The following is a 288,358-nucleotide window of genomic DNA, read 5'->3' on the forward strand; positions in this document are numbered from 1 at the left end:
ATTTGCCTAGAAAAATGTGGAGAGTTCTTGGTTTACTGTGGGCATTTTGTGGCCTCAGTTGAACTATTAGTTCCAGTTACAATAGCAATATTAAATTAAAGGAACTTACTATGTCAGCACTGGTGTAAGTTCCCTTGATTCAATGGGCCTCCTTTAATTGAAGCTAATAACTGGATTTAGGCCTATATTTTCAAAGATGGAGGATCAAAGTTCTCTGGCTCCTCTTCATTCCTTTTCAAGCCATTGTACATACAGATACCTTGATTTCAAGATCAAACCAGTTATTCCCTCCTCCTCCCCCTACTGCAATTTGCCAATCTGTTTTTCTTCCAGATTGCCTGAGGAAAAGATCTTAGAGTCCTGAGGCTGGCACACTTTTTGTGCCCCTTTGATTGACCTAATAAAGATATTACACTACTATATCTTTTGATTGATAGAAAACTCCTTGCCAGGGCATAGGTTCTGGCAGAAAGCCCAGGTTTGCTAGCATTAAATGCCAGGTTTGCCTTTTACAGGCAACACAATATGACACACTCTGACCTACATGCATCTTTATATCTAAAGGAAAATCGAAGTTAAAACAGTGGTGCAGTAATTCAGTTTGTTAAGGTCTCTAGTAGAGATGGGGACGAATTTTAAAAATGGTTATTCGTTTTGATCTGTTATTCATGAAGTTTAACAAATCAACAAATATGAATATACAAATATTCTTTGATGAGTCGATGAATCAATCTGTCAATTTGTTTGCACTTTAAATGGCTTTAACACTGGTCCCTGATGACCTAGAGATACCAAATTTGCACAGAACCTTCCTCAGATGCAATTCTACAACTCCTGAATGTTTGGTGAATATTGGATCAGGGACTGCTGGGTTATATCGTCACAAAGAGGACACCCCCCCCAGGAAAGCTCCTCCCAGGTACTTAAGAGTCTCCAGAATCACAAAGAAGCTTCCTGTGTATTTCCCCAACATGCCTGTCAACATTGTTGAAGATTGGGTATTGGAGCTCTGAGTTATTCACCCACAAATTGGGTCCCCCCCAGGAGAGTTTACTACATGGCACAGAAGCCCATGGCATTGAGGGAGTTATATTTAGCTCCAGCAGAATGAGAGGTCCCTTTGGCAGAGGCATGCATGAGGCATCAAGTTTGTCTTCAGCTCAGCACAACATTACATTTGCCAGTGAAGTAGAGTTTGCCCTCAGGAGGACTGGAGGCAAGAAGGTATTTGACAGCACAGCAGGCTTTTTGGCTCTGTCGGGCACTGAGGAAGTTGGCAGCAGGAAAACAGGCTCTTTTGGCCCCATCGGGCACTGAGGTAGTTGGCAGCAGCAAAATGGCATGTCTTACCCCATCGGAGCACTGAGGCAAAAGGCAGCAGAGCAGACTCTGGTCTTCTTCAGCAACATCAGATTTGCCTGCAAAGGAAAGGTTTTTGCCCCCAGGAGGCAACTGAGGTTGCTTGCAACTTCCAACAGCACCAGCAGCACCATCAGATGAACAGGGTTGGTGCTACTAACAGTGGTTAATCCACGGGGCCACGGGGCTGTCAGAAACAGATCAGCTCTGCAATCTGAAGCCGGATGATGGGGCGACCAAGATGCTCATTTAGAACTGGAGAGCTGGGGATTGCTTACAACATGGCTGCTGAAACCACCTGGATGTGATAAAGATAGCCCTCAGAGGTTTTTTTTTGGGGGGGGGGCTTAGACAGGCCGCCCCCCCTTGGCTCGGGTTGAAAACCAGACGAGCTCTGCCATCTGAAGCCGGGTGATGGGGTGATGCCTGGACAGGCTTGGGGAGGGGCCAGAGGGAAAGGCAGAGGCAGAGGCGAAAGGAAAGAAGCAAAAGGAAAGAAGACTCTTGTTTTCTTCAGTGCAAAGTTTAACCCCAGGAGGCAACTGAGGTTGCACAACTGCAGCAACAAGAGCATATGAATAGGGTCCAAGGTGCTACTAATGTAACAGTGGTTAATCCATGGGGCCGCTGGTGAGCTGAACTCCCGTAGTTTGTTCCAAATTCTGCCTACTTACTGAGACTGTAGAATAGCTAGAAAGCTGGAATGAACAGTCTGCCAGTTTTGGGTGGGCCTGAGACAGGCTCTCTTTGGCACAGGGGACACCTGGACAGGCTCGGGGGTGGGGGAGGCTTGAGTCAGGCCTGGTTGGTGCTTGGATGCCCAGACAGGCTTGAATGCAGACCCTTGCCTTCTTTGGGAACATTACATTTGCCTTCATAGTTAAGTTGGCCCCCAGGAGGCAACTGAGGTTGCACAACAACAGCAACAACAGATGAATTAGCATAGCATAGCATAGGCATCCTTCAGTCTCGAGAGACTATGGTAACATGCTCTGAATTGAGGAGTGTCCTCTCCAGAGCATGAAGCCCGGGTAAGGTAATATGGAGGATAGGCAGCAGATCCCCCCTCTCCACATTGCTGAAATGGTCCAATGGAAAGGCAAGAGCCAATACAACTGGTTCCAGCAATGTCGCAGGAGTTGGCAGAACGACACATGCTGCCTTCGGGACTCCAGCTCCGGATTTTGAATAGGGTGAATACTAATAATGAATAGGGTGCTACTAATGTAATGGTGCTACTAATGTAACGGTGGTTAATCCACAGGGCCACTGGGCTTCTCGAGCGGAAGATCAAACCCATGCAATGGGGTGAGCTGAGCTCCTGTAGTTTGTTCCAAGTTCTGCCTACTTGAGGCAGTAGGAAGCTGGAATGAACAGCCGGAAATTAGGAATGAAGCCTGAGTGGACTTTGGAGCACTAATGTAGCCCTTTGAATAAGCAGGCACGCAGGCCATAAAGATCTCGACAGAAGTGAAACCTAAAATGCATAAGCATTCTGAGTAATTTTGCTGCTGCTTCACCCAAAATTAGGGAATTATTTTTCTTTAAGTGCATAAATTAGAGTAACAAAATGTGCCAGTAAGGCTGGCAAGATGCTCAGGTTTAACCTTTAATTTAATAAATATGAATTATGACAATGGCAAGCTGAGTCTTGATGTCAAGAGCTTGGTTTCCATAATGTACAGTATCTGTCTTTTGCAAGATTCCCAGCAGAAGTATCTTGGGTTACAGACAGAAAGTGTAGGGCCAGATTTTGTGGCTGCATAAAAAAGATGTTAGACGTTTTGTTGCTGAAGTCACTGCAGTAAAATTCTAGTGGAAATGTTGAAACTGTTAGTCTATGTCTTTGGTCTGGGATGTAAATGGGCACCCACATTCTGTTGTTTTATAGCCACAACTGAACTTTACACAATGATCTCACTTATTCTCTCCCTCTCATTTTGTCTTTCTTGGGTTGTTTTTAGGATTTGCTAAATAATTTTAAGTAGAACTGATGGTTGTTGTGAAAGGCACATAGTGGCAGGGGTTAAACTGCTCAAAGCCAGATTTCCAAACCTTAATTGGATGCTAGCATCTCAACATCTCAAAGAATGGTGGCGTCCACTGTGGGCGCCAAACAATAGCAATGTGTGGGTTGATGCCATCTGCAGCCTATAGCTGGAGAACAAAAAGGTGTTTGAGGAAGAAGGACTTTCTCAGAGATATGATAGAATGGAAAGGATCTGAAAGTCATCCATCACGCTGCTGACATAAATCACAGCGTACAACAGCCCACGGCCTTGGTGTCAGACATCACCCGCAGCGTGTCAGTCTCACTGGCATCAGCACTTTTGTACCTTCTGCCACTGTTTTTTGTGTGCGCCATTAATTTCATTGGATGAAGTTACCCAAGAATACCACTGTGATAGCTTCTCACTAATGCGGGCTTTATGATTGCGCACCCTAACGTACACACATGGTGCATTCATCTTTTGACATTGGCAGACAATAGATTTTTGAGCCAGGCGCCGAATTTGCCAGATGTTGCTCTATCCCGTAATTAGGTTACCGCTATTTCACTAGCCTAATGGCCTTGGGGTGATACCAACTGACCAAGGAAACAAAACATCCCAAAGACCCTTTCGATGGTCAACTGGTTCAACGATTGACCTTCTTTTAAGTCTAAACTGTTTAATTCTCAAATGTATGTTCTGCTTCCTCATTCTAAATCAAATTTTCTGAACAGACATTTTAATGATAAATAATCTTCAGGGAAACTAATCAGAAAATCACACAATTATCTGAAAGAATCAAGTAAATATCATGCATATGGTTTACTTTGCTTTAGAAACATGCAAGTCTCCCCTTTGTCACCCATAAAATTGTTTCTGTATTAAGAAACTTGATTTATTATTATTTTTTTAAAGGTCAACACCAGCTTTATGTGCAGATGATAAACCTGGCAGTTCTACAACAACATCTTAATTAAAAGAGAAATAAATAGAATCCAAATTAATCTACAGCACAATCTTATACATGTCTAGACTGAAGCAAATTCCAGTAAAGACTTACTAACAAGATTATAATGCTAGAATTTTCTACAGAAAATTTCTTTAAATTAAATTACTGAAATAAGGAATATACTCTTACTTTAAAAAAATAGTCCTAGTAATCTTTCACCAATCTCAGAGCTTTCCAGATGTGTGGGATGATTGCTTCCATTATCCTAATGAAGGAAACAATAGTGTAGCTACATCTGTAGCTTTCTGGAAAGAATGAAGTTGAAAAAGACTATTTTAGATTGTTCTTAAATTGAGTATGTAGTGCTATTTCTTATGCTCATGGTGGAGAATTGGGCCATCATAAGCCCATCCTACACCAAGGCAACAGTAACTGTTCACAGAGAAAGAGGTTTGAGAACAGCTGTGGCATTCATGTAATGGAAGATTATTCTGAGCCAGAACAATGCTTCAACATAGCAGTTATCTATAGACACTTTGAATGACAGGCCTTCCAATCTTAACAATAAAATAACTATATGTAAATTGCCACTTCTACATTATTCCTTAGCTTGTCAAAGTATCAAAAATTGACTACGCAAGAGCTGATGCTAATATGTAGAATGCTTAAGGCTGCAGCCCTATGCAAACTTACCCAAAAGGAAGCCCCATAAGATTGTTCTCCTAAGTTTCACACCATTGAACACTGACTTCCCAACCTAATGGGTCTAACGGGTTCATATACTTTCCAACACTATTTCTCATGGTTAGCATTTGCTCCTGAACTGATCTTTACTAATATAACACCAGACCAAACATTCCTATAAAGGTATCTTGCAAGGGTGAGATACAATTAAAGCTGCTAATTTGCCCAGATGAAGAAAGCCCAAACACATCTGGTGTCAGAGAGTTGTAAAGTCCAATTTACTGCTCAACGCAGCAAGTAGAGCATCCATGACAGATGGCCATCCAGCCTCTCCAGGGAAGGAGAACGGATCCCCTCACAAGGCAATCTGCTCTATAGACAAGCAAGTGTTAGGAGTTTTCTCATAAGGTGCACCTGAAATCTGCTTCTGTGCAATTACCAAACATATAGCTATATTCCTGTCCACTGAATTATCAGAGCAAACAAATCTGCTCCATCTTATGTATGACAGCTATGCAGATATTTTCAGGCCTATAACACAATTGTCCCTATAGCTGTGTCTCCGAACAGGGTCCAAATATGTCAATATGTGTCTTTGTATAAATATCATTAAGATGAAAACGAACAGGCAGATGACTGAAAAGAATGATTTTTTTTAAATGGACTTTGAGTATGGAAAAAAAATTTATTCCAAACATATAAAATTCATCTTCTAAAAGGACAAACTTAAACTTAAAGACAGGAAAAACATATAGGTTAATATAAAAGGATTTTAATCCATCAGCTAGAAGTTAATGTAATGTTAGCAGAGGAAATTATGTGCCACTGGGGTTAAACTGATCTTTTCCCATGTTTATAAGCAGTAACATATTTGTTCTTGTGGCCCATAGTTACACTACCACTTGTGAATCCAGTTTTCAACTGAATTTGCAACTGGAATTGCATTGGCTTTCTTCCTTATGCATATTGTACATCTTGGTGTCCACAACTGCAAAATCAATTATGCTAGCAGAATAATGCCACAAGGTAAGAGCCCCATCTGCTGTGCAGGGCAAATGGTGTGTTGGTTACAAAGCTGTTCCACTGACATATGCTGAGCTTATCATGACCCAGCTGTGAGCAAGTGAGAGCTTAAGTTAGAGGTGATTTCACCATCTATAACCATACTCAAAGCACAGTGAACGGGACCCCCCTAAGAACGTCAGATCCTGACAAGAACCAATTCAATAGATTCCTCACACTGGGTCTGAGCACCCTTCTACATCTTTGTAGTATCCATCTAGCACCACTCATTCTCCTGTATGTTTTTTATAAGGTTCCAGGGAACATACAGGGCCAGCGCTAGACCAAAAGATGCCCCAGGCAAGGAATGTCCATCATGAAACCTCTCCATCACTGTGTGTTCTCTTTTTGAAGAGGAAAGAAAAAGCACTTGTAGTCCATTACATGATTTATCCCTGCCATATAATGCAATGAATTTGTATGCAAGGAAAAATTAATATGCATTTATCCATGCCATATATTTCTTCTGTTTCCTTCAGCTGCTTAGCTGATAGTTGAACAAAAAGCTTGTGATAGCCGTTCACACATCTAGGGGCCAAAATAATCAATTGTTGTATTACTTTCCCCTAAATCCAACCCTAGGACACTGTTAAACAGGACTCAAAGGTATCAGTTTTAGAAGTATTGCCTTCTTTAAAATAAATAAAAATAAATGAAAAAAAATCACTCCTTAGATTATCAATCCATGCTGTGGCAATATACAGTATATTGCACCCACCTGAGCTTTCCTTTCTGTTTTACTCACAACTGAGCCTTGGTCTGGATTCTGGACACAGGATAGATTTAAACATTTCTCTTTCAGATGGTTTCTCCTCACTCTTTCCCTCCATGCAGGGACGTGAGAGAGACAGAGAGAGAGAGAGAGAGAGAGAATCCCAAATTTCTAAAGTTCTTAATTGTAGATATCACATAAATTAGTGATACTATTTTTTTTCCTTTTTCCATATACAATTTTCTTCTGCCACTGAATGGAACTTTGCAGAAATATTACACCAAAGATCAAATATGATTCTGACACACTTCCACTCTCCAAAAATGTCCCTAAACATCCGAGGCTATGTCACATTTACATACCGATTGATAAAAGCAGCTATGCAGACTCCTAGATAAGCTGGGTGTCTTGCCCACAGGTTCTTAGAGTGCAACTCATTAAACTGAAATCCTCATGCAGTATGTAAATGTAGAAGCATTCACTTCTTTAAAACTCTTTCTGTTTCCTCCACTGATTGAAGTCTGCTTGTGTGTGTTTTCCAAATATCCATCTTCTGAGTTGTGCGTATTTACGTACCTAGAATTTGAAAAAGAAAAACATAAAGAAGAACCTTATTCATGCTGCTTCCTCAAAAACAGAAAGATACAGGGGCTTTCATTAATGTGACGCAGATCAAGAACTGGATGAATTTGTAAACCATTTAATGTGGATTTCTTTTCCACCTCCTCTTTCAGTGTTTTTTTTTTTTTAGAAAGAAATGCTTTCTACCTTTTCACATCATGTCTTCATCAATCTTCAAATGCCTGTGTGCACCTGTGAGAGACGGCTATAGATTTCCTCCACAATCTCATCTACAACCTCGCTCTCCCTCTTTTGCATAATGCAAACCTTTCTCACTCATATTGAAAGCTTTCTGTGATCTTTCACAGAAACCTTTTTGATTATACTAAAATCCTTATGCAGTATGTAAATGTGGAAATGTATTCTTTTTTTAAAAAAAAATATGTTCTGAATGATGACATATTTACCTTCCCTCCCTATGGTTGCAAAAGGTTACAGTCTTAATAATGGGATAGTCTCTGTCGGATAGAATGGCTTAATCAGAATAATAAGAAAAGGCCTTAATTATGATTTATGCTGCCTTCATAGTGACAGGAATCTTCAGGGTTCTGTTGGGAGCCTTAGATGGGGTGTGGTTTGATTTGTGCTATCATTGCATAAATCAACTCCAAGTGAAAGTCTGTCTCCAAACACATAGGATAAACACAAATTAAAGCACCCCAGCTAACACATCTGTCATTCTGTTTTTTAAGTGAGTTTGCCAAGAAGGGAATTCACTGAAAAGTTTTTTTCTTCACAGATACTATCATGAGTAGGAGATAGTGTGGGAATGTTTTGGCAGCTTTACTGTTTTCTGCTTGAATACTCTGAAAAGCAAACACTGGAATAAAATATTGAAAAGCACAGATGCTGACTACTGTTCAAGCTGAACAAGACATCAGATATGTCACACACTGAGCTATGAAATGATTTTTTTTATTTTTATTTTTTTTTAAATGATCTTGGTCCAGGAAGATATAAATCAAGCCTAAAGGTCATTGCACAAATCCTCTAGTACAGCAGAAGGATCTGGTCTACCTCTGTACTCTACATTTTTTCCCAGAGGTGGTGGAAATTAGGTCTGACCCTACGATTAGTCAGAATGAGGAGGAAACACATTGTCCAAAAAAAGAGGTGGGGGCAGGAGATTTGGTGGCTATTTAATTTGGATTTTATTACTATATATAGGAATTGCTCTTTGAGAGAGTTCTGCTTCTTGTACTGTACCAAAATAACTTGCCTGTTAGGAGATCTAAGGTGGCAGACAACAGATAAATGAAAAAAAAATACGATGGCCATAGGAGAGCAGAAGAATATCTTTGGTTGCACCACCCTAGGAAACAGAACATTTTGGGTCATCCCTAGTGGAAATTATCACCAGTGGATAATAGGAGGCTGGTGGAAGGACAAAAGAAGAGCATTCCATTCTGATCAAATACATGAAATGCATACATTAACTGCAAAGGTTGTGGGAATTTCCATAACTGACTTTGGCCTCACGCTGCAATAGAAATCTATGTGGAAACCTGTTTGCATATGCAGGCTGATAATTCTGGATCAAGGCCACTAACTGTAAACTAGCCAAGAATGGCATCAGCCGGTACACAATTCTCCGAGCAGCAGTTGTTCTATGCAAGGGCAAGTCTTCTACCTAGAAATTCACCCTACTGCAAAGGGATTATAAGCCTGGAAAAGTACTTCGTTTGAACAAAAATAGTTCCAGAATCTGGGACTTCTGGGAGGTGTAGTCCAAAAGAAAGGTACTATTTCCAAGTTCTGGTTATCTGCCATGCACCGAGCCATATGTTCAAAATGCAATAATATGCTTTGGAAAGAGGTGGGCGAGATGGCTTTTCAGAGCTCATCTTAAAGGGACAGCTGTTTTAAGAAAACAAGAAAAAGTTGTAGTACCTTTACAATGATTGGATATATTGTGAGTGTAGTTTATAGTTTAGAGTGACACTGGCTGAAATCCTGTTGTGCAGCTTTGTGTGTACAATGGGAATGACATCATCAGTGGTGGCAAATCTCCACTAATTAAAGGCTTCCTTTGGTGAGTTTGGGGAGCACCTGATGTCATTGTTTTGTTCATAGGACACATCCTGGAATAACCCAAGAAAACCTTCAGTCAGTGAAGGTTGCTTCTGTTACTGATGCCATTCCCACTACACACATGAAACTGCACAGCAGGATTTCAGCTATCATTAGCTAAATTTGCTAGTCTTTTTAATGTGTGACAAGGCCCTCTGTCACTTTTTTTCAGGGGTGGTAGGTAAGCTCTTTGAGGGCAGGATCCCACAGTTTTGATACATTGCTCTGTAAAATATCACATTTGTCAATGGTGAAAATTATATCACTGTCACCGCTGCAAATAAAAATGCATCAGGTGACAGTCGATGTGTTTCAAGGGGTGTGGATCAAAAGCTGGCAAAGTTAATGCAAATTCAAACTTGTTCCAAGGCCTATTGCTATGAAAGGGATTTGCTTCCAGGTAACAGGTGGGATTCACACATCATGGTTAAGCAGGCCTAAACATTTTATGCTGTGGATTGCTTTGCCTTTTTCTTTTGAACAACAGACCTGCATATTGAAGCACAAATTATTGTGGAATAGATTTTTAAAAAGAGCAGGTTATTGTACCACATGGGGATGGGGTTGCTGCTTCACAGACAAAAATGTATTTAATTTTTTGTTTTTGTTTTCTTTTACTATTTATTTAAATTCTTTATATGTTGCCTTTCTCCCCATAGGGGATCAACGGTAGCTCACAACAGGTAAAATAGGAAATTTTAAAAGACTATATAAATATCACATTTTAAAAACAATTAAATATAATTTAAGATTAAAACAATATCATAACTCTGATGCTAGTCTAAATTTTAAATTTAGAAGAATTTATGACAAGTGATTGTGCCAAACAGAGTTTACTCTTGAGAAGACAGTGATCCAGTTGCTCAGCATTATTGCAGAGCAGACATGTGCATTTACTGTGTTTCAGTGTGGTTTGGAGGACTGGGCCCACAGGTGTTGGTCCATGGGCACCCCAGATTCTGCACCCTGCCTGCTCCTGCAGGCACCCACTCAGAAGAAGAGGTGGGGCAAAGAAGCACTGCTTGTGATGGGGCGGAGGAGGCAGGATACAGAATCTGGGGTGACCATGTAACAGTTGTAGGCCCAATCCACTGAACTGTGCCAACACATGTTAAGTACCCACCTCTACTGCTGAAACTTTCCTCTGTCTTTTTTTTTTTTTTCATTTATCACTAGATTAGGATTCACTGCATTATTAAGATCCAATATTTCATTCCAAGGAACCGAAAAGAAGGCCTCCATTGCTTGAAAGCATACAAACATATAGAACGCGCCCATTGGCTACAATAAACTATTTGTAACATCTCTTGGATCATATGCCATGGATCAGACTATAAATTCCATTGATTCTTCCTGACAAAAGATGAATGTTTCATTTTAACAAGAGCAAAGAGTTGAATTGCTCATTGTTCTTAATTTCATTTGACCTTAAATCCAAAGGCCTTTTCATAGAAAGTTTGCACCAAAAAAAAAAATTCAGAATGATGACATGAAGACATTTTCTGTGTTTTTATTTTGTTTTAGGATTATAGCTTGTATCTAGACTTAGGCTCTTTTACAGCAGGTCCAGTAGAACTGATAGAAGTAAAGATTCCCATAACTCACTTGGGTCCCATTAATTTCAGTGGCTTACTTTAACCACGAATAAGAGTATATGTCTACACTACACACTGCCATGTCATTCCATTTCAATGGCTGTGGCTCCATCCATTCACAATAGTGAAGTATAAAGAGACTGGGGAAACCCTACAGATAGGAAAGAAGGAAGGAAGACTTTTACTTACCTCTCCCCACTGGATTTGTTCAGTGCTCAGAGAAGACTGGCTATTTGTTCCCAGGAAAACTGTGAGGTGGGGCTCAGGGACAGGAATGGAACAAAGGGGCTAGCAACAGGAATAGAGAGTACTTCACATTCCAACACTTGCTGCAGGTCCCACTTCTTTCACTAATTAATTTTTATGGATGCTACTGATTTTATGTAAGCTGATCTGGGACCTTTGTCAGCCAAAGACCAGAATAAAAATGCAAAAAAAGCAACAAACACATTTCCTTCTTTGACACAGTGCTCTACTTTTAGCCATGTTCATTTTGCAGATTTTAAAAACTATGATAAATGAAGCCTATCGTGGGGGGAGGGAGGAGCTTCCTGTCTTCAGAGATATTTTTGAGTGACATACTTTTCTTTCTAAGATGTAGCAAGTGATTCTATGAATATCGTATACCCATCACTGGTTGTTAGCATTTATGCGTTCGTTCTGAAATTAAAATAGTTGCATACCATCCTTCTTCTCAAAACTGGAGTTGCTTCCAACATAGGCATTACATTCAGATGATGTTTTCATTTGATTGCAGAGTTCAAAAAGCCTTGTTCTGCTTAGCTGTCTTCTCCCCTAAGGTGTTTCCTACATTGTAGGTGTAGTTCTTTGTGTTGCAACTGGAAAAAAAAACTGATTACAGGCCCCATGACAGTACAAACTTAGGCAAGGTCAGATAGTCTTAATTAACTTCCAACACCTTCAGCTCATCTAGTATTAACTCAGTTAACCCTCAGCCATCTTGGCTAGTCTGGATTGCAGCCTTAGCTGTAAACACATACATCACTGGAGGTAGGCTTTAGTGAACAAACGGGGACTTATTTCTGAGTGACCCTGTTCACATTTGCTCTGTATGCCCTTCAGGCGTTGCACCAACCTGATCATAATGTATTAAAGTAGTTGTGATGTCTTTTGCACCAAACTGTACCTCCTGCCTAGCTTTCAAGGGATGGTCCAAAGCAGGCTTCTTTTCGTAGCACGTTAGCCACACCAAAAACTTCTACTAAAGTTGGGTGGCAAACTGGGAAATAATACTCTCCAGCGAAGTACACAAAGTAAGTGAGATGGTGGTGGGGGAAATGACCTGCAGTGGATCCCAGAGGGTCGGTTCTTCTCCTAGACACGCTGAAGTTACACAACAGTCATCTATAGGTATTTAATGTAACAGTTGAGTGGTGTGAAACACGTCTTGATCTGGAAAACATCTGGATAAGCAATTGCTTGGGTACCCTATTTTGATTACCTTCAGTTCCAGCATGGGAAAAAATGTCATTGTTTAAAAATACACAACTTGAGCTCTGCTTTCAGGAAGACAATCTTATATTTAAATATTCAAACTGAATTTGTAACTCTCTTTTAAGCTATTGTTTTCCATGACATTTCTAGTGATCAGTTTTGCTCCTGATGCCACAAAGTTTCCTTGCTACCTTCAAGCATACATTCTGTGGATAGTGCTGTTACACCAGTGCAATTCCTGACACAAACACTCCCAAGAGTAAGACATTTCATTACAGTCAAGAAAAAGGAATAAGAAAGAAAGAAAAGCCGACAGAATAGAACAGAAAAGAAAAGATGTTTTCCAGTTGCTGGTAAGTGTTTAGCTTTCAGTAATTTATTGATCAGTTAAAATCCTCTTAGAATCTGCAACTGAAAGCCTAGCGGATTTGGGCCCCTTGGATTATATTGTAAACTCCAGTCACTCTGTGCCATTTTGATTGATCAAAGAGCATTGTTGTGCCTTGTTTCTTGGTGAGAGGCTTAGTATGAAGGCAAAGCATTCAAGGGTGATGTTTTACACCCTATTCCAAAAAGCTGTTTAGGGCCAGAGATATGTGTGGGAGTTTAGAAAGAGGAGTTGTATTTTTTTATTTTTTGTGGGAAAGCAGAGTCTGAAAAAACCCAAAAGCATCTCTCCCCTCCTCCCATTCAAGTCTGTGGAGCTGAATACTAAAGGAAAAAAAATCTTACGTTTCCTTCTTCTCCCCTCATCTAAATGTAGCACAAGGCCTCTGGAGGCCCAAGAACACACAATGGCTCTTACTGAAGACTATTGTTAGATTGACAGCAAAAAAGCTTGGGGAAAGATGGACAAACATGTATAGGTAGACATGTTGAAAAAACAAAGGATTTAAAAGATAAATAAAAATGGATCAGGAGAAATGGAATGCTCTTGAAGTGCAGAATATCCAACCTTACACCTAAGCTTTTCCTGTAAAATAAGAACCAAAATTAACCTGGATGTCAAAAAGGAACTTTCAGTATTTGGATTTGGCTCAGCCCTACTAATCTCAATAGGATTGCCTTAAAGGATCATGAATTGTGACCTTGCTTAAAACTAATTTATCTGTAATTCTGCACATATATACCTAAAACAAAGCTGTCCCGTTGAATTCAGTGGGCTTAATTCTGAGCACACACGTAGAGTTGAACTTAAAGACATAACTTAGCACTGTGGAGGGCCGCTGTCAGGGAATAGGATCCAGCCATAATGAAGCAGCACTGCATTTTACCGATCTCAATGATCAATAAGACCATGGATCTGAATCGTCCTCATTGAAACCAATAACAAGGTTTACTTTTTCTTGAACTGCACCATTAATCATTTAGCAATGGACACAATTTTATTTTTGTTCAAGAACCCACCAAAATGTACAAGCCACCAAAATTTTCTGTTTTTCCAGGCAATGTGATTTCTAACAACAACAATAAAAAAACTTAGAACTGCAGAGTTGGAAAAGACCCAAGTCCAGACCCTGTCAAGGAGGCCTGGTAGGGAATCAAACTCCCAACCTCTGGTTCTATAGCCAGATACCTAAGTCACTGAGCTAGCCTTGTTGCTTATTTGTTGAGAAAATTATTTCAGAAAGCTTCAAAACAGGCTACTTTTATGAATTTTTATTTTTAGGCATAGAAGCCAATTTTCCACATTACAGTATATGGTTTAGGCTGACTGTTGTATTTAGAGAAAGGTCAGACCAAATTTTAGCATGGTGGTGCAGATAATTATGATAGACATTCAAAGTGTGGCAGAAAAGGTTTCAAGTGATTTGAATGGGGGTGTTAAATTATGAAATCTATTTGGCCATTTGAGTAAATCAAACTTGCTAATGTTTCAAATGTGATTCATTCTTGTAAGAACTGAATCATTTCCAATAAATAGCGCCATGAGAGAACCAAATTGGTTGAAAACAGAGCATAGTCTCCTTTTCAAAAGTAATAACAAAAAAGGGGGGAGAGTGAATATATAAATGGGTCCAGCAGGAGAACAAAGCACACCTCCACTGCCATGGAGAGCACCTGAAGAAGTGGGCTACAGTCTACAAAAACATGTTGATGTTTAAGGTGCCACAGGACTTTTTGTTGATTTTTAGTGCAGCTACTATAGAATAAATCTGCTACTCCCAGCCTCCTCAAAACTTCTGCAATATTTGCAGTTTCAGGACAAACCTGCAATAAACTGTTGGGAGTGTTTCTTGCAGGTTCCCGGTCAACCTCCCAAGCTCTTGTCCATAAACAATCCTCCTCACTCTCTTATCTGAACAGGTGGATGAGAAATCATCCTCAACTGTCAAGCAGCATTTTGTTGGCCGTGCAGACACGTCAGTTGTCACTGGACAATTTTTCCAGCCCCTCGTCAGTTTGCTATTTGATAACTCTAAGTGCAACCCCAACTTTCCACACTTGGATAGCATAAAAAGCTAATATTCTTATACAACAGATGCCTATAATTCTTATACAATTATGCCAAGCATAATTAGTGCAATTTTGGCTACAGAAGGATCCACACAGACGTGGTAAGCCTATGAGTTATCTCTGAGAGCTCCTATGTCAGAGCCATTAAGATAAAGCCCTACTAGGCTCAGGCCAGCTGGGTGGATACCAAGGATTATTTTCAGTGCAATTTCCCTTCTGTTCCAAGCACAGAAAGGAACCTTATTCATGCCAGCTGTATGGCAGGCATATATGTCCCCACCTGAGGAGAAATAGGAAGCTTCAGGTGGGAACATATATGCCTGCCATACAGCTCAGATGTTTGGAGTCCTAACATAGAATTCAGATGTTGGAGCTCTAACATGGCAGAGGGGTGGACAAGGAGCAGAGAAAGAGTCAATTGTAGTATAACTTATTTTGCACTAAAAGTGTTTGCTTTTACTCCAAACTGGGGATGGATAGAATTCAGGGTTGCTGGGTCTACTTTGGATCCTCTGTTTAATGGAATTCCAAGACCTATCAAGGAAACATGTGCACTAGTGCTGTTGTTTAGGGGAATTAAGCATGCTTACCTGTACATTCTATGTACGTTGGCAAACTACAATTCCTAGGATTCTAAACCATGGAGCTATGGCAAAGTAGTCTCAAAGTGCTATAATTCTACAATGTATTCTTACAGTGAAAGAATAAGTTGCTGGGTACATACTGTACCAAGAAAATTGTTTTCATTAGACAAACTGAAATGAGCAAATAGACTTCTCATAAAGAATTCTGCTCCTATGTGCCCTATGATTTCTGTATTTCAGTAAGGTAATGGTAAAGTTTCCCCTTGACATTTAGTCTAGTCATGTCTGACTCTAGGGTGTGGTGTTCATCCCCGTTTCCAAGCCATAGAGCCAGCATTTGTCCGAAGACAGTTTCCATGGTCATGTGGCCAGTGCAACTAGACACAGAATGCTGTTAACTTCCCACTGAGGTGGTACGTATTTATCTACTTGCACTTTTACATGCTTTCGAACTGTTGGATTGGCAGGAGCTGGGACAAGCAAAGGGAGCTCACTCCATCACGTGGATTCGATCTTACGACTAATGGTCTTCTGACCTTGCAGCACAGAGGCTTTTGTGGTTTAACCCACAGCGCCATCACGTCCCTACTGATGTATTTCAGTAGTGGAATTTAAATAGATCAAAAAAAATCTTCTTAGGAAGCAAGATCTACTGCAAATGACCTAGAGATCTACAAGCAAATCTTGATCTACTTTGTACTTGCTGTGGGATTTTATTCATAGTTCCCTAACAGAAATAACATATACAGATTACTATTCTTTTTCTCCACATTCTTTCCCTTATGAAAGTTTAAGAGTTGATATTGTCTAGTAAAGGGACGTGGTGGCGCTGCGGGCTAAACTGCAGAAGCCTTTGTGTGCTGCAGGGTCAGTCAGAAGACCAGTAGTCGTAAGATTGAATCCACGCAACGGAGTGAGCACCCGTCGCTTTGTCCCAGCTCCTCGCCAACCTAGCAGTTTGAAAGCATGTAAATGCGAGTAGATAAATAGGTACCATCTCGGCGGGAAGGTAAACAGTGTTCCGTGTATAGCCGCGCTGGCCATGTGAAAACGGAAACTGTCTTTGGACAAACTCTGGCTCTACGGCTTGGAAACGGGGATGAGCAGCGCCCCCTAGAGTAGAACACGACTGACTAAAATGCCAAGGGGAACCTTTACCTTTTACCTATTGTCTAGTAAACATGGTGTGATCTATTCCTTATCTCTCCAGGTATTTATAATCTTTCACGAAAAATTTCCAACATGATTTGCTGGACTATATCTTCAGCTATTAGAATAAAAGTCTGTCAGTACATATGTCCCTCTGTATATTCAAGCCCACAAAACCGATACTAGAACTATGGCACACCAAAGAGGCCCTGAGAAGGTGCCTCTGAGAGCTATTTCATTTCAAAAACAGAATAGTTTATTGTAATTAACTAAAATTCGTATGCAGCTTGGAGGTACCACTGGTTGAGTCACAGGTAGGAGACACTGGCCTTCATAGGAGCACAAAGAATGTTCAGAAGTAGGGGTTTCTTCAAGAAAAAGAAGCCTTGATCTTTATTTTAAATGTTTGCAGCTGATATATGTCAGGACCAGAATCAGCCTACTTAAACTTTCACTTCTGATTTGCTGGAGCAACAAAGTTTCCTCTTTTGCATAAAGTACCTGCTTGGTGAATCATTCTTGTTCCTGACTCTTTATATACATGTATATCTAAATTAATGCATCTGTTTATCAGAAGAGACAGAATGAGAGTTCCAGTAGTCTGCTATGTAGGAAAATGTGGAAAGGAAAAGACTGAATGAGCAGTGAAGGTGGAAGAGAAAAAAAAACAGTGAAAAACAGAAAATTTCCTCTTTGTTTTGGTTTGCCTTATCATTCAGTTGGCACATTCTACCAATGCTCACTGAAGTCTGTTTAATTGGCTGAATTCTCATTACAAAAAAGATTAAGAGGTGTATCTGCATCATGTGACGATATCAGTTTTGAACTCTTTTTCATGTCTCCCTCCTAAGGAATGCCATAGTCTGTAGTTTGGGGGGATATTTAGAAGGTGTCAGGGTGCCTTGAGAAGAAAAGAGTATTCAATCAGTTTAATTCTCTAGTCTTGGCAACCACCCAGAGTAACTATAGTTCAGGAAAATGGAGATCTCTGAAAGAGAAAGCTAAGTACCAAACCACACATTCCAGGATTCTTTAGAACAGTGGTCTCCAACCTTGGGCCTCAGATGTTCTTGGACTTCAGCTTCCAGAAATCCTGGCCAGCAGAGGTGGTGGTGAAGGCTTCTGGGAGTTGTAGTCCAAGAACATCTGGAGGCCCAAGGTTGGGGACCACTGCTTTAGAAGGTAGTTGTGATGTTTGAAGTGGGATGAACCAAATGTAGCTGAAGTGGGATGAACCAAATGTAGTGCAGATACGCTCATGTCTCTAGCCTTCATAGAAAGAAGTAAAGCCTGCTGTCACTCCTCTGGTAAATTGTTTTTCAAAAATCAGATCTGCTTCATTCAGTTTTCAGCCAAGAGCTAAAGTCACAGTTGCGAACAACATTACAGTTTTAGACAAAAACCAGAATCCGTTTCCTTTGTCAGAAGAAATATATTCTGGAACGACATTAAATTCTCTCAATTACTATTATTACCATCATTGCCATACCTAGCGGTTTAAAAATATCTCCAAAGGTGAGAAAGTTAATTTGTATTTCTACAATCCCAGAATGTACAGCCAATAAGGCCAGTGGTCACCTGCCCAGGGTTTGCTCTCACTGTATTCGCGAAGGCTTTCACGGCCGGGATGTAATGGTTGTTGTGGATTTTTTGGGCTCTTTGGCCGTGTTCTGAAGTTTGTTCTTCCTAACGTTTCACCAGTCTCCGTGGCCGGCATCTTCAGAGGACAGCACTCACTCTTGCTGTCTTCGGCATTACCTCTGTAATTCTTATTGCAACCCTAAACTCGAGTGAAGTTCCCATGATTGTTCCCATTTTTTCAGGCATGGCATGGCATGAAGCAGAGCACATAGTGGTGAAGAAGGGACCACGAGGCTGCACGAAGTCTTGTAGAGTGCACGTTGCGTGTGCCTCCATAACAAGTAAAGGATCCCATAAAACCTAACCTGAGTGGGAAAAATGGTGTCAGTGGCTGCACATGGAAGCGGATCAACTGCTTCATGACCCATTGAATAATGTGTCTAAAATAACATGTAAATGTAGCTGCCTGGATTTGGAGAATGAGAACATGACAGCAGAGGTTGAGAAGGGGTGGGTAGGGATTTCCATCAGAGTTAGGAGAGGAGAAAGACCAGAGAGAAAGGATATGGTGGAGAGGAGGGAAGACGAGGCATATGGAGGTGAAGAGAACAACAGTTCTAACTCAGGCAAAATGAGTACAGGCTAAATAAGTACAGACATGATGAGTGCAAGGAAAGAATGGGTGGAGTAGGGGGAGAGAGGGAAAAGAGAAGGTGCTAATATGAGGGTGACACTCGTATGTTTTTAACCTAGACACAGCTGGGTATATTGTGTAATAAAATTATAAAACAGAAACACCAGAGCTCTTTTAACCAGGGATTATGATATTTTAATATAAATAAGCCACATCACATGCGCACACACACACACACACACACACACACACACACACACACACACACGCACACACACACACACACACACACACACACACACACTGAAATTAGTCCAACAGATCTTATAGATACTTAACTGAAGGAAATGCCGAATTTAGCAGTTGCTTTTTATTTGCATGAGCCATTATCTAAACTGCCACTTATCTTCTCCAACAAAAATATTCAGGTGCCCCAACTATCATTATGGCGTTATCTTTAATTGAGTGCTGGTGGGTGTTCCATGGGGTGGGGAGGAACAAGTTCAGATCAAGCAAAGGCAAAGCACAGTTCAGATTCCAGTTTTAATGCACCACGGAAGCAGAGTCCAACAAATTATGCCATATAATTAAGATGTTTTTCCTCTTTTTAAAAAAGCTTTTGGAACATGCCACAACCACACATTATCAATAATGAGATGTTATAGAAATCAAATCAACAACCTATCTCTGCTTCTTACTGAAAAACTAAATAATACTTACAGCTGCCGCTTGTGTGGATGGTTTTGTGTTTTGATAGGCTCCTGTAACACCCTGCTCCTGACACCATGACTTGGTTAAGCCCAACTGTTAAACCACTGTTTTGTGTTGGTGTAGAGAATCAATGGGCATGGTGTGGATCACTAGTTGTTCTACATTTTTTCAGAGCAGGTAGAATTCTTTTTGGATTGGGTTGTGGACTGAATATGAGGGCACTGGGACAAACTCTGTCCGACCCAAGCCAGGAGAAAAGGAAAGCTTTGGCAGCTGAGTAGGCAGCACGAGGCACTTCGGAGCTGCAGTGATCGCTGTGTTTCCCCTAGGAGTCACATATCAAGGTGAATGCGCATTTTCTCCTCTTACATTTATATGTCTGCATGCATGACAAAACAAGACAATGTTGTTCTCCTGCACTACCTCCTAAACAAATGTTTTGTGTGCCACACACATACAGACACCTTCATGGTGGGCTAGATAGCCCTGGCACCTACTGAGAATGGGGAGAAGATGGATGCCAAGCCATTAAAGCCATTTTGCACAAGAAAATTACACTTTATCACCCAGCCCTGCTCACCCTGAGATTTGTCCCCAAGCCTGTAGAGCTCAGGAAGCAAAACTAAGCCACAACCCTGAGACCTGGAAATTCTATATGGATGTTATCAACAACAATATCCTACAATGCAGTCATCATAATCCTTATCGTTTGTATTCTACATTGCCTTCTCAAGTGCTCTCATCACAATGAGTTAGGTATCTGGTTATAGAGCCAGAGGCTGTGAGACCATTTCCCCATTCTGTGAACCAGAAGAGCCAGCCTGTGTAGCCTTGGGCAAACTGTACAGTCCCAAGGTGCTTCCAGAAAAAACAAAAACAAATGGTAAACCACTTTTGAGCATTCACTGACTAGAAAGCCCTGGAAAAGATTGCCATATGTTAGAATTGGCAGGACACCATTATCATTATTAATCACCTTACTTGCAATATATCACCATCAAAACTCTGTCTGGATTGTCTGATTATGGAATGGGTATAAGGGAATCTTGGTAAAATGCAGTTAATCGGGTAATAGAGCAGTGTAAAGCCAAGATCAGTGTTGTCATTTCCACTACAGTCAGAACACACATTAAAACAAATGCTACAATGTTTACACTGTTTTTCTTCCAGGTATGACAATCTTGCAAGGCAATATATCTGAGAAATAATATGTCCTTATCTTCCAAGGCAATATATCTGAGAAATAATATGTCCTTATCTTCTAATGACCAATTATAGAACAAAAGTGACCTAATGTGCAGTTTGAGGCAAGCTCATTTTACAGTAAACAAGCAGCCTATTACCATTTTGGAGCGCTCTTCCCCTACTGATGTGTTAGGCATTTAGCCTTGTTCCCCATGCACCATTAACTACAGCATACATGACATGTGGGGAATTTGTCACTGATGCCAAGGCTTGCAGAACAAGAAAACTCATGATGCTGGTTCTTTCTTCTTTGTTAGAAGCATCACAGTACAATTAATGAAGTTGTCAAATAATCTTTGCCCAACAGTGGGCAACATCAAGAGTATTTGGGGCAGCTAATATGAAGTCTTCTATGGTACATGTTCAGGGGCACAGAGTATATTGACACAGGTGTGAAGTTACCTGTTCTTCTATGCATCCACAAAGGGCTGTGTGAGGGCAAACTCCAGCTTGTAGCCTATTAAGTGACTTCCAGCAATGGTGCTGCTCTACTCTCTTGCTTTGTTCCAGAGAACATCTTTCCATTCACAAGCCTTCCCCTTCACTCCCTTCTTCTCTTCTGGGTGCAACATTGCTGCACAAATGCAATACACATATAAATATCTTCCTGCTGAGCCAAATCAATTCATCTTTTAGCTTTAAAAAAATCAATAAAAACCTTGGCCAAAATCCAAATAGTTACAGCCACCAGTGGAACACAGTTGGCATCAATCTGAGCAGCAAATTGCCACAGGTTAAGAAGTTGGCATAGGCATTTGTTGTTGTGTGCCCTGAGTTGGCACACAACAGCAAACGTCTACACTCACTTTTTAAACTATCGGCAAGTTGCCACAGAGGTTTGTGCCAACTGTGTTACACATGCATCATAACTCGATAGGATTTTGGCCAGCCTTTAATATAAATTGGAAGACATCCTCAGCCTACCAGTCAGGGACCGAGCCTGCAGTCCTACTCATAAATACCATGAAACTCTATATAGCTTACCTCTGAGTAGACATATACAGCATTGCAATAGGGGAGTATACTTCTACTTCAGAAAACAGGAAGCAGAGATGTATTCACTGGATATGCTCATAGGTGCATAGACCATACCTTTTCCTCTACTCCGTTGCACGCAAAGAACGTCAGCTGATAGATTTCCCCCTGCCCCAGTTTTTTTTCCTTAGAAGAGCCAGATATTTCATTAAGCACATTTCATCTTGGGCTGATAAAACTGTGAATTTTTGAGTCTTCTCTGACTCTCTTTTTTCCTAAAGCATGAGATGTACATGCGGGAAAGCATGATCAATCCTTGAAGGTTAAGCTACATAATTCAATTTTGTTTTCATTCCACAGCCAGTCAAAGAAGCTGCTGTATGTGCCCTTATACGAAACTTTCTACAGCCACTCAGCTTTATGGATTATTTTTCTGCTGTAAGAGGAAGGAAGGAAGGAAGGAAGGAAGGAAGGAAGGAAGGAAGGAAGGAAGGAAGGAAGGAAGGAAGGAAGGGAGGGGCATGGAAACTCACATTTCATTGTGTAACTAAGATGTGTACACTTAAAAAATAGAGAGTTTCCAAATGCATGCTTAGTAATTGGGGTAGTTTCCTTTAAAAAGGGAAAGCCAGGTTGTACTAGACTAGAGCATCCTTCATGCTATGGGTGAATCTCTAGTCAGCTGAGAAAATAACAATTTCATTTGCATACAGTATTTGCCATAAAAATGAGGACCAGAGATATCCATTGATTGAGCCTAGTGTCCTTCAGAAGCAATCTCACTTCTTTGTTTTACATTTGTTTTTCATCTGAGCAATTTTGAGTTGGAAGAAAAAGCTAGTAAGGAGCTTTAGAGCTGTTTGGAAAATACCTACTATTTGGTGCAATCATGTGCATTCTGAAAGGAGGTAGAAAGGCCCTTTGGAGCTGAGGAATAAAATTAAGCTTCTCAAGGATGCTTTCAAAGAACATCTAGAGAATAACTTACATGCCAAGAGCAACAAGGCGGGGGGGGGAGCTCTTCATCACTCCATCAGTATCCCCCACATCTTTTAATATGTTTAAAAGATCTTATGATCTTTTAAAATTAAATCCACTATTTATGTCTATTAAAATAATTAACACAGTGTTTTTGTTCTGGTTTTGTGATATTTGAAAATCATACAATCTGTGTACTTTGAAGGCAATAATGAAGAGAAAGGAAAAAAGTGAAATTACGTTTTGTTAGATTGTTACTAGGTCAGTAGTGTCAAAGTGACAATGCAAAAATCCTTATTCGCTAGCATGCAAATCATCCGAATCATCAAAATTAATTGGATCTTGCTTCAGTTACAAAATGTTCCCCATGTTAGCAATCTAACACTCCAGCCCACATCTCAGTGTAGGGAAAAGTAATTGTTATGCAAGTGATCAACAACTAAGTATGCTGAGGATTATTCACGATCAAACCCAGTATTACCTTTAAACATAAAATCATAACTAAATGATGCAATCCATTAATTAAACCCGTCCTTGAGATGATGATTTTCCCCCACACATTTCTTGCTGATAGACTTTTTTTTTAAAAAAAAACCCAATTCTGTAAATAAGTGTTTATGCAACTGCATGCACCTCCTTCAATCAATAGTGTTTCGTGTAAAAAATAAAGCTCAATGCTCATAGAACTTCCTTGGGCGACTCCAACTGAGGTCACTCCAGTGTGTCCAGCCTGTTTTCCCCTTTTTCCTATCCTCCCTCCCTCTCCCTCTCTTTCTTGACCAGCTGTATCAGTCCTCTCCTTTACCACTTTATGCCTTCCCTTTTTATAACCAATCTCCTCCCTTCTGGATCCATCAGATCCTGATTTTCCTCCTTGCTCCTCACCCTCTCCGGACATTCCCCACCCTCTGGACCTTCTGGGCAATCCCCTTCTGTTGTTTTCCTTTTTTTCACTGCCACTGATGATTCTGGCAGGGTTGGCAGTTTCAAAGGGGGCAGTGTGACCAACTTCCAGGGGCATGATGGCCCAGGGGAAATTACCTGGGGGACGATTGAGTTGGAGGACACGGGGGGGGGAGGGGAGGAAGCTAAGCAACAAAGGTCTGTTTTTCCTCCTATTAACTTTTAAACTCTCCACTTGCCAAGTGTTCATTTCATCCAAACTTGGAAAAAGCTAATCTCTTGACTACAGTGCTCATGCCCCCCCCCCCCGGCCAGCATGGCACATGTTCGCTGAATAATTCTTTTACTCCAAAAAGTAACCAGTTGAAGTTCTGTCACTGTTGGATTCACTGCGTTGTCTGCAGTCTCTCTTCCAGAAGAAAAAGAAAAGTGTCTCTGTGTGTGTTGACCTTAGGGTTTAGTGGACTAGGTCTGCACCAACAACCATATGCATCCAGAAGCACACCGCACTGTCATGCATTGAACATAAAAGCATCCAAGGGCTTTGCTACAGAGCCAACATGATTGGAAAAACCCTAGTAAGATCGGTTCACAATTACAGGAGCTATACAGAGAGAGCAGGGCTAGTTGTGTGCCTATGTTCCCACCCCACTTCTGTCTCAAACAGCAAACAAGCAAATGTGCACATAGGGCTAATATAATGTACTGATCACAGATGCACAAAACAGCATTGTCACAGTGGACACTGGTCTGTCATCGAATTTCCAGAACATAGCAAGACAAATTTATGAAGGACCTTACTGCAAGTCAAACCATGTAGCTCTTATTGGCCAAAATCCTGTTGCTTCATGTAGTAGGTCACATTAGAATTGGCCCATTGGATCAATCAGAATTTATCAACTCCTCCATAAGTTCCACTGATTTCATGGGCCTATTCTATTGCACCAGGTGTCTGGATTTTGGCTGATGGCTGTAATCAGGCAGGCAACTTGCAACTTGGACATGGTTACATGGATGTCCTGTTATCTCCTACCATTAGCTAGGCTTCATAGGGCATGGCAAACCCACAGGAGCTCAGGGGCTACAAAGGACGTTTTCATGCATCTGCTTCCCTGGGAGCAAGCGAGCGAGCGAGCGAGCGAGCGAGCAAGGAAGGAAGGAAGGAAGGAAGGAAGGAAGGAAGGAAGGAAGGAAGGAAGGAAGGAAGGAAGGAAGGAAGGAAGGAAGGAAGGAAGGAAGGAAGGAAGGAAGGAAGGAAGGAAATGATTGTGCTTCCACAAAAGTTGCTTAGTGGTATTAAATAAAGCACACTGTGAGGACATTCCATTTTAATTCCTTATAAGCTCGCCTCTCCCCATTTTGTGTTCTGGGAAGGGATAAAGACAAAAGCCACTTGGGCTAACCACATCCACAACAGCTTGGGAGTGTACAGGATTGCGGCCATGAAGTAATTAGCAAAGTAGGCCACTGTACGCCAGCAAGAGCTTGTGATGGGAAACCGGTTGGTTCCTAACCTCTCAGGGCACGCCTTGTTTTAATCTCTAAGGGCACGGAAGACCCCAAAAAGCAAACAAAGAAACCCATATACGGGGATGCGCTTGTCAAAAGGTTTCATGCACGCAGCCTTTCGAATCCAGGTGACCGGCAAAAGAGCGGCGACGACGGCGGGCGGGTGATGGGTAAGAAGAGGCTTGGGCGCAAGCCTCTTGGAAGAGCGGCGCCTTGTCACCTTGACGTCTTTGTCAGCGTCCCCTGCGCTCAGCGGCACGCCACGAGGTGGCGCTGTTGGTTTACCTTGGCAGGGCGCGCTCGCTCCGTGCCTGCGGCGTGAATGAGAGGCGCGGAGATGATGCTCCTTCTCGTCCCTTTCGCCTGTCCTGCTTTCAGGCGCGGAGCAGGAGGGAGGCGCGGAAGAGAAAGCTTCGAAGCGAAGCAAGCCGAAGGCGAGGCGATTCGCAAGCGGCCGGGTGGCTTGTCCGCCTCCTTTCCGGCTTAGCGGACTTTTTTTGCCGGCGATCGGCTCCCGGGGAGCCCGGAGAGGAGACCGCCCGGGACGGAGGGGCCCGTTTGTGCTCCGATTATAGGTTTTCAAAGTGCGAAAGAGCCCGAATGGGTCGGGCTGACGGCAGGATTGGTCCCTTGACCTCCGGCGTACCAGACGGCGGGGATCTCTTGGAGGAATCCTCTCTACCCGGATTTTTGGATTTAGCCAGCAACGCGAGAAGATCACCATCCTGTGTAGTTTAAAACAAATGTGTGCGTGTGTGCGCGCGTACGCGTGTGCTTGTATTTGCCATTTATATGCCTAGAACTGTTCCCGGAGACAAAGAGGCGCGAGGCGGCTTCGCAAGGGGACCGCTTGGGTTCTCATTTCCCATCATCCCCAGTCACTTGCCTTCCAAACTCCCCATTTCTTGGGTGTCTCGCCTAGCTGCTCCCCCATACTTTGATCGATGTGTCGATTTTTAGGACTTTTAGTAACTGCCGGCTTGGCCAGCAGACAGACCTTACGGGGGGGGAACCGCCCGTTTTTCTCCACCTGATGCCCGCGTCTCCACGAACGGGAACCCCGAACGGTTCAGAGACACGGGACGACGAGCGGCGGTTTCCAAACGCCAAGGGCGTCGATGCCGCTTTTTTCCCAAACCCCCGGTGGGCGATGAGGCGGGCTGTAAGGCCCCCCTCTACCCCCCCCACCCGCCGCCGCCCCGTATAAGACGGAACATATTTTCTTTTTTAATGGAAAAGCTTTTCCCTAGAAAACGGGCAGCGACTTCAATCCGGAGTGACTCCGTTCTCGTCAGGCGACGCTCGCGACATGATTCCCGTCGTCTTCGTCCTACGCCAGATATATGACTCAAATAAAGAGAGAAATCCCCAAATAAAGAGCGCTGCTTTTCTTTCTTCCTTCTTTTCTCGGGGTGGGGGGTGGGGTGTCTCGCTAATTTCCTCGCCTCAAAGTCACCCTCGCTAATTGCTTCCTTCCCGGGGCATCCGATTCGAGGGCTCGTTCGCGCTGGTTTCAAAGCCCCGGAAATTCGGCGTCTTGAGGCGGCATCTCGGCCCCTGAGGTGGTGGGTGGGTGGGGGAGGGGAGGGGTGGTGGTAGGGCGATGATTAATTAAAAAGGAGCGGCGCACAAGTGGCCACCTCGCAGGCGAACGCTCGTCCCATGGAAGACGACGAGGTCACCTTTTCGGGGAAGAAGGAAGAGAAAACGAGCGATCCCGTCCGTCGCCTTTTCACTGCCTCCCAGTTTTTATAAAAAAAATAATTATTCTATATTTGACCCGTTCTGGGAAGACTGAGGGGCCGAGGTGATGGATTTGAGGAGGAGGAGGCGGTCTCGAGCAAGCCGCGAGGGGCGGTGCTTGGGGGGGGAGAACATGGGGGGGCGGGAGGGGGAGGGGCTTGCCGGCAAAGGCCCCTTGCGAGTGGCGGAGGGCCGTTGATGGACGGCGGGACGTCACGGCCGCTCCCCGCCCCCTTGGCAATGTCTACAGCCTGCTGCACTCTCAATGTAAGCATTTATTCCACTGGGATAGAGGAGGCTAGAGCTGCGCTGGCACCAAAAAACCATGGCTGGGATTGTCTCTTTCGCCGTCTTTTCGCTTCTCTTTGGGATCTGCGAGGGGGTCACCGGCTCCCGGATCTATCCCGCCAATGAAGGTGAGCGGAGGGAGGGGGGGCGACGAGGGGGAGGGGGGGATCGATCCCGGGCCGATTCGAAGCTCGCCCTTCCTTCTTCTCTTGCCCACTTGGTGCCGGATGGGGTTTTCTTCGGGGTGGGGTGGGGTGGGGGGCCGTGCTGCCCTTGCCTTCCCCCTCCTTCTGTCTCTTCGGCGGTGGGCTCGCAAAGCAAGCGGACGGGGCGCACGGCTTGGCGGGAGGCGCTCCCGCGGGGCCCAGAAGCTCCCAGCGGGCGGGCAACTTGGGCGGGCAGGACCGAAAAACAAAGTTCCCCCCAGCCGCCTCCGAGGCAGGACGGTGGGCGATGCTAGGTAAAGTTAGGCGGGCGGCCGAGAGGGAGCCGTGGGGCGGGGGGGGGACCCTTTCCGAGCAGCTCCCCGTCTCTCCTCGCCCTCCTCGCCCGTGTCCTGCCCGCGGCTCCCCTTCATTCCCCGGGTTGGCGAGTAACGTGCGGAGCCGGAGGGTCCGGGGCAGCGGGCACGGCTGGCCGGGCTTGCTTCGCTTCGCCTCTCCTTGCCGGAGCGGAGTTTGCCGCAGACGTGGCCCTTCGCAAAACCGCGTGGGAGCTTGACCTGGATTTCCACGGCCAGCCCAGACGCCTCGCAGCCGCCGGACTGGATCGCTTCGGAAGGAAAAAGTCCCGCTTCGCCGGTGGGACCAGAGGGAGCCTTCTCTCTCTTTCTCTCCTTGGATATCGGTCCATGTTCTCGTCCGGATCGAACCCACCTTATTTCTTTTTTGGGGGAAAAACAACAACCGGAGTCCTAAAGTTGGAGGCGGTCCTTCTTAATTTCTCACGTACATCCACATTCCCCCCCCCCCCACTTCATCACCTGCTTGGCGAAGATGGACGGGGCTCTTTTGAAAACGCGCACAAAAAATAAAATAAAATAAAAAAGGGGGAAATAAAAAAAAAAAAAAACCAGAGCGCGACCTTCGTCTTTCCGAGACGGTGTGACAGAACGAAAGGAAGACGGACGGCCTTGATATTTGGAAGCCAGATGTTGCATAATCGGGTGGCGCGCGGGCGCGCGCATATACACACACTCTCACACACGCGAGCACTCACACGCGTGGCTCAAGGGACGGCCTTGCTTGACGAACACGCGTGGAGGTGGCCCTTCAACGCTCCCGAAGTAGCTTGACTTGACATGAAAGCGTGTGTGTGTGTGTGTGTGTGTGTGTGTGTATGTGTGTAAGTGTAAGCCCGCGCGCACGGTGGCGCCCCCGCTCCCCCTCGTCTCCCTACAACCCTCTAAAGGTCTGGAGGGCGGGGGGGGCGCATGTCGAAGAAAGACTGTTTTCTTGAAACGGGGAGGGAGCCTGCTGTTCCTGATTTAGCCCAGAGAAGAGGTTAGGGCCACCTGGTCGTGGTATCAGAAGATCACCTGGCTGTGGAACCCAAAATGGAGCCAGCGAGCGGCCTGAACTTGACCACGCAGAGCAGCAAAGGAGTTCCATCGCAGGTTGATTCGCCCCTGGTTGAGAGCGACCTGGCTTACTCCTGCAGCCCATTTTGTTTCCCTCGTTCACCGCACTGCCCTCCCCACCTTTGCTTTCCATGAAGCTCTTTATCAGCAGCAGTTGAGCCTCCCCCCCCCCCCGCGCCCCTTTAATGGTCTCTGTATAGGACTTGGGTACTGCCCTCTCTGGCGCAGAAGTGGAGCTGGTTGAGTGGAGAAGGGGGGCCACGAGGGAGGCTGGTCCTCGTTGAAAAACAAAAAGTAAAATTTAAAACCTGTCATATTTGGTAGTTCTTGATCTTCTGAAATGCAGAGGGAAAACATTTTTTAAAAAGAGAAGTGAAGATTATCTTCATGGACTGGAATCTCCCTGTTCTGAAGCCACCAAAGTGCATAGGAAATCTCTTCCACTCCACTTATTTGTTAGACTTGAAGCCCCCTTATTTTTGATTCATTTTGAACCTGTGGTTTCATAGGCTTGCAAACCCACCCTCGGGAAGAAAAATTGAGCTGCTGAGATTTCACTGAATCCGTCTGAGCATCTTTTAAGTCAAATCTGCACCAGGGGAGCCATTTTTCACTCTTAGAACACCACCCGCTCTTACTCCTTGTCGTTTTTCAGGAGCACAGCGAATGTGACACTGGGCCGCTAGAGAAGCTGTTTGCCTTGTGGTCTCTCACCCGGTTGTTTCCCTTCCAGTTGGCTCCCCTCTGAAACTGTTTCCAAACACTCAGTCCCTCACAGTTAACTCTCTTAGGTGAGAGAGAAATTAAAATTGACCTAGTGGGGTTTTGGTTTTTCTTTCTTTCCTTTTGTGTATGTGTGTGTGTGTGAGTGAGTGAGTGAGTGAGTCAGTGAGTCAGTGTGTCAGTGTGAGTGTGTGTGAATGTCATTGAAGAACCAGAAGGTTCCGGGCCTGATACTTCGGGTGGCATTGATACACCTGTTAGAAGGAAACTGTGCCAAGCTTTATACTGCACTTGCTTCTGAAATTTACCAGCATATTTCTAAAAGACGTCTGTTTCCTGAAGCGAAGTCCCAAAAGGTGGAAATAATTCCATTTGTTTTGTAATAAATGTCCTTAACTTGTCATTCAACTACCAAAGAATCTCAGTGTTAAAACCTGGCCTTGATGGTTTTATGGTCACCTGTCCCTTGGGCCTTTTCTTCACTTTGTTCCTCAAATGTCACAAACCTAAAACATACTGTTTCGTGAGCTAGCCCGCTAGAACTCAAAAAAGGCTCTGTACTGCCTGCCTCTGTGTACACTTGGTCTGGAAATACATCCTTTTGAGCACAGTAGGATTTACTTCTGATTTAACAGGATTGTGCAGCCAGTACAGCACGGTTTGGGACTGAATGAAAGAATTGCTGATTAGTAGTACTACAGTACTTTTGTCTCTACATTTCTTTCTTCAGTTTGGATACAAGTGTCAGAGCAACTGGAACTGCCTTTGAAGCATCTATTCTGTAGTTAAGAATGAGCGAAGAAGTTATGAGTTCAAATATGGATTTAGCCACCAAGAATCACTAGGTGTCCCCTGGGCTCTAGTGCTCACATCTTAGCAATATAACTCCGTCATTATTTGCAATGTGAGGATACTGAAACTAGTTTGCTTGATAGGTGAGCTGCAAAGGTTAATCAGATGTGTGACCAGGCGTGCTGCTGGCCTCTATTCATATCAGAGTCTGCTGTATTTAAATAAGTCATGTGCAGCTAACTTAGGTGACTTAAGTGAGTAATTTGCACTTAAGCATACAACAGAAATCCTTTTCATTTTGGTTCAGATCAGTCATTTTTTTCAGACTGAAGTCTTTCTGAATGTGCATAGGATTGTGCATTTATCTGGATCAACTTGACAAAGTGAATGAGGTTTTTCTTTGGTTTTGTAATTATACATTGGCATAGCTGTGGAAGAAAAACATTTCATTTAAATGTTGAGTTGGATCTTCTCATAGTTGCATAAATGAGTTAAGTGGAACTTAATATTTATGTGTTGATGTTTCCTCCTGCCCCTCTTATTTTCACAGTTACCTTGCTGGATTCCAGATCGGTCCAGGGTGAGCTTGGGTGGATAGCAAGCCCATTGGAAGGAGGGGTAAGTTCTCAATCTTCCTCTGATTGCGAGAGTAAAAGGCAATGATTAGCCATTTCTGGAGAATCCTAATGGCTTGGTGGTTATGGATTAGGGAGAAAAGGTCAGATTTTTTTCATGGTCTGTGATGTGAATTACATTTGTTTGCCGAAACCTTAAGCTTCGCATAGCTAGCTTCTCCATGAAAGAATTACAAAGGAAGGGCACCTTCTGAATATTGCTCAAAGAAGACATGTTTACATGCTAATCCTAAATGTGTTCCTTCAGGAGAAATCCTATATAATTTGATGATATTTACTTTATAGTAAGAGAGGTTTTCTTGAGTTCAGTCCTGTGCTTGTTTATATAAAAATAAGATCTACCAATGTGGATTGCTGCCAAGGTAGATGTGCCTCAGATTGCACCTCTAGCTGTGTGTTTTAAAATTGAGATACAAGAGAAAATGTATAGTGGTCATTTAATGATAATTGAAACTTAATGTATTTTCAAATGTCTTTATTACTATTTATTTCCATACATGGATACTACATTGAAATGCCAAGTGTCTGGTTTAAGCATAGATGATACAGTTATTTACCATTTCACACTGGAAGTGACCATACTTACAACTGGTAAAAATCCACTTTACTATTGGAGTACTGTCACAGCTAATATAAATGCTATCCGGTTCTCAGACAGAGGGGCGGGTTTCTTCATACCTAAAACTGTCCCAGAGAAGTGAAGCAACAGTCTTTAATAGATTTATCTTCTCAGTGAATGAAAAACAGATGCTGTCCAAGTCGATATTCTAGTTCACAAGTTTCCTTTTTAAAAACATCTATCAAAATGTCTGCTTTTGGGAGGTGGCAGCAAATTCTACAAGCGGAAGCAGAGCAAGAGCTCCATCTAATCCACTGGTGAATGGGGAATGTTTAACGCAGTTGCAGATTTGGATAGTGGGAGAGAAAGAGATCGTAACTTAGCCAGCTCTGTGCAGACCTTCACTTCTAATTTAGCAAAGGATTGATAGATAAATAGCATGCAGCCAGTCCACAGTGGTGGTGCTGAGCAACTGCTGAGTAGACCATAATTTGTATCATATGTTTTTGGGTAACCAAAAGTACTCAGCATGTCACAGGATCAGGAATTTTATTAATTAAGGAAAACATAGACCTGTTTTCACTGCCACACACGTAGGATATTAAGAATAATTTCTTTGGAGGTGGTGGTGGTGGTGGTGGTGGTGGTGAGAATATTATCCCTGCACATGGTGTTTGCAGTTGCATTCAAATACTTGCAAATCCCTTTAAAATTAAATGGAGGCTCTTCTTACCGTGTTTAAAGGCAAACAATGGATGCCTAACTAAGTCGAAGTAATTACAAACTGAAGTCTTAAAACATTACCAGATATTTAATAAGCATAAGCGGGTTTTTACAGTGTGTTCATCAGATATTCTATAGGTTAACATTCCTCGTTCCTGTAATTAAAGACAAAGAGAGAGGAAAAAGGATAACATGTGAGGCTGTTTATTTAGTAATACATTATGCATAAGCTATGAATTAGCCCTATCTTGGGAAAATGAAGTATTGTCCTGTTTCTATTGTTACTCAGCCTGAACTTGACTGCAGTCAAGTTGTGCTCTGCCTGCACTCACACAGTGCTGGCCATAGAACCATCCCCCTACCCTTCAATAACAAGAAAGAGGGAATGATTGGCAGGCCTCTGGCGGTGCAGACAGCACATAGTCACTGCTGATTGCAGGCAATTGCCCTCATCTTTTGACAGTGGAAAAAAGTACAGCTTTATCTTAGAGAGTCTGGCATCCTGGTTAATCCTATACCCTGCAAAGGTCAATGAAATTAGTCTTTTTTTTGGTGTACCCAGAAAACATCCCTTCTGAAAATTCAAATATATTTGTTGTGAGTACAGTCAGCTGTCCAATATATCAGAGGACACAATTAGTTTAATATAAATAGGTGGGAAATGGATTTTTATTTGTCCTTATTTCTGTATTAACATGTAGAAGAGGTGGATTGATTTGTTCTTTGAATCTGAAATATTTGGAGAAATGAAGAAAGCCTATAGAGTGCTAGTTTCACCAAGGCTGTGAAGTTAGCAGTGAAATGTTCAAAAGAGCATTGTCTGCCTTCAAATCTACTAGGAAATATATTTTTTAAAAATAGTTTCCTAGACTGCAGATTTCTTTTAAAGGATCAGATGGAAATGATTTCTCTCTTGCTTTCACTTGTGAAGAAAAAGTGTCTGACAAAGAATACTTCTCTTCTTTTTTTCTCTCTTTTCAAGAACACCCAGAGAGGTGGCCTTCAAAGATCAACTCTGCTTCCTTTTATATTGTCTGTAGGCGTAGTACATGTTGCAAAAATCCCCCGTTTTTATAGATCCAGAACAGGCCATTCTTGAAGTGTGAAGTATTTTCTGTGTTAATATGAGACATTGGAGATAAAAATAGGCCACTTTAGCAGTGAATAGACCTATTACTAAATCTATAATAGCCCTAGAGGAATGAGTGTATTACATTATAAATTTAATTAATGATTTAACTTTTAAAATTCACAGTTGAAAGAAAATGATAAGCATGCATGGTTTTGCTGTGGGTTATTAATTCAGGAGAGGGGTTGCTCCAAGAAACTGAAAGAAAATAATATTAGTAAAATGTGTGCTTTGTCTTTAACCACACAATTATCATTATTGATGGTAACACTGAAGAAGAACATGATAATGGTGATAACACATGTGCAGTTTTTGGTGTATTCAACTGTTTGGATCCAATACTATATTAAAGATCTAATTACAAACAAATAAATGAGCAACATTTGTGGAAGAAGAATAAAACGGGAGAAAGAGAGAGCTAAACCCTGTGAGTAGTGCATATCCACTGAATGTAGCCATGTTCTTTTCATAGATTTGAATAGGCTTCAGGGCCAGCCCTATAACCTGAGTCGTCTTTTGTGTAAGCATGCTCAAGGAAATCCCGTTGACAATTCTTATTTCCCTCTCCTCTTCTCTCCCTGCTCCCTCCCAGACTACAGGACAATACAGGGGAAAGTGATAGATCATAAAGGGCAGGACGGTAACACAATACTCATTTTGTGGCAGCTGTAAATTAAAGAACTGTGTTGCTCACATCGTGGTAGCATTTTACTCTAAGAGATGGCTTTCCAGTTTTCCCTGTTGTTGGTGACATGGTTTGACACAATGAGTATTGATTTCTTCCTTCCCAATTCCCTTTTGAATTTTCAAGTATCTCTTGGCAATAACTCAAATATTATTCTCTCAGCTCTGCTGACTCTGAGTGTTAACTGCTACAGATCTATACAGAGATTCAGCTATCCTAAATCGGTATAAGCTAAAGTGCACCTTCTTATTTATGAACTTCCTTGGTTTTGAAGATAATTCATTCAAGTTATGTAATGCCTCTTTTCATCAGTATATATACAATGTGATCTAAGTGTGTCTACTAAAAAATAAAACAAAGTTGAAACAAACATAGAAGTATTGTGGCATTTTTAGGACTAACTGATTTATTTCATTCTGAGCGGTCATGGATTAAAATCCATGTCTTCTGCTCATAAAGTGTGTCCCGTAAAGTTCAATGAGGCTTACTCCCAGGAAAGTACGCATGACATAGTTCTTTGTTAGGAAGCCCCTGAAGGTTACATTATAACCTTATTCCAGTTTTTATCCCATGTGTTTTACTTGAACAGGCTGGAATCCCAGAGCTAGAGCTATTATTGTGCATAAATGAAGGAAGAAAAAGGTTTTCCCGCCCTGCCTTTGAACATTAATTCGGCAGAACCAGGCTTCTTTTTCCAAACGGACAGACAGAAAAGGCCACAGCAGTAGCTTTCTCCTCTGTATCATGTGATTAACATAATCTCATTTAACATCCCCCCCAAAAAAGCTCTTACTGACCACTTCCACTCTTCTTTTCTTTTATGATGTGTTTATCACACTCCTGTTGGAACACTACATAGTAATATAGAGTCAAATTCGCTCTTAATTGAGACTTCATTTTGGGACTTAGTTTGAGTGTAGAATTGTGTTTTCCCTTCTCTGTGTGTGATTTGAGCGGCACACATTTTTAAGGTGCAGCCTGTTACTTTATTACTGCTGCTACAGTTCTTTTAGACTATGAAATATCTTATCCGTTGGCATCTGAAGACAGAATTTCTCGGGGGTAAGCCAGAGAAATTTAAATATACAGTACTTGGATTCCACTGAGATTATTTAAGCATGGTGCCAGTATCTAATATATTTATAATCCTTGGCTTTGAAGAACCAAGTGTTAAACGTTGCTGTGGATTAAAAATGGTTCCCCATTATACTGTGTGCACTTTCTCCATTATCCTGTGTCACTTTTTCACAAATGAGGCCTTTGCCTAGCTGATGTCATGGCCATAATAAATATTTGTTGACAGCAAAATATCCACCATGCTGCCACTTGAGATGAAAATAGGCACAGTTGTTCATGGAAAGTAGAGAGTTGCATTGAAATGTTACAGTGTAATAACTAAGCATACCTGGATCCTGGCTCATATGATTACCTGCCACTTAAACCTGAGACCAACTTTTTGTTGTATTCTGGTAGTTCTTTTATGGTGGGAAAGCCATAGCAGCCCTATGGGAATGAACAGCTCAGTAGAGTTCACCTGGATCTTATTGGTTGGTGATAGTTAGCAGTAACCCTGATTTGCTTCCTCTGTACTACTTTGGCAGCCTTAGGCAAGGGTGCCATGTTCTAAGCCATGTACCCCCCCACACACATCTACATCTGTGATCTAGATATGTAGGCCCTTTTTTTGGGGGGGGGATACTAAAATTAGAAGAACATAGGGAGCTGCTTTATTTTTAAGTCAGATCATTGGTTTAATTAGTTCAGCTTTGCATCAGTTGATGTTCGTTTATACTTCCAGTAGCCAACAAGGCGTATGAACATGGAGGGTAGGAGCAACAGGTTGGCCCAAGGCTGTTGACTGTTGGTCTGCAAGTACAAAGTAATGGTTTGCCTGTTGTTGAGACAAGGGCTTCTCTCTGTCCTAGTTGGAAATGGCAGCATTTGAGCACGGCATCTATTGCTTTCAGAGCATGTGCTCACCCACTGAGCCTCAACCCTGTCAGCACTGAACAGTATGTGCAAAGTACTTTGGACAGTAAGGATGATGGATACAAACTATTGTTATAGCAACCAGGAGTATTGCCAGGCACACTGAACTGGTATTGTGAAGATCTAGATACAATTTATTTTTGAAAGTTTTATAAATATTGGTATAAATGATGCATGAAAAGTTTCTTAGATTGCAATCTTATACTTATTTGCCTGAGAGTAGGGCCCACTGAATGTAATTAGATTTACTTCTCAGTAGATGTGTGTCTTACTTAAACATTGATATGCAGGGGGGCTTGCTTGTTTGGGTCACTTTTATAAAATTCTCACTAGTGAGTCCAATAAGTTCACATCGTGTCATGCAGAATGTGATAGTAATATGGTGGACCATTAGCAGATTTACTTTTTCTTTGAGTCATTTGGAAAGAAAAGATGCACCAACAACTCATTCCTCTGAGATTTTAAACTAGGGAGCTTTTAATAGCTTATTTGCTCTTAGTATATTGGTTTAGTTCATGTGTTGCTTCCAACTTGTGTGGCTTGCATTAATGAGGTGCATGGGCGTAGGTACACATTAGTGAAGCTAATGTGTCTAGATAGGCGGCATATAAATGCAATAAATAAATAAATAACTGGAGGACAAGGAATTAAGTTATTTGGTGAGGTTTGATTGTACCTTTTTTCATGATTCCATTTCACATTTCTTCCTTTGGTTCTCTCACAGTGGGAGGAAGTGAGCATTATGGATGAGAAAAATACTCCAATCCGCACGTATCAAGTCTGCAATGTGATGGAGCCGAATCAGAACAATTGGTTACGAACTGATTGGATTCCTCGCGAAGGTGCTCAGAGGGTTTATATTGAAATCAAGTTCACACTGAGAGACTGCAACAGCCTGCCAGGTGTCATGGGGACTTGCAAAGAGACTTTTAACCTTTACTACTACGAGTCAAGCAATGACAAGGAACGTTTCATTCGGGAAAGCCAGTTTGCCAAGATTGACACTATTGCTGCTGATGAGAGCTTCACACAAGTGGACATTGGTGACAGGATCATGAAGCTCAACACTGAGATCCGTGATGTGGGGCCATTAAGCAAGAAAGGATTCTATCTGGCTTTCCAGGATGTAGGGGCTTGCATTGCCTTGGTTTCAGTCCGTGTTTTCTATAAGAAGTGTCCGCTGACAGTACGCAACTTGGCTCAGTTTCCAGACACAATCACTGGGGCTGATACGTCTTCTCTGGTGGAAGTTCGCGGTTCGTGTGTCAACAATTCAGAAGAGAAGGATGTGCCAAAAATGTACTGTGGGGCAGATGGTGAATGGCTCGTACCCATTGGCAACTGCTTGTGCAATGCTGGGTATGAGGAGCGTAATGGAGAATGCCAAGGTAGGGGCCTGCTGTATTGTACAGTTCATTAGGGGCTGGTGTATATAATTGAATCAGAGATGAGAGTAAATGGAACAAAGCCAGTAATTAGTGGTCCCTGTGGAATGCAGTGGGATGAAGGGGTCTAATGAGGAAGTCCAGCACTTCCAGGTGGCAAGGCTAAAGAGTGTGTAATACCATCAGAACAAATGGCATCACCATAATCGGCAGAAGGCAGAACACATTTGCCATTGGAGTCTAGATGAAAGCTGGCTTATATCTCACTAGTCATATTTAAATGAATATGTAAGTTATGTGTCTGAACCATCGGTGTTTAAAGCAGATGGGCTTCTTTTTACTGCCTGAAAAGTAATAGTTTTTAAAAGTGTGTGTATGTGCTGTGGCAAGGACGTTTTATCTGGTATAACAAAGCTGTGTTTTGGTCCCTTTTGGAGACAAAGGCAGGATAGAATTATAAGAAAATAAAACAATGAGTAAATAAGTAAATGCATGCAACAGCAACAGTTTGCTCTGTCCTTCCTGAGAGAAAGCAGGACTTTCTTCTGTTCTCTTTTAAGCACTGAAGATTTAACTCTTTAGTGTCTCATTTGAGAATTCGGGCACTAAATAATCCTTGAATACGTGACATGGGCGCTTTTGTGAAATATTTTTATTTCTCAGAAAGTCTCTATTGTTTCCTTTACAAAAGAGCCTGCTAGGAGACTCTAAGAAATGCAAGAAGTCATCTGTTTGCCCCCTCCTCTCGCTATCCTCTGTGGAATTAGGGATTAGGGTTCCTCTAAAAGACAGCTTATTTTAAAGAAAAGAAAATGGAAAGGAGGGGAGAGATTTAAATCTCCCTTGTGAGCCCCTGCTATTTATAGTTATACATTATAATGATTTTATAAATAGTCTATTACTAATTATAGACATGATTATGCCTTTAGTCACATATTGAAGATCAGTCTCTAATAGAGGGCTTTTTTTTCTAGATAAATGAATGGCTTTTTGTATATGTTGCTAAAAACAATGAAATTGAATTGGGTTGAGCAATGCTTGATTCCTTTTGATTCATTTTAATTTTCTTTGCCAAGGTTAATTGTATAAGAACTGATATGTATAAAACTAATGAGAGACAACAACAAAAAAAGAAACCTTTTTGCCCCCTCCCCACAAAACAGGTATGAAATGGCAGCTGACTCCCATAAAGAATATTCAGCTGGAATTATTTTATATAATCATTTGTGGACAATGTGAAGTTCATTATTATGCATTGAATTAAAGAGTTGGCAGGAAGGCAGCTCTGAGCATCAACATTTTCCTTTGCTATCAAATTTTCACTTGATACATGCATGTCAGTGGGGGAAGGGTGAGATGAAAATGTCTCATTGGCAACACAATTATGGAGAGTTGGAGTGAGAACTGGGGGGGAAAGACTAATATAATGACAGGGCATCATGTCTGTAGTAAATTATTCTGTCTCTTGGAGTGGGTAGGAGCTTGGAAACCTTTGCTTCCTGAGAGCAAATAAATCCTTTCCAACAGGCAGATGACATGCTGAATGGATTATTTCAGGAGACTGTCAATGTCTAAGAGATATATTTTAATGCTATTTTGTTCCTATTTGCAATCAACCATTCCTGAGACAAATTTATTTTTGTATGGTTTAGATTCTAGGGAATGAGTTGGTTGAAAACTGGAGTGCTGTCCATTGCTAAGAGATTACATTTTGCAGAAAGGGAAGTTGGGACGGTATTGGCTAACCATGATTGATGTGGAATTAAAACACTCCTTAATCATTGACCCACACATTATTACCTAATTGAATAACAGACAGAGTGTTGAGAGGACAAAGCCACTTGTTACCTTTTTTGAGGAATACGGCATGGGCAGTAAAAACAAAACATTGTCAGGTAGCTGAGATGCAGAGAAACTACCTGGAAAATCTCTCTTAGGCTTTGTTGGACAGATGATATCTGATGATTCACACCTCAGTTTAGTGGCAAATCTTGATGAGATCATGTATGAAGGAAACAGAGAATGCTTTTGTGTTTTGTATCTTCTGTATCAAAATCGTTCCCAGGTTGTTGGTTTTTTAAAGAAGTTGTTTGAAGAAAAAATAAGTCAGTACAAAAAAAGAGAGACCTTTTTAAAAAGAACAATGCATAGGTCTTGTGGCATTTCAAAAACCAAAAAAATATTTGTGGCAAGCTCTTGTAGACTGCAGCCTACTTCATCATATGCAGCAGTAGGAGCAACAACAGCAACTTGTGCCAAATAAAATTTGATAGCTTTTAAAGTGCCATAAAATGTTTGTTTTTGCTGCTAACATGGCTACTCCCGATGGAAACTATTCAAATGATTGGAGACTGTCAAAATTATTTCATTAGTTGGAAGGAAGTTGTACCTTCTTTCTAGTTCCATGCACAGTTGTATGTACAAGGTGTACGTCATGTGTATATCTGCTATGTGATATATATAATCTTTCCTAAAGCCAGGCTTTATTAGGAGTTGTTGCTTAATGATTCTTCTGAATCCAAATTACATTCTTTGTTATTTTGCCAGTGAAGCAGATGATCTGAGATTTGGATACTTTTGCTGAGGTGTTGCTTAGTGATTGGTGATTATTATGGCTTAGTAAAATTTGTTGTGCTCCTAACCTAAGGGGAACAAAATTAAATTACGGAGGTTGCTTTTAAGAAGAAAGGATGTAATGACATCCTTGCAGTGGGAAAGTGTTGTCTCTGGGTCCTAGTGTATTTTCCTACCACACTGAAATTATGGATGACTTCAGCATTCTATTAATATATGTTCCTCTTAAAAGTAACTTTACAAGATCTCTTATGGTGGTAGGAGTGTGTGTGGTTTTAGAACTGGAAGAATGCTGTTAGAGAAAAAAGCCCTCTCAAATTCAGAAAATTTTAGTGAAGCACATCAACAGCCTATGGATGAAAGTTTGTGAACACGGTCTACCACAGTTGTTTTATAGCCTGCTGAATGTGGCAGAACAAATGCACAGAGGGTCAGAGGTCATTTACTTCCTCATCCATCTTCCCCTTGTGATCTTGAGGTCAGAGTTAAGATTGATTAAGATCTTAAAAGCTCAACAAAAGTTTGTTGGGCAAAAACGGGCAGGGTGGATGACGGACAGAGGGTATCCCTGTTGTTCTGAGATCTAACAGTGCTCATGTGCTGCACTCTATAGTTCCTTGGGGATACAGTGACATTTCCTCTTGGCTTTCTGTCCTCCCTCTGTGTGTACTGGTGGAGTTTAAGAAGAAGATAGAAAAAAAGATAATGTTGAGTCTACCAGCTGGTGCCTCCCTTGTTCTCCAAATCAGCTGCAAGTTCATTCAACTTCTTGATCTTGAGTGCATTTTCTAAGACCAAGTTGCTGGGTTTTTTAAAAGGTTCCCTCCCTTATTTCACTTTACTGCCTCCTGGTGAAACAACTTGAGTCTTTAGTAAGATTGTGTGATTGAGGTTAAAAGAAGCTTGAACTTGCTGAGTGGTTGAACTGAAGGGAAATGATTCTGTTGAGATTTGCAGTACCCACAAAGGAACAGGAGAGCAGAAAATAGCTTTAAAAGACAGAAGCTGCAAAAATCAAGAATTCCAAAACTTCCCAGTATGGCTGTCTCTTAAATACAACTTTCCTTAAAATAAGTGCTTAAAGTTTTGAGACCATTCCTTCTGTCGGCTGAAAATTATGTAAAAGGAATGCACATTTGTTTTTCAAACCTGTTTGTCAGACGTTTTGTATTTTAGGTAAAAGTAATGCATGAGAAAGATTATTAATGAAAAATAAAATTGCCTTATATTTTGAGACATATTTTAAGATTAAGACAATCACAGCATTAAGACAAAATGTGGCCATTGGCAGATACTTTTTTGCCAAAATATATCTCTGATTGAAATCATGTTAGATTAGGGTGGTTTTGATTTCTACTAACTAATACAAACAAAGTAGATGTAATTTATGAAAAAATAAATACTAAATCAAACAAGTAATAGAATTTTTACTATTGTGATGCTATTCGTCCTGCATGCCTCCCAGATTATGGAATACAGTCCTTTCCAGTTTGTGATCATTTCCACTCTGACTGATTTTAAAAAAGGTGCGAGTACACATTCTGTAAGGCTGGAACATGATATTTAATTTTCCCTGCTGTGTTGTTTTTAACGGCACACTCACATTTTGTTGATTATAGTAGTTTTTTATGGGCAGGTTACTTGCTTTTATGATTTTGTTATTTAGTTTTTTCTTGTTTTTATTCCTTTATGACTACTGCAAGCCACTTTCAATGTTGCTTGTCAGTGGAACTGTGGAGTACAAATGTTAACAACAACAACAATAATAAAGTGCAACTAGAAAGTGAAGTTTATGTATGTCACTGCATCATAAAATCCAGATATGTTATTACAATTTATATGAAAGCCCCAAGTATTGGTATCCTTAGAGATTTCTACAATTAAATGAATTTTGCCCAAGATCATTGGCAGAAAATAACATAATTAAAAAAAAATCTATCAGCTGTGACTTTTCAGATTTCCCTTCTACCTTTCATACCTTTCATATCCTTTTGTTTCAGTTATCGGATTGATTAAAAGCTAGAGAGAGAGGGGAAAAAAACTTTTTAAACTGCAAGAGGAGAGCAGAACTTACATATTATTCCCAAACAATAAGTCCGCCTCTTCTTTTCTCCTGTTGGCTACATTGTTAAAAATTGAGGGCACTTCTTTTTCATATTCATTTTCTGTTCTAAATTGCAATTTTGTCCATAATTGTACTGCCGTAGTTCTTACTGTAATGACAAAACTCTTTCCCATCAGTATTTTATTAACAATACAAAAATATATAAACTAGCCGCCTGGAGTGGTCACAATTGACTAGATAGGCGGGGTATAAATGAAATAAATAAAAATAAAATATAAATAAATAAACTGATTGCATGTACCAATTCAGAAGTCTTGCACAGAAATCATAAAAATGCATGTAAAACCAGTACACAAAACCAATGTGCAATATTTTTATATGCTTTGAAATTTTTAAAAATAAAATTTAAAAAGTACATGGTCAGCTAAACTACACTGAGAAGCCATAAGAATTGTTGGCTCATGTCTAATATTGTGGAAAATATTTTTCCACATAGTAGATGTCATTGCAGGAAATGCCATGATCTGAACAACTCTAGGATATAATTTGGGAGTGTGTGACACCAGTAAGAGATAGTTGCCAGATGGCCTCAAGTACCCAGTGGGTTTAAGGTAAGAGATTCCTTATGGAACTTTGAAGGCTAGAATTTGAAAATATCCAGGAAAGCTCATATGTTCCATGCCTTTCACTTGTGGACAAATGCTGGTTTCTGCTGGAAGCCCCTGTTCCTCATATATAACAGTGTAATCCATTACTTATATATTCAGATGTAAGCTCTATTGAGTTCAGTGATGTTTGAGTAGCAGACTATAGAAATGCATATAAAATTCCACATTTACTGGAAAATAGATAGATCGTGGGATTGGTTATAGAGATTTTGCCTTCACTTCCATATAGCTGGATTCAGATTCTCTGAATTATTATTTCTTCTTAAGGAACTTTTTCAAAGATGCCAGTATGTGGAACTTTCACAGTTGGCAGCATCTATAATGAACATTCTAACTTGTAAGATTTGGCATAGAAAGACGGCCTTGCAGTCAGAGTTATTTCTGTGTGTCTGATGGCATGGTTCACTGAGCCAGGATCTTTGTTGTAGCCATGAGGATATGTGATAAAGGCAGACGTCAGCCATCCCTTATATCTTTTCAAACCTATTCCCTCTCCTTCTTTCATCCCCTCCTTGCTGCACAACTTTCAGCTTGCGGGATCAAAATCTCCTCTCCATTTCATCCGATTATGCCTCCTTCTGATTATGTCTCCTTCTTTTGATGTAGTTTGTGGGAGCAGGTGAGGTCCCACAGTTTCATGAGCTGGAAATAATTAACACTTCCATGACTAAATGGTCACTTTATGAATATTCAGGATTTTGCTTCATCCTCCCTGGGAAGTAAACATGTTGGTTTCCTTCGCATTTTTCCTCCCATTGGAGGCCGTAGACATTTTCCCCTGTGAATAGAGGATTGTCAGCTGTCTGGCCAGTTTGCCTTTTTGCATGCAGAAGATTCCTCATTTGCATATTTTGTATACATCTTCATGCAAAGTAGCCCACCCATTTCCCACTTTGACAAAGAAGATAAGCACTTCCTTTGGAAGTCCTGAGGAGAAGCTCCTTCTGTTTGTTATGCAGATCTTTAAAGTCCTGGATTTCATGCAAATTAATCCCATTTCGATTTCAGGCTTTTGTTTAAGAGATAGGGAGTGTGGTATTTGCACAAGATTTTTTCTTTCTGGTCCAGTCCTTCCTTTCTGTGATTTGACTGTCATCACACATTAAACAAAAACCACAGGCTTGGGACCCTCTTTCCTTTGGAAAAGTCCTCCCTACTCCTGCAGTGCTCTTAGGAAAAAAAATCTTCGTCCTTAGTGTGTGTATGTGTGTGTGAGAGAGTGAGTGAGTGAAAGTGAAGGAGAGAGAAATTTCTCCCATTTTAAAGTTTTACCAATAAAGTAACACAAGGTGCAGCACCGCTTAGCTACATTGTGAGGGCTTTCTCATCTTTCCTGATGACTTATCAGAAAGTAACATGAAACTGTGTTCTACTGAGTCTTTTGAGATTAGAGGGTGGAGAATTAAATCATACAATACCTCCTGATGGTGGTGGTGGTGGTGGTATTCCTAATAATCAACTGCCATAAAATTATCTACTAAAAAGTATGATATTTTTCCAAGAATACAGCCTTTTGAGTATCATTGCATACATAATCAACAGCTCCACTGGTATGTTATCACCCTCACAAGATTTTTGCCTGGTATAAAATCTTGATATAGACACTCAAAACATTAAGCTTGTTTGATGCAGTCGATTGAAAGGTTTATTGTTTTAAATGACAGTGGATGATGCAGTATAGTTGAGGGATGAGGGGGAAAGTACTGTTTTCATTTGTGTCTTTTAAATCAGCAGTATGAAATCAGGACCTAATTCCATGCTAGATCTATTTTCCCTAAAGTAACAGGAAAGGGCAGAAATGTTTGCCCCTTGTGAATATGCACACAAAGCTTTCTGATGTGCAATTAGCGTTTAACTCAAAGTTAATTTCACAGAGCAGTAAACTGCAGAGTGTCAGGCCATGTGGCGTAATTAAGCAGAGGTTTAAAACAACAAAGAAACGTGCAGAAGCTCTGGTTTGTTTCTGAGCAGTTTTGGAGGAAATGACACCATTTGCTTCCTGGTATAATTGGAAGGGCTATTAGGATTAAATAAAACCAAAAGGCACCTCTCCCTTGGCCTGTGTTTTTGGTTTATCTTTAAAGAGATGACTTTATTTTGGCTTTAGTTGACTCGAACTAGTGGGTTAACTAATGTTTCACCCCAGTTCCCTGATGGAGGACTCCTTTGTGTGTGTGTGTGTGTGTGTGTGTGTGTGTGTGTGTGTGTGTGTGTGTTGTTGCCCTGTTCCCCAGCCAAATAGAAACTTATAGCTTCAGAAGAAGGCCTTGTGGGAAGGTACTGTATATGCATAATGCCGGCTTTCTTTGTTTGAGGTGCTGAGGTATGATATACATACAATCAAGGGCTACCTGAGCTATAGTTTGAAAACCATGCATCCAAACCATCTGTCATGAGCTTTTGTGACTTTGCATTTCTCTGCATTGTCAACAAGACCCTGGTGCATGCCTAAGGAAGTGGACTTTGATCCATGAAAGCTAAAATAAAAATTGTTTGATTCTTTTAGTGGTCTAATAAAGGTATTGCCTACTTCTGCATTGTATTGTGTAAGGACCACATGGTACTCTTTGATTTTGAGTAGTTTTTCAGTTTGAATAAGTCATGTTTTTAGGAAAAAAAAGTTATTAGATTACATTAGCCTGGTAAACATTTTAGAGGAAATATTTTGTGAACCTCATCTCTAGTGAAAAATGTCACTGGATGCTGTCATGCAGCACCTTCTTTCCTGTTTTCCTGCTTATATGTAAGATCTCTACCTTTGCTACTTCCAATGGGAAAGTGCCAATAGCCTCTTAACGTTGAAATAACAAATGTCATCTGAGAATAAAATGTAAAAGAGGTAGGAAAGGTAACACTGCTGAGCTTTGGCTGTTTCATCCTATGAAGCGTTTAAGGTTGAGGGCTTCTCGTGCTTTCATTCAACTATTCCATCTTTTTTAAATTCTTAACCCTTTTTGTGTAGTAAAGAAGAAAATAAATAAAGTGAATAGTAGGAAAATATTGTAGAGTTGTAAGTGGAAGATGTTGTCATCAATTCATTCGAAAAATTATGTGACTGAGACTGAATTAGGCAAAAGAAGACTTTGTTTTGAAACACCAATAAAGCTTGCCATACTCCAACATGCCTAACATAGAAGAAATCACATCATTTTCTTTAACAACATTTTTTAATAAGAACAGTCTGTTTATCAACAAGCAGAAGACTTTAAAATGTCTGTGCTAAGCTAGTAATGCATAATTTAAAACTTTTGTTCCTCTTATTGTTTTTATTATTATGGGGGACTCACAGTTTCCCTTTATGGATATGTTAATAGGGAGATCACGTATTGAGCTGTCCAAAGTTATGCAAGGTGCTATATCTGGGGTAGGTTTAGGAAAGGAAATAAAAAGGATTATGTTTTATAGTGCAATATCATTTAGAGTGAAACCATGACATTTAAGTTTACGAAGTTCTTCTTTCCTTCCTGGAAGAAACACAACAGTACTAGGAGAATTTTTCGCATCTGTGTATCTTCTGTCCTTGTGAAAAGGACAGAAGATAGGCTAATATCTTCTAAAAGGTTAATATCTGTTTTGCTTGGGGAAAAGCTGTGGCTACTGCAGGATTACAGGGACTTGTGTCTTCTTAGAAACTATATCCAGTGATCTGAAATATTGCCTTGTGGATCATATGGCTAAGTACTTCCAGCTAAACAGAAATTATATTCTTCCCTGCTTACACACACCTCAGTCTTTCTCTTCTTCTGTTACCTTCCTTTGACAATTTTAAATTGTAAGCAGGTCTGCTTGAAGAAAACATGTTCTCTGAGTCAGAAAACAGGATGGTGCCTCTTCTTCTTCCATTTACAGAAACTGACCAGGGGAGCATAGAATCTTACTGCAGTGGTGATGACAGTGCCTACTTGTATGTCTAAAGGAAGTGTGTTAGATTAGTGGGTACAGGACAGACTCTGTGGCATGCATTCCTATATTTCCATGATTCTGTTACCATCTTCTAGCATTTGCTGCCTGAGGCAGATTTCTCATTCTGCCTCATGGTGGAATCCGATTTCTTGGAACCTCCTTAAGGCGGAGATCTGTCTTCTGTGTGTGGTTCTCTAAAGTGGCATGCATTGATGCTTGTGGGCAATAATTAAGTTCCTGAATTGAGTGGAGACTGTAAACAAGGGATGGAGATGAATTGTCCTCCCTGCTCCTGCCATATGTTTTGAAGATCTCTGGCTACAGTTAAAATAGGCACTTCCTGTCTGCTCCCAAAGTCATGCAACCTCTTATGGAAGAATATGACACATTTTAATGTATTATAATTTTGTTGTTACAACAGTTTATCCAGAATTTGACATTCCAGCTGAACAGCCTACTTCTCTCACCTACAAGTTTCCCACACTCAGGATTTTGTGGGTTTTAGTCAAACTATTCTGATTTGTTCATCACAGGAACTACCGCTCAGCTAATGGAGATCAGGTACAGGTGCTGACAAAAACAATGTAGGTCCTTACAATTTCTGTGGAAATAGCTTTAGGGTGCAGAGAGTGAAATCTGATTCCATAAATGAGTTAATCAAACATTTGGTTTAGTTGCTGGGGGAAGAAGGCAAATAATTTGCCACTATGTGGCAGCCCATAAGGTTGTTTGTTTGTTTGTTTGTTTGTTTGTTTGTTTGTTTGAGTAGGTAGCATTAATCAAGGCTGCATCTCAGGTAAGGGCATAAGGAATGCTTGGTGAATTCTCTGATGTTATTGATTTTGGCTGCCTCAACTGGATGTTTCAAGCTCTGTTGGATTCCTCACTTCCAAGCTATATTTGTGTGTGGTTTTTTTAAATGGCAATTTTTGTTATTTGACACCACTCTTGTTCAACATCTCAGTCTCTATAACTTGAGTAAAGCTGGGTTTCAATCTCTTTGTGAAGCAAAGCATACAGCAAGCAAAGATCCACTAGTTGATAGTAGATGCACACCAGTTTGCTGGTATCTCCAATTTTAAAGCTCCATGCAGTGGTTCTCCACTTTGAGTAAGCCCTGGCCAGGACAGTTGGTGGTGACGGTGTCTGGGAATTGCAGTCCAAGAACACCAGGGTCACCCAAGGTTGGAAACTGTAGTAAAGCAGTAGTTGTGACCATTTGACATAGTTTTTGTTGTTAAAGCATTATTTATGCAATTTTGCTTCATTTGCACATGTACTGTGCATGTGTGTGTGGATATACACCCACACCCCCATGATTGGTCTCTTCTCGAGAATGCAGTACCTTACTTTCTTGTGACGTAAAGCAAATAGTTTTATGGATCCTTGTCCTTACACACGGATGACGAGAATTTACATCCCTAGTCTTAGGGTTTCCTGTCTGCAGGTGACTGATGACCTCTTAAGTATTGGAGACCACAATGGTTGTTTCAATTAGTGAGTAATGACAGAGAAAAATGAAAAAGATGATTTTCTGGCCTCAGGGTTAGTGGTGATGAGGAGAACAACGATTGTTAATTTGATTTATATGTTGCCTTTCTGTCCAAACTGGGAACCACGGTGGCTCTCACGACAAAAGGTGCAGTTAAAAACACAAGCAAGAGTAATATTAAAACACAGTTGAATGGATTATAAAGTCACACTTGAATTGAAATCAAATTGAAATCATTCCAATAATGAAAATGCATTACCTAGCTCTTATAAACCCCTCGCTCAGCAGCTATTCAATTGCCAAAAGCCTGTCAAGGATCAAACAGTCTGACAACCTGGGGAGATAAAAGATTGAAGGAAAGCTAAATGATTCCTTCGATGGTGATTCCTACATTGGTGTTTCTAAATGTGTTAAAAATGATAATGTGTGAGTGACCTCAGATACTAAAATAATCAAAATCTGACCCTCTGTGTACCTTGCAGGCCCAGATTATGCATGGTTGTAATTTTTGCAGATGAAGTAGGCATAAGTGGGCGTCCTCCTCAGAATGCAGGGGAGAAGAAGGGATGAATTTATGTCTCTTTTCTAATAATATTTTTAATGTATGCGTATATGATGTGCTGTCAAGTCACATGTAAATAGAATAGTGACCTTACTAGGACTTTCAAGGGAAGTGAGATATTTAAGGAGTGGCTTTATCAGTCCCAGAGCCCTAGTGTGCTTCCATGGCTGAGCGAGGATTTGAACTTTATTTTTCTGCAGAAGTGTGGCTCTTAAGCCTCCATGGCCTATCCCCAAGTTTTTTCCTCCCCCAGGGTTACCACATCACCCTCTAGTTCTCTTGAAGCCCCTGAGTCCTCTTGTTTTTCCTCTTTTATGTCCAACAGCGCTTCCTCTTCCATCCTCTGCAGGTGCCTCCCATCAGCTGGCTCCTTAGCGGATGTCTGTCTTTCTCCCTCACCTGTCAGGGGTCTTTCCTAAGTTTCCCTGGGGTTACAGGTTTATGGCAGACAGCCTGCATAAGACACTAGTTGTGACCTACTCACAGTAAGACACATACAGTTACTGCCCACATTTTATTTAGTTTAATGTGCAGTATTGTCACAGTGCATTTATGATACATGGTAATATGAGAAATTTAAGGGGTTCACCTTCCCCATCATAGTACTGCAATATGAAGCAGAGAATGAAAGAATTGGGAAAAAGGTCCACTCACACATCCACCGGCGGCCCGTGTGTTCCAGTTGCTCCAGAGTGCCACTTGACTAGCCACTCGGTAGCCTTGCAGGGAGACTTGTCCTCCCTCCCTCTGCCAGGAGTGGCTAGACGACTGGGAAGAGAATATTGCTTAGGAGTGATTGGAAGGATGAGCGGGGCCTGTGAGTGGATGGTATGGCCCCAGGTGCCAGCCCCTCATTAACTCCAGCTTTGTGGGGATATTCGTATTTATATACAGATATGAATACTCCCATCTCTAAATGGGACTCTGAGGTGACACAAGTCTGCATGCTGTTTCTAGTGCAACAGACTGACATGGCTGCTTTTCCCCTTCCCCCATTAATGCTGACAGATCCCTGAGTGTAGAGCCATCCTCATTGTTTACATGTCTATTTAGATCAGAAGTGAATCCCACTGAGTTCAGTGGGGTTTCCTCCCAGGTAAGTGAGTGTACACCCTGTGAGAGTTTTGGTCACCACTGTCATCGAAGACCATTGGTGTGGATTAGGATTTTCGACATATTTTTCTCAAAGACAGTCGTCAGGAGCAGTGAGTGAATTTGCTGTCAGCCTTTGTAGTACAGTTTTTGAACTGGACATGAAGGATACAGACTAAACCTTCCACATGACACATTATGTTTATTTTAGTTGCTCATCTCTATGGTATTTCCAGTTTTATATTGGTTCTTATGCTGCAAGGCAGTTTTCATGTGAACAGGATGTAGTGTTAGTATGTAATTAAGTGGAAATGCATGAATTGGATGAAGGAAGCTTGTGGAAAAATGGAAGGAGAGATGCATTCTTTTATTCAGATTTGGATTGATAGTGAGCCTTATTTAAACCACTTACAAAACTCAGCCCATTTTTTAAAACCTATTTTGTTGTCTTTCTTAGTAGGCTATATAGTCCTTAAAAGTACCATTTGAAGAAGATGACAACTTCTCACATTGGCCTGGCAGTACTTTTACACAGCAGTAGTACAAAGCTACAACACGGTGTCTTAATTATCCAGATAATCCTGTTTGCTTGTATTTTTAAACTATGAAGTGCTAGGTAATTATTCAATTCTTAATAGAAGTCAAATGGCAATGTAAACAATAATTAGGATGTTAGACAGACTAATGCGCTTCAAAGCAAATTGGATTTTTTTTCATACTGTTCAGCATGAAGTCCCATAAAGCTAACAATTTAGTGGCAAGGAAACAAGTTCCATTTTGTTCATATTTTATGGTGTTATCTCTTCATGCCTTGTTTGAGGGAATAACAGTTTGCCCCAATGAAGCTGCTTGCTCCAGAGCCAAATGTCAGTTTAACAATCGGCACCCTGCCGGTTGCCATTTGGCTACGCTCTCCCATGGCTCCGGATTGGTTCTTTGTCTGCTTCAGTTCTAGTGGGTCAGGGGTTAAACAGAATAGTACTGATTTCCTCCCACAATACTGATAGCAGGTAAATATGGACAGGACTTGTGCTTGATTAACATGCAGCTCTATGTTGGAGAGATTTGTCCTCTGGTCCCTTTTAAGGAGAGATGTGCTTACTTTAAGATTAACATTTTCCAACTTGATTGTTCTTTTCTTCTGAGTTATACAGCTATGAAAGCAGCACCCTTTTCCTTTGATGCATGCCTTTATGCCTGAAGCGGAAAGCGTTAGAAATATTAGGCGATACGTTTGAAGAAGTTAAGGTTTATTTTAGATAAATGAAGATATGGCTTAAAGTTTAGGCACCAGTTCTACTTTTTTTTTAAAAAAACCTTATGAATGACAGTCTAGATCCCAATGTCTCCTAAGTCTGGAATTTTCTAACTTATACAAGTTATGATTCTCAGTAAGTAGCAGTTATCTTACATTTTTTTTATAACAAATACTTCCCAAGACAGTTAATTAAATCTCATCTTTTGTCTCCATTACGTCCATTGTGTTCAGCCACAACTCAAGTGCAGTTCACACTGGTAACAAACGCAGGAGAAGCTGCTGCCCCCCTCCCAAGATATTTTAATCATGGGTTTGTCACACAATAATGCTGTTGGGTGCAGGGTTTTGTTTAGTATGTGCTTCTTGTTCTCACCAGCATTTGAGTGACTTGAACAATTGGTTTTCTATGCCTGCTATCAACGCTTCTAAGAAGGGTGCCAGTGTTCTTCTGCAGTGAGGCTCCTAATGAATTACAGCTGTTTTAATTACACCTAATTCCATTGTTATTGGGAGAAAAACAGGTGTCTAGGGAAAAAAACATAATTAGTGAAACTGTCCACAGGGTTAAATATTCCTCTGGTGGGTTTTTAAAAGGAAAACTATCATGATTTTAAACTGTAGAACAATATATTCTTGGGGGGGATGTTATTAAAAAGTACTGTTCTTGAGGAGTTTTGCTGGGGCAAACTATATAATCTCCTGCCCATTAATTTATTTCTCCCTTGTCAGCCTGTGAGGATTTAAAAAGTTTGCTTTTAGTTTTGGTCTCCTCCCCTTCCGCTATAGTGCTAGTGCAACTGACAATATTTTCAGTGTGCAGAGAGTAACAAATTCAAATATGTCTTACACGGAAATTGGAATTTGCCCCCATCTCACATCTGTTTAAGTCTGAGTGCTGAATGAATGCATTCTAGAAGTACACACCAGCATGTGCTTGAGTGAACTTGGTTGTCCTTAGTTTATTTGTTTTTCTCTTTTGAGAGTTTTCCATAGCTGAAAAAGAGGTATCCACTTGGAAAACAATTTCTTTTGAAGTGCCCAGCCTGTCACTGATTGAAATTACCACAAGCCAAATTAGCATGTTAAAAGAACTCCAATCAATACCTTCCCCCCCCCCCCCCGCAAGCCTCACTTCCTATCTCCTCAAGACAAGAGAATTTTGAATAGCACTCTGAGTGTCACTCACACAGATGAGACTCTTATGTATATAATATGGGTGACAAGGATGTACCTTGGTCAAAGTAAAGCAGGTTGATCCACTTCCCAAGCTCAGGTAGAGTCATTTGAAAATAAATTCAAGGAGAATTGACAGCTTTGGGAAATGTGGTGAGTTCATGTAATTATGGAGAGGATTAGAAGGTAGGCATAAGGAGAACTGGGAGATCAATACAAGGGCATAAGTTGACTGAACTCATCCTTAGATGTTGAAGTGCTCTATTTTGTAGCATTTAGCATGAGTATTTAGAAGATTTTTTAAGCTCATCCAATAAGCATGTAAACACTCTCCCCCCCCCCAAAAAAAATTATTTTATATAATGCTTGGAGGCCAGATATTTTTTGGATAAATTAACAACCACTCTGTGAACTCCTAAAAGCAGTCTTGTGTTTGTCAAGAACAGCAGGAGTTTGCCAATTATTTTTAACCATGTATGCTTTTGTCTCAAAGAGATTAAAAATAAAAATGAAATACTGCAGCCGAGTGCCCTAGGTTCTGCTAACTTGTCCAGGTTTTGACCAGATTCGATATATCAGATAAGGTATTTGCATCTGTCCTACGTGTTTACTGAACTTATCGAATAGTTTATGTTTTAAAGATATATGTTCCCTTTAGAAAAAGATCTAAATGGTTCTCAAAGACATAGACAGACAAATTTTCACCCAACTAAGTGTACTGTGTGCTCCATGTCCTTCATTCTCTGTGATTAATATGGCAAAAAATTATGCCACCGAACGACAGAGAGAGGTTTGATCTATTTGGAGCTTTTTAAAGAGTTCTGACCTTGGCTGCTTCTTTGGCTGTAGGCAGTACACTAACTTTCTGCTTTTACACTCCCATCTGTCAAGCCTGACTGATGTTAACCCCACAGAAGTGTTTTAAGAATTAGGGAGTGTTTGCAAAAGATGCCTTGAGGATGAATTGAGATATATATTTCTCAGCTGGCAGAGACCTTTCCCCCCACCCCCAACTATGCTGGTGTTTTAATTAGAAAATTATTCTGACTAATAATTGTATCTTCATGTACTTTACCTGATGTTATAACTGGAAGCATTGTCCTTGGAAATACATTCCTGTTTGCTTTATTTTGGCGGGACTGTTATTAAGTACATTCTCATGGAAGTGAAGATATGTTGTAATATATGAGTTCAGATGAGGACGTGGAAGAAATATCTCACAATTCCTAGACATGATATCTATATATTTATATCCCTGAGCAGTTTATTATTACATTGACCAGTTATTTCACTACCCATTGTCTAGCCTAACCTCCTGGCTAACCTCCTGTGTGTAAATTGCAGCTGACAACCAGCCAGTTGAGCTGCTGAACGCACCTGAACCCAACATGTCAGATAAGTGGCTAAGTGTGATGGTAGAGTGCAATATGGGAGGCTTTTCTAGACTTACTACGTGTGCGAAGTGGTTTTGGTATTCTGTTGGTACTCCAGTATGCTCCAGTGTCTACACATTTAGCTTCCCATGATCCATAGCAATTCATGATCACAATGAGAAGGAATATCCATTCCTTAACAGACTTCCCCACAGATATTTCTACTACTGAACATATCATATTATGACATTTTCATATTATATTTCATTTTAAAAAATGATGCCAGGGCAATTTACAGTAGATCGAGCCATGTTACATTACTAAGACAGATAATGTAAATAGCCTAAATATCTTAGATGTCTGGGAGGAGAATAACTGTTTTGCCTGGTGCATAAAAGACATCATGGTAGGCTAAAATGTCTGCTAAAATGGGTAGAAAATTTCCCATAGTAGCATCCCCTGGAGTGGGCTTAGGAATGGTGATTATTGTCATCTCTCATTGTCATCTCGTAAGTGAAAATTTCAAAACATTGCTGTGAAGTAGCATTTTTAAAATCCCTTCCTTTGTTATAAGTGTATGTATAAGTATTGTCGAAAACAATATTCCTTACTGAGTCTGTCGAACTCATCGTCCCTTGAATCGCAGACACCTTGGTTGGACTCATTTCTTGCTGGTACTAGTTATAAAAAAAATTCCTAGCAATTTGAAACTCCAAGTTTAGACATGAGACAGTCTAAATCATTAAATATAAGTATTTATAGATAAAGAGATACTAAATGTATACTAAATATAGATAAAGAGATACTAAAGAGATACTATTTTACAAAAACAGGATATTGTGCTACTTATTTTTGATTTTAAAGTAATGTTTCCCTGGATTGCAAAAGACTCTGCAGTCCCTCAGGGATTTCTTACCTCAGCCAATTTATTCCAGTTGAATTTTAAGTTACTTGTGACTTCCAGTAAATATTAATGATAATTAATACTTATAATTATCATTATCCATGTTTCACCTATCCTTTCCTTAGACATCTATATCCGCTCCACGCCTTTCTAACCTGAATTCTCTCAGTTATCAAACAGATCTGTATTTTTTTTTCTCACCAACACTGGGCAGGTGGTCTTGTCAATCAGAGCTGAAGCTACCTGATTGATCCTATATTTCAGTATTTTGGTTGTAGCCGTATTCGGTTATTACTTAGATCTCAACAGTGCATTTAGAGAGGAGTGTCTAGTCTTTCCTCTTTGCCTAGTCCCTTCTGCAGAGAAACTCCTGCCTGTGTGTAAGCAAGAACTCAAATTTTCCAGGTTTCTTCACACTCACATATAGAGTCTACACATGAGCAGGAATCTTCTCATGTTGCTGTCCACATGTAGATAATGACAGTGGAGAGGGTACTCCTCTCTAACTCTGTTGGCCAGGTAAGTATTGACTCTCTACTGTTTAAGAATAAATCATAAAATTTTCAGTGTAACAATATGCAATATAGACATTTATGTGCATAACATTTATCAAAATTGCTCGTTTATGAAATTATTTCATCTGTAAGTCACTGTGATGTTTTCATTTTTTCAAACAAGGTTTCATTCTTTCTCACATGACAAACCTAAGGGTTATCCACAAACACATGTGCTATTTTTGTGCTCTTATGGATGACATGTGAAGTTAAGGTTCCCTTTTACGGAGCCATTTCAGACTCTAATTTGGGAAATCTCCAATTTAAATTGTCTACTGTGTGAATGCTTGCATATGGCCATTCTGATATAATTAAACTTTGCCTTTGTCATGGCCATAAAAACAGGCAAATTATGTGATTTGTGGTGTAGTTCCAAAGGCTAAATCCTTGCACACTCAGGACATTTTAGCACTTTTTTTCTTACAAGTTTTTACACCCTCTTGGTGCTCTTCTTGAATAAGGTAAATTTAGGCACTGGAAGAATCGCATGTAGTTGTGACGGATCCATTGTTAAGTGATGGTGGACAACATATGGGCTCCATACCAGCCCCCTTGCCTGTTTTTGCAGCCCATGGTGCAACTGCTGAAGCTGTCCTGCTGAAAACACACAGCTGCTACCACCAAATGGCAAAGGGGACGAAAAATAGAGAAAAAGCACAGTTGCCAGCACCAAACTGCACTGCCAAAACAACAACACCAGACAGCAAGAGAGAGAGAAACCATATTTTTGGCCTTCTATTGTTTCTGAAAGATGAGGTGACATTGGCAGAGCTTTATGGCATAGCAGGGAGTCTAGGTGCTGTTTTGCAACCTTGGTGGGTTGCTCCCCTTTTCATCACATTTCTGGAGTAACAGCAGTGGTGGCAAAGTTGAAAGGTATTGCTGAAATAACCAATGAGGCAAGTGAAGCAGCTGGCTAGTAAAGTCCTGAACTAAGGAAACGGGACCTGTACAGCTCTCTAAAGCAGAAGCTCAGGCAGGGCAACCCAGTCACAGAAATGGTCCAGAGGGTCAAATGCTCAAACAGTCCAGAGCAAGAGATTCAGACATAAAAGCTGATTGATGAGTTATTTCCTTCCAGCAGTTTGCAGAGCCCGCTTAAGGCTGCTTTCTAGCTGTGCTTCTGGAGCCCACAGTCAGCACACAGCTGCAGTGCAGTAAGACAAAAACCTAGCCATGGTGTTTGGTTCTTGAGTCTCCCTGGAAGAGAAATACCACTGGTGAAGAGACCAGTTCTCATGAGATCTCCCTGCAGCTATTCATGCCACTTTGAGACTTCAAAAGGGGCTTGTTCCTTCAGCCTTCTTAGTTCATGTGGGCTGGGTGGTTGTCCCACATCCTCCTCAGACTGAGTTCTTGAGCCGCATCATCCATAGGCTCAGGCTTTGGAGTCTCTGAAGACACAAGATTCGTAGGTTCAGACTCCTGGTTTTCTGAGGGTCTAGTATTTTCAGGCGTCAGACAGGTCCTCCATATCCAGTTCCTCAGGTTCACCTTCATTTGAGGGCTCCTCTGTTGTGATCATGACACTTTGGTGGACTCTTATCCTTGCTCTATACCCTTGATTGACAAAGGTGGTTCAGGATTAAATGGAGAGGTGTTGGTGATGGGAAGATTCAAAAGGAGGTGATCTCAGTTTCTGGCATGGTAACAAAAGCTATAGCTGGAAGAACCAGCCAAAAAAAGAAAAAGAAAAACTGTATTTACAAGTAAATACTCACCCAGAACTGGAAAATTCCCTTAACATTTTATGTGACATTCTCAATGTCCATACACTTGGGGACTATCTGCAGTTTACTGCTAATCGATTTTGGACTGGGAAGGTAGAAATTTACCAGATGATAAATGACTGTTGCAGAGAAAACATTTAGAAAATTAAGTTTTATGGCTCATGTTCAGTGGAAAATAGTGCTTCTTTTTTCTGCCCTCCTGCCCCCTCCAATAAGTTGACTCTTCTCAGAGAGTTGATTTTTATCTTTTAGATTTTTTTTTAAAAGGAAATAGGTTTGATGTACACAAAATGATTTTTTTCAGGAGTTAAAAAAGATTAAGCATCTTGAGGAACATCTCTTGTGTTTCCGACTCCACTATATTATATTCTTTCAGTGATATTTGGTGACTACCATTAGATGAGAAATCTCTTCCTTTTCTAGAGGTCATCTGTCAGTTTTTCCATTTTTGCAATTTGGCAGGCTTTCCTGAGGAAATGGAACGTTTGGCTTTGCGGTGGTGTTAGGGCCTTTGGGACCCAGAGCTAAGAACATTTAGAACTGTGTCCTCATGCTCCTTCCTCCATCCTGTTGAACCAAGTAATGAATAATATTCTCATCATCAGTTAAATGCTTCTCTGAATGTAGCATTTTGAATATGACACTAAGTGCATTATCTTGGCAGTCAGTTTCAAAGGATGAATACTGGTGACTAGTTACTAAATGGTAACTTAGCATGATACACATGTAAAACACATGGCAAAGTTGGGTGGCTGTATTTAGATATGAGGAAAGATTTTTTTTGATAAATTAATGGCTATGCAGGCTGGGACATGCTGCAAATTGTAGACCAAAAAAGTAACCTTTTCTGGCCGTAGATGTATTGGCTGAAATCCGGTTACTTAATGTCTGGAAATTTGTAACTTTCAGTCCATTACTAACAGACAATAAAAGGTTTCCACAGCATTCATGTTGCCTGCCCCCCAGCAAGAGTTCGAGCAGAGGTTTTTTTTTATTTGCCAGCTAAAAATTATCTGAAAGCAACAGGATTCCAGCCATTAACTTGTCAAGTAGCAAATACAATTGTTAGCACCCTTATGCCTCTTTGGATATATTTTCATGATCAGACGATATATGTTATGAAGGTTTACTTGAAACATTAGATGAACAGGTGACTATTTAACAGTGTTGTTAAATGCCAACAATAAGTTAACATTTGAGGAATGATTATCATAGAAAGAAATTTATCATATATTCTTGTGCTGCAGATCTGATTTACACATGTAGCACATGAAATTCTATTGGGAAATGAAGTGGTCAGATGGATGCAGGGAGGTCTTTTCAATGTTTATTTGGTTTTTAGAAGGTGCCTGTTAAGAAACACCCACTGAAGCTTCTATCCTTATATTAGATTTGTTTTACTTGCAGGGATGATTTTAACATGAGGGAACATTCAGAAATGGTGTGTTCTTCCCACACACCCACAGTTTAATTTAATGCAATACAGTCCACTTTGCCATCTCTGATACCACCAACTTATTGTATTGTTCTTGTTGATAAGGACCTAAAAACAATTCAGTTCTTAAAAAAAGAAAGAACACCACCCTCCAGTTTTTGCATCTGGGATGTCATGGTTCTGTATCCACAATTCAAAACAGCAGGAAATGGCCAGAAGTTCAATTTAGGTCCAGGACTCAAAACAACTGAGCTTAAAAGGAAACAGTGCATATGACAAGGTGGTGATACCACAAGAAACTGTATTTTTCACATCTCTAATATGAGATACATATGCACTTTTAAAGTCCCAATACTGTGACTCTGCAACAACACAGAGGCTGATCTGAGTACATCTGACCTTTCATGGAAGAAACTAAGCAGATGGCCACATTTAATCATCATGAGAAATCATTAGTTCCCATAAAGAAGTTCCAGTGTGTATATGTAAGAAAGATCAGACAATGATATATACGAATACAGACACAAATATATATATTTGTGTGTCAAATATATATATTTGTGTGTGTGTGTATCACTCTCACTCTGTCTCTGAAATAAAGACACATCACCATCAATCATCCTCATCATCCTCATTAAAAAACCTAAATGCAGCCACGTTTTCTTGATATAGAGTACTCAGAATGGGTTAACTATTTTCTTCTGAGGGTACATTGAATGCTACACAGGCTGGTTCTTCTCCTGGGAGATGTGGGGGAAAGGGATTATTTGTGTGTGTGTGAAATGGGTTGGTTGATATTAAAAGAAGAGGTGGGGAGACATGAGAATTTCTCAGAAATCAAAAGGGAATGTGTGTGGCATTAAAATATTTGGCCACCACTGGGTGGATGAAATGTTTGTTTAGTTGCTTCCACTTGCAATGTAAGGCTAATCAGGAAGCAGTTTAAATACAGCTCTACCCACTTCCCCGAGGAATGAGGTTCTATTAGGGCAGATAGAGTATTAGTGTAATGCAAGCAAGATCTGGGCTTTAGAACAGGGGTTGTCCTTGAAAAATGGATAATGCCAGGAGCAGATTGTGAGAAATGGCTTTACAAGTGGTGGTGAATTCTGGTACAGTAATTAAAGGCATGCTCCTCCTGTCTTGCAGCTGCCAACTGCTTCCCAACAATGAAATGGATTGCATGGGAGCCTTGGGACGTGGAGCAGGGGGAACTGGAAATGTTAATTTAGGAAAAACCACTGTGGCTGGTATCATGAGCCTCATGCAACAGGATTTCAGCCTTTATATTTGAATGTGGCTCTTTTAATTAAGCAAACTCCTCCGTATCAAGGAGCCTGGATCATAATTAAAAAGCAAATACAAAGAGCAATATTTCTTTGGAGAGGGGGGAAGTGTGTATAGATTTCCCTCTTCTAACATGAGCTAGTAGATGGCTATGAAATATTAAACCTGTTTACAAGTTTAGAGCCATACACGGAGCATGCGTCATTTTTGAATTATTGTATCATTACCTGAGCAGTGGGAACCAAGAAATAAAGCACCTTGCTGCTGTGATATATGGAGTTTTTATGTCTTTGAAATGAAGAGGAGAAATATATGCACATGTGCGCATGCACACACACACACCCTTATACAGAGCCTGTAATTTGCTTTTTGCAACAACATCTCACTGAACTCTTTCAGTGAGTGAGTAAATAATTGTATCAAATAATCCTATCCTAGGCAAATCTGCTAAATTTAGGCCAATTTATTATTCCTACCAAATTTAACAACACATTATAGCCATCTGTTAGTAAAATAATTGACCATTGCCCCATCCAACTGGAATTGTAGCTCTGGGTTTTTAAGTTCCTATGGAAGTGATGTTTACTATACAGTGGTGCCTCGCATAACGAGCGCACCGTTTAACGATGAATCCGCATGGCCGCCGGAACACCCAAAATGGCCACCGGAACACCAAAAATGGTCACAGCCGGATGGGGAAATATCGCAGAACGGTGAGTTTTGGGCCCATTTGGAACTTTTGGGCTTTTCCATTCCGTTTAGCGATGTTTCCCCATAACGAAGGTTAATCCGGAACGGATTAACCTCGCTATGTGGGGCACCACTGTATTTTATCTGGAAGTCAATTTCCTTGAATCTGTTCAGAGTTTAGGAGTTTCTTTTCCAAGAAGTACCAGTGGAACTAGTTTAGGTTAGGGTAGAGATTTAAATACACAGAAAGAGCTGTGCAGGATCAGCCCAAAGGTCTAGTCCAATGTGAAGCCCTTTAGGAGGACATGATCATGTTAGGACTGTCTGCTTCATGGTCTCAAGCCACAGACAAAATACTGAAGACAATATATAGCTGTCCTGACTAGAAGCCACTGATTGACTTAGTCTCCGTAAATTTATTTCACCTTTCCTGAAAGCTATCTGAGTTTTCAAACAGTGCTGCAACTCACGGCAATGATTTCCACAATGGACTATTTGAAAAAGGACTGCGCTGAATTTCCCAAGAGTTGAACCTAAAAAGAAGAGCTTCTTCCTATCTCTGGTTTCCAAACCATGCTTACCTTTATGTATCTGTATTGTGCCTCTGCTTACTCACCACTTTTCTAATATTTTAAAATTTGATTGTATGTATTGTTGTTTAAATAGACATGGGGAGCAGAAATGATAAGGCGGTTCATAGTTGCCTGGATGCATTCAGGCCTTTGGGATTGTTTATCGTACATCTGAGGCTCGAAAGACTAAAGGCCAACCTGTGTAAAAGAGCCCCTTTTAATAAAGGGCTTTGTTCTGAAAGCTACACGTGCAGCTCTTTGCCATCCTACCATCAGGAATTTCTAGCTTTGTAAAGCTTAGAGGATAACAGAGACTTGCCTGGTTACTTGGAGATAATTCTTGTGCACCACAGGTGACCAGGTACGCAGCTAATTATAAACCTGAATAAAACATTAGTTTCATTTTTTTTCCTGTGATATGAAAGGCATAAATAGCTTTAGGAGGGCTGTAGAAACAGTTGACATAGGTGTGACTAGACACAGAATGCCGTTACCTTCCCACTGAGGTGGTACCTATTTATCTACTCGTATTTTTAAATGCTTTCAAACTGCTAGGTTGGCAGGAGCTGGGACAAGTGACAGGAGCTCATTCCGTCGTGTGGATTCAATCTTACGACTGCTGGTCTTCTGACCTTGCAGCACAGAGGCTTCTGCGGTTTAAACCAAAGTGCCACCACCATAATGTTCTCTAGCTAGTCTCATTTCTGCAAGTTGGATCCCAAGTGGCCGAGAGGATTAAGTATTATTGTAATCACGTTGAATTCCAACAGAGGTGAGAAAGAAACTAAGAGGTTTAAAGAAGGAAGAAAAATATGTTTGCGTGTATAAAGTAACAATAGCTGAGCAGAATTCCTGTGGAGGAGAGACGCTGAAAGAATTTTCAAATGGCTTGAACTGTGAAGGGAAAGGTACTTTTACCAGCGGTAGTAGCATTATCTCCAATCATGTGATCATGAAGTCCTTAGAGTCTTCAGTTAAAAACGTGTTTGTAGCTTTGATTTTTACAGAGGAGATGTTGGGACAATCCTTTTGATGTGATGTGGAGAGAAATGAAAATCATGTGCTGCAGGATGGGAGAATCCTTAGCTTCTAGATGTTTAGGACTACAACTCTCATAATAGTTTACCTTTAGTCTTCTTTTCACCGTCTATAGACATTGATACTATTGTGTATCATTTCTTTCCAGCATCTTATTTGGAAGGAGGGCAAGAGTACACAAATAGCTGTCCATATGCTCCATGGAAGAATCCTTGGCAGATCTCTGCTGGATTTGTCTCGATCTTCTAGGGTTAAAACATTTAAATGGTTTGACAACAGCAACCTCCCAAGTTCAGCTGATGTATTTAAGAAAGCTTTAGTGGGGATATGAGTGGACCAGGTATATTCTACTAGTTATGTCTCTGTCCTGAGTTTCTCCTGACTCTAGATGTTAGACCCTATGGAGCTAGTGAAAAACAAAACACAAAGAACTGTCAGAAGTCCAAAGTCTGTCCACTGTGTTGCCCATGCTTGTGAACACCAGGATAACACTCTTAACAGTTGCTCATTGAACTGGATATGATTTAACAGAGTTGCATTTAGTGCAAGGTGGGAGCAGGCAAGTGTATTTACCATGAAGATGCTTGCCTCTGTGGTCTTATCTTTATTGTGGGATTACACAGATCCTTTGAGGATAGGTCTATCAGGTGATATTAGATCTGAAGGCTAAAGGGTACTTCCATGTTTAGATGCATTACCTTTCTGATTGTAAAATTCTGGGCACAAAATAGCAGTTACCTTCGTGCCCTTCTTTTAAGCTGTCTAGAGGTATTATACTGGGCACTCTTGGAAACAGGATTCTGGATTAGGTCAACATTTTATCTGATCTGCGAGGCTCTTATTATGTTGCACTCCTATTACCACTTATTCTGGGCAAGCAAGTCAGGAAAAGCCTGTGTGGCTGAGATAATCTACCTGGCCTGAATGCACTATTGTGATTTTATTTTTATTTTGTTTTTCATCCTTTGCAGTGTGCCTCTCTTGCTTTTGTTTACAAATGTAACATATTCATTTGCGAACTGTTTTTTTTTTTTAAGCAATGAAAAGCAATTTAAATTAATCTCCAGAAGCTCCATGGTAGGGGGACAATAGATAAGCAATAGATAAGCAAGTCTTAGCAAGACTGTTGCTTTTAGCAGTACTGTTTAAGTCTAAAATGTTTTGGAGAATCATTTGACGTACTTATAATTGCAAGGCAATGGCATTTTGCACAAGAATTCATTTTCAGAAATAGTGGCATGCTTCTGTACTTATGCACACATACAGAGAGAAAAAGCACATCCTCATGCTAAGAAAGAGAAGCCATGAACATTTCTATGCTAGTTAGTCCATCAGAATGAAAAATTTCCTATAATAGTAGGCTGCTTATGTTAAGTAAAGCTGCAATCAATCATAGGAACTGACTACATATAAAGGAATACATCAAACGTGCCAAGATATGTTTTGATAAATTTGTAGGCCTATCTATTTATTTATTTATTTATTTATTTATTTATTTATTTATTTATTTATTTATTTATTTATTTATTTATTTATTTATTTATTTAAGTTGCTGCCCATGTAAACACACACATTCTGTAGGAAGCTGGCATTTGTCACTAGCTTATTATGGTAGTGTAAATGTCATAAATTTAAACACTTTAATTGGTACTGAATCCACTCTGGGTTTATTTACCAGATCAAAGTGTGAGTTCAACATACAGCACTCATTCCCCTTGCCAGCATAAATGCTTGAGCTGAGTGAGGTGCCAAGGAAATATTAATCATTTGAGTTATGAGAATTCTATCCCGTTAGCCTCTTATGTGGAGTGTAAACTAGAAAGCCTCTGTTATTTTGAAACAAATCCTACTAATGGTATTATTATTAGTTGTGTAATGTCCTTATAATTGATAGAAGATTTATTAGAGTTTGCACTGGGGATCTATTATATAATATTTACACATCACACTGGCATCATAGAGGTTATCTTGAAAAAATGTGTCTTAGTTAGAAATTGCTTGTAATGTTCTCGTTTTTTATATAAGAAAAAAATCACCTTGCAGTTAACATTAATCATGTAAAACAAAATAGTCCACTATAAAAAGTTTTAATTAAATTAAATTTAAAACTTTTTATCCCCTCCTTCAGGTTCTAAAGCTTCCTAGAGATCTCTTTTGCTCTGGGGAAGTATTTGGAAGCCTCAGGATGGGGGTGAGAAACATTTAATACTGAAAAGAAAATTTGAAATACAGAGGGGAGCAGGATCTGTTCTCAATGATCCAAGAATGCAAGACACACAACAAAGAGCTCAAGTTACAGGAAGCCAGATTTTGGTTGAATATCTAGAAAAAACATCCTAACTGTTAGAGCAGTACAACAATGGAACCAATTACCTTGGGAAGTGGTGAGTGTTCTGACGCTAGGGATATTCAAGAGAAAAATTAGACAATCTGTCAGATATAACCTGATTTGCATTCCTGCAATGAGCAGGAGTTTGACTCAGAGGCTTTACAGGCCCCTTCATGATTCTTTGATTCCATTAAAACCACTGTGGACATTCCTGCCATTGGAACATGACAGCTGCTGGCCATCTGTGAATGATTTTCTGATATTAAAGACTCCTCTTCCCTGTCCCAAAGCTCCTCAAGACTTCCCAAGGAAGCCTTGGAATATGAAGAAGAGAGAGAGGTGTTTTTTTTTAAACTTAGATTACAGATATATGTATCTGGATGATGTCATTATCTGCCTTGCCTGGCATAAATTTACACCAATGGGATTTCTGGTATAGACACACAGAGGACTTCTCGCTGAGGCCAGTATTCTAGACACACTTGCAGAAAGGTATTTATTAGGACAGTTGTGCTTCAAGGGCAGGTGCCATGTCTAGTTGTGCAGATGTGCCTCTTCCTCTCAACAAGAACACAATTGTTTTGTTTTGTTTTCTTGTTTTCATGTTCAGCTTCAGAATGATAGGCAGAAGGTGTCCATGCCATTGCAAGTTTTTTCCACTTCATGGTACGGACAAGCAGCAATGAGCAGCATCCACAACAGGACCACATGGTGGCAGCAATCCCCCTCAAAAAACAACTGGATATCCTAAACATGTGGCCCTCGAGCTGCATGTAATGCCTTAGCCTAATTGTGACATTCCTGTGTTCAATTAAGCCTATTTCCTGGATGGGAGGGATGAAGAGAGGCAGAGAGGGTAAGAAAATGAGATGGTGAAGGGAGGAAAGGAGAAAAAAAAAGGGTTGGTTTGGCTCCTTTTGGCTGTAGATACATTGATCATAAGCTCTGTCCACTGCTATCATGTGGGACCTGGCAGATTACTCCCAAGGAAGTCTGGCCCATTGACATATAAAAAGGTTGCCCATGTTGCAGAATTTTTGAATTTCTGGTTATATTCCTATGCAAACAAAGTACAGGAATTCACAGAGCACAGATTCACAGAGCAAGTCCCCCAGAATAGACCACCCCTTTTTTCATTAATTGACATTTACAGACTCAGTAAATCACTCTGAGACATCAATAGCAGAAAGAAAGAAAGTTTTCATTTACTTCCAGTGAACAGATAACAGCAAGCTAAAAAACATGACTGCTTGCAGCAACAGGCCTCAACAGACTCATTGCTTCTAACAGGCTAAAACAAGTAGAGCGGGAGGCTGAGCAGAGAGCTGAGTATCTCTTTGAACTAATCCAATTAGGAGAGAATAATTGGTTATCGCTGGTTACCTGACAGTCACTCCAGCCCAGAAAGGCTCTTTCTAGCTAGCCCTACTAGAGACAGCATGGGAGTTTGCTAAAACTCCCAACAGTTCACTTGTGTGTTAATCATTGTGTATGGGTAGACTTTATCTTTAAGCACTCATGATTAATTTCTGTATCCTCTGAGTAGCTTCTTGTCTTTATTCTTAGAATTCAGTTTGTTTGTTTTAATCCATCTGCCTTATTTCATGGCCACCAATCCAGTGCTTCCAGGAAACCCAGAGGAAGAAGATCATATTCCTCTACCAGTTGCAACTTAACAACTGGTGTGTTGCAGAATATTGTGCCTGAACATGGAATATTGCTTTAGCATTGGATCGTGCTATTGTGAATGAATTTGTTTGACTGTCACTTTCAAAGCAGATAAGTTAATGAGCTTCAGATCATGTAGTGTTGAATTCAACGCAGCCAGTGTTGGGAGCCTTTGTCCCTCCCAATGTTTCAGATCAAAACTCCCACACAGTCTTACCACTGGTCATGCTGGCTGGGCCTTCTAGGAGTTAAAAACATCTGCCAGACCTGTGGTTTCCCACATCTGAATTAAGTTGTTGTCCTAAATCAGTCAGCCTCATATGCCTGACGAGATGTCATCAGCTGATATTCCATGCCTGTGATATGCTCCTTCACCACATATGTGCTCTCTTCTCTTTATCTTCCTCAAAATCCCTTCTCAAAAGCTCACTTGTTCCGAAAAGCTGTCCTGTGTTCTGTTCTATGTCAGCTCCTGCTCTTAATCTCAGCAAATAATATGTAACTAGACTCCTTCACCATTGCATCGTGTCTGTCTGTCTGCTGAATGTCTCTTCTTTGATTTTAAGCTGTTAAGCGTTTAGACATTTGTGGGTTTTTAAAATTTATGAAATCAGCTGCTCAGGTAATGCTGACAACAGCCAAGGCAAATATCTTTTCTCCACTATTGAGATTCCAGTGACTCACTGCAGAAATTAAGCCATTAGTACCTGCATATTCTGTACCAATCTCTGTTGGTCACACAGGGTAGTATGGGCAGTACACACACACCGCTGTATGCATGAAAAGGCCACATCACGTTTCCTAAATTAAAGCTAGTGAATAGTAGCCAAAGGCGCCTTTGCTGGACTTGGTCTCCTCCTTCAGCTTCCAACATTCTGATCACAAGCTTTGACTCTGTCCACCTGTAGCACAGAGAGAACAGAAAGATTACACACACACACACACACACACTCACACACACACACAGAGAGAGAGAGAGAGAGAGAGAGAGAGAGAGAGCTAAGAAGCCAAATATACAGTTGATGGATGAAAGCACTAACCTGCATTCATGAGACTAGTCTGGATAATTTTTGGGAATCACTCTTGCTCTAAAATCCTACCTTTGACTCATTTAGAAGGAGGGGAAGAGAGGCTGTCCCTCTCTCTGCTGACTTAATTATCTGGTAGCATGGAGTACTAATTGGATTAATAAAAATGCAAATTGTTTTCTGCCACAAAATACTTTGCATCCAAACCTTAGCATGTTCCAAGTTGTTTGATTTGTTATTTTGGGATTTAGGAAAAGAGCATACTTCTTTAAAAATATTAAAATGATCTGCATCGCAAATTAATATTCAGTATCAGCACTGAGCAAAGTCTAATGCTGGGTGAAAGCTTCATGACAAGGAAAGAATAGCTGCTTTATTCCCCAAAGGGAAGACAGACAGGGCTCATGATTGATATTGACAAAGTATCTAGTTAATTTCTCTAACGTGTGCCTACCTAGAAGGTTAAAAGCGGATCGCAAACTGCTCATGGCATTTGGGGCACAGAATAGATTGTTAAATCTCAATCCATCAGCTTGTTTCATATTTCAAGAGGGCCATTCAAACCACACTGTGACAACTGAAAGGTATTTGAAATTCACCTCTCAAACACACTCTGGATTGTTTTCTTCACTCTGTGAAAACCTCCTTCCTTGAAAGAACACACATTGCTTGAGTTTGTGAAGGATCAATCAGTGATTTTGCATTTCAAAAGATCTACGAGGTATGTTCCAGTTAATGCACTCTGCAATTTCTCAAGTTCACTAATACCTTCTATTTGTAGTCCAAAGACTTTGTTCTTGACTCAGTGATGAAAATATAGTTTAATGAAACATAACTTTATAAAATTAAAAATTATTAATAACGCGAGGGCTATATATTTTCATTTATTTCTCTCTACAACAGCTTTTATAATAGAACTTAAAAACATGGTGACAAATGCAGACTTTAAATATGCTGTGTTCTTGTGGGTTCATCATTATGAATAGTGGTTAAGCAAGTGACAGTGAATATTAAGAAAATATCTGTAGCACAGACAGATACAGCATCCCAGACAGCATGCATCATTAAATATTATTAATTCAACTCTGGTATTTCTGTGGAATGTAGTAGGCAAATCTGCTTTGTATCCCTAGGAGTTCTGCAACATTTAAATGAAGTCATACAATTCATTTTCTTTCCTCTCCTCTCCTCTTTTGCTTACATTTTCACTCAGAAGGTAAAGAAAATAGTTTTTTGGGGGAAAGTGAAAAATTGGGATATACCATATTTTAAAGCTCCTGTGAATACCCAAAATACGAACACACATACTTGCAGCATCTTTTAAATCAGGGGTGGGTAACCTGTGGCTTTCAGATTGTTGAACCACAATTCCCAGCATCCCTCAGGGTAGGGACGAGGGTAGCTACAATCCAACAGTAGCTGGAGAGCTGCAAGTTCCCTATGTCTGCTGTAAGAGCTCATGGCCTAAATCCATTCGTTCATCCCAACCTGAATCAATGCAGTTTATATAGATTCTGATTTAGTAGGTTCCTATTGTTTTGATGTTTGTTCTGCCTAAAGGTACAGTATGTTGGTCTAAACCTTGGCCATACCTCCTGGCAGCGCGTGTTTAGCATCAGTTGGAAAGGAGGCTATGTAAGGATGGATGTCCCATAGCAACAGGAATACTGATTAATTCCAGTCCCTGTAGAGGGAGCTCTTCATGCATGTATATGTCCATCTTCAGACTTATCACAGTCATGTATTGACTAGGGATATGGTCATTATATGACTCAGCCTCCAAGAGACCCACTAGTCCATAAATTCTTGGTAGCCGCTGAAAGGCTTCAGTAATTGGGTCCTTTTAAGGAGAAAGGCAGGCTAAAAATAGTTTAAATAAATAAATACCCATCAGTAGCAAATGATTTTGTTGCATTTAGCATAGAGATTCTTCCCATCATAGGTTGAGGAAAGTTGGATTGACTTGGGTAGTCATGTTTTAGTTAACATTAGAGATCAACAAATCTATTGATTTTTAACACCCGAGTTCTGTGTGTACCTGCAGAGGTTCAGAGCCCCTTTAAAGATATGAATGGGAACAAAGCCCTGAAGTGCTATATATATTTGGAAGTAAAATTTATTGAATTAAATTTAAACTTTTTTTTGTTTGCTTGCTTTACCTTCTAGTTTGTTTTTGACCTTTTTATAGGAAGAGTAAAATGTTCATATCATTAAGAGGAAAAATGTAATTTAAGTCTTCAGGATACCATTTGAGTCATTTTGTGATGTACTAGATCCTTATTAATCTCTACAATACACACTCTTGGGACATAATATTTTTGTCTTAGTAAACTGACATTACCCCTTTTTTCCCTCTGATGTTTGAATGAAAATCTGGGTACATTTTAAGTGCATCAGAATTAATTTAGGAGACAAAGGGTTTTACTGCCTTCAGAGGATAAATTCCAAGTCCCACTGTAACGATCCTTCCCTTTTGAAATAAGATTACAGTAAATTTAATTACATCAGATTTTAAATGAAACTGGTTTAGTTTTATTATATTGTGTCTTTTCATTTCTAAACCTTTGTAAGTCCTTTCTCACCATTCTATGTCCTGTCAAACTCAAACATTTTAGTGTATACTTAGAAAGTAAGTTCCTCAGAGTTCATTAGGGCATAGAGGTTCTTAAGCCACAGTGTCCCACTTTGTCCAGATCAGCTCAAACCCTCTGAAGACGTTATGAGTCCAGATTTTATATGCTTTTGAAATCTGAAAGCTGATATTGAAAACTCAAGTGAGGCATAATACAACTGATTCTAGTAAGATCAGAATTGTACAGCCAAGAAGAATGAAATTATCAACAATTGTATAAAATAATCTTGATACAGTTTTGCTTTAGGAGCAACATCTGCTTTTCTTTTATTTTCTTTTTGGTAAAAAATTACATGTGTACAACCTGAGTCCAGCTCAAGCCCTGCAGATTTTGCCATGTTAATTGAGAGGTACCCAATGTGGTGTAGTGGACAGAATGATGAAGTAAAATTTGGGAGACCTGGTTCTGCCACAGAAACTCACTGGGGGAGGGGAGGGGAAGTACTAAAACCACCCCTTAAATATCTCACTTGACTTGAAATCCCCTTTAGGGTTGCTATAATTGTGTTCTGGCTTGATGGCACCTAGCAACAAAAAAATTATTTAAATGCACACATGCATCTACATGTCCAGGATCCTCTTCCAGAGATTAAAATGGCCAGTGCTTTCAAAGAAAGAGAGGAGGGAAGTTTACATTGACCCTAGTTCTACCACCAACACTACCACCACCTAGGCAAAGACTTAATCCAAATTAACTGTCCAGTAATCTGAGTGGCATTTCACAGTTAATAGCAGCTGCAATGTAGTTTGGCTCAGTGATGCATGCACACATTTCAGGGGCTCGGTGTGAAGATCCTGTTCTGAAGCTGTGTAAACATCCTTTCCCATACAGTACATAGGCAATGAGTATGGAATCTATCCATGCATGGTCTGGACAGAACTGAAGTTTATCCCTTTTTTATACTTCGACTATATCTTTCAGTTTTTAAAGTAGTTGCTGTGTGATACTCAGAATTTAATATTACACTAATTTGATGAGATAGTGAAGCAGAGCAGTTATAATTTGTTCTGTCTTTGTCTCTTTAAAGGGCATATATTTTTAAAATAATTCATAAGTTTAAAAAAATTCATTGTCGCCGCCTAGAGTGGTCCTGACCCGATCAGATAGGCGGGATATAAATTAAATAAATAAATAAATAAAATAAATAAATAAGAGCAAAAAGGAGAGTTTTTGCTTTTTAGTAGGCATAAGAAAATTTGGCTAGTGTGTGGAAGTTATAATTAGCTATGTCTAAAATTGGCATTGAAAACTGGAATCTTGTAATGAAATATATTCAGAATACTGCATTTTATCTCCAGATCCATGATCAGGCAATATTTTTAGCAGGACCCATCACGTTACATAAAATTGTGGGACAAAAGTTTCAAGATTTCATCATTAGATGAAATATTCCAACAAGGAGAGATGGATGGCAGAAGGATTTGATATGGTACCAGCGTTGACTTTAACAGATTACACTTTATACCTACACTGTTGGGACAAAGAATCATGTAACTCTTGATTTCGCTTGTTTATTTGTTGGTTGGTTGTTATGTTTTAAATATCATACCATTTTGGATTGATCTTAGGAAGTATATTGCCTGACTGTACGGATTTTGACATTGTTCTTATGGACCAATGCAGGCTTTGTGATTTCAATGCCGTATAATATGTGTATGTTTTTCCTTTTAAAAAAACAACACACCACCACCTTTCTGTGCACGCTGAATCAATTGTGCACATGTACCATGTGTTGTAAGGTTTTTTCATAGGCAGCCCATTCATCAGCCTTGCTCTGCTTGAGGAGTTGCATTCAGGCTTCCTTATCAGACTTACTGACAGCCTTTCTCCTCAATCTCATGTTCACCTTCGCTTTTTAAAAGATGCAGCAGCAAATCAGATTGCATTAATGGAAAATGCCCTGGCCTAGGAAGACAGGGTGGGGTAGAGGGAGCACAGCTTTTCACAGCTGACAGAATGGACTGATGCAGTGAAAGCAAGTTGGTTTTGCTGCTTTTCTTCCACTGTGAAAAGTGGCACATTTTAAAACCTTGCCGGGAGTGCGGTAATGGGATGTCAATATCTCTCTTTTGTTTGCTTCCAGTAGCTGTTCATTGCTGGATGTTAATATTAACTATTTCAGCAGTCCAGTGGGATGATATGGAGAGCTTCTGTCAGCTCATTGCCGAGTTCTTTATATCTATCAAAAAATATTTCCCATTTTCTTTTAATTTTTTCCTAAGAAAAAAGAAACCAAACTAGTGGTTTTAGAACTTAAAGAGAGAGTCTTGTACTTAGAACAGAGAGCCAAAGTATGCGACATCAGAATTAGGGGGAGCTTTATCGTACAGAAGCTTCTTCTGTCAATCATTTATTTGTTTGAGTGGATTTCATCATCCTATCCTGGCATATTTCTTTAATGAGATCTGATTCACACCAATCCCCACAAGCTTTATTATTTATTACTTGCTCAGACTGCACTGTTTAGCTATGATGTGTATCTGTTTCTTTTAGCATTACCATCCAACTAAAAAATAAAAATAAAAAATTCCCAAGGCAGCGCCTCCTGTCCCAGCCTCCTGTCCCAGCCCACGCAGGTGAGATTTCACAAGCACTTCATCATCTCTCATAGCTTAAGCATCCGGACACACCTTTATAATTGTCACTTATATCCAACTGCCGGTGCCTCTGGCGATGGCTGAGCTCACATCTGAACAGACATGCTGTGAAACCTTTTTTTTTTTCAGTTTCATTTTTTTAAAAAAAAATGAACAATTTTTGGAAGTAGCCATAACTCCACTTGATCTCTCCACCTTGCCCTGTCTCCCTCCCCCTCCCTCTTTCTTTCTTTTCTTTTTACTGGGTTCCTCCCCACCCCTCCACACACATCATGAGATGACTTAATGAGCCCTCTAAAAATTACATCCCCTTCACAGGTATGCAGTACTAGAAAACACTGACCTTGGATTCTAGGCTGCTTGAATTGCAAATATCCTGTATCATTGGCTTAGGGAACATGTAGTTCAAAGGCAGCAGCTAAATTAACCCTTTTTTTGCCTTGATCGACATTTGCTTACAGAGTAAAACAATTCTTCTTGCTCTTTAATACACAAGGCACTATGGAAATCAAGCCTTAGTGCCTGGAGAGGTTTCTGTATATCGGTGTGACTGATCTGCTGTCGGTGTATGTACGTCGGTGCTCGGGCTTTTGTAGTGCATTCTGCACAGGGAATGAAAGAATTCTCCATCTCTGCTACCTTATCAGAATTCCAGCAGTGACTCTGTCATGTGTGTTGCGGGGGTGGGGGTAGGGGGAAGAATCTCAATTTGCCAACCCAGAACTGAAATGCACTAAATCACAGCCGCGTCACAAATCTGTTTTTAGAGGGCTATTTTATGTGCTGTAAAGAAGTGCAACCAAGCTGCTCTTATTCGTGAATGCCCTTCTTTGTTCTCCTTCTCTCTATGGGTCTCTAAAGCAATTGGGAGCTAAAAGGGGGATATTTCACTCAGAGCAAGAATCTGGTTATCAGAGTGAGAACTCTCAAGCATTACACGCTGCTGAAGCTCTAAGACAGGTAATCATGTACTATGGAAGGCAAAGCCATCCAGTAAAATGATGCCATTAAATATTTGCACAGCGACACCCTCCCCTCCTTTTATACTGACAAACATTCTTGTGCTGTCACTGCTGTTTGTGACTGGCACAAGCTGAGAGATGCTGTGCCTGGCTAGAAAGCCAGGCAGAGGCACAAACACTGAAAATGCACTCAACCTCTTCCTGATTATTTTTCCTAGTGAGTGGCCGATTCTGCAAATTCACATTTTTTTTACTGGCCCTGTTCAGAAATACCAAACCAACAGTGACTGCTGTTTGGATACCAAATCTGGAGGAGAAATATGTGTAAAAAATAAACTTGACACATCAGATATGCTATAACTAATTCACTGCAGCCATTACTTCAGCTTACTACTATGACTATTTCTGCTTGGTGTGTTTGTGTGTGCTCTGTGTTACTGTTTAACAGGAGATGGTGAGTTTTAACACATGGAGAAAGGTAAGGCATTTGATGCCTTTTTATTAACTGTTTCCTCGGGACAAAAAAACTGAACACATACACTGTGCACAAGTATTTTAGACATGTTTACTTGAAAGACAAATGAATATTTCAGATGTTTTCTTTTCCTTTTAACATAACAGCCATCAAACCTTCAGTTGCAACAAATATTCATAAGCATCAAGACAGCTCCCAAATTTAAGCACCTGCACACTGATCTTTAATCTGTTTAATTTGAGAAAAATTTTCTCAAAGGCTGTGAACTGACTTTTAGGGGAATCACGCTCAGTAGAAAGATCAGAAAAATAATGAAACAAAATCTAATATCTACACTTACAAACAATGAAAGCTAACATGGTGTTTACATTGTTCATTTCGTCCTGGAGTTGAACCATTGTCGTAGATACAATTACATGATTTTTGCCATGACGTTTTGGGATATTCATTCTCTGCACTGTTCTAAAATAACTGGTGCATGCATAAAGAAGGGGATTTTAGTCCACAAAACTCTCATTAATTGTTTGATATTTAATAGTCTGATAAAGGTGCTACATTCTTTTCCATTTGTACTGTGTAGTGACCACATGGCTTCCTTAGGGCTTTTTATATCTACAAGAAATTCAAATCTGCTGGTTTATAAACTGCATACTTACAAAAATGGAAGAGGAAGTTAAAGGAAAATGCTGAAATGTCAGTTGGATTCTTCATTGCAGCGTATTATTCAGTCCAACAGAGTAGTAAGCATTAACAAATTAAATACCCGAGACTGGTCAGCCTTACATTTGTTGCTGGTGCAAAAACTCAATTGATGAAAATTCAGCTTTCTTGTGTTGGTTGCAGTTGATGAAAAGATGAACAGACTGATTTTTAGTCTTTATGCTTGTATCACAAAAGAAACAAAGCAAAGCCTTCTGTCCATACTATTTTGAGATAGTACTTGTGAAACTCCCAGCATGTCTTTTTTCTTTTTTACCACACTTAAAAAGTGGTGGCGGTGTCCTTGCTTCTAATTTTGAGAGCAAGGTACATTGTTGCCTTTCCAGATGACCTTGGATGGACACAAAATATTCAGGGGACTGTAAAAATAGGGTTGATATTTGCCAGAGGTTGAAATAACTCAGAAGCTTATGGAGAGAAAGAAACCACAATTAGATAGCAACTGTGTGCCAGTTTATATGGAATGGGAAAACTGCAGGCACATAGATCATTCTCGTGGTCTGAGTCCTGAAATGAACTTTGAAGGACACAGAAATAGGTGTTTCTCAAGTCATACATCTCAAAGTATAATAATAATAATAATAATAATAATAATAATAATAATAATAATAATAATAATAATAATAATAATAATAATAATAATGATGATGATGATGATGATGATGATGATGATGATGATGATGATGATGATGATGATGATGTATTTATTCTGATACAAAGGGGAAAAGCCAATGAACACAATCTACTAATGATGCCTGCCAGTAAACAGCAGCTGGAATAATTCTTGGGAAATTCCTGCAGGTTAAGAAGCTAGCATAAGTATTTGCTGTTGTGTAGCAAGTCACTCAGTGTGCAACAGGAAATGCCTACACTAGCTTCTTAACTTGTGGCAATTTTCCACTAAGATTTATGCCAAAGACATTACATCAATGGGTGCCCATTGTTTTGTTCTTTGGATCTGAATAAATACGTATATATTATGATATGTGTGAATACACATGTGTGTAACTAACAAACAGAAGTAGTTTAGCTAACCCAAGACTTCATAGCTCACTGGAGTCTAAGATGTAGTTCTTATAAATTCTAATCCACCCTAAACCATGCTGGTTTACAATGTCCAGTTAGCCTCATGTTTCTGAAGTGATCTCGAAGTGGATACTATTTATCTTGGTTGAATGTATTCTTGTTACTTAGCAATTGTCAGAGCTCAGAAAAGCTTATTTCCTTTTTTTTTTTTTTTGGTCTGTCACTCTCAAAATCTGCTGTATGCATGGTGTTAAATTATGAATGTTTTTGTTCATTTCAGAAGCATTCATGTTTCAACACCTTACATATGGAAACGATTGTCATCAAACTTTGATGCCTAGTGTTGGGTGGAAAACCTCTCTAAACACATTTCTTCTTCAGAGAACCCCTTTGCCCATAGCTTTGTGAATGTTAAGGTTTTTCTAGGTCCTCTTCTGGCAAGCTGAGGGATGTCCACACCTGTTACAAATGTAATTCTGGCTTTATTCATATATGGTATTCACATTAAAACAAAACTGTAAAAGATTTGCAACAATGTTGCACTGGGACTCAGGTTCTAATTGGGCCATGAAATTCATTAGTGATTTTGGGCTATTTAGTGACTTCCAGCTTACCTCACAGAATTGTTGTGCCAATAAGTTGGAGAGGAGGAGGGGCAAGTATATCACCCTAGGGGTCATTGAATAGACAGTATTGGAAAGACAGTACTGTATTGGAAAGATGAAGCTAATAAATTATGTTAATATCATTGTAGTCAACTCTGTAGACAGTGGCACTTTTTAAAAAACTAAGTGCTTATGGTGACATGGTTTTTCATTTCCAGGGTTTTACACACACTAACTGCTGTGCACATTAATTGCAGTAATATGAGAGCCAGCACAGTGCTGTAGTTAGAGCGTTGGACTATATAACTCCGGAAGCCTTGATTGAAATCCCACTAGGCTCGACCTACTTCATGGGGCTGCTGGGAGAATAAAGTTGGGAAAGGAATTCCATGCATCCCATCTTGACTTCGGTGAAAGAAAGCTGGGGTATATGTGCTACTAGCAAGTCAATAAATTGTATATAAATAATATATTTCATATACACCCATTTTAATTTGTGCAAAGCTCTAATACAAATAAAGAAAGACATTGTGTAAGTAACTCTGTCTTCTGCAGCAGTTCTCCTGTCTTCTCCTTGAGATAACAAAAAATACACAGATTATCTGAACTGGCTCCTGGGTTCTGTTGATGGAGAATTTTCCTGTAACTACAAATAAGTTGATGGCAGTGTCATGTCCCCTGGCTGTTACTGATGATACAAGTGCAATTACTTATGGCATACATAATAACGAATTGGTTTGGTAGAGTTATCACACAGCAGTGTCTCCTAGTGATAAAAATTTGCTTGTGCAAATCTTTTGCATGAAGAGTGGTCAAGAATTTATGGAGAAGTATTAAACAGATGCAGAGAACTAGACTTTCCCTGTGGTTTTTGGCAGGAGGGGAGGGACAGATCTACCAGGAAGCAAATATTCCTCCATGTGAATTTGACATTGGTGGGAAAATAGCAATGAATCCTTCAAGCTGTGCTCTTGCACACAAAAGGCTAATTTATTTATTTTGCTGGTATAATGTTACTCTGTCACTGATACACCAGAGCTTCACTGTACTAAACCATTTTAAGCACCTTTGGGATGTCACCAAGAGCATTCTGTTAATCATGGCAGTAAAATTAAACCATAATACCTTTTATTGAAAGTAGATAAAAGTAATGACACAGGGACTGTCACCTGATAGCTTTAATCTTATCATTACGATACGGGGCCAGAATCAGAGGTGATAAGGGTGGCAAGTCGTGTCAGAGCATTAGAACATTTTAAACAGAAATTATATTTGGAAAGCTCTTCTATAAAAGCAGTAACCTAAATGGCTCTGCCACTACTTTTTGTATGAGTTATGTTTTGTAAATAAATAAATGCTGTTCCTGTTGATTGATACCTTGGCATAGGAGCAAATGGATTAGGGTTGTTGGTTAGCAATTTTGGTGGTTGTAGTAAAAAAAAAAGGTGTTTTTTTTCAAAGTTCTGGTAAGATATTGAGATTCTTACAGCATGCCACTGTTTCAGTATCATTGAACCCTGTAGATGAGGTGAACCAGATTCAGACATGCGTCCATGAAGTTTGCTTTTCAAAACTAGGCCACCATTATGTAGCTAGAACACAAAAGACTTCTTCTGTGGTTACAGTGAAGTTTTTATTGCTTGCCTAAGAAAGATTTACCTTATATTGTGATTCTTTCATGTTGTTCTTGTTGTCGTTGTGTGCTGTGAAGTCCCTTCCAATTTAAGATGGGAAACATCTTGAAATGTTCAAGAAGTGGCTTAGCACCTCCCCATGTGATCCCCCAATGAGTTTCCATGTGTAAGTAGAGATTTGAACCCAGATCTCCTGAGTCTAGTCCAACACTTTCCTTTACAGTACACTAGCTCTCACCCTTCATAGTTGAAATATATGTATATGTATATATAATAATATAATACAAATATAAATCTCTAGGCTTTTAACATCTTTTTAAAAAAACTTATTTGAAACAGTTGTTGCTTCTACCTTACGTGCTATCAAAATTTTGGTACTGTTGGAGCATTGCTGGCTATTTTGCTTGTTTTATTCTGTCTCAGTAAAACCTCAGCTAAAGTTTTTTGAAAGTTCTTTTATTGCTTTATGTTCTATGCTAGAGTGATATTTTCACATCTTTCTTTCTATTCGTGTTACACATGATCCAGAGAACCTTGTTATTAAGTAATGTACAAATATGGTTAATAAGGAATTGGCAATGTGAAGAGGCTGCTGCTAGAAATGTGTTATTTTCATTAATTTCTTTTTACAGGTTTTTTTTTTGTCCCTACCCTTCTTTTTTTTCTTTTACTGCCTTCTTTTTTTCGGTGGGGGAGGGGGAATTATTTGCAGCAGTTCTCTCCATTCAAAAATGAACAGATCATGATGTTGGCAGTGCTACAAGAGACATTCTTTCCCCACATAAATTCTTGCCTTCTTTTTGTTTGCTTATGACCAAGTCCCGTTAATTCACAACTCAGCATATTCATGCTCTAATTAAATAATTTGCTTGGCTTCACCGACTTGTGATCTATTCCTAGACCAAATTTACTGGCCTCCTTCATAGTCCTGCAGGTACTAGAATAAATTTAAGGACTGCCATCTTAAGTACACTTACCTCAGGGGAAGACCCTTTGAATGCCAAGGATTTAAACTTCTGAATAAATGGGCTTTCAATCAGACAACCTTGAAAAGGCCAAGCAGTCATCTAGTAGGCCTTTGCTTTTTAACTTATGGTAAAAGGGAATGAAGACTCCCTGGAAAAGACCCTGATGTTGGGAAATTGTTAGGGCAAGAGGAGAAGGGGACGATAGAGGATGAGATGGTTGGACAGTGTCACCGAAGCGACCAACATGAAATTGACCCAACTCCGGGAGGCAGTAGAAGACAGGAGGGCCTGGCGTGCTCTGATCCATGGGGTCACAAAGAGTCCGACAGGACTAAATGATTAAACAACAACAAAAGGGAATGATGGGGCAAGAAGACAGCCAGGGAGAAATACAAAGGCTTCTAAACCTTGAGAACAGCTGAGTAAGAAATATTTCAGTTCTTCCTTTTAACCTGTTCTTCCCCACCCAATTTCCTGTTCACTTTGATATGCAGCATGGTTGTGTAATGCCTAAATGCTCAGCTATTACTAGCTCTTCCCTATAGTTCCTTCTTATGTGTAGCTTTATGTATTCTTTAGCATGAAAGGCTAGTGGATTGAGTCTACATGAGCTTCATGCTCCCAGTCTCACAAGAGCAGAGACTATGGAGTATATTTAATGTACATATAGTTAATACAACTTACTGCACAAAATGTATGTCATAAGTCTAGCGATACCTGCCTCCACAATACTTGCCTTTAGGTGAGGATCTCAAAGTACATTCCATTAAATTCACAACATCTAATTTTGGCTTAATGCTGGTACCTGTTGATGGTGGTTTGCTGGGAGTGAAACAAACACAGGAAGACAGAGTGAAAATACAAGTGTGGCTGAAAACCTGTTTACCTCTTTCCAGAACAGCGACAAAGCACTGAGAAATAGATTATATCCATTGTTGGGAGTGTTGGTTCCCATCCTGGGAATCCACCTCCTTTTTCCCCTTCTTCTTATAGATTGGTTTATTTAAATTAAACCCCTAGTATCCTTGAATGGCAACATAAACACAAAGAAATAAGAAAAAGGCAAATTATTTGGGGGATGGGGTTTCTGAAGGCCCCACCATACATTGAAAAAAATGTCCCTATAGGGCACAAGGAGACCTCTTGAGCCAACTGTAAAACCTTTGAAAAATATGTAAGTGCGGTGGTGCAGAGGGCCACAGGGATTCAGGGCACTTAACATGACCCACATCTGATTTAAATCTTCTGTATAGGCAAGTTTGTGAAGGCAAACAACATATACCTTATTGATTGTTATCATGTTCTCATTTAATTACATGTGAACCCCACTGCTTTGCTTTTAATTTTCTGTTATCCCCGCTGAAAATACGTTTTGACAGTCCAGTCAAGCTAACCTCAAAGGTTCTAGATTGGCTAATTTTGCAGCAGTTTTTCCACCATCATGGAAGTTGTTTCAAGGTGTTCTGGGAGGCCTCATTGACATCTGCTTTGCTCATGTTTCAGCTGGAAGACCTTATTGCCTCACTTGAGATGAGGCATCTTCCTGTTACCTTTCCCCTCTTCAGATTGCAAGGGATATGATACATACTGAAGATGTAACTATCTCATTGCTATGAGCTGGATTTGTTTGTTACTTTGTCAACCTAATGTGCAGCGGCAGTGAAGAAGGCCAATTCCATTTAGGTATCGTTAAAAAGGGGATTGAAAATAAAACAGCCAACATTATAATGCCATTGTACAAAACACTGATAAAGCCGCACCAGGAATATTGTGTACGGTTCTGGTCACCGCACCTAAAAAAAGACATAGTGGAACTGGAAAGGGGGCAGAAGAGAGTGACTAAAATGATGACTGGGCTGGGGCACCTTCCTTCTGATGAAAGGCTACAGCATTTGGGGCTCTTTGGTCTACAGAAAAGGCACCTGATGGAGACGTATAAAATTAGGCAGCGGATGGATAATGTGGATATAGGGAAGCTCTTTTCCCTCTCATGCAATACCAGAATCAGGGGACAAACGCTCCAATTGAGTGTTGACAAAGTGGGAACAGACAAAATAAAATATTTCTTTACCCAACATGTTGTTAGGCTTTGGAACTCCTTGGCACAGGATGTGGTGATGGCATCTGGCCTATATGCCTTTAAAAGGGGATTGGAGAGATTTCTGGAGGAAAAGTCAATCGCAGGTTACAAGACATGATGGGGATATATAATCTCCAGGCTTAGAAGGAAGGTACCTTCAATTGCCAGATGCAGGGGAGGGGTTCTAGCCCAGAACTGTTGACAGGAATCGACAGGGATTGCAGCAGTTCTAAGGATCGTAGCTTGCAAAGTCAGCTATAGTAAAGATCTTAACCAGAATCTAGAATAGTTCATGGAAGAAGGGAAATGCTTTCATCACCAGAATCGGAAAGGGGGAAGCTGCCCCACTGCAGCTCTCAGCACAGCCTCAAAAACTTGTTTTTGGATGGCTGTAGTTGGAAGGGACAGTGTCATTGAAGCTACCAACATGAATTTGACCAAACTCCGGGAGGCAGTGGAAGACAGGAGGGCCTGGCGTGCTCTGGTCCATGGGGTCACAAAGAGTCGGACATGACTGAACGACTAAACAACAACAACAACATGAATCCATCAGCTCAAAGGCACTAGCACTCCTCTGATGTTGGGAAAGTGTGAAGGCAAGAGGAGAAGGGTACGACAGAGGACAAGATGGTTGGACAGTGTCATTGAAGCTGCCAACATGAATTTGACCAAACTCCGGAAGACAGGAGGGCCTGACGTGCTCTGGTATATGGGATTATAAAGAGTTGGACATGACCTAAAGACTAAACAACAACAAGTGGGAAGGGAAGAAAGTAGGAACATGCTGATGTATTGGCTTTAGGCCATATAATTTATTATACAGTGGCGCCTCGCATAGCAATGATAATCCGTGCAGCAAAAATCGCTGCAAAGCGATTTCATCGCTATGCGAAATAAAAAAGCCCATAGGAATGCATTAAAACCTGTTTAATGTGTTCCTATGGGCTAAAAACTTACCTTTAAGCGAAAATCCTCCATACAGTGGCCATTTTGGGTGCCCGGTAAGCGAGGAATCTGTCTCTAAACACAGTGGGTGGCCATGTTTTTTACCCGGTGGCCATTTTGGAACCACCGATCAGCTGTTTTAAAATCATCATTTTGCGATGATTGGTAAGCGAGGCAGGGTACCGATCATCACAAAGTGAAAAAATCCATTCAGACAATCGCAAAGCGATCGCAATAGCGATCGCAAAATCCTCATTGCTATGCGATTTCGTCATTAAATGGGGCGCCCGTTAAGCGAGCCACCACTGTACTTTATTTTAGGCTGCATCCAAAGGTTTCCTTTCTCCTATGGAAGGAGGTTTAAGATACTCTGTAGAGTTCAGGGTTTACTAATCTCAAAATGGATAGTGTAGAACTGGAAATGTTGCAGAAAAACTACCCAAGTGATCAAGGGAGTTGGAACAACTCAAATAAGGAAATATTACAACTAGGGATCTGCAAAACATCAGTATTGTGGTTTATGGGCTACTGCTCCTAAAATTCCCCAAGCAGTCACTGGTTGTATCGCTTGGGAATTCTGGGAATAGTAGTCTAATAACACAAATCTGCATTCCTCTAATTGCAGCATTTGCACACTTTGGATGATATACTGTATAGTCATCAAAGGGGGCAAGTGTTGCAAGGAGAAGTATGCAGATTTGTGTCTTTAGACCTGTAGTCATCCAAAGTTGCATGGTGGAAGGCTGAAGAGAGATAAAAAGAAATGTATCTCCATATGTTTTATTGTTAACCTTGAAGTTTATCATCAGCCCAGCAACTGTGCCCTGGAATGGTTTCGCTATGTCATTTTCTAAGCAAATGTATGATCCTTTACCTTCACCAACATGAATTTGACCAAACTCTGGGAGGCAGTGGAAGATAGGAGGGCCTGGTGTGCTCTGGTCCATGGGGTCATGACGAGTCATACACAATTTAACAATGAAACAACAACAACAACAAATGATCCTTTAAGACCTTTAAAGGTTTCATCATGATGTACCGAACAAGAATGGGCATACATTAGTGCCTGCAGTGTTTACCTTCTTGTTGGATCACACCTCAGCTCAGAAATCGAAAATGTGGTGAAGGACTGGAATGCACATACCTCTTTGCCTTTTGCATGTATTTGAATTGTTTAAAAGACAGACATTACGTTCAGTCTCATTGTGTTTTTGAGTACAGTATCTGTTAAGTAGAAGAGACAGTAGAAGAAGGCTAAGAAAAAAACATATTGATATGATTTGATCTCATCACTTCAAATGGGGGGATGGTCTTTTTCAAAGGGTTATTGTCATAAAAGATGCAACAACTCAGCAGAAACAAATATAGATATAGATATAGATATATTGAGCATAGGAAGGGAAAGGAATAAAACATGCCTACTCTTTTCTTAGCCATTGGTGTTAAGGTATCCTGCTCCACAAAATATCTGTAATTTTAAGGAGGTATTAATGTTGGTGCATCCAAAATATCAAAGGGTCAAGATGACAGTTGAAACTCATCAAATGAATGGCCCTCTGAAATGTCATGGGTAATTAAGTATGGAGTTGCTAATGGATAGAATTTGTATGCTAGTATTCTGATTGATGTAACAGCTTAGACAGGGATTGATAGATTTTTATGAAAATCATTATATAAAGCTTTCAAAGGTGTATCTGTGAATTGTCTCAAATTAATGTTCACGGGAACTATGACACTGCTCATTTGGAGCTCACTCAGACTAATCCAAGGCACATTAGTTAGGACCACCTAAACTTAACAGTAACATGTTTAAGACTGGGATAAATTTTCTTTGGTCATTTCTCTAATTTTGACTTGCTGCTATTCAAACTAATAAGTAGAATCAGTTGAACCAGTTAGTAGTTTTTTTATGGGCTTCAGTAAGGCCTTGAATACCAGAAATAAAGCATGCATAGTTAAATACCAGATATAAATAAATAAATACCAGAAATAAATTCTTGAATACAAGAAATAAAGCATGCATAGTTAATTCTTTCAAGAACTTTTATAATTTATGTTGGGCTGGAGCTGAGCTGCCCTTGATCGATAAGTTAAACAGAAAAATGCTTCCCACCCAGAACCCCAGTGCTAGTGTGGTATTTCTCTCTATTGCTTCCACCTTTCTCTCTTGTTATCACGTGGTCAGATTCCATGTACAGCAAGGGCCTTCCAGAGGTTTTGAATGTTACCTCCTGGAAACAGGAGCCTACGTGTCAAATAGTAGGAGACTGAAGGAGTTTTACCCACTGACATCAAGAGGGTCAAAGACTCCCCAAATGTAACATATGCCTTTCTCTTGTGTGTAGCTGTACAGCAGCTATTCTTAGCTAGAAATAACATAGTGCAGCACCTCTGTTGGAGTGAGGCATCCTTTTTGTTCCCCTATTTCTCTTTTTGCCTTTTCTCTCTCTCTTTCTCTTTCTCCAAGGTCTCCAAAGCCTACTGGCACAAAGAGACAATGAGAATAATGCTACAGTCGTCCTAAGAGTTCTGCATTTCCCTGAGAGAAAGGCAGCAGCAGATTTGAAGAAACAAAGCAAACACAAGGGCAGAAGAAGACGAAGAAAACATTGACCAGAATCCCGTTTGTTATACCCACCGGAGTTACTCAGTCAGAACAACATTTAGTGTCAGCTTGAAAATGACCGTGGTTTTTCTCAAAAGAGTTGTGTGCCTCTACATGAGGCCAGTAGGCCTTTGCCCACTTCTTAACTGGCTACTGAAAATTATACCAGTTGAGTTATGCCAGCATATTTATGTAACAGGATTCTAGCCGTTGTCCGAGGAGGCAGAGATAGGACATAGGCAAGGAGGATGGGGGAAACAAGGATCCCTTTAAAAGCAGTTGATAAAGTGGCATAAGAGTTCTGCAAGATAACAGTAAAATTACTTATTGTGTTACAAGTTAAGTAACTGGCACATTGACAAGGAATACAAGTCACAATTTGTTAACTGGTGGTAATTTACCATTGTGATTTATGCATTGCACTAGTGCCAGTGTCAGTGACCAATAGATTTTTAACCACTAAGTCCCAGATCAGGGGAAGAATGTTCATTTATTGAGGGCTGAAAAGAGGTCCAATTCCCTACCACCACCGCTTTTCTTTTCTTTTTGCTGGCGCTAATATCTGGTGATCCACTCTTCCTTTCCAATACTTTCTCCCCTTTCAAGCTCTCAAATGGCAGGTATCACATTCCAGCAGTTCTGTGGGCAGTGGGAGCATGAGGAAATGTTTGTCTTTCTTTTCTTTCACCCGCACAGTTTCTCCTGCCCTTGCCACTTTGCACTATCACAGTGGTTCATCAAGTTTTGGGAGTTTAATTGCCCTTTTACTGAGCTGTTAACATTTAAAAGAGGAGAGATAATCTCAGCAGACTGGATTTGTGTTTTACAGATGCAGATCTGAGCTCTTCTCAGTCCTTTCCTCATCACCAATTGGAGAAGGAAGCTAGTAAACAGGCCTCCTGACAATGGGATTAGGGTTTGTTTATGTGAGGATTCAGACAATTAGTAAGATTTAAGAGAAAGAGATTGTAAAGGCTTGCCCAGTGCGCTGGTTTGTAATCCCCACAGCATCTGATGCTAAAACATTTTTTTATCCTGTAGATAAAACCAACGGGCTACTGCTGGACCTTCTTTGTATTGAGGCCTATACTTCTTACCATGAATGTATGCAGGCTGAAACTGGTAGTAGTTCACAGATTGCATGCTCATTGCTTGACTTTTGTATACAGTGGTGCCTTGTAAGATGATGTTAATTCGTTCTGCGAAAAACGCTGTCTTGAGAAAACATTGTCTTGCGAAACGCGTTTCCCCATTGGAATGCACTGAAATCCATTTAATGTGTTCCAAGGGGAAAATCGTCATCTTGCGAAAATCGTCCATAGAAAACATCGTCTTGTGGAACGTGGTTCCCCATTGGAATGCATTGAAATCTATTTAATGCATTCCAATGGGGAAAAATCGTTGTCTTGCGAAAATCATCCATAGAAAACATTGTCTTGCGAAGCGCAACAGTGATCGCAAAAAACAATCATCTTGCAGATTAATCGTCCCATGAGGCAATCGTCTTGCGAGGCACCACTGTATTTGGTGGCAGTCTGGATTTGTGAACTGGCTCCCCTGATGTTTGAGAAGAGAACTACATGTTCCACATAAATCAGTGGTTCCGAACATTGGGTAACTCAGAAGCCTTCACCACCAGCTGTGCTGGCCAGGATTTTTGGGAGTTGCAGTCCAGGAACACCTGGGTTACCAAGGTTGGGAATCAGTGACATAAATGAATTGAAAATAGGGTGTGTGTGTTTTCAGAGTTTTGAATTTCTGGTCAAATTCCTTCTACACAGTAGAAGTACAGGGACTCAAAGAACAGCTACAAATTACACAGAGTCCCCCCTTTCTCATTAATTGTCACTTAGTCTCAATTACTCACTCTTGCGACATTTGTAGGAAAAAGAATTTTTAAAAGTCTTCACTTACAGTTGTTTGAAATTGCAGATTTGTGTATGCTGCTTCCTTTACTGAACCCATACTTAGCAGCCAACCAAACAGGTCAACAGTAAACAAACAACTTCCTCCAACAGATGAAAGAGTAGGAAAAGAAACACTCAACAGGGAGGCAGGATTTTCTTTGAATTCAAAGACTGTAAGGAATGATTGGTTAGCGCTGGATAAATAGACAATCACCCCAGCCCAGCTAAGTCTTCTCAGTCACACAAACTACAGACAGCATGTGAGGTTGCAAATAAAAGTCCAAACAGTTTTTGCTTTTAGGAAAGCAGATTTGGGGTGCAGTTGCTTGGGAATAAAGATCTAGTAAAGATGATGGACTACTTAACCTTTTTCCTGCTCCAAACTGCCCTCCTCACAGTTTTTGCTGTATCAAATAAAATGGTTGAAACCCAGTGGATGTGGCAAAGTAGTGAAGGAAACAAATTTAGAGTGGATGAATATAGGTGGGGGAAAGAGCTATTCATTCATTCATTCATTCATTCATTCATTCATTCATTCATTCATTCATTCATTCATTCATTCATTCATGCAAGTAAAATATTAGCATTCTGCATCTCCAGGTTAAACTGTCTTCAAGGATGCTTGCATTGTGTGGCTTAAAACCGTGAACAAGATATAACTCTAAGGATTGTTTTGCAATTACCCAGGCTCATTTGCAGAATTTTATAGCGTTCATACAGTGTCATTCCCCCCCCCCCCCCACACACACAAGCTGCATTTTCCCTTATGGAATGGTTGGACAGTGCCCTTTGAATTGGAAGTGATGTCATCCTTCTGGATGTACCTCAAACAATATAAAGAATATAACCTCTAAAGCTAGCAAAAAGCAGGAATGCACTAAGCAGAGACATGAGAACAATACAGTGTTATTGACTACATGGACCTATCTTGGTACTGGGTAAACGTATCCTGTGTGTTATCCTGGGGAGAGCATTCCAGAGTTGACTGGGTCACAGGGGAATGTCCTCTCTCTGCTAGCTACACATCTAACCTCTGACACCATTAGCAGATGGTCCTTTGGAAATGTTTCCGGGTTACTTAGCCTTAAACATAACCTCCATTGCCACTTCTTCAATGTGATGTAAAATATATGGAGGCTATGTCTTTACTAGTCCATTCACCTCGTTTTTCAGTGTTGCATTTATCAAAGTTAAATGTACCTGTGTGAAGCAGCCTTAAGCTCTTCTATGTTGGGAGGAAAGCATCTCTGATCTAAGTAGGAAAAGTGCCTGTTTAACAATGCCATTATGGATTGCCCTTGGTTGCTTGAATAAAGAGAGAAACGACTCGTTGAGTTTTTTAAAAAAGAGTCTAGCTCCTTGAAATTTACTAGCTGACTCATTTCCTGAATCTTAACAGCTTTCTCAAAAAGCAATTAAATTTCCCAAGTCAGATGAAGCCTATAATAAGCATAGCAGCAGCCTGAGCAGTTTGAAATGGGAAAGCTAGTTCAGATATTATTGTTCGCTCAGCACCACTTGCTGCTGACACCAGTATTAAATGTTATTCAATTGAAAAAAATATATATCAAGTGCAAGTTGGATCAATTTTGTGGAGTCAATGGACCTGAAGTGGGTGCCAAGTATACATAGTGTAACCCACCACCATTGTAAAATTGTGAAGCAACTCTCCCACACACCATCAGTTGCTTTTCTTTGCTGTGTGGGCATTTGGAGTGTGGGTGTGAGTAAGAAATGCCTTCTAGGTCATGACATTAATAGGAAAGCCTTTTTAGGTATTTACAAACTATATTTGCCTAGGACAGCTAGAACTTGTATCTGCATGGCTGGTCCTGGCTGGTCCAGTGTAATGGAACCAGACGTAGCATTTTGATAGATTTGTTATATTTTGCTCCTAGGAAACAACAGTGGGCTTCGGTTTTTTTTTTCCTTTTTAAGGTTGTACAAAGTAGTTGTCTCTTCTTTAACACTGTCACTGTAGTTCTACAGGGTTTGCAGTCCTGTTCCTTGCAGTTTGCCCCTTACAAGGTCTGCTCTTTCTCTTTTCTGAAGACTTTCCTTCTCAGATGGTATGGATGGTGATAATTAAGCTTTATTTAGTTCACTGATTATTAGATTCTGATGTTTAAAATTTAAAGCCATATGCAATGGTTGTGTTTCTGATACTTTTGCAATAGATCTACAGCCTCAGTGGCATATGGTAAGGAATCAAATAATTATGAATGACTTTACCAATTGTTCTTGTATGAAAATTAAATCTTAAAACTTTTTAAAATATTATTATTAGGAGACAAATTTATATATTTCTCCAGAGCATAATGTTCAACTGTAGTCATGTTTTTACTATTTCTCCTTCTGTAGTTATTGCAAGTTGGTGCTATTTTCTTCCAGTAATACAATGTCATATGCATAACTTAAATTATTGATACTTCCATCAATTTTCACTCCTGTTTTCTCTGGATGAAATCCAGCTTTCTGACAATTATCTATCTATCTATCTATCTATCTATCTATCTATCTATCTATCTATCTATCTATCTATCTATCTATCTATCTATCTATCTATCTATCTATCTATCTATCTATCTATCTATCTATCTATCTATCCGTCCATCCGTCCATCCGTCCATCCGTCCATCCATCCATCCATCCATCCATCCATCCATCCATCCATCCATCCCCCACCTATCTGGTCAATACGACCACTCTAGACGGCTTCCAGACAATACATACATTCTGCATGTAAGTTGAAGAGAGAGGGAGATAAAATACACCCTTGTCTGATATTTTTATGTTATTTAAATTAGATTTTAGCACTTTGGGTGTTTTAGTAACCATCTTTAGCTTTAAGCTAACTTTTGATATTAGCAGTTCATGGCCTGTACTGTAATACAATCAGTTCCTGGTCTTTTCTTTTCCTTTCTTTTTGTGGAGAGATTTAATCCCTTTTGATTTTCTGCTTCCAGTTATATTTGTCTATATGTACTCTCATCTGTTTGGTTTCTTGAAGCATGTATTTGTAAGAAATAAATAGTTTGCTTCACAATCCTATGAGTTACTTTCCTATTAATTGTTAATAGTGTATTAATAGTTAATTAACAGGAAACTGACTGCTGTTAATTAAATATCTACAGGATATTTATAACATTATGCCACATTTTGCTACAATTCAGAATTGGATAGTAAGTCTTTGAGACATCCCAGGAATCCATGATAACTTTCCATATAATAACTGTATAAAGTAGTGGTTCCCAACATTGTATAACCCATGTTTTCCTGGACTGCATTTCTGAGAAGCATTTACCACTAGCTGTATTGCATAGGGTTTGTGGGAGTTGTGATGACGCTGGCTGGGTGAGGATGTCCCTCCGTTCTGCCAACAATTACTGCTTTTGTGCATTTTGATGGTCTTAAAATATTGGCTTGGGAGTACTGCCTCCTCACAAAATTGAGGACTCTAGTAGATGCTTTTGATTGAATTTCCTCCTAGGAATACCTAAGACAGTTGTGGGTTTTTCGGGCTCTTTGGCCATGTTCTGAAGGTTGTTCTTCCTGATGTTTCACCAGTGTCTGTGGCTGTCAACTTCAGAGGACTGGAGTAGGAACTCTGTCCATGCTGTTCCTACTCCAGTCCTCTGAAGATGCCGGCCACAGAGACTGGTGAAACATCAGGAAGAACAACCTTCAGAACATGGCCTAAGAGCCCGAAAAACCCACAACAACCATCAGATCCCGGCTGTGAAAGCCTTCGAGAATACTTAAGGTAATTGGCCAATCCTGACATTCATCAAATATAGTCTTCCCTTGTGCTTATCCCTTTCATCCAAACTCCATTTGTATTTTATGTCCTGACAGCAGACAGAAATCCAGTCAGAACATATTTCACTAAATCCTTAATTATCATTTGTGAGAAATAAGTAATTTTTTCAGATGTGGGAGAATAAATCCTATTGCTGGTATCCTAGCAAACTAGACACACAGAGAACAATAAATCAGGTAGAACTTCGAATGGGATTAAAATGAGGTTTGATGAGTTTGAGCTGTTTGTTGTTGGACCCAAGCCTAGTGACTTCTCTCATTGTGCTAGTTCATACCCACAAATCATTTCAGAAGACTGGAGAATACTATACTAGCCCTTGTAATTGGTGGACAGAGTAAAAGATTTAATTTGTCTACTCTGATACAGTTATGCTTTTCTTCAGAATCTTGTGCTGTTGCCTGGTCAATAGCAAATTTGCTTGTTGTATTTCAGGTTTAGCAGGGCTCCTGCCATGGAGAAAGCACATGATAGGGATGAATGGAGGGACATACACAAGGGTTACAATCTGCACTGATAGTGTGTTTTTGTTTGTGTGTATATGCGCCATCAAGTTAGTTCTGACTTATGGTGATCCTTTTTAGACAGAGACTACTCAGAAGTGGTTTACCATTCCCTTCTGCAGGCATCTTGGGACTGTGCAGCTTGCCCACAACCACACAAGCTGGCTCTTTTGGGATGAACAGTGAAGAACTGAATTCACAGCCTCTGACTCTGCAGCCAGATATCTAATTAACTGAGTTATCAAGTCAACTGGTGGGGTTTTTTTGCCAGTGTGTGTTTTGAAGAGAGAATAAATTCATGGAAGTGCTACTTCTCTGTCAACAAGATAATACCAGAAGAAACACCCTAAAAAACAAAACAGTGACCTAAAGAAGTTACATCATGTCATCCACATAGTGCAAGTCTACAAACACTGCCCTTCTAGAGTTGATTAGCATGTACAGTGGAGTCTTGACTTAAGAACGGCTTGAGTTAAGAACATTTTGACTTAAGAACCACTCTCATAGGAAAATATTGACTTGACTTACATACTTAGATTTGAGTTAAGAACTGAAAAAAAACCACGTGGGAGGCAGGGAAAGTGCAAAAAGTGAACTTTCAGTTCACTGTTGGCCAGTGAAAAGGGTGCCTGTCTGCTTCCTCACTCCTCCCAGTGTTTAGAGAGTGGATTGGGAGACAGTCTTCGGACTGCCTGGTACTGTACTGCCTGGACTGTATTTTCCCTGCCTTCCCTGAACCTTTCTTGACCTAAGAAAAAAAGAAACAAAATATCCCCCTCTAGTGGTCAAAGGCGGAATAGCAGCTTCCCATTAGTTTCTATGGACGGAAAAGAGCAGATACGGATCAAATGGTTTTCAGTGCATTCCTATGGGAAATGCAGATTTGACTTGAGAACTTTTTGACTTGAGAACCGCCTTCCAATACAGATTAAGTTCTCAAGTCAAGACCCCACTGTATGGGCTCTTAGGTAGAGCTGGGAAAATGTATTGTTTTTAAATTACAACTTCCCAAATCCCCCATCCAGGTTGGTCTGTGAAGGATTTCTTCCAGCCATAGAGAACATACTTTGCATGCAGAGACTCCATTAACAAGTCCTGAGATTTGTGATCGTGAAATCCACTGTTCCTTGAGACATAAGCATCCCCACCCCCAATTCGGGCAAAGATTTCAACAGTTATCTTACAGGCGTTATCCTCCAGAATCCCCCAGCCAGCCAGCATAGTTAGTGGCCAAACCTTACTGGCTGGGAAATTTAGAATGCTGTAATCTTGGGGGGGGGGGAACCTTGAGAAATTATGCCCTTGAGCCCTCCTTCAGTCTGCGAGATATCAAGGAAAAAATGTGAACACCTAGGGACTCTGCCACTGAAAACAGTGACAACACTTGCTAGTTCACCCTTTTAAAAACAGAGGAGGGAATTTTCATCTCTTACCCCAGCCTTTTTTTTGTGTGTGTGTGACTTGTTTCTAAATGCAGCTGCTTTTTAAAAGAGAGGAGGAGGAATTGCCAGCTTACAACAAGTGGTATTATTGACTTTGGCTTCTTATAGGCAATTTGTTGTTCACTATGAGTGAAAAATATTTTGTATTTTCAGCTATTTTCATATCACATGCCCAATTACACAAAAAGGGAAAAGACAACAGCAAAAAAGTGTTCCTTATTAATTGGTAATTTGCTGGACTCAATGGACCTTCAGCCTGATCCTGCATGGCTCTTCTTATGTTCTCATGTACCTGAATTTCATAGAGTGACTTGAGCAGTGAACTACCATTTACATAAAAATAATTGCTACTTGTGTCAGAGAAGCGGGCAATATGAAGCTTTCTTGTGAATCTCTGCAAATTAGAAATTAATAAGGGATAACCTTTTGTTTCTGCTTTTCTCCTTCTGTCTAACTGGGCATGAGATATGAAACTAGTTCCTGGCATTACAGATTTTTTTTAGTCAGAGTTGGGCTGTAATGGATACAGGTATCTTACTTAATTTGTACGGTACATGCATTCACCCTCAATAGGAGACGTAAGGCCTTAAACTGCCAAGATCAAAGGCAGCTGTTTTTATTTGGCAATTCGGTACATCACATTGAATTCTACAGCCTGAATGTAAGAAGGGCTAGAGGAAGGTTCTTTTTCTTCTTGTTTTGTTCTTCTGGCTTTGAAGGAGCCATATTACCCTTGAGGAATTGCAGTGAGTAATTAGATTGGACTAGGAAAATGTTGTAATTTTTACAAGAGACTCATTAATTCCTTCTATTTAAAATATTCCAATTTAATCCTCCTCAAAACAATTATGCATATCTGGAAAAAGGCATTGCGTTCCAGGTGTTGTGGAAGGCCATTGCTGAGAAGCCCGTGATATTTGCCTCAGAGAGACGAGGGAATCTCTCCTTCCTTTGACTTTTGGGTTAAAAGATCCAATTGCAGGATGGCTTGTCAAAAAAGTCCTCATGAGCCTTTGGGACTAAAACAGCTGTACAATTACTGATGCTGTGGTGGAGAGAGTTCATCAAGAGAGGCTATCCAAACAATTGAGTTCTATAATTAACACGCAGAAATCTGTTCAGAGATGGTAATAACAATAAAAAGAGAGCTAAGAAGAAGCTATATGTTGGAGTGGCAGATGTGGTATTTTAATTTGTGAAAGAAACTATCTATTTAAAGGAGAAGAGCAGAAGAGGTGGACGGGAGGAAAATAAATGAAACTTCTATCCTTTCATTTCAATGAGTGATGCTAAAATATAAATTGCAACTATATTTTGAGGTAGCAGGTGCTCTTGATATTTCAAATCAGTGATCATCAGTCTAAAATGCATTCACCAAGACACTTTCTTTTTTTCTTTTTTTCTTTTTTGGGTCATATTAAAAAAATAATGCCATTTCTCCTTTTGTTGCAGACAGTTGGTGAGAAATGGATTACTTGAATCTGTTACCTTAAAGAATTAATTTTTCCTTCATTTCATATGCTGCTCTGCTTTTCTGTTGCTGTTTAAGAACAAATGTGTGTAGTACACTGTGTACTGTATCTTAGTGGTCCTAAACATTTGTTCATGTCCTTTGCACATGGGATACCTGTATTAAAGGATAGATCCAAATACACTGTCCAATAAATTGACAGATATTGGCTGCTACTGGTGAATCTGACTAGAATGCCCATCCGTCAGTTTTTCTTGTGCACAGGTTTGGATTCACAACATCGGTTTAGGCAAGACTGCATTTTGATTGGAGGCTGTTTCGTTCCACTGATAAATGCTACTAATCTGTGGGAATTTAGTTCTACTAGCCAGCTATAATATCACCTGAAATTAAATATATATATTTATTTTATTGTAGATTATGCATACACAACATAAAGCTGATTTCCTGGGAGGGTGTCCATATGGGGAATCCATACAGGTATATGAATTTTGGATTTCCCTGATTCAGAGCTTTCATTGTTTAATCTTGAGTATAAATACATTTTAAACAATAACCTTGCCATGCTGGTGTGTGATCTGAATAAAAGAAAAAGTTCCCCGTCGGCCCCATTTTCACTCTCTTGTCTGTTTCTAATAGAAAGAACTAATTAAGGCAAAGCTAAGGGAATTGAATCCAAAAGTTTGTATTGCTCATGTGACCTAATCTTTTTACAATGACATCTTTTGCAAGCCGTGTCAGAATACATCTTTTGCAAGCCACGGAAGAATAGCATTCATGCTCGGTCCTCTCCAGAAAATCCTCCCAAGAATAAAAAGAATGAAGGATTGTCTTGACTGTGCAATATAGACTTTCAGGAAATGGAGGTTAATGTAGGCTTGCTGGTTTTTCTACCAATTCTTTAACATTCAAAAAATACTGTATAATATCTTAAGTTTGTTTTCTTCTGAAAGGGTCTTGGTTGGTCATAATAGGTGTGTCAGCTAGTCTTCTGTGCCAAAAAAAGAAAGAAGAAAAGAGAGAGATTGGGGAAGAAAAGAAAGAAGAAAAGAAAAGGAACCCTTTTAGAGAGTCAGATTATACTGTGACATAGAACTCCATCAAGATGTAAAGGAACTGTGAAGAAATGTAGTGGATTAGCAAATAGAGTAATGTGCCAAGAATAGGAATGTACTGAATCTGTATACAGTTAAATTAAAAAAAAACTGGATTCAGTTATGTGATTTTGTACAGCAAGAAGTAAATCGGCTGTGTGTCTCAAAGCGCTTCAGAGAGAGCTTTTTCTTTGGTTCTGAAAAATTAATGAACTTGGTTTAATGTAGGAGAAAGCAAAAGAATGTAGTGCTTGCAAGAAAAGAGGTATGTGTGTGTGTGTGTGTTAGAGAGAAAGGGAGTCCTTTAGAGCTAGAGAATAATAACTGGGATCAGTGAGCCTTTTCTACCATGTGTGCTGAAATACGGAAGAAAAACTCAGAAGTGATTCACGGACAATGCCACCAATGTGGTCCTTAGTCCATAATGCGGATGGAAAAATCTACACTGGATAGAGCATATGTTCTTTTTTCTTAAAGTGTAATTTCATTTTCTTAATCCCACTGTAATTTATTTGCACATCACAGTGTGGGTGAAGCTCAAAAACGTTTTCTAGTGTCATTTGTGAAAGCAACCCCATTTCCGGTGCTGTTCCTCAGCAGATTCTTTGTCTCTAAGAAGGCATTAAGTGAATGCAAGGAAGATGCTTGTGGGAGTTGGTATAGATCTGTCGTTCCCCTGACTCTCCCTTTAATTTCCTCCCCACGTTCTCTCCCTTCCAGCATCCTCCACTGCTTTCTGTCATATCTGTTTAATTTGAGAATCAAACTGCCTGTAAGGAAAAGTCATGCTACAGACCTCAAAAACCACAGTGTTCAAATCCAGAAAATGGATTGCCTTTTTGTCTGAATATAGGAATGTCAGAATAATTTTTGTAAAGTGGAGATTGTGGTCTGTGGTCCCATGGGGTTTGTTTGGTTGTTTATTTATAATATTTTTGGCTGCCTTGAAAACAGCATGCAGTGTAAAACAATTTATCCCAATAAAAGTATATATACAAGCACGATAAACTATGCATATAATATAGCCAAGAGCCTTTTTCTTTAAAGTCGCAATTTCCATTTCTTCCCCCCACTCCTTTTTTTAAAACAGTAGCAATTTCCATTTTCTCCAGCAGAGCTACTCTTGACTTAAAAGAAAAGCTTTCCTATGTGAACAGAGCTTTCCTTGCTGACAAAAATTTTAGCAGATCAATGTGTGGATTTTCCCCCACCCCCCAGGACCTCCAGAATATACTATATTGTTTTCTTTACCTTCACAAGCCTTTATTCCATGCATACACATAAATCATAATCTGAGTTTGGAAAATTCCTGATTCTCCACAGATTAATTTAGTGACTAGATATTCTAGGGCTTGTAGACTGCAAATGTAATATTTCATTGATCTAGTAATAATGGCTAAATACTATTCCTAGGATGAAGCAACTTCCTTCTTAATGCCAGTTTCTGGAGAACAGCAATAGGAAGCATTTATTAGGCTGCTGTGGGAAATAGTATTCTAGATATTAGATCCAATATGGCTGTTCTTTCACATTGTAGGATTTAGATAATGGAGCATTTCCCCCTCAAAGCAAAAATTAAACCAAAAATGCACAAGTCTGTCCTAAAACAAAAAGACCTATTAAGTATTCTTTGACCCAGGATTTTGTGGAGTGTAGCCTGTATCTTTATGTGCCCAGTGAAGTGGGTTGCATTTCACAAAAGCACATGCTAAATAACATTTGTCTTTAAGATGCCGCAGGACTGTGCTGGTTCTGTTGCATTATGAGCACAGCTACATCTTTGGGAGTTGATCCTAGTCCATTATGGTCATTCTTAAAGATTCATTTGTAGGAAACACCAGTGCTTGAAAGAGTATCTTTTTGACTACATAGAAATGATGTGACTTTACCATATTGCTAAAATCTTGCATGGTCATGCTCCTTGGCCAGGGTTGTGTTGAACTGTGACGAAGCATATGCTTTACCAGCAGAGTTCCATGTTGTCTCCAGCATGCTGTTGTGCAGGTGGATACAATGCAATTGGAATGAGTGAAGTTTCTATTTACACAAGCAGGAGTGGCTTGACTCCTTATACTAGCTCAGAAATTGTCTGCTGAACCAGTGGTTCTACCAAGCAGGATTCTGGCCTTTGCACTGTTAATCATGTAATGTAGGATCTTAGCCTCAGGTAAAATCAAGAGAGTGTAGATTCACACACCAGCTGCATTTTTCAGATTTAAATTGTATGCATATTAAAGCTTGTGAACAATTGGGAGACAAGCTTTGACACAGTCTGCAGCACATACAGCAAGACTCAGCAAAGCCAATGAGATTATTCTTGAGTACATTGCATAATTGCATCTTAATAATTATCATTTAAAATATTTGTTAAATATAATGTTGGCAAATGATCATTGCTGCACACACTAGACAGATTCCCTGATGCTGGTGGCATGATTTCCATGACCATCACATATGTCATTGTGTAATTCCCCTCCAAACATAGTACAGTTGCTCTGTAAATTTGTCCTCACAAAGACGTGGGATAAATTAAGTAAACAGTAACTTATTCTTTCAGACTGGATCTGTTGATGCTCTTATTACCACACATAGAAAAATAGAACCATTAACTATTCTGATGTCTCTAAATCCATTTCTAAAACATGATAGTGAACAAATTTCACAAAGTGGACTCACTGGATATCAGGAACCATGAAGCTGTACATCAATCTGTCTTCTTTAATGATTCTTCTCATCTTGTCATTTCATTCCTCCTTGCCGTTCTCAGCTTGGCTGGTAGACAGCCATACTCCTTGGTTTGTAGAGACAATAATCTTGAAATAGCCGTTCATATTAATCTTATATTTTTATAGCTATAACATTGTCCAAGAGTTTTCTCTTACATGGGAGAGGGTGCCTACAAAACTATCTGTGATGCTTGTGCAAGCATGGTTGGGGGTCATCTGACAAACATGTCCAAGATTTATTGTGAATATGCCTGAATATCATAAATTTGGGATATAGAAGGAATTCTGCAGAATTATTAATGTGCTGTTCAGTTGAGTTCACTGGGACAGGCTTGTTCTGTGTAAGTGTGTCGTGGAGAGTTTGCAGAGTGCATGCAGCCTCGATAAAAATCAGCTGGCAGCCTGAATTGCATCATTTTGTTTTATTTTTGCTTAAAGCTCTTGCATAGCCAGTGACTTTGCCCATACAGATGTAACTGGGTCAATGTGACATAGATTGAATCCAGTTTAGTTTCTGATATCCACAGTTTGTTGTATTTTCTCTTTAAGTTCTGAAATTATTAAAACTTTTCAGAATCTCAGCTTTTATGTTCTGAACAAAGTATTTTTAATTATGCTTGTGGAAAATATTCAAGCTTCTTGCATTACTGCATTTCTTTGAGTCAACCTTCAGCTTTAGTTTTTTTTTCTCCTACTGTAATTTGTATCTTCTCAACTTCTAAGAGGGGGTTTACAGGTGTTTTTTTTAATCCATGTTGCCTTTGATGCCACTTGCTGAATGACAGACCTTACCCAGTAGGCTTGTATTGGTGTTCAGGGACTAATTGTGCTTGATGTGGGGAAGCTGAGCTTGACCCACTGTGTTTCCTTCCCAGTGTTGCAGTTTCTGACTTGAATCAACCCTGAAGACGATCTGAAGCATAACGAGAAAGCACCTTGGAAGTCGAACCATATCTAATTATGTGATGTGTGTAAACTCACAAAGTATGAATGTTAGTCACCAGAGCTATGTGTTGTGAGATTCCCTGGTCTGAAGACAGAGAAAGCAATCAAGGGCAAGATTGATCTCATAATGATTTTTATGGATGCTGCACCACACGTCGTAAAGTTTTGACTTGTTACAGAGATTCCATAAATGGTCTTGGTTAATAAGGGTGAAGTGACATGGTCCTTTACAAACACGTTGCAAAGCGTCTGTGTCTCTTATAAGTGCATCATAAAAGGGAGAAAGGGAAGAAGAGAGAGAGAGCGAGGGAGAAGAAATTAAGTCATATAAAAGGATGTGAAGTGAATGGAAGACAAATGGGAAGTGAATGCACATTGGGCACTCTAGATGTACAAGCAAAGCGCAAGGGAGCTCTAAAGACAGACTGGATGATACATTGAGAGAGGTACAAGACATGCATGCGGAAAATATTGGTAGTGAAGCTCCTCTCTTTTTTTGCCTTTTGTCTTTTATAAACCTGCCTAGAGGATTTTTTTTAGCTTCAGTGTGTGCTGATATTAAGTAACTTTTCTTTCCTTAGCCCTGGTCAACTTTTCTTAGAGATCACACTTTTGAACCGCTGTTCAAAATATTTTCTTAATGAATAAAGTTGAGAGTGTTGATTAAAAGTGTTGATTCAAAATAAAAATGGAAGTGAAGAGACCAAATGAGGTAAAAGTAGCCGTCCGTGTAAGCATCCTGCTTATGGAGGTGATGTTGCCGAATGCTTGCCCATCACACATGTGGACTTCAGTGTGTGCAAAAGTGCTGCCACCAGGACATTCCAGCCCTGGGGTGGTGGCGGCAGGGGACAAATTAATTTGCTTGGTAAGAAGGGAGATTTGCCATTCCCGGATGTGTTTGAGTAAGATGTTGGCTGCCAATTGCAACGGGGTCCTATTCCGCTCCAACTCAAAAAATTGGCAGTGTCATAGCATCAGCTGCCTTTCTGAAGTGGTCATAGAATTAAAACAGTGGCACCCTGTTTACAGCAATGTGTGAGTGCCTGCAGGTGGGAAGCATGGAAGGCAGGTTTACGTAGCAAGCCCATACTGAAAACAAAATGAAGCAGATTTTTCCAATGAAGTTGCAACACAGGCCTGCTTATAGGTGCTGTTGTAAGCTTTCCAGGCCTGCTTATTAAGGGGTTCTCTGTGGAATTGAACATTGCCTTCCTCGGTTGGAGGGTTAGCAATCAAGTGCTTATCAGCTGGTTAATTTCTCCCCTGGCGCTAAGTGGACATCATTTGTTACCTTTTGAAAATGCACCCATGTCTGGATACTGAATAAATGAGGGAGCAATTTGTTATCAAGTCGTAGACCAATAACCCTCCTCCTTCCTGTTTTCCCCCACCTAAGCTTGCAAGATTGGATACTACAAGGCCCTCTCGACTGATGCAGCTTGTGCTAAGTGCCCACCTCACAGTTTCTCCATCTGGGAAGGCTCAACCTCTTGCACCTGCGACCCAGGCTTTTTCCGATCAGAGAATGATGCTGCTTCCATGCCCTGCACTCGTAAGTCAGGCTCCTTTTATTTATTAATTTACCTCTCCTCCTTCTCTTGCTGCTTTAATAATGTATACAGGAAACACTCCCCAGAGATGTACATCCTGCTATGAAAAGTGTCTTGTTGGTGACAGAAACATTCAGTAACAATTCCCTTTTAAACAAGTCAACACAACATGTCAATACTGGGTCCCCTCTCCTGGTACACAACGGAAAATGAAGTTTGCAATTAAGTGACAGTATGTAGGTCAACGGCAAGAAAAAGAGGCTCTTGTCCTCCCCTCTTTCTCCCCCCCCATCTGTATTGTAGAAGTGCCTGAAGGCTCCACTGTGTACATATAATGAGGAACAATCACAGACTTGCATATCTGAGCATAATCAGAAAATGAAGGAAAGAAGGAAACAGTGTCACGTAAAAACTGATTTGGGGAGAGAAGTTTCTTTTTGTGTAATCTTTTTAATGGACAAAGTTTCCTTGTGCAGTCTTAATCCATGAGCGGAGTCACAGAGCTATTTTTTACACACTTGTTTACGTGGTGAAGCCACTATGTTTTGGCACCTCAGGCCAGGTGTCTGATTTTGTCGAATTCATTGCCTGCATGTTATTAGGGAAGAGGCAATTTGATACCTTTGGTTTATTCATCAAATTAATTAGCACGTTGTCTTCAAGTAAAAAAGGGTTGTTGTGACTCAGCCATTACCTGTTTGTGTGTGTGTGTGTGTGTGTGTGTGTGTGTGTGTGTGTGTGTGTCACACAACACATTTCTTAGACTTAAAGTTGGAGTGAGGAAGGGAAAAAAGGCAATGTACTACTGTCTGACTTTCAGATTCAGTTATTGAGCAGGTTAAAATGGAAAAAAGACATTACAAAAAACGTACTCTCATCATGTTTCTGGAGCTAAGAGCTTGCTAATGTTTCATCCAGCCATTCTTAAAGATGCTTTATACATATTCAGAGGAATTTCTTTGCACAAGACTGTGAGCAGTTGTAAAATACTTTCTTTAAGGTTGCTTGTTTGTTTACATGGACTTTCCTCAGCACATAATGACGGATGCTGTTCATTTTTTATTTTTCTACCGCAGATTGATTATATTTATATGTACATTTGGACTATAATTTTGCCATGTGTATTCTGTCAACTGCTAAGAAATTTTATTCTGTAAACTGGAATATGAGTATTATAAATAAGGGAGGGGGAACCTTGGTTCGACACGAAAAGGAAGTCAGGATATTTACAGTATTCTCTCTCTCTCTCTCTCTCTCTCTCTCTGTTTTCCTCTGCATTCTTCACCTTTCTCACTGTTTTTCCAAAACACTGTATTTGTAGCAGTTAGGTTACACAGTTTCTTCATTTGTGTGTGTGAAAAATGAACTGAGAATATTAGTTATAATTAATGGCATGTGTGACATCAAGGTGATTCCAACAGTGAGGAATCAAACTCCTGACCCCAGGCTTAACAGGCAGGTGCTCCAGCCCCTTGGGCCGTAGCCAGCTTTAAATTCTTGAAGAGCAGAACCAACTCTGAGAGTGCATGCCAAGAGGATCTTGTGAGTGAGAGAATTAATTTAATTTCACAATACAGCTTGATAACATGCTAAGATGGGAAAGATGGTATCATGAAGGTATAAAATTTCATATAGCTGAACTCAACTGTTGTGGTTGCCCTCTGGCATGTTTCGGCAATTAACAGCTAGGAAAATCAGGATGCGTATTACATAACACGGAAAGATTAATTAATCCAGCACTCCCTCTTTGTCTGTGCTGCTGTATGGAGGCTGGGTAGAATGACTGAAGAACTTCATGGTATTAAAACAGTGTTGAAGGTATTAGCAGAATGAAAAATCTGAAATAATCTGAAATTTCTGAACCTGTATTGGTTGTTGTTGTTTAGTCGTTTAGTCGTGTCCTTCGTGACCTCATGGACCAGAGCCTATATTGGAGGACATATATTGGAGGACATATCTAACATAGGGGAAGCTTTGCAACTGGAAGCTTGTCACTGCCTCAAAGCTTTGCACAGATACCACTTCACATTTTATCCCATTCCTTTATTCCTCAGTAGAGAAGAGAAGATTCAGCTTTCTACCCCAATACATACCCCATGTTTAGCATGCAGTGGTGACTGCATGTTTGTTGCAAGGCATGTTAGGAAATGTGGGTTTTTTTCTTTTCCCCAGAGCATTACTTTGTGATGCTAGTAACATCTGGAAAGCTGCATTTCCCGGAGGTCCTTGTGTTTGCCAAGCAGTCATAGAAATATGCCAGATGTTAGAGAAGAAAAGGAGGAAAAAGAAAGATTTTCCCCCCCTTCTTCAGCTGTCATTAGAGAAAACAACAAAGGCATCTTATGTTACAGATTAAATGTCCTGATTGGCACCCAGTACCATCAGTTACCAATATTGTTAAGCAACTCTTGATCTTAGCAAGCATAGCAGCAAGCATACCACTGCCTACAAAGGTGGCTATGATGACCTAAGTGCAAGAGACAGGATATTTCAGTAAGTTAGCTGCTGAGTAAAGTAGAGCTGGCAGGACAGTCTGTCAGTAGACCAGCCAGATATTCCACTTGGCTACCTATAATTAAAATGAACCAAATACTTCTTAATGTCCAGCATGTCACTGTAGCTGGCAGTATACAGTACTTTTAAAAAATACTTGACAAAAACAGTATCAGGGACTGCTTGCGCTCTATCCATGCAGTTCTTGTGGCATTTTCTATTGGCCACCAACTGTAACTATAAGTATTTCCAAAACAAAGGCTGCTTCCAAGGCTCCAGTCTGTTTACAGTAGAAACGAAGGAGCTGATGATGCTGAATTGTATCTAGAGAACAATAACATTTTAAAAATCTGTAACATAAAAATATTTGTTTCACAAAAACAATTAACAACTACTTACTTTTAATTAGGAAAAGTGGATTATTGCAAGTGTTATTTTGTTGCTGTAATCTTAAAAAAAATGTTCTTTAAAAGGAAATACTGGGCCGTTAGTGGACAATATCTGAGCATTCAGTTGACCAAATCTGTTTTGACTAACCAAATGCTGAACAACAGTACTACATTCTTCATATTCTTATTAGATGTGACAGTTTCAGTGTATATGGGACATAGTTGCATGGGTGGCAAACATTTTCCATGGTGGGCTACACGCTTTTGTTGCCCTACTTTTTAAAGTGATTTTGATGAGAATCTTGCAGCTCCAACTCCTTAGCTAATAGACGGCAGCCACAAGACAAAAAGAATCTTATGGATTCTGAATCCTATTATATTAATTGGCTTCCCATATTGTTAACACACAAAGGGAATGGTCACCATTGCAGGCTATATCTTTTCCCCATAGTTTTTTTTAAATAGTTTCTATGGATCTTCCCGGAACTTTTTGTTCTCATCCCTGTTTGCAAGCTGTTAACGTCCTTCTTCCAGAGTGGAGGCAAAAAATTCTCTTGAGGCAGGTTGCAGATTTTCTGATTTGGCATCAGGCACCCAAACAGCCTTTGCACCAGCCCCTATGGCTACCTTTCATTTTTAATTAATTCCATTTCCAAGCTCTCTCTTTCTCCCTGATCTCATGCTTCTAATTGAAACAGTAAAAGGTGTTCTAGATTATGTCTCTCCTGATCTTTTTAACTTTGTGAGGGGAATGTACTGGTCACCTTCCCTAAATGTGATTAGTATTACAGTACATTCTATAGATTCACAGTTGTCAAGAGACCTTGCTATTCTTTTTTTCTTTATTTCAGCTGCTGGCCACTCAATGTCCTTTCACAGTGATGGAGATGACCTAGCTCTGAAGAATGTATTGATTAAATGTGTTGTGAAGTAGTCTGCATATAATTGTTTTGTCACAATAGACAATTAAACCCACTGTTTCACTTGCAGTTACAAGCCGGAGGAACCTGAGGGAGTTAAGAGTTGGATAAAGGATATTTAAAATGAATGAGGCTTTACTGAGTAATGGCATGGCCATGTATGGCACATTTTTAAAGAAACAGTTGAAGCAAAGATAGAAATATTTTGCAACTAATTATGCAAAATAGCCAAAACACACTCTCTTTAGTCATAATAAAAATGTTCCACAGGTATTGTTTTGGAATGTAATAACTGCAGAGTACCTTCAATCTGAATCTACAAGTATGCTGGTCTGGACAGATAGCATAGTCATATTGCCTGTTTTATTATATGTGTGTGTGTGTGTGGGGGGGGGACATTCCAAGATAACCTGGAGGGTGATGATATAAGATGAATGGGCAAAGGACAGGATTGATTCTGGATCACCAAATCGAATGAATATGAGTAAAGCCTACATGTGATTAGGAACCCTTGCTCTGCACTTTTACAGAGATACATCACTTTTCATGTGGAGGACAGCGGTGGCTGAAACCCTGTTGCATTTGGCATAGCATGAAGTTATGCCTGCAGAAGTTTGTAAGGAGTTACCCCCAGCAGCCATCATTGTGTCTTATTGCACAGTTGATTGTGCAAATGAGTGTGCAACTGTCCGTGTGGAAGTGCTTGCTAGATAGGACATCTGCCTTAGTGTGAACTTTGTTACTATTTGAGGAACTCCCAGTTATGCAGGTGTAGCTATGCAGTAAGATTTTGGGCAATTACTGGAAGGGTTAGCTGTTTGTGTGTGTAATGGGTTAAAGCACAAACAATGCCTGTGAATAGGATGATTTCCATTTCTTTAAAAATAGGGATGGGAGGGTTGTAGCTGGCCAGATGGTAGACTGTAGTTCTTGTCATCCCTTATCATTAAATATGCTGGCTGTAAATGTAGGGAATTGCAACCAAGTAGCATTTTGAGAACCACAGGTTGCTCAGTCCTTCTTTAATAGCTCTCGGGATAATTTAGCACATCTTCACCATCATCACAAAACAGCACTGGAATTCCTGTTTTAGATATATTAATAGAAGTCCCAAGGACAAATGAAACAGAACTTCAGATAAGACTGGCAATTCATGTAACATGTCATGGATGGAAGCAGAAGTTGCAGGGGGGGACACTGAAGAACTGCTTTCAGAAGAAGCTTCATGGTTTGCTTAAATTTTTTGACAGGGGGAGATGGAGTAGAACACCAACAGCAGAGGGTCTTTCACACTTATCTCAGTTCTTCTTCCCAGTTGGTTAAACTGGGTGATAAACCCCACTGCTTTGTGCTGACAGCTATAATAATCAAGCACCTTCTTTGTTCATTACGCTGTCTTTAACCCCAGTAGTCTCATTCAGCCTTGCATTTAGCAATCGCTCAGTGTGACGGCCTCCTAATGAAGAAATAAAACATAGAATCTGAGACCCATTCTTTTAGCAAAAACATACACTCTGCTCCATTGGCTTGTAAAATCAGATTTCCGTTCACTATTAAGCCAGGTGAAAAAAGTAATATTGGGTAATTTGGAGGAAAACACCTGGAATGAACAGAAAATTACTCTCCCTCTAGTTTTGTGTGGAAAGGGAGGAGTGTGTTATTGTTGCTAATTATTTATTTTAATTGTTAGACATTCACAAGTTTCTATTATTAAACATCATTGTTCCTTGGGTAGTGGTTCCGTTAACTACTCTAATAACTACTTTCTTTTGTTCTACATGTTAACTCTACAGGCCAGGAAAGGTAGACTTTAATAGCTTTCTATTTTGCCTGAATTTCACACTGGAGAGAAGGAAACTTGAAAGTGCTCTTTGTACACCCTCCTTATACAATCTCCGAGTCAAATTATGAAAATTGCATGCTGAATTTTTATGCATTGCTTAGAAAGTGCACTGCATACAGCCTGGAAATTGCTAATGCCCCAGCAATCAAAACTTTGGCCATAGAATATCAGGTGTTTTTTTTTTTTTTTTAAACCATTTAATTTTGTGGGACCAGTTTGAATGACAGTGTTATTCTTTTATAATATGTTGCTCAGGTATTATGTTTATGGTTGAACCAAAGTGGAAGACAGATTGTCATATCTCAGGTGTCTGTATGGACAGTACACAAAAGGAAAGCTGGGGCACATGATTTTATAGAATATATGGAATGGCTTATCTAAAGATGGGCACAAACTGGAAAACCAGTGGTTTATGATGGTTTTTGGTTTGTGGCTAGCCATGAACAAACACAAGTCCCTGGAAAAATGAACTAGTTTGTGGTTTGTTTTTCCAGTTCATGCCTAGAGGGGGGGCCCACCTGCTGTTGCCACCTCCGCTGCCCAGATCTTGGCACTACCTCTGAGCATACACCTGCCACCTGGCTGATAGATGAGTGCATGCTCAATGGCAGCTCTGCGTGCCTCCCTATTGGCTTGGCAGCTGGCACCTGTTCAAAGGCAGCAGCAAGCCTCTGGCAGGGAAGCCAGGCCCCGTGCTTCAGAGGATGGCACTCATGATGGCAGAAGCAGGTAGGCAGAGGTGCTGTTGGGGCAATGGGAAGGGAGTAGGTAGGCAGGCATCTCCTTTTGCTGAAGCAAATGAAACACGAATGGGAAGTTCAGAGTTTCGCTTCAGCAAAACAAGATCCTCAGACTGGGTCATGAAGTGAACCATGAACCAGCGCAGTTCACTTGGCGTTGTTTCATTTTGGTTCGTTTCATGCCTATCTGCACACAGAGACAGATATTCAGCAGCTGTATGCCAAAGCATAACAATCACATGATTGCCTTACACCAGTGGTTCTTAACTTTGGGTTACTCAGGTGTTTTTGGACTGCAACTCCCAGAAGCCTTCACCACCAGCCGTGCTGGCTGGGGTTTCTGGGAGTTGCAGTTCAAAAACACCTGAGTAACCGAAGGTTAAGAACCACAGCCTTACACTATACATGACAACACGTGAAGGCATACATTTTGAAAGTAATGTTCTTATTACCTCAGGGAAATGGATGGTTGAAAATGAAGATAGACGAATTGGTGAGTTTATCGGAGCCAGTAATTATTCTGCTGTATCAGCCTTGTAGAATTAATAGAATAAAACAGTAAGGAATATGTATACTGCTGTCAGCATCCTACTTGAAGAGTGTTGTGAAAATATAGTAAATGAATAAGCTACAACACTGAAGAGCAGTATGTACATTGTTCAAATGGTACACAAATACAGGGGTGCCTCAACTTACGAATGGCCCTACTTATGACCATTTTGAGTTACGACCAGCTCCGGCCACAAAATGTTGCTTCTACTTGCGACTGGAGCTTCCACTTACAAACAGAAAAAGGCAGGGGAAAAAGGTGGGAAATTCAAATTTCTAACTGTAGGTGACGAAGAGGCTGCTTCTTTGTAGCTCTTTTGCACCAGCAATTAGAGAGTGTGCGTCAGAGGAGGCTTAGGACTGCCTAGCTTCTGCTTCTAAATGAGTATGTGTGTGTGTGTGTGTGTGTGTGTGTGTGTGTGTGTGTGTGTTTTTGCAGGGAGGTTTCGGGCTGCCTGGTAAGGTAAGGTGCTGTTTTCTGCTTTTTAAAAACTGTTCTGGTTGTTTTTGCAGTGTGGTTTTGGGCTGGGGGAGTTATGATTCTGTGCTGTGATGGGTCTTGGGGGGTTTGTTTGTTTGTTTTGGTTCCCCCCATTTCTGATGGTTCTTGGGGGGTTTGGTTGTTTTTTGGGTTTCCCCCCCATTCCCGATGGGTCCTGTGTGCTTCCCTTGCTTTTTCCTTTGTTTTCTTTGCATTTCTTTGTCTTGACCAACCAGATAGGCGGGATATAAATAAAATAAATAAATAAATAAATAAATTTCCGACCTGCCCCCTTTGTTCTCTGTGCATTTCCAATCTGCTCCATTTGTTTTCTGTGCATTTCCAATGGGTCTTGCACACTTGATCGCTTTTCTCCCCACCCCTTTGGCCGGAAGGGATTAATTGCGTTTCCAATGAGTCTTGGAATAATTTTTGTGTGTGTGTGTTTTCTCTTTGGCCGGAATGGACTAATTGCATTTCAATGCATTCCTATGGGAAATGGTGCTTCAACTTATGACCATTTTTAGTTACGTCAATCTTCAGGAACAGATTATGGTTGTAGGTTGAGGCACCACTGTACTGTTCTTTGACATCATATTTTAATAATTCCTTGTTCAGCTTATTTGTACATTTTTCTGTACCAGGACTAGAAATCATTGGCCATCCGGATGCTGTTCAATTTTTGTTCCAATCAGTTATCAGTAACCTGGCCTCTAGTGATTACAATGGAAATATCAGTTTGACAATAGCTGAAAAGCCGAAAGTTTCCCATGTCTTATAGAATAATAGAGTTGGAAGGGGCCAATAAGGCCATTGAGTCCAACCCCCTGTTCAGTGCAGGAATCCAGATCAAAGCAGATCTGACAGGCGGTTGTCCAATGTTCTCTTGAATGTCTGCAATGTTGGAGCACTCACCACATCCCAAGGTAACTGGTTCCATTGTCATACTGCTCTTATTCAGCCTTAGTCTGCCATCATGTAACTTGACCCAATTATTACATGACCAGCACTCTGGGATGATTGAAAACAGATTCTGCCCCTCCTCTGTATGACTACCTTTCAAGTGCTATCAAATCCCCTCTCAATCTTCTTTTCTCAAGGCTAAACATGACCAGTTCTTTCAATCTTTTCCTCATTGGGCTTGGTTTCCAGTCCTCTAATCATCCAGTTTGCTGGTGTCTTTCTTAAAGTGTAGTGTCCATAACTGTACACAGTTTTCTAGATGAGGCCTAACCAGTGCCGAATAGGGGGGAAATAGTCCCTCATAGGATTTGGAGACTATACTTATGTTAATGCATCCTAAAATGGCATTGGCCTTTTTGGCAACCACATCACACTATTGGCTCATACTCAGCTTGTGACCTACAACAATTCCAAGATCCTTCTCACTCATAGTGTCACTAAGCCAAGTATCCCCCATCTTGTAACTGCATTTGTTTTTTTCCCTAGATGTAGAACTGTGCACTTATCCCTGTTGAATTTCATGCTGCTGTAAAAAGAACTTATCTTTTAAGATACTTGGAAGTTCTCCCTTAGAAATAGCACATAACGTTTCCAACTCTGCTACTCAAAATAACATCTATTTTAATCATTTCTTAGTGTTTTAATTTATATGCATATTTCATTATTTCATTATTTTTCAAAATTCTGTACTCCTCTTCATGCACAAAAGTTCATTTTGGTGCTATGTAGGCATTTAAAATAGGACATCTGCAATAATATAATGATGCAAAAGTAGTCATAAAAACAAGAAGGATAAAACTAGTCATCTAACAGCGATAACCACACAGCATCCCAAACAAATTTAAATGTCCAAAGGAAGGAATCAAGGTTATATAATATGGAGGTGAAAGGTGCTTTCCCTCCTTCCCTCTCTCTCAATAAGCTGTCAATATCCCTGTGCATGTTGCAGATAGCACCATTTTAAGACACTATTTGATCAAAATCATTAATGCTTTCAAATGGGTTCAAGTTACTTAGTGTTGCTTGTTGAATCTAAAAGTCTAATGCAAATGTGTCTCCGTAATGGCAGTGGATAATTTGGTCTCTTGGGCTATCCAAACAAAGAGCGATTGATGGACATTATGACATGGTGTTAATCTTTATTGTGAAAATACCTGCCTTCCGGATGCTTTGCAGCAAAAGAACTGAAGCTGACAATACCAGTGTTTTAAAAATCTCTACGACATCAACTTCTCATGTTAAAATCTCTGTTTTTACATGAGGTTATTATAAAATCAGAAGGAGCCTTAGTATAAAATGTGAGCTTCACTTAGATTGCCTTTGCCATGGTTTAATTGAATTCAGTCCACTGCAGTCTTTTCTCTAGAAAGTATATTGTTTTTAGATTACCATTTCAGTTCTATTACTCAGAACCTCAGCTTCTAATGCTTTCTGACAGTTATCAACATAATGAAGCATAATGAAATGATGAGCAATCTACAGTGGAAACTCGGCATGGACTCCACCAGCGCTGTGTGACTATATTATAAAAGCTGATGAAAATAAGACTGTCCTTACCTTGTTTCCAATGTCAAGGGCCAAATAAAAGTCTGGATGTTACATGCCGATATCTACCATAGATTCAGTATACTGCTCCATATAAATGTTTTTAAACCTACATTTTTCCAAAATGTAGACTTAGCTATACCTAATTTGTGTCATATCTCTGGAAATATACATGAAAGTGATTGTTTATACAAAGAACAGATTGTCTTTTAGGGTTGGTTTTCCATAGTGGTTTGCATTTTTGGTGTAAAGAATTCTTCTGCTTCTTTATTCTTTGTCCAGACAGTTTTCTCTCATCTGCTTCATCTGCTTCAGTTTTGTATAATTTTGAGGTCACTTGTTGGTGCACAGAAATCAGAGCAGTGTAAAATCAATTATAGGAAATTTCATATAAATTCTTTCACAATTTTTCCTGAGATTTTTTTTCCAGCATACAACATGCAGTGATTGTGGAACGTAGACAAAAAAAAAATTATTTTATTCGAAGTTTAACCCGATATTAGGAGACAAAGCAGACTGGGTATAATGGAATCACTTTAAAATTTGTACAAGATCTGATGTCCCACTCAGCTTTTATCTGCAACAGCTGTTACAAATTGTGCTGTTTGTGTACTGCCCTATTGCACTTAAAGGACTCTCTGCCCAGTTTACAATTGCATTATGCAGGTACACATTGCCCCCTGTCCCCCAGAAAGCTGGGTACTAAATTTACTGACCTCAGAAGGATGGAAGGTTGGAAGGCTGGGATTGAATTTGGGTTGTGAGCAGAGTTTCGGCTGCAGTACTCCAGTTTAACCACTGTGCCACGAGACTCCTTTTCTTATAAGTTTTTCTTAATACAATCAGTGTAATCTAGAACAACATACTAGAGATTGTTTCTGCTCATATTTCCAGCCATTCTTTCTTAGCCCATTCCCCCAGTTTACTGTCTTATCAACAATTAGTTGTGTTTTTTTCATAACATTCTTTTCAGTCTTTATTTGGTTGTGCCTTTCCCACTCCTTTACTCTTCCCCCACCGTTGATTTTGTACTGTTACCAATTAAAGCTTTTGATACTTCTTTCTTGTACATGGCTGGTGCTGTTTTTACTGTATGATGACTGGCACTCAGAATAAATTAATTCTTAGTATACATAGCTTGACTTACTACCACGTCAGAAGCATGCACCAAATTTTTTCATTCCATGTTGTAGTCTATAGAATGAATTCAGTATGGGAAAAGTTTTTTTGGAAACTTTTTATAAAATGATCCTGTGCCAGAAAACCAAAATATTAAAGAACTTTAATCACCGAAAAGACTAACATGTTTATTGTGGCTCAGGATTCATCTGATAAAGCAAGCAGTGACCTACAAAACTCCAGGTCAAGATGACTTCATTCATTTTTCAGTAACATGGATTCTAACCCAGGATTCTTTGACATTTTTGCTACAACAGCTTTTCTTCTGCACTGTACTCTGAGAGAGAGAGAAAAGGCACAAATACAACTCAGCTCAATTCCCTCCCCAAGAACTGGCCATGCTACTCACTGGCCTCCATTTGGCACTGGGGTCCTGCAGTGTTGCTTCAATCCCAGCAGGAGCCTGGCTGGCCCTTCCCCACCTTCCCACACAGCCAACCACTTCAGCGCGAAGGCTATGGTGCTGTGGGTTGTAGTCATATTCTCAGGATAGGAATACAAAGTGCTTGTGTCTAATAATAATAATATTCCTTGATACATGTATGTGTGTGTCAGCAGGTAAAAAAATAATCATTCAGTCATATAAAACTTTAAGAATGTTTCCTTGAAAACATGTTAAAGAATAAACTAATAGTAATTGAACATTTGTTGGTACAGATTTTGGTTTGTGCCTTGATAGAACAGGGATGCTGTCCTCTTTCTCTTGTGACGACCCTAGTTTTCTATTGCAAGTGCTTGCTGATGTGAGGATGTTGCTCACTCTCCTCCCTCAAGTCAGAGACAGAACTTCCTGTTTTCATCCATGGATGTTCTTCAGCCATCTTTTCCAGGGCCCCATCATGTTCTTGGGTAGCTTTTGAGTAATTTGGCCCAGGCTGTTCTCTGAAGTTTTTTAAGCTAGGAACTAAGTTCTCCACTGATAGCAGGCATGATAGCTGGGTGGGATACAGAGTTTATCTGTCGAGAATTGCTGTTAGCTCAAGAACTTTACCCATTCTTTTCCCTCCCTGCTGTCCCTTGTCATGCCTCACCCCATATCCAAATGTTCATGAAGACTTAAGAGATCTACCCTGTATGCCGTTTGTTGTAGTCTGTGTTGTAGGAAAAATTAAATATCATAAAATAGGTTTTTAAAAATCATGAAGAAGTTAGAGTTAATGTCTAGTGACTTCCTTTTCCCATTCTAGTCCAGCCCTTGTTCAGAAAACCTTCCTGAACACTTTGAGCTGCTTCTTCTTCATTTAAAAAATGGTGATCACAGTAGGTTGTGCAAGGGAGACAGGAATGGGAAAGCTTTTCTTATTCATCTTCTGGATTCACTTTGTACTGTTGGTAATTCTAATCCACAGTGAATTTTGGAGTTAATTTTTAAAGATTGTTGTTTTCAAATGTAGTCCAGAAAACCTTTAGTTATTTTTTCTTCTCAGATTTTCCTTTTCCTTTAATTCTTTGTTGTTTGTAATGTATCATGTAGCATAGCAGAACTCTACTGTTAAAAACCATAACATTTTATAGAATGAATATGTGTCTTGTTAAGGGTCTCGCTGTTAAAAGAATTGCTATCTGTTGGTCTTCTCTGAAGTGCAATAAATTTTGAAAATTTCACTCCCTATGGAAACTTCAAGAGTTGATTTACCATCCGGTTGGCTTTATAGCATGGATGCAAATCTGATTCCTTAAGAGTTTCCTATTGAACCACAGTAAGTATGTTGGCCAGTCTCTCCTGTTAGATCATCCTTATTAGCATGCATCACTTCAGGTTTTCCCCTCACAAGGCCTTATTCTGGAAAATTGTTCAGCAATGCCAGCAAGGATCTGAATGCAATCAACTTCTTTTAATACAGCTGAAGTTTAAGATATTACCTCACAGGATATGAGTCGTAAAGAAGGACAGTTCACAGGGCCCATTTAACGCCTTATGGCATTAGGATTTGCACATTTGATAATAAAAATAGATCAGACCAATATCTTTCATTTTCTTCTCTTTTACATTCTATCTTAGGGAATGTTACATTCTTTCTGAGGTAAAATGTTTACAGTTTTGGGACAGTGTCACAATTTTTATTCAACAAAAATTACCAAACAATCTGGAAAAGATAAAATAAAAACAAAAGCTAGCCCATCCGCCGCCAAGAAAGGTAAGACATCCCTGAGGCTTTCTTTGGTTTGAATGTTATAATTCCTGACTGTAGATCTCTGCAAACTGTCCCACTGTGGTCATCTCTTGGTTTAACATAGTCAAGGTCACAAAAATGCCTCTGCAGATTGCAGTCCTGGTGTGACACAAGGCGAGAAAAAGTCAACCATCGGGAAAGAAAGGCTCCCTTGCCCCCCTGGTCACAGGGTCAAGCTCCCAAACTGCTAAGACTGCGTCCAGTTGGTAGGCTGAGCTGGAATAATAATAATCAAATGCTGTCAGTGCTGACTTATGGCAACCTTTTTCAGTTTTCCAGATATTCAGAAGTGGTTTACCATTTCCTTCTTGTGAGGGTGTCCTGGAAATGTGCCATTTGCCCAAGGCCACACAGGCTGGCAGTACTTGCAGAAGGCTCCTCCCTTTGCAGCCAGATACCTAAACCACTGAACTATCCGGCCAGCTCAGCTGGAATAGACTCACTAGATTATTGAGATTTGTGTAAGTATGGATTTAAGAAATTAAAATAATTCTGTGGAAGTATACACTTCAGTACTAAAAGATGGATTTAGTTCCCAGATTAGTGCCAGAATTCAGTATGAAAAATGGAAGATGGAAACTTCTAGGCCATAGAATCCCAAGCCTCCTCCGATAGCACTCACTTTAATCGTTGGAACGAAAGAGCTGCAAAGAAGCAGCCTCTTCACCTACTAACTGTTAGCAGTTTGAATTTCCCACCTTTTTCTGTTCATAACTGGAAGCTCTGGTCCCAAGTCGAAGCAAAATTTTGCGGCCAGAACTGGTCGTAACTCGGAATGGTTGTAAGCTGGGACATTCATAAGTGGAGGCACCACTGTAGTCAAAAGTAGCAGCCCTGAAAATGAATTTATTTGCAGTTTCTGTGAATTTTGGTGCCACTTAAATGGTGCTGCTAAAGAATTCCTTTTTAAAAGGAAGGAAGGAAGTCAAGGGTACTCCTCTAGTAGTGCGATTTGTCACTTAACATCATCTGTTGAAATAACTACAGTATCTGATAGTTGGCATTTAATATTTTGAAACCTGAAAACATTTATATTTGAAACCTGAGAAGAATCGAATTGTGAGAGGCTCACAATTCTGGAGCACTCAAATTGTATTCCTTTTTGAAACTGTGACACAAAACTCTGAGTTTCAAAATGGGGGAGAGAGGTAATCATGCAGCTGTATGTTTGTTTTGTTTTGTTTTGTTGATTTTTAAAGAAATTGTTTCAGGGCTAATGCTAAATGAGTGGTATATGGTTTTGTCTTGGTTTCTAGAATACGTGAATACTTGGCTCTTCCATCTGTAACTGTATTTTAACAGCAGAAATCCAAATAATTACTACTGATGATGAGAGATAATTGAAATAATATTTCTTTCATAATACAGTGGTACCCCACATAGCGACGATAATCCGTGCCGAAAAAATCGTCGCTATCCGGATTTGTCGCTATGCGGGGGGGGGGAACCCATAGGAACACATTAAAACACATTTAATGCGTTCCTATGGGGAAAAAACCGCTATGTGGAAATCCTCCATCCGGCCACCATTTTCGCTGCCCAGTAAGTGAGGAAAGGGCGCAAAAACACTGTGGGCAGCCATTTTTCCAGTGGCCATTTTGGAACCGCCAATCAGCTATTTTTAAAACATCGTTATGCAATAATCAGTAAGCGAAACACTTAAGCGATGTTTTGCCATATAAAACATCGCAGTGTGATCGCTTTTGCAATTGCAAAAAACCTCATCGCTATGCGGATTCGTCGTTAAACGGGGCGCTCATTAAGCGAGGCACCACTGTATATGAATGTTGCTAATGACATTTATCATGCTATAGTACTGACTATGTACCTCTCATTTAATATTCTTAGATTTGTAGTAATCAATGGGTGTAAGTGTAAAACTATAAATCTATACTTTGGCTTAAAACAATTGCGGGAATCTAACTTTGGAGCAAATGCTCCATTTTCTTTATCAGTGATGTAGCTTCCTCAAAAGCACAGGAGCCTTTTGATGTGGCAGTTTCTGTACCCCTTCCTCTGTCCTAGCTTAGCTGTTTTCCCAGATCTTTCCTCTTCTGCCCTGGGTTATATGGAGAGCTCCTTTTAATCCAGAGTTCACTGCTTGAAGAAATACGGGTCCTCCCAAGCAGGATATTTCACATCATTGGTGCAAAAGCCACAGTTGCTCTTAATCTCTCTCTAGGACTTTGTCTGTTTTAGTGACATTTTTGCTTTGTGAGATTTTCAGCAATGGCAAAGGTTAAGTGAGGAAGAAAGAGAAACAAGATATGTTTAAACGCAAAGCTCTGCCATTTCTGCCTTCTTTAAACAGCCAGAGCAGCAGTTGCTCCTTGAGTAACTATGGTTTTCAAAGATTAGATGCTGGCTTTCTCTTTGCTTTAACATCAGCCCACTGTTTGTTGATTCCCCCACACCTCAAGCATCTGCTTCCCTTATTTTCTCCTTGGATGCTTCTCAGTTTAGACACCACCATGCTCTGTCCTACAAACTAATTAACAACATTTTCTTCTGAGGAGCTTGATGCTTTGTGGCAGATTTTCCCATATAAATCTGGGCATAGCCCCATTGAAAATATGGATTGAAGGATAGTTTCCAGTTAACTGTAAAGTTGCTGTAATACATTAAAAAGGTCTAGCTTTCAGAGTGGGAGGAAGGATTCATTCAAGATACATGAAGATCAGTTATCAGAAATCTGCTTCTTACCTATCTAGGATTTCTATGCATACGTTCCCTAAAGATGCACAGTATGTATGTATGTATGTATGTATGTATGTATGTATGTATGTATGTATGTATGTATGTATGTATGTATGTATGTATGTATGTATGTATGTATGTATGTATGTATGTATGTATGTATGTATGTAAAATATTTTACACCACCTTTCTCTTTAAAAAGGGCCCAAGGTGACTTACATCATTAAAAGCACAGCATTAAAACTAAATTATTCAGATGTTAAAGAAGAATTAATAACATTGGATTAAAAATGGTAGGTAAACTACTTGGGAGGGAAGTGATGACAAACCTTGACAGCATCTTAAAAAGCAGAGCCATCACCTTGCCGACAAAGGTCCACATAGTCAAAGCTATGGTTTTTCCAGTAGCGATGTATGGAAGTGAGAGCTGAGCCATAAAGAAGGCTGATTGCTGAAGTATTGATGTTTTTGAATTGTGGTGCTGGAGGAGGCTCTTGAGAGTCCCCTGGACTGGAAGGAGATCAAACCTATCCATTCTGAAGGAAATCAACCCTGAATGCTCACTGGAAGAACAGATCCTGAAGCTGGGGGTCCAATATTTGGCCATCTCATGAAAAGAGAAGACTCTCTGGAAAAGACCCTGATGTTGGGAAAGTGTGAGGGCAAGAGGAGAAGGGGACGACAGAGGATGAGATGGTTGGATAGTGTCACTGAAGCTACCAACATGAATTTGACCAAACTCCGGAAGGCAGTGGAAGGCAGGAGGGCCTGGCGTGCTCTGGTCTATGGGGTCACAAAGAGTTGGACACAACTTAATGATTAAACAACAACAAAACCATTAATTAAAAATAGATTTAGAAGCGTGACAGCAAATATGCCCTATTAGAGTTCATATACAATATTTTAGGTGTTCTGGTTACACTCTCTATTTTTAAATATCCCTTCCCCACACACGTGTACTCATCCACAACTCTTTTTTTTTCTCCTACTCCGACCCCACTATTCAGTTTGCACATGCAAACTCACCTCTCACCTCTGTTTACACAAATATGCACATATGCAGCGTTCAGATTTACAGTTCACTAGGGCACATGCAGCTTCAGGAGTGCAGTTTCACAAGAGGTTGAATATAACTCACCTGGATAACACCCACTACCAATAGGTCTTCCCTGGAGTGAACTTCAGTTCATTGGCCCTCATCCAGTCTATTATTGTAATCGGGCACTGATGAAACATTTCCACTGCCTCACCAAGGTCTCATGAAAATGAGATAGAGATGTGTGCGGTCAGCCCTGACTGTACTCCTTTGGCTGTTACAACAATGGGGGGGGGGTAGCTTATACCGCATAGATCCTAGTGTCCATACATTTGGTTAGAACCATGGCCTAGGATTTGGAAGATCTGGGTTCTTATCCTCACTCACTAGGAGACCTTGAGCCAGTCACTCTTGCTCATCTTGATATACTTCATAGGGTTGTTGTGAAGAAGGTGACAAGGAGAAGACATGTGAAGAAAAGGCAGGTTATAAATTTGATTGATAAATGTCTGTTGACGTGAAGGGGAAACTGGGAATGTGCTTCTTTACCTTTTCCAGGAAAATATTAAAGATGTATCTGTCTATCCATCTGTCTGTCTTTCGCTCTGACTGTCTGTCTTATATATCTACATTGTACCATTCTCCCTTGCAAGACTTAAGGCAGTTTGTGATATATGTTTAAAACACTGGTTGAACTGGGGGGGGGCATATACAATGAATTACATTGTTAAAATAGTATTAAATAAATTATCAGATTAAAACAAATGCACAGTTAATAGAGTCTGAAACCATTTAAAACCATGTAAGCAAAATAGCATCTGCTGCAGAAAGAAAGAAAGAAAGAAAGAAAGAAAGAAAGAAAGAAAGAAAGAAAGAAAGAATGAATGAAAGAATGAATGAATGAATGAATGAATGAATGAATGAATGAATGAATGAATGAATGAATGAATGAATGAAGCATCTCCACACACACTTGTGGATGAACTCGCTAAATGTGTGAGTGTTCACTTCTCTGGTGAGAAGATCAAGAGATGAAAAGCATGTATGAAAATAGTAGGTGAATGGTGTAGTGTAGTGGATAGAGTGTCAGAATGAAACTTGGGAAGTCAAGTCTTCACTGAGTCATGAAATGTTGCTTGGAAACTGTTCTAAGCTCTGCATTTCTCTTGGGTTGGTTGTTTTCACTTTGCCTAACCTACTTCACAGGGTTGTTGTGATGATAAGGTGGTAAGAAGGTCAGTCAGTTACACTGCCTTGAGCTCAGTGGAGAAAAGGTGGGATATTACTGTTAAAATATAATAACATCCTTTCTTCTTTTGTTGCTGGTTTTATGCCAAGTGCTTCATACATTTTGCATTTTGTGCTGTGTTGGCTTCTTCCTCTTGAGTATTGGGTTGTTTTATTCATTTTGACAGGCAGAACCTTGTTTCTCTTTCATGATAAGCCTTACCAGATATACTCAGAGAAAGTGTTCAGAGCATCTTGAACAGCATGGCGGGGGTGTTCAAAACTCTACATAAGAAAAAGGGCATAAATGTTAAAAGTACCTTTGCTGGGATATTGAGGGCATGCAAAAAGTATGTGACCTTAAAAAAAGCAACAACCCCCCCCCCCCCAGTATCTTTTTGACATTCAGGGAATAGTTATCCTGGGATGTGGGACTACTTTGAGAAGATGACTGAAGCAAAGGCCAGGATAAAAGAGCTGTGACACATTTTATTCAAATACATATTTCTTCTGTTAAAGGCTATTATGGCAATGCTTTTGGCTTTAAAGAAGCAATACATGTACCCAGAAGTTGGTTGCTGTGCATAAGGTTTCCCCAACTAAAAGGCACATCTGTATGCTTCATTTGAGATGATCTGTTTCAAGGATTAAAAAAACAGTGAATGCCAGATCAGCCCTTGTCCCTATTCCAGTAAAGGCCTGGTGCTTTGCCACTGACTTGACTGGGATTATACAACATCTGAACTGGGCTTTCAGCTCAGGCAAACATATATACGCACTACACATTTGTTTACATGGTTACCATTATGTTCACTCTTCTAGAACTTGGGAAAAGTTACTTACAGTATTTGGAATTACAGCTCCCAAATGGTCCATGCAGTCTGGTGAATTCTTGGAGGTATAGTCAAAATAAGTAACTGATCCATGTTCTGGAATTTGCTACCCAGCTAAAGGTATGCATAGAGCTTGGCTTTAATTCCCAGAATTGTCCAGTCAGCATGGTCACAGGTCATGTAGGCTAGAGTAGCCATTCTCAATGGGGACCATATGTTCCCAGCACATTTGAAGGGGGCCACAAACTGGGAACAATTCTTCAGACATCACATTATAAGGCTTGTTATGCAACTTATGCAATCCTGATTCAGTCTATATTTCTCTCATATTCTGTTTATGGCCATTCCCCCGCCCCCCCCCCCAAAAAAAGACTGAGAATTGTTGAAGGGTACTGTTAACTATTTGTCCAGAAGAGTAATTTTTCCAAGCCCTGGATATACATGTAGAATCCTGGTTATTGGTTTATATATATGCATTGGTTTATATATATGCATTGGTGTGGTGTAGTGAACTGAGTGACAGAAGGTCACACAATGAGTATCACTGCAGATACTGAGCTAGAATAGTTTCCTGCCTTTCCTTTCCTTTCCTTTTTTTTGTTTTTGTTTTTTTGAGAATGTAAATAAGAAAGCACACATTTATTTTCCAGGCCCTCCATCCGCCCCTGAGAGCCTAATTTCCAATGTCAATGAGACGTCTGTCAACTTGGAATGGAGCCCTCCACAGAACAAAGGTGGACGTGATGATATTTCCTACAATGTAGTGTGCAAGAGATGTGGAGCTGGTGATTTGAACCGGTGCCGGTCCTGTGGCAGTGGGGTACACTTCAGCCCACAGCAGAATGGTTTGAAAACCACCAAAGTTTCCATTACTGATCTTCTGGCGCACACAAACTACACTTTTGAAATCTGGGCAGTGAATGGAGTATCCAAGCAAAATCCAAGCCCAGACCAGGCGGTCTCCGTCACTGTGACAACGAATCAAGCCGGTAAGTAAGAGTTTCTGTACAATTTCCATCCTTTTCTTCTCACCTTTTGTCTCTTTTGAAATAGTATTGTAAGAACTGGTCCATTAATACTGAACAATGGAGAACAGAAACTCCCAGACCATAAAATGCATATTCATTGATTTTTGTTCAGATCAAAAGTGAAAGCTTTAAATATACGTTAGTTGAAGTTGTTCACATTTGTTATGCCCTTTTGGCCTGTGCTTGACACCATGTCCTAATCCAAGAAAATACCAGGTTTCATTTCTACAGAGGAAGCACTAGTTTCTAATAAAGGTATCATGTTCTTCCTTGGACAGGAGTCTGAATCCATGAGCCAAAGGGCTGCTTCTTCTCAGCACCATATGGAAGAGAAGTAAGCAAACCATCAGGGAACAAAGAATACAGATAGGTCAGCCTTGGATCTTCTCCAGAATCTAGAATTGCAATTTTTTTTGGCACCTTACCTGAATCTCTGAAACAGTATAAAAGAAGAGTTTGTTGGAACTGTTTGGTAATCCATACTGAAGCAGGATTTAGTCAGAATAGCTGTGTCCAAGGAACTATTACACTTTGAATAACGGTCACTGAAATTATTTTCTGAATCATACTAGCTGTGGTAATTTATGCTGTTAATTTTATACTGCTATGTTGTCATGGAGATATAACCTTAATTTGTGTCAGTGTAGAGGAGGTTCTGATAAAATATGGATTGTGTCTCCTTTAAAGTTTAATGTATAAGTGTTGGGTCTTACAAATATTTATATGTTAACGGAAAAAGGCTATTGTGCTTGGAGCCGGCATTGTGGTATCCATGAGGAGACTGGGGCTGAGGGTGCTCCCATCCTGCTAGCTACAGTACTGATGTAAGCAGCAAATGGGCATGGGCAAACTCAGAGGATTACAGTGGGCCCTCAATTTACGAACTTAATCCATTCTGGAAGGACGCTCGTACCTCGAAAAGTTCGTAAGTCAAAGTACCATTTCCCACTGAAATGCATGGGAACGGAATTAATCCGTTCCAGCATTTCAAAAAAATACCAAAATAAAAATAAAAAGAGCAAGTCCCACGTACTCTGATAAAACAGAAAAGTTCAGCTGTTTTATAAACAATTTAGGTCAAGATGCGGAATCTTTGCTAATCCTAGGAACATCCCAGCAAATCCTACTCTCACCTCTGTGTCTGGATACAGTTTTCCAATACATGATGTTTATTTTGTTTTTACCGTGTTTAAAGTATTTCTGCATTAAAATGAGTAGGCAACTTTCAGAAGGCTGGGGCTGCACATGCCCATCCCTGGATCTGGAAAGTCTCCTCTGAGTCCCCATCTCATCCCCAGTTCAAAAAGTTGTTGTTACACAGAAAAGCTTCTTGCACCGTCAGTGGGGGAAGTGCTGTTGAATAAGAAGTGGTGGGTTGGGGGCAAGAGTTGATGAAGACCAGATGTGGGCCCTTTAGGGATTCAGCGATTGTGGCTTGATTTGGACCTACTATAGGTTTTGTCTTCTGCTTTGCTTGTTTGCGCTTTTGTTTTTTGATTACATTTCATAGTTTTCAGCTGTTCAGTACAGTATTCTACATTTGTTTTAAAGATACTCAGTGTGATGTGGTAAACAGTGATAGACTGCGACTCAGGAGACCTGAGTTTGAATCCTTATTTGACCATGGAAGCTCATGGGCACACTGAACTGGGAAAACCACTGCTTAAATAATTCACTTACCCTGAAAGCCCTAACAGAGGCATTATAAGTCATTTCTGACTTGATGGCACATAACATACACACACATGCATTTGCTTGAGATTGTAAGAAGCTATTATTGCTGGTTGGAGCAAACAACACTGAGCTAGAGACAGAAACAGTGTGGTGAGGTATAAAGCAGCTTCCTGTGTTCTTGTGTTGTATATGATAGCCCTCCATGTGTGGTGTGCATGTGTGTGTATGTATGGGTGGTGATGGTAAAATGAGGCGTAAAATAATATTCTCAGCAATATATTCGTAGAATGTGTAAAAACCCTAATCTTAAACCTAAATCATCAATCCCTGTTTATTGACTAGAGCAGTGGTCCCCAACCTTGGGCCTCCAGATGTTCTTGGACTTCAACTCCCAGAAATCCTGGCCAGCAGAGGTGGTGGTGAAGGCTTCTGGGTGTTGTAGTCCAAGAACATCTGGAGGCCCAAGGTTGGGGACCACTGTACTAGAGTACTTGGCACCACCTCTGCTGAAAAATAAATACGACAGGTTCTAGTAAAGATAATATATTTGTATGTCATACTTTGTTTTCTAGACAGTTTTATCAGCTCAGTTGGAGTAATGGAATTTGGCAGAGTTGTTCTTTACTATTTTCATATTTTTTGTTTTTTATATTTTTTTAAATTTTGGTGATCTTTTTTCTTTAATTTACAGGTAGAAGGATAGAATCTTTAAAGCAAAAATAAGCAAATACAATTTTGGTTTCTGAAGTGAACATTTCAGCACATTACTTTAAAAAAAAAAGGATATGTGTGTCTCAGTTTATAAATAGTATTTAAATAAGGTTTTATTCAAATATACCATTACTTTTAAAAATACATCTTTTTAAAAGACATTGGCATTAATAATGTTAGAGTGGCTTAGTTCACTTTGATATTTTTATATTTAAAACTGATGTGATAGTAATCTGTGAATATTAAATCAATAATTTCACACAAAAAGGATGTAGATATAATATGAAAAAAATACAACAGTACTTCCATCAGGAAAGCAGGAATATATATGTGTCGATTTGTGTGCAATTACATAAATCAGTTAAAATCAGTGGTCTGTGTCAGCTAACCTTAAAATTAGTAAACAATTTTGATAAATCATAGCTACACAATGTAGCTGAAGCTTATTTATTTATTTATTTATTTATTTATTTATTTATTTATTTATTTATTTATTTATTTATTTATTTATTTATTTATTTATTTATTTATTAGATTTGTATCCCGCCCATAGAGACTACGTCTACACTGCTCACTCTCTTGCTTTGTTTGGAAAATTTAATGTGTGTGCCCAATTTCTCACCTCTTCAAATCAGATTAAACTTTTCAAGCTGTGAGTTGGGCTCCATTGACTCCCATACAGTGGTGCCTCGATTTACAAACATCCCTAATTACGACCCTTTCGAGTTATGACCAGCTCCGGCCACAAAATTATGCTTCTACTTGCGATCGGAGCTTCCACTTAGGAAAAGAAAAAGGCAGGGGGAAAAGGCAGGAAATTCAAATTTCTAACTGTAGGTGGCGACGAGGCTGCTTCTTTGTAACTCTTTTGCCCCAGCAGTTAGAGAGTGTGCAATTGGAGAAGGCTGCCTGATAAGTTAAGGTGCTGTTTCCTGCTTTTTAGAAACTGTTCTGGGTGTTTTTGCAGGCTGGTTTTGGGCTCGAGGGGGGGGTTATGTTTCTGTGCTGTGATGGTCTTGCGGGGTTTGTTTGTTTTTTGTTTTTTTCCCCCATTTCCGATGGGTATTGTAGGGTTTGTTTGTTTTTTGGGGGTTTTCCCCCATTTCTGATGGGTCTTGGGGGAGTTGGTTGCATTTTGGGTTTTTCCCCTCATTTCCGATGGGTCTTGAGGGGTTTGTTGGTTTTCTCCCCATTTCCAATGGGTCTTGGGGTGGTTTGTTTTTGTTTCCCCCCATTTCCAATGGATCTTGGGGGTTTGGTTGCTTTTTGGGGGGTTTTTCCCCTTATTTACGATGGTCTTGCATGCTTCCCTTGCTTTTTCCTTTGTTCTCTTTGCATTTCCAATCTGTTCCCTTTGTTCTCTGTGTATTTCTGATCTGCTCCATTTGTTTTCTGTGTATTTCCAATGGGTCTTGCATGCTTGATTGCTTTTCTTCCCCCCCCCCCTTCGGCCGGAAGGGATTAATCGCATTTCCAATTAGTCTTGCAGTGTTTTTTTGGGTAATTTTTTTCTTTGGCTGGAATGGATTAATTGTATTTCAGTGTATTCCTATGGGAAATGGTGCTTTGACTTACGACCATTTCGAGTTATGTCCATCTTCTGGAACAGATTATGGTCGTAAATCGAGGCACTACTGTATTTATTCTGGATAAACCTTCTTGAAACAATGTTAATAACTGAAAGTAGAAAGAGCCATGAGCAATATTGATGTTATGAAAAAAGGCAGATGCCATTGTGAAACATAACATTCTAAATTTTGCTGAACATCACTAAACCTCATGATGTTCTAGATTTTTCTCCTGTCAACCACTGGAAGATTATATGGTGAGGCTGTTCAAAATAATAATAAAGAAATATTATTATTATTATTATTATTATTATTATTATTATTATTATTATTATTATTATTATTATTATTATTATTATTATTATTATTATTATTATTATTATTATTATTATTATTATACTTTGAGATGTATGACTTGAGAAACACCTATTTCTGTGTCCTTCAAAGTTCATTTCAGGACTCAGACCACGAGAACGATCTATGTGCCTGCAGTTTTCCCATTCCATATAAACTGGCACACAGTTGCTATCTAATTGTGGTTTCTTTCTCTCCATAAGCTTCTGTATTATTTCAACCTCTGGCAAATATCAACCCTATTTTTACAGTCCCCTGAATATTTTGTGTCCATCCAAGGTCATTTGGAAAGGCAACAATGTACCTTGCTCTCAAAATTAGAAGCAAGGACACCGCCAACACTTTTTAAGTGTGGTAAAAAAGAAAAGAGACATGCTGGGAGTTTCACAAGTACTATCTCAAAATAGTATGGACATAATAATAATAATAATAATAATAATAATAATAATAATAATAATAATAATAATAATAATAATAATAATAATAATAATAATAATAATAATAATAATAATAATTTCCCAGAAGAGAATGCTATGTGAGTAAATGTGCTTTTGCACACCTAAGAACAACGGTGCGACCGGTATAGGTCTCAATCTTGACAACATTATTCAGTTTTAATCTTCCTTCATGTATTATTTATGGTTGTACAGTGAAGTACAAACAATGTTTCTCTACAGAAACAAAGATGTTTGCAAGGGAATGGAGTTAAATGTAGGGAAGATTAGAGTATAGTTTTGATTTTGAAGAAGTTGTTCCCAAAGTTGTTCTCACACTCTATCTTTTAAATGCATACATATAAAATTGCTTGGCAGTTTATCAGTCTGTTAGGTTACCTACAGCATAACATTCTCTTAAGTCAGCCATCACACTGAAGTGGGGAGAGGAAACTCCCAATTAGGGTAGAAAAGTCCTATAAATAAATAAACTTGTTTCTCCCTCACTCACTTGGCTATGGGCGTTTTAAAACTGTTCCCGCAGCTGCAGACAGATCTCTCGTGTGATTATGTCCAGCTCTGGATGATGTGTAGCGTCCGTCCGTCTTTCTTCTTTTCTGATGCATCTAGCTGTCTATTTGTCTGTCACAAATCGCTTTCATCTCAGGGACTGAGACCCACTGTGGACTGTTCTCATATTCCTATCTATCCCCCCCAAAATAAATAAACCTACCTATTCTGTCTTCATATGCTTACCTTCAGCTTTTAGGATACATAAAATATGACTGATAATGATAAACAAGTTAAAAATGAACATATCCTTCAACTGGCTAAATATTTGCTTGAGATTTATTTTAGTAACACCAAAATGGACTGGAATAAGTGGCAGCACACTAAATTTTCAAGGATGTCAAGGAGAAAAAGAAGCCAATTTGCACTTTAATTTTCTGACCTGAAGCAGAAATTCTGAAAGGGAAAGATGCGGAATCTAAAGGACATTTTGTTCTTTAAATTTTTAACCTATTATTAGTATGTAACGATGGTTTCCTTCAAGTAGCTCACAAATGCTGGAAGATGTTTTAAGAGGAAAACATATATTTTCCTTGGCATTTTGATGCAATGTTTTGAGAAGTCTGTGCTTCCTTTCAGATGCTGATTAGAATTCCATGTGTGCTGCGCCGCAAAGCGCACAAAAATGCATATAAAGCTCCCTTATGTTCTGCCAGTCTGATTTAGATTGTGCCACAGCATTACGTGCGGCAAAGAAGGATCCATTGCTGTGTTGTACCCTGAGTCACTCTGTGCTGCTCTTGCTCTGACAATGATGGGAGTTGTGCAGGCAAATCAAAATCATCAGATAGTCTTTATCTTGATTCCAAGGGCTACAGCAGAAGCTGCCAAGGTCCATAAAGCTGAGGGTCTGTCAACCTTTTCCGTCCACCACCATCTTGCTGGGCGCATTAGTAATTAAACCAGGAACCCCTCCCAACTCTTTGAATAAAATGCAGTTAGACAAATTATTTTAAAAAGCTGCATAACGATGTTTACATTTTTGCAGGAGGAAAATAATAATAAAACTAACTATCCCATTCATCACCTTGTCTGCTTTGTCAGTGAGACAACGGAGCATATGCCAGCTAAAGCAGAAGTTTCTTTACTGGGACCCCTGTTCTCCACATGCTTAGTCGCCTAAATTCACTGCGTGATTTCCTTTTTCTCACCTGTCAAGGGAACCTTCTGTTTACATCAGTGTTTTGAATATTTAGTCGCCAACAACACAAATGAGGCCGAATTGCATTTTTAAAATATGAGAATAATAACAATCCCCATTTCTTCTGTTCCCAGAGTTCATTTTATTTGTTTCATTTATGAGTTGGGAGAGCTATTCCTCTGTAAATGTATGTTTATTTAACTTTGCCTTGCTGAGTGAGTGGTTTAGTGTGTGCGAGGAAAGCAGTGACAGGAAACTAAGTCAAACTAATAAGTATTTTGTTTACTTCTCAAAGTAGTAAAGGCCAAAGTCATTCCTTTTTCTGATGAGATGGTGATCTAAAGACCAGACCCCACATCCTGTGGGAATTCTGTATCCTGAACTCACCAGTTTCTACATACTGCCCAGCTGTTGATGTTATTTGATTGGAGTACAGATGCCATGCAGTGTCATGACAGAAGAAGAGCAAAGTTGCCTGGCAAAGATCTTACTGTATTGACAGAGACCTTGGATAAGATGCTTTGCTTAAAAATAGAAAGCCAAGGGAAAAATACATGGGGAGCTGTGTTTGCACAGGGGCTTTCTGGCTTTTCTATAACTGCTGCCTCATTGTGTGTCATTTGCTTGTGTGCAGTTCCTTGCTATGACAAAGCTACCCTTGCTGGAGACAGAAGATTTACTGTGGTAGTTTCGAAACCTAAAATCCCAGTTATTGAACTTCTAATTCCTAGAAAAACTAGCCAGCACAACTGATTATTAGGAATTGTGGGAATTGTAGTCCAAAAAACATATGGGGACCCATGTTTGGGAACTGCTGCCATACAGGTTTGGAAAGTAGCTGTGTTGGGAACTCCTTTTGTATCTTTTTAGAAATCTGATGGTCTAAGACTGCCCTTCACTTTTTTGGCAGTGACTGGCCACGCAAATGTTCCCCATTCTGACAATTTGATATTTTGGGGGCAAAAGGAAACAAGGAGCTAAATGGCAGGCTGAGTGGAATATATAGTATACAGTGACGCTTCGCAAGATGAATGCCTTGCGCAACAAAAACTTGCAAGACGAAAACATTTTGTGATTTATTTATTTTTTGGTGACTCGCAGGGCAGATTTTTCTATGGCTGTGCTTCGCAAGACGAATAGGAATGAATGAATTAAAGTTCAATGCATTCATATGGGAAACCGCACTTGGCAAGACGAAACAACTCACGGAACGAATTGCTTTCATCTTGCGAGGCATCACTGTATATGGCCTCTATAAAGTTAGGAACCATGCAGCTCTCTGAGACCACTGGCAAGAGATAGTATGGTATGCAGCCTTGTTGCCATATAAAGACATTTCAGAGGTCTCACAAAAGATTGGCAGCATTTCACTGGCTTTTTATATGTTACCTCATACTCTTTGCATTAATGCAGTAGTGAAAAAGGGACATACTGCCCCCTACATTGATGAGGTTTCATCAGCAGAGACAATGCTAACATTAGCTTCTGCACTGTATTAGAAGGTATAGTTCTATTCCAGACAATATATTATGGGAGGGTAGTGTTTGCTTGCCACTCCAACACCCCCACCCAATTCTCCCATGTTTTGAGCCCTCCTGTACATCAAATGTACCCACAATTATTATTGTTGTTTTGAAAACAGTTTGCCACTACAAGACAGAAGCAGGCCTTTTCAGTTTTAAAGGTTTAACTTTTTGTAAGAAAATTTGGCTGGAGATTCATAACTGGTTAAATATTTGGAAGATATACTGTGGTCACTAGGAAAACATTATTTGTGTCTTGAAACCCAGGCCTAGACACACTTTGCTAAGCCTACTGTATTTATTTAAGTTACTAAATAATTCAAACATTTACAACTGTTTATCTGCCTGGATAAGAAGCATTTAAAAATCATAATCATTCTGTCATGGTCTGTCTAAGACTTTGGCTTTTATTCTTCCAATATTTTCATGATTCATTCTATATTGTGTGTCCACAAAGAGTGTTAAAAGCAAAACAAATAAAGAATTTCTGGGAAACCACAGAACTTTGAAGTATAAATATGGTAGGAGATCCAGAGAGATGAAAAATTATCAGAGTATTGCATTGTCCATAAATGCTACCATAATGAATGCTTAGCTAAAAGGTGCCCTTCATTTCTCCATTCTATGGGTTTGAGAAGAGGTCTCTCAGTGACCTCAAAGATAAACAGTGCTGATCAATCGAGAATTCCTTCCCATGGTCATTTAATTATGCTGCTAAAAAGAGTCCAGCATGTAGGAAATATCTGCTCTCAGCTGCCTTTTCCCCTTTGGTAACTGACCTTGTTCATGTGCATTGGACGTGCTATGAAGAATGTACATGCATGCAGCCCACAGAAAACAAAACAAAAGCACAGGAAATCTACTATTGGGCGGGATTTAATTTATTATTTTAAGTGATTACATTTTTTCAGAGAGAACTAATACAAACAATTGCCTGCTTCTTGGCAAAGTACATGTACCACCCATTTCCATGAATTTGTGTCAAGTAAGAGGGTAAGGCAAGGCAAAGAAAAGTTTTTAGCAGCACTTAGGAAATCACAAACTTCAACACGACACAGAGGAAAATAGCCTCCTATGTAATGACAAGAGGTAATTACAACAATATATATTTGGCATAGGTATAGGAAATTGAGTTTATTCTCACTTTGATGCAAGGTGATGTATTATTTTACAAATCCAACTAGTATGAACTCTACTTTTTCCTTATGTTTATTCAGAGGAAAGTGACAGCATATGGGTGGTGACCACATGATAGTGGAACTAGTAATACACTCCAGGGTCAGGAAGTAGCTCTCCACGTGCTTCGCTCAGTCTAGTTTACATTTTCACCTTTGGCCAACTCTCAGTGATCTCACAAGAGAGTCTTATCCATAATAGACCTCTGAAGGTCTATAAAGACTAGGCAGGTTGTGAATTTTTATTCCAGCCTAGATGAGTTTCTCAACAGCAGTTGCACCTTGTTTGTAGCACAGTTCCAAGTGTTCAGACACGCAGATGCATTTTCTAGCTATCTTCCCCAACTGAGTTAAATTAATTGTTATCTCCCCAAGAGTAGCCAGAAAGACACCAGAGTCTATTCTGCAGTCGAGCAACAATAAAGGGATTCAGAGAACTTTATCAAAGCTTCTATTAACCCCCTGCTGTTGTCCTCAAACAGGATTTTTTTTTCCAGAACACAAAAGCTACTGCTACACAACTGCCTCTGTGTGTCCATTCAGAGGTTTTAAATCTGCAGAGTTACTAATTAAAATGCCATGCAGTGTGGCACAAATAAACATAGCCTGCTTCTAAGTCCCTGCATTGCTCCAGTGACTCATGATTCAAGGAGCAGAGAAGGAAGCTTGACCTGATTATCTCCATGGATGAGAACCTTAGCCCAGCCTCTCTTCCCTATATTGAACTGTTAAGCTTCAGCTGAAGTGGGAAGAAGAGAAGAAAAAGGACTGTCAGATACATTCATATATAAGAGGGGGTGACGGGACCAAGAAGCTCTTTGTTTAAAATCCGTTCCTCGAGGTGACGCCAATCTTTAGGGTACTCTTTCCCGTAGAAGCCTTGTTGAGCTGAGCACAGTTTGTGACTGGCGTAGCACTTGAGAAATCAGCCCCGTTGTCAGTTTGCACAGGCCGGCGTTGGTTCACAAATAGAGCTGTAGCACGCCTACAACAGTTTGTAATCAAAGTGGCAGTGTTTCAAGGGACATCATAACGCCGAGCTTTCCAGCAAATGCTACTCCTTTCACTGAGATATGTCACATCAGATTTAGCATTGTGTGTGAACTGGTGTGTAGACAGTGTGGGTGGGGTATTTTTTGGCTTGGTTTTTTTTTCCTTAACTTATTGTTGTATTTTTTTTCCCATCCTCTTTCTTTTTTAGTAGAGCAGTGTTCTGATGGTGGTTTCCCTTGCTCAAGCAAATCATGCAAATGTATGGTTGCTATCTGCATGCATTTCATGCTTTCTGTTTAGATTAATGTAATCTGCCTTCATTACTAAATTCAAGCACTGGGATTCTTCTAGGTCTCTAGTTTATCAGCCTCCTTGGCCATCAGAATGCTTGCTTGCAAGACTATTATAAAAGGAGGGTGAAAGTGTCTTAGTCATTATCAGACATTTATAGTATTTTTATACCTCTTTCTTGAAAGTAGTCTAGAGACAAAAAATGGCAATCTAGGCCATATGTACATATTTCATGCCTTTCACTCATTATAGGTTCAGAACACTCCGTACAGTAAAATTCTATACACATAAGTGCATACGCATGCACACACACACATACCCTTTCAGTAGACTGTAATGATACACTTTACCACTGGATGTTATTATAACAGATGATTTTAGAGGCTTTAGAGGGGAAGAGGACAATTAAATAAATGTGACTATTTTATACTAAATATTATTGAAAAAGTAGTTTTAGTTATTCAGGAACAAAATTATTTTTTGTTCTCAAAGCATCTCATTGATTATATCTCTGGCTACTTCTGTAGAAAGATGTGGCAGAGAAAAATCTTTATCAAGAAGCCTGGAATTTAACTATGCAATGTAGATTTTTAAATAATTTTTAAATAGATTTTTTTCCATAGTCCTACTACATCTATGGTCACATTGCTTACAGAATATGTAAAACAATAGTATGATGTCCATAAATAATGATGAAATGGCATTTCTAACTTATGAAATATATTTGTGTTTAATACATTCAACTCAGCAAGCTGATAAAGTTAGATATTGTGAGGGTTCTAAGGGGGTGGCTCTTCCTTTTCTCCAAATAAACTGGCAGAATTGTGAGGTTTGGAAGTCAGTGTAACATTTATTACGGTATTTAACAGAAAAACAGTGTCAGCAAATGCGTTCCAACCTTTTTCTCCTCCTAACAACGGGTCAGAGAGGGGCTTCCAGTCTTCTTCTTTAAAAGGGTTTCCCCCAACAGTGTTCAAAGGTCCCGGCCAATCTCCTGATGTGTCAGAGTTCAGTAATAATCTGGGTTCCCCTTCTAGTAAGGGTACAGTGTTCTTGTTTTGGAGGTCCACCCAAGTTGGTTCCCCGGAGGGCACAGGGGTCTGCCACGGTCCGCTGGGTACCCCCTCATCTGGGTCTCCATCACCCTCCATTCGGTCCTCTCTCTTCTTTCTCTCTCAACACGTTCCTTTTACACCCTCGGTTTCCTCCTCCACTCCTTTGCCTCTGTCTCACCCCAATAGGACGGCCGTGGAGTTGCTTCCCTCCATCTCCTGTAATCTGCTTCCTCTCTAGGTACACGGAGTCTTTCCCACTTCCCTGTCCATGGATCTTGCATCCATATCCACCCCCAACCTGGAGGCAGTTCCCCTTCCTTGCCTTTTATATCTGCAAACCCCACCTCTAATTCTACCTGGGGTTTTTGCTCTTTCCCGCCATCGTTTTCCCCCTTTCCCCAACCGTCAACCTTTGTAGTTCCTTGTCCACAGGCACAGGGTCTGTTTCTGCAGTCTCTGTCTTTTGGGGGTGCACCACGGGTGAAGTTTGTACCCCTTTCTTTATGGATAGGGGATCAGACAGCACTCCAGCGAGAACAGCTGGTATCTTGCTACAAGTCTCATGAATATAGTAAGTGATATTTCATGTTTAAGTTTCACAAATTCAGGAATTACTGTAGAAGTAATAGGTGATATGCTTTATGATCATTTATAACATACAAAGGCACAAATTGTACATGCTTAACACTTTCCTTCCATTCTCCTTATCTTTACCACATTCTTAATGCTCAAATCCCTGGCTATGGTTTTTATAAGTTACTCTCTAATCTACACTAAATCATGGTTTGAACTAATTTTCCATTTTTTGTCTGCATGGAAATGCTCATCTTCCGTATGTGTGCAAACATATCAAAACTTGAGTGTTCTTAATTTTCTTTCATTCCATCTCTCAAAATTATCAGTAGTAATTTTTTATCTGTCGTTTCTTCATGGATAACCCCATGTACAGCAACTTGCAATAATCTAATGTGGTGCAGTGGATCGTGCCAAGAATTGGAAATTCACAGGTGTGCATGGGGAAGAAATAAACCACACTTAGGCTCATAAGTCAGATTGACTTCACAGCAGAACAACAGCCATGCAGATGTAACTAACCATGTGTCAACATGGCCAAGCTTGAATTGGGGGTGGGGAGGAAAACTTTCATTTCAAAGGGCTTAAGGGTGCTGGCCCTTGAAAAAAAGAAATTTGAAAATAAACAGCTGGACAACATCTTTCTTAGGCCCAAACAAGATGCCACACAACTGAGTAAGCCCTGGAGTTTGTCAGAGGTTTTCATCAGGTTAAATGTTATCAAAAAGAAGAGACAGGCAAATAAAAAGCAGCATTCACAAATGCAGCCTGATCACAAGATCTGCAGTTCTAGAAATGAACATGAGCCATGCATTCTGGGACACAAAAATAGCATTAGCTACCACTTATTCCTCAAAATATAAGTGCTGGCTTCAATTCCTATATGACTCTTGGCCTTTGGCAAGAAACCTGAAATGGCACAGAGAAGCCAGAGATTAATTTTGAGTGATACACTGGGTTTAAGAAAATAGTCAACAGAAGCCCAGTTGTCAATATTGCCTTCTGGCTGGAGAGAATGGAAGCTTCACTGCAAAATATTTTATAGGTATTTTGCAGGACATAATGTTAACCCTGGGCTGTCATCCTTCTCTTTTTGCTGCTGTGTTATGTTATATGTTTGAAAAGGTGCAGTTATGCAGCCCAGTGGGGAAGGAAGAATGGGGGACACAAAGAGACATAGCTTCAGCGGCAATGGAAAACGTGATTTTTCTTTTCAACCAAAGAATATTTGTTAAGAGTGACGAGCAGCAAATGCCTCAAACTACAAGGCTCCGCAGGGTAGGCATTGTCTCACATGTTTTGAGTCAAATGGAATCTGATCTTTACCCACTGCTGTAAATTGCTCACTTAGTCTGCTTGCTTTCCTGTGTCACCAAGCTTCCTCTAGGCATTTTTTTTAAAAAAGAGGATTAAATTTGTGGACATGTCTATTGCAGAACAAAATGATGCAGGCTGTGTAAATCAAGAAACCTGTAAGAAGAAGAAGATAAATATGTAGCTGGAATATTTTATTGGAATGGTGGAAAAGCCTTTTAAGAGAGATTCCAGTGAGTTTGTCTTCTTTAACATCATGGCTACCTTTCTTCCCTCAACCCTCTTTGCATTTCATCTTGTAAGACCTTGTCTCCTGGGAACATTCTTTTCTCTACAGTTTATAGTGCATGGAGGTCAACTTCCTTCTCTTTGGGGGCCACTGTAAGAGCATTCCACAAGCCAAAAGCCACCATACTAAATCCACATTGTTTCCTTACAATGGTGGTTCTCAACCTTTGGTCCTCCAGATTTTTCAGACTTCCAACTCCCAGAGACCTCAAGACAACAAGGTAATGATAGGGAATTTAGGAGTTGGAAGTCCACAGCTTCCAGAGGAGCCCAGGTTGAGAACTCTGTTTTACATTAGTATCACCAGTGTCAACCTGCAGAATCTTTGAACAGCAGCATTTGCCTCTGCTCTTGGGTAATTGAGTCTGGGGAGCTGCCATTTTAATTCCTGCAATGACCTGGGCACAGTATTGCTTGAAGACATTGTGGAAATGAAAATAGTAGCGGCATGTGAGCTCATGGGGAGGGTGTCAGTGTCTACGATAGGGCACAACCTAGATTCAGCTGTAAATATCAAGATTGTACATTTATGGCGCAGGATTTCCTTTAGAACACTTGTGTACCTAACACTGGAGATAGAAGACCCTCATGGGTGGCTTCCTTTTTTAAAAATGATGCTTAGAATGATTGTTTGAAGCTTGAGGATTACTTTGAGGATTGTGCATCATCTTAAACTTCTAATAATTGTCCATAGTGTTGAAACTAAACTAAAGTTGTTTCTTGAACTAAAACTACCCAAAATGGAATAGGCTATCCAGTTGTACCAACTGGAGTGTAGAATCATAATTCCTTAGCCAGCATTCGCAACAGCCGAGAATAACGGCTGAGAATAGTAGGAATTGTAGTCCAGAAAGAATGCAAATGTACCAGCCATGGAACCTACTGCAACCCAAAACCTAGCACAATTCTTATTCAGAGGCAATCATTTAAATTCTATGCAGAGTCTGGGGTAAATTCAGCTGTTGCAGTGCTAAGTCCAGTAGCTGTTCCCAACTAGAGTGGAGCCATCAAATCAACGAGACTATTAAAATTCAGCACTTGTGTAAGTTCCACAGATCATTGGATCTGTTCTGGTTGGACACTTAACAGTTGGATTGTGCCTGTTGTAATTATGCTTTTGGCATCATCAAGGTTATATGGGGAAATCATTTTGCTTTGGTTCCCCGTATATGCTTGCAAACATGGCATGAGTTTATGTAGACGCTTTCTTGTCATTTTTTTTTTCACTTGGGTTTTAATGTAGTATTTTCTCTTTCCTTGCAATTAACAGTACCACAAGCATTAAAAACCAAAACCACAAAAAATAGTTACTTGAGTATTTTGAAGGTGAACTCCAGTTCAATGTTGTTATCATTATTTATAGATTAGACGTATCACAATTAGATTGCTGTTATTATTTACACTGTAACATAAACAGATCAAACAAGCCGGCCATTTCTCTCTTACATCACAGAACACAATGTAAGTAGGATTTCCAGCTGGTCTTACTGTCCATACAATGATCATAATGATCAGTCCTGGTAAATTTCAGCAAGGTTACAATATCTTTGCTATGGAAGTGGAGTTGAAACAGTGAATGCCATGGAAAGACCTATGATGGGAAGTAGTGCCAGAAAGTTAGATTACACAGGGAGAAGACCAGTATAATGTGAGGGTAGATTAGAAGCAGGGTAGGAAGATGAAACGAGCTCTCTCTGGTCTAAGCAAGAGAGATTTGAACAATGGAATTTTGGACAGAGGGGAAACAACCTAAGAAAAATCCAGGTAGAAGATTGAAGCAGTCAAGGGAAAATGAATGGAGAAAAGGAGATGGTAGCACTTGAAGCAGACTTTCAGTTCAGAAAATTAAGGATAGGTCAGATTTATATATCTACTTGCATTTCCTGTGTATGGAATACATGACTTTTTCCATGGATTGTTTTAACAGAGATGTATCATTTTCATTGGAACAGTAATTACTGTTTCACCCTTATCCAGAACTAATTTACCATATTTTTCCGTGTATAGGATGCCCCCATGTATAAGACACTCCCCATTTTTCTAACCCAAAATTTCTTTATTTGCAAGAAAGTGGAGGGGCAAAGCGATTCCTGCTTTCCCCCTGCATTTTTGTTGCAAAAAGCAGCTTTCCCCCTTCATGTTTTGCAAAGAAAATGGAGGGGGAAAGTGATTTCTACTTTCCCCCTACATTTTCATTGCAAAATGCAGCTTTCCCCCCCAACACATTTTGCAAAGAAAATGGAGGGGAAAAGCGATTTCTGCTTTCCCCCTACATTTTCATCCCCCTCTCGAGCACCGCCCCTTTATGCATGTGTGCAAGCACAGGGGGCATCCCCCATGCACAGACCCCATTCCCCCCAACCGGTCCACAGTATCAAAAAGGTTGGGGACTACTGCTTTACGGAATAAGTCCATCTCGTATTTGTGATTTCTAATTTGTTTGTTTTTGAATGTGATGGGGATTATTCTGAATGAGTTCATAGTCTTCATGTTCTGAAATAATGTATCTGGAATTTGAGCTGCTGCTGACACCCTAAAGTAGGCCTTTAATTTTATGCTTTTATATTTTAAGGCTCAAGGACCCTTTTCAAGTTTTTGACACCTCTTTCAACTGACCTGCTTTTATTTTTACAACTGTGCAGTGTGCAAATGAAGTTCTGTTACTTGTCTGTGCTTCACGTGGTTTATAATTTGCTGCTGCAAAAAGTACAGGTTTCAGATGAGAGAGAATGGATTCTGTTCAATTACAGAGCCATTTTCAGGAAGAAAGATGTGGGTGGTAAATCGAAGAGACTTCAGCAACATTGCTTTCACTCCTCCTGACTGGATACTCAGGTGACCCTTTCTCCCTTGATGGTGGTCTTTCTAGTGAAGAACTTGTTTGCACTTCACTGTCAACCAAGAATATAAAAGACATCTCACAACTAGCTCCTGTCTAACAGTTTTCAGGGAGTTTTAAAAAATGTATCCATTGTTTTGTTGTCACAACCCAGAATACTTAAGTTAATATCATCAGAACCTTCCAGGTTGCAAGATGTGACAAAAAAGGCATTCCAGGAGCTGTCATTTATATTTCATAAAATTGCTGATCACCCTTTTCACGAAACTGACATTTTACATCTTCTCTATTTTTATACATTCCCATGTTGGCTTTATTTATCCCTACTTGGAAGGGGATATAAACAATCCCTAAAAATCCTTCTGTTTATGAGAGCTGTTGTGGTGTGATAGTTAGAGAACTGGATTGATAACTCCGTTTGTCCACTGTGTGACCTTGGGGTAGTCACAGTCTCTTAGTGTAATCTACCTCACAAGCATGTTTTTAGAATTAAGTATGGTGAAGGATGGCTCAATAAGAAGCTGACGACACATACGAAAATCCAGGTCTATAGAGCCTGTGTCCTAAGCACACTCCTGTATTGCAGTGAGTCCTGGACCCTTTGTGCACGGCAGGTGAGGAAGCTGAACACCTTCCATATGCGTTGCCTCCGACAGATTTTTGGCATCACCTGGCAGGACAAAGTTCCAAACAGAGCAGTCCTAGAATGAGCTGGAATTTTCAGCATGAATACATTACTGAAACAGTGCTGTCTATGTTGGCTTGGGCACATCGTGAGAATGGCTGATGGTCGGATTCCAAAGGATCTCCTATATGGAGAATTAGTGCAGGGAAATCGCCCCAGAGGGAGACCACAACTGTGTTACAAGGACATCTGCAAGCGGGATCTGAAGGCCTTAGGAATAGACCTCAACAGATGGAAAACCCTGACATTTGAGCGTTCAGCCTGGAGGCAGGCACTGCATCACGGCCTCTCCCAATTTGAAGAGACCCTTGCCCAGCAGGCTGAGGCAAAGAGGAAGTCACAAAAGCAGCAAAACCAGGGAGCCAGACAGGGGACAGATTGGATTTGTCCTCAGTGTGGAAGGGATTGTCACTCTCGAATTGGCCTCCTCAGCCACACTAGACGCTGCACCAAGTCCTCCATACAGAGCATGGTACCATAGTCTTTCTAGACTGAAGGATGCCTAATGAATGGTGAAGGAGAGCCATGTATACTGCAGTAGACTAATTTGAGAAAAAGTGAGATACAGCTGTAATAAATGAATAAAAGCATGTAAGTATATTATGAGTTTTAAATGGTATTCAATGAACTGGAGCCATTAGTATCTGCTATATAACAATTGTGACTGTGTGGAGAACCGTTTTTACAAGAGCCCTATTCAGACATTACAATCCAAAACTGGATTGGGCTGTAACACTGATGCAAATGTTGGAACCTCACTTCTGGTTCCCTACAGATATCAATGAGATTCCCATACATCCAGCACAGTGCTCTGAAGAAGTATGTGTGCGTGCATTTGGTTGTGCATGCTTACATGGACCACTTCAGATCTCTGGGTTAAATGTGAGAACTTTGGATTGACATCAAGGGGGGGTACTTTCATCCCTATATCTCTGCCACAGTTATAGCCCTACCCATAGAATTGGATGAGTGAATGGATTGGTCTAGAAGATGAACCATGCTAGAGGTACAAGCTTAATTGTCTGGTCTCTATTTAGAAGTGGTGGGGACCATGTGGTCCCTTAGAAGGAATCACACTGCAACTCTCAGCTCTACTCCACCCAGCTAGTGATGAGGACACTTGCATTTGAACAATCACATGTTCCTCATCCTCTGTAGTATGTGGGCATTCCTCTGTAACCTCTGACAAAGGTGGTTGAATCTTCAGGATTGCCACCGCTGATCAGAGGTCTGCAGAAATGAGTAGTTAGTGATAAAGTTGCATATAACCACATAGCAAGATGTTAGGAAATTCTGACACAGCAGACTTCATTTAAAATATAGGGTTTCAAATGAGATCACCGGCTCCTATCTTTCTGTTTTATCCATCTTTCTTTACATATAATTGTTTAACATGTTTGAATTCACTATAAGTAATATGAAATAGTACACATGTGCTGTGAAGTCAACTCTGACTTATGGTGACCTTTACAGGGTTTTCTAGGTAGAGAAAATTCAGGAGTAGATTACCATTCCCTCCTTCTGGGTGTGCCCTGGAACTGTGCAGCTTGCCCAAGGTCACACAGAATGAATCTTCTCACAGAAGAAACAGGGAAGAATTGAACTCCCGTCTTCTTACTCTTCAGCTAGCTACCTAAACCAGCCTTCTTTATGGTCCAGCTCTCACTTCCATATATTGCTACTGGAAAAACCATAGCTTTGACTATGTGGACCTTTGTCAGCAAGGTGATCTCTCTGCTTTTTAAGATGCTGTCTAGGTTTGTCATTGCTTTCCTCCCAAGAAGCAGGTGTCTTTTAATTTCATGGCTGCTGTCACCATCTGCAGTGACCATGGAGCCCAAGGAAGTAAAATCTGTCACTTCCTCCATATCTTCCCCTTCTATTTGCCAGGAGGTGATGGGGACCAGTGGCCATGATCTTAGTTTTTTGATGTTGAGCTTCAGACCATTTTTTGCACTCTCCTCTTTCACCCTCGTTATGAGGTTCTTTAATTCCTCCTCACTTTCTGCCATTAGAGTGGCATCATCTGCATATCTGATTGCTTCTTTCTACCCATTCTTAAACTGCCACATTTTTATCCTTTCAAACTTTCCCAGATCCAGTTCAGAGTCACATTGACTAAACACATGAAACATGTGTAAAAATAAACAGGATTAGTGTTGATCCAAAATAAACTTTTAGTGATTGTCAGAACTTAGTTTATTGTCGTAAAGTAGGAAATGGGAGTGCACCAAGGCTTCCAGAGGGTAGACATAAAGCTCAAGGATTGTAAACATTAAAAATAAGGGAACAAAAATCACTTGTTTTTCATGGAATTTACTTTGTACTTTATTAAGAGGTTCTCTGCAGTTCAAAAGACAGACATGATCCATCTGAGTTGACACTTTAAGAGATGGGTGAAGATTAGAAATACATCCTATTGTTTTTGGAATGGAATTGTTGTGAGAAGACAAGGACCAGCACTTCTTTCTTCCACATTTTTATTGCCTTCTCCACAGTTAAAATTAAAGAAAGATGGCATGGGAAAGGAGTGCAAAATAGGAAATTGCACAGGAACCATGCATGGCCAGAATTTAGCCACCTGGGATACTGGGATTTCTGAATATACAGTAACTGATTCTGTCTAACTGATCCTCACCTGTGACAAAGATTTATGTTTTATTCAAAGAGAGCATCAGATCTCTGCATACCAGGTATTAGAAGTAGTTCCAGCTGTGATAGATGCAGTTTAATTGTCTGCAGAGCTAATAAAAATTTAAAAAAATCCAACAGTCATTCTGTTTAATTATAAACTGGAGGTGTGGGCCTGCTTCAGCTATTTTCCATGTGTAATTGAAGTAGAATAATAAACAGCTAGCAAATCTGAGTGACTTGAAAGAGATTGATTTTAAAGCCAGCTCCAAACTTGTTCATGGATATGCAAATAGGGTACATTTTCCAGGCTCATCATAATTTGGGTTGTCACTGATACTTTATTTATTGCCTTCCTGGTTTTTAAGTATTGTCCATTTATTCATTGTCTTCCTTTTCATTAGCATTAAGTTCTATAGTTGATCATATAAACAAAAAATTGTACTGTATCCCTGGAACTTTGAAGGAGGCCTTCTGCTTAAGGCTACACCTTGGAACAGTAACCGACTTGGAACATCAACTTAAGCTTTTTGTTTAGGCCCCATAGAGAATGCTTGCTGAGGGAGAATCAAAATTGAGAAGGACCTACATTTAGTTGAACTTGGATAACCTTCTAAATAAACCATGAAGAAAAACAGTGGTATGTTTAGTCACCCCATCTATAAGCATGAATGATAGGGAAGCATGCATCAGCAGTGTTCTAGCAGACTGCTTTATCGCAGATCATGGCATCCGCACGGGCCTCTCTTGTTTCCTCACTTCTAGGTGTTCAACGAACTAAACCAGGGGTCATGGAACTTTTTTACCTTTTACCCCCCCCCCCCCCAAAAAAAAAAAAATTATATAAGGCAACATTACCCCCTTGATTTGAAAGGAAGGAAATGATACAGTATTTGATGAAGCCACCCTTTTTTCCTGCCTTAATTCAAGCCTTGCCTGTTCCTTTTTTCATAGTTTTGAGTCAGTCTCTCTCTCTCACACACACACACACATACACATACACACACATCCACCCCCTCTCCCTCCCTCCACCCTTTTTTCCTGCATTAATTCAAGCCTTGCCTGTTCCTTTTTTCATAATTTTGAGTCAGTCTGTCTCTCTCTCTCTCACACACACACACACACATACAAACACACATCCTCCCTCCCTCCTTTTTCCTGCCTTAATTCAAGCCTTGCCTGTTACTTTTTTCATAGTTTTGAGTCAATCTTTCTCTCTTACACACACACGTCTACCCACCCACCCTCCATCCATCCATTTTCTCCATACATTTTCTCCATATATTTAAATAAGCTTGAGTAAGCATCAGTATTTCTCAGGTGTTGTCCATGCAGTGGTTTATTTTTCCAGCTGTTTAATTTATTTTAAAATGGTTGTTTCTTATATTGAGCCTTTGTTTCTGTTGTTTTCAAAATATTCTCAGTTTTCACTGCCTTAAGTAATTTTTCTCTGCTTGTACTGATATAATCATTTAGGCTTCATTTTTCCTTCTCTACTACCTGCTGTATTTGCAATAATCGGCGGCTTCGGAGCTCTCAAAGGGCTTCCCCCCCCCGACATCAGAGAAAGCCCTTTGAGAGCTCCGAAGGCAAAAAGGTAGGGAGAATTCAAATTTCCCACCCTTTCTCCCTGCCTTTTTGCAGGGAGCCATTTACAAACAGCTCCGTTGGCAAAAAATGGCATTGACTTGCGAATGGAGCCTCAACCTTGTTCGTAGGTCGAGCTCCGTTCACAAGTGGATGCCAATTTTTGACAACAGAGCTGTTCGTTAATTGAAAAGTCTGTATCTAGGGACGTTGAGGGTTGACTGTATTCCAGCTAAGTATCTAATTACAGTGGTGCCTCTATTTATGAACTTAATCTGTTTCAGAATATGGTCGTAACTCAAAATAGTCATAAGTTGAATGACCATTTCCCATAGGAATGCATTGAAATGCAATTAATCCGTTCTGGCCGAAGAAAAAAAATCACCAAAAACCCCCACAAAAAAGGCAAACAAACTCCGCAAGACCAATTGGAAACGTGATTAATCCGCTCCGGCCGAAGGGAGAAAAAAAAAAAGAAAAGCAAACAAGCCGTGTAAGGCCCTTCAGAATGCAAAAAAGCAAAGCAAAAGCTAGCAATCTGTGCTAGACCTATCGGAAATGCAAAAAAAGCAAAGCAGAAAGCAAGCAAACCGTGCAAGACCCATCAGAAACACAAAAAAGCAAAGCAGAAAGCAAGCAAACCATGCAAGACCCATCAGAAACACAAAAAAAGCAAAGCAGAAAGCAAGCAAACCATGCAAGACCCATCAGAAATGGGGGAACCAAAAAAGCAAGGGAACCCCCAAGACCCATCGCAAATGGGGGGGACCCAAAAAGCAAGAAAACCTCTAAGACCCATCGGAAATAAGGGGGGAAACCTAAAAAGGAAGCAACCCCCCCCAAGACCCATCGGAAATGGGGGGGGGACAAGCAGCTGATCTTTTGTGCCTCTTGACTTTTTAAAGTTCCCTTTCTGTTCAGTTGGGTATAAGGAGCTTTCAGTTAAGTAACTTGTCTCTTAAACATGTGTGTATGTGTATGATTGTTTGTGCACCTGCACACATGGGGAGCCCAAAGTCAGCTTTGATGCCTTGCTTTCTAATGTTTATCATGTAACCAGCTGTGTTCTTTGGAATGGTCTGCAAACATGGATGTTGAGAAAGGGAGTGAAAAAGTTGTGCAACCCTGGTTTGGTGACTGGGCATATCTTTTACATGGATCCTTCAGAAAAGAGTGTCACACCAAAGCAGAGAAATGCCTCATCAAATTTGTCTTTCTTGTGTGTGTGTGTGTGTGTGTGTGTGTGTGTGTGTGTGTGTGTGTGTGTGTGTGTGTGTGCGTGCGTGCGTGTGTGTGTGCGTGTGTGTGTGTGTGTGTGTGTGTGTGTGTGTGTGTGTGTGTGTGTTTGCTCATGCACAAACATGAGCGCACATGCACATACACACACTCATTATATATTTTTTGTCTGCATCTCCAGTCTTTCATTAGACAGAGAGTTTCTCCTTAGGCAGTTTAAGCTATCCCACAAGTATATCTTTGATATATAAAAAGTTATTACAGATTTTTTTTAAAAAAATTCTTTAGCAATTTACCCGTATTCTTTTCTGGAATTTTTTGTTGTCCATATTTTTAGCGTTTTTTTAAAAAAAAAAAATTAAAGAGCCCACTTTCTTCATGAGAATGTTCAGCTTTGATCCAAGGTACTGATGTCCCTTTCAACAGAGATCTAACAGTTGCCTACAGTTCTGTGCAACCTGAACCAAATAATGTTGTTGTAAATTGCATCTTCATTGGGCATAGTGCCAATTCAGTTGCTGCCCTTAAAGAGGAGTTCAAATAACTACGGCTCTCCCATTGCACTTTCTCCAATTCTCCTTATCTTTTATAATTTCTTAATGGTGCATTTTCTGACTAACAGAGGCCGCAGAATTTATTGCAGCTGGCTTCCTCTTTAGGGTGGGCCACGTTTTGCTCTTTGTTACAGCTACATAAGACAGAACAGTTCCATGGCTTCCCAGCTTGGACAGCCACTGGCTAATTCCAAATTGACCAAAATGCTTGTAGCATTTCTTCAAATATTTTGCTGTGCTATCTCCATCCACCCGTGTCATGTTAATCACTGTCATTCAGGCATTTGGGAATGTTTCTTTTCATTTGCTTTTCTTCCCTTCTTAAGTGGCTGTAACATTGAGGCAGATTTTTATAAATTACCTTCTTACTGAAAGACTTGTTTTCCTGTTTGTTTAAAACTGGCATTCATACATACAGGAAACATGCACACTGCTTCCTGCCATGTTTCTGTTGGCAAGTATTAAGTTATCTTTTTAGGAATGTGCCAACAGGCTTTCTTCACAAGCAAGCAGAAATAAAACAAGGAGCCCTCAGACTAAACACAAGCCTCACTTGAGTAGTACCACAGGCCCCCTTCCTCACTACAAGCCTTTTTTTCCCTAAAGAGGTCCTTGCTCTATGTTTTGTAATATCACAGAGGAATTAGAAAATGTATAGGCATGATCATGGCAAAATTACATGCTTCTGTGGTCACAAAACTGTGCAGAATTATCTGGGAAAAGTTCTGTTAACAACCATGGGGGTTACTGAAACATGGATTGGAACAGGCTGCATGTCTCATGGATTTTGGGGTCAAGAGTTTTAACCTGTTTCCCAGAACAAATCTAAACATTGGGTGGTTCTTTCAAATGAATTAAGCCTCTGGGGGCTATTCCAGATAGACAGTAAGATCAGAATTTTGTCTGGCAAATTAAGATTTTGGGGGGAGTTGCAGGAATGCCAGAGAAAATCCCCTTAAGGGCAAATGTTTTAATATTATGATGTTATAGGGTCAATCAAACTCAAGGAGAGACAAAAATGTGCAACATATTTGGAACAATTAATTATTTTGTGGCATTCTTCAAGGGCAATAAATAAACAATACCTAAAGAAATCATTTGACAGTCTGCTCACAGATATTATCAAGTAGCAGCTGATAGAAAGAAGATTGCAATATTATTAATTGGGTGAAATGTGATGGCTTTTTTTCCCTACAATCTTCAGACTATCTCTGTTTTGGATTGGCTATCGTTGCTTCCATTTTCTTTTTTTCTTCATTCATTTACTTCCCCCAATTGAAAATGTTATGTCCACAAAAAACAAAACAGAAATACAGCACAGAAGAGGAAGGAATGTGTTCCATGATTTTCTGATTAGCAAGCTGATTAGGTGTGGGCTGGACCGAACAGCTGTCAAGTGGATACAGTGGTGCCTTGCTTAGCGATTGCCTTGTTTAACAATGTATTCACTTAGTGATGAGGTTTTTGGCGCGATCTTGTGCTCCGTTTAGCGATGTTTCCAATGGGGGGATTTCGCATAGCGATGTTCGGGACCTTGCTTCGCTTAACGATGACAGTTTAGGTCCCCCTGTTTCGCTTAGCAATGTTTTTGACAGCTCCGTTTTCGCTATTTTTTAAAGGTGTTAAAGTGCTTGAAATTGTTAGTGCACTTAATAAATCCTTTGTTAACCAAATTTGGCTTCGTTCTGACTCTTTTTGAATTTTTGGTGATTTTTTTTCTCCCTCATTGAAATGCATTGAAAAGGTTTCAATGCATTCCAATGGGGGAACTGCGTTTTGCTTAGCGATGTTTCCTATGGCGATTTTTGCTTAAGGACAGCAATCCGTTCCCATTGGAACGGATTATCCAGTTTTCATTGCATCTCTGTGGGAAAACGCGTTTCGCTTAGCGATGTTTTCCCATAGCGATGAATTTTTTGGCACCAATTAAAATAATTAAGCGAGGCACCACTGTACACTGTTACAGAATGGTACTCAGAGATGCTTATCAATGCCCTTCTCAAAATGTAACAAGTAATGTATGGATGTAACAAGTGGAGTACCACAAAGATCTGTCCTGGGCCTGCTGCTCTTCAACATCGTTGGTGTGGGCTGGACTCCATGATCCATAAGGTCCCATCCAGATCGGCAGTTCTAAGATTTGATGATGATGATGATGATGATGATGATGATGATGATGATGATGATGATGATGATGATGATGATGATGATGATGGCAATTAATGACTTGGATAAGGGAGTACAGTATAGGGAATACTTATCAATAGGGGGAGGATTTCTATGGCATTTCTCATTTTCTCTGCAACCTAATTTGAAACCATAAGCAAATTCAAACATGTTTTTAAGTAACCTGGACAGGATCTATTCTTGATCATCCCACAGCGCAGGACACATAATAATAGGCTGAGTTTACAGGAAGCCAGATTTCAGTAGAATATCAGGAAAAGTGTCCTAACTGTTAGAACAGTAGGACAATGGATCCAATTATGTTGGGAGGTGATGAGGATTCCATGCAGGACATATCCAAGAGACAAGTAATCAACCATCTGTCATATATTTTAATTTGGATTCCTGGACTGAGCAGGGGTCTGGCCTTATAGGCCTATTCCAACTCCATTATCCTATTATTCTAATTGATACCAAAACAAAACAGAAAGAAAAAAAAACACAAAACCAATACTCATTAAAAAATGGTTTAGTTTGAAACATGATCCATCTGAATTGGCCCCTTAAGAAATGGGGCAAGTAATACATCCTCTCGTGTTTTAATTTTTTTAAAACATTAATTATTACTACAGAATTCTTGTTTTGATGGCACAGTGTATGCGCATGGTTTCCAATAGGCCAGAGATTTTTTGTTTAGTTCATCTCTCCTTGGTACTTCCTTCTAATTTAACGCAGTTAGGATTTATTTTCTCTTGAACTCAGCTGTGTTTATGAGTGCCAGAGACCAGTTATAATAATTTAGTGCTTGCTGGCCTAAGGAAATTGCTTTATTCTTCCTGGGCAAAGTTTTGTACTGCATCTGCTCTCCTACTTTTTGTTTGTAGGCCACAAGCAAGGACTGCAGTAATAAAACTACTAGTAGGTGTTTAATGGTAGGGTATTGAGGAAGCAGATAAAAGAAAATTGCTCCATTCACATCAGTAGGGAGCAAGCCTTTTGAAATGGGGGAAAAAGGCAAGATGAACTGCTGAGCCTAGACCTGCTGAAGGTTACACTTAGCCATTTTCTCAGCTTTAGCTGCCCCTTGATTTCACATCCAAGTATACTATATTCGCCAGGATGTGTGTGATCTTTGAAAATGTGCAGTGGATAAAATACTAGTCTGCATCTCTGGCAATAAATGTGTACATTGTATATATCTAATCAGCAACTAGTTTTCTTGGAGTGGCATTTGAGAAGTAAAGAGAAGCTGTGTTAGCACCAAAAAATCCTCTTTACATTCCTGTTTCTGTGAGTTATAGATATATAACCCCCACCCCACCCCCAATGTGCAAAGGCAGGATATCTGTAGATATGTATACAATTCATTAATTATCTGCCATCAGATCAGTTATGACTTAACAGGGAACTTTCCAAATGTTTTCCAGGCACAAAGTACTCCAAAGTAGTTACCAGTCTCTCCTTCTGGTGGCACTCTGGGATTGTATGCTTTTCTGAGGCTGCATAGGCTGGATCTTCTCCTGGGAATCATACTGAACATTCAAATGCCTGACCCGTGGCTCTGTAGATAGATAGGCGCTCCAACCCACTGTAACTCAGAACCAGTTAGTAATCTTCATGATTGAGTCCAGGAGCAGGAATTGATGTGATTCTCCTTGTTATATCCTCTAATCACTACAATACACTACCAGCAAGAAGGCTTCCACAGATCTTATTATTTGTTACTAGATAAACTAAATCTCAAGTATCTGTGAAGATTCTCAGTCATCCAGGTGAGGTTATCTGGAAGTTGAATCATGGCAACTGGACTTCTTTCTTATTATGTTGAAATGCTTCGCTACTCATCCAAGTAGCTTCTTCATTCTGAGGAGAGTTGGTAGGAGCCCCTGATGTATCCTCCATGTTGGGGTCACTTCCCCCTGATCTGAATAGGCTTGTTAAATGGACAAAAGTGGGGAGGATGAAAATCCCACTTCTTCAGTCCTTCTCCTCCCATTGTCATGGGTCATTAACAGTTATTAACAGTGGACACACCACCGGAAAGACCATTGTTAATGATTGTTAACTAACCATATCAATAGGTGGAGAAGGACTGCAGAAGTAAGATTTTCAGTCTCACACAAACCCAGCCATCCTTTGTTAGATGTCTTTTGCCAGATGGTCAATTGTCCAACATGGAGGATAATATCAGGGATCTCCTACCAACTTTCCTCACACTGAAGAAGCTACTTGGATGAGTAGTGAAACGTTTCAACCTAACAAGAAAGAAGTCCAGTTGTTATGGCTCAACTTCCAGATAAATCTCAGGTATTTCCAACCCTTGGAGTAGGAAATGGCAAGCCACTCCAGTATCTTTGCCAAGAACGCCCCATGATCAGAAACAAAAGGCTAAAAGATATGACGCTGGAAGATGGGCCCCTCAGGTCGGAAGGCGTCCAACATGCTACTGAGGAAGAGTGGAGGACAAGTACAAGTAGCTCCAGAGCTAATGAAGTGGTTGGGCCAAAGCCGAAAGGACGCTCAGCTGTGGACGTGCCTGGAAGTGAAAGGAAAATCCAATGCTGCAAAGAAAAATACTGCATAGGAACCTGGAATGTAAGATCTATGAACATTGGGAAGCTGGAGGTGGTCAAACAGGAGATGGCAAGAATAAACATCGACATCCTGGGCATCAGTGAACTAAAATGGACAGGAATGGGCGAATTCAGCTCAGATGATTATCATATCTACTATTGTGGGCAAGAATCCCGTAGAAGGAATGGAGTAGCCTTCATAGTCAACAAAAGAGTGGGAAGAGCTGTAATGGGATACAATCTCAAAAATGATAGAATGATGTCAATACGAATCCAAGGCAGACCATTCAACATCACAATAATCCAAGTTTACGCACCAACCAGCATTGCTGAGGAGACTGAAATTGAACAATTCTATGAAGATTTACAACACCTTCTAGAACTGACACCAAAGAAAGATGTTCTTCTCATTCTAGGGGACTGGAATGCTAAAGTAGGGAGCCAAGAGATAAAAGGAACAACAGGGAAGTTTGGCCTTGGAGTTCAGAACGAAGCAGGACAAAGGCTAATAGAGTTTTGTCAAGAGAATAAGCTGGTCATCACAAACACTCTTTTCCAACAACACAAGAGGCGACTCTACACATGGAAATCACCAGATGGGCAATATCGAAATCAGATTGATTATATTCTCTGCAGCCAAAGATGGAGAAGCTCTATACAGTCAGCAAAAACAAGACCTGGAGCTGACTGCGGTTCTGATCATCAGCTTCTCATAGCAAAATTCAAGCTTAGACTGAAGAGATTAGGAAAAACCACTGGGCCACTCAGGTATAATCTAAACCAAATCCCTTATGAATACACGGTGGAAGTAAAGAACAGATTTAAGGAACTAGATTTGGTGGACAGAGTGCCTGAAGAACTTTGGATAGAGGCTCGTAACATTGTCCAGGAGGCAGCAACGAAAACCATCCCAAAGAAAAGGAAATGCAAGAAAGCAAAGTGGCTGTCCAACGAGGCCTTAGAAATAGCAGAGAGGAGAAGGGAAGCAAAATGCAAGGGAGATAGGGAAAGTTACAGAAACTTGAATGCAGACTTCCAAAGAATAGCAAGGAGAGACAAGAGGGCCTTCTTAAATGAACAATGCAAAGAAATAGAGGAAGATAACAGAAAAGGAAAGACCAGAGATCTGTTCAGGAAAATTGGACATATTAGAGGAACATTTTGCGCAAAGATGAACATGATAAAAGACAAAAATGGGAGGGATCTAACAGAAGCAGAAGACGTCAAGAAGAGGTGGCAAGAATACACAGAGGAATTATATCAGAAAGATTTGGATATCCCGGACAACCCAGACAATGTAGTTGCTGACCTTGAGCCAGACATCCTGGAGAGCGAAGTCAAGTGGGCCTTAGAAAGCCTGGCTAACAACAAGGCCAGTGGAGGTGATGGCATTCCAGTTGAACTATTTAAAATCTTGAAAGATGATGCTGTTAAGGTGCTACATTCAATATGCCAGCAAGTTTGGAAAACTCAACAGTGGCCAGAGGATTGGAAAAGATCAGTCTACATCCCAATCCCAAAGAAAGGCAGTGCCAAAGAATGCTCCAACTACCGTACAATTGCACTCATTTCGCACGCTAGCAAGGTTATGCTCAAAATCCTGCAAGGTAGGCTTCAGCAGTATGTGGACCGAGAACTCCCAGAAGTACAAGCTGGATTCCGAAGAGGCAGAGGAACTCGAGACCAAATTGCTAACTTGCGCTGGATTATGGAGAAAGCCAGAGAGTTCCAGAAAAATATCTACTTCTGCTTCATTGACTATGCGAAAGCCTTTGACTGTGTGGACCACAGCAAACTATGGCAAGTTCTTAAAGAAATGGGAGTGCCTGACCACTTTATCTGTCTCCTGAGAAACCTATATGTGGGACAGGAAGCAACAGTTAGAACTGGTCATGGAACAACTGAGTGGTTCAAAATTGGGAAAGGAGTACGGCAAGGCTGTATATTGTCCCCCAGCTTATTTAACTTATATGCAGAATACATCATGCGGAAGGCTGGACTGGAAGAAACCCAAGCCGGAATTAAGATTGCCGGAAGAAATATCAACAACCTCCGATATGCAGATGATACCACTCTGATGGCAGAAAGTGAGGAGGAATTAAAGAACCTTGTAATGAGGGTGAAAGAGGAGAGTGCAAAAAACGGTCTGAAACTCAACATCAAAAAAACTAAGATCATGGCCACTGGTCCCATCACCTCCTGGGAAACAGAGGGGGAAGATATGGAGGCAGTGTCAAATTTTATCTTCCTGGGCTCCATGATCACTGCAGATGGAGACAGCAGCCCAGAAATTAAAAGGCGCCTTCTTCTTGGGAGGAAAGCGATGACAAATCTTGACAGCATCTTGAAAAGCAGAGACATCACCTTGCCAACAAAAGTCCGAATAGTCAAAGCTATGGTTTTTCCTGTCGTGATGTATGGAAGTGAGAGCTGGACCATAAAGAAAGCAGACCGCCGAAGAATTGATGCCTTTGAATTGTGGTGCTGGAGGAGGCTCTTGAGAATCCCCTGGACTGCAAGGAGAACAAACCTATCAGTTCTAAAGGAAATCAACCCTGAATGCTCACTTGAAGGACAGATCCTGAAGCTGAGGCTCCAGTACTTTGGCCATCTCATGAGAAGAAAAGAGTCCTTGGAAAAAACCTTGATGTTAGGAAGGTGTGATGGCAAGAGGAGAAGGGGACGACCGAGGATGAGATGGCTGGACAGTGTCTGCGAAGCAACCAACATGAACCTGACACAACTCCGGGAGGCAGTAGAAGACAGGAGGGCCTGGCGTGCTCTGGTCCATGGGGTCACGAAGAGTCGGACACGACTAAACGACTAAACACACAAACACATTTCCAACCCTGAATCTTCACATAGGCTATTAGGTAAGAAAGGATTACAGTGGGATCTTGACTTGAGAACTTAATCCGTATTGGAAGGCGGTTCTCATGTCAAAAAGTCTGTAAGTCAAGTCTCCATTGACCTACAGTGCATTGAAAACCGATTAATCCCGTAACAGGCCGTTTTTGTTCCATTTTGGTTTTTTTCTGGTCTGTAAGTCAAATCTCAGTCTGCAAGTCAAACCTAAATTTTGCGGCCAGAGAAGTCTGTAACTCAAAAAGTCTGTAAGTCAAGCCGTCTGTAAGTCAAGGGTCCACTGTAGACAAGAAAGACTTGGTTTCTGTTCTGTGTTAATACTTGCCTGTATTTAAAATAAAGCCTTTTATCTAGTAAAGTTTAGATCTCCTCAGACTTGTTTATATCTATTGACACATTTCCTTGTAAAGCCCTAAAGAGATACAGTGGAACCTCTACTTACGAATTTAATCCATCCCAGAAGATGTTTGTTAGTTGAAATGTTCATAAGTAAAAGCAAATTTTCCCATAGGAATGCATTGAAAACCATTTAATTCATTCCGGCTGTTTTTGGTTCTTATCTAGAGGCATTAGTTCCCAACTGAAAGTTCAAATTTTGCGCTTTCCCGCCTCCCCCACTTTTTTCCCATTCGTATGTTGAAGCTCCGTTTGCAAGTAGAAGCAAAATTTTGCGACTGGAGCTGTTTGGAAGTTGGATTGTTCATAGATAGGGATGTTCGTTAAGTAGAGGTTCCACTGTAATAAGCTCTTCTTCCCTGTGCTAATGTGCTCACTAATATTTAAATCATCAGAGTTCATAATAAGTGTCCATAGGGATGGGTAAAGTGCAACTCACAAGTATTTCTTGGGGCCAAATACACCTGTGTTTTTAACAAGCTGAGGAGATCCAGAAATTTATTAGATAAAGGGAGCGGATGTGGCCCTCTAAGTTCCAGGGGTCTGTTTGTGCAACCTTCAGACCTCTGGAAGTTATGTATTCCTACCTTCCCACTTGAAATCTAAAATTTGGTGTAAGGAAAGCTGAAGATGAGTTGTCAGTTAGGCAACAGACACTTGTTTTACATGAACAAGTGGGTCCTAGATCAAGTCAAGCCTGAACTGGAGGCAAAAATGTTGAAACTGAGGCTGTCCTTCTTTGGGCACATAATGGAAAAGACAATAATGCTGGTAAAGGTGGAAGGCAGCATGAAAAGAGGAAGATCAAATACGAGGTGGACTGACTCCTTAAATGAATCCACAGGCTTAAGTTTACAATATCTAAGCAGGGCAGTGGAGGACAGCTATTCTTGAGATTGCTCATTCATACAGTAATCATATGTCAGAGGTGACTTGACTGCATGTAATGATAAAAGTTGTTTTAGTTGTTCTTGTAAGGATTGAGTTGCACTAGTGGAGTTTATCAGGAATCTTGAATTCTCCAGATATTTCGAACTAAAAGTCCCATAAATTCTTATATTGACTATGCTGGGTGGTACCTTTAGAAATCTAAAATATCTGGAAGACCGGTACTTGTATACTTACTGTTTTTAGCTTTTAAATACTTTTTTAAAATGTTGTAAGCTGCCTTGGGTCCTTTTAAGGAGAAAGGCGGTGTAAACATATTTGAAATAATAATAAAAATGGGAACAAGAACATTGATTCCCAAATGGGAAAGAGAGGCCTGGGCGTGATTGGCATTCATGGGGTGGGGGCTGTATGTGTGTGAGATGTTCATAAATATAGAAAATGTAGTGTTTTAAAAGAAAACTCTATTTGTGTTTATTTTACATTTTAAAATATTTTATTAGGTTTTTATTTTTAATTTTAAATTACAAATTCAATTTTTGTAGGTGGTTGGAGGATGGTGAAAGAAAAGTTGGGAATTATTTTTAAAAGGGGAGTGTGCTGTCAAAATTTTGGGAAACATTTAACTGGGGATTGGTGACAAATGCTCCATGGGGAGGTGGGTTTTAAGGCGGGATGCTATAAGACAGAATGATGTGAAAGGTGGCATCTCAGAGGTGTTCTTAGAGAGTAGTTCAAGCATATGAGGCAGTCAGGGAAAGAAAGGACAGTAATGGTTGTTCTGGGTTTTTCAGGCTCTTTGGCCGTGTTCTGAAGGTTGTTCTTCCTGACGTTTCGCCAGTCTCTGTGGCCGGCATCTTCAAAGGACAGTAATGTTTGAGGTTGTTGTGTGCTTGTGAGCAGCATAGCAGTTTTACCACAGAAATTGATTTGGGGCTTTACAGTGCATTTCAGGCACTTCTGTTGTACAGGAACAGCATCTTTCCTTTCAAACATATGACCAAACAAGTGAAAAGAGATAATGAAAGATATATGAAAATGATTTTTCCCCTCAGATAGTATTAGAAATAAAGTTTACAAGTGTTTCCCCACTTTGTTTTTAAATTTGAGTAGACCTTTGGTCTAGATGGGTGGGATAGAAATCCAATAAATAAATAAATAATATATGAAGGAATCAACCAGCTGATCTCCAAGAGGTACTAATTAACCAAGTTACATGACTTCTTGTTTCAACTGTTACAAATCAGCTCTTCCTTCCGAGAGCAGTGGTGGTGGTTTTGAACTGTGCCTGAATCCTCTTTCAAACGAAAACAAAAAGGCAACCTGAATGAACACGTCTATCCATTATGTAAGAGTCTCACTGAGTTATCAAAGCTAGGACAACTGGATTTGACACTCCTGAATACCTCAAAGAAACAACTGGATCAAACTCATTGGAGTGGATCCTCCCTGTTTCTGTCCTCTAGTCTATCTTCATGCACAAGAGACTCTGGAAGAGTAACAAATATACAGACAGGCAGATGTGTTTAGGGAGGCAGAAGCACATCTCAAGTCATCTCTAACAGAGATGCCAAACTGTCAACCACTAAATCACGAAACTGTCTTCCTGACAGACACAATTCAACCCAGAGAGTTTCTTTTGTGACTATGTGTCTGGTGCCTGCTGCTCCTTCCCACCAGACCTGTCTGATATGGTCAAGTAGTTTTGAAGCCTTCATTTCCAATTTTCTTTCTTTGGGTGGGTGATATTTATTTAGTTGTTAGAAACCTCCTTTATGGTGTCTTGCAAACTATCTAGAACAATATTATTTGATTCAGTATTTTGCCTTTCTCTTAATCCTGGGACCTAAGGCTCCTCATGATTAAAATGTAATAGAGCTAAAACACAGTAAAATTATAAATAATAAGTTATACAATAAAATTGAGCAGATTATCATATCAAAATCAAGCAATTCAAAAGCATCTGAGAGAGGGATAAGGAGGGGTAATCTTGCATCTATTAAACAGTGTTGGAGTTCCTTTTTTTCTTCTAGTGACTTTTTTTGCAAGAGAATTTACTTAGTAAATCTCCATTCACTCTTGTTGGTTGTTTGCATTTTTTTTATAAAGAAGCACATATTTTTAACATTTCAGGGGCAAAGGAGAAAAAAAGGGGATTTTATTTTGGAAGGTCTCTAATCTCTAGCTATACACGCCAGCTTTTGCAGATAAGATTTTTAAAAATTCTGAATGCCCCTCTTTCTTCCCCAGAGACCACCGTCATTTGTACCAGCTCCTTGTCAATTGTGGCAGGACTTGATAACAGCTGGCTAGAGACGTGACCAGACAGTAACAGAATAAGAACGACTGGGCAGCTTGACTAATAAATCTTCAGAAAGCCCATTCCTCCTACAGGACTATGAATCTGTTACTGTCATAGTCAAAATGGAAAGGCATTGTCCTCTGCACTGTTAAACATCTCAGGTTCAAGCACCAGTGATGCCCTGCAGGAAACCATCAGGAGCATCTATTGAGACATTTCACAGTTATCTCATTGTTTGTTTTATCTTAGCTTGCCGTATTGCATTTGAAACTGTAATTCTAAAGGAACACAGACTTGAACCCATTGTATATTATTACTTGTTCCATTGTCAAGAAGCCTATTGTCTTCCCCCCCAAAAAATAATATGAGAGAAACAAGTGTTGAGTTCTCTATAGCTGTTGTTTGTGTTCTGAAGAGTTTAATGCATACTGCCACATCAGGTGGAAATAACCCCATCCCAATCATCATTTGGATATCACCATCAATTATGTACTAATAATGAAAATTTTCTGTTTGCAAGGAAAGTGCTGATTGATGGCTTTATGTTACATCCTTTTTAAAGATCTTATACTAGAACAGTTAGAGTGTTTTTCCCCCCAAAAATTAAATCACACCTCATAAAAATTCAGTTTACTCATGTGATACTCCCGCCGCTACCAAAAATATGCTGTTGCTTGGAATAACCACAATTAAACAATTCTTTATTCATTGACACTTCCAGTGTCCGGAAGTCTGTACTTTTCAGAGGGAAAGAAGAGGTGAAGGCCTGATTTTTGTTTACATAAAATTATAGAGGGGACAATAGCTAGATTTCCACTCTAAAGAAGTCTGTATCAGCCAAAGAAGCTATTCAAATTAGGGTGGAAAAATATGATTTTTTTAAAAAAAAAATGCAATTGATTTAAATCACAATTTATATGAAATTAGTTTTCAATTTAAATCATTAAAAATCCAATTTATTTTTTTATCAGATTTAAATTGTAATTTGATCATTTTGATTTAAATCAAATGTACCCTGGAAACAATCCTAGAGATTTTAATAGGGCTTCCAAGAATTATATCATGTTGTGTGTTGGGAGAGGGGGAAAATCGTCAGGAATAACATAGTCACAGGGTGGATCTGGCTTCTCATCTCTCCATAGTTCTATTAGGTAATATGTCTCTTGAGGTGTAAGTAACAAATGATAAAGAGGACTAGAAAAAGCTATTTCATTCATTAGTTCTAATAATAGGCTATGTTTTTGTATATCAGTTGTCATACTATCATAGTCGTTTAGTCATGCCCAACTCTTCGTGACCCCATGGACCAGAGCACGCCAGGCTCTCCTATCTTCCACTGCCTCCCGGAGTTGTGTCAAATTCATTTTGGTAGCTTCGATGACATTGTTCAACCATCTCATCCTCGGTCGTCCCCTTCTCCTCTTGCCTTCACACTTTCCTAACATCAAGGTCTTTTCCAAGGAGTCTTCTCTTCTCAAGTATTGGAGCCTCAGCTTCAGGATCTGTCCTTTCAGTGAGCACAAAGGGTTGATTTCCTTTATAATTGATAGGTTTGCTCTCCTTGCAGTCCACGGGACTCTCAAGAGCCTCCTCCAGCAACACAATTCAAAAGCATCAATTCTTCGGTGGTCAGCTTTCTTTGTGGTCCAGCTCTCATGGTCATACTATAGAGTAAATTAAAACACTGTAGACAGAAAGCAATGAAGTTGGAAAGGATAACACTGATTGCCGTACTTCTTGGGAGAGCAGAGATTCATAGAGCAAAATCCTGAAAAATTGGATGGAGAGAGATTCCCAGAATTTTTAGACTTGCATTTGAATTTCAAATCTGACATTCTGAGCAAAGTCTTCTTTTGAAGTCCTTCCCCTCCCTCAGTAAACTGGGAGGAGCAAGGGGTTGTTTTTGCTCATCAGAATAGACTAGGCTAGGCTAGATAGATCAGTGGTTTGACCTGGTATGTCTGTTCAAACAGAAGTCCTATGACAGACCACAGGAACTGCTTGTCATTCCTCAGGGTCTTGGCAGAATGTGGAAAATTCCTTCCCAGCCCTTTGGCTGAAAACATCCCACATTCCCTTTCACTAGTTAACTGAAGCTTATAGGCTTCAGTAGACTGGGCTAAGCTATAAGGGAAGATTTCAACAAATTTCATTTAAAAATGTGGTTATAGAAAGCTTCCACTTCCCTGGCTCGCCCAACTTGTATGATCTGGTACAGGGTCATTTATACATTAATACCTTTGAAGAATGATTATTGGATATCTTGAATCAAATGTGATTTCATTATTAAAATCTTCAGGGTCTCTCCTTACTTTTTAGAGAACTTCTTTGTTACTGTAACATGTTTTACAATGACTTAAGGCAACAGTAATAAATGCACAATATATGATAGCAGCATAAAACAACCACACATTCAAGAAATAAACGGGTCATTAAAATAATTCAGCTATTCAAACCAAAGAGTAAAATAAAACTACTCAGTCCAGCATTCAAAATTTCCTGAAAACTAAAAGGAAGGACTCACAGAAATAGGGGCAGGGGGAGCTGAGGTGGGGAATATATCAGCCGCTGTTATATCTGCTCCAAGCCTAAAATGATCTTGGTCGATTAACCTAAGAAATTCCAATTATCCATTTCTGTACTCTTCTTTACCAATGATTGTTGCTTAAATTTCATTTAGATAGTGGATTGTCCTTCATTGTAGCTGTAGATGTTTAGGCTAGTTTTTGTGTGGTGTAAGTAACCAACAAACCAATAAATGAATAGATACTTCTGATGTTATCTAAGTGCATTTCATTACTGTGGCTTGCCAGGACAGCTTGAAAGACCTCACTAGGGGACTGAGTCCTAAAAAGATTGAGGGCTTGCCACAAAGCCAATGGACCAATGCAGTGAAAGATTGGGAAGCTCATAGTCCCAAAGGTAGTAAAGTACAATTTAGTGCATGGCCTAATAGTCCACCTGTGATGCCAACATGCCTGAGGCTCGGCTGATTTAGTGGATGGTTCCAAGATGTCCTGCATTGTCCAAAATACAAGCAAGCCAATACTCTACATTATTTAGACCTCTTCTTGGAGTCACTCTATAATATTTTCTGTCCTTTTTTTTTTTGGCAGCTCCATCCCAAATAGCTTTGATCCAAGCTAAAGAAATAACAAGACACAGTGTGGCATTGGCGTGGCTGGAACCTGATAGGCCCAATGGAGTCATCTTGGAATACGAAGTCAAATACTACGAAAAGGTATTATTCATCCTGGACAAATGACATTTTCCTCATTATGTTTGATGCCATGGCCAAATCGGTTTACTGCTCTCATTGCATAAAGGCCCATTATTAGCAACAGATTATTTTGCCTTGATAATCACATCCACTCTGACATTTCATACATTTGAGCGGTTCAGCTGAATAACATATTGCACCCTTTTTGCTGCTGTGCAGTACTGGTGGCATTTTTCTTTCTCTCCCTAGGAACTATCTGATTCCAGTGGGGCTATTTATAATGAGAATCAGTACAGCAGAGGAGTAGTGCAACGTTAGCTTTACAACAGAAACAGATGTATAATAATGAAGTATATAACACAGTAATAATAATGAGCTCCGTATGAGTTGATAGCTTTTACGCAGAATGGTGGTTGGGGTTTGATAGATTTTAATAGAAAGTAAGGAAAAGAAAATTACATTTTTCACCTCCTTCAAGTTATATGGAGACATTATTTCTACGAGTAATTTGTTCCTCCTCCGGTTCAGAACTATGGAAAGAGCTATTTCCTCCCAAGGTGTCTGCAAAATGAACAATTACTTACTCGTTCATTTGTTCGTTCATTTTTTTAAAAAAGCATAATCACTTTATTTGCTTTCTAATAGTACCAGAAACAGGTTTTAGGTTTTCACTGGAACAAGATTCAAACCTTTTTTCCATGACTTATTTTTCTAAGCAAAATAGACTATTAAAGTGGGGGAAGCGGGTTGGCAGACATTTCACAAGTTTTTGTTTTAAAGGATCTAACAGCAGTGGGACATGGGATTGAATGGGTACTGATGTCCCCCCCGCGATGGAACTTGCTCCCCCCAGCTGTTCAGTGTGACACACCCACCACGCTTTCATGCGGGGGGCGGAAATCTGTATCCTCAGCCCAGTTCCAGCAAGCCCATGGACTGGCACTGGGTCACGGACCGGAGGTTGATAACTCTTGCCCTATATGAAATCTTAATCCCTCCATGATAGACATAGCAATGTTTAAAGTTCCAGCATTCATGAGCAAGTCTCACTTATGTGCTCTCACCTATGTTCTTTTTCCTTTTAGGACCAAAACGAACGCAGCTATCGCATTGTGAAAACAGCAGCAAGAAACACAGATATCAAAGGCTTGAACCCTTTGACCTCGTATGTCTTCCATGTCAGAGCAAGGACAGCAGCTGGCTATGGAGACTTCAGTGGCCCATTTGAATTCACAACTAATACAGGTAATAACAACATAGCTCTCTGTAGGGCATAGGGATGGGATTTTTTAAATTAAAGGACTTCTACTCCCATAGTTTGGCAAGAACCTCCAAGCTGAATTTTGGGAGTGAAAGCACTCAGTCTGCCACGAAGTAAATCAGCATTCATATCCATGATGTTCTCATGCCCCTTTCTTCTACAGTCAGAAAGAAAAATTTTCCATTTGCACACTGCACTGTGGGAGTCACAAGGTTCCCGGGTATTCATATTCCAAACACTCAGAGAGTGGCAACACTAATGGGACAGTATAGAAAGAAAAATAATAAATAAATCTTCACAGAGGTGCATGGGAGAATGTTTTCCAGTGGAAGAAGAAATGGTAGCAGTGGAGGTGGCAGCAGGCATGTGATCATTAGGCTCAGGAGATTCAAGGAACTGAACAGGCATGGCAGTTCTCCATTTCAGTTGCTCCCAGCATCCATACAAATAATGTATCAATATTTTTCCTTTTCTTCTGTCTTCTCTGTTAACAGAATGCTTGGTGACATGAGTCCTGTGCAATCATTTCCCTGCTTCTTTACAGTGGAGACAGGGATATGTGTGTAAGCATAATGTTCCTATTACTTAGAAGTCAGGTAGATTAAGTTTAAAGGTCCAAAGAGAATTCTGTGAGCACACAACACATAAGACAATACATCAGATCCATCAACATATCCACAGTGTTTGACAAAATACTGTACTAGTAGAAAAATAGTTTGAACTTTTAGTCCTTGACAACCCAAGGAAAAGCATGCTGTCATGTCAGTACAGCTGATCTTTTTCACTAACATCAAGAAATAAATAAGAACTACACTTCCTAGAGTTCTACCCTTTTACTCCAGCTCTTCTAGGACTTAATCATTGTTCATGTGCTCTAAATGCCACTCTTATTTGGGTTTTAGAAAAACAAACCTTTTGCTTATCAGAATTCTTGATTATGGGAGCTGAATATATTCAGTGAGCATATGTCTCTAATACTGTTACATGCCTGGAGATTTTTGTGGGCAGGGCTTGTGTGCATCCCCATGTTTGCAGTGGTTGTACAGTGTAGCCCTGTACAAATGAGCCCTGAATAGGTTATGAGCTCAATGCACTGCCGCTGCAACTAGTGTAATGACATGAATTGTGATGATGCCATGTCACTAGGCATTACTAGAAGGTATGTGGCTTTTGTAGCCATTCTGCGCTTTCTCTACCTCTAGTCACTGAGTATTATCTGTTACCCTGATGCTTTTGGGAACAAAATTGTGCTTCAAAGTTTTCAAAATCCAAGAATTCCAGACATGTGATATGATATGCCAGAAATTGATAGCTGAAAATCACTTTGCAGAGGAAATAAAACTGTTGTGTAAATTTACCTGCAATAAACGTGACATTTGCCAGCATTTGCACATCCTGTGTATTAGACTCAAGCTGTTTTCAACATTTTAATGAGGAAGTCTTAATAAGGTACAACGGAACAATATATTATAATTACTCTTTGGCTTGATCCCCCATTGACTCATGGGGGATTTATATGCTCAGCTTCCTAAAATGCTAACGTGTGTTGCTTGCAAAAAAATTCAGATCATTTCATCTGGCAAGAAAAGAAATCTCTTGCAGTAGTGTTTGGCTCTCTCAAGACAGATGTGCTAACTCTGTTCCAAATTAGCAAAATATTTTGAACCAAAAGTGGTAGACCTATTTTAAAAATACCTAGCTTATGCTAAGTATAAAGGCAGACTAAAATTCTAGGAGCTGCTGCAAAAGAGATGTCATCCTTGTGGAACTCTTACCACACATCATTGCTTTATGGTGTTGCCCTTTGTCTTATGCTTATCTTGTGGTCAACCAGTTATATATCAGTTGCCTGAAGAGGAAGCATTGTGGAGGGAAAGGAGACCATTATGTAGTTGTCACAGGAGGCCAGGGCAAGTGGTTAACTGGTGGAACTATCAGCCAATCTTCATTTGGTTGAGTTTACCTGGTACAAATCTAACCCAACAAGACAGATATTTTATCATAGCTCCAGTACTAGTTCATCAGCTCAAGCTAAAGGAATCCTATCCTTTCTGAGCCATCTCTTTGGCTACTAGGAAAGTAAAGAGCCAACATTCTTTGTCCTCTGCTGTTCTGAAATCACAATCAGAAACCCAAATCTAATAGCAGATAACCAGAGCAGAAAGAGTAGACTCATTGTGAGGGATATCCCATACTAAATAATCCAAACACACAACCTGTCAAGGAATATTTATTTTACTAAACAGAAAAGGCTAAGTTCAAATAGTACACCAAATCAGAGAATTGCATAGAGAATTCTAAGAATACAGACCACAAAATAAGAAGGTTAATTTTCTAATCTGTATTTACACGATAGCACTGGACTTCATTAAACAGTTGTCAGGATATAAAACGTACATAGAATGCCTCTCACAAAACTATCCAAAAGAAGATAATACATTAAGGGAAAGGACTTGAGCTGCTTTTATAGTAATAACTGCTAGTAACATGAGTGGAAACCAATAGTTACAAAACATGAAGCCCAGAACTTTCAGGTACTCTGACATTTGCAGCAGTTGTCATAGCAACATGAGCAGCAATAGTTTACCCAGTGTGTAGGCCTTGTTGGTTGAGACGGGTCAGGTCGGCCAAAACGGCAGGTCAGCCAAAACAGCAGGTATGCAGGCGTACTCACTTGGGTATCCTAAGCTGTCATGGCAGAGATTCTATTAAGAATCACAGGTTGGGTCAAAAGAATAAAGATAACTTCTTTAGAAAAGTTTATCTCCTTTGTAGCTAATATAAGGTGGAAAGGGAACTCAGGAAAAGATTCAGCTTTCCCCTCCCCTTCCCTGGTCTCATTCTTGGCTGGTAAAACTGGACGCTGTCTGTTCTCTTTCGGGTCTTGTTATGCTTAAACCATGTTGTAGACTTTCCTTGGTTGTCAATAGAGATGGGAATAGATTTTGCCTCCCATATTGCTCAGTGATTGGGAATTTGATTTGACTTGATTGCTTTTTTTCAGAGCAGATGTGGGGGAGGGGGTTCAGTTTAGCACTGACAGTTGACTAAAGACACAATACTGGAACTTTGGGCTAATCTGATCATTAGGCAGAGGGCAATGGCCACTTTAGGTGGCAGATCTTTGAAGGTGAGGAGCAGGAGCAAAATGCTGGTGGATAGAGCTATGTATATCCTGTAACCTGCTCTATGTTACTTAAGTTAGCCTGCAGATGATATTCTTCCATGGCCAATGTTGAGGTAATAGTCAGTTACAAATCCTTTTGGCTTCTGTACTTTAAACAGATGTTACTTGATATTTCAGGCAATAAAATATTTTGGACTGTCCCAACATATAGCATTGGTCAAGGGCTGTGATAAGTAGAAGGAACTGGGACTTATGGCCAAAGCTTATGTAACAGCCAGTCTTCACATGACTGCATACACTCCATGTATTTCACATATAGACACCAGAATTTCTTCTCTTAACTTAGAAAAAGTATGGTTTCCATCCTTCCTGCTTTGTTTTTCACCGAGGGACGGTTTTTTCCCCAAAACTGGAGGCATTTTCTTTTTTGAGAAAAACTCTATCCACCTTCCCCAAAAATACCAGTCAAGGGAAGCTTTCCTCCCATTTGGGGGGGGGGAGACTTTGTTTTTTCCTACATAAAACTTTGGGGTATGAATGTTCTGCAGGCTGTTGTAGGGAGAGGGGAATATGTGGTCCATAGACTGTGTTTTTCTCACCTCAGTTTCTAGTTGCGTCTTGAAGACAGCAGAAAACATCTTGTTCTTTTTGAATCTCCTACTCTTTGCTCATAGTAAAGGAATGAGCATCTGGTCCATTTTAAATCCAATAAAAGGGGAAGCAGCTCAGTGGGCACTAAATCAGCCATTATACTCTTCAGAGTAAACATGAAGGGGAGAATCCTCCATGAGTTTTCCTCCAAACCATTATTGAGCGTAATGCCTTTTACTAATTAAAGCCCTCCTGGAAAATTATGACAAATGAATACCTAATGAACAGACTCAAGAGTGGCTTTAAGCAGTGCAGTGCAGTCCCTGCCTCTTTACTTTAACCAAGCATTCCTGTGTTGCTCTTGTGTGTAGCAAAGCTGCAGAATGTTAACCGGCCTTTTTTCTCCTCCTAGTTCCATCTCCCATCATCGGTGAAGGTACCAACCCCACAGTCCTTCTAGTCTCAGTGGCTGGAAGTGTTGTCCTTGTAGTCATTCTCATTGCAGCCTTTGTCATCAGTCGGAGGTAAGAACTTAAGCTCCCCTTCTTCCCTCCCCCCAACCCTCAGTCTCTTTCATGAGGGAGCTTTTTGTCTCCCCCAAACAAAGCTAAATTCTTTGATTAGCATCATAAACAGTGCATTTGCATCACAAGAACTTTCCTGTGTTGCTTTGATCTTCTGAACAGCAGTACCACAGCAGCATGTAATGTAATGGTAATAGTTCTAGAGCTATATGCCCTTCAGATGCAAAACCGTCTCTAATGATGAGGTGCTGGTAGTGGTGGGAGGTTTTAAGATGCAAGCTAACAACATGAGTTCTAAAGAGAGACTGCAATGTGATGTTGAAGTTTAATGAATGCATCATTTGGGGCTGACAAACTGGATACTTAAAACTGCCAGACAGGGATTTATTTACTTATTTTAATAACATGAGGTCCAGAATCAGAGCTGACGCCTTCTTGATTTTCTGTTTACTTCTGCATTTGGCCTTTGAAACACAAGGAATTGTATATCTACTTTGTCAATTTGCCAACCAGGTTATAGTATGATTTCTCTTTTTTTTTTTTCTGTCATGGACCTTCTTTGAATAAATACTATAACAGTAGCTTTCATAAATGTATTTTTTTTCTTTTAATGTTTTGCTCAGCAGAATTTCCTTGAGATATGTAAGAACAAACAGTTTCTATGGATTAAATAAACAGAATGAGGGGGCGGGGATTGAAAAAGCCAGTACTAGCAACTAGCACATTATTTGGGAAACAAAACCGTCTATGGAGAGATGAGATTAGGATGATGGCAAGATACTGCTCTCCCAAAGTGGGCAGAATAGAGCCCTATGTGAGATGGAGTCAGTGTTAGATGGAGGGTGGGGTGGAGAGGGTGGGGGGTCCTCTGCAAAACTTGTAGGAAGGAGTGAAAATACAGGGGTCCTGATGCTGATCAAATTTAGTGCACTTTGTAATTGCTTTTCCATTCAGAATCATTTTACTTGATGATTATGTTGTAATCTCTTAGCAGATGTTTCAAACCTGCCCACAGGTTTTCAACTGGCATGTTTAATTGGCAATTTAAAATACAGTAAGAGAAGAAATGTCATTTGATGAACGAAATTTTAAAAAGGCATGTTTACCCCTGAAAATAGATAGAATCATGACAGAGAGGAAAAACCTCTTCAAATGATCAGTCAAGGATTCTGTCCCCCAGTTCCCAGCTTGCAGGGCAGGGACTGAAGAGGGAATATCAGGAAGAGAAAGAGTGAGAAAAGGAGTTGGCAGAAGAAGAGCGAACAGGAGTTGGCAGAGGAAAAGTGGAATGACCCTGTCTTTTAGTTCTGGGTTTGCCTGGCAGCAGCATGTGGCATCTAACAAATTAGCACATACCCACAAGGAAATACAGGTCTTTGCATCCCTAGACTAGAGAAATGTGCCTCGTTCTTTAATAACCATTTGGCTGACCTGTTAGAAGAGACCCTCTCTTCCCTATCCCCTCTGGAAACAGCTATGGGAGCCTTAGTAGGAATGATGCTATGTCCTGCTCCACAAAACCCTGATATTTCAGTTTTTAGAAGCGGAACCCAACCTTGTCAGAGCAATAGGAAGGCTGACACAATTTAGCCTCCTTCCCATGGAATCCTCTGAACCCCTGAAAAGGTTATTAAGAAGGTTGTGGAGAACTTTAGAGCATCATGTAATATGCCTTGCAAGGCTGCAGTAGACCTTCTACAATCCAGGGGACATACTTCCATTCTCAGGAGGCTTCCAGGGGTAGTATGGTGTAGGTCAGTGGTTCTTAACCTTGGGTTACTCAGATGTTTTTGGACTGCAACTCCCAGAAGCCTTCACCACCAGATGTGCTGGCTGGGATTTCTGGGAGTTGCAGTTCAAAAACACCTGAGTAACGCAAGGTTAAGAATCACTGGTGTAGGTAAATACCTCCCGCTTGCAAAAGTTGAGTGAGGTCAACAGTAGAGTAACATTTCCAGCTGAGGAAAATAACTTTCCCAAGCTCTCACCAGGGTTATTAGTATAGGTCATCTCTGTTTAGAGCCTCCATGAGTTATTCAAATATTAGTGTACAAATAGTAGGAAATCAAAAATTTAAATTTGGATTTTGTTTTCTACATTTAATTCCGGGTTGCCCAGCATTGTCTTGATGCAAACAAGATGGTAGGCTAGGTTGAGGTTTTGTCTCATTCAGCTGGCTTCTTACATTCTCGTGTGTGTGTGTGTGTGTGTGAAGTGGCAGGGGAGAGAGAGAGAGATGGATGAACATGGTCCTTTTGATTTATGTTGTTACTGCAAATTGTTTTTCTTTTTTAAAATAGGGGAAGAGAAAAGTGGTTACATCCACGTGGTTATAATATCTGATGAGTAGTCATTCACTGTAATGGATTTCGGTGGGTGTTCAGCTGGTTCACCAGCCTCCATGCTGACAAGAGGAAAAAAGAACATATGAAAATGTAGTGCAGAGAGATAGGTTTATTAAAAGCCAATGCAACAGAAAATAGCATCACTGAGCCTGATGACTTGAATTTCCTTCTGCTTTTATTGATCACTTTATTATTTAAGGCAGAATTGATACTGGAATGCATTGGATTTCTAATTATGAGTTGCCACCTTGGAGAACTATGCCTGTTAAGTTGCTCTAAGATTATTTCTACCCTGTGTCCCCATTTTTATTTTTATTTATTTTGGAGTTTTTTATGCATTTTTTGTATGCCAAGTCCCAAGACAGATAAACACTACTTGGTGATTGGTCCTCAATGGATCACTTTTCAGAAAATGAAATGTCAACCCCCTGCTCTCCTATTGATTCTCTTTAGTATCGGCCATAAAGCTGTCAAAGGAAAGGCTGCTGGGAGCCAGGTAGCTGTCAGACTTGCTACAGTGGATGTGTCTGCCACCAGCACTTCTTTTGCCTTAAGCTGTCTCCTTAGTTCTCTTTTTATGGCCTTGGAAGGGTTCAGATTGGACAAAAAGAGATAAAGCGAGGTGGTTCAGAGTAAGAATGGTTGCTACACTCAAGTGCCTGTGTGGAAATAGTATAAAAGCAAGCCAGTGAGTGTGAGTTGAAAGATACAGCTTTGTGCCATTAAGGGCTGTACAGATGGGAAGAGATGTTCTGAAGTGAATCATATCTTCCTAAATGATGTGGATGAAGGGATTGAAGGAGCACTTATCAAATTTGCTGATGACACAAAGCTGCGGGGAATTTCTAATACAGTGGTGCCTCGCTTTACGATGTTAATTCGCTTCAGCGAAATTGCTGTAGAGCGAAAACGTCATAAAGCGAAATAAAAAAGCCCATTGAAATGCACTGAAACCTGTTCAATGTGTTCCAATGGGCTGAAAACTCACTGTCCAGCGAAGATCCTCCATAGGGGCAGCCATTTTTGGTGCCTATGTAGCAAGGAATCCATCCCTATTCACAGCGGGGGGGGGGCATTTTCTTCAGCCGGCAGCCATTTTGAAACCTGACAATCAGCTGTTTTTGATCGTCGTAAAGCGAAAATCAGTTCCCGAAGCAGGGAACCGATCATCACAAAGCAGAAACCCCCCATTCAAACCATCGTTTTGCAATCGCAAAAGCGATCGCAAAAACCTCACCGTCAAGCGGATTCGTCGTTAAACGGGGTAATCGTAAAGTGGGACACGACTGTACTTTGGAAGAGAGACTCAACATTCAGAAGGATCTAGACAGACTTGAACATTGGGCCTTATCCAATAAGATGCAGTTCAGTGGCAGGAAAAGTAAGGTCCTTCACTTAGGTAGGAGAAACCAGATGTACAAATACAGGATAGGTGGTACCTGGCTGAACAGTAGTACATGTGAGAGGGATTTAGGTGTCCTGGTGGACCACCACCTAAGGATGAGTCATCAGTGTGTTTCAGCTGCCAAGAAAGCCAACACTGCCCTAGACTTCACTAATAGAGGGAATAGCCTCAATATCGCAGGAAGCGATAGTACCACTCTATACCACTCTGGTGAGGCCACAGTTGGAGTGCTGTGCCCAGTTCTGGTCACCACAATACAAAAAAGACGCCGAAGCCCTAGAAGGGGTGCAGAGAAGAGCAACAAAGATGATAAGGGGACTGGAGGCTAAATCCTATGAAGAGCGACTAAAATAACTAGGTATGTTTAGCTTAACGAAGACAAGACTGAGGAGAGATATGATAGCAGTCTTCCAATCTCTGAAGGTTTGCCACAGGGAAGAGGGCATCTATTTATTCTCCATTGTGCCTGAGGATAGGATAAGAACCAATGGGTGGAAACTTGTCAGAGGGAGATCCAACCTGGAAATAAAGAGGAATTTCCTGATGGTGAGAACCATTAAGCAGTGGAATATCTCCCCCCCCCCCAATGTTGTGGGTACCCTATCACTGGAGGTTTTCAAGAAAAGATTGGACATCCATCTGTCCAAGATGGTATAAGGTCCAGGATGGTATGAGGTCTCCTGCCTTGGGCAGGGGGTTGGACTAGAAGACCTCCAAAGTCCCTTCCAACCCTACGGCAATTCTGTGATATACTCAGAGCAAGTGGCCTACAGTTCTCCTGGATGCATGTCTTGTGATTTTAGCATATTTCATAGTCTGGTTAAAATTGGGCCTGGTGACACCACTGATTTATTCTGAGCTGAATCAAAGATTTGCTTAGAGCTAAATCTAGCTGTGGCGTCCACCCTCGTGCCCCTTGCTTGACCTTCAAGCCCCAGAGCACACGAAGGCAAACACTCTCTTCTTTTACACTTGCTGCCACCAGGTGATCTCTAAATCACCATTTACTCCAGAAAGATTCAGGTCCACACTTCAAGTTCTTTTAAATAAAACTTTGGTTTATTGATTACATAGATTGATTCATGAATATCTTCAGTGGTTAATAATTCTTCAGAATTTCCCCAAGCTACATACTCTATTACACAGTCTGGCTTTTCTTTCCTGCCTGACTCTCTTACATTTCTCTTACTGACTCAATCTGACTTAATCTGCTCTCTGACTCTCCTACCCCACCTCTTATAGCATCTCTTTTGACTCCACCTCTCAGCAACATGAATATTCATAAACCATTACATAATACAACAAGAACCACAGATCTAATAAATGGAGAACGCTACACTAGCCATTTTCCATTTCTGGATACAAACTGTTTTCTGAGTTTGTTAGTTTTGCAAGCAAACTTTGCATAATAATGTTTCACTTTCGGGGGGGGGGGCAATAAAATTAAACAGCACACATTACTCTAAACACCTCTCATGTCAGAAGCTAATTAGGGTCAAGCTAGTTTAGTAATTCTGTGAGGCACCACCAAGGAATGTGAGAAGTCTCAAGGTGGTGCTACAGAAGAATTCTGCCTGAAATCATAGTTGGCTGTTGTTACTCAGAACTGATAGGACCAGATTCAAAAGGGAGCCTCCTATGTTCCTATGGCTAATAATATACTATGTAAGTGACAAGCAAAAGAGAAAATGGCCACACAAGCTGGCTCTTCTGACAGGAGGCACAGTTGGAAACAGTGGCTCCACAACCAGGTAGCCAACTCACTGTAGTCATGCACTATAATCATGCAGGTTTCATGTGCCTTATAGTGTGCAGAACTACACACAGAACCCCATTTAGTGTCTCCTGTTCTTTCAAATGATACTACTTTGAGAGCCTAGTAATGCTGTCACATACGACATGATTCTCAGCAAAAACAAACTGGGTATAATTCACTTCAGTGTTAGCAGAAACTAATTAAATCAGCAGAGGATAGATAACCATTGACTGTTTCTCAGCAGCTCTGTTGCTCTTACTGTTTAAAATAAGGCTTTTGCCTAGATCTAAGTAGCTTCAGATTCAACTCGGCTTTCTGCTGCATTTCATTTTAATGTGGCACAAAAGCAAATATGTACCACATTTCATCTGTGTGCAAGTGGTCCTACCTGTTGGTTTACTAGTTATCTCTTTAGGAAATCTGATGATGGTTCATTCTGCAATTAGATAATTTAGATGTACTTCCTGATTAAAAAAACGAGACAAAAAAAATCTAGTGCCATCTTAAAGACCGGTGTTATCTTTTGTTCATCAACTCCACTTTCACAGATTGTCTGAGGAAGGGGACTTGATCCATAAGATTAAACCATAGCAGTCTATAAAGTATCACAATTTTTTCCTCTTCTTTTGTGCTTTTGTTTTGTTTGTGTTTGATATGGTTTTGTCTAATACTGCTCAGAAACCTGTCTGTAGTATGTATCTTACATGCTGCTGTGTATTTTTATTGCATTTAATGTGCTGTAAGCTGCTCTGAGTGTTGGTTGGTTTTGCATTGGAAGGGTACATCGTATATATTTCCAGTTAATGCACAGAAGAGTGAAAGGATTCAAAACTGCTGAAAATCACTGGAAAGCAGTGCTGCTTAAATGTTGTTGGGTTTTTAAAGAGGAAATGGAAGGTATAGTGGGTTGTTTCATTTCTTTCTGTATCTAATTATATTACGTTTTGCCAAAGGCTGTTTTTCTTATAATCAGCGGCAAGTTAAATCAAAGTATCTAGAATTAAGTGACTGCAGCTTGATTGAGGTCCCTATAGTGATGAGTTTTGGAATGCTTCAACCTCATATTTTTCTGCTCGAAGATGCAATTCAGGAAGCCCTAAGCTTTTAACTGCCTTAGTATTCCCACTTTGGCTTGTGAATGCTGAAGTTGCCAACTCTCTGCATATTGCCTTGGGTGAATAGCATGTGGGTCCCATGCTGTTTCACAACAATACTTGTTAATACCCCTTGGTTCTCACTTTGTCATGTGTAGTGCCTATCTGTCAGATTCTAAGGCCCACCTCTTTTTTTTACCTCAAAGCCCCACCTGTAGACTTGCCTGAATCTCTGACCCCTGCAGTTTTTCACAGGGCCTGGATTCCCTCCCTGAACCCCACCTACTATTTAATCACTGTCACCCAAATCCCTATAATTATGGCACTGAGCACTGTGACAAAGATTTCTTTCTGTCATTCAGGTGAGCTGTCTGTGAATGTCAGTTTGTGTCCAGCATTCCTCAGGCATCCTAAGAACTTCCCATGCCCTCCTAGTGACTCAGTAATGAGCAGCAGGGAGGGAAGCAAAGGGGAGGCATCTTTTCAAGACAATAGGGCTCAGTGGTCTCCCACCCTTGAGCAAAAGCTTATCAGGTGACAAAGGTAGAACTGAGACAAACAATAGCAACCTAGGAAGCCTTTGTAAGAAGTTAGTAATCTGTAATTAGGCCCTGAAAGGGGTTCCTTGCACTTTTTTAAGCTGCTTCCTTCTTCAGACCTCATGGGAGCTTTTTCTTCCTCCCGTTTTTTTATGTTGAAACAAACAAAGAGAGAGAGAGAACATTTTCAAACTTACTTTCCCATCTCCATAACACAGTCGTGCATGCAATTGTACATAGAAGTGTGTACATGTGTGACTTTTTTGTATGTTAATTCAAACCAATGAGCATATAGCACCTTCTGATGAAATTAGTTGGGATATACTATAGCATGGCTGGTGACACTACAGCCCAACAGATTTTGGACTACAGCTCCCTTCATCCCCAGCTGGCATGGTCAATGGTCAAGGGTGATGGGAGTTGTCACAATCTAGAAAACTCAAGCTTGAGAAAATGCCAATATGCTGTCTGTGATGTGTTTGTGTACCAGTTGGAAAGATATGATGTAGGCATTTTAGGTTCAGGATTACAGTCCTCCTGGGGATCACTGTTAAGTTTTGTTATTTTCAGGTGTACTAGATCAAGATTTTTATGGGTGTGCATGTTGCATCTGCAAAATATGATTATTTTGATGTTTGAATGGGGGGGTAAGGATAAAATTTAAACAGTCACCATTAAAATTGCTTTGAAAATGGGAAGGACTGGGTAGAAAACATCTATGAACAGTCGTAGTGGGGAGATACTGTTTCTTTTTGTCACCAAGTTGTCACAAGGGACCCAGAAATACTTCCTGTGATGCCCTTGAGCTTCTAATATTGACAACAGTAAAAATCTCTAGGTTTTAACAGACCAAAACAAAAGCAGCAGTGGCCCAAATGTTGAGAATCTTGGAGTTTTAATAACTAATGGTACTTCTGATTTCCCTGTTGTAAGCCAACCTCAATCCCATGATCTAGAGATGTTATGGTGATGCTGGAATTAGCTGAAATTAGTATTTGTTCATAATGATGTGAAAATCCCTCCCTTGTCAAAAGAGCTATCTTTTATTAGCTTGTTTTAGATTTATGTTGCTATTGTTTATTAAAGATTTTCTTTGAAAATTAAAGTTATAAATATTATATCATCTGCTGTAATAAAATAAATAGTCTTAATATACATTTGTAAAATAAAAAGTTGCCATTTTTCTGAATATGCAGTGTTGTTCTCCTGGATAGTAACAATTAATGCAGTGTAAGCAGTGCACCAGCCTCTTGCATTGGAGGTAGGCCTACGTTAGCTCCTTGGCAGTAGTAGCAGAGACATGTTTTGGCAGGTCTACTAATTCAGATCTTAGCGGCTCCACTGCTGAGAGTTCACCATGGTGTAAGATATTTATTTTGATTTGCAATTCTCTTTTTAATTCCAACAGAAGGAGCAAGTACAGCAAGGCTAAGCAAGAAGCAGATGAGGAGAAGCATTTGAACCAAGGTAAAATGCAGCAGTGCTTGTTTTTCAGATCTGCTGTCTCTTCTTGAAAAAACTATTTCCTCAAAAGTGATTGTTCCTTGCAGTTTTTGCTCTTCAAAGCTATTTTTCCCAATTTACATATTTCATAGCGTATGTAACTTCATTGTTGGTAGCCTTTATCACAGTATATGCAGGCAAGCAGATCCCGGTAAAAGCATGACTCAGCCAAATGCCAGTACAGTCATAGGACGAAAGCAGCTGCTTTACTTGAGGGGTGTCCTGTGGGTTGGAACACATGACATCATACTTTTAAGTCTTATTTTCTAAAATAACATATGATTTCTTTCCTTCTTTTTCTTCTTTGGTGGATATCATCTGTTGTATTTTAAATATATCAGCTTTGATGCATCACAGTCTCTAACATAACCACAAGAGTGTTGTGGCTGTGTGCCATTTTCAAGTTTTTTCCTTTGCATTCATTCACTAAACCTGTGGTCCCCAACCTTGGGCCTCCAGATGTTCTTGCACTACAACTCCCAGAAGCCTTCACCACCACCTCTGCTGGCCAGGATTTCTGGGAGTTGAAGTCCAAGAACATCTGGAGGCCCAAGGTTGGGGACCACTGCACTCTAAACCACACATTCTAAAGGTTAGGCTACAGGCCTGTACCACTTCCCTGAAAGTAAGCCAGCCCCTTTATCCTCCACATAAGTAGGACTTAATCTTGAGCCAGCAAGTACTCACAAAGAGCTAAATGAGTTTGCTGGTACATGTAGAAATCTAGTGTATGGACATCTAAGCATTTAAATGCACATACATACATGTCCTGGGTCCTGCTCCCAGTGTAATTCCTTCCCAGAATACTGGGCTGAATGGTTCCCTTCTCCTTCCCCCCCCCCCGGGGGGGGAACATGGGGAAATATTTCCTGGGCAATCACTCGTAGTGTTACCATTGTAATGTTCTATTCACACAACTAAATGTTTAAAAACATCTTCCATGTTGGGAACGTATCAACAATTCACCATTTTAAACATCTTTCTAGAAGATTTCTGGACAGAAGTCTTACTCCTATTGTTTTCTTTGATACAAAATTGTTCCTTCTGGTCATTTCCCTGTTGAGACTGCTTCCATATGGACAGAGAGACTCAAAACGAAATTTAATACGACATACGTGTACTCATTATTGTCCCTAATACAGGACAATAGGGGAGCTTTTCTTTTTAGCAATTTTACTTTTTACACTACACTAATATATTTCAGGTATCACTGCTATTTGTTCCCAGAGGAAGGCATGCTTACATATTTGAATATGTGGACAAATGACATGTTCCTTCAAATTCACTTACATTATGGGATCTGGATCCCTTTGAGCTTTATTTCAGTCCTCACTCACCCTTTCAAGCACCCTTTCTCTGGATATGTACCAATGCTCCTTCCTTGCTACATTGTTTGCATATGTAAAGCAGCAACATCCAACACAATATATTTGCATTGCAGGTGTTAGAACGTATGTAGACCCCTTCACCTATGAGGATCCCAACCAAGCTGTGCGGGAATTTGCCAAAGAAATTGATGCTTCTTGTATAAAGATTGAAAAAGTAATTGGTGTTGGTAAGTTTAAGACATTACCATGTTAGCAAATAGCAGATTAATAATGTTAGCAATTATGATTACTGTGGTTATAATTTCCTGCAACAACTTCAATATTTCTGTTACTTCTTCATCTAGCAGATTTTTGTGCAACTTCTTTGCTGTTTAGGTCTTCAAGATGGCTTAGTAAATGTTTTTTGGGAAAAAAGTAGTTTATGGTCTTAGCTCATCAACAATTGTGTTTAGTGAAATGAAATAACTGTTTTTGCTTTTAATGGCATGTTATTCCTTTTTGAAAGGAGTGTCGTATATATATAAGACAAACAATGTTGTAGCTTGAATCTAAGGAATATCAGAAGTGCAGTGCACATACTAACATGGTGTTGTCATCAGTTAAGAGAAATCTTTATGAGTTTTAATAGAAACAGTTAGGACAAGCCCCACAGAATTAAAATCACACTAAAATTAAACAGTGATTTATTTAGTGGTCAATATGTCTCTTTATGCCGTCTACCCTTCCCTGCAGGTGAATTTGGTGAAGTTTGCAGTGGTCGTCTCAAAGTGCCAGGAAAGAGGGAGATCTGTGTTGCTATCAAGACTCTGAAAGCTGGATACACAGACAAACAGAGAAGGGACTTCTTGAGTGAAGCCAGCATCATGGGACAGTTTGACCACCCCAACATCATCCACTTAGAAGGAGTAGTTACTAAATGTGAGTAGGCCATGATCTGTTATCCCAACTGCAGCCATAGCTTTGACCAGGATAATTTGGAAGTCACTGTGAAATTAAATCTATGCAGGGCTTTCTCCTTTCTTACTGTGAAATGACAGATGGAATAGATCCACTGATAACTAATAGGAGGAAATCAGTGCAGGGCTAGTCATTAATCTTGTTGTCAGCTATAAATGGTTTTATTGTTATAGCCGATACCCTATCTCCAAGCAACTTGTGCATAATTTTACAAGGAAACTTAATACTAACGGGTTTAAGGGGGAATGTAGTAGAAAGATGCCTGCGGTTGGAGGGGGGAGGTTTCTTCCACATTTTTTATTTGCATGCCAGATGGGTATTTTTGAAAGTCAGATTTTAGGACCAAGGTGAGTTTTTATACAATGAGGGAGGAGGAGAGCAGGTGTTAATCAAAGCATCTAAAATATTTCATAGAAGTTAAAGCAAAATAAACCTGCAATGGTGTGCGCTTGATGTGTTCAGGCACAGATGCCGAGAAAGTAGATCTTTCAAAAGAAAATAATGCTTTATCCTTCATACAAAATATCTGATGTCTTGGATGCATTTGTCTCCATTTCCAGTAACTCTCCTCATCTCCCTGTTTAAAGGCATTCCCTGTACCAGTGGGCTCCAGTAGAATGAAACCTCATATTCATGGTTTTCAGGCCATGTACGTACCTGTGAGGCTTGTGCTGGACTGCCACAATAAAGCCTAATTAAAGATATACTATAGAGCTGTAACTGTTTAAGGTGGCCCATCTCCAGCTATTTCACTGGGTGTAACTAAAACATGCCCAGACCAATATTGTCAGAATAAAAATAGTCCATTTAGGTTACCAATTCTTTTACTTCCACTTGGACAGCAGATCTTTAGGGGATGATTTGGCTGAATGAACCACTTACATTTTGCAATTAGAGTTTATTAATGCCCACCAATCTTAAAAATCTCCAGTTAAGAGTAGAATGTTTACCTTTTCTTTCATTCATTTTTAACCTCCTCATATGGAGCCCAAATACACAGAAGGTGTATGTATGCCAGCTGCATCTGCACTTGTGAAAATGTACTTCATAGTAAACACATTAAATAAGTGAACCTAAAAGATTATACACAAATTTATATTAATACATAGACATAGGGAGGGACACCACTGGTCTTTCTCCCTGTTCTTCTGTGTTTATCTAGGCCAATTATTTTTTAAGACTTCCAGAAAATCAAATGTATGTAAAAGCATACAATGACAGATTGATAACATTTTTTTAAAAAGGTTTCTCTTTGCTGATACGTCATTCAGGGTCTCCAAATTTTACAACAATATATATATATAGTTTTATAGGTACATTCCCTTCAAAAAGACACATCTGGTTTATACCAGAGTTCTTTGCTCTGTAGACAGTGATTTTCATGCCACCTTAGTAAAACAGAGAATTAACAAGGGAGTGCTTGTATTGAAATCCCACTGAAGCTTTTAACCCCCCAAGCTGTTACAGCTGTAACAGTTATAAATGACTAGATACATTTGCATAATGCACTTGTCACTGCTTCAACTTGATTTAAAAATCCCAACAGAAGGTGGGAGGCCAAACCAAGTGGGATCTGCTTCCTGACCGCCAATAGTTCAGACTTCACCTACAAACCAGCATAGACATCTTCAAACTGTCACCATTTAGTAAACAAGCTGACTTAAGAAGACATTTGTCTCAATTTTCTCCTGTAGTTTTACGAGCATTGGTGATAAATGAGTGCATTTAAGACTCTTGAAATTACAACACAAGATAGATAGTTGGGACAAATTGGTGTGCATGTACAGTTGTGAAAGAGTGTCAGGGAGGGGATGAGGAGAAGAATAGCTTATACATACTAGTACTCAGTTATCTTAATATCATAGACTTCATGGTTGGACTCTGTGGATAAATAAGACTCCAGATAGGTTTTTTTTTTTTTTTTGATAATTTTAAGTGTACTATACAAATATTGTATAATTACTTCCATAGCCATATTATGAAGGTGCAATCAAACAGATTTGTTATTGTAACCAATGCATTATACATCCAATATGAAAGTTGCATGTTGCTTTTCAAAAGAATGGTGGAATCCAATTGTATCCCTTCAGACAATTGCCTAAATCAAATTGTAGGTTTCAGCTAGACTTGACCCACTAAATCAGTTGCAGCTTGGTAGGTTCCACTGATTCAAGATTAAGGCCACTGGCTCCCTTGAGCTCTCCTTGTTCTACACAGAGGGAATATGGATAAGATGGGGCTTCAGCTCCATCTTGTGATTCAAGATGCCTTTCGTTCACCTCAACACTTCCTTGCTTAGGTATAATGTCTAATGGAGTCACACATTAATATATTCAAATGAAGAGTGTCTCTTATTTCTTTAAGTTGACAGAGTATCTTTTGATTGCAGAAGGTTAATTAAAACCCATTTAGATCTGTTTGTTCTGTCAAGTGACTCTAGTCACAGTTGTAAAGAGTAAATGACATGGGGAAATATGCAGATTGGGTCTGAGGGGGCTCCATTCTCGCTGATGAATCTTGGGAGGGGTGAATGTTCATACATCAAGAGCTCATTTTCCACAGGCTTTGCCTTTTAAGTATTTGAATTCCTGGCCAGAATTTCTAAGCTTATATTGATGCAGCTGTCCTAGATTTTTTGCATGCGTACAGAGTGGGCTAGAGAGAAGCCTTTGTTAATGCAAATAAGATAGTTAGGACTACAGATGTATGGTTTCAATACAGACTAGTTCTGTGTAACAAATATGGAATAAGATCAGGGAAGGGATTTTAATTATTTATTTTATTTTATTTTATTTTATTGCAATAATGTGGCAATAAAGGGGATCCTGAACATACATGTTCCATAGAGAGGCTAGCCTTAGGTCAGCAGCCCCTAATTCAAAAAATAAAAATTCAAAGGTGAACAATTGGCAGTCTATTAGTGTTCCTTAATATATTATTTTGTAATCAGAACTGGCAATAATATGAAATAGGAACTCCTAGCATAACTGCAAGTCAGGCGACCTGCTGAGTGAAAAATGTGCTGATGTAGAAACAACTATAGGAACTTTTCAGTGTGAAAATATTTCACATGCACTCAATTTTCCTAGCCAGCATTTGAGCAGATCTGCTGGTGGGTGGGCAGATGGATTGATGAATAGGTAGAAACTTGTTCAGTGAAATAAATGCTTTAATTTAAACTAGATCTGTTAGGACAAATGCAAGTTCTGTTTATTGAGTAACATTCTCCCCCCTTTAACTGTAGAAAACTGGATCTCCTGATCCATTCCTGACATATTTAAATAAGAGAAGGAGAGGTCTAGATTCAAGTGCCATCTGAATCTTTAAGAATAATGTATTTTGAGAACTTAAAAAAAATATGCTGGATTTATATCAAAGGCTTCTCTAGTCCATCCTTCTGTTCTCTCTGTAACTAACCAGCTGCTTGTGAGAAGCCCGTAAGTACTATGTGACTTCAACACTTTAGTGCTCCCAAGCAGCTAATACGCAGAGGTATTTTGCCCCTTAGTACTACAGGGGGAGGGGGGGAGAGGGAAGGGGGATGGAGAGAGAGGAAGAACAACCCAGGTTTTAGTTTTAGGCAAGAGGCAGAAGTCCTTCTACCTTTATACTGTTTCTGCACCATTCATGATTAGGTGTACTAGCATCATATTTCCCCTTACTTTTTTCTTTCTGAGCTGAACAATGAAAATTATTCCAACCTTGCTTTATAAGAAAAATATTCTAGCCCCTTGATCATTTTGGCTGCTGTTTCTCCATTTTCAGTTATTATTAGATGCATTCACACATTGGAGTGTCAAAGCAGGAAAGTTAGATAGAATGTATAAGCAGGATGTCTTAAGAATCACGTCATAGGGCCACGTGGATAACTCGTGAACATACTAATGAATTCCATTTAATGGTAATGGGTTCATTGTATATTGATTGGTATACCATCAGCATTGAACAACCTACATTTCATCTTCAGCTGGGTATTTTTATTAAACTTGATTTTGTCTGCAGTGCATACTTCATTGACTAATTTGAACATGCCTCCTTCATTATGAAGGAAATGAGTAAATCATGTTTTTACATGGCCAAATAAAGGTTATGAATTGAATAAATGGAAGGGAAATGACTGTTATGCACACCTGAATATCTTCTTTAAGCTGACAATCTGCATCCCTCAAACCATAACTTTTGATTTCTCTCAGCCAAATGCCTACGGACATACAAATTCCGTAGCAAATGATGCAATTATCTTTACATTACTCCAAGCACAAATAGGCCTATTTGGGTCTATTACAACATGGCCATTTCTCTTTAGTGAGCAATTATGGATTCTTACATTCTCTAGAGATGATGGTGTGTACCATAGTTAAAGACCTTGTCAATGAGTCAGCTGAAGTGCTAATCTTCTGATTGGAGATAGCAAACACTAGAGCCTTGTGTTATTTCATTTCTGGCTTACGCCAGCTAAGGAAGAAACCAGGTTTTTTTTGGAATTTAAGTTAGCTGACAAAAAGACAATTCCTTGCCTAATCATCTGCATTTAATTCTTTCTTCTCATAGGTAAGCCTGTCATGATTATAACTGAGTACATGGAAAATGGTTCTTTGGATGCCTTTCTCAGGGTAGGTACCTGCAATATGATAAACCCATAGAGCGAAACACTATTATAGCTTTATCTTTTGTGGTTAGTAAGACAGAATTATATTTCAGAAATGCTTACGAGTGTGTTTTTCTACTGCAGCTGCTAGGAGAGGTAGGAAGGCAACCTGGAAGTTAAGCATAAAATAATAAGCTCTCAGTAATCTGTGCTTAATCAGAAGCAGGTTTGATTAAAATGCTCATTAGAAGTCTGATGGTGTTGTAAGTTAATTAAAACTGGAGCATTCCATACATCCTAGGACGCCAGGAGAAAAGACAGTGGGCGGTACTTGGGTGGTGAGTTATTGGGCTGGATGTCAAATAAGTGAAATTGCAGTATTTTATTTTAAACACCTGGTTATGTGGCATAGGACCCCGTGGAGGAATAAGATATACTGTGGAATGAGTTCAAAGTTCCATGGAGAAATAGGGTATTTCTCCCCTACCAGCAAATAGTAACATGGATGCCCACTGTTAGTGAACCCATAAAGACCATAGGGATGGGCTTTGTAGATTACTTTGACTACAAATCCTATAATTCTCCATTCTGGGAGTTCTGCCTGAAAAACACACCATTCTGGGAGTTCTACCTGACAGATAGCCCACTTGGATCCTTTGGTAGAAATGTGACATATAAATATTTTAAATAAATAGATAAACAATAAATTTACAGACACTTAAATATGACTCACCTGGGAGAAAGGCTCAGTTGGAAGGCTTTGAAGCTGAGCTAGGCTTAGTTCCGCCCAAGGTTTTGTTCACAAAGAAAACTCCAAGCTAGTACTGGGGTAGGAACAGTAAGACTGGGCAGAAGAAAGCCTTGTTAAAAGCCTTCCGGTTCAGGCCTTTCTCCCAGAAGAGCTATAAACTGTCTGTCTGTCAGGTAGAACTCTAAGAATGATGAATCATGACTGTCTCCACACAGCCAGGCTCCTCAGTGAAATTTTTTTAAGCCTTATGAGAATCTTATGAGATTGAGACAAAAAGACTGTTTCTTTCCTTGAAGGTCTCTGCAATTTGAACAAAATGCTTGTACTATCCTTTCCTTTTTAAAAGGAAAAAAAGACAGAAACCCACATGCCAAGCCTAAAATGATTCATTGGTTGCAATGAAGGATACAAAAAAGCCATCCAGTACTAGAACATTTGGTGTTAAGCAGCCATAATCCTAGTTTGGGGCAGTTTGTCCAATATAATTGCATAAATTGCAGTTTTTAATGCATCTGAACAATTTTTGCACAATAGTGGGCTTTCTTCTCCAAGAGATGGGCAGCTTTACTAAAGCATGTTCTTGTACATAGTTGTTACCAGTACAAGAACTCTATAGATAGTTGTGTAACGTTCTGTCCAGCCTTTCTGGCAGAAAGAAAAATATTGCAGTTCCTTGTTCTTTCGGGCAAGAAAGAGAGAAGCAAGGATTTACATCTCTGCTAGCCTACTTTATTGCCTTATTCCCAATAAGATTGGCCACAAAGGGAATTTTTAGACTGCTAATGTTTTTCTAGATCTATTGAATTATGATTCTATTTTTTTGTCAGTGGCTTTAGGAGAGGTGAGTGGAAAGACTACAATTTCATCCAAGTACCCAATAATCCATAATAAGATGGTGAAAAAAGTACTGCCCTCCAGATATTGTTGGGAAGTGGCACCTAGCAGCAGTCACCCTAGCCAACATAATGCTGATGGACATTTTTGGAGTTGTAGTCCAACAACATCTCTAGAGGACCCCACATTCTCCATTTGTGATTCAATGGGTAGAGATTCAAAAGGCTGAAATGACAGTGAGATAAGAACAAAGAGAAACATATTATTTGCCCTTTTCCTCTGCAGATGCTATTTATTTATTTATCTGTTGCAGAAGAACGATGGCAGGTTTACGGTAATCCAGTTGGTAGGGATGCTTCGTGGCATTGGCTCTGGGATGAAGTATTTGTCAGACATGAGCTACGTGCATCGGGATTTGGCCGCTCGAAACATATTAGTCAACAGCAACTTGGTCTGTAAAGTTTCAGATTTCGGCATGTCTCGTGTTCTGGAAGATGACCCTGAAGCAGCCTATACTACTAGGGTAAGACAATATTCTAGTACCTGGAAACACAGTTGTTAATTTCCTAAAGAGAAGAATGATTCTCTTATATTTGTCCCCATTGTGTATGCAAGTACGTCTATAATCACAGGATTTGAAGTTCCGGAGCTTCATATGTTTGAAGCAGCTGCCCTGTAAATTTTGTTACCTTCCTTAAATATGATTCCACAGCTTCTAATATTGCAGTTAGCCATTTTTTTTGAAGATCTTTTGAGTGATCATTCAGAAATCTTGTTGGTGATTTAATAATAATCATATGCTGTTGAGTCAATTCTGACTTATGGTGATGCTTTTCAGGGTTTTCCAAGTATAGAATACTCAGAAGTGGTTTACCGTTCCCATCTTCTGAGGGCTCCCTGGGACTGTGCAACTTGCCCAAGGTCACATAGGCTGGCTTTGGTCACAGCAGGCAAATGTAAATTATACTGGAATTACTTACCAACTAGGCACCAAGCACATTACTTACTGTCACAGCAGGCGTACACTAAGAAAATGAGACCAGCTCCTCATTACTTAGTAGCAATTGGCCACAGTGAGTTATGAGATTTAACTTACACATATGTAAATAACCAACAGGATCATTGAATGTGTGTGCTATTCTTGGTATTGTCTGATTGCAAATTTCCTGCTCTTTTTGAGACATGTGATCGAGTGCAGTTTTGCAGATTTGGCCTTCTGGGTTAATGGTGGTTATGATCCTAAGAGTGCAAGTTAAATCTGCATGTTTTGTAAAGGCTGCTCCATTTTCCCTTCAGCAACAACCACTACTGCAGTTTTCTGGCACGAGTGAACAATACACTCAAAGTTATTTTGTAGGGCAGGTTAAAAGTGTTGTAACTGTTGACAGGAAATCTGCTTTGGGGAAATTCTAGTTGTTGTTTTTTTGTTTTGTTTTTTGTTTTTTGTTTTGGACTTATATACCGCCCCATAGTGCTACAAGCACTCTCCGGGCGGTTTACAATTTTAATTATACAGGCTACACATTGCCCCCCCCCCCCCCCCAGCAAGCTGGGTACTCATTTTACTAACCTCGGAAGGATGGAAGGCTGAGTCAACCTTGAGCCGGCTACCTGGGATTTGAACCCCAGGTCGTGAGCACAGTTTTAGCTGCAATACAGCGTTTTAACCACTGTGCCACGAGGCTCATTTGTCTGAGGAAAATAAAAGACAGTATCCCCCATCACCCAACCACTAGTTTCAGAAGCGTCAAACTTTCACATTGTGTTATGTTTAAAACTTTTCTGTTTCTGCCAAGATCTGAGCATGTCTGTCTGTCTAGCCATGATATGTCCATATATTTATGTACATGTACACACAAATGTGTGTGCTTTAACTATCAGTGTCCCTGTAAACAGGTTGCAAGTAACATTTACTTAATGACAGTTAATATTATTAAGGGCAAACACATTGCTATTAATCAGAGAAAACGGAGATTATAGTATGACTATCAACACATACATGTCCATGTATTAAATTAAAACTAATAATATCCATACATGTGTGAATGTATTCAGGACTGGTGAATAAAGATGTAGAACAATGGGATTTTTATACACATTGTTTTAATGACTATGTTGAATGAGTTTTAGTCCTCTGCATGTAAAGTCTAATGAGGCAAACACTGCAGCTTGTAAAGCAATATCCTGATGATCACAAACACTGTTGAAGTTTATACCCATCAGGATGAAAGGGGGTACATGGTTTATAATGTAGATTTGTAATTTTTGTGTGAGATGTTTTGCTTTAAACGCCTGTAATTCTCCATCTGTTCTCCCAAGTACAGAGATTGTTAGGGAAACTCAGTTTGTGCTGTTTAATTTGCTCATCTCCCTTGTAATGAACATGCAGTTCATTAAATTGGGGTGGGGGGGAAGCAATTTGCCTTCTGAGTATTTAGTGCTGTCCAGCCCTGCAATTTCCTACTAACAAGGGCAGTGCAGTTCTGAGCCAAGACAGATTTCTAGAAAGCTGTGTTCAAACAGAAGGGCAGGAGGTAAACCATTGAAAATCCTTCCTTTCAATTTCAAGAGTGCAAATATAGTAAAGTGTTTCCCTGTCCAAGGGAAATGCAACAAATATCTATAATTTGCATCACAGTGCATTGTCTTGTTCTGATATCGTTGTTCAGAACAATTTGGATGAGTTCCACAGTCAAGCAACAGAAAGAATTTCAGGGCATGATGGTTCTTTTTTTAAAATCCCAAGCCAAATCAACCATATGGGTTAGGTGGGGAAAGTGCATTTTTATTCATTGTCATAGTAAGTGAACGATACTGTACCTTGGCCACCATCCAGAGTGTAAGGAGTCTACATCTGTGCACATGTTTTTCACCAAGTATTCCTGCAGCACCTACGAACACTGCCAAGCTCATTTTAACCACCAGTAGCAGTTCGATGTTTCAACATCAGGAGCTGATGTAGGTAAAGCTAAAGATAAAACTGTACTTTTTGATATGTCACAGGTGTAAGTACATGTGAGCATAATAACCGTGTTGGATCATTGGAAAGATCTTATCTAATCCAGTGGTTCTTAACCTTGGGTTACTCAGGTGTTTTTGGACTGTAACTCCCAGAAGCCTTCACCAGCTGTGCTGGCTGAGGTTTCTGGGAGTTGCAGTTCAAAAACACCAGAGTAACCCAAGGTTAAGAACCACTGATCTAATCCATCCTTCTCCAGCCCCCAGATTTTTTTCTTTTAAATTGCTTCCATTCCATCATTTCTAGTTTGGCCATGTTGGCTGCTTCTGATGGGAGTTATAGGATATCTGTAGGGCATGAAGGTGGGGTGGGCTTGTTTTATCTAATCGCTATTTCTGACAGTGACCAGACAGATGCTCCAAGGGAGCTTACAATGAGATCAAGCAGAATGAAAAGAAACAACATTGCTTAATTTCAAGAAGACATAGATTTTCTTGAATAAGCTACTACCCACTTTTGCTAGAAACATCCTATGATGACACAGAAGGGCAGTGGTAGATCTGTGGCTTCTGTTCACAAAGACTGTTGAGAATAAGTGTCAGTGTTACATTATAGATAAGGCTTCATTAGAAGGTAAAATTCCTCAAATGCTGAAAGACATCTGATTGTTGCCATTGAGCTTTTCATGCCTCCCATATTTTGCAAGTAAGCTTGCTTTATTTCATCATTGCAAGTAAACACGATTCATTTGCAAGTATGATTGCTCAGAATATGTGCGTGAAAGAATAAGATGTTTTCAGATTGTAATGATGAGCTATCTGAAAATACAGTTTCATCCTGCTTTGCTAGACAACTTACTCTATATCAGGAGATTAATTTCTTAATTTTCAGAGTTTCTGTGCAGGTGGGAGAGAGCCTTGTCCTAGGTTCTGTCTAAGCTGGGCGCACACATGGATGCTCACAACTCTACTTGCCTCCGTGTAGCTCTCTTCCTCCTCTGCACAGTGATCGCATTCAACCTCTTTGGTTCTAGTCATGATAGAACCCTGTTTACAGGAAGGTTGAGATGCATGTAGAGAGAGAGAGAGAATCCGGGCTGAAAATTAGAGGGTAGATTGGCTTTGTCACTTGAAATGAGAATGCAAAAGTGAAAGTCAGGAGCTGGCCTTTGGCATCCAAACCTTGTTTATGCTTTCCAACCAGCAATCATCAAGGAATGAATGCAACTTCCTCTTATCTAATGTGTTGGGCTAACTCATGTCACTCCCAGCCAACATATGGGGGGGGGGGGAATAAGGGAGGAAGCATGTTGGAAGTTGTAGTTTAGCACATCTGGAACACATAGTATTAGGGCATGAGGCACTGAGTACACAAATACAGTGGTGCCCCCCATTGCGACAATAATCCGTTCTGAAAAAATCATCGCTATCCGGGACTAAAAACGCCATAGGAATGCATTAAAACACGTTTAATGCATTCCTATGGGGGAAAAACTCACCGCTATATGGAAATCCTCCATACGGCCGCTATTTTCGCTGCCCGGTATACGAGGGAAAACGCTGCGGGCGGCCATTTTTTCCAGCGGCCATTTTGGAACCACCAATCAGCTGTTTTAAAAACATCGCAATGCAATTTTTGGCCATTGAGAACGTCGCAATGTGATCACTTTTGTGATCACAAAAAATGCGTCGCTATGCGGATTCGTCGTTAAACGGGGCGCTCGCTATGTGGGGCACCACTGTATTTGAGTGATGTACTGAATCTGACAAAACCATCATGTCTAATTGTTCCCCATTTTTGCCCCATGCTTTTATTTTATGGTTACACTGAACTTTTGGGTAGTTTTCTAGGACTCTTCAAAGTCTGCTTGAATTTTCATCATCCTAAATAATTTGGTATTATCTCTAGGCTTGCCTATTTTAAGGATAGTCCTGGGTGATACATAAGTAAAAAACACCCACCTTCAACCCAAGTTACCTCCCTAGGGTCCCAATACTTAGTTTCACCCATTGTAAGAAAACTACCTAATTATTCCTGACATCCCCTTTCTATTCTTTAACCAGTTCCCAAATAATACCTAGATCTACCCGAGTCACTCGTTTTAGTCAGGAAAAATGGCTGAGGGGCATAACGCCGAGAGAGGCCCAGAAAGAAAGAATAAGAAACCGGGCCTTCTCGGCAGTGGCCCCTCGACTATGGAACATCTTGCCATCGGAAATCACCCTGGCACCCTTGGTGGGTGTTTTTAAGAGTCAATTAAAGACTTGGCTCTTTAGGCAGGCCTTCCCTCCAGCCCTTGATTTTTTTCTCTTTAGTTTTCCTTTTTCCCCATCTTGAACTTTTAAATTTGTTGATTTAATTATGTGATTGCTTTGATGACTTTTAATGATGTTTTATAACTGCTTGTAAGCCGCCCCGAGTAGATTTTGTCTATAGGGCTGGGGTAGAAATCAAATAAGTAAGTAAGTAAGTAAGTAAGTAAGTAAGTAAGTAAGTAAGTAAGTAAGTAAGTAAGTAAGTAAGTAAGTAAACAAACAAACAAACAAACAAACAAATAAATAAATAAATAAATAAATAAATAAATAAATAAATAAATAAATAAATAAATAAATAAATAAATAAATAAATAAATAAATAAATAAATATGCAAACTTACCCTACTAGGGCTTTCACCCCAGAGCCTTTTTAATGAGAGATATGCTAAAAAAAAGTTAGGAAAGCTGATTATTGTTTATTGAATTATCTGTACCTACATCTACAGTATATCACAGAAGTGAGTACACCCCCTCGCATTTCATAAATATTTTAGTATAACTTTTCATGTGACAACACTGAAGCAATGACACTTGGCTACAATGTCAAGCAGTGAGTATGCAGCTTGTAGAACAGTGTAAATGTGCTGTCCCCTCAAAATAACGCAACACACACCAATTAATGTCTAAACCATTGGCAACAAAAGTGAGTACACCCCAAAGTGACAATGTCCAAATTGGACCCAAGTAGCCGTTTTCCATCCCTGGTGTCATGAGACGGGTTAGTGTCACAAGTCTGAGATGTGAAGGGGAAGCAGGTGTTATCGCTCTTACTCTATCGGACTGGTCACTGGAAGTTCCACATGGCACCTCATGGTAATTAACTATCGGAGGATCTGAGAAAAAGTGAATTCTTGCTCTACATAAAGATGGCCTAGGCTATAAGAAGATTGCCAAAACCCTGAAAATGAGCTGCAGCACAGTGGCCAAGACCATACAGCTGTTTAACAGGACAGGATCCACTCAAAGCAGGCCTTGCCATGGTCGACAAAAGAAGTTGAGTGCCCGTGTTCAGCATCATATCCAGAGGTTGGCTTTGGGAAATAGACATATGAGTGCTGCCAGCATTGCTGCAGAGGTTGAAGAGGTGGGGGTCAGCCTGTCAGTGCTCAGACTGTATGCCACACACTGCATCCATTTGGTCTCCAGGGCTGTCGTCCCATCAGGCACAAGAAAGCCCACATACAGTTTGCTGCAGACAAGTAGACTAAGGACATGGATTTCTTGAACCATGTCCTGTGGTCCGATGAGACCAAGATAAACTTATTTGGTTTAGATGGTGTCAAGCATGTGTAGTGGCAACCAGGTGTGGAATGCAAAGACAAATGTGTTGTGCCTAGAGTCAAGCATGGTGGTGGGAGTGTCATGGTCTGGGGCTGTGTGAGTGCTTCCGGCACTGGAGAACTACAGTTCATTGAGGAAACCATGAATGCCAACATGTACTGTGACATACTGAAGCAGAGCATGATCCCCTCCCTTCAGAGACTGGGCTGGAGGGAAATATTCCAATGTGATCATGACCCTAAACATACCTCCAAAATGACCACTGCCTTGCTAAAGAAGCTAAGGGTAAAGGTGATGGACTGGCCCAGCATGTCTCCAGACCTAAACCCTAATGAGCATCTGTGGGGCATCTTGAAATGGAAGGTGGAGGTGTACAAGGTCTCTAACATCTACCAGCTGTGTGATGTCATTATGGAGTGGAAGAGGACTCCAGTGGCACCTGTGAAGCTCTGGTGAACTCTGTGCCCAAGAGGGTTAAGGCAGTGCTGGAAAATAATGGTGGCCACACAAAATATTGACACTTTGTGCTCAATTTGGACATTGTCACTTAGGGGTGTGCTCACTTGTGCTGCCAGTGGTTTAGATATTAATGGGAATGTGTTGTGTTATTTTGAGGGGACAGCACATTTACACTGTTCTACAAGCTGTATACTCACTGCTTGACATTGTAGCCAAATGTCATTTCTTCAGTGTTGTCACATGAAAAGATATACTAAAATATTTATGAAATGTTAGGGGGTGTACTCACTTCTGTGATATACTATATGCTGGTATTCCCAAATAGCTCTTTGCAGAGCAGTTCCTCTTAGGCAAGTCTTATTCTTCCGTATGTTTAGTGACTCTGGTTTTAATAAAATATTTTGCTCCTTTACCTGAGGCACACACTAAGCTAATGTGCCTGCAATTTCCTGGATCTGAACTGGCTTGGTTTTTTTTTCTTCAAATTGGCATTTTCTTGGCTATTTTCTAATCACTTGGAAAGGCAAGCATAAGAAAGACCCACAACATTTTAATTCACAGCTTAATCCTAGAGGTTGTGATAAAATTAGACAAGGACTGGAGCTAATTTTTCTTTGTCAGTGTGAACATGCTCTGTGATAAATGCAGACTCTCTACTCAGTTGGCCTGAGCCTCTATCCCACATTTTTCAGTACTGATGTACAAATTGCTCATATTGTTCCATATTATTTAAAGGGCAGGTGTCATCCTGAAATAAGCCCAGGTTTTACAAATAGATTTGTCAGCATGAAGTGGCTTTAATTCTGGGTGAAAATGGCATTTTTGGTTATAGATGCAAGTTTCACAAGCCTTCAGATTAATATCATAGGAAACATTTAAAAGGCTGGGAGAAGACAGGAAAAAATGAGATACGTAGCTAGTTCATTGACAAAAACAAATAAAAAAATCTATAGCAGGTGATATTTGGGATGGATTTGTTGTTTGCATCAGATAAGGATGGCAGTATTACTTCTGAAACTATTATTAAATCATTCATGACCTGATTAGGCAAAGGCATACATCACAAATACAGCTTCCAAATGTTTTCTTTATGATTTAGAAATTGCATTTGTTTTTACAGTATGCTGTAAGATGACTCCTTCAAGACAGTTTATTGACTAGTTATGGCCAGAAAACATTTGTTAATAAGTGTAGGCCTCCAGAAAGCTTGTTTATTTTGAAGAGCTACTCAGACAAGTCTGACAGGAGCAGCAGACAAACAATACTACAGTGGCAAAACGCTTAGTATCTAAACATTAAGTATTCTGTGATAATCCTGTGATTCATACTTTATGCACTCCTAGCAGCATTAGTGTAGCCTTAAGCAGAGAAATAGCTATGAACTGGGGAAAAATACATAGATGGATATTCTGATTTGCATCGCTATAACTAAAGAAAGCAGATGAATGACATTCCCGTCCTTCAACAGTATCATCTGACAATGGGTGCTTTTTTTTGGACCTTACACAAAAAGCTTTTTAAAAAACCTATACCAGAATAACTTAAATTGTGTATTTAAAAGCAGAAATTTTATTTATTTATTTATTTGTTTATTTGATTTATATCCCGCTCATCTGATCAAATTGACCACTCTGAGCGGCTGTAAAACTCATACAATGTTTTAAGTGTTCCTGCTTATTTTGTGCTTTTGTTCTACATGGGGAATGGCAAAAAACTATATAAGATTGGAGTGGGGAACCTGTGAACTTAAAAAGTTACTGGGCTGCATTTCTCATCATCCTTGTCTATTGGCTATGCATGGGGACTGATGGGAGTTAGAATCCAACAATAACTAGAGGACTGCAGGCCCTCTCATCATAAATACAACAAAGTCCTAGCCCAAGAAAATTCTACTTTGTTCTATTCCTCATAGCTCCCTACTGCCTCCAGGTTATTCTTGCACACCCATCTTCAACATAATTTGATTCTTACAATCTAGAACAGAGATGGACAGTTTGAAGGATCTGCTTACCACTATATACTTTTTTCAGGGGGTCTAGAACCTACAAAAAAAGGAGGGGGGAATCTATGTGGCCCATGGTCCACATGTTGCCTAGCCCTCATCTACAAACTATATTTTTGTTTTGTAAAATAAATCTGATTCTTTACAAATAGCATTTATACCTCTTACAGATTCCTTTTGGCAATAGACTGAGGCAAGTAGTTGCCTTCCTAAGAATTGTTTTAGCATCTTCCATTGAAAATATCCTCCTTACTTTAGAAAAATAAAGGCATGTAATAGTGGCATAAATGTAAGGCACTTGCTATTATATAAATATCTGTTCTGATTTACTTGCAGGGTGGAAAGATTCCCATCAGATGGACTGCACCAGAAGCAATTGCCTATCGTAAATTTACATCAGCTAGTGATGTCTGGAGTTATGGAATTGTAATGTGGGAAGTGATGTCATATGGAGAGAGACCTTACTGGGATATGTCCAACCAAGATGTAAGTGTCTTTCACTTCAATTGAAGTACTACTATTACTAGGTTTTGTTGTCCTGTATGTTAAAATATCTTTTAGATGCAGCTCTCATCTACATGAGGTATCAAGTTTTTTTGTGATGGATTCTTATGAGTTTATGCGGTATGTCTCAAATCACATACTGAGCAATGTTCATATTTTTTATTATTAAAAATCTATCATGGCATAAGGTTCTTCCAAAGCATAATCAGCCTTGCAAATAAGGACCCTGTGAATGTAACTTTTATGTGCATTATATCTGTTAACAAATAAACATTTGGACAGATGGATGAATGTAGAATCAACTACAACTCTTTTGAAGGGAACTTCAGAAAAAAAGGGAATGTGTATCAATTTGCAACACATTTCAGACTTTGTGTGTCTGTGTGTCTCTTCTTGTGTCTGTGCAGCATGAGTGTTAATATTGATTCTGTGCCAGTTTCTCAATTGCAGATCTGTTAATACATCAGTAAACTGGCTTTCTGATTAATATTTCAAACCCCAAGGTGCCTTTAGGTTTGTATCTTTGAACTTATCATTTTCATCTAAGACTGTAAAGAATTTCATTTGGAATATATAATGTTGTTGTTGTGAAAGGTTTGAGCAACAATAATAGAACACATATCCTTGGGGAACATTAAAAAACGGCTTTAGTTAATGACCCCTTGTAAATTATGCAAGTCCCTTTAACTGTACCATCTGGAGTACTTAAGTTCATTCCAAGCAGGACTTTAAAAATTCCTGCTTTAGTATAATAGTATTGAAGAAGACGTAGAGGAATAAAATACAAGAAAATGTTTAATGAGTAGAGTCAGCCCATTGAAAAATGGTATTTAACTTTCCCTGTCAAGATGTAAAAGCAGAGTAACACGTCATCCTTCCTCACACTTGAGAAATGAAACATGGACCCCTTTAGTCAGAAGTAGAGAGGCTGAATGATGTTTGAGAACCCAGTCACCTTCTTCTGTAGAAATGAAGAGTTTCCAACATTGGTTACATATAGATAGCACTGAAGCTGAAAAGAGATTTAATTTACCGTAAATGCCTTTCAGATGTGGAATGTATTGGGCTGTAGCTCACACTTGCTTCACACACATAAAATCCAGAGCTCAGTTGTTTTCATCTCCTGTTGAAGGATTCCAAGTACTAAAACTGGAATACTTCAGAACAGACCTCTGCAAAGCAGATTGTTTTGGGCAAGATGACTGGAGCTCTAGCTTAGAGGAAATAAAAAGTAGTAAGTATGGAGACAAAGCTTCAAATGTTTTTCAACTTTTGCATTTTTGCAAAGCTGCATTATTTGTAAAGCCCATCTTTTATTAAAGACAAAGTGAGGTATACAGTGGTGCAGACGCTAGTTTGCTGATGCTTTTCATACCTGCCTGCACAACATGAATGATACCCAAATTAATTGGAGCAGTGATGTAGCTATGACTTCTTTTGCCAACGGAGGTCAATAGGATGCTAGGCAGCTCATATCACTGCCACACAAATGAAAAAGAATTAACAGTGGTAGTATGGAGGAGAAGGAATGTGCACATTTCTCTACACAGTTTTATCATGAATAAGGTTTAGAAAGTTATGTGTATATAGGGCATAGCTCTGGCCTTAGAGATAGGACTCTTTTCTGTTTCTCTTCTCTTAAAGTCTGACAGCAATGGAAGTATGAATCTGTGTTGCTTGCCTTTGTGCTTTTCTTGCTTGTTGTGCGAAACCAGTTGCATAGTGGAACTGATTGGTGTCCGTGGCCAATCAATCCTTCTTCGCCCTGTAAAGACAACCAGCTAGTGTGCCCATTAGTGGCAACTGTGATGGGGTAAAAGGTTGTGACACTGGGTGCATCTGGCTGTCAGGAACCCGGTCTCAATTATGCATGAGCACATAGCTGAAGAAACAGCTAAAGAAACAGCATGTGATACAGAGCTATATGTGCAGGTTTCTGGTGTCTGTTATACCTTCAGGTTTGGATCATATAGGATACTGTTTAAAATTACTGGATACTGTTTCTGAGTGGCATGGTAGTCCAGTTTACTTTTGTGGGTAAAGAGCTCATTGCAATTTCCCAGTCACATTGCATGAGAGATGGATAGATTTTCAGAAGAAAAAAATGGAACTAGGCATTCTTGGCAGTAGAACTGAACTTGTTATATTCCAGCCTGGAAATTTGTATGAATATATTAAATGAATGCATTTTTATAAATACATTAACAGCTTTAGGAAATCTCATTTTGATTTCACTTCCCTATTAATACGGCAACAAAAGTCTTAATGATGTCTAAAATCTTGTTATATTTTATATTGTTGTTATATATGTTGGAAGCTGCCCAGAGTAGTCAATTGACTAGATGGGCGGGGTATAATGCAATAAATAAATAAATAAACAAACAAATAAATAAATAAATAAAAATTAATGAGTGATACAGCTAACTGGGTTGGTGCATCTGGTTGTAGATCTAGTGGTAAGGAATTTGAATCTGCCCTATGCCTCCTGGGAGAGGGACCGGTTAAGATCACCTGTGGCTGATAGAATTACATGCCTTGCAACCTGTGTGGCCTTGGGCAAGCTGCATGGTACCAGAGCACAACCAGGCAGTATTTTATACTAGAAAACTCCTGGGAAGGTTGCCATAAGTGAGAATTGATGTGACACCACATAATTATTACTATTTATCTATAGACCAATATTTTGGTTATTTTCTATTTTGGAGGATATTTATTACTCTCCCTCTTAAAAAAATAAAAGCCAGACACAAAATATGAGTGAAAAATTGTATAACTTTTCTACATCTTCAAAAGTATAACACATGCATCTTAACATTTTAAATATATATAAAATTTTCATATACATACATACATACATACATACATACATACATACATACATACATACATACATACATACATACATACATACATACATACATACATACGTGTGTGTGTGTGTGTGTGTGTGTGTGTGTGTGTGAATTTTTCTCTACCTTCCATTATGTTCATTAAGCAAATTTTTTAGTATACTGTTCTTTAAAAGGAAGTAATTGTAAACAATAGCTGACGTATAAACAAACTTCTTGTCCTTTTCAATTTAACATATGCGGTTGTTCAAAAGTCCAGATCCAAAGCAAGGTGACTTTCTTTTATAAGCCTGTAGTTGATTGTTATTCAAATGTCTTAACAATCTTGTTATTTGCTAGGTTATCAAAGCCATTGAAGAAGGCTATCGGCTGCCACCTCCAATGGACTGCCCGATTGCTCTCCATCAGTTGATGCTGGACTGTTGGCAGAAGGAGCGTAGTGACAGGCCTAAATTTGGACAGATTGTCAACATGCTAGACAAACTCATCCGCAACCCCAACAGCTTGAAGAGGACAGGCTCTGAAAACTCCAGGTCAGCTGTGTTTTCTTAATGGTGATGGATGAGGGAAGATATTGGTAGTGACAGGCAGCTGTATCTCACCTCAGCCTGTATGCTAAACCCGAAATTCCTTTCAGTACTCTGGTCAGAACATTTTTTTAAAAAAAGTGGAGGGGAAAACAGCTCTTCATTTGGGGTACTCTGGTCTTTTTCTTATCCATTTTGCAAAAACAGTAATTCTCTTATCCAGTTTGCCCTGAATGTTTATATAACATAGAGTTTGGGCAGCTCTGAAACCATCTGTAAAATATGCCTTTTTTTCCTAATTCCAGAATCCATAGGACACAACATACATAAGGAATATGAAAGTATTTTTTTAATCCTCTTTTTATAATTAATAGAAGTTCAAGGTGCTGGTGATTTAAAGTTGTCCAAGTCTTTGAATTGCATTATTCTCTTCTTGTTGTTGTTGTTGTTGTTGTTGTTGTTGTTGTTGTTGTTGTTGTCGTCTTTGTATCATTATCGTTATTATTAAATTATGCTCTGATACAAATAAAGAAAAAAAGATTAAATTACAAAAGAAAAGGACGAGATTCTAGCTGGACAATCTGGAAGTTACTTAATATACTTTGAAATGAAGTAGGAAGTTCAAAGTATATTTGTTGGGCTATAAAACACCTCCCCTCAGCATCTAGAGACACCAAAATCACAGGGAAGCTTCTCCTGACTCTCCTCTACAATCTCTCCAGATTTGGTGAAGATTGGGATTCCCCAAAACAGCTGTTAAATGGCACTTTCCCCGTGGGGGGGACCCATTTTGTTGTTGTATAACTCAGAAGTCTGAAATCCAATGGTGGGTACATTTTATAAGGTTTTAAAGCAAAAAAAAAAAAAAAATGAATCAATGAATTTGTGAATCCGGAAAAAAAATGTAAATTTGTTATTAGTGATTTGTTGACCTTGATGAATCACAAGTCAAAACAAATCACAATTTTTCTGATTCATGCCCATCTCTACTAGGAATGTGAAGGTCTAACCAAGTGTTTCCTAGCTTAGCAATCACTGCTGGCAGGGGATGATGGGAACTGTAGTCTAGTGGATCTAGAGGGCATTAGGTTGGGGACAGCCTTATCTGCTCTCTATTTGTGAATAACTCTGAATTTAAAAGGCAACATATTTTTTAAAAACATCTCAATAGCTCCCTGGTATTGAAAAGGACACTTTAAAAACTTTTTCGTTAATTACATAAACCAATTGCAAAGCAAAATCTAAAGGACAAGCCCTTCTCTTCCCATCCTTAGCTGAATCAAAGGAGAGGTAGGAGTACGCTCTTCCTGGAATCAGACTGGCTGGTATTCACAGGATCAAAAAGTTTTGTCCCACCGATTACATGTACCATGCTGCTCAGTGCTTTTTCTTGAACTAGCTGCAACTGTCTTGGAACCAGGCATCGTTGAGAGCCAAAGTGCAAATTATGTGGTTGTAATGTGGTTGAATCACTCAAGCATATCTGTTTACTCTTAGAAATGCACCCACTTGGCACATGCTGGCCCAGAGCAGTAAGATCTTACACTGCGAAACAGTGTGGCAAGAGGATTAGCCCTTTTCCCATTTCACTTCCAATGAAATTGGCAGCCCTTCGTGAATTTTCTGTAACATACAGACCTAGTAATTTGGGAATAGAAGTGATGATGCAGTGAAACTGCTATGATTCTAACAGTGGTGCAAATGTCAGATCAGAGTCTAGGACTTCAGTCCTTTATTTTTTTTATATCTAGGATTTCACTTTTATGGGAGAAAGTCCCATTAAATTCAGTAAGCAAAATCCTTTTACATGAAGTTATGCAGCGCATCCCAGATGACATCATCATCTAGTGCTAGTGATATTTAATTTACACTAATTAAAAGTCTCCAGTGTCCCCGTTTTAGGTTCCAGAGGTACCTAGGTCTCCCTGCTGCCCTGAGCAAGCTTTCAGGAGCCCTGGCATGGAGGGAGAGCCTCTAATATTAAAACACATCATAACTGGATTGCCACCAATGGGATTGCAACTTTTAATTAGTTTGAATTAAATATTACCAGCACCAGATGATAACATTATTTGGTTTATACCACTCAAATTTATGCAAACAAGATGTTGGCCAGTATGTTATGTTTCTGAATAAACATGTATAGGAACTTTCTATATAAAATCGAAGACCTTTGGTTCCATTCTTTTGAAAAGCTTAAGCAATCATAGAGATTTTTGGGCCTCTATCAGTAAGAAACAGCAGATAATTCTGTTGGCCTAAGAGAGCTGGCTGGATAGCTCAGTGAGCTAGGTATTTGGCTGTGGAATCGGAGGTCTTATTCCTCATTGTGCCTCCTGGAAGAAGATCCAGCCTATGTGGTCTTGAGCAAACTGAACAATCCCAGGGGACACACACACACACCCCGCGCACGCAGAAAAAGGGAAGGGTAAACCACTTCTCTACCCAGAACACTCCACCCAGAAAACCGTGGAAAGGATTGGCATAAATTGGAATTGAAGTGATGGCACATAATTATTATTATTATTTGGATCTTAAGAGTTGCGAATGTTAGAAAGTTGGCTTGAAAAAGCTTATTCTGCTTCTAAAGCTCTTCCCCCCCCCCCACTAACAGAAAAATTTAAATTAAAAAACATGCCTCTGCCCAATTTAGGACAGTTCCCTTTGTCCCACAGCATTGCATAGTCACAACTTGCTCCCCTGTCAATAATGATATCAGTATGAATAATGATAATTAACACTATCAATTTTGCCCCTTTAGGAGAAGGGCTCCCTCTTATTGATTTGTAAGAAGCTTACAAATTAATTAAAAGCAGGGCCGTTCCTGTCACAGGTTTATAATCTAAAAAGGCAGGACTCAGAAAGCAAAGGAGATGAAGAGAGAAAAGAAAAGCAGGCATACATAGGCAGAAGTTGTTAGTACAGTATTATAAACATCTTATTACAAGCTGCTACAATGCAGCTGACCACCATTAGTTGCCTTACTTTAACCATCTGAAAAAAGAGGAGATTCTGAGAGAAGGGACCTAAAATTGTCAGTATCTCAGATGGGCAGACAGAATGTCAATGCTTCCCATCTCTCCCTTCCTCCTATAGCATCACAGGTTGACCACAGTAATCATAGTCAAGGAAAGAATGAACACCTTGAATTCTTTGAATTCAGTCCATGGATAATACAGAAACTTTGTGGAGAATTTTTCTATTTAATTTAATTTAAGGACCTCATGATGCAGTGGTTAAACTGCAGTACTGCAGTGAAGACTCTGATCTCAACCTGAGTTTGATCCTAATGGGCTCAGGTAGCTGGCTCAATGTTGACTCAATCTTCCATCCTTCTGAGGTCAGTAAATTGAGTGCCCAGCTTGCTGAGGGAGCAATGCGTAGCCTACATAATTAAATTGTAAACTACCCAGAGAGTGCTTTAAGCACCATGGAAAAATATATGGGCAGCACACTTTGATTTAATTATTTATTTAATTATTTATTTAATATCCTTCCTTCCTTTCAGCAGGTCACTATATATATATATATATGAAAGCAGGGAAAAAAGAATAGAGAAAACAGAAACAGCTGAAAACACAAATGAGTTCTAATTTTAAAACACAGTTAAAATTTTATAATATAGCAATCACTACATTAGAAGCATTTAAAAACCATTTTAAAACACATCAGAAAAATGTGCTATGTTGCTCACCAGCACATCAGAGAGACTACAGATTCCACGCAATATGTTTTGCTGGTATTTGCCGGTGGGGCACCTCATTTTATTGTTTCTGTACTGCTGTAGCATGAATCTTACTTTGAAGGAAACAGAGAAAGCCATTCAGCTGAGATGACTAGAATGAAATGTCATCCTAAAAGCTTTTTATTATTATTATTTTTTGAGGGAATTGCATAATCAGTCATTTATCTTCAGGAACAAGGTGTCATAGCTGACCAGAAACAAGATGTTGAAGCAATGAGAAAATATTCTAAAAATGACACACTTCTTTACTTACAGGGAGACCAGTGTAGAATCACTCTTAAACATACCTTTTTTAAAAAATCTAGGAGCCAACAGGGGTCAGACAGCACTAGATTCAACTACTATATTAACAATTTTGTATCATAGGGGGGAAAATTCTTATCCCACAACATTTCAAACGAGAATACCCCTTGGTGATCATTGTTTTCCATTACCAAAGGCAGATTATTAATCCTCTGGGACTGCTATCTTCCTGTATTCTCTAGCTTCTTCTAATTGCATCTGTAAAATGGTGAATGTACCTCCCTCTGTCCATGTTAAATTATTTAGCAGCTTAATCTCCTTCAATAGTTTTTGATTCTAGTTTACTTGTGAGCATAGATCTCTGATTAACCTTGGCTACTAGTCCAGTGTAGAATCTAATCATTGCTGCTTTATTTCCACATAGTAACTTCTTACACGGGTATGAAATGCAAAGCAAAATATGTGTGTTAGTACTTACATGCAGCTATCTTCAATGCAATACACAAGAATGGTTTTGTATTACTAGCCATAGTTTTCCCTTTGATCTATGCTAAATATATCTGCAATAGAAATGGGTGTGGTGACTGCCAAAAATTAGAAACAACATTCATTCAATAAGAGAACAGTCCCAAACAATAGCTTATAAGGTCTGCAGTACACCCAGTCTTTGATCCTGTGTGTTTCAAATAAATTAAAATAGTAATTTTTTTAGGTGAGAAAAAAAATGTAATATTGATAGATGACAGCAATTTACTGTGGCCTACTGAGAAGTACTGCAATGTGCAAGGGTGTAGAATAATGAACAACTGTATTAATGAGTGCTTTTCTCATATTTGAAAAGTAATAATAACCTGCAGATATTTTCATTGGGAGACTGAAACACATTCCACAGGACAAAGATCAAAGCCGCCATTATTCTGTGCCAGCCCTGGCACACATTATGGTCAGGAATTGATTGATTAAAGTGGATTAACTCCCTGCTGTCTCTGCTTTGTATGCGGGCACTTGGCTTGCTTGCAGACTTGGCTGAGAAGATGCCCAATAGAAGCCTATGCTAAGCTGTGAGCTTCCACACTATGGGAGCTCACAATTCCACCATGGGTGCTTCTGAATGGAGACCTGCTTTTTCATAGTAGACAAAGGATGCTTGGCATTCCTGCTGTGATAGTTCTGTCATAGCAGATTGTCTCCCCTTTAGGATCTCAGATACCTTTCCAAGTGTCACGGGCGAGACAGACTTCTACAAGCCATTACATTTGGGAGGACCAAAGTGGTTCATTTAATGTACTAGTTAGACTGAAACAGGAATCATCTGAAAATATTTAAATATATGTTGCCCTCTAGTGAGGGATGAGTTTGTATCAAACACCCTGTGGATGTTTGCTTCCTTTCTGGCTATTGTATGTCACAGATGAATGTGACAACAAAAACTTCTGACCTAACTCTGTTTTCATATCAATTGTTTCCTAAACTAAAGGCTTGCAGTCAAAATATTCATCTACACTCTTGAGTTCTGATGGTCCCTATGGAGAACTTACCCCTTTACCTATGATATGAGCCTTCAGCAAACACAGCAGTACTACTTTCATAGCAATTTATGAAGTTCTGTCTGCCTGTCTTTCACATGTGATGAGCAGTATTGCTTTTGTATATATTCAGGATCTCAGGTGACATGTTAAAGACTCTCTGTGTATGTGCACTAAGGCACAGTTAAGATGCAGTATATGGAGGAAGATGTGATTGTGAACTGATCTGTATCTAAGAATCTGATCCTAATAATACGTCTCTACATACACTGTGCATATCATGTGATGACAATGCAGTGGTGTCACAAATGTTTGAAAAAGGAATGCATAAGGGTTGAGGTCCTATTCTCAAAAGGAGTTGATAGTAGGATCCTCACCAGTCAGGGGCTGCTAACTGTAAGCATTTTCTGTTGACACTAAGCACCTATGTGCTCTTTGTGACAATGTAAATGTAGTCCTTAAACAATCTAGAACTTTTGGTCTTGTACATTTCTGTAGGGAACAATTGTTTCCTGTATTCTAGCAGCCTAGAATATATCTGTGCTACACAATTATGATGCTATACAGTACAGCACTTTAGCTACCATGGTTAACTTCCTATGGCAAGCTGGGGATTGTAGTTTGGTGAGCTGTGGAGAATGGTCTGCTAGGGATTTCTAGGGCTATAGTTCAGAAGGGTTCTCGAGGATGGAATTCAGACTTCCTAACTGCACTGTAAATCCCAGAATTTCATGGAACCATTTCTTTCAAAGTGTATAATTTCAAGGCTTTTGAACAGGATAAAATTCAGTCTGCAAAACATTGATGAAATGTTATTTTAATCTTTCTTATTTTGTGTCCTTAGGCCTAATACTGCTTTGTTGGATCCAAGTTCTCCTGAATTCTCTGCTGTAGTTTCTGTTGGTGATTGGCTCCAAGCTATTAAGATGGAGCGATATAAGGATAACTTCACAGCTGCCAGCTATACTACCCTAGAGGCTGTAGTGCATATGAACCAGGAGTAAGTACTCAGCGGTATAACAAAAAAACTGGTAAATCTGGATTTAATCGGCTTTTTTTGCTTTGCTCTGCATATCATTATATTCATTCGAGTACTAAAATACTGTAATCTAGAACAGGCACAGAAACCTTGCATGGGCAACTCCAGATTTTGTTGGACTGAAATTCCCAGTATCTCTAGCCAGTATAGTCAGTTATGGGGGGGATGATGGGAGTTGTGGTTTTTTTTTTACCAAGACTATAGAAAGAGTTGTTTACCTCTGGACTAGAATGTACATGATTTCAACATGTCATTCACAGTGCCATCAGAGGTTTAAGTAATCACTTGTGTACATTCACCTCGCTTTGCATTATTTTCTTTTGTGTGTGTGTGCTCGTCTATAATGTGTGTTACTGGATCTGCATATAGCAGAAAGTTCTCACGTCTGGGCTGCTTTTTTGTTTCATGCAGTGACCTGTCGAGAATTGGAATTACTGCCATTGCACATCAGAATAAGATTCTGAGCAGCGTCCAAGCAATGAGGACCCAAATGCAACAAATGCACGGCAGAATGGTTCCAGTTTGAGCCAGTACTGAACAAACTCTAAACTCTTGAAATTAGTTTACCTCATCCATGCACTTTAATTGAAGAACTGCACTTTTTTTTACTTCTCCTCGCCGTTTGAAATAATAATAATAATGATAAAAATTGTTTGCAGCATTGATTGATATATTAAGATTGCTGAGCGTGTTGAGGGGAGGGGACCTACAGAAATGACAGCCCGTCATTTGAGGACAGGCCTGGAACAAATTGTTTCTTGGAATATACTTCTATGTGGATCGACATTATGTAATATACATGTATCTATTATGACATCACATACAACTTCTGATGCTGTGTTTGCTGCCAGATACTGTGATTAAACGAAGGAAAGTGCTGTTGTTCCCTCAACAGCCACTGGAATTACAATCATTGTGTTTGATCTGTGGCATAAACCACAGTTTTTCATCTTTTATTGGAATGAAGAATCTTCTGTACCAGGATATGTTGGCATATTCTAACTACCATCCGTGGTACCTTGCAGAAAACATGAGGGAGAATATCCTTTGGCTAATTAGTGCCTCTCTGTGGAAATGTTGTCCAGTTGCCAGTGGAGACAGAGAACCGCCCTTGTGGATTCCTGGATTTATTTTATTTTTATTTTAATATTTTGGAGTGGGAAGTATCGGTTGCTGCTGTGCCACTCTTAAATCTTATTTCTGCCATCACTTAAGAAAACACCTTAGTCATCCATTCTGGACTGTGGATTTTCCAGCCAGCCGTCTTTTTGTCCTTCTAAAAGAGTCGATTGAGCTGCTTTGAAAGGTCAGTGGAAATATGACTTCCCCATACTTTTCTTAGCACCTCCCTTTCCTTACTGGTTAAAAAACAGAATGCACTTGCAGGGTGTAACTAGTAGAATACCGCCTATGCTTAGGCTTCACAGTCTTTGAACTGCCAAGATTTTGCATAACTAGCTGCTTACATAGTATGAGAAGCAGTGTGATGTAGGGGATTGAGTGATAGTTTAGGACTCAGGAGCTCTGGGTTTGAATCCCCACTTGGCTTAAGGCTCACTGGAGGGAGGGGAAATTGTAAACCCATTCCTTAAAGATCTCTTTTACCTTGAAAAACCTATTAGGGCCACTGTAAATCATGTCTGGCTCGACAACACATAACAACAGCTATTTATAAGCATCATCATCTTAGGAGAACTGGAAGGGATCCTATGGATTGTTAAGTCCAGCCCCTATCAGGGAAACACAGTGGGGAACTGAACTCCCAGCTTCTGACTCCACAGCATAAATAAACCACTGAGCTATCCAGAAGTTCATATTGATCAAACATTTTTAATCACTTATCTCTGAAAAGTATTCATTGTTGTTAAACAAATAGTGTATGGAATGCTAATAAAAGAGAAATATTTCATTTAGTCCCCCTCTTCTCCATCAAAAGTAGTGCACTGCCCAATTCTGGGTATGTTTGTCCAGCAGTGCCACTGAATTTAATGGAGCTTATTCCCATATAAGTAGCATAGAAACCTTCATATCTTAGCCATTGTTTACCTGCAAATCTTAGCTACTGTTATGGCCAAAGCAGAGACGGCTATTAATGATTTGGTGCAGAGGATATGAACATAATGAGGTGAAGCCATCTGTTAGAACCATTTCAACTGAACTCGTTGTATGGCGGATGGCAATGTTGCCCTATTAGATCTTCAGCTCTGATTCCCTCCACCACCTCTTGTTCTGTTTGTGACAGAAGCTTCAGCACAGAAAGAAAATGACACTTGAGCCTGATTTGTTAGAATTCACCACATTTATTTGGAAGCCAGGAGCACTGAGTGAATTGAAGAAGTCAAACCTGCCATCTTTCCAGTGTCACTCTTGTCATTATTTTTGTCACTTGTAACAACAACTTACTGATTTTAACCACAAGCTTCCCCTATGAACTTGAATCTGAAGGCAAGTTGTTTGGAACAGGAGATGCTAAATTTGGATCCTGTCAAACTCTTGACAGCTTGTACAAAACCTTTTTGCAGAATTACCCATAAAAGCATTTCTGCTGGGAAGACTATGGTTGTGCCGTATGCCCATTTTTAAACATGACTTACCAGTCATAGTTTAACATCACTTTCTTAGAGACTGTTAGATTTTGATATTTACTCTTTTTTTTAATTACATTTTTTATTTGGTGCAGACTCTTTAGTTTCTGAAGGGCGCAAAAAATTAGAAAGCAGAATTCCCATTTCCCATCTTTCAAATTTCTGATGCTAATTCAAATTAGGCCTAGAATGAGAGAGATGGGATTTCTAAGCCTTTGCCTCCATTTATTGCACACCCAGTGAAAATTAATCCCACCTACTCAAAGTTGCTTGTTGCTTTGTTAGAAAGAATTTAATACTCAATGTCATGTAGTGGATAGGATGATGGACTGGGACTCAGGAGGTCTGGGTCCAAATCCTTGCTCACCTATTGAAGCTCGCTGAGCATGTGAAACTGGTAAAACTACTTTAAATGCCTCACTTACCTTGAAAACCCTATTAGGGTCACTGTAAGTCAATTCTGATTTGACAGCACATAACAACATAACATAACAACATAGCGAGTTTACATTGAGAGAAGGGGTGAGGAGGAATTCCCTAGGGAAAACAGCATAGCCTTCAGCCTCATTTCTCCTGTTTGTCCCAGTTTAAATTGGATTGAGATTTAGACTCACAAAAAATGCCTACAACAGCTAATAATGTCATTTTTTCCCTTGATGAGAGTCAAAGGCATACCTATTAACACAAAAAAAACACTATCTTATTAGCCAGGCTATTCATACAGCAAGTGATTAGATTATATTTTAGGGTTGCCAGCTCTGACTCATAGTGGCTGTCCAGGGTTTGGGGCAGGATCCTATCCTAGCTCTAGCTGAAGATTGTGAAAATTGAACTTGGGACCTTATGCATGCCAAGCATGTGGTGTATCCTCAAGCTACAGCCCTCCCCAGTATAGCATCTGATATTCCAAAGTGAACTCCCATCCACATAACAACCCGGCCTGACCCTGCTTAGCTTCTGGAATCATCCAGGACTGGTCACATTTAGAGGGGTATGGCAATCACTCAACCTTGCACTGGGTATTCAAAGGGCTTCTCACTTGCATTTGCCTGATGCACCATTTCTTTTCTTTCTTTTTTTTTTTTCTGTAGGGACAAAATAGATCCTGACTGTTTTTCCTGATGCCTGCCTTGACTTTGGAGGATAACAGATCTGAGACAAAAGCCGAATCTCCCAGTTTTACTCAGCATTGACTGTAGAGAAGACAGACCAAGTATAAGCAGCATTGCTCCTTGAAGGGTGTCTCCTGGCCTTCTTCCTTTTACGAGATTCTTTTTTTATCAGTAACAAAAAAGTAAAAGATAAGGTCCAGATATGGTTCTTTCATTGCCACTGAAGGAATGTACTGTATCAAAGCCCTACAGACTTCTTGTTCCTCAATGCATTTTCTTACAATGTTTGGATGTTTCGTTTTCCGCACATCACTGCTGCATTCGGATGAGTGTAGGTAGCAGAATCCTGCTAGTCGTCATAATGGAAGCCAGGGTCAGGTGCCGTAGCACAGAACCCAGTTCACAGAAGCTAAGACTGCATAGGACAGTGAAGTGTGCCATTGCAATATAATGTCAGTATATTTTAATAGAATGAAAAAAAATAACTTATTATCTCTTCCAGGCATGTGTGAGTATATGTGTGGCCTTGAGGGTGTGTGGATGCGTGTGGATGCTCGTGTGCAAGCATGTATGTGTGCTTGTATGTTGCCTATTGTACAGGGCCACCTGTGAACGTGTGAATAGTATCTCAAGGTAACTCAGGAGTCGGTTGATTTTTTTTTCTGAGCTGCTGAGTTACCAGGCCAGTAGGTGAACTGTGCAACAGTCGCAACAAAACACATATGCTCCTGAATGTTACAGTTCTGCATTTCTTCATGTATTATGTAGCTGCCACACTAACCTTAATAAATAGTTCTTCACCCAAGAACAGGGACACTTTCACTTTCCTTGTGGAGTGAGCCATAGTAAGTCCCACAATGGTGATCAAGAGTGACATTGATAACTACGAGTCTTATTGAGGCCTGTTTGTTACTGAAGCAGCAGTACCTTTATGGGAAGTAAGCAGACATGAAGTGTTTGTCTATCAGCAGATTGTTTTGTATCTACTAAAGATAAAGGTTGCCATTGACATTTAGTCAAGTCATGTCCTACTGTAGGGCACAGTGCTCATCTTGGTTTCCAAGCCACAAAGCGAGCGTTTTTGTCCGAAGACAGTTTCTGTGGTCACATGGCCAGCACGACTAGACCTCATTTACCCTCCCAGGAAAAATAGTCTTTGAAAGACTTGTTGAATGCAAATAAACCTGTGAAGTCTAAGGTTGAACAATATTTTTATTGGATCACAAAAAAGTTACAAATAAAATGAGCTTTTCCGTTCTCCTCTTCTATCAGGCAAAGATGTTGAAAAAGGTAATGATTCCGTTAGAGGCAAGAAAGGTAGCAATATGGATTATCTCCTCACTTTGCAGATGAAAGGGTAAGGGTGAAAGAGGCCCAATACAAGTTCACCAGTTTTCAATCTATTCCAGTCCACTAGGTGTGACTGCCAGTTTGGCTTTAACTGACTACTGCACCCAAATCTTTGCTGGTGCAAAGATTTAGACCTTGCTTCATATTTATCTATTCCAAGCTTAAGAAGATCTCAACTGCCTGTCTAGTACAAGATTGTCTTTGACACTCCCAGATCTTATATCTGGCTCACAGCTGGTGCAAAGATTGAGACCTCGCTTCATATTTATCTATTCCAAACTTAAGAAGATGCCTCTGTGCTCTGGGCACAGCAACCTGTATTTGGGGGGCGGGGGGGCAAACCACTCTTTCGCCTGCTCAGAGGGGAAGAAGTGTAATTGTTACTGCTGTTACTTCAGAATATAATCTCTTTTTTGCTTTGTTGCATTTTGGCTTCATTAGCCAAGAGCATGACATTTGCCCCAATTTTTAAACTGGTTGCCTTAACCCCAAGTGTTAACAGCATCTTTGCCTGATAAAGATTTTTAGAGAAATTGGAAATTCATTGTGTTTGTAACTTGTTAGTGATAAAATGAAGGCATTGCCTCAGACTTTGTTGCTACGAATGGATCACATCGTGCTTTTGTGTGTGTGTGTGTGTGTGTGTTTGTGCAGAAATATGCAATCTTCATCCATTCACAGAAGTGAATTAATTGTTCAGTGGGCCACCTATGAGGACTTTGGGCCTATGGAATGACTCCCAAGTTGAGAAAAACAAAAGCTGTTGCAAGAGGGTTGCAAAAATCAGCCATGTTTGCTATGTAAATAGGTTTGCTGTAAAAGTCTGCACTAAGGTGTAGTGATGACTTTGCTTGTCCTGTGTAGGAAAGTTTACAGAGTCTGGTGAATTCACTGTTAATTTTCTTTATACCATACTCAGAGGCAAGCCAAATGCAGGAGTCTAGGGAATGGACTGCCATTCTGTATTTTAAGCTCAGCGGTTGATGTGCTCGACCTGCTTTCTGGTCACAGAAGACCCTTCCCTGTTGAGATACAGTGCAGTGGCACAGCAGACTCAAACAAGACAGGCAAAGCAACATGCCTTGGGGGAGAAAAACTCAGAGAAGGTTGTGTAAATATTGCATTAAATTTTTTTTTGCCATTAAATAAAGCCCCAAAATGCTTTTTCAGGAGTTATTTTCATCCTTGTCTCTTCCCTGCCTTCCCCCTCATTTTCCATTTTTCAGATTTTTGTTGTTGTTGTTGTTGGTCTGATGAACACAGAATTGATGATCAATATTGCTTGGTTTATGCCGTTGTGCTGATAGCAGGACACAATGCTCTGGAGGAGCCAGGGGGCATGTAACGTGGACTGCAAGTACAGCAGATTCAGAGTGCAGCCAGATGTGTATAAAACATGGCTCAGATGGGGAGTAAAAGCCCTACACCAGTATTGCCTGCCCCTCAAAAAGAGAGCCCACAGAAATGGATGGAGAACCGGTCTTAAGTTTTTGTTTTCATTTTTCCTGGTTGCAGAAGAGACATCAACAGGACTCTCTTAACACAGCAAACTTCTGTACATTAAGAAATTATTCTGCTCACAACCTCACCGGTTGATGTTTGTCCAGGTTTCTTGCTGTTATTAACTTCGTGATGGATCTATGTATTAAATATATATATATGTATATGTATAAAGCAAAAAAGAAGAAGAAAAGAAACTGGTTCTTGCCAGTAAACAGGTCTTCAAAGCAGTATTTTTCTTTTATGTGGCATTTTCATAACCAGAAAGAAAGCATCCTGAATAATAATTAGACAGATAAAAAAAGAGAGTGCATTTATTTTTTTGTATCACAAGTATGTTGGAATATGCAAGGACTGTGGCTAAAGATTAGAATGTATGAGGCATATGATAATTTAGTCCATACTGAAGAAAAAAAATCTTAACAGTGCATTGCTTGGTTTGCAAATTTGAATGATCTTTTGGTTAGAAGTATAGATTTTTCTATTTTGTTTTAATTTGTAATTTTTCCCCTCTCCATCAATCTTAGGTACACGTAACTTATGTCATTTATTTATGGTCTTTTATACCTAGTTTGTAAAATTGTAAAATAGCAAACTAAATGCAAAAGTTTGCATTTGAAAATAATAAAGTAGTTGCTGTACAAACTTAAACGTGCTCTGTGATATTAAATACCATTTCTCTGCACTTCATTACTCTTTGCTTCTACACTATACAAAATCAAGTGTGTTTACTTGTAGAATATTTTGTCTAATTAATGGCGTCTCAAACAGCAGCAAGGGTGATAATCCGGACCATATCACTTCAGATGACAAGTAGGAGGCAGAATAGCTCAATAGACTACATTAGAGTCCTGATCTTTGACATCTCCTTTTGTACACTGAGGTTTTGCTGTCGCAGGACACCAGGGCATGGCAACTTTGGCTGTTCCAGGGATTTCAACTCCTCCTAAACCCACTGTGGGCCACACACATCCCAGCACATGTCCAAATATTTGTTGGAAACTGCTGCCAGATTTCAGCATCAAACCAAATTTCAGCATCAAACCACAAACAGGAAATATTTGTTTTTAAGGATTTTTTTCTGGCTTGCCACTAAACTCTGGTGGCACAGGGGAGGAAGATTTAGAGGGAAGTGTGTGCCTGTGGGTGCTTTGTAGCCCCCATCTGTTTGTGCACAAATATTTCCACCTTTATTGTTTCCCTGACTGCAGCTTAGCTAGCTGGATAGCTCGGTGGGTTAGGCATTTGGTTAACACAGAAACAGGATAGATGCTTGCAGTTCAGTGTGTAGGCTTCACCCTGCCCAATAGAACAAGTATTCCATTTCTCCTTTTGCAGCTAGGTGGAAGGGCAGATTAAAAAGTGATGGTGGAAAAAGAGGACCCAGCTAGCAGTTGAACCAATTGGCACTCAGATAAGCTAATGGAGTGTGTTCCCTTTTCTCCTTGTGCTTAATATGCATGAAAGCAATATCTGTGGTATGTTTGCTTGCCTGCACCAGTATCCCATGAAGCAAAGGAAGAGTAACCCCCACCAAAAGAGATTGAACACAATGTGAAATATGAGTTCTATGAGCTTTAAGCCTGATAAATTATTATTATTAGGCTTATAGGTAGATGAAGTAAACTGAAGAATTGTGTGAATATGAATTCTCGGAAAAACCAAGGGGTCTAGAAGGACCGGAGAGAAACTCAGAAAATGAAACTAAGATTTCTGAAATTGGTAGTGTTTAAGGTCTTAAGATTGTCCCTGATGCCTATAAGGTATTTTGAAGGTCAAACTCTACATTACTACTTAATGTTCAGTGCTTGAAAGTCATTAATTTGTGTTTTTCAGGTATAAAGCCATGACAGGAAGCAAAGGGTTTTTTTTTTAAATATTACACAGCTATGGGGGCAGGCAAAAATTGTGGAGAATGAGACATACAAGACAGCAGCCATAGGATTAACCTTCTGTGGTTAGCCCAGCAAGGTATGTTTTCATTGGTCCCAGTGGGAGCTTGCTTTCTACCTAGTGTTAATAGCATTGACAGGTGATTTTCACTGGAACAGCAATGGGGGTATAGTTACACCTTCCCCACAGGCCACAGTCATGCACTTGTTCAGGGACTCCCACAGCAGCAATATATATTTTAAAAAAAATGCATCAACTATGTTAAAATAATGTGTAGTGTGATCCTGAGATGAATTGAAGTATTGTATTAATATTATGTGGCAACTTAGCCCAATTGGTCACACTCCAACTTTCCTGAGCAGAATGAAATTGTAAATCCATTTATTTATTCCCTGTATTTTTAGGCACCTCTCTAACCAACACAGCTCATCTTGAAGATTACAGAAGGGAAGCCAAGCTTCCGTCTTGGGGTAGGGAGTTCTGCAAATAAGCAGCCACTGCTGAAAGAGCCCTACCTGTCTTGCCAGCCAGTCTCATTTCTGTCGAAACTGGGCAAGCCTGCAGGATGTACAGTCATATGAAAAAGAAAGTATACCCTTTTTGGATTCTACAGTTTTACATATCAGAACATAATTAAAATCATCTGGTCCTTGGTAGGTCTGAAAATTAGGTAAATACAGCCTCAGGTCTGCAACAATGAATCACATATTACACTGTGACATGATTTATTTAACAAAAATAAAGCCAAAACAAAAGCCATTTGTGAAAAATTCAGTACACCTTATGATTCACCAACTTGTAGAACCACAGTTAGCAGCAATAACTTGAAGTAATCATTTTCTGTATGCCTTTATCAGTCCCACATCATTGCGGTGGAACTTTGGGCCATTCTTCTTTAATATGTTGTTTCAGTTCATTGAGGTTTGCAGGCATTTGTTTATGCCTAGCTCTCTTAAGGTCCCACTACTTCATTTCAATTGGGTTGAGGTCTGGACTTTGACTGGGCCATTGCAAAACCTTGGTTCTTTTCTTTTTTTAGTCATTCTGTTATAGATTTGCTGGTGTGCTTGGAGTCATTGGCCTGTTTCATGACACAATTTTTGGCCAAGCTTTAGCTGTCGGACAAATGACCTCACATTTGACATACAGATATACATGCAAGATATACAGAGGAGTTCATGGTCAGTTCAATGACTGCAAGGTGCCCAGATCCCATGGCTGCAAAACAAGACCAAATCATCATGCCTCCACCACCATGTTTGACAGTTGGTATGTGGTGTTTGTGCTGATATGCTCTGTTTGGTTTTTGCTAAATGTGGTGCTGTGCATTATAGCAAAACATCTCCACTTTGGTCTCATGTGTCCAAAGGACATTGTTCCAGAAGTCTTGAGGTTTGTCCAGATGCAACTTTGCAAACCTAAACCATTCTATCATGTTCTTTTTAGACAGAAGAGGCTTTATCCTGGCAACCCTTCCAAACAAACTATACTTTGTTCAGTTTTTTCTAACTGTACTGTCATCAACTTTAAAATTTAACATACTAACTCAGGCCTGTAGAGTCTGAGATGTAACTCTGGGGTTTTGGCAATTTCTCTGAGCATTGCAGTGTCTGACCTTGGGGTGAATGTATTTGAATGTCCACTCCTGGGAAGTTTAGCAAGTGTCTTGAATTTTTTCCACTTGTGAATAATCTTCCTCGCTGTAGAATGATGGACTACCTAATTTTACCTAATTTTCAGACCTGCTAAGGACCACATGATTTTTATTATGTCTTGATATATAAAGCCATGGAATCCAAAGGAAGTACATTTTCTTTTTCACATGACTATATGTAGTAGAACTGAATATTCAGGCAGTCTTGTGTGTGTGGGGGTGTGTGTGTGCGCGCAAGCACATTATTAAAAGTAATTCAGTACGAAACTGGTCATGGCTTTCATGGTGATGAACAGCTTTGCACTGAACTAGGAAACAGGCACAAAAGAGGTGCAACATGATCCAAATGTATGTCTCAACTCATTTAAGGTACAAAGAAGAAGCTCTAAGCACATCTTCACCTGAGTATGTGAGGGCTCAAAGTGTGTCACACAAGATTGTTCTCACATTCAAGTAAACATAGGTCAAGTGCTTCTTCAAACCTTGGTGCTGACACAAAACAGGAGCGGAGCCACAGTGCTTGATTTTGTCACAATAGATACTTTGAGCTGTTACACTTAGATGGAAGTCTATGAAAATTAAATCCCCAATTTTCTTTTTCCTTTGAGGTGTTGAGAGTGTAGTAAATCCTAAATATACACCAACATGTATATTGATGAAAGACATAGGAAGTGATGGATTGGAAGGATTTTCAGAAGTAATCCTGCCCAAAATTTCATTTTCCAGTATATAAAAATGTAAATTATTTAACAAGTTCTGGCAGCCACAATTTACTTCTCACAGTCAGTGACACAAAATAAAGTACTTGTCCGATCATACATATGATGCATAAGTTGATAAAACTATCATCGTATCATTCTTTGATGGCCTGTATTATAATTACAGCAATGAGAAGTAGAGTGTGGGTTATATCAAGAGGTGATGGCCTCTGTTCAGTGATGTTATTGTGCTAGTGCAAAATTTGTTGTGCTAACCATTGGACATCTAAGTTAGCCCAAGGTTGATAATACAATTTGTGCAACTGAGTGCAGAATCCCTTGGGCATCGAGCTGCACAGACCCTTGTGCAATATTGTAATCCAGTGCAACTGCTCTAGCAATGAGCTATCATTCCATTACAATTATGCTGGCTGAAGACCTTTGAGTGCAAAGCCCAGTCAAGAAGCATAGCTCAAATAAATAGGTCCTTCCCATGTGTGTCCAAGCCTGCAAATCAAATGGCAGTAAACATACTTGACCCCAACACAAGAGTGGGGAAAGGTCTTGCCTTGTTCCTTATTTCATTAAATTACATTAAGAACAAAAGTATTACCAAAATATTGGAATTGTGCTACTTTCTGCATACTCTGATGACGGAGCTTAAGGGAAGTGGGAAGATATTTTAGCCCATTGGTTGAATCATGAAAAAAAGTGGGAAAGGTCTATAAATTGCTTGTTCACACAGCAAAAATTTGTTGTGCAAATTATCAGATGATCGGTAATTGCCTTCCTTACAACCAGCAAAAGTTTGTGTTTGTAAGGAAGGCGATTGCCAACCATCTGGAGTTCAAGATGTTGACTAGGTTAGATTTTGATTTCAAAAACCAGATAACTTAAATATCAGCCAAACAGCAAAATAATTAGTTTTCCAGAAGTGGAACAAGAAGAATGAAAAAGTCACAATTGTTTTAAAAAAGTTTTCCCACATTGGGACAGTGCTTGAAATCCTATTACTTTAACTTAATGGTGTGTAAAGCTGATGATATCAGCTACAGTGATGTTTCTGAAATTAGAAGCTATCGAGTCCCTCTTTCCAGTGGTCCCAAGGATTCCCAGGTTTTGTCAGGAAGAAGCTATAAGAGGTGCAGGATGAAGGGAAGTCTTTAGTTTTCTGAAATTGCCACCAATGGGATGACTTTATGGGCAACAATTATTCTTTTTCATGGCCTCTGTGAATGCACACATATGGATATTGTCTGCGCCTGCGCTGACTCTCAGAAGATTCTAGAACTAAAAGTAACAATTTTATGGTGTGATCCTCCATGAGGTGTATGCTCCTCCCACCCACCATCTTCCCCAGTTCCTTTTTTCCACTGAGCTGAATGGTTCTCAGGAAAGATAGAGCTCTTCGCTCTATCTTTGGCTATTTTTCTAGGCTCTTTTGAGCTCTTGTTTGCTTTTCTTTACCTTAAGTACCTACTTAGTGATCCTCCGCATCTTTTTGTTTGCCTAATTGGCTTCCCGCAGTTCTTATTCCCTTCCCTCTCCCCCTTCCCTTCCCCCGTCTTTTCCTTATGGCATCGCTGTCTCCTTTTAAACGTTGTACTACTTGTGCAAATAAAATTGCACTTTCTGACGGCCATAGTCAGTGCCTTTTTTGCTTGGGTGAGGAACATCCAACCCATTTGTGCCCTGCTTGTAAGAGCCTAACCAAGCCGGCATTTAAACAGAGGCTCCACGGACTTTGGTCTTACCTTTGGCAAACAGCCATGAATCCTCCTACTGCATCTTCAGAGGCGGCTAGATCTCCTGCCCTCTCAGCCAATAGACTTCCAGCGGGCCAGTCTACTTCTGACTCTACCTCTGTGCTACCAGCTAAGGACACTGAGAAAACAAAATCGTCTGGTAAGCACAAGTTGCCCTCCTCTCAAAAGTCTTGAGCGCACGACCCAAGTTCGAAGAAGAAACTCAAACCTGCCACTAAGAGGCTTAGAAAGGACAGGCTTCCCCACGTGGAGCCCCCCCCCCCCCAGCCTTCTCTGCCCTCCCTTATTGTCGAGGAATAATTCAGAGAAGCTCCTGACTTGGCCTCGGATGGAGATGAAGCACACGTTATTGAGCCTCCCCCGCGATGCCGCCCCAAAACCCGAGCATTGGCCTCATTGCGGCTGCGCCACAGTCCAGCCTGGCCTCAGCCCATTCAAACCTTGACTCAGGGCGGGCAGCGGAAAGCTCGGCATCCGATCTGGAGGTTCCCCCTTCTCCTCCACGGAAGAGAACGGAAAAACAAAAGCACCGAGGTCCGTGGCATCGCAAGGCGATTTCTGCCCCTTTCCAATGGTACCATACCATTTTGACCCCTTCATCTGGCAAACTCTATACGAAAGGTACCAGCCTGACCAGGCTCAACGGCCCCAAACAACGCTGGAACTTCCCCATGCCGTCCCCTTCATGAACTCGAACTGCCTCCGCACGTCCACTTTGGCCCCAGCAGTCTCGGCTCCATCCGTATGCCCTCCTGCCCCATCTAAGCCAACTCCGCTACCTCAAATGCGAGACAAGGCTCACACGGCTTTAGCCCTGCGTCCCGCACCCTCGATGCTGGACCCAATGACATCTCAAGATCCCTTTGAAGTCCCGCCAACCCAACGACACCAAGCTCCCTTGATAGAGGGCTTCGGTCCATCGGACTACCCTTCATCTCCAGGCTCCCCTGCATCTTCGGAGGCACAACACTCTGAATCCTCCCATGAGCCCGAGCTTCCCCCTCCAATCCCAGATACGAGGGGCAACCATGCTTCGTCCTCTTCGGATGACTTCTCCTCATACTCAACTCTTATTTTCCAAATGGTGCAAGCCCTGAATCTTGACACCGAACAACCCTCGTCCGCTGATGTTGACCCAGTGTTCGACAACATCAACCAGGAGCATCCCGTTCCTTTGAGTCTTCCCTTTAACAAGTCTATCCTTCAACTCATTAAGGACATTTGGGGAAAACCTCCTTCCACTATGCAGATCTCTTGCAGCACCAATGGCCTCTATAGGACCCATAGTGTCGATGCCGAATTCCTCAATAAGCATCCAGTGCCTAACTCTATTATTGTCAAGTCTAGCAAGGCTCTGTCCCAGGCCGGGTCCAAACCCACTCTTGCCAACAAAGATGGCAGGAAAGTTGACACAATGGTGAAATGGGTTTACTCCCTACAAGCCTTTTTGCTCAGAAGCATTAGCTACCAGGCAACTATGGGCGCCTTTCAGCGTCATCTTTGGAACCAAGTGCTTCCCCTGATTGACTCAGCCCCTGAACCCACCTAGGGGGTCTGGTAGTCCAGATAGGCGGGGTATAAATCAAATAAATAAATAAATAAACCCATGAGATCTGATCTCATCAACATCCATTCACAAACCATTTATTTGGCCAAGTACCAGAGGATTGCAGTGCGACACTCTGCTGAGGCTGCTTCTAAAACTTTAGTTACATCTATCTCTATTCGACGCCATGCCTGGCTCAAATCCTCCACAATCTCTGATGACACCAAGTCAAGAATCGAGGACTTGCCCTTTGATGGTGCCGGCCTGTTCAACTCTACAACAGATGATACCATGGAAGACTTCCATAAAAAATGCAAGTCTGTGCATTCTTATTCTACTCAGCCATCTACCTCCTATCAACGACCCTTCTACCGCACGGGCCAGTTTCAACCCAAGCAGTATCAAAATCAAAGGTTCCAGCCTTACAGGCAGTATCGCCTCCATCAGACCGACAGGTCCCTACCTGCCCCTCAACTTCTGATAGCATCGTACCGGCCTCAAAGCCTACCTCGTAAACGTCAGTCCTTTCGTAAAGGACAGTGAAAGGGTAAGCAATATTGACAACTACCTCTGCCTCTTTTTTCTGACATTTTTCTTTGCCCACTGAACTCTACCAAATTGGCCCCATTTTTCCATCGTTGGCAAGCCATTACATCAGATAAATGGGTTCTATCCATCATAGCTTCTGGCTACCTCATAGAATTTTCCGATCTACCTCCCTTGGGGTTTATTCGGTACACTCCCTATTCCTCTGCTTTGCAGGATGAGGTTACCATACTTCTCCAAAAGCACACCATTCTTCCGGTACCTTCCTCAGACTCCCTCAACGGTTTTTACTCAAAATACTTTACTGTTCCTAAAAAAGATGGAGGCCTCCGCCCCATCCTTGACCTTACTCACCTCAACCATTTCATTTCTCCCCATAAGTTCCGCATGCTTACACTGGACTCTATTATCCCTTTGCTTTCACAGGGAGATTGGTTCATAATCACTGATCTGCAGGACGCCTATTTCCACATCTCCATTCATCTGGACCACCAAAAATTCCTCAGGTTCCATTTCAACAGCACTACCTTCCAATTCTGTGCCCTCCCGTTCGGGCTCTCTACCACCTCCCGGACTTTCACCAAGTGCATGGCACCAGTAGCTACCTTCCTCCGGCTGCAGGAAATAAACATTTATCCCTACATCGACGACTGGTTGATAGTGGCGACATCATGCCTCGATGCCATAAAAGCACGAGACACAACCCTCCATACGCTTCAAAGGCTCGGTCTCAAGATCAACCTTGAAAAGTCGCACTTGATCGCAAAACAGATGGCAAAGTTCATAGGCATGGAGGTAGACTCCATCCGTGCAAGAGCTTTCCTGCCTCCAGACAGAATCAGGAAAATTTAAAAGGCTGTCCGCTTTTTCCAAACACATCACTCCATTTTGGCGCATCACGCCCAACACCTCCTAGGTCTCACAGCATCGACGACGGCTGTCATCCAACACGCCAGGCTCAAAATGAGGTCCCTACAGGCCTCCTTTCTCTATTCAATCCAATCACAGATCCTCCATCTGCTCTACTGCTGGTGACACCGGAGCTAGCCTCCCAGCTCGACTGGTGGACTTGCCCAGACAACCTCCTCATTGGCAGACCCTTCTCCCCCTGAGACCTTCCATACAGGTCACAACTGATGCCAGCCCCACGTGATAGGGCGCCCATTGCCTTTAACACACAGTCCACGGACTCTGGTCAAAACAAGAACTGCCACTTCACATAAACCATCTAGAACTGCTGGCAATCATCAAAGCTTTCCACGCCTTCCTTCCCCTTATTCAAGGACAAGTAGTGCTGTTGGCAACAGACAACACCACTGCACTCTTCTATGTCAACAAGCAAGGGGGCACCCACTCCCCTTCCTTGCTCTACCAAGCTGTCGACCTCTGGGAGTGGAGCTATTTCCACCATGTTTTCCCTATCGCCGTCCACATTTCCACCGACGACAACACCTTGGTAGACCGGCTCAGTCGGCTACCAACGAGAACGCACGAATGGACTTATGGTACTCTGTCCAGAATAACGTGCTACATTGATGGGATAGTATTTAAATTAACTTAATAAATTCTGTGCTATTTCCCTATTTTCAGGCTTCTTTTACATAGAACTGGAAATTGCAATAATGCTCCACCTGCCATCTAAAGTTCCTTATAGTCCACCCCATCACAGCAAGACTCTGATTTGCCCTCTCATTTTGATGTATGTGTGGGTTTGAGCACCAGAGGGAGAAATACCTGTGGCGGGCTAGAGGTGTGCAATGCACGAAAGAGGAATCAGGCCAGCCTGTGCTAAAGGCTAAAATAAGTAACGGTGCTGAGCCAATGGGCCTGAAGTAACTATTAGAGGAACTGTTCCCTGTGATATGCCATTCTGTCCTGAGGCATCATTAAATTTAAACAAGGGATGTGAATCCCTCTGAAATGGTGGGTCAAAGCATCTCTCTTCTCAGACTATCAGCCATCTTAAGTGTGGAAGAAATAAAAGCATTTTCATTTCCATGGGCAGATCTTTCTTTTTTTACTATGCAGTCAGAATGCACAACTGAGAGCTGTGAGCTTCCCAATGTTGCTGAACCACAACACATCCCACTTCATTCTTGACCAGGCCAACTGGAACTGGTGGAGCTGAAAGTCAACACGTGGAGGGTCAACATTTTCTCAGACCTGTTGCAGGGCTTTACTGGCAGTAGCTGATCCTTCTCCACATCTGAGCCTGCCATTATACCCCTGAGAAAAAGACCCTTTCATTTACATATGTGTTTTAGTAGCATAAACACTTTGCAGTGGTTTGATTGCAAGACAAACCCAAACACATGTGCCTGCAGTTATACAGAAAATCCTACTGCTTGTTGCACGCAGTCTTGAGGTCTAGGTAGCAAAAGATGGTGGGGAAGCATGTCTTATCGCGAAATCTCAGAACCCCTTCTGCTCATGTCAAGGAAGCTAAATGAATTTTGACAATTACAAAAAATGCCTAGTATACTCTAAATCAACAATGTGATTGAGCTCCAGATACGTCAGGGGCCTCAGCCTCAGTTATTTTGCCCTTTCCCATTTAAGGAAGTGCCCTTGGGCCATTTGCTGATTCTCGATTGAATGGGTAATAGACCTCTGACATATCTTATTTCTAGCTGCAGCTCTGAACATAATTCTTTGTTTACAGCAGCCACCAGGAGACTTCTATGAATATGTAAATACTTCCCACTAAAAAAAATGAAATAAAATGGAAACTTGAAGCATTTCAGATCTAATCCTCCTTAATAAAGCAGGAATGGTAGCTGCAGACAGACATGCTAGTGACTTGTCTGAACACAGCTATGCACGTGCATTAAGCAGTGTTCTCATTTTACACCAATCCACTGACATTTGCAGTGCGATTGCATTTTACCGAATCAGTTTATGGATATTCCTTATGGGGTGGGGTGGGGGTTAGAGATACACATATTGCTCAGGTTATAAGCACACTACCCAATCTCTCAAGCAGCATTGTGTGAGTTTTTTAAAAATATATTTTGAAGGGCTCAACCTTCAGTAAAAAGTATTCCTTCCTACCTTAATCTAGTGTGATTCAGTATGAAATCAATGGAGCTTAAGAACCCTAACTGTACCATGGGATTGCAACCTTAAATATCTCTAGTCCTCAAGAGTCTGAAGTGAGCAATCACTTCTACAGATGATGGAAGGCCACTTCACAAGTATACATAGCTCAGCCTTCACTAGGGGCTTTGTGAAGGCATGTAGAATTCCAGCTTCTGCTTTTTAGAAATGTGTGAGATAGTTCATTCCCAGTCAGTATGGTCAACAATTAATCTATTCAAATATATGGACTGTACAGACTGAGTATCAGACTGAATTGGGAATGATGATTATGCCCATTTCTGTTCTTTCTTTTCCCTTTTTTAAAACAAATTTCAAGGTCTTTCAGATTCATGAACAAACCTACAAATTTTGGAAACCTGTTCTAAAGCTCAGTCAGAATCTTTATCTATCTGCACTGACTAAATCCAATAAGCGAACTCTCCTCCATGTGCATAAGATGGATGAAGAGCCACTAAGGGGAAAAGACATCAGGGCCCTAATGTAGCACCAGCTAAACATATGAATCAAGTCTGAACTCTCCTTGTAATGGGCAATGCTGAGAATAGTTGAAGGTGGTAGGAAAAGAGATGGATTGATGCAATAAAGCCATGCCTTTGGTTTGCACGACCTGAGCAGAGTCAGGATATTTTGGCAATATCACCTGTTGGAGGTAATTAATTTTGCTGTAAGTCCGAAGCAACTTGATGGTACATAACAACATTAACACATTTGATTACATGGGGATTTAAAAGCAGGCTGGTCATAGCTAAGAACTCAATCAAGCCTCAATGGATGAATGTGAATTTCACTTTATTCCATATCCTTTTTTTTTCTTTTTGAAGAGATAAAGAAAGAAAAAAAACTCCCATACTTCAGATTCATGATGAAATCTATGAATTTTGGAAAATTCTTATAGAACAAACAAAATTCTTACCCGTAATGACTCTGGATTAAGATACACAAAGCAATCCAAGACTCAGAATAAATACATATGTAAACATAACCTCTGAATAAGGGTAAACACATGGAATAAAATGGTTAGAAGCTACAGCCCAATGCCTAACTCTGCCATGAATGGGTTCCATTCACATTTAGATTTACAACTGTATTAACCCAAATACATGGAGAAGCTCTCTTAAAATCTAGATAAATGTCAGGAGTGAAGCTAATAGGAATAGCATGAGGTGGGCATTATGGGATAGGGTTAGTCCCCATATAATCTTCAGAGCATGGGAAGAGGGAGATAATATGGACCACTCCAAAGTTTCTTGTTTGAGCCACATTTATTGGAGTATTTCTTTTTGAGCCTATCAAATTTGATAAAACTTCCTTCAAAATAAGAATGCCCTTCTTACAACATAAACCTATTTGTGCTCACTAAGCTGTTCTATTATATTTCATAGGCTTACTGCCAGGTCAGTGCTCACAGAAGTAGAGCCTGAACCTGGACCATTTTAGTAATTAATGCTTTACACAGCACCATGGGCCTTTCCCCATCATTCCCTATTAGAGAAATCCCACAGAAATATTAGATATGATGTGGTTTTTGGCCTTGAGTTTGAATGTATATTTTGTCTGCTCCTCAGACATATGTAATAATTTCTTTCTAAACAGAAATACTGCCCAACACAAGAAGCACAATGGTACTGATAGTCTTCTTCGTTTTCTGTGTAAATTTTAGCGCACACATATATAAAATTATATGTTTGTGATTATATCAATATCAAAAGAAACACAGGTATGGATTTTTGGAAAAGAGCACAGGTTCCTTTTTGTTCTTATCAGGATTGCATCCAAGTCCTTTTTATGACTGCAGATGGATTCCCTTTAGACAACTGGTCTAGGATTTCTGCATTTCATCCATGGCGACCAGAGTGTCACTTCTGTCAGTGTGCTCCTCTGCGGGTATGGTACAGACTGGGCACCAGCATTTCATTCGTCAACTTTTGATTTCCATTCTATGAGCTGGGAGAGGAAGAAGGCTGGGGAGTTGCCAGTTTGAAGAAGGGAATTGTAGACTGGAGCAAACCAGAGGTACACTGCTAGAGAGTGCTCCCAATTATCCAGCGATCAAACATGCAACAGACTTGTTATGCATCAGAAGGCAGAGTGGAGAGTACAAGAAGGCAACAACACCTCTGAATCACCAGCAGTGGATGGTACCGTGTAATGTGGGCTCATTTTATTTTCTTCAGATGCACTGGAGTCATTATCTGAACCTTAAAACTGAAATGATCTGGAATTCTGATGGAATTATTCTCATTGCACACACATACCGCCACCTCTTTTCTGCAATAGAAATACAAAACTGGTTCCCTGCAACAGAATGTTGAAGAAATAAATTATTATTCTATTTTTTTCCCAATTAAAATCTGCTAGTGGCATTTCAGATATATTTTGCATCCTACAGAGCAAGTCAAGAGAGGGGTTTGTTTTGTATTTTCTGGATAACAGTTATCAGCAGCTTCATTCTTCTTAAAATACTTTTTAGGAAAAACATCAGGTTTAACAAACCACACCTAAATATATTTCCTAAGAAGCTTAAGACAGATACAGCAATTTTCACTATAAATCTTTTCCAGGTATTTTCTTGAACATGTGACAGGAAGATGTGGGTAGGGAGGGCAATATATGCACACCAGCTTTATATATCCCTTGTTGCTTTTGTTGTCATGTTGGGTGATTTTAAATATATTTTTAGTATTGACTTTATTTACCATTTGAATATAATATTTGTTTAATTATTTTAAAATATTTCTATACTTATTGTTTTTATCTTTTAAATATTGTCCTTTTTAACCATGGGTCCTTTTTAAGGAGAAAGGACTGGGGAAAATATTAGAAATAAATAACTATAATTGCAGCAGGCCTACTCAGGTGTAATTTCAGAAGCAAGCTGTAGTCCACAAAACACTTAATCTGTGTCTTTGTCATTTGCTCATCAAAATATTAAACATGTTCTGGAATTCTCTTCAACGTACAGAACAGACAATGAAGATTAGAAAGGCGGGAGGAATATCTTGTTCCATAACACTGTATCATTTGCCAGTGCACTTGTGCATATGGAAAATCTGATAGAATGCTGTAAGTACACTGTTTTCCTCTGTTGATGGTACATTGGATATAGGCCAACAATTGCTGTAGTGAGAACCTGTGAATCTTCTGTTGCCTGTGTTAAAATTCATCAGTGTCAACTTCATTTACTAAGATTGTAATTTCGTATTCACAGCTCATCAAAATGTTGGAAGACACTAGTCTGGAAATAGGGCACTGTGGATGGAGGAGGGTGGAATTCTAATTTGCTTTGTAAACCAAATAAGCAATTTGATTCCAAGCCTTGCTGAACCAGAAAACTGTGAGTTCTTCCAAGAGTCAATTCCAGCTATGAAAACTGAAAGCAAGTCCCATCAAAAAGTAGTTATAATGATGATGGAATTAAATTCAAGGTTTGATTTATGGAGTCTTCTTAATGATGGTCTAGGACTAGGACTGCTATAAATCAGGCCTGATTCATGTACATTGGTGATGCTGCCATCAACTTCTGACACAGTCAAAACCTATCCTCCTCTGGTAAGTACTAACCTACCCACTATCTTCATAGGTGATTCTACCTCTTAATGTTCCCTTCTGATTTCCTATTTTAACAGTGGTGATTTTGGCTGTTGTCTTAAAACCTGCATCTGTCTGAAGCCTTAAACTAGTTCCACAATGAAACATAATAACATCAAATTCCCATGCTTGTAGTTGTGCAAGAAACATGTGTTTTACCAATGCATGCTTTTTTACAGTCCTTTTTTTTAAAAAAATAATCTCCCCATCTTTAATACAGAAGGATTACTGTCTTCCCCCACCCTCCAGACAAATGAAATGGAACTACACTATAGACTGCTGGAACAAACATTTAGACCCATGGGAGGAAATGTGAAATGTAGTTCAAACATCCGTTTTTCATTTTTGCTCATATCTAGAGGCTTCATCATAGAAATGGTGCATACGGTGGACTATAACAGGCAACAGATTCCCCTCCACCCTCCACTTCTTATGAATGTCTGAAAAGGGTAATTAGGCAATGCAGGTTAAATGTTTTCTATCCTGTCAGTCATAGAAGAGAAAATATTGTGTATTCCAAATTTGGGGTTGTATCCTGACAGTAAAAGCTAGGATGACAAAAAGTGTTACACTGAATCTTTCTGGATTCTATTCATTGTAATTTGATTGTTTGTTTACCACATTTCTCATTAAAAGGATCCAAGGCAGCTTATCTCATTAAAAAGACAATATTTATAAGTAAAAAACAGTAAGAGGTTTCCCCAATGTCATCTGGCCAACCGACTAGATCACTGGTTCTTAACCTTTGTTACTCAGATGTTTTTGGACTGCAACTCCCAGAAGCCTTCACCATCAGCTGTGCTGGCTGGGGTTTCTGGAAGTTGCAGTTCAAAAACACCTGAGTAACAAAGGTTAAGAACCACTGCACTAGATCATCACAGGCAAGGTTCCTCTGCATTGCCACCCCAAGGGAGGTCCATATCTCATCCAGAACACCTTATTCGCAGTGGCTCCAAATTTGTGGAACCAGCTTCTGGAGGAGCTTCACCTGGCTGCCTCCCTGTAAACATTTAGGAAGCAACTGAAGACATGGCTTTTTTGCACCAACCCTATTTGACTGCTCAGTTTTTGTCTAGTATTTTTCTGTATTATTGTTTTAGCACCATCTGTTTTATCAGTTGGTTGTTAAAATTTTTTTAGCAGTTTTACTTTTATTTTTGGTTTTCTGTTGCTTTTTATTGTAAACCACCCAGAGTAGTGCCTCAGCACTTATGGGAGCAGTATGCAAATCAAAGTAATTAATTAATTAATTAATATTTTAAAAGAATTTAAAAGTATTACACATAAAATGGAAATAAAATCAGTTCTAAAAACACATTTAAACACAATCCATTCTTTAAAAAAATCCTTTCAGACCACCAGTCACTAATGAAAAGCCTGCCTGAAGAGAAAGATCTTTGCCTACTTGCGGAAGAACAGCAAAGACAACGTCAGAATAGTTTTCCATGAGGGGGAGTCCAGAGTCTGGGAGCTGCGTCCAGATTCTGGAACTATGTCCCCACCAAGTGTGCCTGTGCAGGTGACCTCCCATGATGATCTTAACACCTGAACTGGCTCATAAAGGGAAACATGGTTCTTGAAACCCAAGCTTTTTAAGGCTGTATAAGTTAAAACCAGCACTTTGAATTGTGCTTGGAAACAGATTCGCAGCCAGTGGAGCTGCTGTAACAGGAGTTATATGTTCGTTGTAACCAGCTCCAGTTAGAAATCTGGCCTTGGCATTTTGGACCCACTAGGTAAAGGTAAAGGTTCCCCTTGACAATTTTTGTCCAGTCGTGTTCGACTCTAGGGGGCAGTGCTCATCCCCGTTTCCAAGCCATAGAGCCAGCGTTTGTCCGAAGACAATCTTTCGTGGTCATGTGGCCAGTGTGACTTAGACACGGAACGCTGTTACCTTCCCACCGAGGTGGTCCCTATTTATCTACTTGTATTTGCATGCTTTCGAACCGCTAGGTTGGCGGGAGCTGGGACAAGCGACGGGAGCTCACTCCGTCGCGTGGATTCGATCTTACGACTGCTGGTCTTCTGACCCTGCAGCACAGGCTTCTGCGGTTTAGCCCGCAGCGCCACCACGTCCCTTTGGACCCACTAGAGTTTCCAAATACTTTCTAAAGGCAGCGTGACATAGAGCACTGTAGCATTCACCCTTATCATGTTAACTAGTTGTGAATACTCATGTTGCAGGCTAATGTTGCTGAGAGGTGGAGCTGAGAGATATGTAATAAAGAGGCGGAGTCAGTCAGAGTCAGAGACAGAGTGAGAGAGTGGAGAAGGAGATAGAGTGTGGTATTTGGGAGATCTGAGGTGTGATTAGAGTGAAAAGTGAATAAGAGCTGTAATAACAAATAGAAGGTTGAGACTGATGATAATAGAAGTTACCTATTATTAATAATAACATCTGTAATCAATAAACAAGTTTTATTTAAAAGACAGTGAAGTTTGAACCTGCATCTTCATCCTTCCATAATTATTGTTGATTTAGTGATCAACTGGTGGCAGCGGGGTAAGAGGGAGTAGTAGTTTGCCTTTGTGTGCTCTGTGTCCTGACGGTCAGGCAAGGGGCACGAGGGGCGAACGCTACAAGCACATTACAGTAATCCATCTGATATCTAACTAGGACATGTGTCACAGTGGACAGATCAGATCTCTCAAAAAATGGGTGCAGCTGTCTCACTAGTTTTAACTATGCAAAGGCACTCCTGGACACTGTCGAAACCTGGGCATCCAGGCACAGAGATGAATCCAGAAGCACCCTCAAGGTGCTCACCTACGTTTTCAGAGGGAGTGCAGCCCCATCCAGCACAGACTGCAACCTTAGTCCTTGATCTGCTTATTGACTGACCAGGAGCACCTCTCTTTTGTCTGGATTAAATGTCAGTTTATTCTCCCTCATTCAGTTCATTGCCGTCACTAGACACTGATGCAGAAGTGAGAAAGCTTCCTCGGATTTAGATGGCAAGGAGAGACAGAGTTGGGTGTCATCTGCATACTGGTGACATTGAACACCAAAACTCTGGACAACCTCTTCCAATGGTTTCATGTAGATGTTAAATAGCATAGGAACCAAAACAGAATCATGAGGGACACCACAGGCCAATGACCAGAGTGTTGAACAGGAGTCCCCCAAGACCACCCTCCGAGTTGCCCCCTTCCCGCAAAGATGGGAGCCACTGTAAAACAGTGTCTCAAGTCCCATCCCAGAGATACAGCCCAGAAGGATACCATGGCTGATGGTATCAAAAGCCACTGAGAGGTCCAGCAGAACCAACACAGGCACACTCCTCCTGTCCAGTTCCCAATATAAGTCATCCACCAAGGCAACCAAAGTAGTCTCTGTCCCATAACAAGGCCTGAAACCAGTTTGAAAGGATATAGATCATTTGTCTCACCCAGGAACATCTGGAGCCAAGAATCCACAACCTGCTCCAGCATCTTGTCCAAGAATGGGATATTAGAGACTGGTCAGTAATTATCCAATACCATGAGGTCCAAGGAGGATTTTTTCAATAATGGTCTTACTTGTGCCTCCTTTAACCATACTGGAATCATACCCTGCTGTAAGAGCTACCTTGGATCCTTCTGAGGACAAAGGTGGGGTTAAATATTTTAAATCAATACATCAATCAATCAATAAATCACCACCCCTCGAACCCACTCAGCCAGTCCCTGTCTTGCAGCTTTTATAGGGTGAGGGTCCAGTGGACACTTTCTAGCCTTCATCTGTCCAAGAGTCCTGTCCACAACATCCTGCTGCAAAGACTGAATCCCACCTATTAACACAGGACGAGCAAGGGCTATCGTTACATCCACAGGTTTCTTAACTAAAGCATCTAAATCAGAGTGGACTTGAATGATTTTGCCTGTACAGTGAGCTACAGTGTGGTTTGCTCCTTATTCCAAGGAGCCAGCTTGTAATAAGCCCTTGACCACTCAAAAGATCTGCTTTTGGTGACACTGTGCAGAAAGAAGGTTGGCAGAGAAAAATGACTTCTTTGCTACTGCTTCTGCCACTGCCATGGAATAAGCCTTCCAATGCGCTCTAGTCTGCATTCAGTTGGATTCCCGTTGAGTTTTTCACCATCATTGTTCTAGACTCCATCCCACCCATGTCATCACCAGCAGCTCCCTAGTGAACCCAGAGTCCAGTTTGACTCTACTTTGTGGAATGGGCTACTTAGGATTGATTTTGTGTCAACAGTCCCTGCCATTTCCCCATTCTAGAGATCAACCAGGGCTTCAACAGAATCACTTGCCGAGGTGATAGGAAACTCCCCAAGAACTATCAATGAATCATATGGATCCATCAGCCTCTTAATCTCAAAAGATCCTCATGGTGCATTGGTTAAACTGAAGGATTTGATCCCAGAAGATTCTGGCAGCCAACTCAAGGTTCACTCAGCCTCCCATCCTTATGAGATTGGTAAAATGAGTACCCAGCTCACGTGGGGGCAATGTGTAGCCTGTATAATTAAATTGTAAACCACTCAGAGGGTGTTATAAGCACTGTGGGAAGGTACTGTATATAAGCAGCACACTTTGTTTTGATCTGCCCACCCCAAACTCTGCAGAGGTTCAGTGAGTTCCAGTGAGTCTAAACTTCATCAGATGATGATTTGTCCATGACAATGGAACTACAGAGAGTTCCTCCATACCCAGATCACCAATATCTACCCCAGGACAGAAAACCAGGTCTAAAGTGTGCCCTGCAACATGCGTGGGAGCAGATACCATCTGAAAGAAACCTGTGGTCTCCATGGAGGACATGGAGTGAGATTGATCCTTCCAGCCTCATCCAACCAAGTCTATGTAATGCAAGCCAGATCGACCTGCTCATCCAGCATCAAGTCCTGAATGGCTGTTGTTTTCCCATTTATCAATCTGGTTTTTAGCAACAGCATTTTCAACCTGGGGGACTGTCACCAAGCTATTTAAATTTGGGGACAGCTTAGCAGCAACTAACAACCTTTGCCCCCTTCTCTCACAAAAAATGGTATAGCTCCCACCCTGTATATCTCATGCCCTGAAGAATTCCAATTCCCTCTACTGTTCTCTTTCCCATAAAAACACATCTGCATGCAAAAGACAAGGTTAGCAACTCCTCCCCAGAGTTGGCAGAGGCTGGGAAAAGTATCACAAAGAACCAAAATGAGAGGGCATGATTTGGGAAAGCTGTGATGTTTATGATATCTTTTTTACAACCCTGTTCCTCCTCCCTCTTTTGCTATGAGATATTCATCTTCATGTCGCATTTTAGCCATGCAAATAGCAGCTATAAACCACAAACGGGTATTTTCCCTGCTTCTAGCAAACAAGGTAAAGCACAGTCAAGGTCTTGTAAAACTGACCTTAGAATCTCGTCCCTATGCATGTCTTATTGTTGATGCAGAAATGAAGCCTTCACCAAAGAAAGGAAATTCATGTGTGAATATGTTCCATGCATGTTTGAGAAAGAAAAACCTGCAAAGAACAATAGAACTCAAGCAACTATATTTAAGAATGAACAAAGAAAACAGACTAGCTCATCTTCTGTTGTAAGATGAGATATTAAGTTACATTTGCATAATGAACATGAATTCATTCTGTGCCCTCATTTCTATGCTAAACAAGTATCTGAGTGTCTGTGTCCTTCCTTCCCTCCTTCACTCTCTCTCTCTCTTTCTCTCCCCAACATCTTTCCTTGTTCATCAACTTTGTTTTTTTTAACACCGCCTGTAGACAAATTCCATGACAAACCAGAATGTCTTCTTTTTCTTTTATAGTGTCTTTCAATTTAAACAGGACTCTGTTTTTCATTTGTTTTCTAGAATCTATGTTTGCATCTTCTTTGCATGCTATAGTTATGTTTGTATGGCTCTTATTATAACAAACAGGAATCAATCAAGGCCTATAAACAGCAGTGGAGCTGTAAGTATATAATTTCATTACTTCAGGATGTGCAAAAGTGGAAAAATACTAGCCTAGTGGCAATTTGTTGTTTTGTATTGTTTTGTTTTGTTTTAAGGAGTAGAAGCTGGATAGTTTAGTGATTTTGGTATCTGGCTGTAGAGCATGAGTTTGGGAGTTCAGTTCCCCACTGTACCTCCTTGACAGATGCTGGACTTGAAGATTCATCAGGACCTTTCCAGCTTTGTGTTCCAAAGATTATTATTATTTGACAATAGAGGAAAATTTATACTTAAGTCATTCATTCAAAGTGGACATCTGAAGAGCTATAATCTCTGTTCCCTGATGTTGTTGATTTTCCAGATTATATGCTTTTTGTTCTAGTCTGCATTGTTGCCAGTATGAATCAGGAGATGCTAATTCATACTTTAGTCAAAGGAACAAATTGTACCTTGGGATTTACCAAAAGGACACTGCCATGTAAAGTCTGGTCCAATTCACTTGTGCTGTCCATTCAAATTTAGCAGGGGTACACAAAGAGAAGTTTTTCCCAGCCCAAGCTAAAGATGCCAGCTTTACTATGGTAGATTCTGCAGTAAAGCATGAACTTATTATAGCTACAGGCCCCTACATAGGAATGTTTAAAGGTAAATCTCTTGGAGTCTAATTTGGTAAATCACAGGCACATGAGCAAACGCTCGCACGCACACAGGCACACAAATACACAGAGTAGTTTGGGGAATTTCATGTAAAATGTATATTAAATATTGTTGGCAAATTAAATGAAGGCCTCTAAAACAGACAAATGAGCATTAGTACACTCCTTTATTTCTGCACATTGGTGAGCCTAACATGCAGGAATCAAAGAATGGTGGAATGTGCTTATGAGAATGGGAAATGTTTCCCATTAGTTTCATCTTCCCCTCATGTGAACAACCAGGAATTGTTCCAGTTGGCTCTGGAGCAATTACCTTTAGAGGAGAAGGAGGTAATGGAGACAGTATAGATTTTCATAAACAGTACAGCAATGACCCCAAAACCTTTCTCCCGCTTTCAATTAAAACACACTTAGGGACTTTAGAAAAAAAGGTTAGCATGATTTTCCAAGTGTTTTTCATTTAAGTAATGACTGTTTGATGTTTGTTTCTTTGTAAATAAAGCAGTAAGAAGGGGGTCTTTGATTAGCTGACTTCCAAACACAGCAATCATGAAAACACCAAACAGAATGACAGATCAGGTTTGCATCATATTCTGGCAGGGAGTAAACTAAGCAAGGGAACCCAGCAGGAAAATCCCCTGTGGGACTTCCTTAGATGATCAGAAAGTGTCAGCAGGTGGTAGTAGCAGAGACACAGAGCAAGTATACAAAACCTGATGAAGAAACAAACTTAACATGGCAGATTTGGTGTAATCATCTCTTAAGGAGACTCTTGGTCTAGAAGACCTCTCATAAAGAGCTTGGGAAAGTTTATTTATTTATTTAAAATATTGTTACCCCACCTTTCTCTTTAAAAAGGACCCAGGGGTGGCTTAGAACATTAAAAGGACAATATTGAAAGCTAAAAACAATACATAAAGAAATATGAAAAAGAAACAAACAGAATGGCCCTGGCAGCCAGATGGGTGGCAGACAGACAGACAGACAGACAGACAGACAGACAGACAGACAGACAGACAGATAGATACCACTCTGAGAAATGGTAAAGAAAAGAAATTCTAAAAACACATTCAAAGCAGTAATGCATAACAATTCATTTAAAAATCCCACCCAGGCAGCCATTCACTGAGGGAAAGCTTTCCTGAAGAGGAACAGCAAAGATGGGGCCAGTCTGGCCTCCTGTGGGAGTGAGTTCCAAAGTCTGGGAGCAGTGACAGAGAAAGTCCTCTCCTGGGTCCCCACCAACCACATCTGTGAAGGTGGTGAGACCAAGACAAAGGCCTCCTCTGATGATCTCAACACCCAAGCAGGCTCATAATGGGAAACACTGTCTTAGAGATAGCTTGGACCCAAGCCATTTAGGGCTTTATAAGTAAGAAGTAAGAACCAATACTTTGAATTATGCCCAGAAATGGATTGGCAGCCAGTTGGGCTGCTGTAACAGAGGGTTATGTTATCCCTGTAACCAGCCCCAGTCAGCAATTTGGCTGCTGCATTTTGGATCCACTGATGTTTCCTGAAACCTTCCACAGGCCACCCCACATACAGTGTGTTACAATAATCCAGCCAGGATGTAACTAACAAATGTGTCACTGTGGCCATCCCTCTCTGGGAACAAGTGCAGCTGGAATATTAGTTTTAATTGTGCAAATGCACTCCTGGCCACTGCCAAAACCTGGGCAAGTTATGCCAGAAGGCCAGACTCCTTTCATCATCTGCAATGCTCAGTTGTGCAAATTGTAAGTTTGCAAGGCTAATTTCTCATGCTCATTTATGCAAGGTATCTCAACTTGTTCCAGGATGTGTTCAGTACCATAATATAATCCCAGTTCATTCCAGAAGGTTGATCTCTGCCTTGTACAACAGCATGTCAAAAGCTGTGCAGATCTACCCTTAAAGTAGTATCATTCCTCTGGTAATGTTGAACAGGATCCCACTCTTGGACTAAAATTCCCAGGACTGCTCACAGCTACTGGGTGATTCAATTTAGTCCACTAAATATAGATGTTCCCTAACACCTCCCCAAACAACTTACTTCCAACATCTTTTGATTTATAGAGAGGAATAGGAGTCTTCCTTTTATATAATTGGCTGGATAGATATATTTGCTTTAAAATCTAGTCAGACCAGAACTCTTTTATGAATTAAAATCCCTTTTTGTTGGTTGCAAATAATAGTCGGAAGGAACAGCTATATAATACAAAATAACAAAGAATTGTTGTAATATCCTAATTTAACCTGATGTCATCTTCAACAGCCATTCTAATCATTGTAAAATAGTGGTTTAGGTATCTGGCTTCAGAGCCAGAGGTTGGGAGTTTGGTTCCCCACTGTGCCTTCTTGACAGACGCTGGACTCCATGGTCCATAGAGTCCTTTCCAGCTCTACAGTTTTAAGATGATGGTAATGATGAAAAGGACATTTCAAGATAGCTCTGCTTCTAATGATGTGCAAACTGCATATTTCAGTTTGACCTTGTCAATCCCTCAAAATACTTTCTTCATCAAACTCTTCCCATCTTTCATTCAGTTTAAGTGCAATCTTCATTCTACCCCATTCCCTGTTAGTCATTCCTCAACTCATTCTTTTGTTACAGTCTGTTTTCAATGCCATATAATACATGTATATGTTTAGAACTGGGGCTCCTCTATTGAGAGGACACATTATCCATAATAAATAGAGGAGTTATATAGGATCATCTGTTATTGTCCCATGGTATTTTAAATATCACCTTATTAGCTAGAATTGGTAAAGCAGTTTTGAAGCTCATTGCACAGAGAGAGAGAAGAAAAAAGAAAATGAGGGAGGGCGAGACAGAGAGAGAAAAATGACACTTTTTTATACAAGCATGATTTCTTGTATAAGAACTGCATTTTCTGCTTTTTATTTTTATAAAATGACTCTCAAGCTGCTCAACCAATATGCACCAATAAAGGTATTCCTTGTGAACAGGGGCAAATTGTTTGGCTTAATTAAATAAAAATGTGTTAATTCACTTTGAAGTTTATATTTTACAATCTCAAAATATTTGCTTCACACTTAATCATTAGCACAAAGTTGCCAAACTCTCAGTGACAACAGAGCAAAGAAACTAATAGCAGATATAAGGGCTGTAGCACATACTTGCCGAATAGGCGGGGCTCGTCAGCCTTGGGAGGCAGCCCATCCAGGAGAAGGAGAATTCCAATTTCAAACCTCCACAGCCTTGTGGCTATATCCCTCAATGGAAAAGGCTTCAGGAGTTAACCTTGAGGCAAAATCCGGAGCTGAAGTCCCGAAGGCAGTTCGTGTCGTTCTGGCAACTCCTGCAACATCATTGGAACCAGTTGTATTGGCTCTTGCCTTTCAGTTGGACTATTTCAGTGATGTGGAGAGGGGGAATTTGCTGGTTGGGTAACAGCCTGTCCTCCATATTATTTTTCCCAGGCTTCGTGCTCTGGAGAGGACACTCCAGCTTCGTATACAGCATCGAAACAACACGGGAAGTAGCAGTTACCGGTTATAAGTCTTTGCTCGATTGGTGTAGAGCAGTGGTCACCAACCTTGGGCCTCCAGCTGTTCCTGGACTACAACAGCCAGAAGCCTTCACCACCACCTCTGCTGGCCAAGATTTCTGGGAGTTGAAGTCCAAGAACATCTGGAGGCCCAAGGTGGGGGACCACTGGTGTAGAGCATGACGCCAGGGGCTACTTCCAATGGTGGGAGAAGTCATTGCACTTTACTAAGCAGCTACTGCCCGCCTTAAGCTGGGCAGTCCCCAGCTAGTAAGATGCTACCTCACCAAGGTCTGTTAGCCTCACAGGGTGCGTGAGTTTAGGGTGAAAGCTGACAAGCAGATTGTTGCATGGTGCAGGCTTATAAGAAAACTGCTGCCCTAAAGCTGGGCACCTGGAATGTTTGGACAATGACCCCCTGGCTTTTCTGATGACCTGTAGGAAATAGATGACGTGCATTAAGACAGCTGTCATTGACATGGAACTGAGTAGAGTATGTTTACAGGCTCTGTAGGCTCTGCATTCTAGGCAACACACAAGAGATTCAGTTAGCTTCGGAACAGGGTTCTTCTTTAGCATTATAATAAGCAACAAGGTCCTGCCATCTGACAAGCCATATGGCAGATGTCTTTGCTGAGAGGGAAAGATTCCATCCAGATATTCGTGAAGGCTTTCATGGCCGGAATCCAATGGTTGTTGTGGGTTTTTCAGGCTTTTTGGCCATGTTCTGAAGGTTGTTCTTCCTAACGTTTCACCAGTCTCTGTGGCCAGCATCTTCAGAGGACAGCAGAGGTGTCCTCTGAAGATGCCTGCCACAGAGACTGGTAAAATGTTAGGAAGAACAACCTTCAGAACATGGCCAAAGAACCCGAAAAACCCACACCAACCATTCCATCCAGACTTCCTAGAGAAAAGGGAACTAACCCTTTCAGGTCCTCTTACACCAATATAAACATAGCTATCTCTCTATATCCTAATGAAGTGTATTGCTGTTACACACAGACACACAGACACACACATATTGTTTAGGGTTCATGCATTGGTCCACTGTGAAATAAGAACATTTATATTTGCTGTCAGCATGTCAAAAGCAGGCTGTGAAAACATGTCTGTTTATAAATATGAAGATCAAGCTATGTTCATATTATTGATAAACTTCTACTAATAAAATCCCATGGAGGTTACCTCAGATCCAAACTTGAATGTTGATAACAATGAAAAAAGTAATTTTCCTGAATTCACTATGTGAAGATTGCTAGAGCGGTGTGTGTATGTGTGCACGCACATGCACATATGTGGGTGTGCATGTGTGTGGTAGCTTCCCTCCCCACAGGTTATGAACAGCTTTCTAAAATGGCTTGGGAATAATTTTTTTGCCCTTGAAGGACCAAATGTCTGGGAAATGGGTTTATCCCTTTGCGAAATACTTGTTGAGCAGTTCCCAAGGTACTTCACATTGAAGCAAGCTGTTTTTTGAAACCAGAAGGCATTTCAGAAATCCCCCTCCCCAGCTACCCCTTGTTACTAGGGCCATTGTCACTTGATAGGATCTTTTGCAAAACGGTCTCCTGTGACTTTAAGATATAACCCACTAAGCAGTGTAACACGCAGCTTAAGCTGCCCAAAAGCTTTTGCTGAGGAGATTCAGTTCAATGCCCAATTGTTGTTTAATGCAGACTGGAAAACAATCGGAGTCAAGGGGCTGTTGTGGAGGGCAGCTGGGCATGTTGATATTTCTCACAGCTCTCCCACTTACCTGGCTCTGAACAAGTGGATCACCAAGTGCTGTGAGGATTGTTCCAGCTCTCAATGCCAGTAAATAGCTGGAGTCAACTTAATTTTGGCCAGCCTAAGGGAGTTAATTCCATCGGTTCATGCTGTGTTTCTCCACACAACATGTAGAGGCACTCCATAAATCCCCGCACTTCTCTGCACTCTTATCTGAATGTAATGCAGTTATTAAACAAAGTGTAAGTCTATTTCACATCCTCCTTTAATATTTTTTTTAAATTAAAGAGCCTACACAATATAAAGCCTCAATAAAAAGCCAAATACACGCAACCCCCCCCTAAAAAAAATCCTCTCTTACAACTGAAAATATGACTACTTCAAAAGTCTTTACAAGGGCAGGATTTTAATGGCTGAATAATACGCTGGAACGAAGCAGTAATTTCTTCTTGAATGCTGGGATGAATTATTTATGCTTTGACAACATTATGTGTCTCCAAAGCAGCTTTTAGTTATTCGCCTATTCGAGGCTACAGCTGATCTTGCTGCCCGCTCTTGTAATTACATTAACCTCTTGACACAACATGACAAGCTTTTCCTGTGAACTGCGATCAATAGCCCATAACTGCTACCTATTTAAATTGGGCTATGGTTACACTTCAGATAATAATTAGTTCTTTCCCACTCCCCACCTTCCTAGACTTCATTTTCATGGGCCCTGGAAAAATAATAACTGTATCAAAGTTTGGTTTGCTGCATTTTTTTAAAAAAAAGATCTTAATATGAAAACTTTGAAAACCTAGGAGAAAGCAAGCCAGGTTCACTAGGCTGGTAAGCCTTCAGTTACACCACATCTACATTTAAATGGAACTGTAACTGCTTCTGGGAATCAATCACTGGAGCACGGGTACAGGTAGGCAAGGCTGTAGTTTGGTAGCACTGAACTACACACACAGATTAAAATTCTAATAGTTTCCTTCTTTGCTTTGTTTGTTTTCCCACTCCTTCATACAAGCATTTGTGACAGCACAGTGTACTCCAGAAAAGGAGAACGTATCATCATGAATGAACGAATGTTTAGCTGTGTTGCAGACACAGTTTCATTTGTTCCACTTTCCCTTCATACTCTTTTAAAAATGAAATGTCTGTCCTGATGCCTGTGCTACTCTTATTTTTATCAATTTTGCTTTGAAATGGTCCTGAAAAACAATCCCACGGTTTAAAGCCTTAAAGCTCACTGCATGCTGCCTAAGAGTATACAGGAGTAAGATGCCTTCAATATGCTGGTGATAATCAGCACTCTTTGTTTTTCTAATAGTCTGTCTTTGAGGGTGCAATCCCATTGACACTTTAAATCCATTCCTGTTCTGCTTTTTTAAATATCAAATTCAAGTCACATGGTATATAAATTGGTAGGTGTGTTCACTTTTGACTGAAATTGCTTACTGTTTTTAGCTTTTAAATGTTATCTGTTACTTATGTAAGCTGCCTTGGGTCCTTTTTAAGGAGAAAGCTGGCTGGGTAAAATTAAGCAAGCAAGCAAGCAAATATATATATATATATATGGGATTCAACACAAACTTTTAAGTACTCAAAATGTTGTTCCTAAATGGACTACTCTATCACTTTCAGCTGCTATCAGATTGATTGATTGACCTACTTCTCCAGGTGAGGAAGCTCACAATAATAAAAAGTAAAGTAAAAATTTAACAGATTATTACATTAAAAACGTAAATATATAATAATGTTAAGACAGTGATTTGAACAGTCAAAAACACCTTAACATGTGCATGAAAAGAACAGTGGAATAATAATATGCAGTATTTCAAAATCAGAAACTGATTTTTTTACAAAGTTGTCTATAAAGAAAGACCTTAACCTTTCTTCTGAAAGTCAGGTGAAGGGGCAAGTCTGCTCTTGCTAAGCCAGTTCTTGGTCCATCCAGCCTTGTCTTATCAACTCAAACTGTCCATGGCTCTCCAGGGTTTCAGGAAAGATAGTTTCCTAGCTCTACCTAGACATTTCTGGAAATCCCTGGAAGTCTCCCATCCAATAACTATAGGTCTAACCATGATTAGCTTCTGGGATTCAGTGATTATGTTCCAGGCAGTGCAGTGAGGTCCTCAGCAGACCGTACTTTTCAACAGGCATTGGAAGATGGCATTATGAAGCTGTAATTCTGAATGCACTTACCTTCATGTCCAGGCAGCTTGTGGACTGGGGTGAGGCTGCTTCATCCCAGAATTTCATGGGGTGCCCCTGCCCTGGTTATGAGCCATCACTGCTTCTATGTAGTTATGCATTCAGTTAGTAGCGCTGGGTCAAGTTTCATGTATTTACTTCTAATGAAACAGTTTTTCTGTTCTGCCGAGAATCTGAGATGTTTCCCTTACTATTCAAACAAATGAGATCATTTATATCTCCAAGTTGCATTCTGCTGCATTATGTTACTTATATGGGCAAAACATTAGCGAGTAATAAGAAATTAAATTGGAGTCCTTATTAGTGATCTAGAGCTAATTATCTTTTGAACAGCATCTGAAACAGCCTTCATGATTCTTAATGTCTAGGAAGATTTCACAACTAGCTGCTCATTCGACATGTACAAGCAGCAGTCTGCCAAAAAAAAGAAAAAATCACTGAAAAGTTTGCATTCCTTAGTCCATTAGGTCTTGCTGATGAGCTTTCATGTGCTACTCAACAGACGTACGGTGCTTGGATACCAACGAGTTGTGTATGTGTATGCAAGTTTTGCAGTCTAGGCTGCTTATTTAAGTGGGTGAGCAAGATGTAAAATAGGGTTTAAATAACACTGAGCCTAATTGGGCAGATTAGGATTTCCTGCGGTAATTTAGGTTGTATGTCTCCAGCCATTTATTGCAGTTATCTCAGTGAAATCAAAGTTGTTACTCTGGAGTTAATGATTTGTCTGAAGCATACAGTAAAAGAAAAAGATTGCTGTGAAGCCCAGTTCCACAATTAAGTGTGCCCTATTTGGTTAGTATTAGATCTTAAAATATTTAAGAGAGTCCTTTTAGAGAATTTCTTTTGTAAGTTTGTGCCTTCTCTATGAGGAACTACAGGTAATCAAGTAATTAGGAAATTTGGCATGCCTCAGAATCAATTCCATATCAGCCCAATAAATACACTCTCAGAGGCGGCTGAGTGAGGTGAGAGGAAAAGCAGTAATAGCAGATATAATTTGCTTGTGGTTTTTATGTTTAACCAGTCTGAGGCAAGTCTTGTAGTTAGTGAAAGTGTTACACTATTTGTCTAGTACTACTGCATGGAATGATCACATCCCAATCTAGCTGAAATGAGCAGTCTTTTTGCTTTGCTAGTTGAGGGTCCCGTTTTAAAGTCAGTCTGTTTGTCTTGGCCTGGAATCAGCAGGATTGGGATGCAATAATTTTTCCAATAGAAGACCTAGGCGTAAGAATTAATATTTTCCAGAAACTGGGTTAATACCATTCATTATTTCATTTTTTAAAGCTACTATCCAAATGTTATAATTAGCTTCTCACTTACATTGGCATGTATATATTTTGCTGTGTTTTTAATATAAAAACCCAGAAAACCATTAATCCAAAGTGCATAATATTTCTTGACTTGTGTTTTTCAACTCGCTTTCTCACATTTATCACATCACCTGGCACAAGGGGCATTGAATATGTACCACAAATTGCTTTCAGAGGTTCTGCAGAATGGGCAAAATCTGCCATAGCCCTCCACCATTCTTATCCATGTACACATGCACACTTCTTTTTTGCTGTAGTCTCTACTGCCAATGCTGCTGGTAAGCAAAATTATGAGCTGAAAATGAGATGAACTATATTCAAATTTAATAAAATCCAACATTATATAAAAATAAGATTTTATATTGTGCCCACATTTTAAAAGAGGTCAAGCCTTTAGGCTTCCCCCTTGAAAAAAAGTTTGTGTGAGTGGAATAACTAGCACTGTCTTTGGAATTTCTCACATGTCCTACAGTATCTTCTGAAAGGGGTGTGGAAGCACAAGATTGAAATGTTAAACTATGGCATAATGACAAGAATGATTACAGAGTGATAACTTTGAAGATATGAGATGAAAGTGGTTAGGTATTGCTGATTCTTGTGAGAAATGTTTGTTAGTTTTCTTGCTCGAATTATCATAAAACTTTCTTCCTCTTTTAAGCAAAGGAACATGCTCTGTGACCTTTTGTCCTTATTGTTGGACAGTACACAATCTGAATCAAAACATTTGCTTCAATTAGACAACTCTTTCCAAAAAAAATGTGGTTTTGGGTTTGGATAGGAGGAACATTCTGAAATATAGGCTTTCAAAAATGTGGCTTTGCTACTGCATTTCTTGTCCTGAGAGTGCGCTATAACAAACCTGTTGATATGATTATTCCACCCCCCCTTTGGGAGGAGGGGGTAAGGGTTTGTCATCCTGTGGAAAAGAGATATCCTTAACAAACATCTCCAAGAAGATTGTAAAATTGAATTTGCCAGTGTGAGCACATCTGTGAGCCTTGAAACAGGAGAAAATTGGTTGATGACAAAGAAAAGGAAACTTTCTTACAGGGAGTAACTTTCTTACAGTGACACAATTGGAATTGATTACTGTGGGTAAAAGTTGTTGAAATCAGGAAAATGTAGAAAAGCTGTCTAAACTGGAATACATGACAATCATCAACCATGAACCAATTAAAAGCAAAGTAAACAATGTCTTTGTTACATTAAAGAAAGGAGACAAAGATGGTCTATGTTTTTCTCATGATTTACATATACTGAGATCATCCCAGTCTTTGAAATCTATGGTATTTAAGTGTTTAACTGTTTACTTAAATCATATTTATTTCTAAAGTCCTTAACTTTTTCCATTTAAACATAAAGACTGTTCTCATCAGCAACAGGCAAACAGACACAACAAAACTTTAAACAGATTTATAGTTTTACTTTTTTTGTGACCTTGCAACCCTACTTATATAGTGTGCTGTGAAATATTAATGGAGCATAGTCATCCCTGTCATCAAACTAGTTACAGATTTTTTTGTGGGGAGGAGCCATGTATAAAAACAAATTATGTCTCCCGACCTGTGACAAAGCTGTCAAGAAGGAGGAAAGGTTTAGTGGCCAAGAAAAGGGTGTCACCTCACTTTCTCCCTTAGGATCCTGGCTTTAGGGAAATCCTGGCCATGGTGGGACAGAGCAGGAAGTTTTGAAAGGGCGGTGATTTTCAGCCACTTTGCTGGTTATTGCTGTATAGTAGGGATGTGAATTTTGCTGTCTTTTTACTCCACTTAAAATGAAGGGGGACATTCTGTGTTTTCTCCTTGCAACAAGATTTGGGGATTTTCTTTTGTTTGCTTTTTGCAATTATGAACCATTTTAAAGATGTTTTGTAGTCCCCTTGTTCTCAAAGAAAATCTACCCAGAATTAGTATAATTTATGTACAAAATGTCATATTTTCTGTGTAAGATTCCTCAGAAAGGACATTAAGCTGTACAGAATTTAGTTGTTTCCTGTGCAGAAGAACATGTGGGAAATGATGGGGCAACAGGAAGCTGACAACTCTCACAGGTTTAGGGGAAAGTCTAGGCATGCTGCCTCATGTCTTTCAGCCATGGTAGTCAGTGTCAGCAAAGAGAGAGATGGTAAAGCTACAGAGAAATATAGGGATCTTTTAAAAGGCAGCAAATACAGTAAGGCTGTTTTTATATAAAGTAAAAGAGGATTGAAAACAAACTTTTGCCCACCAGCTGTGTTCTGAAAACAAAATGTTTTCATGGGCAAAATGTTACTTTCCAGTATAAAAGCAGGAGAATGACCCCAGCATTCTGCAATGCATGAGGAAAAGTCATACAAATATTAGGATGGAATTTGGGGCAGATTTTAGTCTCCATGTATATTCAGCCACTTTTTTTCTTTTTTTCAAAGAAGAAGAAGGAGGAGGAGGAAAAGAAGAAGAAGAAGAAGAAGGAGAAGACGACAACGACGATGACGAATGGAACAGGCAAGCTGGCCCAGGGAACTTTCCCACAGGGAGGGCAAAACATGGTCTGTGCAAACCTCAAGATCATAAAGAAGACAGCTTTCAGTAAAGCAAAGAATGAATTTTCTTGATCTTATGTCCCAATCAGTTCTTTTACTCTCTCTCTCTCTCTCTCTCTCTCTCTCTCTCACTCACACACACACACACACACACACACACACACACACAAACGATAACAATTTTATTGGCCGCTGTAACCCATGCTGAAAATCACATTGTTGAGTCATTTAATAAACTATTACAACATCATCAGTAACATACTGATCAAATTGTTCTCTGGTGCATTATATCATTCAATGTTTATTTAATTGGATATAGCCTTTCCTTCTTCCAAAATGTTTAAAGATACTTCATCTGATTCAGATTACAATTTGTTTGAACAATATAGAACACTGTATTTACAATGGAGAGACAAATGTAGTTGCATTCCATTGTTAATATTAAAATAAGTGACTTGTCCATGTTCAAATGACAGATTTCTGCTTTGGGAATAATGTTATTGCTTGAACAGATCCTTGACTTCTCAAACCACCTTCTTTATAACATCATCCATAATGTACTCTTGCAAAAAAAATCTGCAGCAATAAATGGCCCCATCGTGTCATTCCTCGAGTACAATACTTTCCAACCTTGGGCTCCCAGAAGTTCTTGGACTACAACTCCAAGAAATCCTGGCCAAAACAACTAGTGGTGAAGGCTTCTGGGAGTTTTAGTCCTGAGCTTCTTGGCTCAGTACAAGAAGGGAATTCAGCGGTTTTCACTTGTGCAGCCTTAAGAACTTTGTCTTTCTTTTCCCTCTTTCTATGCACATAAATGTGCTCTGGGTTTATCTTGCTGGTACAGACAGTAAGGTTACACAAACAGCTCTTGCAGTCTACCTTTTCTGTGTAACACAGTGTATGCATACACATTCACAAATGCTTATGCAACTGGAAAATCCCATGTCACTCCATTAGCTCATAGTTTCACTCCCCTAATGGTACTTTGAATTGAATGTCAGGCACTATAGATACAGTATTTTATTATATTTGCCACATAGGTGAGGTGCTTCATTTACATAACTCACCCAAGGTCACCTAGTAAATTTGTGGCTGAATGGGCTATTCATGCAGGTGTCCCTAGCCTGTAGTTTGACCACTGCATCACATTGACTTTTTAAATTTCCTTCTGATTATTTTATTCTTTAGCTCATAAATATATCCAACCCCTATTAATATCCATTCTTCTCAACAATAGTGATTAATGTGGATTAACTTAATTTACCAGAAGGCAGAATACACTTGTTCATATCAGATGCCAAATGCTGGAACAGTAGTATCTTTTATAGGGAGAAATGCATCAATTCTTTAGATAATTATTACATTTTAATTGTCATAGCAGGTATCAATTGCAATTGTAGCCTGTTACAGAATTTTTCTTCATTTATTTTGCTATCTTGAAATTGTACTGTTATCCTTGGTGTGTAATACTATGACATACAATTAAAAAACAGAGACTTTCTCATTTTAAGAACATAGATAATCTAAACAAGTACACACCACTCTGAAAATCTGCTCTCTTTTTTTCTGTGGCTTCTGGGTGTGTTGCCAACAATGTATGCTTTAGGAAAAATAAGGTCACAGGAAATTAGAATCTTAATTACATAGATTGACAACAAACACGGCAAGATATTTTTTAAAAAAGATTTCTATGTGTCATGCACAGGTCCTCAATCCAAATTAGGGAAAAAAAATAGTATCGATAAAATTGATGAGATGATGGAATATGTAGATAATTTGCGAATAAGATCCATATTTGACTTAACTTTGACATCTACCAACACAGTCAATATTAAAACAAACTGAACACAAATATTTCCACCAGAGGCACTATTGATTATCCATCTGTTTGTTCCCAGAGGTAAGTTCTCATTCGATAAGATAAGAAGGCTGTTTCTTTTTATAATATACGTCAACTGTTCTTTTTATAATATACTGTACTTCAACTGTAAGCAATGCAAAAAGTGTGGCATCCTGGTGTCTCTGTTTATCTCACTCAAATCTAGTGCCACTCCAGATATGTTGGATCACAACTTCCACCAACATGGCAATGTCTGAAAGATATATGGGTTAAATAAATATATTATTTAACCTGTATTTCAATCCTATTGTACATTTCCACATACATAACAGGAATGACATCAGTGTGACATCACCAAATTGCCATGGCTTAATGGCTATTTCAGGGTGTGCATTAACTCATAGAAAATGCAACAAAGCCGTGTGGAGCTCAAAATTTTGGAAATAACCCTTTAATCAGTGGTGATTTGTTCTGATGACACCATCAACACTTCACATATGCAGCGAAGAAGTTTTCAGCCACTCTTTTGTTATAATTCATATGATGTATTAAATTATTACGCTTCACTTATATATCACAAAGACATACAAATAAGTCTCATTAGCTTCAGTGAGACAAATGATACAACATTGCTAAATAACATTAAAAAATCAAAATGATTATTTTGAAAAGAATATCTGACAATTTTTTATTGGAACCAGTCTTTTTCTAAAACATGCCAGATTCAAGAGCTAAGCTGTTACTGCACATAGGAAATGCGTAGAAGAAGGCATACTTCAGATTAATGAAGTAGCCATTTCGTTTTAAAGACACTTGAACAGCATATTCAGCCCTAGTTTAAACAATAAATAAACATCTTTCCTTTTCTGGCCACCCCACTCCCTTGTGTCCCCTCGTTTGTCTATAAATCATTTAACAATGATCATCTAAGAGCTGCATTAAAAATGATATCCCGTATCCCCTTTGAGATTATCCTATGTTAGTATTCTGTTACAGAATATGCTGCCTATAATGGACAGATGTGTTTTCCAGCCATATCCAGTATCCTTTTAAAACAAAATAATGGTAATAGGAGCACTATATGCAACACTATGTGGGGTGCAGCTAATGTGGTATGTGACCCTCTTTTTCAAATTAAAGGCTACTTCAAGCTTCACAATACACTTCTTGTTTAATAGTCCCATTTCTTCCATCCATTTTTTTTAGCTGGTTGGCAAAATGTTTTATTGTTAAGTAAGTTACATCCTTTCCCCCAGCCCTGCCATTCAAAGATGTGGACTTTAGGCAGCTATGGAATGGACACGTTTTCCCAGTCCTTTTCATTTTATGATGAATTATTAAAAGCAACCCTTTTGTCTGATATGAACCTGAAAGATAGTCCGCTTCCCCTTTTTCGTTGCTGTTTTTCTTCCCTAGATATGGGGGGGATTAGATTAAAATACAGTACTAAATAGTGAGAGGATATCTACTTTTGTACAGTATATTCACCTTGTTACTTGAAAAGGAAAACATACACCCCCGGCACCAACATTTAGAGTATCTTGAAATGTAGAGTTGAATCTACTAGTATGTAGAAAATAAGCAGCAACACCTCCTGGCCCTGTTCACTTCCCTTTTAAAAAGCATAAAACCCACACATTTTCTCTTTCTTTTGTTGGAGGACACTATATTCCTCTCCCTTTTTATGAAAGGGTCCTTGGACAGAGTGTGTGGGAGATAGTGAGACTTCCTATGGTCTTTAAAAAGCTAGTTACAATTATGTTCCAAAGTTCATAGCTGCAGACCACAGATCTGTTTTTGTGCACTGAAGACCTCTGATGAGTACTGCTCCAGAGAAGTTTTGTAAATTATTATTTTGCTTGAATATCAGGCTCTAATATATCACAAAGTATGTACCATGCTTCAGGAACAGTCTCTCAGTGTCTCATGACTCAGAACTGACATTGTGCAGCTCAATCCTTAACTTGTTTTCCATTCAGTTTGTTGGAACTTGGTTAGGACGATGGTCTATACAAGGGACAAAATGCTGTTGGCATAAATCCATGTTGGGATAACCCAGATTGGATGGCAGAAACATTTCATTTAAACTCATGGAAAGTTTCCTATCTCCTGTCCCCTTTCAGATTTGGAGACTCTCTAAGGCTCCCTTTTGCCCTGGGCAAGCCTTTGGGAGCTTCAGGAGGCAGGCCTGGAGTCCTTTAATGGTGAAAAATAATAATAATCTCTGGTTTGCCACCACAAAATCCACAGAGCACTACATCTGCAGGGCAGGCCTTCTACACAGTCATCAATTGCAGATTGTAAACAGTGTCCATGAGGCTGGATCTGAGGCATGTCTAGATTTGTGGTTTGATATTTTTTTGTATTCTTTATGGGGGAAAAAATTGTCCTGACAAAAATCAATTGCACTTTGCCCCTTGGGGTTCTTCTTCTCTCACATTTTTTGTTCCTAGTCAAAATAACATTTTGGGGACAAAAAAGAGAGTTCTATATATATTTTTTTCATCTGGCCACAATGAAAGAAGCAATGCTCCCTATATGGGGTTTCCCTCCAGGCTGTACTGGTGACTACGGTGGATGGAGACCACAGCAACCAGACTGGTGGCAAATGTGAGCAAATTTGATCACATCAGTCCAGTTCTGGCTCACCTCCACAGGTTCAAAGTCCTGATGCTTACATATAAAGAGCCCTCCACGGTTTGTGACCATATTATTTGTTGTCTTTCTCAAGGTCATCTGCCTGCTCCACCAGATCCTTCCAGGCAATGCTCTTCCAGGCATCTGCTTTAAGGGAAGCCCAGAAGTCATCTATGAGAGGTTGGGCCTTATTTACGGTGGCACCAATTCTGTGGCACCAGCTCCCAGTGGAGCTGATCCTGACTTCCTTCCTCCTAGCATTTAGAATGCATCTCAAAATGTTGCTTTTTAGAGAAGCCTTCTATACATGCTTGACTTCATGCCTCATGTCTGCCTGTCACAGAAATAATACGCCTCTTGGTGCAATTTATTTATCCTATTGCTTGTTTATAATTTATTGTTTATGTTAACATGCTCTAAACTGTCCAGAATAGTGCATTACACTAAAAGGATGGAATACAAATAAAATAAATCAATCAGTCCTTGATAGTCAGTAGGTTGGCCTCACTTAAAAAGGACATGGACAATCTCTATGGCCTGAGGAACTACAAGGTGTGCACATTAAACTCTAACTCTAATGCAATCCATTAGGGAGACATTTCTCTCAGTCCCAACACCTTCACAGATGCATTGGATGAGGACACAGGAGAAGGCCTTCTCTGTTACTGTACTCAGATTCTGGAACTCTCTCCACAGAAGGCCAACCTGGCCTCATCTTTCCTTCTGCAGGCAGATGAAGACCTTTCTCTTCAAACAGGTTTTCCCTTAGTGACTGGCTGTCTAAGAGGGGGATTTAATTGGAGTATTGTGCCTTGTTTCTTTGAATCTCTCTCTCTCTTTCTTTCTGTTCATTTTATTTACTATTTTAGTGTGGCATTTGTTTGATTCTTTCTAAATATTTATCTCTGTTCTGTTTATAGCTTTTAAGTATTGTATTTTAATAATGTAAGCCACCTTGGGTCCTTTTTAAGGAGAATGACAGGGTAAAAATATTTTAAATAAATAAATAACCACAACCCTACTGTTGGCATTCAATACAATGGAATTCTTATGAGAGATCAAAATGGCCCACAATTCACTGTATGATTTGAGTTTTGTTTTTAGATTCATCATTATTGTGGTGGAGTTAAAATTAAATAGTAACTACTAGAAATCAAATCTGGTTTTGAACTGTATCAGGCAAACAAATGCTCTAGAAAAGAAAGCAAGCAAACAAAAAACTTTTCCTGGTGCTACACTTCTAAATCATTTTCATTACAATGGTTAAATACAGTCTAGACTGGATAGAATCTTAATGTGTGTTTGTCTTGGTAAAAATGTAGTGGCATAAACTGAAGCCATGAATTGACATCTTGTGCAATGGAAGTGTCAGCTTCTTCATTAGAAATTAGTTGCTCTATTTAATGCCATTGCACTTATGCCACCATAGGAAAGTAGTAAGATTAATATTAGCATATGTTGTCTCCATGATTTTCTGATTCCCACATCAGTAGAAAAAATGTAATTATGACCCAAATTTTGTATCCACTTAGAATTCAACAAGCTTACACTTCTGAGTAAACTATAAGATTACTATATGCTGCTTAGGTAAATTCACAGCATCTGCTGACTTTTGAATGCTGTTTAATATCCATTACACCTGTACTACCTTTGTGTAAAATAAGCAGACACTGGTGTGAACCCCTGAGAGTGCAATAAACTTAGTCTAGTTGGAATTAGTGGAAGTGATTCCTTGTGTGAGAGGGATTCACACTAGCACATTAGCAGCTATGGCAACTGCTTCTGTTTTAGGCACTAGTTATGTAGCGTTCTGGGGATGAAGCTGGAAGGAAACATGAGAACAGAAAGTAAGCAGGAGACAAAAAAAGACAGTGAATATAGATTCACAGATGGATCTAAAGAACTGCAATAGATATAAACAGCTGTCTAATAGCAAGGCAATGAACAAATACTAATGGCATATGTAGAAAAGACATGAATTGTAAGATATCAGCATATAGCTCTACTATAAGTAATCTGAACTCTCTTACTGAAGTGTTTTAGACTGCCAGAGGATGTTTGCTGTGATTCTTTTTAATGGCTGCTCTTCTTACAATCTAATCTTTTCATGTTTACTCAGAAGTAAGCTTCCCAGATTTGAAAGGGACTTATAGTCAGACATGTGGGTATACAATTTCTGTCAAGGCAGTTGTCATAATTGTTTTAGTTTCATTGTTTTCAGCTGGCCTGATTTCTGTTCAGGGAAACTGAGACATAATTGCTAATATATGAACAAATAACACTGTATCCCCATCAATGAGGTTATAAAAGATGTTAAGTCAACTTTCAAGCTCCAATTCAGTTCTTTCTAAGACTTAGTATATACACTAGCATTCCAGCACTGAAAATAGTGCTGGAAGTCCAGGATTCATTAAAATATGCAAGTAATTTCTAATGAGGTTCTGGATTTCAGTATTTGGAAACAAGTCATCACACTATTCCATATGGTTATAAGAACATTTTCTAATGCACTTTTAAAAGACAGAATGAAGAGTCAAGTGGTATTGAGAAAATCTGCTGATTCAAGGTGTATAAGCAAGACACCATATAGGAAAAAATAGTGTAGAAATATTATATATGCATAAAAATACATTCTCAAATGGATCTAAGCCATCATAGGCATGCTTCAGTCTCGAGAGACTATGGTAACATGCACTGAATCGAGGAGTGTCCTCCCCAGGGCACAAAGCCTGGGTAAAGTAATATGGAGGATAGGCTGTTACCCAGGCAGCAGATCCCCCCTCTCCACATTGCTGAAATGGTCCAATGGAAAGGCAAGAGCCAATGCGACTGGTTCCAGCAATGTCGCAGGAGTTGGCAGAACGACACGAGCTGCCTTCGGGACTCCAGCTCTGGATTTTGCCTCTAGGTTAACTCCTGAAGCCTTTTCCATGAGTGGATATAGCCACAAGGCAGTGGAGGTTTGAAGTTGGAGTTTTCCTTCTCCTAGATGGGCTGCCTCCCAAGGCTGACGAGCCCCACCTACCCAGCCTGCTCTTTAATAGTGCGGAAGTATGATCCAATCCTTAGAACTTTCCTGCCTTCCAGGTGTATGCAAATCTAATTGGCTTTCCTATTTACCATATTAGGGCCAGAGATAGAATCAGAGAACTTGAGAATTTCCTGGTCCTGGGACATGCTCATTTAAAGCAGAAAGCCCCACCCCCTAGGCCCCACCTCCAGGCCATGTGGTGGGGGAGACAAAAAGAAAACCCAGGAAAAAAAAACTCAGCAAAATATCTGTGCAAGCATATGATTTAAATGCCTATTGAGATAACAACCCAAACCACAGCTGTTTTTCAGCTATCTTGTGGGACACATTACCCTGATCGAATCAGTACTTCTGCTAAAACAGATCCATTGAATCAATGGGATTTATATTGCATAAGGGTTGACTCACAATCCACCAATTTTTTTCAGTGGTTTCACTATAGATGGGATTTTTGAAGACAGTTGAGACTTTCCAGCTGATGTTTTGATTCTTCCTATTCATTTAAATCTAAGTCATGGCTTCTTGGGCAGCTGGTCAGAGATAAACTTACCACAACTACTCAGAATGCAATTTAATCAAATGATAAGGCTTATTTGGTATTATGTTCCATGTGATCATAACAGCCTGGAGGGACAGAGTGGGACATTACCTGTCTTGCTGTTCACACATTGAGAAGTCTTTCCTGTCTGGAGAAAAGAGTGTTCTTTTGGTGTAACCTCCCCCCGCCACAATTTTCTTCAAAGTCTATGTGAGTTGGGGAGAACCTAGTTTTTGGTGAGCTATATTGTATTTTTATCTTATTTATACATTTTGAAGAACTGGCCTTTGATATTTGAACAGAGGTACATAATCCATGGATTCATTATTTATTTGCTAACTGCCTTTTTTTGCCTCTTCTGACCCAGGTAGTGAAAATGAATTCTTGATTAAGATTCTGCCAATCACTGGTAGATGTAGCAATATGGACTTAAAAGTTAGGTGAGAATGGCATTCAACAGAAAACATGTAGTACACTATAAACAAAAACAAAATAAAGTTTCTTAGGCTTCCGAGGAGGTAGAAGCTGAAATACTTGCTATAACTCCAACCTACCTCTCCCATATAAGCGCCTGTACATCTGCCATTATTGTAGTTGGTATACAGTTCTTGGCCACAGTGTGCATTTTGATGTTGATTTGTATAATTGCCTTTTCCATATTCGTTATGCCCTCTGCTTTGCCATTTCCATCATAAAGGTACAGATGTTCATAATTAGGAACTACATACAGAAGCTAATGTTTACAGAAATTATAAATCTCATAATTCTGGGGTCACATGTTGAATAACACACTATTGCAGTCCTCACCTTGCTCTTCAATGTATTTTTTAAAAATAAATCTTTACATTTCTGCATGCATCTAAGCATGACTAATCAGTTTAGTTGCACATGTGTCAGTATAGCTTCACTAGTGTGAGCCTTAGCCTGCTAGTGTATTTTAAAGCAGCATTCTTGTTTATGAGCAGGATGTGATCAATTTGGGTGACAGCTTACATTATCACAAAATCAGTAATCTTTATTCTTTTCAAAGGGGAAGGAGCTAGGTTTCTGTGCTGTATTTGTCTTGAAAAAAAATATACTGTATGCGTAAATTTCAGTACAGAGTTGACGAAAACACATTTACATTGGGACAGAATTGGCAAAAGAAAAAAAATGCAAAATGTTTTATGAGTTACCCATGTGTACTGTTGGGCCATTCAGTGCAAAAGAAAAGTACAGATACCAGAATTCCCGAGTGGCTATGCTCAAAAATCTTCCATACTCTGGGATTGATAGGGAAGGAATAAAGATTCCAGATTTTCATTCCTATCTTGTAAATTGGGCTGTTACCCTTTGCGCCAGTTAACTACACATATGGAGCATTAAACCAAGCTCAAGTCACCACAGATTGCTGCTGCTGTTGCTGCTTTAATCAATGAAACATCAGAAACAGTGAGGGCACGTGATGTTACTCATCACTGCAACATGTGGGGAACTGAGAGGCAAGTCTTCCCTCCTTAGGCACAATCTCAAATTATAATCAAGCCAGAAAGCAATGGAGACCTTTTTGTTATGGCACCAATGGGATTTCCCCCAATGCTGACTGCTGTATTGGGACATGAGATGGTGGTGACAATGGTGGTGCTGGTGGTGGAAGAAACAGACATCACCAAAGCTTAAATCTCTTTTTCCTCCTTAATGTTGATCGTAGTAGCACTTCCCCGGTACTAAACCTGAAGAAACCAAATACATGATTGGTAATCATATTTTTCAGCTTTTAATGAACAAATTAATTGATTGAACATTCATAAATAAGCATATAAATGTATGCAGTCTCTCTGAGGAAAATACATATTTTCTTTTGGTTTTATGATTATGCATATCTGTATTGCCTCCTCCTAGAAAAAGATGCACACCAGACTATGTGGGGCAAAGCCTTCCCTCCTTCCTGTTTAACTTGTTTCTTTGGCTGACTCTATTCTAATAGATTAGATTCTAATGGTTTTGGCTTCCTCCTCAGTTTTGGGGTACCCCTTCATCCGGGGGCACATTCTTCTGGAGGTCAGAGGGTGGGCCAGTTATTTGCCATGCTTAGGGTGCTGGTGTCCTGTATTGGTTGCATGACATAAACCCCCTTCATTGACTGTCACTGAAATAGCTAGCAGATTAAGAATAAACTCTGACGAGGCTTGGATTCAATATTTATTTTGAAATACGGGTGTTTATTTTTCAGGGGGAGGATTTTAAAAAGCTATAGAATTCCTTCTGTGGTGAATCTCTTCTTAAGATTCAAGATCACATCTGCTTCAAATGTAAATGAATTTTAATTTAATTAATAGTTATTATCTCCCCTTTCTGGTCCAACCAACACATACTCTAAATTATGTATTTCTATTCCATTTTAAATAACTTTTAATAGTTTAGTATTGGAAAAATTCAGTTGGATTCAGTTAATATTTTTGCTAGCATTGAGGAATATGCAGAAATACTGAACCAACTTATGGAACTCACCATCAGCCTATAGCTATAACTGGAGAAAAACAGGCCAGGCTAATTGGACAAATGATTTGCCATGAGTAATTTACCTTAAGCGAGCAATCTGTAGCTTTATTGTCCTCGTGTTCTCTGGCTGTCTGGTGGCGGCCGCCTTTCCTTAAAAGATATTTATTGTGAAGTCATAACCGCTGGGCTGCATTCTCTGTGCCTTGCATCTCAGATATGCAGTAAAGGCCAGCAGTGGAGGAAATAACAGTGCAGTTAACCTCTTTAACACTGATAATAAATTAGCGCTAATAAGTGAGGTGCTGGGGTAGCAATCGCCCTGACATAATGAAATGAGCAATCTTAAACAAGTGGAAGCTGCCAGTTGCTACTGTGCCTCACAGTGAGAAACCTGGACAGGCGGTTGGCTTTTCTATGTAATTTATGAGTCGGGCTTTCAAAGAGAGTCTGGCTCCTATTTAGGTGCCTCAAAATGACAAAGTTGGCCAGATTTCCTGAATTCTGTTCAGGAGCTGTGGACAGTATGTTTGAAATTAAGAACCTGTGACTGAGAATTAAAAAACAGAACCTGAGCTGAATATCAGACACAAACTGGCTGTTTAACTGAATTCTTGGACTCTGATCAATCTGGAATTTATTTTTATGTTATATGTAAACCACCCAGAGTAGACATGTTCTAGATGGGCGGTATATAAATCTAATAAATAAATGAACAAATAAATTAAAAACTCTATACAATTCAACAGCAGCAACATTTTATTCTGTGCTGGAGCCTTTATATGGCTACATCGGGCCCAGTTTTTGAACTTTTTCTTTGCCTATTCCCTGCTTTTTGGTGGTAAAATGGTTTGATGAAGAGAACTTCAAAGCTTGTATAATATTTGAGGTGCTAGGATTGGCCATGTATACATTACTGAAACAGCGACGTCTACGTTGGCTTGGGCACGTCATGAGAATGGCTGATGGTCGGATTCCAAAGGATCTCCTGTATGGAGAATTAATGCAGGGAAATCGCCCCAGAGGGAGACCACAACTGCGATACAAGGATATCTGCAAGCGGGATCTGAAGGCCTTAGGAATAGACCTCAACAGATGGGAAACCCTGACATCTGACCGTTCAGCCTGGAGGCAGGCAGTGCATCACGGCCTCTCCCAATTTGAAGAGACCCTTGTCCAGCAGGCTGAGGCAAAGAGGAAGTCACAAAAGCAGCAAAACCAGGGAGCTGGACAGGGGACAGATTGGATTTGTCTTCAGTGTGGAAGAGATTGTCACTCTCGAATTGGCCTCCTGAGCCACACTAGACGCTGTTCCAAGTCCTCCATACAGAGCACGTCACCATAGTCTTTCTAGACTGAAGGATGCCTAATGAAATGAGGATTGGCCCTAATGAAGGTATTTATTAATATCTAATAAAGGTGTTTATTAATGCAAATGTAAACAAGGGGTTTCCTGTTTTTTAAAAAAATGTTTATGGATCAGTGTGAAATGGATTTTGTTTGTTTCTTTCTCTAGTTGAAGTGCTCAAGCCATTGAAAAAGTATTTTAAATGGAATATGGGTCTAGATTTTGTAAACTAACAAGGAGTTCTACTTGATTCATTTACACTACAGTTCTATAATATCTACTCAAAGGTAGGTCTGTTTAAGTCAACATATAGCCAATCCATTTCTATTCTATTCCATTCTATTATAACTTTTAAAAAGTATTGTAACACATTTCATCATTTTATCAGTTCATAACACATTTCACAGTTCATCATCTATGGTATTTCCAAATGAAACTGTTCTGGATTAATTCTGTGTATTCTGTAATTAGAAAATGCTTTCTAAAATACAGCAGGTTGCACTATATTGTTTTTGTTTCTTGTTGAAAGTTTTAATGGATGTTAATTTCATATCCTCAGTGTTTTTCCATGGCATATCTAACTATGGAGGTTTAGCAGTAGTTCCAATTTGACAGGGGCAATGCAACATACCCAGTATATATCCAGTGTGATGTAGTGGATGGAGTGATGGACTAGGACTCTGGAGAACGGTTTTGAATTCCCACTCAGCCATGGAAATTTACTGGGGGAATGGAACTGGTAAAACATTCCTTATATGTTTCATTTACCCTGAAAGCCCTATTAGGGTTGCTATAAGTCATTTCCAACTAGAAAGCACATAATAAAAACTTACAGTAGCCTAGAACATTTGAAATAACTTGATAGCTGATATGCCATTTTCAGAAGTCTCCTCATGTCAAATAAAAAGTTCATTTATTTATTTATTTAACTTTTATGCTGCCCACTCTACCCAAAGGTCTCTGGGCAGCTTACAATTAAAATACAATAAAAAGATAAAACAATTAAATTACAGTTAAAATAGATACTCCAAAAATTGCCATCAGGACTCACAGTTGATATTATTTCAATTAAAAGCCTTCTGGAACAGGAAGGTTTTGACCTGGTGCCGAAATGTCATCAGCGTCAGCACCAGACGAATCTCAGTCAGGAGGGCATTCCATAGTCTGGGGGCAGCTGCCGAAAAGGCCCTTTGTCTACAAGTCATCCCTCTTGCCTCCTTGAGGGATGGCTCTTTCAAAAGGGCCCCTTGGCTAGATCTTAACTGCTGGGTAGGCTCATATGGAAGGAGGGGGTCCTTCAGGTATCCAGGGCCCAAAGTTGTCTTGGTTACTAGAGATAGACCACGTAAAAGCAACCATTCAAAAGCAAATCTGAAAGCAACTAAGAAGCAAAGGGATATACTGTACAGTGTTCAGAATGAGTCTCAACACTATGGTGATTAGACTGACCAAAACTGTGAAGTGAGCCAGAAGCCCTTTTTCATAGACTATGGAGAATGTGATGGTTCTAGAAAGCCAAATGAAATCTCCAAAACTATCACTTGATACAGAGATGGTTTCATAGAAGTACAACTTCGGACTGCAGGTCAAGAATTGTATATTTTTTGTTTCTTACTTTACACTGTAGTAGGCATCCTTCAGTCTCGAAAGACTATGGTATCGTGCTCTGTATGGAGGACTTGGAACAGCGTCTAGTGTGGCTGAGGAGGCCAATTCGAGAGTGACAATCCCTTCCACACTGGAGACAAATCCAATCTGTCCCCTGTCCAGCTCCCTGGTTTTGCTTCCTTTGTGACTTCCTCTTTGCCTCAGCCTGCTGGACAAGGGTCTCTTCAAATTGGGAGAGGCCGTGATGTACTGCCTGCCTCCAGGCTGAACGATCAGATGTCAGAGTTTCCCATCTGTTGAGGTCTATTCCTAAGGCCTTCAGATCCCGCTTGCAGATGTCCTTGTATCGCAGCTGTGGTCTCCCTCTGGGGCGATTTCCCTGCACTAATTCTCCATATAGGAGATCCTTTGGAATCCGACCATCAGCCATTCTCACAACGTGCCCAAGCCAGCGTAGACGTCGCTGTTTCAGTAATGTATGCATGCTGAAAATTCCAGCTCGTTCTAGGACTACTCTATTTGGAACTCTGTCCTGCCAGGTGATACCAAAAATCCGTCGTAGGCAACGCATATGGAAGGTGTTCAGCTTCCTCTCCTGCCGGGCACAAAGTGTCCAGGACTCGCTGCAGTACAGGAGTGTGCTCAGGACACAGGCTCTATAGACCTGGATCTTGGTATGTGTTGTCAGTTTCTTATTGAGCCATACTCTCTTTGTGAGTCTAGAGAACATGGTGGCTGCTTTCCCAATGCGTTTATCCAGCTCGACATCTAGAGAGAGGGTGTCAGAGATGGTTGAGCCAAGGTACACAAAGTCATGAACAACCTCCAATTCTTGTGTGGAGATGGTAATAGAGGGAGGTGAGTCCACACCCTGGCCCATGACTTGTGTTTTCTTCAGGCTGATTGTTAGTCCAAAGTCTTGGCAGGCCTTGCTGAAACGGTTCATGAGTTGTTGGAGGTCTTCAGCAGAGTGGGCAACAATGGCTGCATCGTCTGCAAAGAGGAAGTCCCTCATGCATTTCAGTTGGACTTTGGTCTTCGCTCTCAATCTAGAGAGATTAAAGAGCTTTCCATCTGATCTAGTCCGGAGATAGACACCTTCTGTTGCAGTTCCAAAGGCATGCTTCAGCATGACAGCAAAAAGATCCCAAAAAGTGTTGGTGCGAGGACACAGCCCTGTTTCACTCCGCTTCGGATGTCAAAGGGATCTGATGTTGAGCCGTCAAAAACTACAGTGCCTTTCATTCCATCGTGGAAGGACCTGATGATGTTAAGGAGACGAGGTGGACATCCAATCTTGGGAAGTATTTTGAAAAGGCCATCCCTGCTAACCAAGTCAAATGCTTTTGTAAGGTCTATGAAGGCCACTAAGAGTGGCTGTTGTTGTTCCCTGCATTTCTCCTGCAACTGTCGGAGGGAGAATACCATGTCAGTGGTGGATCTATTTGCTCGAAATCCACACTGTGATTCCGGATAGACTCTGTCTGCAAGCACCTGGAGCCTCTTCAGCACAACACGGGCAAGCAGCTTCCCTACAACGCTAAGAAGAGAGATACCACGGTAGTTATTGCAGTCACCCCTGTCACCTTTGTTCTTGTACAACGTGACAATGTTTGCGTCCTTCATGTCCTGTGGTACTCCACCTTCCCTCCAGCAGAGACAAAAGATTTCATACAGTTCGGTGATGATGATCTCCTTACCGCATTTCAGCACTTCAACAGGGATGTTGTCCCTTCCAGGTGCCTTGCCAGAGGTGAGGGAATCCAAGGCCGCATTTATTTCTGCTAGGGTTGGTTCGCTGTCCAGCTCTTCCAAGACAGGCAGGCACTCAATGTTATTTAATGCTTCTTCGGTTACTACATTCTTTCTGGAATATAGCTCGGAGTAGTGCTGCACCCAGCGTTCCATCTGCTGTGCTCGGTCCTGGATGATCACACCTGTAGTAGACTTTAAGGGAGCAGATTTCTTCTGTAATGGACCTAAGGCCTGCTTGATACCATCATACATTCCTTTGATGTTACCTGTGTCCGCTGCTATCTGTATCTGAGAGCAAAGCTGAAGCCAATAGTCATTGGAGCATCTCCTGGCAGCCTGTTGGACTTGGCTACGAGCGGCTCGAAGAGCTTGCAGGTTGTACTCGCTGGGACAGGCTTTGTATGCTGCTAGAGCTCTTCTCTTATCCTCAATGGCTGGCATTAACTCCTCCGAATGGGCTTCGAACCAGTCAGCCATCTTTCTGGTCTTCTTGCCGAAGGTGGACAAGGCGGTGTTGTAGACAGTGTTCTTGAAGTGTTCCCATCGTTCAGGTGCATTTACATTAGCTGGACCTGGAAGGGTTTCCTCGAGTGCTTGGGCAAATTCCTTCACTTTTCTTTGATCACGAGTCTTGTTGATGTCAATACGTGGTCTTCCTTCCTTTTTCATGTGATACAATTTCTTTGTTCGCAGTTTTACTCTACTACACACCAGGGAGTGATCAGTATCGCAATCAGCACTCTGGTAGCTGCGTGTGATCGTAACACTAGGAAGGCTAGAACGTCTAGTGAGGATCAAATCGAGCTGATGCCAATGCTTGGATCTTGGATGTCTCCAGGAAACTCTGTGTTGCAGCTTCGTATTAAAGAATGTGTTGCTGACACAGAGACCATAGTAACAGCAAAACTCCAGTAAGCGTTGGCCATTTTCGTTCATCTTTCCAATGCCAAAACGGCCTAGACAAGTGGGCCAAGAATTGTGATCAGCACCAACTCTAGCATTAAAGTCTCCAAGAATGAACAGTGACTCTCTTTCAGGGACTTTTTTGATAGTAGCTGCCAGATCGTCGTAGAATTTGTCTTTCACTTCTGGAGTGGATGACAGTGTTGGTGCATATGCACTAATGAGGGTTACTGGTCCTGCTGATGAGTGGAGCTGCAGAGACAGGATTCTTTCACTCCCCACAGTGGGTGGAACAATGCATCTCAGGAGAGTGTTTCTGACTGCAAAGCCAACACCATATTCCCTGGTCTCATTCGATGGTTTTCCCTGCCAGAAGAATGAGAAGTTTTTTTCTTTGACAGATCCCGAGTCTGGCAGTCTTGTCTCTTGCAGGGCAACAATGTCCATCTGCAGTCTACTCAGTTCCATGTCAATGACAGCTGTCTTGCGCACATCGTCTATTTCTTGCAGGTCGTTAGGAAAGCCGTAGTCAGGAAAGCCAGGGGTCATTGTCCGTACATTCCAGGTGCCCAGCTTTAGGGCAGAAGTTTTCTTATGATTGTTGCATGGTGCACGGTTGTCGATCTGCTTGTCGGGTTTCACCCTAAACCCCACGCACCCCGTGAGGTTAACAGACCGTGGCGAGGTAGCACCTTACTGGCTGGGGGCTGCCCAGCTTAAGGCGGGCGGTATCTACCTAGTGAGGTGCAATGACCTCTCCCACCGTCAGAAGTAGCCCCTGGCGTCCTGCTCTACGCCAATTGAGCAGAGACTTATAACCGGTAACTGCTACTTCCCGTGTTGTTTCGACGCTGTATGCGAAGCTGGAGTGTCCTCTCCAGAGCACGAAGCCTGGGTAAAATAGTATGGAGGATAGGCTGTTACCCAAGCAGCAAATCCCCCCTCTCCACATCGCTGAAATGGTCCAGTGGAAAGGCAAGAGCCAATACAACTGTTTCCAGCAACGTCGCAGGAGTTGGCAGAGTGAAAGAAAATGCCTCCGGGACTCCGGCTCCGGATTTTGCCTCGAGGTTATCTCCTGAAGCCCTTTCCATGAGTGGATATAGCCACAAGGCAGTGCAGGTTAAAATTTGGAGTTTTCCTTCTCCTAGATGGGCTGCCTTCCAGGGCTGACGAGTCCCACCTACCCGGCCTGCTCTCTTTTACCAAATTAAGTAAGAGATAGGATTAGGGAATTTCATGTGACACACTCTCCTCCTCATTCTCTTTTTAAAGCTGAAATTCTGCCCTCCTTCAGGACATCCATATTCAGCATATTGGGGTTGGAGATAGAGTTAGAGTATTTCGCGCGCCATTAGGCGCGCGGTCCAGTAAAATCAGGATTCAAACTACTAGGCCCTCCCACTAGACCATGTGATGAGCCAGAACAAAGAGACAGGAAAAAACAGACTTCTCCACAAAAAGCCTACCTTTCGCCTCCTTCCCAGCCAAAACCCTTAAGGAAAATGGACACAGGCTCCAGTAAAATCAGGATTCAAACTACTAGGCCCTCCCACTAGACCATGTGATGAGCCAGAACAAAGAGACAGGAAAAAACAGACTTCTCCACAAAAAGCCTACCTTTCGCCTCCTTCCCAGCCAAAACCCTTAAGGAAAATGGACACAGGCTCCAGTAAAATCAGGATTCAAACTACTAGGCCCTCCCACTAGACCATGTGATGAGCCAGAACAAAGAGACAGGAAAAAACAGACTTCTCCACAAAAAGCCTACCTTTCGCCTCCTTCCCAGCCAAAACCCTTAAGGAAAATGGACACAGGCTCCAGTAGAATCAGGATTCAAACTACTAGGCCCTCCCACTAGACCATGTGATGAGCCAGAACAAAGAGACAGGAAAAAACAGACTTCTCCACAAAAAGCCTACCTTTCGCCTCCTTCCCAGCCAAAACCCTTAAGGAAAATGGACACAGGCTCCAGTAAAATCAGGATTCAAACTACTAGGCCCTCCCACTAGACCATGTGATGAGCCAGAACAAAGAGACAGGAAAAAACAGACTTCTCCACAAAAAGCCTACCTTTTGCCTCCTTCCCAGCCAAAACCCTTAAGGAAAATGGACACAGGCTCCAGTAGAATCAGGATTCAAACTACTAGGCCCTCCCACTAGACCATGTGATGAGCCAGAACAAAGAGACAGGAAAAAACAGACTTCTCCACAAAAAGCCTACCTTTCGCCTCCTTCCCAGCCAAAACCCTTAAGGAAAATGGACACAGGCTCCAGTAAAATCAGGATTCAAACTACTAGGCCCTCCCACTAGACCATGTGATGAGCCAGAACAAAGAGACAGGAAAAAACAGACTTCTCCACAAAAAGCCTACCTTTCGCCTCCTTCCCAGCCAAAACCCTTAAGGAAAATGGACACAGGCTCCAGTAAAATCAGGATTCAAACTACTAGGCCCTCCCACTAGACCATGTGATGAGCCAGAACAAAGAGACAGGAAAAAACAGACTTCTCCACAAAAAGCCTACCTTTCGCCTCCTTCCCAGCCAAAACCCTTAAGGAAAATGGACACAGGCTCCAGTAAAATCAGGATTCAAACTACTAGGCCCTCCCACTAGACCATGTGATGAGCCAGAACAAAGAGACAGGAAAAAACAGACTTCTCCACAAAAAGCCTACCTTTCGCCTCCTTCCCAGCCAAAACCCTTAAGGAAAATGGACACAGGCTCCAGTAGAATCAGGATTCAAACTACTAGGCCCTCCCACTAGACCATGTGATGAGCCAGAACAAAGAGACAGGAAAAAACAGACTTCTCCACAAAAAGCCTACCTTTCGCCTCCTTCCCAGCCAAAACCCTTAAGGAAAATGGACACAGGCTCCAGTAAAATCAGGATTCAAACTACTAGGCCCTCCCACTAGACCATGTGATGAGCCAGAACAAAGAGACAGGAAAAAACAGACTTCTCCACAAAAAGCCTACCTTTTGCCTCCTTCCCAGCCAAAACCCTTAAGGAAAATGGACACAGGCTCCAGTAGAATCAGGATTCAAACTACTAGGCCCTCCCACTAGACCATGTGATGAGCCAGAACAAAGAGACAGGAAAAAACAGACTTCTCCACAAAAAGCCTACCTTTCGCCTCCTTCCCAGCCAAAACCCTTAAGGAAAATGGACACAGGCTCCAGTAAAATCAGGATTCAAACTACTAGGCCCTCCCACTAGACCATGTGATGAGCCAGAACAAAGAGACAGGAAAAAACAGACTTCTCCACAAAAAGCCTACCTTTTGCCTCCTTCCCAGCCAAAACCCTTAAGGAAAATGGACACAGGCTCCAGTAGAATCAGGATTCAAACTACTAGGCCCTCCCACTAGACCATGTGATGAGCCAGAACAAAGAGACAGGAAAAAACAGACTTCTCCACAAAAAGCCTACCTTTCGCCTCCTTCCCAGCCAAAACCCTTAAGGAAAATGGACACAGGCTCCAGTAAAATCAGGATTCAAACTACTAGGCCCTCCCACTAGACCATGTGATGAGCCAGAACAAAGAGACAGGAAAAAACAGACTTCTCCACAAAAAGCCTACCTTTCGCCTCCTTCCCAGCCAAAACCCAAATAAATAAATAAATAAATAATAACTTGACGGTTTCCATTCTGCTTTAACGTAATCATGGATCAACAAAATGAATGTGGCAATAATTAATATTTTCATTTGTTGATGTGCTTCTTTTTATTGTCAATTAGATTATCATAACCCGTAAAATGCGCCATAAGACTATGGTTTGTGATTTGTGACTAAATCTCCTTGCTGTTCCTAATTTATTATGCTTTCAGGAACAGAAAATGATGTTTATAAGTCAGGAACTAATTGAGGCAACTTCTTCTTCTTCTTCTTCTTCTTCTTCTTCTTCTTCTTCTTCTTCTTCTTCTTCCTCCTCCTCCTCCTCCTCCTCCTCCTCCTCCTCCTCCTCCTCCTCCTCCTCCTCCTCCACCACCACCACCTCCACCACCAGTTCCCAAATTGCTCTTCTTCTGCCATGCTGCTGGAGATGGGATAATAATGTAGAGCAGGAAGTTAAGGTTCATTGTTTTGTATCTGCTTAATGTGGCTGGCAAATTGTGATGGTGCAGAACCAGAATCTTCTAGCAGGTTTCTCTCAGAAGTCTCTTTTTTGTGGTTTCTAGAATGTTTCAGGTTTTCCTCATCTCTTGGTTGCAAAAACATCTGTTTCAACTTTTGAGAAATATTTGTAGCCATTGCACATCAGGATTTAATTACTGCCCCTGAAACATTAATGGACGCCATACTGTATTAATAGATTTTATCTTCACTGCCTTATATCTATGAAGTGTAACTGACAAATGGAAGCCTTGTTTAGCAGGGGCTTTAATAACAGCAGCTATTTACTGAAGAAGTATGTGCTGAGTGAGTTCAAATGATGGGCAATCACAGAAGGATTGGGATTTGATTTTGAATTTACAGAGACATAGCAGTTAGGGAACATTTAGGCCAGCACTTATAATACAGTGAAGTGAATGGTTTAACAACCTTTATTATCATGGGCAGATCTTTCATGTGGATCTGATATATGAACATTGCTGTGGTGACTTTGAGTTGTGATTATTCCCATGACAAACACTGTAACAGTGGAAGGAGTTATAACCATGTGATCAAATACAGACAACTGCATGCATATAAGAAGCTATTAACTGATGACCTTTTTCCTACACATCCTCCCTCATATTCTTTATAAGGAAACATAAGCAGGAAGATCATGAAGAGCTGGTTGACATCACACCATGATAAAAGTATTCCAGTTTGCATTAAAAGGTTTCATATTATCAGAGTTGTTTTCTTTTGTTCTATAAGGAAGAGAGCATACTGAATGTGAAATACTGATCCCCTATTGTCCTACTAGAGCATTCCAAAGCAATGACAGAAATGGGCAGCCTTTGCTTGCACAGAGTACCATATGCATTTCAGAATTCCATAGATCCCTGTATCATTGGTACAATATTCAAAAAGTTATATCAAAGGGGAAAATCACATTGGAGTGGCAGTACTTAAGAACAAATTGAAGGAGTAGTAGATAAATTAGTACGCACAGCACAAGGGTAAATATAAGGGTAAAATCTTAGTGTGGAGTGAGTACATTAAAGGGCAGTTTGATGATAAGAGACTAATTCAGTTTATTTCATAAGTGGCTGATATAGGACCAGAACTACATAAATGCCATAAAACTAACAAAAATCAGAAAAACTCCTGTAGTTGATATTCTTGCATAAATATAAAGCTAATATAATGTTTATCATCTTGTTATATTTTGTATTGTTTTATTATATATGTTGGAAACCTCCCAGAGTAGTCAATTGACTAGATGGGTGGGAAATAAATAAATAAATAAATAAATAAATAAATAAATAAATAAATAAATAAATAAATAAATAAATAAATAAATAAATAAATTTTAAAAAAAGACAAGGAGTTAGATCTTTTAGTGAATTTTTATCTGCTGAATCTACAGAGCTGGAATCATTCCTGAAATTTGACTGGGATAGACTTCACTCCATATTATGACTTTTCTCAAACAGAAAAATGCCAGATCTTGTAGTGATCTTGTAGTATAAAAAGATAACCTTAATGAATAACCTTCATATTTTCTTACGATAATTCAATTCTTCAGACAATCTCTGGTTTATTAATGTTGGATATTGTGCTGATGTTCTCACTATTCAAAACACCATGAAATGGCCCAATATTGCTGCACAGTATTATCCCACATTGCCAGCAGGAAAAAGGCTGCCAAACTTTGCACTTCATATTTGTTGAAAAACAGCCCTGACAATTGCTTTGTGTTTGGGTGTAAAATGATTAACTAATAAAAAAAGGAGTCAGCTGCTGGGATTTTCCCTTGTTTGGTATCACTTTGTGAATGGTAGTGAGCTCAAGAGGGTATCCCCTAGACCATCTTGACTGTTACCAATGGCATTGTCAGTATTGAGGCTGTCCTTTGCTATGTAAAGCTTGGAATCCTTTTTCCTGTTAGCAAAATAGGCACAATATGGTGCGGTAATAGTGCGTTATATCCCTGACACACAATAGACCACATTTCTTAACTGGAGGTTTTTTAAAGAATTGAATTTTCTATTTTTTAAAAAATGGAAATTTAAATATAAATACACTACACACAAATTCCAATAGAAATGTCCCTCACATGGAATTACCCTATGCTAGAGGACCCCAGAAGATGAGCACATGTTTATGAGTAATGCCATGCCCTGAGGATGTATGTGCATGCTTGCATTAATTGCTACAAGAAAACTTTTGACAAGGTCAAACATGGCAACTTGATGGAGTTCTTGCCAGACAAATGTCTTGATTCAATGGATTAGAATTACAGAGCTCGAAGGTATTCTATGGATCATTGAGTCCAGCCCCAGGAGTTCAATCCCCTCTGGAATAGAGAATCAGCCACAAAAATCTGCAATAGAGTTGAAGGTTAGATGACAGAAGACATATAGTTATGGGGAGAAATATGGAGCAAAGGCCACATACTCCTGCCACTGCTTTCCAATTATGCTCTGAAAACATCTTTTTGATAGCATCACTGTCAATGGAGAGGTTATCAGCAATACCCAGCATGCAGGCATACAGTCTTACCAGCGGAGCATTTAGATGGTCTGCAAAAGTTATACAACAAAATAAGTAATTAGCGCAGGATAGAAAATGTTTAAAAAGTCAATGTCATGGTACTCAGTAGAAAGCCAGTAGCCCTGGAAATTCAGTTAAAGATTCAGAATGAAAGTGTGGAGTGTGTTAGCAGATATAGCTTGCAATGTGGCTGAATGAACAATGGGGTTATAGTCCTACAAGTTAAAATAAAGATGGCCCAGGGCAGTTTCTGAAAGATTCAGAATGTAATATGCAAAAACTTAAAAATAACTTTAAGAGTGCAAAGTGGATGGTGTTATGTACTGTATTCTCAGTTCTATCACATGGAATGGAACTGTCAGTTTTATCACAGGCAACCAAAAAAAGGGAAGAAGGATTTGAAATGTGAATTTGCTGTGGGTTGCCAAGAATTTCTTAGATCAAAAAGGTCACCAACAAAAAGGAACAAAAGTGAATGAATAAAGACCAGGAAATCATAAACACATAAAAAGCAGAAGGATATGAGACTTTAGTCACATAAGTGGGAAATAATGTACAGAATGTTATAGTGGATGATTCAAGGTATATAAATGGGAAAAGAGGAGCAGGAATAAAAAGAGAGGATTGGCTGAAGAACCTTGGAGATAGGTTTGCTTCTCCAAGATTCCAATACATAGCTTTATTGTTCAGAGCTGACACATCCAAAGTCAAAATAATCATGGAGGAAAAAGAGGATGAGATGATGATAATAGAGTCAAATTGTGCCATTCCTTGATTCAGTTAGAGTCTACACTAGGTCAAGGAAATTTGCAGGTCAAAGAACCTAGGATTCACAAAGGGAAATGTAGTTCAACAACTTTGTATTTCAAATAGTATTTCAACAACTATAGTATTTCATCAAAGCTACTTGGTAGTACACTTACTTCCCTTTTAAATCATGTGGGCAGTGTTGCGCCTTGTTTTAAAGTGGATTTATACTTCTCTGTATTTTCTTGAAGCCTTCCGGGAGCATGAATTTGGTTTAAAATTAGGCACATATACCTTGATTAAAGCAGAAATGGTTTTTTGCTGCTTCCAGCATTGGATTATTAAACATGACAATGAGGAGAGGCAACAGATTGTGGTGCAGTTTTTAATACCCCAACAATATATTTAATTGTTCTTTTTTTTTTTTTTTTTTTTTGCCTCTGAGATAATGTCATGCAGGGACAAAGGAACAGCCAAAATACTGTTATGGAAATATGAGTGCTTGGTTTTCAAGGCAGAAGCTAAACTTTTGGTTTCTTCTTCTACAGTTTTTGGGCTTTCAAGAGTTAATGAGTCCTTCAAACCTTATAATTATTTGAAAAAATACACTTTTTATTTCTTTTTTGGCATTAAGTTTGCAGTTGGATGAATATTCTCCTGCCCCTTTCTTCTGGTTGGAGGCTAATACTTTCCAGAGGCTTTGTCACCAGATTGAAGGGTGACAATGTTTGCTAGCAGGAGGACTTTTCCAGCAACCCTGAGACTGCTCTCTCCCACACCTCCACAATTCTCTTCCTGTCTTTTTCTGAGCCAGGAAACTCAAATAACATCTCATTCATTAGATAAACTGGCTGATCGGAAAATAGGCATGCAAAATACCCCAGATTACTCTGATCTAGAGTACAGTAACTAGTCTCCCCAGAGAAGTACAAATCACTCAACTCCCAAACCTCAAAGAAATCTTGGATTTCCTGGGACAGCCTGACAATCTGCAAATGAATGTGGCCTGGTGTTTGCAAGGAATTGTAGGTTAGGCACAGCAGCAGTTTGTTAGCATAAAATGACAGACCTGCTGCATTATAAAAGTCTCAGAAGATTACTGACTTTTTGCCACAGTTAAGAAATACAAAAATGTGCTATTCTTAGCCTACTTGGTCTAAGCAAATGACAAATGGGCCACAGCTCACTTGATCAAATACTATTCTCATTGTGCCTCCTAATGCAAAATATCTTGCTTGACTGATGCAAACGAAAACCACATTGTTGTTATCTGACTTGTTTAAATGAGTTATAAAATGGTTATCTTCATAGCCACCATTCTATGTTGACTATAAATGCTGTTTTGCCAGATTATATCAAGTGAAAAGCATTCAAAGATTTATGCTGTTGCACAAGATTGCACTAGGGAAATGAGACTCTTGACACACTCATTACATTAGGAGCTACTTCTGTGACATTTTAATGTGATTTTCAATATCCTATCTACACAAACACTGTAATAAAGAAAAAAAATCCACCTTTCCAAATAGTAAAAATAACTCCAGAAAGAAAGAAAGAAAGAAAGAAAGAAAGAAAGAAAGAAAGAAAGAAAGAAAGAATTTGGATGACAAGAGACATGGAACTGGAATCAGGAAAATGGAAAAAGGAACAGATTGGTTGTCAGTCTTTTTAAAATCCTTTTTTAATTTTCAGATATACTGAATATAAGATTGAATGTTGAAGACGTCAAGAGTGCTGTAGGAACAATCAATAACTGAATAAGCAACTCCTAAATGGATGCACATTGAATATGCATTGTACAGTGGTGCCTATCGTTGGTTCTAAATGTCATAGAAGCATAGAATTTCACACAGGGAACTATAAAAAAAATTAAAGCACCTACAATGTGGATTTATTGCAGAATGCTAAGAATTATGCATGTGCATTATCTTTGGACAGTGGGGTATATTTTTGGGGGCAGCTGTACAGTGTTGCAAGGAAATGCAACAACACTCTCAACAACTCCTACTAACTGGGTAGGGTCAAAAAGGTGACTCATGATTTAACTGAGGGAAGAGGAGATCAGTACTAGCACACTGAGTTCCTAGTGCCAAATGAGAAAGTGACTGAAAACTGAATTCATCAAGGAAACTCAAGAGCTACTCTGGACACCCCAACCAGAATGCTTAGGTGAGTTCATTGAGCTCTAGATATTTTCATGCAAGTACTGTGCCAGCCATTTTGTAGAGCAGTAGAGCAAAGTGAAAGGACTGTGTCACTGCTTAGATAGCCTGTTTGCATTCTGGAACAGTCTTCCTGTTTTTTTCCTCTCCCTCATCTTACTTTGCTATGATTTTGTAGTTATTATGGCCCATCAAATTACTTCTGATTTGCAGTAGCCCTAGTAGGGTTTTGGAAGTATGTCAGATGATCAAGGAGTGATTTACCATTGTCACCCTTCCCCATTGATTTTAATGATTGAATAGGGATTCAAATCCATGTTTCTTGAGCCCTAGTCTGATACCTGTATCTATTCCATCACAATGGCTCAGCTAACTTTTACTGAAATATCATTACATCATCATTACATCATCATCTTAGAACTGCAGAGCTGGAAGAGATTCCTTGGATTGTTGGGTCTAGCCCCTGTCAAGGAGCCACAGTGGGGAATCAAACTCCCAGCCTCTGGTTCCACAGCCAGATGCCTAAACCACTGAGTTATCCAGGTCTCTCTCCATCTCCCTCCCTGTGTTTTCCCTTTTTAGAACTGTGATGCAAATACAAACCACTTCTTCCTGGCATTCTAGCTGCAATGTTTGCTGCTGTTGTGTGCTCACTTCAGGTGATAACCACTTATATTCCTACTTCTCAGTAATGTTTGGTGTTTTATTTTTACAGAGAACCAAAACTGGACAGATAGTGTCAATAGACCCTGGATTGATAAGGTCTGAATGTCTTCCAAATGGTACAGAGCAGATTGACCCCCATTTGTATATCCACTATGGGGCATGTTGCCTTCCATCTTCAGAGGAAGACTACTCCAGGTAGGGGCATGACAGGAAGGAGGATAAGTTATTGGCCGAAGAACCTGGAAGACTAGTTTGGATGCAACAGTACATCATTGCACAGAGCTGCTCCATGCAATGTCAAGAAAGTCATGACATTTTCCTACCTACCTCTGATCAGAAAGGAAGAAGGACAATAAAAGGAAAAGAAGAATGATTGATGGGGATAGGTACAAAACTGATACTTGTTTCATGTCAATGATCTAAGAATTACAAATGGGCTTGGATTTATTGCTTCTCAACTCTGGCCAGATATAATAGCGGTGTCCTGAGCAGCAGCCATAAAAGCAAAAATTGAGAAGAATTTCTCTTTTCCCCCCTCAGCAGGGTCTGTGTGTGAGGGAGACAGAGACAGAACAAGAGAGGGAGGGAGGCAAAGAACAAGTGTCTGTATTACATAATGTAGTGTCAACGGTGCCTGTCACATAGCTTTACGGAATGTACAGAAAACCTCCGAAGTACAAATGAGTGTTCACATATTTCTAAACCTCTGCTCTGGAGTCTGTATCTCCCTGCTGTTTCCAGGCTTTCCTGTGACATTTCTATTTCAGAGTCCAATTTCACCTGGCACCTAGAAAGAAAGCAAGGGAAAAAGCAGCAGCAGCAGAAATGAAGTAAGCGTGTAGTGCAATCTTCTTGGTCTGTGGGAAGAAAAGAAGATGTGGTTCTTAAATATTTTAAACCATTTGCATTTTTGCCCAGATTTGGAGCCAAACATTGGTCATTTATGAGATACATCAGTTATATAATAGCAGTTATTTCAGTCATATAGTCATATAATAGTTAAAAAGACTAACTGAATCTGCAAGTCCCACAAACTGAGGTAATATTGATGTGAATGAGTTCACATCTTTCAGTTCTATTTATGTTTGCCTCTGATATTGCAGTGGGGTGTGTGAGAGAGTCAGTTTTGTCCTGTCAGTGCAAGGTATCCAGAGGGTGCACCCAGATGAAGCCACAGAAATGTGTGATAGCAACCTTCCTGCCATTTCTTAATAGGGTCAATAGAGCAACAGGTGATTAGAGGAGGATTTCGGCATAGTACCAGAAGAGTAAGATCCAATCCTTCTTTTGCTGTGTCAAGATGACATATCACAACAAGGGGATGAACCCAGACAGGTTTCACACATATCTCCTACTACCCACTCACTTTGGTCTAGATCTTAAGCTCCTGTTATAATACTCTGAGTTCAGAAAAAATACTGATTTGGACTACAGCTGCCAGAATCCTATAATCAGCATTGTCAGTAGTTTTCTAAGCTCTGATAACATGGAAATCATAATCTTACAAACTAGACTTTATTTTACTTGCAAAAGATGACTAAGATAAGTTATTCAAATCACTCTGAAGATTCAACTGTGCTTTGTAAGCATGAAATAATGGTCTTACGAAACAGCACTGGACATGACATGGGGTAGAACATTAGTATTGGGATGTTATGTTGGTTCTTTCTGCCTTGGTGAGGGAGCAAGCAATTCAAACACTCTGAAGAAAGAAGAGTGATTGAGGAGTAAACGAAGGAGGTCTGGAAGGGGCTGCAAGTGCAGGCATTCACTGCAGCTAGGAATTCATTGGCTGGTGAACTAGACATGCTAGAAGCCCTGGTCAAGAATGAACTGGTCACTGAAAACTCAGGTATGACCTACATAGCTGTGGTGTACCAGAAGCAAGGAAACTGATTTGGCTTGACCATAGATGCACTTCAACACATGTACCCATGTGGCAGGAGCAGCATCAGTGCCTGTAAGGATTTTTGGGACTTCCTTTTGGGAAACAGGCTTTGCTGTTAGGTGATTATTTAGTTCCAGCTGCAAAGAAGCGATCTGGAAAGGCAAATATTTAGCCTGCTGAACTGAAGAAAACAACAAAGAGAAAAAGATATAATACAACGTAGTATAGCGGTTGGGGTAGCTGATGGACTGAGGAGAGGTGGAGTGAGGGCTCAGCTTAAACTTTTGCAGTGAAGTGTTTTACTCTGTGCATCTCACCAGCTGCTTATGAGAACAGTCACATCTCCTGTAGTCCTTCAGTACATGAAAAACATTTTAAGCATGCATTTGTACAGATATTGGTGGTCTGAGACACCTGAGTTGAGGCAAACTTGTAGCCATAGTAGGACAGATCGGTGTGCTATCCCACCTGAGCTATGCCACAGCCTCCCCTGAATTATTATTCACATTCTCATTTTAATTTGTGACACTGCAGCTGAAGAACAGGAACAATTGAAAGTACAGGACTCTTGGAAAAATTCAACACATAAGATGGGGTAAGTACAGAACAAAGTTTTATATGGAAGAACCTCTAAAAGTCTACTCACCCCAATGTTCCCCAAATGAGGATGGATTTTTCATCACCACCCCATTACCATATTTGCCTAGAAGACCTTTGAGCAGATATTAAGGAATATCAGGACTTTACATTATGAGCAAGAGTTGGGCCATTGCATTTTTCTTTGTCCTGCTTTTCAGTTTAGGTTTTGGTTCTGTTTTGTAGAACCTAGCAATAAATAAATATGTTTACTTGCATTCAGGTGGGCCCACTCTACCTTCAATTTACTTTAGCATCATAAGTCACAGATAAAGGAGGCTCGTTTGAATCAATGGAACTTTTGGAGGATTTGACTTACTTAATTCCCATTGATTTAATGGGCTTAATCAATTGAAATATACTACACTAAGCAACAGGATTTTGACCGTTATGTCACAAGATGGGACAATGGACACAAGAGCCAGCAATGGCAGGTGTACAATAAATAATGTGTAGCAAATAATGCTACATAATTATTTCTACAAGTAAGCAGTCTGTCGTGTAAAGAGATGTGAAGAGACTTACATCCATGTAGATGGTTGACATCTGTTGGAATCTTAAATTTGTGAAGGCTTTTCTTAGAGGGGCTAGTGCAAGAGCTTTCGTTTTGAACTTAAACTGGAGGACTTCCAATGGGGCAATATTACCATCTCCTCATATCTTGATTCCGTAAAACAGATGTGTTACTGCACTCCCAGCAAAGACATCAATTAAACCCTTGTAGGGACAAAAAAACCCTTTAAAGTCTATTGCACAGTTATATAAACCATCACATTAACTGTATGGTAGTGCATATTCCAGTTTAGAACTGTAAGGACTTCTCAACAGAGAATCGTATGGGTGGTTGATAGGGGATAAGTGGCAAGCTTATAAAAATGGAATTCTTTGCATTAGCTGTTTATTTTCAGATGTCTGGTCTCCTTATATATTTTCCTTCCTCTTTCTTTTTTGCTTTCTAAACTAGTTGCCATAGCTGTGGAGTCTGGTTTTTCTGACTAAAGCTCTGTGGGACTAGGATTATGATTTAGAGGTGGCTGAATAAGTATTTGTTATCCATATTCCTGCAGACACCAAACAGTTTTATTTTCTCTAATTAAAAAGCTCAAGCCAAAAGTTTCAAGTCTTTTCAGTCACACCCCAGGAATTCTCTTTTAAAAAGAGTTGCTGATGAGGAATTTGTGTGAGATTTTTTTCTTCACTTGGCATTAATTACTTTGAACCCCCTTAATATATACAGTATTAGCATTTTTATAAATGTTTCTATTTGGAACATGATAGACTAAAACAGATCCTCATCAATGAAGTTAATAGACAGTTGTGTAGCTGATAAAGAGAAAATCACCAGGTAGGAAAATCATATGGTGAATATTTGTTAAAAAGATACAAATTAGAATACACAGTTAGTTATTGTGATAAGCCTTCTGGATCACAAAGGACACAGTTAACACAAGCCAGCCGGCTTCTAGGACAGAAGATTGCTTAAACTTGGCTAATCTTTGCCTGAATTTATTGTTAATGATAAAGGCCTGTGCATCTCTAACATTTAATTAGAAGCATGATTTTTTTAAAAAAGGAAATGTATGTCACAAGACATAAAGTTGTATTCCTTTATCCAAACATTTATCCTTTTAATTGTCCATGTTATCAAGTACTTACATAGAGAAAAAAAGCAGAAAAGCTAAAATAAGATTTTATGAGCAATACAGTAACACTTAAAAAGCTTCTTATTGTTTTACAGATGCAATGGATCAGATCTATGGAAATAGTAATATAGTTGTGGATCAATGATTTGTTTAAAACAAGGTGGATACATTCCATTAGATTATGATAAAAAGAGAAAAATAAGGACTTGAACCAAATAAAAACTCCTTTATTCTTAGAAAGGTTATGCAATCAAACAACCTTCTCCTTGAAACAGGTGCTTTGTTTAAAATTTATAGTATTTTAAGTTATAAAATGTGCATTTGATTGACTGAAATGTGCATTTGATTGATTGGTTCGTTTTGCTTTCTTTCTCTGAATATGTACTTGTGCAGCTTGGATCAGTAAGTCATTTATTTTGCATTGCATAAATTAGTGCAACTGGCCCTTGTATTTCAGTCATCATGTGAGTGCTGGACAGCTAAAAAAACTGACAGGGGGAAAAAGATTTGTGTGAACTGTGGGGCTGGAGGAGAGCTTTGTGAATACTCTGGACTGCCAGAAAAACGAACAAATGGTTCCTAGATCAAATCAAACAACAACAACAACAACAACAACAAACAAACAAACAAACAAACAAACAAACAAACAAACAAACAAACAAACAACATAGCTCACAGTAGTCTTGATGCCCAGTGGGCCTCCAAAGAGAAGGGCCAGCCAAGATCACACAAAGTATATGCAGCTGACTGGGTTCTGTGCCTTGTCATATGTGCAGCTTTGGGTGCATTGTGTAGTCCCTGAGTGTTCCCAGGAGGAGCGACTGTTAAACCACTTCTGACTACTTTATAACTAGATAACCCTAAGGGCATCATAGGTTGGTATTGATTTGACAGCACACAATTATTATGACAATTTGTAAGGCTGAAGGGCAAAATATGAGGGTTGCTCTGTTACTTTTCATCATGACCCAAATTCATTGGACATTACACATCTGGATTTCTGCCTGAATAGCACTGCCTTTCTACGTAACAGTTCACTGCATCTTAGAAGAGGTGTTTGTGAGTATTCTCCAAAACTGAAATAAATGTCTCCTCCTTAATACAATCAGAGAATGATCCCCCCCATACATGGAAACCTGGCACCTGTCAGAGTCTTATTGCCAATTTACATTTGTATAAAGGCAATCATGTAAGTTTTAGTAGCAAAATGGCTCTCATTAGCAAGGTGTTGGTTGCATTCGGGGCTGTATGTCTGATCAGGTAATGCAAGAAGATCCTTATTAATCTGTGGAAAATTGCTGCCAAGATTTACACAATCATAGAAACATAGAACTGTGGAACTGAAAGTGATACCAAGGGTCACTGAGTCCAACTCCTGCCAGTTCAGGAGATCAATAGCTAAACCATCCCTGATAGGTGGCCATCCACCTTCTGCATAAAAATCTTCATAAAGAATCCACATTTTACAAAGTAGTCAATTCCATTGTTGAGTGACCCTCACTGTGACGAAGTTCTTCTTAATGTTTAGTTGAAATATCCCTTCTTGTAACTTGAATCCATCATTTTGGTCCTATCTTCTGAAGCTGTAAAAAAAAACAAGCCTGATCCACCCTCCATGTTCCAGCCCTTCAAATACTTGAAGATGGCTATTGTCTTTCAGATTTCTCTTCTTTCTTCTAAGCCCTTGGTATCCAAACCTCTTATTATTCTGGTTGCCTTCCTATACATAAATTCCAGCTTTTCAGTACCCTTCTTAAACTCTGACAGACAGAACTGAACAGAGTTGTTTATGTGAGATCTAACCAAAGCAAAATAGATGGCACTGTTACTTCTCTTGATCTGGACACTATACTTCTGTTGCTACGCCTTCTTATAGCTCAGTGGTTCTTAACCTTGGGTTACTCAGGTGTTTTTGGACTGCAACTCCCAGAAGCCTTCACCACCAGCTGTGCTGGTTGGGGTTTCCGGGAGTTGCAGTTCAAAAACACCTGAGTAACCCGAGGTTAAGAACCACTGGTATAGCTCACCCACAAATGACAAGAACACAAGCTTTGTCCCTGTTGCTCCACAGCAGAATATGCTAGTCCCATGTGGTATAAATCAGCACATGGAGGTCTTAATGAAACATGCAGGACTATTACTGGCTGGCTGAAACCCACTCCCACGTAAAAACTCCATTATTTGACTGGCATTGTCCCTCTAGAAGTACATTGAGAGGTGCTAGCAAATAATGAATGAATTAAGGCAATACATAACCAAGTGAATCCAATTCTTGGGTAACCCTGATATTCTTCAACTAAATTTTTCAGAAGCCTTCACCACCAGCTGTGCTGGCTGGAATTTCAGGAAGTTGCAATCAAAGAACACTTGGGTTACTGAACATTGGGAAACACTACCGAAACAATTGATAAATTTGGGAATCTTTCTGCATACTTCTCAAGCTCTAAATATAAAACCAGAAGAGGCTAGGTTAAACCTATGGAGAACAGCAGCAGCAACAACAACATATTGCTGAATGGATGAATGTTGAAGAGTCTCTCCCACCAGGCCAAACTCAAGCTGGACCATCTGGAAGTCACTTTGAAGCGAAATAGGAAGATCAAAGAATAATCAGGTAAAATGGGGCTTCTTGAATATAGGACAACTTTTCTGTGACTGTGGAGAAATCCAATCAATGCAGAACTTATGTCCATGCAGTGTATATCCCATGATGTGTACAGAAGATTTAGCAAATGGCCAAGAAAATGCTACTGAAGTAGTTTGCTTCTGGTAAAAAATAATCTAGTTATCTTAACATTTAATTTGTTTTTAGTTTTATTTATATTTCGTATACATCCATACTTTTAAATGGTACAACACTCTGATATGAATAAAGAAAGAGAGTATAGCATTTGCTTTTTAGCTGCAGCATTACACTCTTGGCTCATGTTTTGCTTGCAATTTACTGAAACTTCTAGATCCTTTTCACATATACCAAGCCAGCTTTCACCTGTTCTAAAGTTGTGCATCTGCTTTTATTTGCCCAAGTGCACCACTTTACATTTTCCCTACTGAAACTCAGTTTGCTTCTCTTGGCCCAGTTCTCTAATCAGATATGGTCACTTGGTCACTGTAAAAATTCCCTGATGCAAGCACAAATCAGCAATAGGATTCTAAGCACTATGTCAGAGTTGTTTTTGAAAAGTGAGTCACACACAGTGGTTTCTTGTAATGACATCAGGGTAGCAATCTGTGTTGCATCTGTTCTAATGAATTGGTTCTCTTTCTATCCTGCTGTTACACATCTTCTCAGACACACCTTAAAATGGGTTATGTATGTAAAGGTAGAAGAGAAAGGCATGTAGTGAAACAGTTCTTGTAAACTGGTTCACCTTGGAGCACTTCCCACGCTTGGAGGAAAAGTTGATGTCCACCCTGGGGTGTGGGAAGGGTTATTGTTGACTTTTTTGGAACTTCAGTGGATAAGAAATTCTCCAGAGCTTGTGTGCAATCTGATGCTCAAGCAGGTTCCTTGAAAGGACAACCTAGAGTTTCATCAGGTCTGTAATTCTCATGCAATAGTAAAACCCCAGGACTTTATTAATTCATCTGCTTTGGTTGCTGAGGAGACGATATTAAAGCACCGCCATTAATTCATCATTTTACCTACTAATATATTACTGTCTAGAGGGATTCATTGTTTCGCTCCTCAAAGTGAATTAGCCTATGGCATATTGTAAAGGCTTCTGCCCAATTAAATCAGTCCAAGGTCATCCAGAGCCAGTAGCACAGCAAAAATGCAGTCATGCAGAGGGATAAGAGATGTGCCATTTTATTCGTTAATAAAGCAGACTGAAGTATGAAAAGTGAAATTATGCTACTCCCATGGAAAGCGTATATTGTTGAAGTGCCCTAAACTTCCATAATAATTAATATAGGAATGTGATCTTTCATTATTCAGCTTATGGAGAAAGAAAGCTCTTTTTCAACATAATTCTCAAGAGAAAAAAAGAGAAAAAATTAAATGTGTAAGTCATACTGAATGCCCACATGTCTATGCATTTGTCTAGAATAAAGTAACCAGGCTGGATTGTGTGTATGCATGGGGACATAGACAGAGAATATTTGGAAGTGAAAACCAATTTTATTTCCAACATATAAAAGGAGAAAGGGGAAGGAAAAATCTTTTAACAAAACCAGTGCCTTTTATTCTTAAAGCTGCCTGGATAGCTCAGTATTTTAGGTATGTGGAGCCAGAAGTTGGGAGTTTGATTCCCCGTTGTGCCTCCTGCAAGTAGAGCCTGCCTGTGTGGCCTTGGGCAAGCTGCAGACTCCCAGGGTACCCTCAGAAAAAGGGAAAGGGAAACCACTTGTGATTATCCTCTACCTGGACAACCCTGAAAAGGATTGCCATCAATCAAAATATTATATTATTAATCTGAAAATACTATGGACACTTACTAGTGAGTATGTATCACCAAACTAATCAGGTTTACCTCATACCTCTTCTAATCCTCATGCACCAGATCAGGCCATTTTACTCCTACAAAGTGATATTTTGATGCAAAACAAACACAAAATTAAACCTATATATCTAACCACCATATCTAATTACAATTACTGTCGTGCCCCACTTTACTATTAACCCCGCATTACGACGAATCCGCTTCACGATGATGTTTTTGTGATCGTTTTTGTGATCGCAAAACAATGGTCTAAATAGGGTTTTTCCCCTCTGCGATGATCGGTTCCCTGCTTCGGGAACCGATTCTTTGCAAAATGATGTTTTTTTAATATATAAAAATATATAAATAAAATAAATAAATAAATAAATAAAATAAATTTAACACCTGATTGGCGGTTTCAAAATGGCCGCTGGGTAATTAAAATGGCTCCCTGCTGTGTTTAGGGATGGATTCCTCGCTATACGGGCACCAAAAATGGCTGCCGTATGGAGGATCTTCGCTGGACAGTGAGTTTTTAGCCCATTGGAACGCATTGAACGGTTTACAATGCATTTCAATTGGCTTTTTATTTTCGCTTTACGATGTTTTCGCTTAACAATGATTTTCCTGGAATGGATTATCGCCGTTAAGCGAGGCACCACTGTATGTAAATTGTAAATGCTAACCCAAGTTTCAACCACTGACTATGTACAATTGTTGTTGTGTTGTTTTTTACAGGCAAAAATAACAAGTAAAAAAGTCCTAACACTTCTATTGATTTGAGCCCATAAAAAAGGTGTTCAGAAATCCATAACCTTACTACTATCCTCAATTCACCGATATTCTTAATGGAAGCATAATTGTCCTCCGGCTCAGTCAGTGAGATGTTATTAGTATTCTACTTTTTATTTCTCAGCATCACCAGTGCTCGGGAGTGAACCAGGAAATTATGGCTAAACATTAGGAGTCAAGTCTTAACAATTTCCAGGTGAAGTTACATATTTGCAAATATACTGATTTTTGGATTTCAGAAAGCAAAATAGCTATTGGCAATTGTTTTAAATTGGTAACCAAAGGTTTTGGAACAATCCTCATTGCTGAAATTAGTATGGAGAGGAAGATTACCTGATCTTGCTTCCATATTCTTTTAATTTTTTGTCTTAAAGTTTGTTATTTGCAAGTTTCCTAGCTTGTGTGTTTTTAAGGTTGCTTGTTGATGGAACTGAATTTAAAATATGGATGAAAAGATGCGAGTCATAGATAATGTTTAGCCAGCTATTTAAAAATGATATTTGCAATTTGGCTATGCCTGCCTCTGTAATCCATTGATGCTAGCTTAGGGCTTCCAGCTATGACATGATAAACTATTTATTTAAATTCATGACAGGCCCTATATGTATCACATACATCTTGCTTCATAATTATTTTCTGATAGTGCATATAGCTTGATCTTGAATTACATATATTACCCCTTCAATTTTAGCCTGATGATGGCCAAATTTAAGCTACAGACTCTTTTATTATTATTATTATTATTATTATTATTATTATTATTATTATTATTATTATTATTATTATTATTATTATTATTATTATTATTATTATTATTATTATTATTATTATTATTATTATTATTAAAAACTTCAGGCACAGTCAAAATTATAAAAATATTGTCTGCTATATATAACAGATACAAGTTTTAACCAAAAACCTAAGTATCTGTCAAATATTGGTGCATTATGTATGTTGTTCCTAGTACTGTTGTTTTTTGTAGCTCTGATGGTGTGATTTCTGAGATCAGCAACTGCTTATAGAACTGGGTGAAATTTATTGATATTGGTCCCAAAGCCCCAAGTTCCCAAAGCCCCAAACACACCACTGAAGTTCGTTTCTTCCAGAGGCGAAATGTTTCTATTGCCAGTTCCATCTTTTTCTTGGCAGAGTTGACATTTGCTGTTAGCACTAATTCCTTGGATCTTAGCTTTCATTTCATCATATTAGTTTGAAGTGCTTGTTTTTGTGCAGCAAAAGTCAAGCCTTCCATTTCTTTCTTAAGAGTTTCCAGTTTTAGACATGCTCATGTTGAATTATGATAATGCTTTCCATCAATATTTCTCGGATATCGTCCATGTAGTGGTTTATTTTTCCAGCTGTTTAATTTATTTTCAAGTGGTTGTTTCTTATATTGAGCCTTTGCTTCTGTTGTTTTCAAAATATTCTCAATTTTCACCGCACAGTAATTTTTCTCTGCTTGTATTCATATAAACATTCAGGCTTCATTTTTCCTCCTCTACTTCCTGCTATATTTGCAGTAATCCACAGCCTCCGATTTTTCATGTTAAATATAATCTGTCCACACCACTTTTTGGATGTAGTGTGTGATGCATGTTCATTTCTTTCCTTGCTTTTCAATCCAATTCTTCTAATTCGTTTTGAGTTCAATCTATTATTCTAGCTGGGTATCTAATTACCAGAACTGGCCATGTGTTTAGGCTTTGATTGTATTTCCCCCATTTAATTTTGATTTTAACATATTCCGCAGTCTTTTGATATATTCTCTTTCTGTCAGTTCTTTAACTTTTGTGTGCACAATGTTGTCTGCTTCTAGTATTCCAAGGTATTTATAATTTTCATCACTTGATAGTGATTTTATAATATTGCCATTTTTAAACTCTATTTCATCTAGTTTTTGGATCTTGCTACAGTGTATAGACAGAACTGCATATTTGTCAATTCTAAATTTCATTTGGATATCTTCACTAAATATTTGCACTGTGTTTAGCAGTGATTCTATCTATGTGGAACTTTTTTCACATAATTTTAGGTCATCCATGTGTAAGAGATTATTAATTTTCCCAGCTTCCTGTGAAATATGGTAGCCCGATCCAGTTTTATTTAAAATTATTGAAATGATGATGATGATGATGATGATGATGATGATGATGATGATGATGATGATGATGATGATGATGATGATGATGATGATGATGATGATGATGATGATGGAGGAGGAGGAGGAGGAGGAGGAGGAATGTTTAGGCCTGATCCTTTGGGCTCTCTCCATGCACTGGCAATATTGAGAAACAACAACAGCAATACTATTTCTCAGGATTGCATCTACATGATACAGTTAAAGAGCCTTTATTGTTATTGATATTGCTCTTGCGCTAGTGCATAAAAATTAAGGACACATCTGATTGGCTTCTTATTGGACAACCATCTGTCAGATCTGCTTTGATTTTAATTCTTGTATTGAGCTGGGGGGGTTGGATTCAATGCCCTTATTGATCCCCCTTCAACTCAGTTATCTATGTTTCTATGATTATGGTTCTTTTTCTTTAACTTTGGTGGTGAGGTAGTATAAAAATATTCAGGAAAAATCACACCAGCACAGTACATCCTGTGTGACTAATTTTCTCACACCCAAATCAAGTATTTCCATATCAAAAGAAATTTATTAAGTTCCAGGTGTTATCCTATTTGTGATTTGTGTGTATATATCCAATGCTCAGAAACAGTTATTTAACCTTCAACCAGTATCAAAATTTCATCTGAGTAATCAACCCGCAAAAATTCAGTTTTGCATATCCAGTTTCCAGATAAATGGTGGTGGCCTTCAAAATGGATTTTCATGGCAGACTTCATTTCAGTGTGTAAAGTCTATGGCCTCATAAATAAGTAACTAATCAGTTCTATCTACTCTGTAATTGAGGCAAAAAGTATATTTCTGCATGGTCCAATGCTTTCCTAAATTATTGGAAAAAAAATCTGCTTTTAAAATCAAAAGATCAGCCATCCAGTCAATGTGAAAAATATGCTTCACTTTCTTGATGACTCGCAAAAGCAACTTGCAAGCTGGAAACCAGAAAAAGAAGAGGGAAGGATTACTGGGTGGGGGTGAGGGTGGGGAATCACCCTAGAATCATTTTGATACTGGCATATTGGAATTTGCATGTTTTAAAGAGCCTGCTGGCAAGTAAATGGAGGGAAAACCTCTGCTTAAGTCTATGGCAGTTGTTGTAAAAGGTTGTTAGATTGTCTGAAGTCTCTAGGAATTGCTTTGCTTCCCTAGGTCTCCTGGCAACTTCAAGGCAAGCAGCATTGGAAGGAAGAAAATGATTTTTCTGAATGTGGTCACCCATCTCAACCCCTTTCCAATTAGGGTCACGACTCAGTAAGAAAGTGCTTGTGTCTACTGTTCCACATGGCAAGATGGGTCTGAATGTATTCATCTAGTGGTTCTCTTTCCAGTTCTTTCCCTCATTCCTGGCTTTTAGGAGGTGCACTGACCATTGGACCCCTCACAGGATTTGGAGCAAGGTGAGGAGCAGATTTGAGATTCTCGAAAAGCCTTGTTTCACAAGCGTTGGCAGCAATAGCATGAAAGACAGGTAAAATATTTCCCTGCTCCAAATCTTTGCATGCCTGTGTCTGTGACATCACAAGGGTCTAGCCCTGTGACCCACCCCCAGCTTCCAAATTTTGGCCCTAAAACCTCATGGAATGGAGTGCTGCTGACCTGGCAAACAACCATCCTATAACGTTGAACAGTCATGGATTTCAGGACAGATAAAAAAGGAGGTACTTTGTCAGACAATGCACACTTAAGCTATGGGAAGCATGGTGATGCCCCTGATTTAGAGGGTAAGCTGGGCCATCTACACTGGAAAAAGACAATAATGCTGGAAAAAAGTGGAAGGGAGCAGGAAAAGAGGAAGAGTGAATATGCGATGGATTGACTCGGTAAAAGAAGCCACAACTTTGAGTTTGTCAGACTGAGCAGGGCTGTTTATGACAGGAGATTTTTGAGGTCAGGAAGTCAAATGCTGTCTGAGAATTATGTGGTGGGAATTGTAATCCAGCACATGTGAGGGGACCCGCTTTGAGTAAGTTTGGCCTAAATGATAAAATGCAATCCTATATTCCCCTTTCCTGTCGAAAAGCCCCATTGAACATAATGAAGTGCACTTCAGAGTAAGAGAACATTGTTACAGAATGGCTGAAATACACTAGCAGAATTTATGTTGAGTAAATCTGATGATGCCATCAGCCATGCCATTTTTTTCCCATAAATTAAAAGTTCCCCATTCCCTCTCCTTCTGCCAGTCCAAGTCTCCTTTGGGATCCCCTTGTGTCACTGAGAGGACCTAGGGGGAGGGGGAGGGGAAGGGGATGAGTCTTTGAACTGCTGGATAGCTCAGTGGCTTAGGTCTCTGCCTGTACCTCATTGTACCTCCTTAACTGGGCTCAATGATCCACAGGGTCCCTTCTAGTTCTGCAATACAAAATTCATTATTATTAATTTCCAAATATGCTGCTACAAGTAATATCATCTCACTGATAGCAATTTTCAGGAATTAAATACTCTCCTGCCCCATCCTGTCGCTCCCACTAGCTTCTCCACAGTGCAAGGGATCTCAAGGACCCTTGAAGTGGGAGGGAAAAATTGGAATGTTTTATTTTATGAAAAACCACCATGGCTGATGATGTCAGCTTTAATATGGTGTATGTTTCGCTGAATTTCAGCCATTGAATCGTACATGAGAAATTAAACCTGTTTGGAGGGGGGAAGTCTACAAGTCACAGATTCCAGCACAATGGGAGGAGGACCTCTCCCTAACCACAGCCGAAATCATTGTGTATATGTACTCAAATTAAAGGTTTGTGAACTACAACCATGGCAACTAAGATTTCCTTTTTGTATGGGCAGCACTTATAAGTTTCAATTACATGGTTTGTATAAATTATAGGGATGATGAATTTTTGAATTGCTACAGTGTGTTTAAAGTGTCTGCAGAAAGATATTAAGGAGGCAGCAAACCTGCAGTAGGAAATCTCAGACACATTTCTAGATAATTAATACAGTGTGTGGAAACTTGAAATCAACACTGAACGTGTTTCTTCTAAGCCCGTAATTTAAATCTGCTTTATAGGAACACATTAAGTTAACAGTTATTAGATAAGGAAATGTTAAGATTATTAAGATAATAAAAACAATTAGTGTCGCTCTTCTAGAAAAAGCAGGCTTTTACAGCAGAGAGACTGTAGAACCAGTGAAGCAGTGTCTTTTTGTCAAGAGTTATAATTAGCTCGTTGAGTTCTTGGATCTTTATGTATCAGGAAAAAGCTTTAATGAAAAATTGGGAACAGTCAAATACTGGTGTAATTATAACAGAAAGCTCTTAATGGTTTGAAGCTGTGCCACTATCAAGGTTATTGGAGGAGTGCAAAATCATACAGCAGTACAAAAAAGCAGAATATAGTCAGAGAACCACCATTTCTGAATTTTGCAAGGTGAATGTGAATTTAAAGCACCAGGTGTATGTATGTATGTATGTATGTATGTATGTATGTATGTATGTATGTATGTATGTATGTATGTATGTATGTATGTATGTATGTATGTATGTATGTATGTATGTATGTATGTATGTATGTATGTATGTATGTATGTAAGATTACCTGGAAAAAAAACACTGATATTGGGAATGTGAGGGCAAGAGGAGAAGGGGATGAGAGAGGACGAGATGGTTGGACAGCGTCATCGAAGCTACCAACATGAATTTGACCCAACTCTGGGAGGCAGTGGAAGACAGGAGGGCCTGGCGTGCTCTGGTCCATGGGGTCATGAAGAGTCGGACACGACTAAACGACGACGGTGTGTGTGTGTGTGTGTGTGTGTGTGTATTTGATCTACATACCATGCCATTAGTGTAAGCACTACTTTAAAGGTTAAAATCTAAAACCACGCAAGACCCGACATATTATTTATTCAACCAATAAGGTGATGCACAACTATAAAGTCCTAAATGCATACAAAAAGAAAAAACAGCAACATCCTGGAGATTCAGTTGTTAATGGCAGCCTTGAATAATTCCTGTTTTTACAAATTTCCTAAACATTAGGAAAGAATCAATCTAGTGTATCTTGGTTAGTAACTTGTTCTAGAGACTGGAGGCCATCATCAAAAAAGCCTAATTCCTTGTCATCACCCTTTTTGCCTCTGTCAGTGTGGCCACTTTTAGCAACATGGGTTGAGAAGGGCAGGTGGAATAGGCAGCTGATTTTTGGGAGAGACGTTCCAGCAAGTATCAAGGTTCTAAATTATTTTGGGTTTTATAGGTCATAACCAGCATCTTGCATTGAATGTGGAAAGTGACACAAAGCCAATTAAGGCACACCAAGACTAGGGCCATATGACCAAATTTACTAGTCTCAGTAATCAGTCTGGCTGCCACATTTTGGACAAGCTAAAGGTTCTGTACTGTTTTCATGGGCAGTCCTATGTAGAGAGCTTAACAATAGTCTATTTTTGAGATTACCAAGGCATGTATCCTGTTGCTAGGCATCTCCTAACCAGGTAGGGTTGCAACTAGGTAATTGAGCAAATTTGATAAGAGGCAGTCTTGGCCACAGCAAATATTTGAATTTCCATATAGAATGCTGGATCTAGAAGTACCCCTAAGCCACAGACCTGATCCCTCGGGGGTAGTGTAACCCCATGGAAGCCAGGCAAAATTCTCTGTAACTGGTCTGATGACCTACCTACCAGTAGGATCTCTGTCTTATCTGGATTCAGGTTCAGTTTATTGGCCATTGTCCAGTTCATTGTCAAAGTTAGGAAGCGTTCAAAGACCTGTACAGCATCATCTGCTGATGAAAAGGAGATATAAACCTGTGTGTCATCAGCATACTGGTGACAGAAAACCCCCAATCTCCATATGTCCAGAAGGAAACCCCAGATACGATCTAGTCATGTTTTATTGAATCAGTTTTGTCTAGTAAGGTCTAGGCACTTGCACATTATAAAGCTTCTACATGTTTTAAGACCCTTGTCTATCTTGGCTGTTGAAAATCTGCCAAGGATACACTGATAGAATGCTGCTCCTACTGCTGAAGAAATTCATTCATGTGAATGTGTTCATGTACCCACACCATATACGACTGGTAGCGTGGCCTGTGTAATTGTACATATAAGCTGCAATCTAATAGAAAAATTACACTAGTGTAACTCTATCACAGTAAATTTTATATCTGAATTGCATCATCCGAATTCTCAAGGATGTACAGTATACTATTCATATGTATTTCCTTAGACTATGGGCTGTTCCAAGTATGACATCCATCTGCAGTTGGTATATTGTGAATTGATTTACACTTGTCTGATGAAGTGGACTTTTCCATGTATGCTCACATTTAAAAAAGTTAGTTTTAATATGTAACCATGTTTTTCTCTTTTTAATTTTTTTATTTCTCTTTTGCTTCTATTGATAATGCTTGCACAGACCAACACAGCTATCCCTACTACATTTACACCTGGAATATGAAGATAGATTTTAGTATTGCATCTAAAGCATCAATTACAGCCAGAACAATTTCAGTTTTTAGCATAATCACTGGATCTCAATTCCTTTATATCTGCCACTCTTTTCAAATTATCTCTCTTCGATTCTAGCATCCCCAGTTATTGCCACATCTACTATCCAGATGTGCTACCTTTCAACAATTATCAAATCAGATGTATTGGGAGCCAGATTTTTATACCTCTGTTCAGCACTAGTAAGGCCTCTTCTTGAGTACACTGTTCCGTTCTAAATACTACAGGTTAAGAAGGATTCCAAATAAACTGGAACAAGCTTGGAAGAGCGCAACAAGATGATCAAGGGACTGGAAATACAGTCCTAAAAAAAAAGACCTGGGCATGTTTAGCTTTGTGAGAGAGAGAGAAAAGATTGAGGAGAGACATGGTAGAGACTCTTCAAACACTTGAAAAATTGTCATACAGAGGACAGTAATCTCAGAGTTCAGGACACATAATAATGGGCTCAAGTTACAGGAAGCCCACTTTTGGTGGAACATCGGTAAAACTGTCCTGTTCGAGCAGTACAACAATGGAACCAACTGCTGTAGGAGATGGGGAGCTGTCCAGCATTTGAGGAATCCAAGAGAAAATTAGACAATCACCTGTCAGATATTCTTTGATTTGGATTCCTGCATTGATCAGGGAGTTGGAATCAATGGCCTTATAGGCCCTTTCCCAACTCCATTATTCTACCCCGTTTCCCCGAAAATAAGACCTAACCTGAAAATAAGCCATAGTATTATTCCTCAGGATGCTCGTAATATAAGCCCTACCCAAAAAATAAGCCCTAGTTAAGTGAAACCCTGACTTCCACCATTGTGCAGCAACCAAATACATGACTGTATTTGAATAAATGTAGATGTATGTGAAAAAAATAAAACATCCCCTGAAAATAAGCCCTAATGCATTTGTTGGAGCAAAAATTAATATAAGACCCTATCTTATTTTCCTGGAAACACAGCATGATTCCATTATATAGTTTAGTGTTAAAAATAATGTATAATATGGATTGCTGGTTTTTTTTTTCATCCATCATAAATACAGATCTGAACTGGATTAATTACAGTTCAAGCTAACACTAGTTCTCCATCCTGTTAGTATTGCTTTTTTCTTTGTTTTATCATGCTCAAGCTTCAGAATGAGATTTTTAAAAAGCATATCCAAGAAGTAAGTAATGAATTAATTAGTAGCAAACTAAAGATATAGTCACGTAATCATTGAGTTCAGAAAAGGAGAGGGAAAATTCTTGAAACATCTGTGCATGGTATGTGCCCTCACTTTGTACTATGTTTGCTTTCACTGAGTAGGGTCATAGGAAGCTTATAACTGGACTGGAGGGGGGATTGCCCTTTAAATTATGTGGTGAGGTGCCCTTCCTTGAATTGCACTTGAGGAGAGGTTCAGATGCAAAACATAGTGGAGATGGGGACATATTAGTTATGAAAAATGCAAATTCCATTGATTTAAGTAAGTTATTTTGGGTGTGACTATCACTGGATTTAGCTCAGATTGCACTCCAGTTGCCTCACCCACAATTACAATTGAGCAGTTGGATTCTGTACCAACTGCAGCCTCCATTTTTGATGATAAGTCTATGTCACAGTACATTATAGTGGTCCAGTTTGTTTGTAACTGGGTCATGAATAAACGTGAAAAGTCTGCCCGAAAGAATACTCTGATGGAATGATAGCCATTATCTTAACAGTCTTGAGGGCAATGTATTATGATCTTTCTAATTAAGAACAAGCCTTTCTGGAGCATATGGATTATTATTATTATTATTTTGTGTGTGTGTGAGTTTATTTTATGTAAATGGTTTCTATATCATCTTCCAGCAAATCTTCCTTAATCACTTTCTAACTGGGACGTCCTGGTGGACAGCTGGTCCATTGCTGCCACCCGGGCAGTGGACACGATCGCACCCAAACGCCCTCTCCGGCGCAGAACTCGCCCGGCGCCCTGGTTCAACCGGGAGCTCCGGGCGATGAAGCGTAACAGGAGAAGGCTAGAGCGTAGATGGAGGAAGAATCCGACGGATAATAACTGGATAGCCGTTAAGGTCGCAACTAACCTTTACCTGAATCAGGTGAAGGCTGCCAGTAGAGCATTCTTCGCTAACCGGATAAGCGAAGCTTCCAACCAGCAGGCGGAACTTTTCCGTATAGTACGCGACCTATCCGGAGTTGGCCCGGGTGATAGGCCTCCCCCTAGTTTTTCACCGGACCAATTTGCGGCATTTTTTAAATCTAAAGTGGAGGCCGTCCGCCGGGAGCTCTCTCCTTTTTTGAACACAGTGAATCGAGCTGAGATGTCCAGCGCTCCGTCTTGCCCGGTCATTCTCGATTCTTTTCAGCCAGTAACGCCTGATTCTGTGACCAGAGTGCTTGACCGCTGTCGGGCCACCACCTCCTCCTTGGACCCTTGCCCGGCCTGGCTAATCAAAGCAGCCAGGCCGAAAACAACTGAATGGGCCACAGCAATAATAAATGGGTCTTTCCTTGAGGGCAGATTTCCTCCTGCCCTCAAGGAGACACTCATTAGACCCATAAGAAAGAAATCTAATTTGGCGGCGGACGAAATTGGCAATTACAGGCCCGTCGCCAATATTTCTTTCATGAGCAAAGTGGTGGAGAGGGTGGTGGCAGACCAGCTTCAGGCACTCCTGGATGAATCAGATGCACTGGATCCATTCCAGTCGGGCTTCAGGCCGCGCCACGGGACAGAGACGGCATTGGTCGCCCTGTATGATGACCTGCTGAGGGAGGCCGACAGAGGCAAAACGTCTCTGTTGGTCCTCCTCGATATTTCGGCGGCCTTTGATACCGTCGACCACGGTATCCTCCTGGGGAGGCTCTCCGAGCTGGGAATTGGTGGCCTGGCGTTAGCCTGGCTCCGTTCCTTCTTGGAGGACCGCCCCCAGAGAGTTCAGCTTGGGGAGAATGTCTCGGCCCCGTGGAGCTCCAATTGTGGGGTTCCGCAGGGATCGATTATCTCCCCAATGCTATTTAACATCTATATGAGGCCGCTAGCGGGGATCATCAGGGGGTGTGGAGCGATGTGTCATCAGTATGCTGATGACACTCAGGTCTACATCTCCTTTTTACCAACTGCAGGTGATGCCGTCCTGACCCTTCAGCGCTGCCTGGAGACTATACTGGAATGGATGCAGGAAAACGGTCTGCGGCTGAACCCGGACAAGACGGAAGTCCTGAGGGTGGGGCCCCCCGTAGTTGGTGGCCTGGTTGGCCCTCTCTCTTTTGGGGGGGCGACCTTGGCCCCGGCGGGGGGGGTCCGCAGCCTGGGCATACATTTGGACCCGACGCTCGCCATGGAAACACAGGTGACGTCGGTCGTCCGCTCCGCCTATTTCCATCTTTGGCGGATTGCCCGGCTGCGGCCCTATCTCGACACGGGGGCCCTCACTACCTTAGTACACGCACTCGTAATCTCAAGATTAGATCACTGTAATGCGCTCTACGTGGGGCTACCTTTGAGGCTGATACGGAAACTTCAGATGGTGCAGAATGCAGCAGCCAGACTCCTCACTGGTGGGAGAAAATATCATCACATCTCCCCCACCCTGGCTAGACTGCACTGGCTGCCCATTTGTTTCCGTATCGACTTCAAAGTTTTAATGCTCACTTATAAGGCCCTAAACGGTTTGGGACCTCGATACTTGGCGGAACGCCTTCACCCACCAAGTTCTACCCGAACCACCCGCGCGAGCCAGGAGGTGAGGCTGAGGGGCCTGACGCCGAGGAAGGCCCGGAGGGAGAAGACAAGAAACCGGGCCTTCTCGGCGGTGGCCCCCCGCCTTTGGAACAATCTCCCTCCTGAGATTCGCGCGGCCCCTTCGCTGGGTACATTTAAAACTCAATTAAAAACATGGCCTTCCCTCCTGCCAGCTTCTAAGTTAATTTGAATTATTCCTTTCTTCTTTTCTATTTATTATTTATGATTATTATGTTTTGTTATTGATTTTTGTACTTATGTTATTACAATGTTATATTTTTGTGTTAGCCGCTCAGAGTGGTACTGACCTACCAGATGGGCGGGATATAAATCAAATAAATAAATAAATAAAATAAAATAAATAAATAAAAGATGTCCTCCATGAACTTGTGTTTCAACAAGCAGCCAAACAAATGGATAGTTGCCTGTGAGAATAGGATCTCACTTGGGAGTACGCTCCATTAAAATCCCTGGGAATGCCAGTGTCTAATGTTTATAGAGTCTCCTTTGTTTCCCAGAAGAGAGCAAAAAGCATTTATTTGATTTACACATATACAGTAAGAGGAGATCATGGCATCAAAAAAACACCTGGGAAACCTTTCTAAAACTAAGAAGCAAAGGAACATAAAAAATGGCACCCCTCTGAAGAGCGATGAATTGTACACTTTTCTACTATGGTTATGGCCAGAACACAACAGTACGGTAAATTTCACATATTTTTCTTATTCTCCAGAGTGCTGCAAAGGTCTAGTTTATTAGCTTCAGATAAATCATCGTAATATGATACTTTGGTCAAAACTTAGAACTATGTTCTGTTACATTTTAAGTTTCAGGATGTTGTTGCTATGTTGCTAAAAACAAAATGAAATATATAAAGTAAGTAGACCCCTTTTTTATTGCCTTGATACACTGGCAGAAATACAAATCTGTTAAAAACAAGCTCATATATTCACACAATTCTCTTTGAAGCAACATATATATATTGTTGGATTTTTGCTGTGATAGTCTGATCTTGAAGAAGTGCTGTATGAAGTTGAATGTTTTTTTTTCTCCACTACTTTGAACTAATCACTGCAATATATAAAGTTAAATAAACTTAAATCCTTTTAAAAAGAGATAGGTTGGTTGTTTACTTTTCTGCTTGTACTTCTGAAAGCATCCTTTATTTTAATTATTTTTAAAAGTACATACACATTTATTTTCTTATACTCCATATAATCTTTGCTGAGTGATGCTACATTTTGATATGCTTGAGGATTTTGATTTTACAAGACTGTACTTACACTTGCCAGAGTGTCAGATATCAGTATAATAGGAACTATTGTAAAACTCTGTGGGGGGAAAAAGCCCTGGAATCTCACTGTGCCATAGGAACAAGCAAATGCTAAAGCAGACCTTTGGGTTTGGTGTATTTTTTAAGATTCCTCCCTCCTCCGCTCCTTATATGAATGATTTATCATCTGGAAAGACAGATTTCAAGTTCCAAAGAGTTCATTGTAATTCTTAGCATCAATAAGCTCTAAAAAGGAAACAGTATATTCCAAAGTTTCAGGCATGCCAGCAACTTTATCTGAGCAAGAGAGAATTTTGAAAGAATGATGGGTAGTAAATCCAGAAAGAGGGATTCAGTTGAGGATTACATTGTAGATAATTGAGACAGGGCCAGTGTTTCTGCCTAAATTGGATAGTACAAGTGTGAAACTATCTCTCGCAGCTATTGCTGCCAATGCTAAATTCTTTAACTGATATAGATCATGGTGTATGAAACGCTGTGATGCACTTCCTTGAAGAAACACTAGGGGTAATCCAGCCAAAATGAGAACACTGAAATTTCAATTGTATGTACATTCCTCTGGAAGCAATTCCTACTCAGCAGAGTAGAATTTGCTTCCCTGCAAACATATGAAGGATGTACTATTAAGTATACTGGCCAGAATCATTTTATTCATGTATGCCTGTGTGAGACGGTGGAACTCCCACTGGCAAATTACCAGTAGTTAAGAAGTCAAAAGTTATATTTCTTCTTGCATATCAAGGCATGCAATTTTTGATGGTGTGCATAGGTAATAGGCTGTGACCACTGAGTTCAAAGGGAGAAAAGCTGGCATCTTCCACTGCAATGAAAAGAATTCAGATATATTGGAATTCTAATTGTGTAAATTGTTGCTAAATTATTGTGTAAATTATTGCTACAATCAAATCAGGATGCAAAGACAGATAACTGAAAACATAGTATTTGTTTCCTGAAGATCTGAAAAAAATTATGCTGCTGTTCTAGACTCTTCTTGGCAATGTAGCTGTACTTCTTTTAGGCCTCCATTTTGGTCTTCCTGCTTCTCTGAAAGAACCAATGAGGAAAGGACATAGAGAGTAGTGTTTTTCATTTAGAATCTCAAACACTGGTGTGGAAACTCATATACAAAATCTGTACTCTGCATTTTGAAAACAGGGGCCCCTGACTTACTGGGACACACATTTATGGCTGGTGTGGTTACCAGGCAATGGCGCTGCCAGAAAATGGTGCAGCTTGCTGGTGCAGGGGCAATGGGAGAGCACTGAGGGTCATGGAGCTCTCCCATTGGCCAGCCACTCAATTTCAAATCTTCCCTTCAGTGCATAGACTGGAGTGAATAGGTTTTCACTCCACTCTGTCTCTCCAGAATAAAGCTGGAGTGTTCTGGCTCCCTCAGTCAATCTGCAGTTCACCGGCCTTCCCCCACTGATTTGTTGAATAAAGTTTTTTATTCTTAAAGTGTTGGTTCTGTTGGGAATAGCATACAAACAGCTTGTAATGAGGGCAATGTTTTCTGTAAATTCATTTTGGCACATCTTTTCCTGTTACTACAGACTTTTAAAAAGC

At 40.0% G+C, this 288,358-nt stretch overlaps 1 protein-coding gene and 1 long non-coding RNA gene across 5 annotated transcripts in view; one reads left to right on the forward strand and one right to left on the reverse strand.

The window, feature by feature from the left end:
• The window catches only part of LOC144587826 (uncharacterized), an 11,775-nt gene extending 10,623 nt beyond the window's left edge, over positions 1 to 1,152 (reverse strand). The window contains exon 1 of the long non-coding RNA XR_013542994.1: positions 1 to 1,152. This exon is cut by the window's left edge and continues 770 nt beyond it. This is a non-coding gene — a long non-coding RNA (uncharacterized LOC144587826).
• A 26,027-nt stretch (positions 1,153 to 27,179) lies between these two features.
• EPHA4 (EPH receptor A4) lies at positions 27,180 to 206,510 on the forward strand. Of its 4 annotated transcripts, XM_078389215.1 has the most exons (20): positions 27,180 to 27,383; positions 30,900 to 30,967; positions 36,794 to 37,457; positions 99,404 to 99,559; positions 119,277 to 119,615; positions 157,157 to 157,281; positions 158,346 to 158,505; positions 162,652 to 162,763; positions 171,311 to 171,369; positions 172,847 to 172,960; positions 173,466 to 173,651; positions 178,242 to 178,303; positions 180,177 to 180,386; positions 189,216 to 189,365; positions 192,572 to 192,765; positions 199,118 to 199,273; positions 199,724 to 200,618; positions 202,989 to 203,461; positions 205,279 to 205,465; positions 205,586 to 206,510. In XM_078389215.1, exons 1-17 carry the CDS (start codon positions 27,293 to 27,295, stop codon positions 199,836 to 199,838), a joined length of 2,961 nt encoding a protein of 986 aa, XP_078245341.1. In that variant the 5' UTR covers positions 27,180 to 27,292; the 3' UTR covers positions 199,839 to 200,618; positions 202,989 to 203,461; positions 205,279 to 205,465; positions 205,586 to 206,510. The 4 variants fall into 4 exon arrangements, with proteins under 4 accessions (XP_078245341.1, XP_078245340.1, XP_078245339.1 ...); XM_078389214.1 differs by lacking the exon at positions 205,586 to 206,510 and having other exon boundaries at positions 205,279 to 205,523; XM_078389213.1 differs by having other exon boundaries at positions 202,989 to 206,510.
• The last annotated feature ends 81,848 nt before the right edge of the window (positions 206,511 to 288,358 follow it).

This window comes from Pogona vitticeps, chromosome 3 (assembly GCF_051106095.1).
Source record: "Pogona vitticeps strain Pit_001003342236 chromosome 3, PviZW2.1, whole genome shotgun sequence".
NCBI lineage: Eukaryota > Metazoa > Chordata > Lepidosauria > Squamata > Agamidae > Pogona > Pogona vitticeps.

Coding starts and splice junctions, on each gene's coding strand:
- EPHA4 (XM_078389213.1), top strand. CDS start 27,293: ATGGCTGGGATTGTCTCTTTCGCCGTCTTTTCGCTTCTCTTTGGGATC. Junction 99,560..119,276: donor TGCTTCCATGCCCTGCACTC/GTAAGTCAGGCT, acceptor TTTATTTTCCAG/GCCCTCCATCCGCCCCTGAG. Junction 178,304..180,176: donor CTTTGGATGCCTTTCTCAGG/GTAGGTACCTGC, acceptor TATCTGTTGCAG/AAGAACGATGGCAGGTTTAC.